This window comes from Sorex fumeus, unplaced genomic scaffold (genome assembly GCF_029834395.1).
Source record: "Sorex fumeus unplaced genomic scaffold, SorFum_2.1 ptg000125l, whole genome shotgun sequence".
Classification (NCBI taxonomy): domain Eukaryota; kingdom Metazoa; phylum Chordata; class Mammalia; order Eulipotyphla; family Soricidae; genus Sorex; species Sorex fumeus.
The window spans coordinates 1,202,233-1,464,877 of NW_026606182.1; the positions used below are offsets into that span (position 1 = coordinate 1,202,233).

General features: G+C 53.1%; 4 protein-coding genes and 2 pseudogenes across 5 annotated transcripts; 3 read left to right on the forward strand and 3 right to left on the reverse strand.

Annotated features, from left to right (window-relative positions):
• Positions 1 to 50,794: 50,794 nt before the first annotated feature.
• On the reverse strand, positions 50,795 to 54,864 carry LOC130044812 (apolipoprotein L3-like). Its single transcript, XM_056137462.1, has 3 exons — positions 54,843 to 54,864; positions 53,940 to 54,066; positions 50,795 to 51,696 (listed from the first exon to the last, which is right to left on the reverse strand). The coding sequence occupies exons 1-3, from the start codon at positions 54,862 to 54,864 to the stop codon at positions 50,802 to 50,804; spliced, it is 1,044 nt and encodes a 347-aa protein (XP_055993437.1). The 3' UTR covers positions 50,795 to 50,801.
• LOC130044813 (NADH dehydrogenase [ubiquinone] 1 beta subcomplex subunit 5, mitochondrial-like) lies at positions 54,863 to 60,913 on the forward strand. The gene is made up of 5 exons (XM_056137463.1): positions 54,863 to 54,995; positions 58,815 to 58,867; positions 59,027 to 59,092; positions 60,079 to 60,438; positions 60,737 to 60,913. Exons 1-5 carry the CDS (start codon positions 54,863 to 54,865, stop codon positions 60,911 to 60,913), a joined length of 789 nt encoding a protein of 262 aa, XP_055993438.1.
• Positions 60,914 to 66,538: 5,625 nt separating this feature from the next.
• Positions 66,539 to 66,741, forward strand: LOC130044938 (uncharacterized; annotated as a pseudogene).
• Positions 66,742 to 78,191: 11,450 nt separating this feature from the next.
• LOC130044906 (apolipoprotein L2-like) lies at positions 78,192 to 92,100 on the reverse strand. The gene is made up of 4 exons (XM_056137574.1): positions 92,004 to 92,100; positions 85,891 to 85,991; positions 82,226 to 82,352; positions 78,192 to 79,502 (listed from the first exon to the last, which is right to left on the reverse strand). Exons 2-4 carry the CDS (start codon positions 85,946 to 85,948, stop codon positions 78,797 to 78,799), a joined length of 891 nt encoding a protein of 296 aa, XP_055993549.1. The 5' UTR covers positions 85,949 to 85,991; positions 92,004 to 92,100; the 3' UTR covers positions 78,192 to 78,796.
• A 17,783-nt stretch (positions 92,101 to 109,883) lies between these two features.
• MYH9 (myosin heavy chain 9) lies at positions 109,884 to 192,103 on the reverse strand. Of its 2 annotated transcripts, XM_056137413.1 has the most exons (42): positions 191,887 to 192,103; positions 159,566 to 159,917; positions 154,748 to 154,904; positions 144,335 to 144,362; positions 143,243 to 143,336; positions 140,075 to 140,167; positions 139,647 to 139,710; positions 139,130 to 139,228; positions 138,745 to 138,888; positions 137,707 to 137,802; positions 136,883 to 137,001; positions 136,255 to 136,407; positions 134,994 to 135,167; positions 133,550 to 133,723; positions 132,807 to 132,921; positions 131,906 to 131,968; positions 130,256 to 130,449; positions 129,110 to 129,231; positions 128,370 to 128,439; positions 127,580 to 127,740; positions 126,482 to 126,590; positions 125,632 to 125,763; positions 124,945 to 125,151; positions 124,250 to 124,387; positions 123,288 to 123,411; positions 122,066 to 122,237; positions 121,028 to 121,240; positions 120,672 to 120,816; positions 119,833 to 120,039; positions 119,614 to 119,718; positions 119,362 to 119,514; positions 118,083 to 118,331; positions 117,043 to 117,255; positions 116,722 to 116,934; positions 116,388 to 116,549; positions 115,368 to 115,496; positions 113,977 to 114,065; positions 113,763 to 113,886; positions 113,206 to 113,414; positions 112,539 to 112,647; positions 112,266 to 112,438; positions 109,884 to 111,140 (listed from the first exon to the last, which is right to left on the reverse strand). In XM_056137413.1, exons 2-42 carry the CDS (start codon positions 159,896 to 159,898, stop codon positions 111,023 to 111,025), a joined length of 5,946 nt encoding a protein of 1,981 aa, XP_055993388.1. In that variant the 5' UTR covers positions 159,899 to 159,917; positions 191,887 to 192,103; the 3' UTR covers positions 109,884 to 111,022. The 2 variants fall into 2 exon arrangements, with proteins under 2 accessions (XP_055993388.1, XP_055993389.1); XM_056137414.1 differs by lacking the exon at positions 131,906 to 131,968 and having other exon boundaries at positions 191,887 to 192,102.
• A 48,274-nt stretch (positions 192,104 to 240,377) lies between these two features.
• On the forward strand, positions 240,378 to 240,417 carry LOC130044935 (uncharacterized; annotated as a pseudogene).
• The last annotated feature ends 22,228 nt before the right edge of the window (positions 240,418 to 262,645 follow it).

Sequence of the window (262,645 nt, forward strand, 5' to 3'; positions counted from 1 at the left end):
GAGTTCCCTGGGTACTCCTCATAAGTCACCTGGTGTCACAGAGACTGGCCCACATCCAAAAGAACAAAAGCAACCTGTGTTGGCGCGGATGTGGTGAGAAAGGGACACTCCTTCACCGCTGGTAGGAATGCCCACTGGTTGAACCCTTTTGGAAAACAGTATGGACGATTCTCAAAAAATTAGAAATTGAGCTCCCATTTGACCCAGCAATACCACTCCTGAGAATATACCCCGGAGAGGCAAAAAAGTATAGTCGAAGTGACATCTGCACTTGTTTGTTCATTGCAGCACTCTTTACAATAGCTAGAATATGGAAAAAACCTGAGTGCCCGAGAACAGATGACTGGTTAAAGAAACTTTGGTACATCTACACAATAGAGTACTATGTAGCTGTTAGAAAAAAATGAAGTCATGAAATTTGCATACAAGTGGTACTACATGGAAAGTATCATGTTAAGCGAAATGACTCAGAAAGAGAGGGGTAGACATAGAAAGATTACATTCATCTGGGTAACATAAAGTAACAAAATAAGAGACTAATACCCAAGAACAGCTGTGATAAGTACCAGGAGGTTCACTCCATGGCTTCGAGGCCAGCCTCACATTGTAGGGGTAAAGGCAGCTCAGATAGAGAAGGGAGCACCAAATAAAGGGTTCTGGGAAGATCCTCCCAGGATGGGAGATGCATGCTGAAAGTAGACTATAGACCGAACATGATTGCCACCCAGTGCCTCTTCTGCAAACCACAGCACCCAAAAGGAGAGAGAACAAAAGGGAGTGCCCTGCCACAGAGGCAAGGTGGGATGGGGGATGGGGGGTGGGAGGCATACTGGGATTGGCAGGGGTGGAGAATGGGCACTGGTGGTGGGATGGGTACCTGATCATTGTATAACTGAAACCCAAGCACAAAAACTTGTAAGTCTACAACTGTACCTCATGGTGTTTCACTAACAAAAAGAATTTTTTTAAATAATTGATGAAAACCAAAACAAAACAAAAAATAAAGTCACCTGGTGTCATGGATGAATTCCCACACACACATACACACCACATTATTTATAAAACCTGCTTCTTAATATCATTGAATTCAGATAAAATGGAGATGAGTACCTCTAATGAGAGAGGAGAGGTAAAAAAGAGGCAATAAATACCAGCTTTTAAGTTATTAAATCAAATGTCCATAGAGAAAGCAAGTCTACACCCCATACAGCTTCCTCCTAGCCTGCTCCATCCACAGGGGAAATGCCACAGGAGAGTAGAGGAGAAAGGCGGGCATCTTCACACCGCAAATAGATGCCTCTCCAGAAACCAACATTGACCTTGGACTTCCAGCCCTCAGAATTTATAGTGCCATCTCTGCCTCGTGTGTGTTTAGCTACAGAGAATGTGTCATCCTTTAGAAGGAGCCTGTGGGAACTTTGACTACAGCCGATGGGCAGTACCCTGAACACAAGTGCACCCGTGTTTCATAGGGAACACAATTGTTCCTGTTCAAAGGCATGAATGTGGTGATGACATTAAACAAGCTCAGGTTAGGATCTGCTCAAAGAGGCATTGCTACTTAAATGATTGTACAGGAGAATTGGAGGTGATCAACTGGAGATAAGAGACTGGAGATGTGTGTGTGTTTGTGTGTGTCTGTATGTGTGTATGTGTGTGTGTGTGTGTGTGTGTGTGTGTGTGTGTGTGTGATATAGTGGTTTTCTTGCTCCTTACACTCAAAGAGGAGTTCTTGCTTCACGGGAGAAAGTGAGATCAGATAAGATAAAGGGCCTAACAGTCAGCAAAGGGGAAACCCCGGAGTTAATTCACATCAACTATTGCTCATGCCTTTGATATTACACTGAAGTTCCTTCATATTTCAGAATTCCTGCAGTTTTTGTCATAAAGTCTTGAGAATTTATGACCAGATTTGTTGTTGCTGTTATATTTCTAAAGAGTGGCATACTCTACAATCATTTAGGGAAACTAAATTTTGGTGGGAATTTGTGTTTGTTTGTTTGGGGCAGGGGGGGGGTTGTTGTTGTTCTATTTATTTTTTAATTGAATTACCATGAGCTACAGTTACAAAAATTTCATGTTTGAGTTTCATTTATGCACTGATCAAACATCCATCCCTCTACCAATGTACATTAGCTAGAACATGTACATTTTCTACCACCAATGTCGCAAGTATCCCTCCCCCACCCCCAACCCCATCCCATCCCTCCCCCTGCCTCTATGGCAGACAATTTCCCTCTGACTCTGTCTCTCTCTACTCATGGGCATTATGGTTTGCAATGAGAGGTCATCATTTTTGGTTCTTTATGAACTTTCAGCACTCATCTCCCATCCCGAGCAATCCCTCCAACCATCATTGGCTTGGAAACTACATTTTGATAGGTTCCCTTCCATTTGTCACAAATCCTCCAGATGAGCAGGGAAGGAATACTGAAGGTGGGTGGGGTTAGACCTTCCCCTGCTGATTGTCTCAGGGAACATAGGTACCCACTGTTGCCCTTGCTGACCCACGGACTGGTCAATAGATTCCCCTCTTGCTGAGAAGTATGAGTGTCCTGAAAAGCTCCAAGCCTAATCACTTGCAAGGACTCAGGGTCACCAGGATTTCTGCTTCTGATATTTCCTCTCTCTTCTGCAATTGTAAACGAGTCAGCACTTCTGCTTTCTGGAGGATCTTGAGGGGTTGAACTTGGTATCCAAGGAAATAAGGGAGAGGGAAATAGGATCCTATGAAGGACTTTGAGAAACTTTGAGAAACAGGGTGGATTAAGTTGGGAAGGGAGTTATATAGTTTTTGTGATTTCCCTGCTTTTATGAAAGGAGCAAGGATACTAGGGCATTGACACAGGTACCCCTGACGTCAAGTCTCATGCGATTTATTGGGGGTGAAGAAGCTGGGGAAGAATGGATGAGACAGAGACACCATCTTGAAATCAATAGAAGAAGCCTCTGTCTGAAGTTATCACAGCTGGTCAGCAGAGGCTGACAATTGCAACCTAAGCCTTGAGTTAGATACTGGGGGAAGTAGAGGTCTTCCACCAGGACTAACTCTACCAGAGTGAGATTACTGAATCAAGAGGCCTTTCTTAGTGACTTAAAGCTGAGAAGCACTGATCAGGCACGCACACATGTTATATTGACTCTCAGAATCACACAGAAAGATGATATTGTCAGGTACAGGTGAGGTTCGCAAAGACCAGACTGTGGTGTAGTTCAGCAATCCTCTGACCTTCACAGAGAGAACTGAAAGGCCTCACTGTTAACATGCAAGGAAGGAGAGTAAAGACAGCTAGAATCAGGAGAAACCTGCAAGGTTTCTGGTCTACCTCCTCTCTTTCCCCTATATCAGGATTCCTTTGATTCCGTAGCTCTGAGCACTTCCCACCTCTCCTCGGAATGCCCCGGTCTCACTTGGCAGGAGAATGGAGGAATTAGTACTCAGTCAGGTACACTGAAGGTGAAACCAGTACAAAAATATCCCACAGGTATCTTGGAGGGGAATTCCTCTGGCTCCTGTAGTGAGCTCCTGTTTGCTTAATTTCTCTGGAGAATATCACACAAGGAAACATGAAAGAGGAAGCCTCAGTTTACTCTTGCCAGCTGCTGTGAGCAGTCTCATTTTCTGCTAGTCCATCCTACATTTTTGTCTCCCTGCAAATTTCTGGGCTTTTCTGAGAGACAGGGAGCTAACAATTGTCCATCATAAAATTCTGCCTCAGAACTTAAGCTCACAGGGAGACTAAGATAATGGACAATTATCTTAGATGGCCAGATAGCCAGATGGCAGATGGCCAGAAAGCAGTCAGACCACCCAACTGCTTCCCTGCATTCTCTGTGATAATTGTGGATCGATAAGAAATGCTAAGTGATTTTTAAAAGGCCAACACAAAACTTTTACTTTTAACTTGGTACTGTACTAAGTTCCTCTGCACTTGGGTGTGGGGAGCCTGAGGTCTCCATCTTGTCTTTGTGAGTCTGCACATTCCTCACAACCACATGGCATCCCACCACGCGGCCCTTGGATGATGCAATCTGGCTAGCCCCTCTGTAACTCTCCACTCCTTATACAGCTATCTTGACTGTCCTCCACTGACCCTTAGCTACGACAGAGATCAGCCCATTCTGTTTCATGCGTGCACCACCTTAAGGTATATAAGTGCCTTGCAGACAATAAAGGTCATCTCATGTTCCCTGTCCAAGACGTGCATCCATTTCTTCTCATTCAGGAGCGCCCTCACCCAGGATATCCCTCATAGATGGAGTCCTGCAGGTCGGGACCCCAAAGCACCCCAAGTACCCCATATCACCACATACTTGGGGAGTTCCTTTTGTTTCTCTTCTGCTTTCTGAAAAACTTTTCATTTTTCCACTAAATCTGAGTATCTTTATTACTCAATAGGTTCATTCTTGAAAATTTTGAATCACCTGGGTATCACAAACAAAGAAACCCACTGTCATTGCCACAGCATCATCTGTATAAGACACCTCCTCAATCAGGGGTGTAGATTGTGATCCAGCCAAGGAGACAAGGTAACTACCTGGATGGTCTTCTGGGTTCATGGTGTCGCTCCTTTTCCTCACTCGGCAGTCTGAAGTGTAGCTTCTCAGGTTGTCATATGTTTGGCTTCTCCCTGGAGAGGAGGAACAAAATGTGGGATCCAGTGTGGGTGCTGGAGAACAGGGAACAGCTAGGGGTGGGATCTGGAGCTTTCTTCCAGGAAGTTCAGAAATGTTAAAATGCACTTAAACTTAGGTTCTGTATCCTGGGGGTTAGTACAAGTTTCTATTTAATAGAAATTCTAAGCTCCCGCAGGATTACTACCAAACCTAGAAGAGTATCCCAGACCTTGGGTCACATAGAGAAGTCAGATAAGGAGAGAGCCGGGTGAGTACTTATGGGAACAATAAAAACCACACCTAGAAGGAAAGATGGGGAGGAATGTTCTGGAACCCATGGGAAATTGGGAACATAGTGTCTATAAGTTGATAGCAGCTCCTGTGATGGGCTGGCTTTGTGTGGTTCATCATTGATAATGATACACTCTTCGTGCGTTGCAATTCTGTGACTCTCTTTTTAAAGTAGAGGAACCTTGGGGCCAGAGCGACAGTACAGTGGGTAGGATATTTGCCTTGCACATAGTCAACTTGGGTTCAATCCCCAGCATCCCATATGGCCCCCTGAGCACCACCAGGAAAAATTTCTGAGTGCAGAGTAAAGAGTGATTCCCGAGAACCACTAGGTGTGGCCCCCAAACAAACAAACAGAAAATAAAGAATATTATAAAGGAGAGGAACCATTGCAAAGTTTGGTTACATCACCTAACTGTAGGTTCAACCATGCTTTCACAAATAGAAATAGTGCCAAGTCAGAATGGAGTCAAATCACTCGGTTCCTTATATTGTTATTTTGATGACTGTGATTTTCTTCCATTAACTCAGATGTGCACTTTATGTCTAGGTTCACTGTAACTGATTCCTCTCACTCCAACATGATGCCCTACACTCTGGGCACCAGCTTCTGTACTCGTGCACTTCCAGGGGCTGCAGTTTCCAAAGGTTGTGCCCTCATTATTCTCCAAGATCCCTTGTATCACAGGAACTGTAACCTGGCTGTGGACATCCAACACCCATAATGGGCCCAAACCTCTCTTTGTTTCTCCTGTAACTGCAGAAAGTTCCAATGTCTCTCAGTTTTTATAGAAAAAATAGCAGCACTGTAGCACTGTCCTCCCGTAGTTCATTGATTTGCTCAAGCAGGCCCAGTAACGTCTCCATTGTGAGACTTGTCGTTACTGTCTTTGGCATATCGAATATGTCACGGGGAGCTTGCCAGGCTTTGCCACGCGGGTGAGATACTCTCGGTAGCTTGCCAGGCTCTCTGAGAGGGACTGAGGAATCCAACCTGGGTTGGCTGGGTAGGCCCTGTGCAAGACAAACTCCCTACCCGCTGTTCTATCGCCCCAGCCCATAAATAATAGTACAAAGAGCAATCTCCTGGTATAAAGTTTGGTCATCATTGAGACTGGTTTTGTTGTTGTTGTTGTTTTTAAAATTTTTTTAAATTGAATCACAGTGAGATACACATTGGGTTTCAGTCAAACAATGGTCTAATACATAATCTCTTCACCGTCACCAGTGTACATGTCCCACCAACAATTTTCCATTTTTCCTCCTCTCCACCACCTGCCTTTGTGTTCAGGCTCTTCTCTCTCTCTCTCTCTCTCTCTCTCTCTCTCTCTCTCTCTCTCTCTCTCTCTGTGTCTGTCTGTCTCTCTCTGTCTCTCCTTTTGTGCATTCTCACTTGCAATACAGATATACTGAAAGATATGTATTTCTTTCTATTATGTATATCCTTTACCTACTTTCAACATTCAGTTTTTTTCTGGACTTATCACTTTTAACTCTTACTGTCATAGTGTTTCGTTCTCTATCCTAACTGCACTTTGCCCTACACACTTTGGTGGAAAACTTCCAACCATTAACCAGTCCTCCTGGCTCCTATTTTCCCTGGCCTTGGACATGAGTCTCATATTTTCATTAAGATTGTTGACTGAATGAATTTCTGGAAAAGGAACGGCCTTTCATGCAGCCCCTAAATACTTTGAAACAAACCTAGGCCTATATACCATAATACTACTATGAGGAAAAACAAATCAAAATGATAATGAGATATTGATTACATCAGTGTTCATGGCCTCCATCAAAAGGATTGAAAACAGAAAACTCTGTTGGGATGTGGAAGGAAAAAGACACGCTATTCTGATGTGTTATTCTTAGTACGGAAAGTCCCAACCTCTATGCACACCAGTATAGGCTCTCAAAATATAAAAAAAATTAGATTTATCATAGGATCCAACAATTCTACTCCTAAGTTATTCATCAAACACTAAAGCACTGATTCAAAAAGATGTTTGCACACCTATGTTCATTGCTGCAATATTTAGAACATCCAAAGCCAGACAAGTGGATAAAGATGTGGTATGTCTACACAGTGAAATGCTACTCACTTTTTGACATCTTTCCTTTGGGTAAACCTGTTGAAGATGTCATGCTTTGTTAAATAAGTCAGAAGGAAAAGCCATGTATTAGATGATCTCACTCATTTGTGGACTAAAAAGAAATCAAATAGGAAAGAGATAATGTCAACAAAAACAAGCCCTAGGACTGAGTGCTTGACTGAGGTTTCCAGGGATGTTGGAGAGGGCAGGAAGGTTGGAATGGGTCAATGACATTGTGGAGAGATACTGGTACTTAGAAACTTAGAAGTCTACGAGAGTTTCCAGAAATAAACACAGAGAAGTGAGGAAAATGGTGCTACGTGGACAACTGAAAGGTTACCAAACACAATAATTGACTAGTTTAGTAACTTAGGCATTTTCTTGATAATTTTCTGCTGAAAAAAACAAAACAAAAACAAAAATATAAGCATGTGCTGTACTCATGAGGTGGGTGGAATGGAGAGTTGCCAAGAGTGAGAAAGATGAGAGAGATAAGAAGCAGGAAAACCACCTCAAAGAGATGAATGCCAGGATATCAGCTGGATCTACCGCAGGACAGTGAGCTACCCAAAAGGCTGAAATAAGATGGGAAGATCTGTGGGGAAAGTGGACTTTTTAGTAACCCAACATGGTATACTGTTTTAGTTCTATAGGAAGGAAATTTTTGGAAGGTAGAAAAGATGGTTCCAGAAGAAGAATCTCTGCAGAGCCCTCCCAGAATCATCTCCCATGGCATTCAACTTTGAATCCTTTCTGTGTATCTGACAGAAAAGATCCTTGGAAATCCAGAGACCCTCCATGAGGGAGGAAACCCACCGTGGAACAAGAGACAGTCAGGAAATAGGAATTGGTAGATTGCAAAAAGAGTAAATCATACCACATGCAACTGTTAAATCAAAATGGATTAGAGATCTTGATATTTTGCCCAGACCCATCAAGTATGTATTTTTATTCCTTTTTATTTTATTAAAGAACTGATTTACAAAGCTATTCACAACTGAGTTTTAGACATACATTTTTTTAAAAGTAAGCACTCTACATTATTGACTTAAGAGGTGACATCAATGATTCTACTCCGTTGACAAATAAATGGAAAGGAAAAATAAACAGTGAGACTACATCCACATGTTTCTACACTGTAAAAAAGCCATAACTAAAATTAAAAGCCTACCTATGAAAGGGAGAAAGCATGTGACAAAGGATCATAATCCAAGATAAACAACAAAAAAACCCAAACAATCCCATCAAAAACGGGAATAAGCGCTGAGCAAAAACTTCACCAAAGAAGACATACGGATGACCAAGAGTCATGAAAAAGTGTTCATCATCACTCATCATCAGGGAAATTCAAATAAATTTTGACTCTCACACTAATGAAATTGGCGCCTATATCAAAAAGAAAGCAAGAACCATATTCCACTATTGGCGGGATATAAACTGGTTCAACCTCTCTGGAAAACTAATTTTTTTGAGAGTTCCCTAAAAATTAAGAATAAAGCTACCATTAAAGCCATAAATTCCATCCATGTGTACTATTTTACCCAAAATCTGAAATAGCTAATAGCTGGAAGTAACTCAATTGTCCATAAAAAAAAAGGAGTGGATGGGAATATATCCCAGAGAGGCAAAAATGTATAGTTGAAGTGACATCTGCACTTGTTTGTTCATTGCAGCACTCTTTTTTTTTATTATTATTTTTTATTTTTTTTATTGCTGGAGCGATAGCACAGCAGGTAGGGCGTTCGCCTTACACGCGGCCAACATGGCCAACCCGAGTTCGATTCCTCCGCCCCTCTCGGAGAGCTCGGCAAGCTACCGAGAGTATTCGACATGCCAGACACAGTAACAACAAAGTCTCCAATGGAGACGTTACTGGGCCCGCTCGAGCAAATCGATGATCAACGGGAGGGCCTTTACCTTTACCTTTACCTTTTTTTTATTAGTGAAAACACCATGAGGTACAGTTATAGATTTACAATTTTTTGTGCTTGGGTTTGATTATACAATGATCAGATACCCATCCCTCCACCAGTGCCCATTTTCCACCACCATGGATAATATCCCCCCCCACCCCCATTCCCCTATTCCCCCCTGCCTCTGTGGCAGGGCAATCCCCTGTGTTCTCTCTCTCCTTTTGGGTGTTGTGGTCTCATTGCAGCACTCTTTACAATAGCCAGAATCTGAAAAAAACCTGAGTGCCCAAGAACAGACGACTGGTTAAAGAAACTTTGGTACATCTACATAATGGAGTAGTATGTAGCTGTTAGAAAAGATGAAGTCATGAAATTTACATACAAATGGTACTACATGGAAAGTATCATGCTAAGCGAAATGAGTCAGAAAGAGAGGGATAGACACAAAAATATTGCATTCATCTGGGGGACATAAAGTAACAAAATAGGAGATTAATACCCAAGAATAGCCGAGATCAGTACCAGGAGAATTACTCCATGGCTTAGTGGCCATCCGGGCATTCTAGGGGAAAGGGCAGCTCAGATAGAGAAGGGAGCACCAAATAAAGGGTGTTTGGAGGATCATCCCAGAATGGGAGATGCATGTTGAAAGTAGACTATGGACCAAACATGATTGCCACTCAATGCCTCTTTTGCAGACCACAACACCCAAAAGGAGAGAGAGAACAAAAGGGACTGCCCTGCCACAGAGGCAGGGTGGGATGGGGGGGATGGGGGTGGGAGGGATACTGGGATCCATGGTGGTGGAAAATGGACACTGCACTGGTGGAGGGATGGGTATTTGATCATTGTATAATCGAAACCCAAGCACAAAATTTTGTAAGTCTACAACTGTACCTCATGGTGTTTCACTAATAAAAATTTTTTTTAAAAAAAGGAGTGGATAAAGAAATCACGGTATGTATACGAAATGGAATACTACTCAGGTATAAGAAAAAACAAAATCTTGTAGTTCACTATACATGGAGCAGGTCAAAGGGTCTTGTTAAGCAAAATAAGTCAGAAGGAGAAAGACAAATACTATACAGTTCTATTCATATGTGGTGTATAAAACAATGAAGCAAGGGAATAGACGCTGCTCAGTGAAAACCAATCCTTAGACTCTGAAAACACACCTGGAGTTAGGTGAGGGAGGAGGGAGGAGAACAAGGACAGGAGATCTTGATATTAGATCTGTTAGGAACTGTTAGGAATATCAGCACTTTGGCGGTGGGTGTGGTGTAGTAGTAACATTGCATACCGTCTCATAGCCATTTGTACTTTGTAAGTCATATCACTTCAATAAAATAATAAAACTATTAGGGTGCTGGAAAGAAAGTACAACTGACAGGGAGCCTGCCTTGCAAACAGCTATGCCGGTTTTGATCTTCAGCATCCCATATGGTCCCCCAAGCCCATCAGAACTAATCCCTGACCCCAAAGCCAGGAGTAAGACCTGAGCACAGATGATAAGGTCCCATCCCCCACTACCAAATTAAATTAAATATATAAAAATAAATGATGAACTAGAAGTGGCATTGGGACTGTGATGGGGGTTTGGGCCTCTCTGGCGGTGGTGAAAATGTACTAATTTTGGACATCAGAACCACAAACATTAGCACTATTGTAATTATATTACCAAACTATAATAAAAATATTTTATTTTAAAAAAATCAGATACTCAAGGTCTTTTTGATTGCTAATGATTGGAGAAAAACTGACATAGCAATAAAAGAACTAAATATACTTGTGGTCCATCAGTGCCTCAATTAAAGCACAAGGGAATAAGACATAAGATGAAGTATTAATGGGTGGAAAGGGGGACTCCATAGCCTCATTTATAAAGGGGAAGGGGCCAGGAAATACTGGCTGCTGTTGAAGGAATGAAAAGAAAAAGAGCATGAGCTCCTATTTATCCCAGAGCTGGGCCTTGATACCAGAAGTTCCTTAACCCCTTCCCTGCTGAATGCACAGCCCCAGTTGCAGCTCCTTGGGCATAACCCCAAAGACTGTATGTGTACTGCCGAGACTCGGCACTGCCAACATCTCGTCTTGACACTACAAAGACAAAGTGTCGTTAATTAGTCAATGACAAATAGTTAATTTGACTATTAAAATGAATGCCTCCACATCCGGGCTGGCTGCCTTTCCACCTTGTTCCCCCACCCTGCTCCCTCTGTGTGGGGGTGGGGGTGGTGGTCAGTTCAAGAGTGCTCCTTCCTGGACCCAAGGACTGTAGAGACAAGGGCCAGGAAGGGCTCCATGCTGGCAAGTTTGCCTCTTGAGCTAGGGGAGAAGGCAGCTGGGCTAGAGAAGGGATCACTAAGTTAATGAGGGTTGGAGAGTTGTGCTTAAAGTAGACAAAGGACCAAACATAATGGCCTCTCGGTATCTGTATTGCAAACCATAATGCCCATAAATAGAGAGAGTAAAAGGGAAATTGTCTGCCATAGAGGCAGGGGGAGGATTGTTGGGATTGAGTGGGTAGAGAGATACTGGGGATTGGGGAATACTGGTGGTGGAATATGTGCACTGGTGGAGGGAAGGGTGTTCAATCGTTCTATGATGGAAACTCAATCATGTAAGCTTTATAAGTGTAGCTCACAGTGATTCAATGAAAGAAAGAGAGAAGGAAGGAAGGGAGGAAGGAAGGAAGGAAGGAAGGAAGGAAGGAAGGAAGGAAGGAAGGAGAAAGAAAGAAAGGAAGGTAATACTCCCCTCCAAAAAATGGGTGCTCCTGGGACACCCTGAACTTGGAATCCAATGGTGTCAGAGGAGGAGGAAGCCATGAACACAGACAGCAGAGAGTGTTCGGGGCAGGCTCGGTGAGAACGAGGATGAGGATACCCCAGAGTGGGGACCCATCCTTCTCAGCCACCCCTTCTGAGACACTCTTTTGCAGGGGGCCTCGGTAACCACTCTCCGGCCCGCAGAGGTGGCCCGAGGATTGATCCGATGGTGTAAGGAGGGACCAACCGAATGAACACGAGACACAAGAGACAGAGTACAGTTTAGAAATAGAGAAAGAGAGAAAAAGGGACAGGCTTTATTGAGGGATACAGGCTGTTTATATAGGGTCTGGGCAGCTCAGTCAGGAGCAGAAGCAATATAACCATATATGGTAAGGTCACATTCAAGATAGACATTTGCACATCAAAGGGTATTGTGGCAGTAGGTGCATCCTGAGCTTTACATTTGTATATCAAAGGGTCTTAGGGAGTAGATGCATCCTGGAGGTTACTATAGATAAGGCCAGATAAGCTGTCAGCCTGATGTGTGGCTATAGATCAGGTATCCGCTGAGATCAGGAAGTCCTGGGAGACTGTCACCAATGTCTGTCCCAAGCAGTTCCTAACATGGGAACCGTGGCCAGGGTCTATGAGAGGGCTCTTGGCTTCCCACACTCTTTCTTTGGAACTCGCTGGCATATCTCATTTCCGGATTTGGAACTTCGTATTTCCACCTGTATCTTTGCTCTCTGCGTCCCATGACTTTCACTGCTTCTCTGCCACCATCTGCAAATTCTACTTTCCTCCACAGTCTCTTCCTTCCCTCCCCGACTCTTGCTGCATCTCCTCCCAGGGCCTCAGGTTTTATTGACTTCTGAGTCCCTCTGTTGTGAGGATGGCTGTACGGTCCAGTCCTCCCAGGAGGGTCACATTGGAGGGGATTTGGGACTCTCAGAAGATGGCTATTAAGTTGACTCCTGCTATTGTGGGTGACCCTCGGGGCCAGGACAGCCACTGGAAGTCAGAAAGAGCCAGACCAAGAACCACGGCAGAGTGAAGAGAAGACAAGTGGAGAGGATGACCCATGGGGGAGCCCAAACAATGGTACAGGCAGCTGGCCCTTCCTGTCCTTCTGGATCTTTCCTTCTCTGACATTGAGGTCTGGCCCTGACCCTTCGTTTTGATGTAGGCAGGTAGACAGGGAGGGCCCCCTCCCGAGGCAAGGACAAAAGCCAGCCCTGCAGAAAATAGGAAAACAGGAACTAAGGCTTGATAAGACCCTCACCTGGCTCCAGCAACAGACCCAGAGAAGCTCCTCTAGGAACAAAAGGCCAGGAAAGGAATTTCAAAGAAGACCATCACCACACCCATCCTCCCTGGCAACCTCCTTAGCAACGGGACATTTACCTGGGAAGAAGCCCCATGTGGGGGCAGGTTGGAGGAACCCTATAAAGGCCACCTTGAACAAAGGAAGCGCGCGCATTTGCTGCCCGAGCCCATGTGCTGCTTGCGCCCACGTGGCCGAGCACATGTGGTTCCCGAGCACATGTGTCGCCCGCATCTCCCCTCTTGAGATGTGTACTTTCATGCTTTCGTGTCTAACTTTACTCTCTCACTCTCTCTCCCTCCCTCCATACCTAAAAATCCTCCAAATAAAATCTATTTACTTCACTGCTTGTCTACTCCTGAAATTCCTTTCTGCGAGGCGAGACAAGAACCCAGCAACCCTGGGTCCCGAGTGGCAGAGGTGGATGGGGAGAAAGTGACTGTCTTTCTCCTCCCCGCTTCACATAAGTCACCCGTGGGGCCCACCGACATCAGTTTGAGTCTCTCTTGAGTTTTGATGTCAATATTGGCCCATCTCAGTTAATCATCCCATGAGTATCCTCCCTGGCTAGTTTCCTGATTGATCAAATCCTAGAAACACTGTCATTTGAGGGAGATTTTAGTTTCCTGGGGAATGCCTCCTAATGTACACAGGGACCCCACACCCACCCACCACCACGTCCCAATCTTTCTCTCAGTGCTTCAGGGCCAGGCACAGAATTCCCAGAAGTCAAGTGGCTACACGTGTCCTCCTTGGACAAGGCATGGAAGGGGCAGGACAAAGGTCAAAGTCCAGCCTCACTGCTCTAATCCTATCTCTCTCCCCACTTCCTGCACCCGTATCACCTTGGTGCAGGCACCTGGTCTCAGACAATATCCCAGACTACAGGCATTTGCTCATGCTGCTCCCTCCTCAGGGAAGCCCTGACCCACCCACCTCATGTAGGGAGAGTTCCCCTGTCCTCAGGTACCCAGCTCAAAAAAGCTACAAATAGGTCCGGAGAGAGAGGACAGTGGGTAGGGTGCTTGCCTTGCACATGCCAACCTGACTTCAAAATCCAGAACTATGTATGACCTTTTATGACATCTTATTATCTCATTCCTACTTTGGACAAACTTGCAGGCTATCGAATGTAGCCTGCCCACAGGGCAGAGTCTGGCAAACTCCCCGTGGTGTACCAAATATGCCAAATACCAGTAACAATGATGGGTCTCATTCTCCTAAAGAGCCTTGAATATAATCTCAGGGCTAGGATGAAAGAGACGTTACTGGGGCCTGCTCGAGGCAATCGACGAATAACAGGATGATGAAAAAAAAATGAAAAATGAAACGTATGACCTTGCACCCTCCCAGGAGTGATCCCTGAGCTCAGAGCCAGGAGTAAGCTTGAGCACTGCTGGGTGTGATCCAAACAACAACAACAAAAGGAGGTATTCCCTTGCTGGCTTCCTCCTGTTACTCTCCAGGCTCTCCTCATGTTGCTCTCTGCTGGTCCTAGTCCTGGTTGTGTGAAGGTTTTTTGCCCTTCTCTCTCCCTCTCTCAACTCTGAACTCCTCCAGCGGGATCTCTTCTCTGCTGCATCTTGCAGAACGAAAATTTTAAAAAGTCACTCGCATGGAAGACCAGTTTGCAATCAGTCAACACAAGAGCATTCAGGAGGCCTCAACCAATCTTATGATAGTTGAAGTTCTCCAAAATCAACCCACAGCAGCAAATCCTCAAAACCACGCCAGTTCCCCTTTCTGAAGTCCATTCATTGTTCATCTAATTCATTTAACCTACATAAAGTAAGGAAGATCACCAAGGCCACTGAATAGGTAAAAAGAAAAGAAAAGAAAAAAAAAAAAAAACACCAACAAAACAAACTTCCATGTCTGTCTCCCTTAGTCTGTCCACAACTTAGAACTCAGCTGCTGTAACCAGATTCCTGTTCTGCAGGTTGAACCCTTAACAACACGTTTTCTGTTTGTCTTAACAGGCTGTTAACTTTGCTGTTTGACTTGGCAAGTTCTTGCTCCTGTGCCTCCCTGGGACCCCTCAGGGTGAGACCTGGTGAGTCTGAGTTCTGGGACCCAATACTTAGATATGAAATAGTAACCGCACACGGATGGAACTTGATTCTAGTTTGGGAATGCTCTGTTTTGATATGAATCCATTGGTGGAGAACAAGGAAGACTTGACTCTGATTTCAGACAAAGTGCCTGTTGTTGTACAAATGTAGTTCTAAAATCCCTTAGGAGAGTTTCCCTTTATTTTCTTATGAATCCTTGCTCTGACACATAAGACCACAACCCTCGGATAAGAGAGAGGAGCAGAGAGTTGCAGAGAAATCAGGTCTTGAATGAATCTTGAACCATTCTGAGCATTTACCAGGCCACCTGCAACCCCCTCATCAAGGCACCAGCCTGAATCTGGACTCAGCTAAGCAATGGTTTTCTCTCCTTCCTTTTCCTTTTCTGGAAAAGTACAACTCTCGGTCACAGGCTAGCGACATCAAATCCAGATTCCTTGCTTCTCAGGAACAACTTGATCCCTGTGTTTTTAAAGAAATCCTTTGTCCCCTCAGCCTGGGCAGCAGGGCCCTGGGGACCAGGGGGCCAGAACACAGTGAAGAGGTTCAGATTCTCCCACTTACCTCCTCGGCTGCCTCCAAATTCCCATGGGAGGAATTACCCTCAGCCCGGCTCCCCAGCTCATATCCAACTGTCTTCTCAGGTAACTGTGTCTCAGGGACACAAGCTCAATTAGGGGTTCCAGGTTGTCCTCTGAGCAGTCCCCTCCCTCTAATGTTTATCGAACAGAGTGAGGGAGCAGCAGTCAGCCCAACTAGGTTCAAATCTGGACTCTGTTACTGTTTCCGTGTGGTCCCGTGCCCTTTACCTCACTCTCCGGAACTTGATTCTCCTCGTCCACAGTCACCTTTGTCCTTTGAGGAAAGTTGTGAGAAGATGAGTGTGAGGGAATGGAGGTGGGGGTTCTCTCTCCCCTGCTTACCCCAGAGTACTCTTCTGGCCATTGGGATTAGGATCCAGGATCTCCAGTACAGTTCGGCTCCTGATCCTGTGGCTGGGTAACGAGTGCCCACAGCTCCCAGAAAGTGAAACAGAAGCTAAAACAACTCTTTTTTTTATTGAATCATCCACCAACTGCCGTATAACCCCATCAACGGCCAGGATCCAAAGATTCTAAAACCAAGCTCCCGGAAGAGAACAGAGCAGAGTCTCCTGCCCCCGTGCCTGGCTGTCCTCACCGGGGCCCCTTGGAGGAGGGCAGATTGAGATTTTCCTCTCCACCCTGAGCAGAGCCCCAATAGCTGAAGACCTCCTGGACCCAGCCAAAGCCAAGCTTAGACCACTCTCCACTCGCTTGGATGAGGAACCGGCAGAGGAACCCAGGTGTACGGGACCTGGGGCTGAGATCTCCAAGCCTGCTCGGTTCAAGACTGGGCCTCCTCCACCCACCTTTTAGTAGCTAGACAGTTACACCCACCAACTGCCATCTAACCCCATCAACGGCCAGGATCCAGAGACTCTAAAACCAAGCTCCTGGAAGCACGGGCCGCATTCATGGCCACACAACCTCTTATTCTCTAGTTCTCACTCTCAGAGAACCTGGCAGGCTACTGAGAGTATCATACCTGCCTATATGCCTGACTAGTAACACCTGTAAAGGTGATTAAAAGCTGCCCCAAAGGCTTCCATCCCTCTCGGAGAGCCCGGGAAGCTACTGAGAATATCCCGCCCGCATGGCAGAGCTTGACAAGCTAACCGTGGCGTACTCGATATGTCAAAAACAGTAACAATGAATGGTCCTCATTCCCCTGATCCTGAAGGAGCCCCCAGTATGTCATCGGGCTACACTAGCACATGACAGGGACGAATGGAGACAAATCGACAAACAACAGGTTGATAGTGATAGTGACAGTGATTGAATCACCATGAGATAGAGTTAAAAAGTATTCATGTTTGAGTTCCCATCATACAATGATCAAACACCCATCCCCCCACTAGTGCACATTTTCCACCACCAATGTCCCCAGTTCCCATCCCCATCTCATCCCTCCCCCTGCCTCTAATGCAGATAATCTCCCCCATACTCTCCTTCTACTTTGGGGCATTATGGTTTGCAACACAGATACTGAGAGATTATCATGTTTGGTCCTTTACTTTCAGCACACACCTCCCATTCCAAACAATCTCTCCAACCATCATTGACTTAGTGATCTCTTCTCTACCCCAGCTGCCTTCGCCCCCAGTTCATGAAGCAGGCTTCCAACGATGGAGCAACCGGTGAAGATAAATCGACCACACCAGATCCAATGTCCAGGGCACAGCACCTCAGTCTCTCCTCCTTTCTCACCGTTAGAAGAGTTTTTCCAGACCTTACATTTCAGATTCTTCTCTGCTCAGCCCACTGCCCATGAGGCAGAGAAACATCCATTCAACTGGTGTTCATGGCAGAGAATCAGTAAACACACAAGAAGACAAATACAGAAGAACTGAGAGATGGGCTCTAAGGGAGAGGAAGGAAATTGAAGACTTGGGCCATCCTGGCTTTCTGGTTATCATGGTATAATGGTGTAGAGACCATCCAACTAGGAACAAGATGATAGATGCTGATAGAAGAGAACAGTTTCCTGTGATTAAAACCCTTTATTTCCAGGAGTGTGAGTTCACTTAGTAAAACATGGGGCCTACTGCTGCTTCTGCTTCAACACATGTGTGTTTGTTCAGAGACCCAGAGCCACCTCCCCACATCCCCAGGCCTCCCAACAGAGAGACAGAAAGACGGACCATGCCTAATGGTGAAAATGGCCCATTTAATGCAGAGCTGCTAGCATACTTCTAGAACATCTGAAGGGGCTTGAGGTAAGGACGTAGGTGTGATTGATCATTTACATAGGAAAGACATCTGGAAGTTTGCATAGATCATTTACATAGATGGGCTGGAGCAATGGCACAGCGGGTAGGGCATTTTCCTTACATGCGACCGACAGTTTTGATTCCTCCGCCCCCCTCAGAGAGCCCAGCAAGCTACCAAGAGTATCTCGCCTGCACAGCAAAGCCCGGCAAGCTACCCGTGATGTATTCCATATACAAGAAACAGTAACATGTCTCACAATTGTTGTGAGATATTACTAGTGCCTGCTCGAGCAAATCGATGAACAATGGGAGGACAGTGCAGTGCATTTACAAAGATAAAACATAAGAAATTCTCCTTTGAGAGTTTAACTCAGGGAGACCCTTTGTCTCCCAGGGACATCTATATTGCTTTCCTCTTTCCCTCTAGTCTTGTATGTTATCAATACTTGCAGTTGTTTACATAAACACAGGAAGAGACTGTCACTGTCACTGTCCTCCCGTTGTTCATCGATTTTCTCGAGCGGGCCCAGTAACGTCTCCAGTGTGAGACTTTGTTGTTACTGTGTTTGGCATATCAAATACATCACGAGTAGCTTGCCAGGCTTTGCCGTGTGGATGAGATACTCTCGGTAGCTTGCCGCCCCTCTCCGAGAGGAGCAGAGGAATCGAACTCGGGTCGGCCATATGCCCTACTCGCTGTGCTATCGCTCCAGCCCATAGGAAGAGACAAGAAACCCAAAACTTAAGTTAACTGGGCTCTGAGAGCAAGCATGGCTTTTACCATAAATCTCAGACTAAGTCCTCAGGTCAATTCAACTCTTCCTTCCCCATGGGGATCCTGTCTCTTAAGTCATAACAGCTTGCATCAAGACCATGCATTTATGCTTTCTAGAATGTCCTATTTCAATGCCTGGGTAGCTTTACCACTGGCCCCGGGTCCATCCCAGTCCCACGGCGGGACCTCCCTTTTAGGGTGTTAGAAGCTATAGCGACTGAAGCCTGAACCAAGTAATTATGACCAAGTAATTATGGTCAGGAGTAGATATATTTCAGATTCAATCCCCAAATATTACAAGCATAACATTACTGGTCTTTCTGTGTTTAACCAAAGAACATTGCTCTGTAGTAAAATATAAAAAGGCTATTGGGTAAACAGAACAGCAGGTACCAATACACAGCACTTCAAATAAAAAGCAGTACAAATACAAAGTTCAGAATTATTAGAAAGTTTTAGCTTATAAGTAATCAAGACTGACTTGGGGAACTGAGACAATGAGGGTTAAAGTACAAAGGAAGGGTTAAAGATAAACTTAAACTAAATTAGAAATGCTAGCAAGGCCACGATAAGCTTCTCTGGGAGGAGGAAAAAAGGGGCAATTCACTGAGGAAGCCTAAAACACTTAGGGTTAATATCCAACATGGGGGGCACCCAATATTGAACAGCATTTATATGGAGGAAGAAGTAACTCAATCTATAAAAGCTGCAGACTTCACTGAAAATTCCATGAAGCTCAAATTCAGAACTTTAACCTAGTCTTCTCTGTATGCTTGTGCTTTGGACCTGACTTCCTGGATTCATCCAGAACTTGAGGAAATGGACACCCATTTAGGATGTTTGAAGAACCAGAGAATATTCCTTGGTCTCTCCTGGTAGGAGAGGTCTCCTTATGCAGGATTAAAATTGTTTTCTGAGCAACAGTTGGGTTCTGGATGGATAGTCAGACTATCAGAAAGAATATATCTTGAAGCTATTGACACTATTTTCAGAAGAGGTATAGCACAGATATCTTCAAATGAGTCAGAAATGGAAATTATTTTGTACAACTAGAAGAATATAAGAATAATCATGAAGGACCTCTTTCACAATGGGTCTGAAATCAAGAACCCCATAGAGAGGTTATGTGTACTAAACCTGATGGACTGTCCCTCACCAAAGAAGACCAAAGCCTAATAAATCTTTTCCCCTAGGAGTGATGTACCGAGATGACCGTGAACTTTCCTGAAGGACACTCAGCTGCCTGGCAGTGGGATACAATACCTGGTAATGTGAGTAGGTTGTGCTGAGTGTGTTCTGGGGAGTTTCCTCACTCACTGCATTTTCTACTATGGCCATAATATATGGATCAGGGAATTGTTCATGTCCCATTCTCTAGTTTCCTACCCTGATCTTCAGTCTGGGACCTGCTGTACATTTATGGGCTGCTTACAAGGAAATGCAGAGGACTAACATTATGGTCACAAGCCAATGGAGAGGGGATTGAAGGGCATTTGCTTGACCTTGGGGAGAGGATAAATTGATTGCAATCCATAAGTTTCTTGGCAACTCCATCACCTATGCATTTGGCCATAGAGGGAACATATTCTTGTATCAACCATCTCTCTTCCCCTATCTTATTCTTCCAAATCCTGTTGCTAGGCATTTTTTCCCAAATAAGCCCTTTTCATTCAACCTTCCTCTTTCCTATTTGTTGTTGTTACTGTTGTTGCTACTGGGAGTAGGGATGGCCACACCCAGCAATGCTCAGGGCTTTCTTCTGGTTTTGTGCTCAGGGATTACTCTGGTGGTACACTCAGGCAGCCATAGGTAGTTCAGGGGATTCAATGGGAGTTGACAAGAGCAAGGCAAGTGTCTAAATCTGTGTGCTCTCTCTCTTTCTGACCCCTCTTCTCTGTCTTATGAGGATAGTAGACTGTAATAAAGTACTTTAGGCTGCATGGAAGTTTTGGACTTTTGTAGGAAGAATCATTGGAAACCATTGAATAGTTGGAATCAGTTCCTTAGTAAAGTTCATATCATGAAAGTCAATTTGGCCAATGAGAAGAGTGGGTTAAGGTCAAGGGACATGTCATAGGGTAAATGCAGGAAGACACACCTGAAGCTCTTGTAAGAGTACGGGTAATAGTTGGGTGTGTCTTAGAAAAGGATGTCTTTGGCCTCCCTCTGTGTGCCTACTTTTATGGCTAACCCTCTCTTTACACTTTCAAATATGGAGGGATTATTTTTTCAAACTGAAAAACAGAGCCCAGGGAAACCAATCAAGCAATCATTCAACATAATAAGATCATATTTATTGAAATTCTCTAAAAAGCCCCCCAAAACCAGAAAAAGACAGAATTGAAATATCACCTTTTCCAACAATTCCCAAACAACAAGGAAACTGATGCTCTGAGAAATTGAGTCCCCTGACAACAAGCTAAGTAATTTGAATCCAACAAATGTATGACCTGTGCTATCATGTGGGTTCACTTATACTTATTCTGAAGTCAACCACTATTCCCACAAAATCTTTGGAATTTCACTGTAATTTCCTGCTTTCTCAGTGTTTCTTGGCCTCAGATACTGCTAGGATGGCCCTCATGGTCAATTCATTAGTTTTCATCACAGCAGTATCATCAGAACCACCACCAATACCATCACCAATATCATTATTAGCTTCAAGGAGTTACTATCTAAGTAAAATAACCTGTAGGAGACAAAGTTGAGTTGATACATTTATGTGCTGCATACATGGAAATGGAGAGAACATCCTTAATGTTAGACATGTCAAGGCTTGCCCATGAAAAAATGTATTCCTTTGTGCTGGGACCCCAAATCATAAGATGGTCAACAGTGACTCCTCCATTGCTTCTCCTACATTCAACCACTCTAAATCTTTTTCTTCTTTCCAATATCAAGATTAATATGCTGACCTTCTCGTTTCTTCTACTATGTCTTTTTATTCATGCCAATGGTATCTTTAATGCAATGGGAAGGTTTTCTTCCCATTTTTCTAGCCCTCTATCCTGTTTCTTAATCCATTCCAGTTTGGGGGTTCCTGCTTTGTTCTCGTTTTCCCTCTTGTAATGTATCTCCATGCTTTTGTCCCCCAGAATCTCTACTCTACCCTATGAATGTTTTAAAGGAGTCAAACCCTATTGCAGACTTGCATAGACCTGATTGAGCTCCTCCAACAACTCCTGCAGTGTTTCGGCACTCTGCCTTAGTTCCTCAGCTGTTTTTGCCTTTGCCCCTGACTGCAAGTCCTTTGAATTTTCCACAAGGCTGCATATATCCACGATTATTGACCAGCCTGTAGTGGCTACCCCAAGCACCCTGACTCCCTTTATTATCTTAGGAGTGCCTCCAAATACTTTCTGCACCAGACTGTTGCTCTGGGCTGTGATTCTGGCTGCTAACTCAGGGCTGGCTCTGGCTAACTTCAAGGCACGAACATGCCTTGCAATACGTCTGAAGGCCTTATAACTCTTTTTTGCTGAAGAATACCTGTGTTCACTATCACTTAGAACTTCGTGGGCCAGCTCCACTGGCTTGATCCCAGATGATTCTAGATGCTTGGCTTCTGCTTCTATTGATGACATGTTTGTGTGTTCCACAATGCTGGTGGTCACAGTTGAGGCAGCAGCTAATGCCCCCAAACCCATACCCGTTGCTGACAGTGCCAGACTCAACCCTCCTGTAAGAGGTGCCAGACCTATGCCCGCGAAAGTCAGGAGACCAGACACAAGGCCAACAGAGTCGGCCACTATATTGGCAATTGTACTATCCTTGTGAACCTTGTCAGCCCTCTCTGCAAGTGCTCAAAGTTGTGTTATATACTTCTCAATACCTCTTTCACCTGAGGATATAATTTCAAAAACCTCTCCCTATATTCCTGCTCTTGTTGGTGTATTTCTTTGGCTTCCATTGCTGTGAGTGGTTTCTCCTTCCTCAGACATTCACGTATGGCCTCTGACTCATTCCTGTAATAAAGAAAAAAGTGATTGGTATGTAGTTTGTTTATGTGTCATGGGCAGCTCAAGGTATATCCTGCAAAAAAACTACAGTGCTTTTACTGTCAACTAATTGATAAATATTATAGTATGAAATTAATTTTCCATCAACCTTAAATAAATGTCATACATTGTAGATGATCTATAGCAGTTATTTAATATGTGGATAAATGACCAACATCACCATAAGATTCTCTTAATTAGTAGGTATCTGATAAGGTAACATCTCATTTAAGAGCAAGTCAAAACTATCAGCCTGACAGATATGTAAAACTCTGTACCAAATTTGTACCAACAAGAAGAAAACTTTGTACTAAACTTCTTAAGAACAAGGAGAAAGATGACTGGAACAGTAATATTCAGGGATTTAGTGTGTAATGAATAATAGTGTTACCAAAGTCAGAATTGTCATTTTCCCTGAACTTTTGAGATTTAACTCTAGATCCCTAAAATATCTCAACTGGTTGACAAATTTGTATTTGTTTAGGTCTTTGGCCAGTCAGCAGTCTAAATCTGTGACAATCGACAGTGTTTCATTTTTGAAGTTTCAAAAATATGAAGATGCAGACTTTCCATTTAGGCAAAGTGTGATTAGACCTATTTAGTTTTGTACACAGTGGTGGGTAGGAGAAACACCCTCTCCAAAAAAACTTTAATAAGGCTCTTGGAGTCCTCTCCTGGATTTGTCCTTGACCTTTGTCTACTGTATCCTTCCTGCAGCTACTGAAACCGTGGGAATGTGAGACGACTCCTAACCCTAGGGCAACAGGTGCTCAAAGATTCACGTGAGCAGCATTACTGAGACAAAGCCACCCACACAGGTCATAGACTCAGAGTCACATGGTAAAGTTTATTAGGAGAGGCAATGATTAAGGTAGAGTTGAAGGAATGTGTCTTCTACACTAGCAAACAGGAGGCAAAGGAAGGAAGGGGGTTGTTGTGGCTAGGAAGAAGCTTCTGGAGCACTGTCCTTGAAGCTCTGAAGCAGAGGCAAGGTTGAAGTTTGCTGACACCCAAAGGTGTCTCCTTTCCATGTCCCAAACCATCCACTACCGACAATAACAGGGGCCAATTAATCTATGCTATTCTCTGAAATGTCAGGTTCCCTCAACAACAACCCGGTTTCCAGAGAGGTCAGGACCTGGGGCTTTCCCATAAACCCTCTGATCTCTAGTGGTCAAGGAGCTGTGCTATGCCCAACAGAATAACATGTCCTGTTCTTGCCAATCTATACCAAAATGTCTTTCTTAGCTAGAATCATGCTGTCAGTTTAGGGAAAAAATTCTTTCAATTTAATGTCCTATGACTCAGTATGGATGAAATCACCCACCAAGTTGGTATTTAAATCTTTGACTTGCCCAAAATAAAAGTCTCTTTAGGTAAGTTTAGAAAGACTCCCCTAATTCTGAATGTCTGTCTAATCATTCTCTAGGCACCAGTGCCTTCTCTCTGTTTATTGACTAAATTTCCCCTTGCCTTTGTGGAATTTGACCAATCTCTTCTATTGTAATGGTCCTGACACTTACCATAAAACTCATGCATACAAAAATCTGTACGTTTTAGTAAGAGTTATCCTTTTCTCCAACAGGGAAAAATGTCTGATTAGATATACCCAGTGGGGTTTTTTTCTCACATTGAATATAGCAGAGTGTCACTAAGGACAACAAAAATCTTTTCAAGACTCTGTATTCCCTCCTCTGCTGAGTTTAACCTGAATCCTTTCAGTGTAAAAAACTACAACTGTGAGTATATCACCTTTCAGTGAGCCTGTGAGTCATTCTAGGTATTATGAAGCCTGAGGGGCATTTGGAGGAGATCTCAACCCAAAAAGTAGTAGCTAGTGTCTAAAGGAAGTACCAGGGTCAGAGAGATAGTGTAGTGCCTAAGGCAGTTGTCTAGCACACAGCTGGTACCATATGTAGTCCTGAAGCATAGCCAGGAGTGATTTCTGAGTAAGCCCTGAGCACTTCCAGTTGTGATCCAGAAACCATGAATAAGTAAATAAGCAAAATAAGTACAGTCCTGGAGGTTATGCCCACATATTTGACTTATTCCTAACGCTGAAGAGCTAAGCTTTTTGAAACTCCAGTTTCTGAAGGAAAGGTAGTACATCAGGCAGGGTACTTGCCTTGTACACAGCTGAAGCTAACCCAAGTTCAAATCCAGCACTCTATGGTCCTTTGAGCCCCACCAGGAGTGATCCCTGAGCACAGAGTCAGGACTGAGCCCTGAACATTGTTGGGTGTGGTTCCAAAACCAAATAAAAAAAATAAAGCCTTGACCCTAAGAACAAATATTAATTTTGTCAAGACATTCATACTTGCCCCAAACATGAATCATGCTTGGTTATCATCCTTATGGAGAAGACTGTTAGTACCTGTAGTTTCTCAGGATAATAATCAACATGAACTGAACGTGCCTAGTATGGATCAGTATTATGCTAAGTACTTCACACTCTTCACTTTTATTTTCCTCACAACAACCTTGAGCAGAGAAAGAAACAAGGCAGCGGGTGGGCAACCTGCTCATTCAATTCCAAGAAGCCCATTTCTATGAAATTTTCATTCTTTTCAACCCCAGGTCAATCACTGTTGATAGTTAATCCTGAGGGCATAGTCTCCATAGAGAATAGATTTGAAGAGAAGTTACAATCTCAACCTCCAAGCCACTGCCTGGAAGAGGTGGACTTGGTAAGTGGAAAATCAGTCCAAAGTTGCAGAATAAGTGACATTCTTGGGTCTCTAGAGGTTACCTGGACAAATTAGCATCATCCACAAATTTGTTCCACTCTGCATCTTGACTCAGGAGGAATTTCAGTTCCTCTATGTTCAGAGCATTGAGGATGTAGTGGATGGTATCCTCAACAAAGCTGCTGCTCTCTACATTGGAAAGAACAAAGATTAAGGTCAGATGCAGGGGTATAATTTCCCTGGTATTGAGTACAAGATTTGCCTGTGCATTATCATAAAAGGCTGCCCCCTGGTGTCCTGTTGATGGAGTCCATTCCCTCAAGTTCATGTTAATGTTCTGATCCCCTCCCCGCCCCGCCCCAACACCCACCCCCCCCCACACACAAGTCTTTAAAGAGGTAAGAGAGGTACCCCCCCCCCCCACACACACACACACACAAGTCTTTAAAGAGGTAAGAGAGGTGAAATGAGTCATATGCATGAGTCCTTCTTCTGAAAAGACCACAGACTTAGGAGAAGAGAAAACTTCTTTCATTGTCTCTCTCCAGGGAGTAAAGTCCATGTGAGGGCAAGATGGGAGGGTGGGCATCTGCTCCCCAGGAAGAGAGCTCTCAGCAGACACCTTTACTTTGGACTCACAGCCTCCAGAATTCATAAGGTCACCTCCACATCTCTGTGTTTTGAGGAAGGGAGAGTCTCTCATTCTTGATAAGGTGCCTGCATGCACCCTGGAACAGTAAGCGGGCAGCACAAAAGCATTCACAGAAAACATAGGGATAGTCCCGTTCAGTGGGGAGAATGTGGTGACAACAATAAACTGGTATAGGTCAGGGTCTGCTCAAGGCCAGGCTGACACTGAAGTGAGTGACTAGACAACTTCTTACAGGTTCAAGGATTTGGAAATGGTGGAATTGAGAATACAAGACTGGGGACAAGTGTGTGTGTGTGTGTGTGTGTGTGTGTGTGTGTACATCATAAAGAGGTATTTTTATTTTCCAGACTCAGACAGAATAAGAGTCTACATAGCCGCAAAAAGAGAGGAGTCAATCCAAGCCAAGCATGAGTAGTGTCTTCTTTAATATTACAATGAAGGCCCATTGGGTTTTAAATCTTTCTTTCATGGGGCCAGAGAGATAGGCACTTGCCTTGCCCATGCTGACCTGGGTTTAATCTCTGGCAGAGCATATGGACCCCTGGGTACTGCCAGGAGAGATCCTTGAGTGCAGAGTCAGGAGTAAGCCCTGAGCACCACCAGGTGTGGCCAAAAAATAAGAAAGAAAGAAAGAAAGAAAGAAAGAAAGAAAGAAAGAAAGAAAGAAAGAAAGAAAGAAGAAAGAAAGAGGGAGGGAGGGAGGGAGGGAGGGAGGAAGGAAGGAAGGAAGGAAGGAAGGAAGGAAGGAAGGAAGGAAGGAAGGAAGGAACTCACCTGGGTTCATGGTGCCTCAGAGTTTCAGTGTCTCCGTCACACTCGGCAGGTAGAGAGAGATGTGGCTTCACCCTGGGGAGAAGGAACAGAGTTTGGGGTCCATTGTAAAAAGCTGGGTAGCAGGGCACAGTGGAAGGGTGCGAGTTGTGGGGGGCGGATCTGGTTTCCCTCTGGGTGGGTAAAAGATGCTAAAATATTCTTTTGTGTGTTGCTCTGACTCCTGGGCTCTGCTGGAGGCTCTAGCAGATCTTTTGAATTAAGACAAATCTCAGAAGCTGTAAGGAGAAAAATAAATCTATTTGACCTCTTAAAAATTAAGGATAGAAAGGAATACTTAGAAATTAAAGCACATTCAGTTAGGGAGCCTCAGACTCTGCAATAGTCTAGGAAACAAACCAGAGACCCCCCCCTTCCCAAACCCCTCCCCACACATCTTACTGATTTGGGGGTATGCAGGTCTGCCTCTCATTCCCATCACCCCATACTCTTCTCACAGTCCAGAAGAACATAGCCCAGAGAATTGTTTTGTGCATCAACAGAAGACAGAAGACAGGGTTTCGAAATGAGTGAGTGGTCTGAACAGTCATGTCCAGGAAGTGGGTTTTTGACGTAGACACCATCCTAGACTTTGCAGTTCAGTATTTAATGCTGGGGGAGGGCTGTTAATAACACAAAGTTTTCTCCCCTCATACACTATATGTGTTTTACACACACACACACACACACACACACACACACACACACACACACACACTGCAGCAGCATTTCCACTTGGAACTCATCCAACCTGGAGTGTGTGGGGACATCAACAAGGTACCTTTCCCTCTTAACCTAGATATCTTACTGATTTGGGGGTGTGCAGGTCTGCCTCTCATTCCCATCACCCCATAGTCTTCTCACAGGCCAGAAGAACATAGCCCAGTCATCACCCTGCTCCTTCTCCCCCCTGCAACCGTGGATGAGTCAATCCCCTTCTGGGTCCTTAGTTTCCCCCTCAGCACTAAGCAGATGCCCCGACATGGGGTGGGTGACACCAAGCCTGGATTCACTGTATCTCAGTGACAGCGTGATTCCTGTGTCTCTAAAGAAATCATCTACTGGGGCTGGAGAAAAACCATTAAGGTGCTTTGCTGAATAGCAATGACCCTGGTTTGAATTCCCAGCCAACCACCACCATATACAGTTCTTCAAGCACTGCCAGGGGGCACTTTTGGATATGACCCCAGCAAAGAAAAAAATTTTTTGCACCCTCAACCCCGAGCAGCAAGGTACTGGGGTCCCAGGTGCCCAGAGCATGGGGATAGGGATGAGGAATAAGCCCCTCAACATCTATACATCTCCTAGGGCCACCTGTGTCTTAGCATACAGGACCAGGTTAGGCCAGTTTTCCAGAGAATCCTTGAATCCATCTAAACAGCCCCTTTGGGCTGGAGCGATAATACAGCGGAGAGGGCATTTATCAACCTACGTTCAATCCCTGGCATCCCATAGGGTCCCCCAATACCACCAGAAGTAATTTGAGTGCAGAGCCATGAGTGAATAGCCCACGATCGTCTCTGGGTATGGACCAAAAAAAAAAAAAGAATTAATTTAAAATTCTATTTCAGTCCCTCCCTCTCTCTTCGGAGCAGCAGTCATGCAGACCTGGATTCAAGTCTGGCCTCTGCCCTTGTTTTCTCTATGACCTTGGGCCCTTTCCTTAATCTCCTGGAGCTCCCTAACATGCCACAAATAGTCACCTCCATCCTTCCTTAGAGCATGTGTTGGAAGAGTGAGGGTGAGAAGATTGGTGATCACCATCACTCTCCCCAGCTTACCAAGGAATCCTCCTCTGGGTATCAGGAACGAATCAAGCCCTTCTCAGTGGAGCCCAATCTCAGTAGCTGTGGATACCCGCACACATAACCCCAGTGTATATATACCAGGTGAAACAATTGGAAACATTACCTCACTGGCTCTCACGCTTTCTCAAGAATTCACCATTATACCATAATATAAAATCCCAGAGCTCACACCACCATAGTCCCACTCCTGTCTGACCTCATTATAAGAGGTCAAATATATCAGGCCTGGGAATATTCCACTTAATCTTGCTGGAATTTCATACCTTTTTGCCTGTGAATTGGAAAGCACTCTACATTTTTTACTCTCTGCCTGTGAATGACCAAAGTCACATTTATAGTTTTCCTTCTGCCCTGGCATTGATTAATCACCGAGGTTGTCCTTATTCTAAAGCCACGTGATCTAGAGATGAAGAACCGAATATGAATGTCAGAAAAATCATGGCAATGGTTGTGCCTGGACCAAGTCCATCAGCTATTATTAGTCCATAACCCATTGGGGGCTTACACGCCATAGGGGAAGTGAAAAGCTCACGTGTGATCTGCTTTTCTGGGTTCCACATGGCTTGCTCCTCCCACTGCTGCCCACGGCAGGAACCTCCTCTTATGTCCAGGAACCTGAACATCTCAAGGATCTCAAGGTGATGCTCAGTCATGCTCATCACCTCCAACAGCTGAGTTCCAAAGAGCAATGCACAAATGCTGCCATTTTGTCCTCTACCTATAGGTAAGGGTACCAAGATAATTCTTTGCATGCTGGAGCCACCCTGCCCATAGTAAATGTCATGAATATGTTTACATGGTTCCTATGGATGGCCCCACTGATCACATCACTGGACAGAAAGGTACACTTGGAGATACTCTATTTTCCCATCAGAGGGCTAGAGAGTCCCCTGGATACTCCATCTAATTGAGATGTGTCCTGGACTGTTTCCACAGAGGGCTCTCTGCTGGCTTTATTCACTAGACCCCAAGGTGCAGTCATTGATTTAAAATTCAGGTAGAAGCTCTGGTCACTCCCATGGTCACTATTTCTTTTATTTTATTTTTATAAAGTTGTTCACAATAATTCATTGTATTTAATATTCAAACACCAATCCCACCACCATTGCACCTTCCCATCACCATATTTTGAATGTTTCCATCCCAAATCCCAAGCCACGCCCCCCAAAACAGAACTGAAACAATTAATTTTGTATTGCGTGTTATGGCACGGCAGAACCTGGCAAGCTACCCATGATGTATTCGATATGCCAAACACAGTAACAACAAAGTCTCCAATGGAGACATTACTGGGCCCGCTCAAGCAAATCAATGAACAACGGGAGGACAGTGACAGTGAAGATTGCATGTTATGAATAATCCACTAAAAATGGTCCAATTAAGTTTCCTTAGAGGAAAGTGTGTCAAGATTGTTGTATTTCATCCTGGAGCCATTAAGCCCTTGCATAAGAGATTACTAACATGTTTGTTAAACCCCATCAAATGTTCTGTGCTACTCTTGGTCCATCAGTGGTGTAGAGCATGTGAGCATTTGTGGCCGTATACCCCAGGAATTCCAAAATTTAGATTACGATTATAGAGCAGATTCACTCATGGGTGAGGCCTATGTTTCTCTCTTCCGGGAGCTTTATTTCTGAGTCTCTGGATCATGATGGCCACTGTTTTGAACTAAACCAAACATACTCTCTCCCACTTTTCAGAGGTGGGAAGGCGAACTAGAAAAGTGGTCTCATGGAACTTCGTGGCCTCGCTGGACTTGGTCATCACTGGGTAGGTTGGCTTGTAGGCCGTGCTGCATACAGAATACCAAATGTCCATTTCATAATGGTTTTTTTTTTTCCTTTTGGGTCACACCGGCGATGCTCAGGAGTTACTCCTGGTTTTGCACTCAGGAATTACTCCTGGCGGTGCTCAGGGGACCATATGGGGTGCTTGGAATCAAACCCGGGTCGGCTGCATGCAAGGCAAATGCCCTACCAGTTGTACTATCGCTCCAGCCTCGCAAGTGTTCGTTTCAGATTACTCACAAAACAGCACTCAAGCTGTGTACTCTTAGTGACCTGCAGTGGAGCCCTCTCCGACTGACTCTCCTCCCTTTCTGTGGTCTGGTGCTCAGTTTTCTTTTTACGTTTTAGGAGAAACTCGACTAATAATGTTTATCTGCCTCATGCCCTACTGCACTTGTGGAAAATAAATGTAGTGTGTAATATGACTCCCCCTTCTTGGGTCTCTCTGGAAGAACACAGGGCATGCTAAGATAAGGGGCGGGGTGAAATGTAGGTAACTAAAGTGAAGGACCATGACTTCTTTCTATGAGTCTTCTATGCAGAAATTAATTTCGATGCAGAAATTCATACATCCCAGACATTTTGGAATGTGCCCCTATGGCGTGTAAGACTAAAACACTGATGAGGTGTCGTTACCTTAAAAAACTGCAAGGTGACCCTCACTGCTCTTTCTCAAGGCTGTGTTGCAACTACCCCTTGTTTTGTCTTTAATCTGTAATGTCTATCAACTCCTTCCAGATATATTCCAGAAAATACCAAGGCAATGAATTCCATTAAGGAGTCAATATCTTCTTATTCACTTCACAAATAAACAACAAAAAAAAAACTGTATTGCTCTTACCATTGGCCCTCCAAATGTTTTCTTCTAAATGGTAACCATTATATAAAAGCTCTGGAAAATTTAAGCTTTTTTTTTCTTTTTGGGTCACACCTGTGATTCACAGGGGTTACTCCTGGCTCTGCACTCAGGAATTACTCCTGGTGGTGCTCAAGGGACCATATGGGATGCTGGGAATAGAACCCGGGTTGGCCACATGCAAGGCAAACGCCCTACCCGCTATGCTATCACTCCAGCCCCAAAGATTTAAGCCTTCTATATAAAACAACGAACTCTATGTTGTGAGGAGGAAGGAGTAAACACGGGAACTGATAAGTCTTTGTGGTAGACCCAGCAAAATCAGTGGGGCGGGGAGGTGGGGTGGGGCCACAAGTTAAGTCACAAGTTACTCCAGAATTCCCTGGTGTACATCCCTTTCCAGCTCCACAACTTGGATATCAGACAATATAGAAATAAAGAAAACCTTTATCTTTGCACCTGTGGTTCTTGTAGCCTTAAATGTTTTTTTTTTCTGTCACCAGTTCTCAATGCAATTCCTTCATCCGCCCGTCCTTCCCCTCCCCTGGACCTTGCAGTATTTCATCTGAGGACCTGGATATCAATACCAATATCTGGATATTGGTTTCTGGTCGGGGTGATTTTATGACTGTACTGCTCAATGATGTCAGCTGACCAATACAGTCATAAAATCAACAAAGGCTGTCAGCCGAAGAGATCCTGCAAAGTTGGGGGTAGGAAAATGGGAGAGGAGGGGTGGCTAAAGCTTTCTTCCATCTGCTTTTGAATAGCCTAACCCAGGGAAACCTCTGAACTCGGAAACAGAAAGACCAAGAGCCAAAGCACAGAGGAAGAAGAGAGAACAGGCAAGAGGCACACAGACCTAATCCAGAGCCCAGCAGCATGTGGCAGAAATGTGAATGGACTATGCGTTAAACTATGATACCATTTGATACCATGCCCCCTAAGAGGGGAAGGGTGTCTGTCTCTTCCACCTTTTTCTCCCCCAGCAGCATGGTGGCCGCCGCCTCAGAGCTTATTGTACAGCCAGGTATGAGCCGGCGGTGACAGGGCAACTGCAGCCTCATGGGATGGGGGGGGAGGGGAACCGGCACGTCCTTCACTCCCTACCGAGGCCACAAGCTGTCCCCCCCACGAGCGGCTCTCCAGCATGGCCATGGCACCAGAGGCACACAAACCAATCTCATAATTATCCAGCTTTTGGAAGAAATCCCTCCAGACTTGCTCGAGCGGGCCCAGTAACGTCTCCATCGTGAAACTTGATGTTACTGTGTTTGGCATATTGAATATGTCACAGGTAGCTTGCCAGGCTCTGCCGTGCAGGCAAGATACTCTCGGTAGCTTGCCGGGCTCTCCAAGAGGGGCGGAGGAATCGAACTCAGGTCAGCCATGTTGGCTGCATGCAAGGCAAACGCCCTACCGCTGTGCTATGGCTCCCTCCAGACTAAATTAGTAAAATATCAGAAATCCAAAATCACGCAGCCACAGTAGATGCCACGCAACATCATATGGTTTTCATGACCAGTAATCACTATCACTATCACTATCACCTTGTTGTTCTTCAATTCGCTCAAGCAGGCCCAGTAACGTCTCCATTTGTCCTTGTCACGTGCAAGTGTAGCCCGATGACATATTGGGGGATCCTTCAGGGTCAGGGGAATGAGGACCATTCATTGTTACTGTTTTTGACATATCGAGTAAGCCACGGGTAGCTTGTCAGGCTCTGCCGTGCAGGCGGGATACTCTCAGTAGGTTGCGGGGCTCTCCGAGACAGATGGGGGCTTTGGGGGCAGCCTCTAATCACCTTTACAGGTGTTCCTAGTCAGGCGTCTCAGTAGCCTGCCGGGTTCTCTGAGAGTGAGAACTGGAGAATAAGCTTCTGAGAGCTTGGTTTTATAGTCTCTGGATGGCCGTTGATGGGGTTACACGGCAGTTGGTGGGTGTAACTGTCTAGCTACTGGAAGGTGGAGGAGCTGGGTGGAGAGGAGGCCCAGTCCCGAACCGAGCAGGCTTGGAGATCTCAACCCCGGGTCCTGCACACCTGGGTTTCTCTGCCGGTTCCTCATCCAAACACGTGGAGAGTGGTCTCAGCAAGTCATCAGCTGTTGGGGGTCTGCTCAGGGAGGAGAGGGAAACTCAACCCACTCTCCTCCAAGGGGCCCCAGTGAGGACAGCCAGGCGCGGGGGCAGGAGACTCTGCCTTGTTCTCTTCCGGGAGCTTGGTTTTTAAAACTAGTAATAAAAAACAAATTATTTCACAATACCTTTTCAGCAGTTCTGATTGTTGGGGGGAAATTCCAAACAATAATGATGCATCTTTTGTCGAAATAATGAATGTAATCAAAGTAGAAAAAGAGTTAAGTAGAAATCATTTGCCTCACAGGCATCAAGAGGGGTGAGAGGGAGGTATATTGGGGTTCTTGGTGATGAAAAATAATTACTGGTGAAGGGATGGGTGTTTGATCATTCTATGACCGAGACTTGAACCTGAAAGCTTTGTAGCTTTTCTCACGGTGATTCAATAAATAGAACAGGCAGAGAGAACTGGTGACTCCAAATCAAGGTAAGGGAGTCTGCACCCTTGATCTGTCCTCCTGCACCTTTTCCATCTCTGACATTTGGCTTCCTCCCTCTCTCCCTTCCTCCCTGCCTCCTTCCCTTCCTTTCTTTTCTCTCTTTCTGATTTTGAGTCTCCCCAGGGTGCTTATGCATCCTTGGACCTTCATCCTTAATTAGTAGGCTCATGCCTGTAGGCATAGCCTATTTTTTGAAGGTAGTTGATAAAAGAAGGAAGAAACTGGCCAACTCAACTGCATGGCCAGATAAGGAGCAGAGTCCTCCCATAGCTGGACACTATGTCCAGGATCTCCTGACATAGTGATCAGAAATTTTCACCATGTCATCTTCCTAGAGGTAACTGCAGGATATGCTCGTTGGCAAAAGAAAGAGTTTAACAAGGGATAAATTTCAAACCCTCAGTATCCTCCTGATGGATCCAAGACCTGTCTTGGTTCCATGTACCAAATTGCCTTGCTCCAGACACCTTTGAAAACTCGTAGATTTTTGTCTCTGATAACATCCCATGTATAACTGTGCCTCAGGATACTCCTTCTCTTTGTAATGTCTCCCTCCTCCCTATCCCCCCAAAACCCTAAACATTGAATGTCTTCATGTCCCCACTACTCAGTTCAAAAGCTCCCCCCACCCCTATTCTTGGCTTGTCCTGTTTCTCTCCACGTTCCCTTGAAAGTTGTGATTTTCTGCTTCTAGTTCCATTTTTAAGGGTTCTGAATTTTTTCCTCTGTGAGACTCAGACCAAGCCAGAGTGCAGCCATGGGAGGTGGCAGAAATGAGGAAAATCAGGTAGGCCTCAGATTCAGTTCATGGGAGTGAAATAGATTCAGTTTCCCAGCAATGAGACAATGTGTAACTAGCCAACCTGAACCCACCTGGGAAGTTCCTGGGCCCAATAAGTGGGCTCAATCAATCACTATGTCCCAGTCAAAATGTCCCAGAAATTGGTTAAAGAAACTTTGGTACATCTACACAATGGAGTACTATGTAGCTGTTAGAAAAGATGAAGTCATGAAATTTACATACACGTGGTACTACATGGAAAGTATCATGCTAAGCGAAATGAGTCAGAAAGAGAGGGATAGACATAGAAAGATTGCATTCATCTGGGGGATATAAAGTAACAAAATATGAGATTAATACCCAAGAATAGCTAAGATCAGCACCAGGAGGATTACTCCATAACTTAGAGGCCAGCCGGGTATCCTAGAGGAAAGGGCAGTTCAGATAGAGAAGGGAGCACCAAATAAAGGGTGTTTGGAGGATCCTTCCAGGAGGGGAGATGCATGTCGAAAGTAGACTATGGACTGAACATGTTTGCCACTCAATGCCTCTTTTGCAGACCACAACACCAAAAAGGAGAGAGAGAACACAGGGGATTGCCCTGCCACAGAGGCAGGGGGGGATGGGGGGATGGGGGTGGGGGGATATTATCCATGGTGGTGGAAAATGGGCACTGGTGGAGGGATGGGTATCTGATCATTGTATAATCGAAACTCAAGCACAAAAAATTGTAAATCTACAACTGTACCTCATGGTGTTTCACTAATAAAAAAAAGTCTCAGAAATTACCTATTGTTAACCATAAAGAATGGGTATCACTGTATCACTGTATCACTGTCATCCCGTTGTTCATCAACTTGCTCGAGCAGGCTCCAGTAACGTTTTCATAATACTGGTACTGTTATTGGAAACTATTGTTTAACTGTTACCTGACCACTGCTACCATAGTGATTGCTTAACTTTGAAACCTATATGAACTGCTTGTGCCGCTTGTGATTTGGAGTTGGGGTCCTGGTCAAGACTCCATTACGTTGGATGAGACTTGGACCCTAGCTCGAGCTAGCAATAAAGTTCCTTTGCTTCTGCATTATTGTGTGTGGACTTGGTCTCTCTGCGACTGGGTATATGAATTTCGGACTTAACACCACTCTCTGCATTCTGCATTCGGACTTAATGTCTCTCTGCATTCAATTCTGAGCATTTTAGCAAAGGCTCTGGATGCATCTGGTAGAGCCAAACTAAAATGGAGTTTCTCGCCTTAGGGAGTCAGCCAGCATGAGTGCACAAAGGAAACTTCACCTAAGCAAGAGGAATTTAAGGCTCTTCTCAGAAATCAGCAGAGTTAGCTAACTTTCCAAACCAAGGCTGTTTATGTCAACTCTAGTTTCATAGTTTTTCGCGCTTGTACCATCAGGTACAACTACACCACCCCCGCTTTGCTGATGACATTGTTCTAATAATACCAAACATTAGCCAAGCAGCACAAATGCTGGCCGACTTCGACCGTGAGTGTGGAAAGGTCGGACTACAGCTGAATCTTATGAAGACAATGTTTATGAGAAATAGCCTTGTTCCTGATGCTCCATTCGCTCTCAATGGAACGACCATCTCTGAATGCAACAGTTATGTTGACCTAGGTCGAGAAGTTAACATGATGAATGACCTGGCACCTGAGTTGCACAGGAGGAAGAGAGCAACTTGGAATGCCTTCAAGAGCCTTGAAGAAATAGCTAAGAGGACGAAGAACCTCCCCGGCACATCTCCTTGATTCCACTGTTCTTCCTGCATTAACATACGCCTCAGAGATCTGGGCCCTACGCAAACAGGATGAGAACGCTATTCGGGTCTCCCAAAGAGGAATCGAAAGAGCTATGCTTGGAGTATCACGTTTCACTCAAATGAGAGAAAGAATCCGGAGTTCCAACTTCCGTCGACGATCAAGAATCAGGGATGCTGTCTCGTTTGCCAAGGCATCAAAAATCAGATGGGCTGGACACGTAATGAGATTTAGAGATGACCGCTGGACTAGAGCTGTTACCGACTGAATTCCACGGGATGTCAAAAGACCGCGTGGTCGCCCACCTACCAGATGGTCAACTTCTTCATCAAGATTATGAACGATCGGTTTGAGGCTCTTCGTGTTCCTAGAACGAACAGACACCATTGGGCTACACTAGCACGCGACAGGGACAAATGAAGACATTACTGGTGCCTGCTCAAGCAAATCGACAATTAACGGGAAGTCAAGTGATCAAGTGAGTTTCATAGTTTACCTGATTTAACAAAGACAGAAAAGAAGAACAAAAGGCAACAAAAACAATTGGGAAAAAAACCCAAATTTGCAATTTTTCTAACAAATGGATCCTTAATCTGTGTGCAACCCTGAGTCATTGTCCTCATAGATTTCAGTTTCTGGTCAGGTATAAAGCCTTCTGATGAACTTCTTTTTCCTACTTTGCTCTGTTCAGAGCTTAAACTTAGGCATTTGATGATCTTCTGCCCCAGGGTTCTCATGAACTGCGCAGGCTCAGATTCAGTTCTGTAGAAATGGTTGTACTCAGCATTGAGTGTTTGTTTTTCTCTGTTCTGATGAAAGCCTACTAGTTGAGATCTGATAAGACTTTCACTCAGATTTCCCACAAATTACCTGGCATGTCAATCCAGTTCTGATAGTTCTAGAAATTCACAGGAAGAATAAATAAACCCTTTATTGCCCTGTGTCTTCTTACTCAATCATTTACATGAGTAAATCAGATTTAAATGAGTAAATCAGAACTCAATTCATTTACAGGAGTGAGGAGCAGAGAATCGCAGAGAAATGAGATCCCAGGTAAAAACCAATCATCCCATCCCAACCATCCCAGGCCTTGAGCCAGACAATTGATAGGCCCCTCTGCCAAGGCAGACACCCAGGTCTGGCCTCCAAAAGTTCCTTCTGCCCTCTAACCCTGTACTTGTTCAATAGCTGCACCAGGAACTGCAGAAACTGTGAGGAGAGTGATGGGGCATATTTCTCTCTCTCTCTCTCTCTCTCTCTCTCTCTCTCTCTCTCTCTCTCTCTCTCTCCCTCTCCCTCTCCCTCTCTCTCTCCCTCTGTCTTACTCTACTTTTGGGGCTTTATGGTTTGCCATACAAATACTGAGGGGTTATCATGTTTGTTCCTTTACCTACTTTATCATGCAGTTCTTATCCAGAGTGATAATTTCCAACTCTCTTTGTCGTCTTCTCTATCCCAACTGCTTTTCCCCAAGCACTTGAAGCAGCCTTCCAACCATGGACCAATCCTCCTGGCCCTTGTTCCTACTGTCCGTGGGTATTAGTTTCATAGTATGCTTATTTATATCCACAAATGAGTGCAACCATTCTATGTCTGTCCCTCTCCCTCTGATTCATTTCACTCAGCATGATACTCTCCATGTCCATCCCTTTATGTGAAAATTTTATGACTTCATTTTTCCTTCAGAAATCACTATTGGTGGGCGCAGGGGACCATACGGGATGCTGGGGATTAGACCCAGGTCAGCTGTGTGCAAGAACAAATGCCTCACTCACTGTACTATCTCTCAGGCTCCAAGGATCTAGTTTTTGTAGGCCTGAGTAGAAATTCACTGCACTCACAGACTAACGCTGCTGTTTTAATTGCTTTTGGGAAGGTGTTCTCACAAGCTTAATGGACCTGTTAGAACTCTGAAAATAAACACGCTAGTGCTGCTGCCCAGAGTTCAGAACTGCTGGTGCTAACTGTGGCTAAGGTGTTTCCTTACCAGTTTGGCACAGAACTGAATTCTGGTGCTCAAGTAACCCCAGTCACTGTGGCTTCCAGGAGGCAGTTTCAGTATCCACAAGAGTGCCTGCCTTGGGCCATCCCCACCTGCCCGTCATGTCCAAATGACCCTGGCATGCATCTGTAGTTCAGGCCCTGTCTGACCAGGCCTCATCGCCTGCAAAATTCTAATCAGTCAAATGCGAATGTAGGCAGTCCCATGAGATGTGAGTGAAATAGTGCGGCTTCGAACTTTGGTTCGCTTTGGTTGCAGATATAAATTCTATCATTTCTTCACCGGCTTGAACTATAGCTCAGCCCTAGAGGCATGCAGTTTCCACTTAGGTAAGGTTTAAGGCTCCCTGCCAATCTTCTGGGGATGAGTGTCCAAGAGCTGACCCTGGACTCAACATCATGCAAGTTTATTCATAACCACTCCCTATTGGCTATGTACTTTAGGGAGGGGTCGCCAGGCCTCTATCCCAGCACTGCTGCAGAAACCTCATCCCCTCAAATTTAATCTACTATCTGAAGTCGGGGGGTTAGTCCTTTTGTTGGATATAGTATAATGATTGTCTTCTTAAAGAGAGTTTAAGTCTTCTTTCTGGGTTAAACAGTTCAGTTAGTGCTAGAGTAACTCTTTTTTTGTTTGTTTGTTTTGTTTTTGTTTTTATTCTTTTGGACCACACCTTGCAGTGCTCAGGGGTTACTCCTGGCTCCGCACTCAGGAATCACTGCTGGAGGTGTCTGGGGAACCATATAGGATGCCGGGGATTGAACCAGGATCAGCCATGTGCAAGGCAAGTGTGCTACCCACTGTGCTATCACTCCAGCCAGGCTAGAGTAACTCTTAAAGTTGAAATGCTTCACCCAGGAGCTTCTCGTTTGGTCAGTTGAGTTTAGTTTGGGAGTCACACCTGGTGATGCTCAGTGTTTACTCTGGCTCTGGGGATCATTCCTAGCTGGGCTCAGGGGACCACATGTAGTTTAATCTTGCCTGGCAAGAAGCATAGATTATTTCATGCTTCATGCCAGGCAAGATTATGACTTTAGATTCCTCTGTGCCTCCTTCCTTTCCTTGGGAGTGCTCATCTTTGCTGTTTGGGGCAGCTATAACTTCACATTCCTTAGCAGGTGAATGCTCGTCTCTCTGGTTTTTGTTTTCAGTGGGGTCTCATACAAAATCCAGTGTTTCGGGGCGAGAGCAATAGTGCAGTGTGGAGGGCATTTGCCTTGCATGCAGCCAACTTTGATTCGATCCCCAGCTTCCCATATGATCCCCCAAGCACCGCCAAAAGTAATTCCTGAGTGCAGAGCCAAGAGGAACCCCTGAGCATCACTGGGTGTGATCCAAACCTCTCTCCCCTCCCCCCCAAAAATCCACAAAAAACAAAATCCTATGTTTTGTTCTGGTTTTGTTTGTTTGTTTTCCCTGCTGTTTTGTTAAGGACATCAGAGTGTGGTTCATTTAACACCCTCCATCTGCCAGATGGAAACCCATCTGAGCATCAGACAGGAACTTTAGTTTCTAATCAGACATTCAAGGTCAATTCAGAATGTCAAGGAAACCATCAATTAGGATCATCTTGGGCATAAAGTGAAAATTTTATTTGTTTTAATTAAGTTTTAAAGAGGTTTAAAATCTTTTAAAGAGATTTTTGCTATATTTACACACATATTATATATATGTATGTATATATATATATGGACTGGAGCGATAGCACAGCGGGTAGGGTGTTTGCCTTGCACACGGCCGACCCGGGTTCAATCCAACCTGGGTTCAATTCCTCCATCCCTCTCAGAGAGCCTGGCAAGCTACCGAGAGTATCCAGCCCACACGACAGAGCCTGGCAAACTCCCTGTGGTGTATTCGATATGCTAAAAACAGTAACAGGTCTCACAATGGAGTCGTTACTGGTGCCTGCTCAAGCAAATCGAGTGTAGCACTGTCCTCCCATTGTTCATCGGTGTGTGTGTGTGTGTGTGTGTGTGTGTATATATTCCAGATAGTCAAAACAAAGTATTATGATATACTTTCCAAAGTTGTATCCTTAAGACAATTTCTGAGAAAACATAATTTAAAGGAAAGAAATGGCATCTTAGACTACCAAAATTTGGTTTGAAGGTCTAATGGTCTTTTAATTACTCTAATATTCTGTCTTTTATATATTTCCTTCACATTTTAGAAATAATTAGTTTTTCTTGAGACAATGTTCTTAACACAATATTTTCATTCATATGGCTTTCCTTACAAAAAATTTTTTCTTTGTATTCAGTTTTCATTTCTATTTTACTAGCTTTGATTTCATAGAAATCAAATTCTAATTTCCTAAGTTTAAAATCATAAGAGATCAAAGCAGTGATCGATCATATCTGTAAGAGGAGTTACAAATAAAATTTAATTTCCGGAACATTAAACTGAACCAAGCTGGAATTTATCACATTAATGAAAAGAAAAGAAGTGGAGATTAACCCCCAAAACCTATTTTGTATGCAAATTCAAACACAAAAGACCCCCATCTCAACATAAATTCCAACAAAACAAGCTATTCCAGGTCTTTTTACTAAGGAGCTAAGTAGAATCTCAAAATCTTGGGATAGTTCCAGATTGCTCAGCACACACACGCACACACAAACACACACACACACACATGCACACACACACACGCACACCTGCTTTTGGTTCTTGCTGCTCTGGTTGTTGTTGCTTTTTTGGTTTTGGGTTTTTTTTTGTTGTTGTTTTGTTGTTTTTTGGTTTTTGGTTTATTTTTGTTTGTTTTTTGTTTTGGTTGGTTTTTTTGTTTGTTTGTTTTTTTCAGCTGAAGGCTCTTCTGCAACTCTAGTGCAGAGTTAACCAAGTAGCGTTTGGATTTTCATGTAAACTATTTAATGGGTCAGGGTGGAAAATTGCTGAGACAGACCTCTGCAGGGGTTATTAAGAGCAAAAAAAAGGAGAGTTGCTAAGTCACCTGTAAACAAATGTTTCCAATTGGGAGCAGAGGTCAGGTGGCCTAACACAGCCGTGGAAGGAGAGGGGAGATTGTCACCTTCAGTCAACAAGTGCCAGTTTGAAGGGACAGATGAGCAGTTAGGTAACATTGTGCTTGGCTCAAGCCAGGCCAGATAGGACAAGTTTTGATATCTGAACAACGCAGAGAAAGAGTATTCCCAAGAACAGGAAGGGAAAGGTAAGTAGAGTGCTCTGGGTCATACAAGTGTTGGTGGAAAGGCAGAAAATCAGGTCAAATTCTGTATTCCATAGACCCTCAGCCATTGGCCTTCAGAGGAGAGATTGGGGGAGATACCCCATGAGGACAACTCAGCTTGGCCCCTCCTGAGGGTTCCAGGTTGCTCATCACACACACACACACACACACACACACACACACACACACCCCTGCTTTTTGGTTCTTGCTACTCTGGGTTTTTTGGGTTTTTTGCTTTGTTTTTTGTTTGTTTTGTTTGAAGGCTCTTCTGCAATTCTAGGTCTTGAGCAGGTACCAGCCACATCCAAAGAAAATTAGGCAGAACCAGATCTTCTCATGTTCTTAAGCATAGATGATAACAAGATCTCTGGGCCACCCCAGAACAGCAAACATGTCTCTCCTAACTAAAACTAATGATTGACATCTGAAATATAAGATAAACAAGGAAAGCAAACATGAACCAGTGGAGTTTGGGTAAGAGGTGGAATGTGGGGGATGTGAGGGAAGGTTCTAGCAAGTCCACATACACCAGCTCAGAGCAGGTGGCAAGAGCGTCCTCCGCAGAGAACATGAAACACACCTGCTAGGGCTGATTTGACCAACCACTGATAGAGACCTTCCACCCACCAGAACAGTGGTTGAACAGGCTATTTGCACAAAGGGACCTGGGTGAGAATATTTTTGTTGTGTTATAAGCTTGTGCCCTGGATCGAGTGAGGTAGGGGCACGCAGAAAGTGTTTTCTGCCTCTACTCCATGTGAGTCAGGCCTGAAACCCAGATAAACGTTTGTTATAACACCCAAGCTATCACACATGACCACTAATATGTACTGTTGTGTTAACTCAAGCAGACCTCAGACTTCTGGTCTACATTTTGCAATCAGCTGATCTTTTTTCTTGTCTCAAAGTTACAGAAATTTAGTGATCATTGATAACGATTGTCCTGACATCGGACCCAAACCCACTGGAATGGACCCTGTTTTCTGAGACTCCCCATTAAATAGTCAATCTGATCCAAAACATAAAAAGTGTCTTTTGGGGAGAGAGAGAACAAAAGGGAATGCTTTGCCACAGAGGCAGGGTGGGATGGGGGGGATGGGGGGTGGGAGGAATACTGGGATTAGTGGTGGTGGAGAATGGGCACTGGTGGAGGGATGGGTACTCGATCATTGTGTAACTGAAACCCAAGCACAAAAATTTGTAAGACTACAACTGTATCTCATGGTGTTTCACTAATAAAAAATTTTTTTAAAAAGTGTCTTTTGTGATTCAAGGCCATTCACAGTAAACTCAGGGACCACACTACAAAATCCAGTTCTCTCTCTCTCTCTCCTCTCTCTTTCCCTGTCTCTCTCTCCTCTTTCTCCCTCCCTGTCTCTCTCTTCCTGTCTCTCTCCCTGTCTCTGTCTCTCTCTCCCTCCCTCCCTCCCTTCTTCTCGCTCTCTCTCTCTCCCCTCTCTTTGTTCTCTCTCTTTGTTTTTGAGTCCCACCTACACTTACTCCTGGCTCTGTGCTCAGGGATCACTCCAGGTGGTGCTCAGGAGACCATATACACTGTTGGGGGTGGGATCAGGGTTAGACACTTACAAGGTTAGCACCTTTCCAACCTTTCAGTGCCTCTTGTTTTCTCTTGATAACATACATCAGTAGTCATCGAGAGAATTTACTCATAGTTCAGTAATTATTTGCTTTTCATTACTCATAGTTCAGTAATTATCTATCCTAATGAGAAGCTCTTTCTGCACAGTTTACATTTCATTCAGATTCCCAACAATTTACCTTTTGTCTTAACCTAGGTTTGAAAGTTCCAGAAAATCTTATGAGAGTTTCCCTTCGTTTTCCTCATTCTCCTTTCTCCAATTGTAATACTTTCGTGAGAAGATAGAGGGAAAGATAATTGAAGAGAAACATAGTCCAAAATAAACCAAACAGTGCTAGAGTCTCACATACATAATTCCAAGTCACTCTTTCCCAAGGCAGCTAGCCTGGGTCTGGAGTTCAGGCTTGGGTATTTCTTTCTTTCTTTTTGTTGAAAAATATATAATATAGTAAAATATATAATATATAATATAATAAAATATATAATATAATATAATATAATATTTGGAGCGATAGCACAGCGGTAGGGCGTTTGCCTTGCACGCAGCCAACATGGCCGACCCGAGTTCGATTCCTCCGCCCCTCTCGGAGAGCCCGGCAAGCTACCGAGAGTATTCGATATGCCAGACACAGTAACAACAAAGTCTCCAATGGAGACGTTACTGGGCCCGCTCGAGCATAATATAATATATTATATTATATATTATAATATATAATATAAATAGGTAAAGGTAAGGTAAAGGCCCTCCCGTTGATCGCCGATTTGCTCGACCTTTTAATGTATTGATGCTTTGGATCACCAGACTTTGAATAGAGAATATTTGTGTGTGTGTGTGTGTGTGTGTGTGTGTGTGCGTGTGTGTGTGTATGTGTGTGTTATCTGTTGCTTTGGGCATCAGGGTAATATCGGCTCTATAGAAAAGTTTTGGAAGAACACCTATTTATTCCATTTTTGGAAATAAATTTAGAAGAGTAGACAGTAGATCATCTTTGAAGATTAGGTTAAACTCACTAGTAAACCATTCTGGCTTGGCCTTTGTATTTAGGGAGATAGTTTTTATTACTAATTCAATGCATTTCCTTGTAAAAAGTCTATTTGGGTTGTCTAGTTTCTCTTGATTCAGTCTTGGAAAGTTGTGTGATTTTGAATTTTTATTTATTTCTTCTATGTCCTCCAAATTAGTGGCATAAAGTTGTTTATAGTAGTCTCTTACAACCCTTTGTATTTGGGGGATACCTTTTGCGACTTATCTCCTTTATTTTCTAAACTTCATTAGAGTTTTCTCTCTTTCTTTTCATTTCATGAATCTTGCTAACAATTTATCAATCTTCTTTATTCCTTCAAAAGCCAGCTCTTGGTTTTGTTGTTCTGTGTTCTTTTTCATTTCTACTTTGCTGATTTCTGCTCTAATTTTTATTATTTACTCCTATATAATTTGTGTATCAGTTGTTTTTTTTATAGTTCCCTAAGAGGTGAGGTTAATTGTTTATTTGAGGTTTTCTTATTTCCTGAGGTAATACATCCTGTATTGCTAAGAATTTTCTTTTAGTCCTGCTTCTGCTATACCCACTACGCTTTGACAGACTTTGTCTTCTTTGTTTCCGTAATTTTTTTTACTTCATTTATTTCCACATTGATAAAATACTTATAGCATGTTAGTCTCCAGTTGTGTGAGATTATTTCCAGAATTGTGTGGCTAATTTCTTCCTCAACAGTATCATAGTAATCTGAAATGATTGATAAGATTTCAATTTTCGTGACCTTATTGACATTTGTTTTCTGTCCCGACATATTCACCAGATATCCTGGACAATGGTCCACTGACCTTGGAGTTGAATGTGTATTGGGTTTTCTAGAAATGGTGAGAACTATAAAGCTTCATTCTTTCAACTTCTCATCTAAGGTCATTGGTTCCTATTTGGTTCTTTGGGAATTGAACCTAGGTCGGCCACGTGCAAGGCAAAAGCCCTACCCACTGTGCTATCACTCCAGCCCCTGGATTGGTCTTTTAATCACAAAATAATTTCTGTTCTTGAATCTAATTATCATTTTATAGGTTAGAGATCTATTTTTTCTAAGTACAGCCATTTCTGCCTCTTTTAAGGCTACCATTTAGCTGTATTATATTTTCTAAGCATTTGCGTTGAAACTGTGTATCATGAAAATTTAAATATGTCTCCTGTGAGCAGTACTCCTGCACTGTAGCACTGTCCTCCTGTTGCTCATCGATTTGCTTGAGCAGGTCCAGTAATGTCTCCGTTGTAACACTTCTTGTTACTGTGTTTGGCATATCGAATACGTCACGGGGAACTTGCCAGGCTCTGCCGTGTGGGCGAGATACTCTCGGTAGCTTGCTGGGCTCTCTGAGAGGGGCAGAGGAATTGAACCCAGGTCGGCCACGTGCAAGACAAACGCCCTATCCGCTGTGCTATTGCTTCAGCTCCAGCCTGTGAGAAGTAGAAGGTTGAATTTTCTTTCTGGATCTTCTGGCCACTTTGTGACTTTGGTGAGTTCAGTCCATTGGCATTTAATGATATTTTAAAAATAAAAGCATATCGGGGCTGGAGCAATAGCACAGCGGGTAGGACGTTTGCCTTGCACGCGGCCAACCCGGGTTCGATTCCCAGCATCCCATATGGTCCCCTGAGCACCGCCAGGGGTGATTCCTAAGTGCAGAGCCAGGAGTAACCCCTGTGCATCACCAGGTGTGACCCAAAAAGCAAAAATAAAAAAAAAATTAAAAATTAAAATAAAATAAAAAGGATATTGCCAGTGCAATTTTTCTTTATGGGTTCTAAATGTTTGTGAACTTTGCCTTTGGTCCTTTGGCCTTTTTTTAAAATTTCTAATATCATATACTTTGACGTTTATTGTTCTAGTGATTAGGTGATTTTGTCTCTTATTTGTTTCTCCTAAATATTTTTGTCCTGAGATTATCGTGAAGTTTACATTAAGAGTCCTAAGTTCCTTTATTTAAATTTAAATAAAACAAGTCTCAAGTTTAGCACCCATTATTACCTTCCTTCTTCCCCATATTTTGTCTTTTAAGAATATTACTGTCACTGTCACTGTCCTCCCATTGTTCATCGATTTGCTCGAGCGGGCCCAGTAACGTCTCCATCGTGAAACTTGTTGTTACTGTGTTTGGCATAACAAATACATCACGGGTAGCTTGCCAGGTGGACAAGATACTCTTGGTAGTTTGCTGGGCTCTTCAAGAGGGGCGGAGGAATCAAACTCGGGTCAGTCATGTTGGATGTGTCCAAGGCAAACACCCTATCCACTGTGCTATCGCTCCTTATGATACAGATTAAGAATATTACTGCTAAAAAAAAAGAGATAATAGTTCTCACAATAGCATATGGGATTTATCTGTTTTCATTATCTTTTCAGATAAATAAAATTATACTTACCCAAATTGCAAAAAAAGAAAAAGAATATTATTTCGTCCAAACAAGCTTTCTTTGCCTTTCTTAGGACACCTTTTAGTATTTATTATTATTAAATAATAATATAGTTAGTTAGTATACATAAATTTCTCTGTCACTTGTCTGAAAGCTTTCTATCAGCCCTTTGAATTTGAATAATTTAACAAGGTAGATTATTCTTGTTTGGAGATCTTTCTCATTCAAAACATTGGCTCATCTGTAGAATTTCAGTTGATGAATCTGCTGAGTCTTACAAAGTTCAACCCGTAATAAAATGTTAGTGATCTCTTACACAGGGACATAATGGCTCCAAGGTGAGACACAACAATTTTCACACACTTTCCTCTAAAGAAAACTTTCTGTAGTTCCTATGCCAGGAATGTCATTCTTTTCGAAGCTATCTTGCAATCTCATATGTTGTCTTTATTTGGGGCCACATTCAGCAGTGCTCAGGACTTACTCCTGGATCCGTGCTCAGGGACAAATGGTGGGTCTCAGGGGACCATATTGGATGCCAGGGATTGATCCCCAGTCAGCCATGTGCAAGGCAAGTGTCCTATCTGCTATAATACCAGTTCTGCCTCCTGTCATCATTGTTTTAAGGTTTTTTCCCTTCTATTATTTTTTGATGGTTTCCTCTACCTATCCTTAAGGTCACTGATTCAATCATTTGGCTTCTGACATTCTACTCTTGAGTTCTATAGTGCTTTCTAGGGAGACTGCTGTATTTTTTTAGCTTATTAAATTCCTCTTGGATGTTTCTCAGACTTTCTTTTTGCTTGTTGAAATTCTCTTCCATGGGTTTCAATTCCGTGAACTTCCTTAATATTGTTGTTTTGAAATCTTCAGAGAGTTTAGAAGCCTTTGATGTGTTTGGGAACCTTCTCAGGCTTTTGGCTTAGTTCATCAATGCACAGGAATTCCTCCATTTCTTCATTGTGCTGATGTTAAGTATTCTAAGGAGGAAGAATGATTCACACAGGCCTCAGCAGTGGCCCAGGGCTCACCTTTGATAGTTCCAGGCAGAGCTGTGGCTCTGAGTTTGTGTTGATCTGGGCAACATTGGGAATTTGCCATCACAAGGGTACTGCCGCTACTGCACCAAGTTCTGGAAGATCTAGAAACTTCACAGTTGCTGTCGCAAGAGGTCCAGGTCCATAAGACACAGGCATTGAGTGGGACTTACAGTCATGAGTGCCCAGTAGTAATTGTAGCATCAGGCAGAATTTTATAACTACTAGTACATTCGCATTTGTCAGTGCATGGGAGCAACTGGAATGCCAGGTACAGGGAAATCTGGGAAGTGATGATTTTGTGGTATTTTTTGCAAGACCAGAGGAAGCAAGTTTAAGCAAGTGTGGGCTGCAATCAAATATTCAAGATCACAGGGGCACCGTGTCACCAGTGTCTGGCAGCCCCTAAGCTACTCCACAGTGGTCACACAGGCCTTTGGCTGTCTTGGGAACCTGGGGATGGGAGTTGAGCTAAAGAAGAGGGGCTGATCCTGAACCTGGAGACAATGGAAGGTCTTGGTATCTGAGACACTAGATCACTGTGAATGACTTTGATAATTTTCTGAGATGATTTTCCCATACCTCTGTCCCTTGCTTCTTTCCATGGTTCTGGTCATTGGGATTTATTGGGCATTTATGTGCAGCACATGGAAATGCAGAGAATGTAAACCCACCTGCAGCAAGCCCAGGGCAATGGAACTGATGGCCAGATGCTTCCCTTGGCCTCCCTAAGGAAAAGGAGCCTAAGGTCCTCCCATGAATCTCCTCAGGAGGTCCTAGCAGATCACCCAGAGGGGTGACATTTTTCAAGAATATAAGCAATCTTGCTTTTTTTTTTTTTTTTTTTGCTTTTTGGGTCACACCCGGCGATGCACAGGGGTCACTCCTGGCTCTGCTCTCAGAAATTACCCCTGGCGGTGCTGAGGGGACCATATGGGATACTGGAATTTGAACCCGGCTTGTCCGCATGCAAGGCAAACACCCTACCTGCTATGCTATCGCTCCAGCCTGGCGGGGGGTGGGGGGTGGGGGCAGGAGTCCCGGGTCCCAGGGCTGAGATCTCCAAGCCTGCTTGGATCAGGGCTGAGCATCCTCCAATGAGATCCTCCATCTTCCAGTAGGCAGGGATCACACCTACCAACTGACCCCCACCACCGTGTAATCCCATCAACGGCCAAGAGACTATAAAAATCCAGCTCCCAGAAGGGCGTGGCCGCATTTGCGGTGGCATGACATCTTATAATCTCATTCTTACTTTGGACAACCTGGCAGGCTACCAAATGTAGCCTGCCCACACGGCAGTCTGGCAAACTCCCCGTGGCGTACCCAATATGCCAAATACCAGTAACAATGATGGGTCTCATTCTCCTAAACCTGGGGCAGCCTTGAATATGGCACTTTTTTAAATCTCAGTTCTAGGATGAAGGAGCCGTTACTGGTGCTTGCTCGAGGCAATCGATGAACAACAGGATGATCGTGATCATGATCGTGAAGCAGTCTTAGGGCTGGAGTAATAACACAGCGGGTAGGACATTTGCCTTGCACATGGCCAAGCCGGGTTCAATTCCCAGCATCCCATATGGCCCCCCAAGCACCACCAGGAGTAATTCCTGAGTGCAGAACCAGGAGTAACCTCTGTGCATCGCCGGGTGTGACAACCCCAAAAAATGTTGAAGAATATAAGCAGTCTTGAGGACTACGGTGATAATAGAGGAGACAATGCATTGGCTTTGCATGAAACCAACTAGTTCAATCCCTGACACATTTTTCCTAAAGCGTCGCCAGGATTCACTCCTGAACAGAGAGCCAGCAAAAGCTCAGTATTCTTCAGGATGTGACTCAATATCTTCCCCCCCTCAAAAAAATACATAAGGGTCAGAGAGATTGTATAACAGTTAAGGAGCTTGTCTTGCATGCAGTCATGCCTGGCATATTTGATCTCCGACACTGCATGTGGTCCCCTGATCACCACCAGGAGGGAGTGATCCTTGAGCATAGAACCAGGAATAAATGCTGATCCCTGCAGAGTGTGGTCCCAAAACAAACAGAGAAGATATAAGTGGTTTTGTGTATCATTCTGTCCAAGAATGGAGAATGGGGTAAGGGACTGGGCAGTGTACCAGAGGGAAAATACGAAGATTCCCACAGGAAAGAGATTTGCCAAAGTATAAGTAAAATATTATGGCAACTTCGATTAAGATGTTGCTACCTGGCCCTCCCCTCCCTCTCTCTCTTCTTCTCTCTCCATTTTTTGATGGTTTCTCTGACACTGGCAAACTTGTCCTGATTTTGAGAAATCTTGTGAGTACATCAATCTAGTCTATCATATCTGATGAGTATCATAAACACAACCAAAGATAGTACCATCATGTTTATTTAACCAATCGATTAACACAAATGGGGAGAATAAGATAGAATTGAAATGTCTTGTCCAGAATGCCATTTTTCCCCATCTGATACTAAAACCAAGGTTAAGCGAGTTTGTTCTTCTTGACTGCAAGTGACATGGAAAGTTCCTTTGACCCATGGTAACATCTTAACTAATTTTTCTTCTTTTTTTCCCAAACTGTTGTCCCAACACAGCATTTGAAATTTCATTGAAACTCCATTGGGCTTTCCATGTTCCATGGCCCCAAAGATGACCAGTGATTTGACAAATGTTCCACCCACTTAGCTGTCATCACTCTCATACCATCGTCAGAATCACCATCACTGTCACTGAGAAGTCATACCTGAGTAGGATGAAACCTTCTAGAAGACAAAGGTGAGTTGTATTGGAAGGTTATGGTGAGTGCCCACCCCAGTGAATGAATTACTCCTGGAATATGAAACCATGGAAAGTGTCCATAGATGAGACAATGTTCTTCTCCATAATAAAATTATTCCAAGTCTTCAGCTTTCTTCGCATCCCTTTCCACCCCTTAGAACTCATGCTGAAACTTCTCACAGTGCTAAGCTTCTGTATTTATGCCAACAGTGGTTTTTCCTGTGAAAAATAAACAGGGCAACCCTACATCTCTCCCGTCCGTAATCCCAAGCTTTACATTCCTTCTGGTCATAGACCCGACAGACTGCTACATGATCCCTCCTAGTGTGCTCATCACCAGGAAAATCAAATTCCTTAACGCCCAGGTTCATACGCTTTCTTTAATCCTCTATATCCCTTTAACAACATATCTCCATACCTTTGTCCTACACGTGTGAGCTCCTCTTGGCATCACAAAATCTGTCCCCCAGTAGACTTTCCTTGATCTGTTTGAGTTTTTCCAACATCACTTCCAGCTCCCGGATCCACTGCCTCAGCTTTTCAGCGGACTCCGTCTTTGCCCCTTTATGCAAGTCTATTGAATCTTGCACAAGGCTGACCACATCCACCAGAATGAATAAGCCTGCAGAGGCTGCACCAAAGATCCGCACCCCTTTGCTCACTGCCAGAGCAGCGCCCCCCAAAGCTCTTGGCAACACCCGGGCACTTTGCACTGAGATCCTTTCCGCGTTCATGAGTAACGTGGCTTGGGCTGCTAAGTGAGGGTTGGCATTGAGTAACCTGATGGTGTGGATGTTCTTCGCCATGTCTTCCAGGCTTCTGAAAAAACTATTTTCTGAGGAAGCCATTTGGGAGTCGCTATCCTTTAGAACTTCATGGAATACTTTCTCTGGATTGATTCCGGTTGATACCAGATTATTGGCGTTAGATTCTATGGATGCCATGCTCGTACTTTCCACAATGCTAGTGGTGACACCAGTCACAGAAGATGCTGTCCCCAGCCCCAGCCCAGTTATGGACAGCACCAGGCTCACCCCAGATGTCACAGGTGCCAAACCTATGCCAACTATGGTCAGGATGCCAGAGACGATGCCAGTGGAACTGGCCACCATTTTAGAGATGGTGCACTTTCTGTGTAACTTGTCGGCCTTGTCTGCTAGAGCTCGGAGCTGTGCTATATGAGCCTCGACATCCCTTTTCACCAGAGGATATAATTTCAGAAACTTCTCCCTGTATTTCTGTTCTTGTTGATACTTATCTTTCACTTCCATGACTGTGTGGTTCTTCCTCAGACCTTCATGGATTGCCCGTGCCTCATCCCTGTAATGGTGAAAGTAGGTGATCAACAAGAAGTTTGAATTTCTGTAAAATGAGCTGGACGAGCTCTTTTCTGTATGATCACAGGGATTTTACAATCAATCAAATGTTGGAGGATTTTTATCAATGCAAGCTACTGTCCTATGAACATCAAATATGTTACTTTGCACTCTTTGCCTTCTTTATCAATAAAGAAATAAATAAGCAAAATGTCATGCTCCTAAGTGATAGGACTTTGTACGGACAACCCAAGGCAAGTCAACACCTCAAGAGTCCACACTGGGGGCTTGTGGAATGGGAAGCCTATATCACCACTTCTGAAATTACAAAAAAAATATTGGCATCCACAACGTCACATAAAATGATGACAAATATGACTCCAGGAGGCTCTGAAGTCACACTGCCTTGCCTTGACTCAAGGGTTAGTTTATGCAGTGTAGAAGAAGCTGAGAAACATTCCAGGTGCCCAGCAGTTGGGGAGAAAACAATCACCCACAACTTTTCACATACAGCACTGAGAGGAATAAAATCAGAGAGAAGAAATGTTCTCTGTCCTTTCCGTCTATGGCCTCCTATGGTCCCCTGCCCTGGACACCTAGCCACAATGCCCAAGTCTTCTAATCAGTCCTCCAACCTGAACTCAGTCCTGTTCAGTCCTGGAAGGGCTCTAACCCTGTCCAAATCATCTTGAGCCTTTGCACAGGGTTATTTCATAGTTCTCACCAACAACTCCAAAGCACGCTTGAAGATATTCATAAAAATCTAATCAGATTGAACTGTTCTTCTCATAAAACAAATGAAATAGATCACTCTCCATGATACAAGCCAAGTCCCAGATCTCAGAAGGGATAGAGTTAGGAAGTATCCCAGGTCCCCTCCTAGGGCATCTCACAGGGTGAACAAGGCTCTAGCTAGAAACCCAAGAAACATGCTTATTATGTCCCAACTTTCTGACTTTTCCCCAGAGGGACAAAGGCTCAGGTCTCATCTCCAGGATGAAGATCAAGCACCTGTCTCTTCCCAACTAACTTCAGAGTTAATATTAACTGAGCATTTCCTTGGTGCTAGTCATAATGCTAAGTACTTTCCACGTAGCTTATATTTTAATCAGAACATCATTGACAAGTGACAAAAGTGGGGGAGAGGTTGGGTAAATCACTGGCCCAGAACCACTCACTTGTCCTGCAGGTTTTATCTTTTCTTATGCCAAGGCCAGTCACTGCAAGTACGTGTGACCTGGAAGACTTAGTTTCACTTATTTTTGAAAGGGACACCTTCCATTCATACCACAGACCTCTGTCTAGATGAGGTATGCTGGTCAAAAGAAAACCAGCTTAGGTGTCTTCCCTCCACCTGTCCCCTATTAATCCTGGAAGCCACAAACTTCCAGAACCCAGTGAAAAACCCAGGAATGCAGGATCAGTGACTGCAAACTTTAGGACTCAAGGGATCAGGGATGGGCCTAGAAGGTCCTGGCTGTCATGTTCAAGAACTGCCTCCAGGTGCCATTTAAGCACATTAATGGCTATGATCCAGAGACTCACAAATGAATCTCAGAACTGAGCAGCTCACTGCAGAGATGCTTCCGGAACTCGAGCCAGGCGGATTTCACCGGGGTACCTCCAATGGGAGCAGGAGTCATCCTTCCACCTGCCCCCAGTGGTTGCAAACTTCCAGAACCCAATGAAAATCCCAGGTACGCAGGACCAGTGACTGCAATTCATAACAAGCAATACAAAATTATATAACATCTGTCTGTTGAGCAGGCTTGAGTGGCGTTGGGAAAATACAAAGTAATGGTGGTGGGAAGGTGTAATGGTGATGGGATTGGTGTTGAAATATTGAATGTTATCCATTATTGTGAACAACTTTATGAAAATAAAATTTAAAAAAGAAAAAAATACAATATTGATTCTGAGGGGGCCGGAGCCATAGTACAGTGGGTAGGGCGTTTGCCTTGCATGTGGCCAACCCGAGTTCGATCCCCGGCATCCCATATGTCTTCCCAGCACTGCCAGGAGTAATTCCTTAGTGCAGAGCCAGGAGCAACCCTTGAGCATTGCTGGATGGGACCCAAAAGCAAATATATATATATATATATATATATATATATATATATATATATACACACACACACACATATATATATATTCTGACCCATGGAGAAAAATAAAAAAGAAAAGAAAAGAAGAAAACCGGCTCAGGAGATCGGATAAATGACACTACAACACCCACTTCAGAGATACCTGGACAGCTCGGCCTCCGTCACGATTTTTTCCCAGACTTTATCATCTTTCAGCAGAAGTTGCACATCTTCCGGGCTCAGTGAGGCCTGGATATACTTTATGGTGTTCTCAATAAAGTTGCTTTTTCCTAGATGAAAGAACAAAGAAGAAGATAAGAAGTCTGAGGAGCAGCTTCCTTGATATTAGTCCAAGGTGGCTCCAGGCTTCTTTTCCTGAGCAGCTGTGCCCTGGGCACTACTGATAACACTGCACTGCACCATCCTCCCATTGTTCATCAATTTGCTCAAGCGGGCCCAGTGATGTCTCCATCATGAGACTTGTTGTTACTGTGTTTGGCATATCAAATACGTCACAGTAGCTTGCCAGACTTCGCCGTGCACGTGAGATACTCTCAGTAGCTTGCCGGGTTCTCTGAGGGGGGCGGAAGAATTGAACCCAGCTCAGCCGGGCCGGCTGCATGCAAGGCAAATGCCGTATTGCTGTGCTATCACTCCAGCACTACTGATAGAGTCATTCCTAATCCCTGATGACTCCAGTACTTGTATTGAAACCCTGATAGAGATCAGATTGCTATCCTTGATGGAAACCTGTATTGTAGCACTGTCCTCCCATTGTTCATCAATTTGTTCAAGCGGGCACCAGTAACGTCTCCATTTTGATACTTGTTACCATTTTTGGCATATTGAATACGCCACGGGGAACTAGCTAGGCTCTGCTATGCAGGCAGGATACTCTTGGTAGCTTGCCGGGCTCTCCGAGAAGGACAGGGGAATCGAACCCAGGTCGGCCACGTGCAAGGCAAACGCCCTACCCGCTGTGCTATCGCTCCAGCCCGATGGAAACCACTGTTTAAAAATATATAAGAAAAATAAGGAGAAGCTGGCATTCTTAGAAGACAGCTACCTGGGTTGTCTTCTGGATTCATGGTGCCTCCAAGTGTCTGTGTCACCCTGCAGTCAACGTTCTGCCTCTTCGTGGACGTCACCCTTGGAGAGGAGAAACACAGAGTAGGGTTGAATGTCAGCAACTCGGGCGATGGCAAGCTCACAGCTGGCAGTGAGAGAGAATTCTGGAACTTCCCTGCAGGAGTGCCACAGATACTAAAATACACTTAGCCTGATGTGTTTGTGGTCTCCTATATCTGACCCTGTTATTTCAAGAAATTTTCCCAGCTCACTGCAGCTCTTTCCCGTGGTCATCAGTTGTTGTGTCCTTCAGTAGGGACACACAGAGATAGACAGGGAGACAGCCATGTGGAGCTATAGAGACAGCGCAGCCAAAGCAGAAGGAGAGAAGGGGGGTGTTCTAGGAACTGTGGTGGGTTGGGAGCAGTTGTGTTTACTCCCCGATAATAACCACAATGATGCCGTCACTATGTGGTATGGATACAGTGCACATTTCCTCGTTAGTTATGGCCCATGCTCTGAGTAGGACATTTGTTGAATTTCAAGTAGAGATTTCAAGAATCCCTACTCCATAGTCAGCTTTTTAAATTTTTTTTTTTGCTTTGTGTGTGTGTGTGTGTGTGTGTGTGTGTGTGTGTGTGTTTGTCACACCCGGCGATGCACAGGGGCTACTCCTGGCTCATGCACTCAGGCGGTGCTCAGGGGACCATATGGGATGCTGGGAATTGAACCTGGGTCGGCCTTGTGGAAGGCAAATGCCCTACCTGCTGTGCTATCATTCCAGCCCCAAGTCAGCTTTTTTTTTTAAGTGGAGGAATCATCACAGAGTTTACGGTATCATTAATAGTACCAGAGTCAGGACTAGAGTCAAATCTCTTTGATCAGAATCCTTCATTTGTGAAGACTATGCTCACCTTCCTGGAACATACAAAGACATCGCCTCATGCTTCTGTGTTCACAGTAACTGGTTCTTCTCATTCCAAGATAATGGCTTCACCTGGGCACCAGCCCCTCTTCTGATAAACTCCCTGGTGCCACAGCTTCCAAAACCCCCATCCTCCTCCTTTGGCTGGACCTTTCTTTCCTGAAGACCCTATAGCCCTGCTGTGAATGGCCAGGACCCCGGATAGAGTTCAAGATTCTCTCTAGTCCTTACAGAACTATATGAACTAACACTGTTTCTAAGTCTTTGCATACATCACAATACAATGGATGATCTAGCAAAAAGCTTGACCTGCATTGGAGATTATTAGCTTAAGATATTTCTAGAAATGCAATTGTTAGGATAAGAAAAACTTGAAAAGACACACCATACTATCATCAGGGAAATGAATAAGGACTATAAGGTATCTCCTCACACTTATGAGAATGGCCTTTACCAAAAGGGCCAGAAGCAGCAAGTGATTATGAGGATGCGGAGAGAAAGTAATCCTTACACACCACTGGTGGGAATAGAAATTGGTCCAACTTCTATAGAAAACAGTAGCACTGTAGCACTGTCCTCCCGTTGTTCATCGATTTGCTTGAGTGTGCGCAGTAATGTCTCCATTGTGAGACTTGTTGTTACTGTGTTTGGCATATCGAATATGTCACAGGTAGATTGCCAGGCTTTGCCGTGTGGGCGAAATACTCTATATAGCTTGTTGGGGCGGAGGAATTGAACCCAGCTCAGATGAGCCGGCAGCTTGCAAGGCAAATTGCCCTACCGCTATGCTATAGAAAACAACCCATAGAAAATAGTATGGGGATTTATTATAATATTACAAAGAGACACAGTAGAATTCATTCCTGGTTTAGCTATTCAAATAACATGATGACTCAATTCAAAAACATGTCTGCACACCTATATTCATTGCAGTGTTATTTACAATGATTATGTGGAAACACCCCCCAGAGCCCAATGACAGATGAGTGGATACACAAGATCAAGTAGGAATATAAGATTAAAAAAAAAACTCCTCAGCTGTAAGGTGGAATCTTATCCTGGGTGACAAAATGGATTGAAGAGAGTCATGAGAAGTGAAGTCAGAATGAGAAAGTCAGATCCCAGATTATTTCACTGATCTCTGGGATGCAACGAAGTGAAGCTGAGAGCTCACAGGATGTCTGTGCATGCCTTGCATTTATGAATCTCAGCATTTGATCCCTGGATTCACATGGCCACCCCCAGCACCCTAAATCTGAACAGCACCACATTGCCAGTTCCTAACCTTGAACTATCACTGGACTGTTGATTGCCTGGCTTGGACACTTCACCCCTGAGCACTGCTGGTGATGCCAAATAAATAAAACAGCATAAGGGAAAAAGCAAAGCCAAAAGAAAAGAACTCTGAACCCTGGGCTAGAGTAGGGGAAAGGAGAAATCTGAAGGAGTGGAGGTGTTGCCATGGATGGCAGTGGAGGGATACTGGTTCTGAGGTGATGGGCACGGGATGGTAATGGGATAGTTCTGGGTTCTTGTGGGTGGTGAATAAGAGATCCCTTAATTTATTTAATTGATCCCTTTATTTATTTAATTGATTTATTTAAAAATTATTTATTTAATAGCTCATTTAGGTACAAATCTGTGGGCTACAGAACTGCAGAAACAGGGACCTCCATGTCCTGGACAGCAATCACAATTACTGTTCCTTTTCTTCTCCTCTTTCACAATTTACCACTGCTGTTTCTTCCCTCATGTCTTTCTTCCTTATCACCTTCTCTTCTCTCCCCCACTTTCTTTCTTCTGCATTATACATTTAGGTTTCTATACATCCCTGCCTTTTAGTGGTTTCTATTATTTGATTAGTTACTCCCTATAAGGTCACCCATTTGGATTGACCAATCAGATCGTGTGTGTGTGTATATATATATATATGTGCATACATGTATGTATATGTATATATATATCACTATATCACTGTATCACTGTCATCCCATTGTTCATCAATTTACTCGAGCAGACACCAGTAACGTCCCAGTACTCGTCCCAGCCCTGAGATTTTAACAGCCTCTCCTTATTCATCTTTCCTAATGCTGCCGTATTGAAGGCTCTTTCAGATTCAGTGGAATGAGACCCGTTATTGTTACTGTTTTTGACATATACATACATATATATGTGTGTGCCTGTGCAGTGTGTGTGTGCATCTGTATGTGTCTCTGTGTCTGTGTGTTGAGGTATTATTGTATATAGTTTACATTGTATGGGTGAGTACGGCATGAGCAGTCACATCACGTATGCCCTTATAAGTATTTATAAGATGACCCATCAGAGGTCTGTTTCCCTCCACATTATGGTTACTACCTCCTTATTTCTTCCATAATACTAACATTCAATTTTGATGAGGTGTAACGCTACACCCATGAAACATATAACTCTTGTAAACCAATATTACCACAACTAAAGAATACACACCAGAAACCCGACACAACACAATGGAAATACTCAGAGCAAACAGTTCTTTAAAATTCAACAATACCAATGGGGAAAAAACTTTTGGACCCTGACAACAGAACTTAAGTTAAAAAGTTATATTTTTAACTTAAATTATAAAAAAATAAATAGAAATATTCATTTAGGGATAAAAAGGTAAAATAATGCTGTCAGAGGTAACAATACATAATGCACATTTCAAACCTAGTCCAGCGACACTTTGGTGTGCAAAGAAATTCTATCCATCGGCAGTCACACTACAGTACCTAAGTGACCATCTTCTCAGGCCTACTGGTTCTTGGAACTCTTTTAAAGTAAGCAGATATTAATATTGGACAACCCTCTCTCAGTTCTGCTTGTAATTATCTTGCATGAGTTCATGAAGACAGAGTGCAAAGTTGGATGATTTTCAGGTGCATTTTAAGAAAGCAACAAGCACGTATCAAGCTCCCCCCTTTTTAGATCTATCTGATCGAAATGGAAGAAAAGAGACCAATTGGTGTCACCGTAACTAATGGCAAGAGTGACTTACCTCTTTGGCGTGTTGCTCTGCTACAGTAATTGCCCTAGTGACTGTAATGGGGAACTCTTTCCCTTCAATAACTTTTGAGGTATGCACCGTTCGTTCAAGTCTTCATTTAAAACTGAGCACAGGTGTTACCTGATGTGACAAAGGTCAGAAATCTGGTAAATGATTAGTGGGATCAAACCCAAGCCTCAGGATCTGGGAACCCTCGTTCACCGCTGCCTCTTCCATTTTGCTGCCAAAGACAATTGGGAATGGGTCCCATGGAGACCGAAGACTTCAACAAGTGATTGAGGACACACTGGATAAGGTAAAAAGGAAGAAAGAGGCATTGGGGGAAATGCTATTTAATGTGTAATGGAAAAACACAGAGAGAGGGCAGAGGAACAAGACCAATTAGCTAAGAGAGAATAAGAGGGGGAAGGGAACCAGGCAAGAAGTTCAAACCCAATTCTCATCTGATATTCCCAAGCATCACACAAAAAAACAAATTGGAAGTTGGGAGAAAGTATACTCATGGGGAAGAAAAACAAAGTGTGTAGGTGATAGGTTACTCTTGACACAGTGTTTAAAGAGGAGAAGGACAGGAAAGAAATTCAGGATGGGAAGAAGAGAACCGGAAGTAATGGTTAAACATGTATCAGTATCAGGACTTCAGTTATACGGGTGATATGAAAGAGTGGTCTAGCCACATATCCAAAACACAGACTGAAAACATGGGTTCGAGTGATAGCACAGAGGGGCGGGAGTTTGCCTTGCACGCAACTGATCCAGGTTCGATCCTGGCATCCTCTATGGTCCCCCGAGCACTGCCAGGAGTGATTCCTGAGTGCAGAGGTAGGCGTAACCCCTGAGGATTGCCCCTGGGCATTGCCGGGTATGACCCCAAAAACTATTTTAAAAAATTGAAAACGTAAGATCTAACCTGTAACCACTGAAACTTAGTAACGTGCCTGTGAAGTAAACAGACAGATATGGGATGGGGGTTGGGATGGGAAGGGAATCTGGGAACACTGGTAGAGGGAACCTGACACTGATGGTGGGATTTATGTTGATCTATTTTATGCCTTTGGGCGGGAATACTGGGGACATTGGTGGTGGAAAATGTGCACCAATGGAGGGGTGTTCCATCATTATATGGCTGAATATCAAACATGAAAGTTTTGTAACTCTACCTAATGGTGATACAATAAAATTTAAAAAAAAGTAATGTGGAGTTTCTGCCCAATGCAATCAACTTAATCAATGACTGAACAAATAGCAGTATTCCTACACTACTTTTTAAAAATTATATGACTGATGAGTCTGCTGCGGCGTGCCTCGGTCATGGCGGTGACCTCTCTGTCCAGCTGCTGCCTGAGTGGCCGGATTGGACTCGGGGGCTTCCTCCGCCGCAGCGTGCCCGAGGTGGTCGCTCCTGTTCGACATAGGGGAGATCATCATGGGAAGAGACTGCTTATCGTCAAGCCTTCTGGATTCTATGATAAGTGGTTTTTGCATTTAATGAGATTCTACATTTTGTTGACTGGGATTCCAGTGGCAATTGGCATAACTCTGGTGAATGTATTCATTGGTGAAGCTGAATTAGCAGAAATTCCAGAAGGCTATGTACCAGAACATTGGGGATATTACAAGCATCCTTGGGCTGGAGTGATAGCACAGCAGGTAGGGTGTTTGCCTTGCAAGCTGCCAACATGGCCAACCTGAGTTCGATTCCTCCACCCCTCTCGGAGAGCCCGGCAAGCTACCGAGAGTATCTCGCCCGCACGACAAAGCCTGGCAAGCTACCCGTGACGTATTCGATATGCCAAATACAATAACAATTGTCACAATAGTGACGTTACTGGGCCCGCTCGAGCAAATTGATGAGCAACGAGAGGACAGTGACAGTGACAGTGACAAGCATCCTATATCAAGATGAATTGCACGAACTTTCTTCGATTGTCCTGAAAAGAATTATAAAAAAACAATGCCTGTTCTTCAAATTGAAGCTGAAAAGGCTGAATTACGGTTAAAGGAGCTGGAAGTACGAAAATTAATGCGTGAGAGAGGTGATGGTCCCTGGTATCAGTATCCAACCATTGATAAGGCACTTATCGATCATTCTCCAAAAGCATCTCCTGACAACTAATCTTCTATTTCATAAAAAGTATATTCTCTTTAGGGGAAAATATAAATATATTCTGTTGTTGTTGTTCTGAATAAATGATGAATACAAGAAAAAAATTATATGACTAAAAATGCAACTATCAATAACTTTGTAAATCACAGTTCTTTAATTAAAAAGTAAATATTTTTTAAAATAATTTATTACAGTAGGAAAAAAGATAAGTAGGTCAATTGAACAATTCCAGAGAAATTCATCTCACTTTTCTAATATTTAGGGCAGTCTCATACAAAATGTTTTAACACACTTTTCCAGTAAACTTCCCTCTGGCTAAAATATGAATAGGCAGGCTGAAATAATATTACAGCGGGTATGGCACTTGCCTTGCATGCAGCCAACCTGGGTTCAATCCACAACATCCCCTAAGCACCACAAGGAGTAATTCCTGAGTGCAATGCCAGGAATGACCCCTGAGCATCACTGGATATGGCCCCCACCAAAAAAAAAATAATAATAACATATGAGTAGGCAAATTAGGAAAAGATATTTGATGAAGTTGTTCACGTAGAAAAGAATGACAAAAAAATACAAGATATGACAAAAAGAATGCTAAATTTCACAATAGAAAATATTTAAAAAAAAAATAAAACCCAAAGGGGCCAGAGCGAAGCACAGTGGGTAGAGTGTTTGCTTTGCACGCGGCCAGCCCGGGTTCGATCCCTGGCATCCCATATGGTCCCCCAATCACCACCAGGAGTAATTCCTGAATGCAGAGCCAGGCGTAACCCCTGAGCATTGCTGGGTGTGACCAAAAAAAGCAAAATAAATAAATAAATTTTAAAAAATTAAAATAAAGCCCAAAGTCTCAGATTGATTGGAGTGATATTTCATACATAAAACAAGGGCAAGCTGTGCGTTTGGCCAGACCCCAAAAACTTGGGGCAAAGTTTACCAAGAAAGTAAAGGGCCAAAAGTTAGTATGTGGAAAACACACCCACAAACCACCTCCGGCTCAGCTATATAATTGGAGGCATGGTCTCTCTGGTTCCTGATTGAACTGCTTAATGGCCATGATCCTAGAGACTCAGAAACAAATCTTGAAACCCAACGGCCTTTGGCAGAAATGTGTCCAGTCCCTGCAGTAGGTTACCAGTGCTGGGCCAACCCAGGTGGTAATAGGTTTCGTGCCTTGGCTTGTTCCCCCTGGCAGCCCGGTGGCCGCCATCCTTCAGAGGCCACTGGACATTCAGGTTTGGGCCTGCAGTGATGAGACATGCAGGGCCCAACGGGATGGGGGTGGAGCTGGTCCTGTCCTCCCCACCCCAACGAGACCCCAAGTCATCGCCCACGAACTGCCTCTCTGGCTCCTGATCAAGTTGCTTAATGGCCATGATCCCAGGGACTCAGAAATAAATCTCGAAACCCAGCGGCTTTGGCAGAAATGCGTCCAGACCCCACAGTAGGTTACTGTCACCAGGCCACCCCAGGGGGAAAGGGTATTGTCCCTCCGCCTGCTTCCCCCTGGCTGCTCGGTGGCCATTATCCTCCAGAGGCCACAGAACAGTCAGGTTTAGGCCCGCAGTGATAAGACATGTTGGGCCTCAAGGGATGGAGGTGGAGCCGGTCCTGTCCTCCCCACCCCAACGAGACCCCAACTCATCGCCCACGAACGGCCTTTCTGGCCCCTGATCAAGCTGCTTAACGGCCATGATCCCAGAGACTCAGGAGCAAATCTTGGAACCCAGCAGGTTTTGGCAGAAATCCCTCTAGATTTAAGTGTTAAAATTCGGAATTTCAAAATCTCACAGCCACTGCTACAGCCATGCAACATCATATGTTATTCATAACCAGCAATAGAAAACAAATTGTCTACTCTTGCCTTTTCAGCAGATCTGTGTGTTGGGGTAAAATTTCAAATAATAATGGTGGGTCTGGTGTCAAAATATTGAATGTGATCAAAGTAGAGAGAGAGAGTAATGTGGAAATTATCTGCCCCACAGGTAGGGGGAGGGTGTGGGATGGGGGTATACTGGGGTTATTGGGGGTGGAGAATGGGCACTGGTGAAGGTACAGGTGTTTCATTGTATGACCGAGACTTAGACCCGAAAGCTTTGTAACTGCTCTCACGGTGATTCAATAAATAAGATTATAAAAAATGAAAAAAAAAGTAAGGTGGAGTTCATGCACAATCAGGTAATCAGTGGCTGAATAAATAGCAGTACTCCTACATAAAAAAAGAGCAAGCTGTATAATAAATGGATGGAGACGGGGAAGGACTACAAACAGAGGTGTTAAGAGTTAAAGGTGGTTGGCAATGTGTACAATTGAAAGAAAACCTGGCAAAGAAAGGAGCGATTCCTGAGTGCATGAGCCAGGAGTAACCCCTGTGCATCACCGGATGTGACCCAAAAAGCAAAAAAGTAAATAAAAAAAATAGTAGATAATTATGTGCTGCAAGAAAAAAATTTTTTTTCTTGTATTCATGAGATGGAAGTTTTAACCAAGAAAGAAAATTATCCAGACACAGGAAATAGAAAAATGAACACAAAAAGAGGGTCTCTAAGGATCACAGATGAGCTGCATCAGGCCAGGACAGTTACCAGCCCAGAGAGGAGAAAAAGTGGCAGGTCTGTGCTGGTGAGATAGGACAGTGGGGAGGGAGCTTGCCTTACACACAGCCGACCCAGGTTCAATCCCTGGCAACCCATACGGTCCCCTGAGCACTGCCAGGAGTAATTCCTGAGTGTAGAGCCAGGAGAAACCCCGAGCATCAGCAGATATGGCCTCCCCGCACACTTCCTGCCCCCCAAAAATAAGTAGGCAGATCTGCTGGAGAAAAGGAGTTGCTATCCTAGCTCATTGGACATACAGTACGTAAGAAGTTGAGGTAACAGTGCAAACCATGAAGGAATTTTCAAAAGGCAATGAGAAACAGTCAGGAAAATTAATGTTGTTTGGACCACAGGTGCAGCTCCAGTGCACAAGTGAGCTTCACAGCCAAGAACTTTTAAACATCACAAAGTGGTCACAGTCTTGTTTTATGGATAACTTTTTAGAACACACTCAAACATTTCCATCTGAGAACTAAATTTTATTTGCTGCCCATCAGCGCCTCAATTCAGATAGGAAAAGGGGACCAACCGCCTCACTTATAAAGGTGGAGGAGAGGAAATACTGGCTGTACTTTAGAGTCTAAGGATTAAAATAGTAAGCAGAGGAACTAGGATTACTCATGTTTGGCAGAAAGTGTAGAATTACATACTATCTTGAGAGACAGGGGAGAGGGAGTCATAAAAAAGTATAAAATCATTTTAAAAAGTATGAAAGTTTTAAAAATATTAAAAAGTATATAAAAATCCTTTAAAAGTATAAAACTATAAAATAAAAAGGTCATAAAATCAAGTGGCTGAAAGTCATTAAAAAAGCATAAAATCACAAAATTCATAAAATCAAATGGCTATGAGTCATTAGGTAAGGTAAAGGTAAAGGCCCTCCCGTTGATCGTCGATTTGCTCGAGCGGGCCCAGTAACGTCTCCATTGGAGACTTCGTTGTTACTGTGTCTGGCATATCGAATACTCTCGGTAGCTTGCCGGGCTCTCCGAGAGGGGCGGAGGAATCGAACTCGGGTCGGCCATGTTGGCCGCTTGTAAGGCGAACGCCCTACCCGCTGTGCTATCGCTCCAGCCCATGAGTCATTAAAAAGTATTAAATCATGGGGTGGAACCGGCCCTTCTCCCCCACCCTGACAAGACCCCAAGTTGGCACCCATGAACGGCTCCTCCGGCTCCTGGGTGGCCATGATCGCAGAGGCACACAAACCATTCTCAGAACCCACAACTTTTGGCAGAAATCCCTCCAGACTTAATTAGTAAAATATCAGAAATCCAAAATTGCGCAACCACAATAGTGGCCGCAAAACATCATATGCTCTTCATAATCAGCAATAGAAAACAAATTATCTAATGATGCCTTTTTGGCAGGTCTGATTGCTGGGGGGAAATTCCAAATAATAATGGTGGGTCTTTTGTCAAAATATTGAATGTAATCAAATAAAGAGAGAGTAAAATGGAAATCATCTGCCACACAGGCAGGGGGAGGGGTGAGATGGGGGGTTTACTGGGGTTATTGGTGGTATAAAATGTGCACTGGTGAAGGGTTGGGTGTTTGATCATTGTATGACCGAAACTTAAACCTGAAAGCTTTGTAACTGTTCACACGGTAATTTAATAAATAAAAAAATAAAATTTTTATAGTATTAAATCATAAAATCATTTAAAAAATCATAAGAAATATAAAAATCATAAAAGTCATAAAACCAAGTGGATGTAAGTCATTTAAAAGTATAAAATCATAAAATCATAAAAAGTATAAAGTCATAAAAGTCATAAAAATCAAGTGGCTGTAAGTGAAAGCATTATCTATCCTGGCAGGAAATAAATTTTTAAAAACTTAACTAAGAAAGGAAACTGCAATCTCTGGAGTTAATTGGCTGTGTGTTCATAACTAGGTGATGCTAGACTCCAGTGGATGTGAATAAGTTACAGACAACAAACCCGCCAAGATTCCTCCAAGATCACCTAGATAAAGTATACTGCGTCATGGGTTCTATGTCAGGCCAGACAAAAGGACAGGTCCACGTGCCACCGGCAGACCAGAGATCTCTCCCCAGCTAGAAATAATGATGCTGCTTCTGACAAGCATGAAAGAGAAAACAAGATGCCATCCCCAATGAGGGTGATGTAGGTAGGATAGGGAAGACCCCTTCCCAAGGCAATGGCAAAGATTTCTTGGAAAGAAATAGCCCTGAAGTTGCTGTGAGAGCCTGATAAGACCTTTAGAAGAAAACAGAAAAAAAACAGGAACTAAGGCCTGAAGACCCTCACTTATCTGCAGCAATAGACCCAGAGAAGTTCCTGCAGAAACAAGGCCAGAAAGGAATTTCAAAGAAGACCATCACCACTCCCAATCCCCCTGGTAACCACCTTAGCAATAGATTTTGACCTAGGTAATAGCCCCACATGGGGGGCAGGTTGGAGAAACCCTATAAAGGTCACCTTGAACAAAGGAAGAGTGTGCATATGATGCCTGAGTCCATGTGCTGCCTGCGCCCACGTGGCCGAGCACATGTAATGCCCAAGCACATGTGTTGCCCACTTCTCCCCTCTTGAGATGTGGACTTTCATGCTTACATATCTAATGCTGGGGTGTGTGTAGGGAATCTCTCCGTCCTTGGAGAAGCCCGGGTTCTCTCTTGAACACGATACTCTTCTCTCTCTCTCTCTCTCTCTCTCTCTCTCTCTCTCTCTCTCTCTCTCTCTCTCTCTCTCTCTCTCCCCCTCCTCCCTCCTTCCCTTCAAATCTTCCAAATAAAAACTATGTAATTTAACTGCTTGTCTACTCCTGAAATTCCTTTCTGTGATATGCCAAACACAGTAACAAGAGTCTCCAATGGAGATGTTACTGGGCCCGCTCGAGCAAATCGATGAACAACGGGAGGACAGTGACAGTGGACAGTGACAGAGGTAAGACAAGAGACCCTGGGTCCTGGGTGGCAGAGGCGGATTGCAAGAAAATGACCGTCTTTCTCCTCCTTCACATGAGCCACCCATGGAACCCACTGACATCAAGAATAAGAACTAACATTGTGTGGACTCTACTTTCAGGAATCATTTCTCAAATTTGTTACTAAAAGAAGTTTCTCTGACCTTGTGGAGCACCCGGACCCAGGAGGAGGAGTCAGAGCATCCTCTCCTGAGTCTAGGTGTTGCTTTTGCAACTGCCTTTTACCAGTGAGGATCGTTCTTCTCTTCCTTTGGAAGAGGAAGAGGAACAGGATGCTGCCTGAGTGGATCCAGAGAAAAAAACAAGAATCTGCATTACATCAGGTGCCACCATTGTATTCGCTAGCATTTCAGTGGTGGACACAGAGAGACCCACAAGTCAAGTGGCTTCAAGTGCCCTCCATGGGCAGGATATGGAGGGGGCAGGACTATCGAGCCCCAAGTCAGGTTTCACTGCTCCAATCCTGTCTCCCTCCCCACTCTCTGCACCTACATCGCTTCGGTGCATGTACCTTGGAGAACACCCAGCTCCAGGATCAGACAACACCACAGGCTCCAGGCCTTTGCTCCGACTGCTCCTTCCCCAGGGAAACCCTGTCCCACCTACCTCACCTGGCGAGAGTTTTCTTGGGGGGGGGGGGGGAGTAGGATAGTCATTTCCTCCCAACTCTGGAGAATCCTTTGAAAGCATCAGTGAGTCACGTTCCTTTATGACTGAGAGAGGTTCCCAGCCACTATCATTAGGAGGAAGAGGAACAAGACGTGAGTTGTGGGGGGGGGGAGAGAAGGATCCCCTAAATATTGAACTTTCTTGGTTGCATTTCTTTTCTTGTTTACGGGCCACATCTGGCAGTGCTCTTGGTTTACTCTTGGCTCTGTGGTCAGGGATAATTTTTTGGCGAGGCCCAGGGGATCAAACCCCAGGTTGGCACCATGTAAGGCAAATGCTGTACTAGTTACAGGGACCTCCTGTGTGCGTGTGACAGACCTGGGAACTATACTATCTCTTGGGCCACTGTTCTTCTATTTGTGATAAGGAAGAGGAGGAGAATTGCAAGGACAATGGTAAATCAATGAAACAACCAATAAATCAATTAATCAATCCAGTAGCGATGGGGAAAAGTCTGCCATCACCAAATACATCCTACTGGCAAAAGATTTATTTCCCAAAAGGGACTCTGATGATTGCGGGGGAGCTGAGGTTCCTATTTGGAGGTTAATGAACTGTGCAGAAAAGAGTTTGGGGTGCAGGCACCTCCACACATCATGAGGAAGATTCCACAGTCTTTCCCATTAATGGTGCAAATTAAATTTGCAAAACAGGGTGCTGGAGCAATAGCATAGCAGGTAGGACATTTGCACATGGCTGGCCCAGGTTCGATCCCCAGCCTACCATATAGCTCCCTGAGCACTGCCAGGAATAATTCCTGAGTGCAGAACCAGGACCCCTGAGCATCACTGGGTGTGATGCAAACAGTGAAAAAAAATTGCAAAACAGTCCTGGCCATACTTCCTGTGCACCCAGGGGTGCCTTCAATCTGTTTTCCCCTTTCTCTCTGGCCAACTTTGGCCTTAGCTGAGGTGATTTAATGTGGGGTCTGACCCTCAAGGGGGAGTCACTCAGTCTATCCCAACAATACAAAAAATATGTACATTAACAGTCACACCAATGGGTGTTGTAGCAGTATTGACAATAGCCAAGATCTGGTCCAACCCAGAGTGCAGCAACAGATAAACAGATGGACAGCATAAAACACAATGGAATCTTCTGCAGCTGTAAGCAAAGATGAAACCTTGCACATCTTGGATGAAATGGAGGGCATCAGGCTAAACAAAATAAATCCGAGGGAGAAGCGCTTTGAGAGGCACTGGATGGTATCACTCATCTGTGGTCTGTAAGGGAAAGAAAGCAAGGGAATGAGCAGTGCCAAATGACAATAAACCCTTGGCCTTTGATTACACAACTCAGATTACCAAGCAGGGGCAGGGGGAGGGAATGAGAGAGACGGGAGAGGAAAACTAAATGGATTGTAGGACAGTACAGGATGCTAATGGACTCGTTGGTGAGGAGAGATGAGGTAACTATATCAAAACCATAACGATTAATACTATTGTGATCATGTTGTCTAAACTCATATAATATTTATTTGGAGACACCCAGAAGTTCTCAGGGCTTAATCCTGGCTCTGCATTCAAGGATCACTTCTGCTGACTTTTGGGGAACCCTATGGGGTGCCATACATTGAACCCAGATCAGTTCCGTGCAAGGCAAGCACCTTACCTGCTGTGCTATCGCCCGACCCCAATAATAATTTTAATAGTTTTTTAAATAATGCTAGAACATTGTCCAAAAAGCAAAGAAACAAGCCCTTGGACTTTGACCAGAGTGCTGAAATGACCAGGTGTGGGCAAGGGAGAGGAGTGGCCAGCTAAGAACAGGATTTATGGCCCCTAGGGGAGAGTGGACTCTACATCAGCAGCCGAAATATTAAAATTGTTATTACCATGTTACCTTAATGACAATAAAATACCTTTTAAAAAACTACTTCTGTGATCTCTGTCTAGCATGAAACTAAGAGCCAATCAAAGAATTCCCCCTGCACGCACACACACCCTGGTTTAATAAGGACTTGTTTATTGAGAAAAAAATGATCCCAAACATCAGGCTGTTCACGAAAATAGCCTGCAATATCAACTTTAGGAAGCAAATCTTAAAACTATTGCACTATTTCTATAGAGGATGCATTTGACATGTCAACTCTCATTCACCCAAATCCGTTGTTCCATTTGTAAACAGCCCTACATTGTGCTCTCATGTGGGGTAAAACACACAGGCCACTAACTCAAAACTGCTCTCAAGGACAACTTAACTAAGTTGTTAAGTTAGGGCAGTTAGGGAAGCAGCTACTGAACTCCTGTATGAATGGAAGGAACAAATTCCCTGTATAATAAGAGATTTTTTTTGGAGACCGTTGACTAAAAAAAAAAATCCTTTTTATTGTTAAGTCATAAAGAGATAAGCTGAGTATGCAGAGATCCAGGCTGGAGTGAGGGAAGTAGATAGAAAAGAAATGATGTAGGGACAGAGCAATGGCCCAGTGGGGAGGGCATTTGCCTAGCACACAACTGACCTGGGTTTGATACCCGGCACCCCATATGGTCTTCCAAGCAGCGTCAGGAGTAATTCTTGAGTGCAGAACCAGGAGTAAACTCTGAGCACTGCTGGATGTGGAGGAAGAGGAGGAGGAGGAGGAGGACGAGGAGAGGAGGAGACGCCCAAGCATCCCTCAAGCCTGCCAGGAATGGTTCCTAAGTGCAGAGACAGGAAGTGAGCCCTGAACACAGCCCAGTGTGGTCACCCTCATCATCATCACATCACATAACTTCCCGTTAGTCGTCGATTTGCTCGAGCGGGCGCCAGTAACGTCTCCATTTGTCCCTGTCGCGTACTAGTATAGCCCAATAGCATCTGTTCGCTCTGGGAACATGAAGAGCCTCAAACCGATCGTTCATGATCTTGACGAAGAAGTCTGACCATCTGGTAGGTGGGCGACCACGCGGTCTTTTGACATCCCATGGAATTCAGTCGGTAACAGCTCTAGTCCAGCGGTCGTCTTTAAACCTTATTACATGACCAGCCCATCTGATTTTCGACACCTTGGCAAATGAGACAGCATCCCTGATTCTTGATTGTCGACGGATGGCAGAACGCCGGATTCTTTCTCTCATTTGAGTGAAACGTGATATTCCAAGCATAGCTCTTTCTATTCTTCTTTGGGAGACCTGAATAGCGTTCTCATCTTGTTTGCGTAGGGCCCTGGTCTCTGAGGCATATGTTAATGCAGGAAGAACAGTGGAATCAAAGAGATGTGCCCGGAGCCGGAGGTTCTTCATCCTCTTAGCTATTTCTTCGACGTTCTTGAAGGCGTTCCAAGCCGCTCTCTTCCTCCTGCGCAGCTCGGGTGCCAGGTCATTTCTCATGTTGACCTCTCGACCTAGGTACACATAGCTGTTGCATTCGGAGATGGTCGTTCCGTTGAGAGCGAATGGGGCGTCAGGAACGAGGCTGTTTCTCATAAACATTGTCTTCATAAGATTCAGCTGTAGTCCTACCTTTCCACACTCACAGTCAAAGTCGGCCAGCATTTGTGCCGCTTGGCTAATGTTTGGTGTTATTAAAACAATGTCATCAGCAAAGCGGAGGTGGTGTAGTTGCCGATCATCTATCTTCACTCCCATTCCTTCCCATTCCAGTCATCGCATGATGTTCTCGAGGGTGGCACTGAAGAGTTTCGGTGAAATGGTATCAGCCTGCCACACCCCTCTCTTGACATCAACGATCACTTCTTTGTAGAATGGTGAGATCCTGGTAGTGAATCCATAATACAGCTCACGGAGGATCTTGATGTATTGGGCTTGAATTCCCTGATTGGCTAGGGCTTCAATGACTGCTTCCATCTCAACAGAATCAAAGGCCTTCTTTAAATCAATGAACGTTAAACAGAGCGGCATCTTGAACTCCCGAGAAACCTCAATGAGCTTGGTTATCGTGTGGATATGGTCGATGGTGCTGAATCCTTTGCGGAACCCGGCTTGCTCGCATGGTTGTCCTTCATCTAGTGTTCTGCCAATCCTATTTAGGATGACTCGAGTGAACAACTTGTAGATGACAGACAATAGGCAGATCGGGCAATAGTTGCCAATGTCATGGATGTCTCCCTTCTTGAACAGTAGTACGGTCCTGCTGGTTTTCCATTGGGACGGAACCTTGCATTCAGACAGGTAGCAAGTGAAGAGCCGAGCCAGTGTATTGATGAGTACTGATGGCAGGTTCTTCAGGTGTTCAGGTCTGACCTTGTCTGGGCCGGGTGCTGTTTGTTTCTTTACCGACGAAATGGCATGTCGGATTTTGGAAGGGAGAACGTTGGGAACGACATATCCATCCTGTGGAATTTGGTATGTTGGCAAGTGGACATGGCTATCGAAGAGATTTGAGTAGAAGTCATGGATAATCTTCTCCATTGCTGTTCTGGAGGATGTGATGGATCCATCAGGACGTCGGAGGGCAGTCATCTTGGTCTTATAGTTGGCGAAGGACAGGCGGGCCTTGCGAATACTTTTCCCGGCTTCTGCCGCATCTACCAGTACTTCTGCTCTTCTCTCTTTGAGGTCTTCCTTGATCGCATCTCTGCACTGCTTTGCGAGCTCAGACGTTAGCTTGCGGTTGCCTGAGGCATGCGCCAAACCACGCTGGCGAATTAGCTCAAGAATTTTCGAAGATAGGCGATTTTTTGTGGCTGTCTCTCTCTTGGCGTTCCTCGCACATTCATGGAGGTGCTGAACCAGTCGATTGTATTCCTCGTCAATGTTGTCAACAATGGCATCTTCCCATGTTGCCGCAATAGTACCAAAGAGTTCCCAGTTGGTGGTCATTCTGGGAGTTCTCTTTTTGAACTTTGCAGCCCTTTCTCCCTGCTCTGTGAAGTAGAATTTTGCACGAAGGAGATGGTGGTCCGATCCCATTCGAAATTTTGGGACAACAGCGACATTGGTCAGGCAAAACCGTCGATTGAATATGATGTGGTCTATTTCGTTGTGGAATTGTCCACCGGGAGACTCCCATGTCCATCGTTTAGATTCTGCCTTCTGGAACTGTGAGTTACCATGAATGGTCTTGGTCGACATGATGAACTCAGACAGTCTTTCACCCTGTTCGTTCCATTCTAGGCCATGGGTCCCGATGTGAAGTTCTTCAGCTGATCTTCTCGGTCACCCTGAAAAAAAAAAAGAAAGAAAGAAACAAATGAAAACCAAAACAAACAACAACAAAGATAGTAGTTACCATGTGCAGAGCACCATTACTCAAAGAGAGCAACAGGTGGCGCCAGCCTGGCAGCTATTAGTGAATGAATGAACTATTCTTTGAACTTAAAAAGGAAAATTCTGACTTGTGCTATTTGAAGCATAATCCTAGAAGATATGTTCACTTGATCACTTGACTTCCCGTTAATCATCACCAATTTGCGGGCTCCAGTAACGTCTCCATTTGTCCCTGTCGCGTGCTAGTGTAGTCCAATGGCGTCTGTTCTTTCTAGGAACTCGAAGAGCCTCAAACGGATTGTTCAGGGTCTTGACGAAGAACTCTGACCATCTGGTAGGTGGGCAGCCATACGGTCTTTTGACATCCCATGGAATCCAGTCGATAAAGGCTCTAGTCCAGCGGTCATCTCCAAATCTCATTATGTGTCCAGCCCATCTGATTTTCGACACCTTGGCAAATGAGACAGCATCCCTGATTCTTGACTGTCCATGGAGGTCGGAACTCCAGATTCTTTCTCTCATTTGAGTGAAACATGATACTCCAAGCATAGCTCTTTCGATTCCTCTTTGGGAGACCCGAATAGTGTTCTCATCCTGTTTGCATAGGGCCCAGGTCTCTCAGGTGTATGTTAATGCAGGAAGAACAGTGGAATCAAAGAGATGTGCCAGGAGCCGGAGGTTCTTCATCCTCTTAGCTATTTCTTCGACGCTCTTGAAAGTGTTCCAAGCCACTCTCTTCCTCCTGCACAACTCAGGTACCAGGTCATTCATCATGTTGACTTCTCGACCTAGGTCCACATAACTGTTGCATTCAGAGATAGTCGTTCTATTGAGAGCAAATGAAACATCAGGAACAAAGTTGTTTCTCATAAACATTGTCTTCGTAAGATTCAGCTGTAGTCCCACCTTTCCACACTCACGGTCGAAGTCGGCCAGCATTTGTGCTGCTTGGCTAATGTTTGGTGTTATTAGAACAATGTCATCAGCAAAGCGGAGGTGGTGCAGTTGCCGACCATATATCTTCACTCCCATTCCTTCCCATTCCAGTCATCACATGACATTCTCGAGGGTGGCACTGAAGAGTTTCGGTGAAATGGTATCACCCTGCCGCACCCCTCTCTTGACATCGATGATCACTTCTTTATAGAATGGTGAGATCCTGGTAGTGAATACATAATACAGCTCACGGAGGATCCTGATGCATTGAGTTTGAATGCCCTGATTGGCTAGGGCTTCGATGACCACTTCCGTCTCAACAGAATCAAAGGCCTTCTTTAAATCAATGAACGTTATATAGAGCAGCATCATGAACTCCTGGGAAACCTGAATGAGCTTGGTTATCATGTGGATATGGTCAATGGTGCTGAATCCTTTTCGGAAACCTGCTTGCTCACATGGTTGTCCTTCATCTAGTGTTCTGCCAATCCTACTCAGGATAACTCAAGTGAACAGCTTGTCACAGAAAATATGTTAAGTGAAATAAACCTTCACAGAAGAAGTAACACTGTTAAATTCCACCTGTGGGATACACCTCAAGGGGTCAAATTCAGGCATATGAATTAGAATGGTGGTTGCCTCCAGGCTAAGGAGCTTTTAAAGGAGACCCAGCTTGGAAAGATAAGAAAGTTCCTGAAAGGGGTGAGGCTGGGGGTAGCACCACAATGTGAAACGTGCTTCATGGACTTGGGCCTTGACAGTGTTTTGCCCCAGCCATGGAGGGCCACTGAAATCACACTATCACAGGTCCATGGGTTCTGCTCTCTATTTTTAAATATCTTTAATTTGGGGGGGGGGGGGGGATTGGGGCCACACCCAACTGTACTCAAGGGTTACTCCTGACTCTGTATTCAGACATCAGTCTGGTGGTGCTTAGGGGAACTTGGGGGGGGGGGGGGCAGGAATTGAACCCGGTTGGCCACCTGCCAAGGGCCCTCCCCACTGTCCTATCACTCCAGCCCCTCTGCCTTCTGACTTGTGGAGTAACCTGCACATTCTGGGATTCAGAACCAGGAGTCAAAGCAATCAAAGGAAGAGAGCAGCCATGAAGGAGAAAATGCATCCTTTTTTTTTTAATTTTTATTAATGAAACACCATGAGGTACAATTGTAGACTTAGTTTCAGTTATACAATGATCGAACACCCATCCCTCCCACCAGTGCCCATTCTCCACCATGACTGATCCCAGTATCCCTCCCACCCCCTATCCCCCTCATCCCACCCTGCCTCTGTGGCAGGGCATTTCCTTTTGTTCTTTCTCTCCTTTTGGATGCTGTGGTTTGCAAAAGAGGCAAAAAATGCATCAGTCTTGACATTCTCTTTTTGAGGGGTGAGGGGTTGGGTCACACACAGCGGCACTCGGCACTCAAGAGTAATTCCTGGCTTGTTGCTCAGGAATTACTCCTGGCAGAGCTAGGGAAACCATATGGGATGCCAATGATCAAACCCAGGTTGGCAGTATGCAGGGCAACTGCTCTCACTATCACTATCACTCTGTCCCCCCATTTTTTTTGATTATTTATTACAGTCACACATCTGTGCTCATTCCAGCTCTGTGATGTTAGGCTCCCTTTGACTCTCTAGAAGTCTTGGGGCTCCCCGCTGGTTCTGTGCTCCCCTTACTCGCTCCGAGCCCAGGGGCAGCCTATGACTATCAGATGTCTAAGCGTATAGATGTTTAGATCTACATGTGCAAACAGAATCCCAAAACTTCAATTCACATGTTTAAATGTAACCCACGTAAAAGCTACTCTGCTGGGGCTGGAGTGATAGCATAGTGGGTAGGGTGTTTGCCTTGCATGCAGCCGACCTGGGTTCGATCCCTGGCATCCCATATGGTCCCCCAAGCACCGCCAGGAGTAATTCCTGAGTGCAGAGCCAGGAATAACCCCTGAGCATCGCTGGGTGTGACCCCAAAAAAAAAGCTACTCTGCTGAGCTAGAGAGAGAGAACAGCACCATGTAGGGCACTTGCCTTGCATGTGGACAACCTGGATTCAATCTTCAGCATCTCATATGATCCCCTGAACCTGCCAGGTCTGATTCCTGAGTGCAGAGCCAGGAGTAAATCCTGAGCAGCATGGGGTGTGGCCCCAAAACAATAGAGATAGATAGATAGATAGATAGATAGATAGATAGACAGATAGATAGATTGAAGCTACTCTGTTAACTCTGCAAAGTGCATCTACTCATAAACATTTTTCATAAGATCCACGCAACGCTTGTCTGTCTCAGTTTTAGCATAGAATTAGGTCACTCGTAGCAACCGTAACATTTCCTCTGCTCTCCCTCATCTTGCTGGGCATGTCCCAGCGGGACACAGCTGCTAGCAGCATCACTCAGCTAACTGCATGCCCAGCTAGCTTGCTCAGTCACTACTGTCTCTTGCCCCCACAATATTTTAGGGAAGGGAATAAAGCTGATGCTGTGACAAGACCTGGGCTTGACCACAAGTATCCAAGGTCTCACTTTTGCCTACTCCTGTTCCCAAAGGTCCCACTTATACTTACTTGACTCAACACTATATTCACTCTACCCTAACTTCTCTGCCTCCTGGGAACTTGAAACATTTATTGGGCATATTAAGGTACATGTGCTTGACCCTAGCAGAAAAAAAACATCATTTTTCTCATGTCAGCCAGACTCCATTTCTGTTGCTCATAACCAAAGGAATTTCAACCAATAGATATATTAAATTAGAATAGCATTAAATCCCCTCAAAGAATAATGAGATTGAACTCCAAGAGTGCTTGGTAAAAGGGTTGATGATTCAATGATTCAGTGATTCAATGATCAGATGAGTCAATGGTTCATTATCTGATGCATTCATTCTCTAACTGAGCTCAAGAAAGAACATGAATTATCCAAAGACTGATGAAGCATTGACTAGGAGATTAAATAAATTGTTCAGATAGATGGAAAAGTGAGTGGCCATGACACTATTGATCTCTTCAGGAAGAAAGGAAGATGCAGGGAAGGGTGAATTCTAGAGAATCAAAGGTTGAAGAGAAGGCTTTTGCAATGCAGTCACGGTCACGGTCCTCCCACTGTTCATCGATTTGCTCGAGTGGGCCCAGTAACATCTCCATCGTGAGACTTGTTTTTACTGTGTTTGGCATATTGAATACGTCACGGGGAGCTTGCCAGACTTTGCCATATGGGTGAGATACTCTCAGTAGCTTGCCGGGCTCTCCGAGAGGGGCGGAGGAATCGAACTCGGGTCGGCCACATAGGCCACTTGCAAGGCAAACGCCTTACCCACTGTGCTATCGCTCCAGCCTGTAATAGATATTAGGTTAAGCACTAGATCACTTTGTGAGTGGCTTGGAAGATTTTCATATTCCTTGTTTCTTGTTACTTTGTGAGTGGCTTGGAAGATTTTCATGTTCCTTGTCTCTTGTTACTTGCACACGCTCTGGTCATGAAAACCTGTTTGGGAATGATGCTCAACACTAACAGAAGGGCACAGAAGATGCATAGGAAGTCCATGGGGAATGGAAGTGAGGATCCAAGGAATGAATTTGCTTTCCTCTGCCTCTCTGCAGAGAATGAATCTGAGAACCTCCCATAAAAGCTCCTCAGAGTGTTCTGGAAGATGCAGTCACCCAACTGGATGACCAAATGAAAAAAAATTAAAAGGAAAAAAAAAACACAACAATAGCACAGCGGGTAGGGCGTTTGCCTTGCACATAACCAACCCAGGTTCGATTCCTCTGCCCCTCTCGGAGAGCCCATCAAGCTACCAAGAGTATATCCCCCACTCGGCAAAGCCTGGCAAGCTACCCATGATGTATTCGATATGCATCGAAAAACAGTAACAACATGTCTCACAATTTGTGAGACGTTACTCGTGCCTGCTCGAGCAAATCGATGAACAACAGGAGGACAGTGCTACAGTGCTACAACATCCTTATATATTTTAAGGGTCATTCTGATACAGTGTGGATGGTGATAAGAAACAAGAGCCGGTAACTCTGGCAAAAACCTGGAAGATGCCCTCGGAAGCAATCACAGGAGCATAAGTAAAACGTGAGTAGATCTTGTGGATATACTTAAGTTGTAGGACTTTGCTGTATAGTGTTTTCTTCCTCTGTCCATTTGTTTTATTTCTGTCCCTCTCGCACCAGAAAATTAGCTCTTCTAATCTGAAGAAGCATCATAAACACATGTATAATCTAGAATTCATGTGAGTTCATCAGGTGACCCAATAAAAACTCATAATATCACCATGTTTACTGGACCCATCTTTATAAAACCAATGGCGAAAACCATGCAGACATTGAATATTCTCTAATTCAATATGCTGCCTGTCTAACAAGAAAACTGAGGCCTTATGTGTGTGTGTCTTTATGCAAGCAAGTTGGTCTTGATATGGAAACTGTGACATGCACCATCATCTGAATTCGTTTCTCCTTTTTCTTAAACAACTAGTATTCCCAACAGAATTCAAAATTCTATTCAAAGCCATTGGCTATCAGTGCACCATGGTCCAAAAAAGCACGAAAGATTTGACTATTTTTGGGGACTGGAGTGATAGCACAGCGGGTAGGGCATTTGCCTTGTATGCGGCCAACCCGGGTTTAACTCCCAGCATCCCATATGGTCCCCCGGCCACTGCCAGGAGTGATTCCTGAGTGCAAAGCCAGGAGTAACCCCTGAGCATCGCCGGGTGTGACCCAAAAAGCAAAAAATAAAAATGAAATAAATAAGATTTGACTATTTTTATGTCCATTCAATTGTCATTACCCCTACCATGACTAACACCACCAAACCACTATCAAAATCATGACTACCATCATCTAGATAAACAAGTTATAGCCTGACTAAGATAAACCTTCTGAAAGGCAATGGTGAATGATACTGAAAAGGTCGCACAAAAGACAAATACTAGGGAATGAATTCTTTATTGTTTGAGGCATGAAACCATGGGGAGCGTCAAAAGAGGAATCACCTTTGTTGTAATCCATACTCAAAGCATTGTTGCTCTCCAATTTTCTCCCCATTTTCAACTCATTCATATTGTTCGCCCCTCCTGGTGCATTCTCCAAGCCTCTTTATTCATGCCCTGAAGTCTTCCTTGGTCCAAAATAGTTTCTCCATTAACCCTACACTCTCTAGTCCTCCTCCCCTCCCTTATTTCAGATTCCATGTTCCTGATTTGTCTTTGACTCACCATCCTTACGCATTGCCTGTCTCTGCATACTTTGACATGAATGTCAAAACGCCATAACACCAATTTTATAATCTTCATCTCACCCTCTTTTTTTCTCCAAAAGTTGTTTCCATGCCTTTCTCCTGGATGGGCCTCTGCTCCCCATGCTCATCTGGGGTTACAAAGTCAGAACCAAGCAGATATGCATGAAAGTCTATGAGGTCCTCCAACTTCTTCTCCAACTCCTGAGCATCCTGCCTCATTTTCTCAGATGAACTTGTCTTTGATCCCTTATGCAAGTCTACTGACTCTTTCACAAGACTGGCCATACCAGTCAGAATGGAGATGCCTGCCATGGTCACACCCATGAAACGGGCTCATTTGGTCATAGCCAGAACCGTGCCTTCAAAAAATTTCTGCACCTGATCACCACTTTGGATTGATACTTTCCCAGCATTCATGAAACGTGTGACTTGGGATGCTAGCCTAGGGCTGGCTTGGATCAACTTGATGGCATTGATGCTCTTCATAATCTTTTCTCCATCTTTAGCACAACCAGTTGCTACAGATATAACTTTTGGAGCACCATCCTGAAGAACTTCCTTAATTATCTCCCCTGTGTTGATTTTAACTGACTCCAAATTATTGGCTTTAGTTTTTATAGAGGATTTGATTGAGTGTTCCGCAATGGCGGTACACACACCTGTCACATTAGATGCCATCCCCAGTCCCACCCCTGTTGCTGACAATGCTAGACTTGCCCCAGCCGTCACAGGTGCCAGACCCATGCCAATGATGGTCAGGATGCCAGACACAATGTTGGCGGAGTTGGTCACTATATTGGAGATGGTACAGTCTCTGTGTACCTTGTCGGCCTTGTCTGCCAGTGCCCGGAGCTGTGCTATTTGCCCCTCAAGTTTGCTTTTCACCTCAGGAAACTCTTTCAAAAACCTCTCCATGAACTCCTGAACCTGTTGGTTTTCACTTTTGCCTTCCATGGTGTCCATTTCTTGCATTGTCTCCTTATTTTCTGTGTCTTCCTTTTCTTCCATTTCTGTTTTCGGACTGCCAAGACCCTCATCCCTGAAACAATAAAGGTGGGTTATTAACAGGCAATTTTATCTTCTCTATTGTGGTTCAGGTAAGTTCTATCCTTCATAAGTCACAGATCCTAATCTATCAACCAAACGGAATTTGAGAAATATAAGGAATTCTTTAATTGGCATTAAATACGTTTCATACATGAGTAGGTCCAAATTTTACTTATTCAGACAGAAAATAAATAAATAAATAATCTAAAGATTACATTATCTAAAGATACTCCTAGAGATGAGTACTCGATCATTGTATGACTGAAACATAAGCAGAAAAGTTTGTAAGTCTGTAACTGTACCTCACGGTGATTCATAAAAAAACAAATAAATACACCTTCTCCAGATGGAATCCTGGTGACCATGAGCTTCTATAAGCAGGGCTTTGGCATGGGGGTGCCAGGACTATTTTCTGAACTGCAATGGGGCCAATCCGGCTCCCAGGCAACCTCTGATTCTGGAAGTCACGCCAACAACCCACCCCCAGCGCCATCTTACAGCACACAGCCGTGAAGAAAAAAACCGGCTAGAGGGCCCCACAGCTCCCGGAGAATTCTCCAGGCCCCATCCAGAGCCAATATCACCGGGAGGTCCCAGATGGGGTAGGGGCTGTCTCCCGCCTTCTCCAGATGGAATCCCGGTGGCCATGAGCTTCTACAAGCAGGGCTCTGGCATGAGGGTACCAGGACTATTTTCCAAACCGTGCGGCCACTTATGCGGCCCCGCAACATTTTCTGATATGCAAAGTGATCAATAGAAAGTAAATGATCTAGCATTTGTCCCTGGAAATCAGGTTTGAATGGTGGTGGGAAAATCTGAGCCCAACCCAAATACATCTGGACTGTGTATTTAACTATGGTGCTATGCTGCCCTGGGAGGGGAAGGGTGTCTGTCCCTCTGCCTGTCCCCTTCTGTGGTGGCAACATGGTGCCCTGCATCTTTTAGAGCCTAATGAACAGCCAGGTATGAGACTGCATTGACAAGGCACGTGGGGCTTCATGGGATGGGAGTGGAATCGGCCCTGCTCCCCGCCATGACAATGCTCCAGGTTGCCATCCTCAAATGCCTCCTCCAACTTCTGACCAACCATGATCCCAGAGGCATACATACCAATCTCGGAACCCAGGGGCTTCTGGAAGTAATCCCTCTAGGTTTATTACTAAAATATCCGAAATCCAAATTTGCGTGGCCACTATTGTGGCCACACGACATCATATGCTCTTCATAATCAGCAAGAAAAAACAAATTCTCTAATGATATCTTTGTGGCAGGTCTGAATGTTTGGGAAAATTCCAAATAACAATGTTGAGTCTTTTGTCTTAATATTGAATGTGATCAAAGTAAAGAGAGAGACTAAAGTGGAAATCTGCCATACAGGCAGGGGGGTGGTGGGAGGGGGGTATACTGGGGTTCTTGGTGGTGGAAAATGTGCACTGGTGAAGGGATGGGTGTTTGATCATTGTATGACCGACCAAGACTTGAACTGAAAGGCTTTGTGACTGTTCTCATGGTGATTCAATAAATAATAAATAAATAAATTAAAAGAATAAAGATACTCCTAAGTAGTAGGTATTTAATAAAGAACCACCTAGGTCAAAATAATACCATAATCACTGCAGGTGTTTGTAGAATGGGAACTTCGTGTAAACAAAGAGAAAGAATCCCAGTGTAGACTCTTTCATTCAGAGAACATAATATGCTGTGAGAAAAATTAGGTCGACTATAGACCTATCGGTGGATCTGTCCTTTGCGCTGAAGTCTTGGAAAATGATATCTGGGTCCCTAGATGTCCTCACTGATTTGAGTTTTCTTTTGCTTGAGACTTTTGACATTGGATGCACTAACAAGGTGAGTATACAGCAGGAGCTGCATTGGTGGACATACCATAATGAATATTGTCATGTGGTACTCGTCTCACCTTTGGAAAGGATTAGAGGACCTAGATAAGATCTGTGGATAGTCTGTGGTTGACATCTCTTCATGATGTCACTCCATTTTTTTTTATTAGTGAGACATCATGAGGTACAGTTGTAGACTTACAAATTTTTGTGATTGGATTTCAATTATACAATGATCAAATACCCATCCCTCCACCAGTGCCCATTTCCCACCACCACGGATCCCAGTATCCCTCCCACCCCCCATCCCCCACATCCCACCCTGCATCTGTGGCAGGGCATTCCCTTTTGTTCTCTCTCTTTTATTGGGTGTTGTGGTTTGATGTCACTCCATTTTTTGTCCCATATTGAATATGGAACAGTGATGGCTCCTGAGGACAAGGAAAGTGTCACATCTGAATCCCTATCAGACTCTGCCTCCTTTCTGTGTAGTAAACTGAATCTGTTTACTACATACAGCCTCAGTGAATTTAGCTCTAAATTTTAGGGAAACCACACCAAATGGAGATCTGATGGACATCTCCCCCCTCAAATTTGGAGTTGCTGTCAAAAATGAGTGATCTAGGGGAGAGTGACCTCTGATAGACAGTTTGGTTACTTGACCCAAATTGCTAATCTGCCACCTACAGTCCTCGTCTCTTCTCAACCCAGGACAGTTACTGTGAGGAAATGATACAGAGGACATATTCCTCATGGAATGTTGCGACGAACATTTACCACCCAAACACAGGTCTCTGCCATCCCCAGAGGAAATTAGGCTCATATGTCAAGATGGGTGAGTGACACTCCATCCCCCACCCCCCACCCCTTATCGTACTTGGAAAAATCCTTCTCAGCCTCAAGATTCTCCAAGACTTCATCCTCTGTTATCAGGGATAGCAATTTTTCTTCGCTCATTGTGTCCAGGATATACTGGAAAGCATCTTCGAAAAGGTTGCCACCCTCTAGAAAATAAGAATAAGGTGAAAGTAAATGGTGGTGGAATTGACCAAGTTTTGAGTCTAAGGTACTTCCATGGACCCATCCCCTAAGCACTGCTGATGGAATTATTTGGTGTCATAAAATGAAACATACATTCTTCCCTTAATTCCGATATTAGTATCCTGCCCCTGATGTGGGTATGTTTGGATAGAAGGTCAATTGAATCATAGAATTCTGATCTTAATCCATTAAGACCCAAATGCTTGTGGCAAAAGGAGAAATACTGTCCCCACCTCTCCCCACAAACAGAGGAGAGGCCAGGGCAGGAGAGAGGGAAGGTGGCCATCTGCTATTCAGTAAGTGAGTCCTCAATAGACATCAACTCTGCCAACTCCTTGATCTTGGACCTCCAGACACCAGATCTCATGATATTGTGTCTGCCTCTCTGTGTGGTTAGGGATGGATAGTCTGTCATCCTTTAGAAGGAGCCTGCAGGTACCTTGGTGTATCCCACTAGAGCAGATGGCACAAGTGTGTCCATGTTTGCGGGAAATGGGAGAAATGCGGTATCAACAGCAAACAAGCTCAGCCTCAGAACCAGAGCTGATCAAGGTCAGTTTGAGGAAGAAAGCATAAGATTCTTATGGATTTGGAGACAACAGAATTGCAGCTAGGAGACTATGGGTGAGTGTGTGTGTGTGTGTGTGTGTGTGTGTGTGTGTGTGCGTCTGAGAGAGAGAGAGAGAGAGAGAGAGAGAGAGAGAGAGAAATCATGACATTTTCTGCTGTATAAAACAAAAAGCTATTCTCTTTTCTATTTTTTTTTCATTTGGGGGGTAGATTGGCTACACCCAGAAGTGCTCATGAGCTATTCCTGGCTCTATGCTCAGGAGGGACCTTTTCAGGTGCTCAGGGTGCCATATGTGGTCTGGGGCTTCAAATCAGCATCAGTTCCATGCAAGACTGGCAGTCTCATTGACCCTTGTACTATCTCTTTAGCTCTAAGACTTATACTTATTTCACAGAGAGAAAAGTAAGACTTAGATAGGATAAGGGACCACTCCGCCAACAAATGGGAAGCTCAGGAATTAATCCAAGGAATTGTCAGTTGTCTTTGTGACATTCCAGTGAAATCTCCCTATATTTTAAAAGTACTGCCTTGAGCTGGACCAATAGCACAGCGGGTAGGGCGTTTGCCTTGCACACAGTCAATCCAGGTTCAATCTCCAGTATCCCATATAGTCCTCTGAGCACCACCAGGAATAATTCCTGAGTGTAGAGCCAAGAGTAACCCTGTGCATCGCCGGGTATAACCCAAAAAAGCAAAAAAATAAATTAATAAAAGTACTGCCTGCCACCCACAGGGACATGGGTGGTAGGAAATGTACACTGGTGAAGGGATGGGTCTTGGAACATTGTATGACTGAAACTCAATATGAACAACCTTGGAACTGTGTCTCTCACTGTGATTCAATTTTAAAAAATTATTAAGCACTTGATTTCTGGCTTACTTATAGCATATATATATGGACTTATTACTATTGTTTGATTTTAAAAGAATGTGGCAAACTATACCCAGTGTGTGCCACAACCATGAAGAAAGGATTCCTTCTGCTTGTCATGTTCTCTTCAGATGGGCAGAGGAGAGACATTCTGCAGGTGTGGGGCCAGACCCTCAGCTTTGACCTTTGGGTTCAGCTCTTATCACCTCCTCTCCAGCTCCCCACTGTCACCCCTCACCCCTGCTGGCCCACAAACTTGACAAAAGATCACTGTTTCTTTTGCGAGGGAGCTGAGAGAAAGATTGGTTCATATCCAGCAGCAGTACTCAAGAGTACTGGGTCATTCCTGGCGGTGCTCCAGGAACCTGCATGGCCAGAGTTGGTCGCACGCAAGAAAAACACTTAAATCCCCGTAATATCTCTCTGGCCCCCAAGATCTCCTTGTATCTGGGGGAGGATGTGTCCCAGGAAGCCTCCAGCAAGGACCCGGGGCTATTGGGGGTCCTGCTTCCAACCTATACTCACTCCTCCTCTCTCTTCCATCTTCAAGGTAACTGAGTCAGCAACCTCTGCATCCCAGGGGATCCTGGGAGGGGAGAGAGAAAAAGAGAAAGAGAGAGGGAGAGAGGGAGACAGAGAGAGGGAAACAAAGGGACAAAGAGACAGAGAGAGACAGAAAGGCAGAGAGGGAGAGAGAGAAAGAGAGAGAGGGAGACACGGAGACAGAGAGAGACAGAGACACAGAGACAGAGACAGAGAGAGACAGAGACACACAGAGAGAGACAGTCCCGAGAAACAGAACTTTGGAAAGCATTGTGGATAAGGGTGGGTGCAGAGCTGCTTAGGTTTGATATTGGTCCTAATCAGTTAGAGAGGAAACCAGGGATTTGGCAAAGGTACTCGCCAACGACATTGTCTATTATTGGGAGCTGAGAACTGTGCAGACACCTGGAGATGAGAACAGGTGGCAGCCACCTGAGGCTGTCACATCTGTTATGAAGATGCACAGGCCCGGTGGGAGCTGGGAGAGAGGGGATGGCCATCAGACAAAGGGAACACAGACATGACTTGGTGACAGAGAGGAACCAGGCTGTGTACCTCCAGTATAGTTGATGCTCAGAACTTAATTTATGGAAACAGAATGGATCCTCAATATATCCGCAGAAGGAATATATTGAGGTGAGATTACATATGTGCTCCAGCCACTTCCAGGCAGTAAATATCGAACTTGGTCCAGTGTTACGACCCACTTACCATTAAAAAGAAGTCTAGGGGCTGGAGCAATAGGACAGCGGGTAGGGCGTTTGCCTTGCACGCGGCCAACCCAGGTTAGATTCCCAGCATCCCATATGGTCCCCTGAGTACCGCAGGGGTAATTCCTGAGTGCAGAACCGGGAATAAGCCCTGTGCATCACGGGGTGTGACCCAAAAAGCAAAAAAAAAAAAAAAAGAAGTCTAAAGGGCCTCATGGACAGCATCCAAGGGCATGAACTTGAAGGGGCAGAGGGTAGAAGAAACCAGCAAGATTGCAGGCCTGTGTCCTATTCTTCCCAACATCAAGGCCCTTTTCCTCCTGTGCCCCAGCTTTTCCCCTCCCTGAAGGCTGTCCTGACTTTAATTTGGGCTATTTGCTAGATGACAAGGGGTGGGAAGAGTGGACAACCCAGCCAGGGGACCGGGATGAGGGACCAGGAAGAAGATGCACCCCCCAGGCCCTCAGGTGCTCAAGACACCATTGCCCCTTTTGAGTTTCTAGGTCGCTCCTGACCTCCCACCCCGCCTTCAGCTCTTGATTGCTCTAGATCACAATTCAACCCGAGACACCCCCTTAATTCAGCCCAAGACACCCCCTTAATTCAGTCCAACACCTCCTTAATTCAGCCCAAGACACCCCCTTAATTCAGCCCAAGACACCCCCTTAATTCAGTCCAACACCTCCTTAATTCAGCCCAAGACATCCCCTTAATTCAGCCCAAGACACCCCCTTAATTCAGCCCAAGACACCCCCTTAGTTCAGGGTCTCCAGTAGGCACCAGCCTTGGGAGAAATAGTTGAATACCTGAGTCATTATCTGGGTCCATGGTGCCATGAGGGTCTCTGCATCCCAGCTCCCCCATACTCTGCAATCTGTGTCCGGGTGGACAGAGGCAAGGCTTCACCCTGGTGGGGAGGAACAAAGTGACTGTGAGCAGCTGGGCCAGAAAGGGCAGCAAGGGGACGGGTCTGTGCTTCCCTGCTTCCTGGGGGGTCATACACACTAACACTTAACCCCCGATGTTTCTCTGACTCCTGTCTCTGCTGCTGCTGTTTCAAGAGATTTCTTTTTTAATTTTTTAAAATTTCAATGAGTCACCATGGTGATACAGTTAGAGACTTACAAACTTTCGCGATTATGTTTCAGTCATACAATGATCGAGTACCCACCCTTCCACCAGTGTCCATTCTCTACCACTAATGTTCCTAGTATCCTTTCCACCACCCCCACCTATTCCCACACCTGCCTCTGTGGCAGGCACATTCATTATCTCTCTCTCTGTCTCTTTGTCTCTCTCTCTCTCTCTCTCTCTCTCTCTCTCTCTCTCTCTCTCTCTCTCTCTCAACGTTATGGCTTGCAATGCAGGTACTAAGCGCCATCATGTTTGGTCCATAGTCTACTTTCAGCACACATCTGCCATGCTGAGTGAACTCTCCAACCATCATTTACTTAGTGGTCCCTTCTCTATCCCAGCTGCCTTTTCCCCCAGCATGTGAGACAAGCTTCCAAGCCGTGGAGTGATCTTCCTGGCCCTTATCTCTACTATCCTTGGGTGTTAGTCTCCCATACTGTTACTTTATACTCCACAAATGAGTGCAGTCATTCTATGTCTGTCCCTCTCTCTCTCTGACTCATTTCACTTAGCATGATACTCTCCATGTCCATCCACTTACATGCAAATTTCATGTTTTTATCTTTTCTAATACTTTCATAAGTATTCTATTGTGTAGATGTACTAAAATTTCTTTAACCAGTCAATGCCGACTGGTCCAGCCTTTTTGGAAAACAATATGGACGTTTCTCAATAAACTAGAAATTGAGCTCCCATTTGATCAAGAGATTTCTTAAACCCTACAGCCATCAGTGTCCTTTCCTTTCGTGGGGAACAGTGGGAAGAAAGACTGGGTGACAGCCATGCGAGAGTCATAGAAACAGCAGACCAAACACAGGAAATATGGGAGGAGAGTTCTGGAATGTTCTGGAAACTTGAGAAGTTGGGCACTGCTGTGTTGACTCATTGACAGATGCAACTATAATGAAGGGTCTGTGACGTGCTGGCTCCTTGCGTGCCCCCTCATTCGACACAGCACTCGATTCTCCAGGGTTCTTGATTCTTCCACGACCCTTTTTTTTTTATTTTTTTAACCTTTCTAGCCTTTTGCTCGAGCGGGCCCAGTAACGTCTCCATTGGAGACTTTGTTGTTACTGTGTCTGGCATATCGAATACTCTCGGTAGCTTGCCGGGCTCTCCAAGAGGGGCGGAGGAATCGAACTCGGGTCAGCCATGTTGGCCGCTTGTAAGGCGAATGCCCTACCGCTGTGCTATCGCTTGAACCACTACTCATTTACCTATTTCTGAAATGATCTGCTTGACTTGCAGGGCTCACAGATATCAGGAAGTTCAAGGATCAGCTGGAGTGTTTCAGTTCTGGGAACAAATAGTTGCCCCAGGGGACTGGGAGTTTTCTTCCTTCCTTCCTTCCTTCCTTCCTTCCTTCCTTCCTTCCTTCCTTCCTCCCTCCCTCCCTTCCTTCTTTCCTCCCTCTCTCTCTCGCTTCCTTCCTTCCTACCTTCCTTCCTCCCTCTCTCCCTTCCTTCCTTCCTTCCTTTGTTCCTTCCTTCCCCCCTTCCTCCCTTCCCCTTCACACCTTCTTTCCTCTCCTCCTCACTTCCTCTTCACACCTCCTTTCCTTTCCTCCTTATTTCTTTTCTTCCCTCCTTTTTTCTGCTTTTCCTCCTTGCTTCTTTCCAACATATGGTTTGAAGAACAGTAACAGGAGCTCTTCGGCAGACTTGTCTCTTTTGTTTCTTTTTTTTCTTTATTTTATTTTTATAAAGTAGTTCACAATATCTGATTGCATTTAATAATCGAACACCAATCCCACCACCGTTACACCTTCCCACAACCGTAATTCAGATGTTTCCAACCTGAACCCAGCGCAGAGTCTCCTGCCCCCGTGCCAGGCTGTCCTCACCGGGGCCCCTTGAAGAGGAGCAGGTTGAGTTTCCCTCCCCACCCTGACCAGGGCTCCGGCAGCCAAAGACCTCCAGAACCAGCCACCACCATGCTGAGACCACTCCCCACACTCATGAAGGTACCGGCAGAGGAACAAAGGCATGCGGGTCCCAGGGCTGAGATCTCCAAGTCTGCTCGGATCGGGGCTGAGCATCCTCCACCCAGATCCTCCATATTTCAGTAGGCAGGGGTCACATCCACCAACTGGCCCCCTGGCGCCGTGTAATCTCATCAACGGACAAGACCCAGAGACTACAAAACCCAGCTCCTGGAAGTGCGCGGCCGCTTATTATTATTATTATTATTATTATTATTATTACTATTATTACATCTTATTATCTCATTCTTACTTTGGACAAACTGGCAGGCTACTGAATGTAACCTGCTCACACAGCAGAGTCTGGCAAACTCCCCGTGGCGTACCCAATATGCCAAATACCAGTAACAATGATGGTTCTCATTCTCCTAACCCTGAAAGAGCCTTGAATATGGCACTTTTTTAAAAAAAATCTCAGGGCTAGGATGAAGGAGACGTTACTGGGGCCTGCTCGAGGCAATCGACAAACAACAGGATAGTCGTAACCGTCGTGATCCATCCTGAACCCCAACCCTTGCCATAAAGCAGAAGCTACTCTTTTGTAGGAAAAGAACACCACTCCCTGCAGTGCTCAGCTCTGGCTGCCCCAGATAGAACCTGGGACTCTGCATGCAAAACATAAAAAGAAAATTTTTTTTACTCTGGAACTCTCTGAGCTTCCGGTGTCAGGGTTATCTCCGATTGAAGGCATTCTTGACTAGTATTCATTCCAACAGCATTTCTGCCCCTTTCTCTCTTTGCTTCCCTGGAATCCCTAGGTCAATGTTGTTTCTCTTAATGCTGCCCCATAAATCTATCATATTGTCTTTATCTTTTCTTAATATCTTTTTCTGTATCCTCGAATTATTTTGGTGAGGGTGATGGTCACACCCAGCGGTGGTGAGGGATTACTCCTGGCTCTGTGCTTAGGAATCACTGCTGGGGGTCTCAGAAGACCCTGTGGGTAGATCCAACCCAGGTCAGTCATGTGCAGAACAAGTGTACTATTGCACTATTGCTACGACTCCTATACTCTTCCTCTGGGATAGTGTTCTCTATTTTTGTCCTTGAGGTCACTGAATGAGTTTCAGTTTTGTTTTTTAAATTTTTTTGTTTTTTAATTTTTATTTTATTTCTTTGATAATTTATTTTGCTTTTTGGGTTGCACCCGGCGACGCACAAGGTTTACTCCTGGCTCTGCACTCAGGAATTACTCCTGGTGGTGCTCAGGGGAACCATATGGGAATTGCTGGGAATTGAACCCGGGTCAGCCGTGTGCAAGGCAAACGCCCTCCACACTGTGCTATTGCTCCAGCCCCTTAGTTTTTTTTTTTAATTATATGTCCAACACATGCTATTGTATGCTTTTTTTACATAAGCTATTGTATTGGTCAGCTCATTTATTTCTCTTTGGGGGGGGGAGGAGATGAGGAAGGGGAGATGTTTTTCAAATTATCATTCAGAATTGAAGGAATAATTTTAAAAAAAAAACATTTTCACCCAAAATCAGAGAGTATGGGGTAAATTGTCTGCCATAGAGGCAGGGGGAGGGTGGGATTGGACTGGATTGAGGAGGGGGATACTGGGGACGTTGGTGGTGGAAAATGTGCATTGGTGGAGGGATGGGTGTCCGATCATTGTCTGACTAAAACTCAAACATGAAAGTTTTGTAACTGTATCGCATGGTGATTCAAAAAAAGAAAAGAAAAAAAAAACATTTTCAGGCAAACAGTAGCTAAAGTTATTACAGCTGATAAGTCATTTCTGTAAGGATACTAATCAGTCTTTTGTGAAAGTCAAGGAGGAAATATGACTCAGAAGGAGAAAAAACAGATGTGAAAAAGTATAAATGTGAGAAGCAGAAAAAACATAAAATGTAAGAAAGAAGCAAAGCAATAAAGGAACTTGCAGAATGAAAAAAAAATTTTTCAACCTCTGAACATCGCTGGATGTGACCCAAAAAGCAAAAATAAAAAAAAAAAAAGAGGAAGCCTTCCTCTTCCAAAAAAAAAAAAAGTGGGAGGGGGAAGGGCTAGAGCGATAGCACAGCTGGGAGGGCATTGACCTTGCATGCGCCCAACCTGGGTTCCATTCCCAGCATCCCATATGGTCCCCCAAGCACCGCCAGGAGTAATTCCTGAGTTCAAAGCCAGGAGGAATCCCTATGCGTCAGCAGGTGTGACTCAAAAGAAAAGAAAAAGAAATAAGAATTTCCACAAAATCCACCAATTCTATCCCAGCGATGCTTATGACAGCCAAGATCTGAGAACAACCCCAGTGCCCGATGAGGGCGTAAAGACGTGGAATATAGGCACCGTGGGACTCTCCTCGGCTGTCAGACAAAATCCTTGCTTTTGGTTCAGCACCCCTGAAACTATTGGGAGTCTTACATTAACTCAATTAGAGGGAAAGGTCCAATCTCAATGACCTCACTCCCCTGAGATATATAAAGGAACAAAGAGTGGGGATGGACCGTGGTGGGTGAAATCAACCCTGGACCCTGACAGCAGAACTCAGGGGACTTTTGGCAAATGCACCATTGTCCAAATCTTGGTTAAAAATAAAACAACAACAACAACAACAACAATAATAATAATAATAGATCATTTCACGTTGGTGGTGGCAAATGTGCACTGGTGAAGGGACGGATGTTAGAATATTGCCTGAAACCCAATCGTGAACAACTTTGTAAAGGGTGCATCTCACCCATAATTCAATTAAAAAAAAATTTTTTTTTGAAGACCATTTCCAAGAAGTGGTTCAGAAACCTGATGGCTTTCTGTTGGGGTACTGTGAGCTGTGCAGAGGTCTAGGTGCATGCAACTCCCTCAGGCACCGTCGCGTGCAAAAAAAAACGGTCCTAGTCCCGCTTCCGATGCGTCTCTGGCTACACCCCTCCTCCCTTCCTCTTTCAGGGCTCTCGCCTTCAGTTTTTGCTAAACTTGTTTATTGGGGCCTCTGACCCACCTGCAGGAATCTCTTTCTTTTGGGGTCTCCCCCAGGCACAGGGAGGAGGGCTGTGCTGCTGTTAAGCTCCTTTTTATTCATGGTCAAAAAGCAAAAGCCCCAAGATAGGGTAAATATGGGGGTGTCAGCAGTGGGGCCCCCCCACCTCCCCCGGGCAGCTCCTGGATCCCGGGCACACAGGTCTGCTCTGACCCCTTCACTCCCATGGTCCCCTCACCTCAGAGAGTGGTTGATGGGAGATCCCTGTCATCTCCCACTTCCTCTCCCTCATGGGACCCCAGGAAAGTCACTCCCCTCCTCGGCCTCAGTTTCCCTCAGGACCTAGCACTGAGCAGGCGCCCATACTTGGGTGGGTAAAACCAAGCCTGAGTTCTGGGATCTCAGGGACAACGTGATCCCTGAGTCTTGACAGAAATCCTTTGTCCCCGCCCTCCCCCACCCTGGTCAGCAGGGTCCAGGAGTCCCAGGGTCCAGAGCACAGTGGGGAGAGGTTCAGACTCCCCCACCCTCCTCCTCCTGCTCCTCCTCCGCTGCCTCCAAATTCCCAAAGGGAAGAGCCCCCCACATTCACACCATCCACGTGCCTGCTGAGATCACTAGTCTCAGGGACTCAGGGACATGGGATGTTGGGGTGTCCTGCTGACCCCAGCTGAGCCCCCTCTCTCTTTTTAAGGCATAGGGCAGGGGCAGTGGTCACACAGACCTGGGTTCAAATCCAGCCTCTGCCTCTGCCTCACCAGGCTCATGTCCTTGTCCATGAACAGTCAACTGACCCCCTTTTCTGAGCGTGGGTTGCAAGGATGGGGGTGAGAAGTTCAGGGTGGGCGAGGGGCAGGGAGGGGCCTCTTGCCAGCTTACCAGGGTCTCTTGGTGGTTGGGATTTGGATCCAGGGGCTCTTAGCGGTTGGGATCTGGATCCAGGCGCTCAGGTGCAGCCTCGGGCCAACTGCCTGTGGATAACAACACCCCTATCTGACGGAAAGTAAAGCAAAACAGAAAGTGAAATTCAGAAAGCACCAGCAGGCACACACATCCACCCAATCAGCCTCTCAGGCTTCCTCGTGCCAGGCCTGTCTCCTCCTTCAGAAAGGAGAAACAGCCCAGTTACTGTGCAGCCTCGGGCCAACTGCCTGTTGATAACAACACCCCTATCTGACAGAAAGTAAAGCAAAACAGAAAGTGAAATTCAGAAAGCACCACCAGGCACACACATCCACCCAATCAGCCTCTCAGGCTTCCTCGTGCCAGGCCTGTCTCGTCCTTCAGAAAGGAGAAACTGCCCGGTTACTCCGGTCACCTCAGGAAATTAATTTCCTCCCTGTAGCCTTAGATCCAATGCCCGATCTTCCTGACACCCCTCCCCAAACACACACACACACACATCACACATTCCACACCACACATTCCACTAGGGTCTCACTGCTGGGCAGGTTGGGAGCAGGAGGCTTTTGGCTTTTGGAATGTGTTGGCACAGGTCCGTCCTGCTGTTGGAGCACCGGCTCCTCCCACCTAGGAAACCATGCACATCCTACAACGCCCACACCCAGGGTCACCTCCTCTGAGAAGCCCTCCCGCACCTCCTTGCCTACAGTGTCCACTGTGCCTGCTCTTTTCCATGCATCAGTTGACTTTCACAGTTCCATCCAAAGCTTCTGCTGCCTCTGATGCCACCCTTGTGCTTCAGTTGAATGGGTGGAACCTGCAGCTTTTTGGAGCTGTTTGTTATGTTTGAGGGAGAGAGGAATATTGGGCCACTTTGTTGGTGGTGGTCAGGGCTTACCCCTGGCTCTGTCGGGGTACCGGGGACCATATGAGTGCTGGAGATTGAACCCAGGCCAACCACATGCAGGGCAAGTAGCCACCTGCTGTACTGTCTTGCAGACCTGGGGCAGTTTGTTTTATAGTTGTTGTTGTTTATTTTTATTAGTGAGACACCATGAGGTACAGTTGTAGACTTACAGATTTTGTGCTTGAGTTTCAATTATACAATGACCAAGTACCCATCCCTCCACCAGTGCCCATCCTCCACCACCACGGGTCCCAGTATCCCTCCCACCCACCCCCTGTCCCCCCATCCCACCCTGCCTCTGTGGCAGGGCATTCCCTTTTGCTCTCTCTCTCTCTCCTTTTGGGTCCTATGGTTTGCAAGAGAGGCATAGAGTGGCAATCATGTGTGGTCTATAGTCTACTTTCAGCATGCTTCTCCCATCCTGGGAGGATCCTCCCAACACCCTTTATTTTACCCTGCACTCTCTTTTCATTTCCTCCTCCTCCTCCTCCATGACTCTCTTATCTCACCCCACCCCTTGCTATTGCATTCTCTTTCCCCCGCTGGTCAACTCAGAGAAACAAGTGGCATTTCTCAAAAGGTTTGGAGCTAGAAGTTGAGCTCCCATTTGACCCAGCTATACCACTTCTAGAAACTTACCTTGGGTGCCCAAAACCACACCGCAGAAACACCATCTGTGCTTCTAAGTTCATTATTCACAATAGCCAGAATCTGGAAACAACCTGAGTGCCTGGGAACAGACGAAGGGATAAAGAAACTATGTGTACACCTACACAATGGAATACTATGCAGCAGTTAGGAAAAATAAGGTTATAAAATTTGATATATATGGATAGCACAGCGGTGGGGCGTTTGCCTTGCAAGCAGCCAGCCCAGCCGAGCCGGGTTCAATTCTCCACCCCTCTCGGAGAGCCCAGCAAGCTACCGAGAGTATTTCACCCGCACGGCAAAGCCTGGCAAGCTACCCATGATGTATTCAATATGCCAAACACAGTAAAAACGAGTCTCAAAACGGAGACGTTACTGGGCCCACTCGAGCAAATCAATGAGCAGTGACAGTGGACAGAGGACAGTGACAGTGTATCATGCTGAAAGAAATGGATCAGAAAGAGAGGGACAGATATAGAATGACTGTTATTTACTGGTGAGATATAAAAAATAGTATGAGACTAATATCCAAGACCAGAAAAAAAACAAGGGCCAGGAAGACCGGTCAATGGTTGGAATCTTGCCACAAATGCGTGTAGAGCAAAGGGAAATTAGGGTAGAGAAGGAACCACTATGACAATAATACTTAGAAATGATCATGCTGGACAAGAACTGAGTGTTGCAAGTAGTTATCTACATGACAACCTTTCGGTATCTGTATTGCAAACCATAATGCCCAAAAGGAGAGAGAGAGAGAAAGAGAGAGAGAGAAAAGAGAAAGAGAGAGAGAGAGAAGAGAGCCTGCCACAGCAGCAGGAAGTGGTGGATGGGGGCAGGAGGAAAATTGGGGACATTGGTAGTGGGAAATGTGCACTGGTGAAGGGACGGGTGTTGGAACATTATATGACTGAAACCCAATCACAAACAACTTTGTAAATGTGTCTTTCACTGTGATTCATTTTAAAAAAATTTAAGGGTTGAAGCAAAAAAAAAAAAAAGAACATGACGTGGAAAATCATCACCAATAATACTTTTATTCTGATGCCGAAACAGATAGGTGTTTAAATTATACCACAAATAACAGCAGAAAAGTGGACACTTCAGCTTTCTTCACAGAGTAACATTTGAATTCCCAGGAAAACAGGTCATTGATTCAGATGCGTGTTTGGAAGTTCGCCACATGGATAAGCACAAAGGCAATAGCTTTCAAAATAGGCTCCAGTTCAAAATTCCAAACCTGGAGGGGTGAGGAGTGGCCGGACAGGGAGAAGAGTAGGGGAAAGAGTGCCACATACAGGGACCTCTCCCTTTCCAAACACACACACACACACACACACACACACACACACACACACCATAAAAGATCCATCTAGGTCACTGGTGCACCAAACTCCAGCCTTGAAATCCCACCACTGAGCTGGGAAATTGTGGTAGTGCCGCTGGATGGTGAGCCTGGAAGCCCTGAATTACATTCAGGGACCTAGACAAGGCAACATCATCCCCAAGAGTGGACTTTCCTGATGACTTTGGAAGGCGCATCACCTAAAACAGTGGGTATAAGAAGATAACTGGGGCCAGAGCCAGAGTACATCGGGGAGGGCGTTTGCCTTGCAGGCAGCCGACCCTGGTTCAATCCCAGGCATCCCATATGGTTCCCCCAAGCACCGCTAAGAGTAATTCCTGAGTGCAGAGCCAGGAGGAACCCCTGAGGATCACCAGATGTGACCCAAAAAGACATAAATAAATAAATCACAGTCACTATCACTATCACCCCGTTGTTCATTGATTTGCACCAGCGGGCACCAGTAACATCCCCATTCGTCCCTGTCAGATGCTAGTGTAGCCCAATGGCATATTGGGAGCTCTTTCAGGGTCAGGGGAATGAGGACCATCATTGTTACTGTTTTTGGCATATGAGTACACCACGGGTAGCTTGCCAGGCTCTGCCTTGCAGGCGGGATACTCTCGGTAGCTTGCTGGGCTCTCTGAGAGGGATGGAGCCTTTTGGGGCAGCCTCTAATCACCTTTAAGGTGTTTCCAGTCAGGCATACATGCGGGCAGGATACTCTCAGTAGCCTGCCAGTTTCTCTGAGAGTGAGAACTAGAGATAAATAAGTAAATTAAATAAAGAGATAAATAAATAAATAAATAATAAAGACAACTTCAAGGAACTGCAGCACCAATGGACGTTCTCTGCAACTGGCCAGTCTGAGAGCTCGTGACTATGAGGAAGACAGGGAAGAGGCTGTGAGGTTTGTCCCTGTGTCAAGAAGCCCAGGGGGAAGGAGGAAGAAACAGGCATCAGCCTGGCTGAGGAACCGTTCCAAGGCCAACCCCTGGCTCCATTACAGGCTCAAGCAAGGGCACCACTTCTGACTCTGAGACGCAGCTCTGCCTGGGAGAAGATAGATTTGGGGACTGGAGCTCTAAAAGGGTCATGTCATTTGGAGGGTCAGATGTCCCCTGAGCAGGGGGAGAGAGCCCTAGAAAGAAGGAAAGAAGCAGGAGGAAAGCAGAGGCTGTAGGCATCGAAGGAAGACCCTCCACGGAGTACGCGAGGAGAAAATGTAGCAAGACAGCACCCCATGAAGCTCACCAGGGTGCAAAGAAGCTGAAGCTCTACTTTCTAACTGATATTCAGTAGGAAACGTGCACTGGAGGGGGGCTGGGGAGATGACAGGAAGGGGGGAAAGTCTAGAGTGGAGGGGAGCCTTCAAGTAGGCGGAGGAGTGTTGGATAACACTGGGTTGTCCTTGCTGCTTCTGCAGAGAGTTTACAGTTTATTGACTCACTCTCACCACAGTGCAACTGAGACACACCCAATTCCAACAGGCGCCAATAATCCTCAGTTGCTTTTCTCTTTCCTTTCTGTCATTTGTACAGTTTAGTTAGCAGCGTCCTTTTTGTATGAGCACAGTAAGAGATATATTAAGCTTAAAGTTTGGTTCTTCCTGGAGACATCACACTTTATATTCCAGACCACATTCCTCAGGCCAGGTTAGTCTTTCCTAACCCCAGCAGGGTCCTTATTCAGTTACCACGTTTTTTGGGGTCATGACAGAGTTTGTCCATGACCATGCTCTTGACTTATAGTTAAGTATTATGGCGCTTGACCTGGCCCGTTTTGATGCCAGGGTAGCTCAGAGCTTGCCCTGGGTCCATCAATCCCTCATTGGTACCATGCTCTTGGAGTGCTGGAAACTAAGGGCAACTGAGGCTTAAGTCAAGTAAATATGGATGCCCAGGAGTAAATATTATTTTGGAGTCAATCACAATCACGATCATCCTGTTGTTCGTCGAGTTCCTCCAGCAGGCACCAGTAACGTCTCCTTCTTCCTAGCCCTGAGATTTTAAAAGAGTCATTTCAATGCTCTTTCGGGATTAGGAGAGTGAGACCCACATTGTTACAGGTATTTTGGAGTCAATAATAAATAATAAATAATAAATTAATAAATAATTTAACTCCCAAGTTACATAGCATAGCATCAACTGTCTTCCTGTGTCTATACAAAAAAGACATCTCACCAGAGGAGGTGGTACTGAAGTGCACAGTGCAAAAACTTGTGTGTGGGGGGGGGGGTGTATTTTAAGTGCCTGTTGTAGAAGCAGACTGGAGGGTGGGAGGCACTGGGGAGCAGGGGGCCATTTGTGGAAGAAGTGAACATTGGTGAAGGGACTGCTGTTAATACATTGCCTGCCCAAAATCCAGTCGTGAATAATTTCATGGTGAGTAAACCAAAAACAAAACCAAAAAAAAACTCCATAATAAAAAATAAAATTAGCTAATATAGTTCTGCTTCCTTCTACCGCATGACCAGTGTGAGAGTTACAGGTTAAAACTTTGAGAAAGAAGAATAGACAGAATTGTTGGTCTTCCTAAAATCGCTACTCAATAGTCATCATGAAGAGGGAACGACTCTTGGTCACGTCCTTCTGGGGAGCAGGGGAGACTGGCCAGGACATCTCTGTCACCACCATGTCCCTATCTGCTACCTGCTGTGTCCCTGACCTGCAGTCACTGGATCTTCCAGGCCACTCACTGTGCTTGACTCAACATCTTTGTCTGCATCATCAAGACTCACCCCTTGCATTCAGAAAGGCCGGGGAGTGACGCTCAATTGACCTCCTCACAAGGACTGTCCTCCACTGAGGGAGAACCGGGGGATAAGGAAACCCAGTCCATAACTGAAATGTCCTGAAGGAGAGAGACCCAGCCCTACGCAGCAGGAAGCCGACAACAGCTGGTGGAGCAGAGCTGCCTCGGAGACCGTGTTCTACGGGAGCTCGCCTATGACTTTTCACCCCCAACTACAATAGGATCTGGAAATGCTCATGCCCATGTCTCTGCATCCCCCTGCCCCCTCCAGCCCATATTTTAAGTGATGGAACTTGTTTGGCACTCACATGCCACAATTGTGTGAAATTGAGAGAACTAATGCCTTGTGTCCCATCCCCCAAGGGACTGGAGCAAAGGCACAAAGGCTTGTCACTTGCCTCTCAGTGAAGGGGAACTGGGGCCCTCCAAGAATGTCCTGGCGACCCAGTCACCCTGTGTGGAACAAAGCAGGAGCGTGGTTCTGTCTCGACACTCTCCCCGCCTTCTTCATTTGCTGGAGACAACTGCCCGCATCAACCCCCCTTGAGGGACCTCGCACCACACAGGCTACATCAGGCTGAGGGTGCTCTGGCCACCGGTGCTGGGAATGATGGAAAATCAGAGCAGACCTCTGACAAGGTCAGTATCTTCCAGGTCACCTGGACCAAGTGCTGGATAGGTCGGGGCAAAACCTCAAGGATAAGCACTGATACACTTAAAGCCCTGGCAGGGGTCAAGGGACTACTGAGTGGGAATTGTCATGGGCTCACTCTCTCTCTTTCTCTGTCCCTCTCTCCCTCTCTTCCTCTCTCCCTCTCTCTCCCTTTCTCTTTCACCCTCTGTCTCTTTCTCTCTCCCTCTCTCTCTGTCTTTCTATCTCTGTCTTTCTGTCTCTCTGTCTCTGTCTCTGTCTCTCTCTGTGTCTCTGTCTCTGTCTCTGTCTCTCTCTCTCTCTCTCTCTCTCTCTCTCTCTCTCTCTCTCTCTCTCTCATGTCCCTGGTGCAGGTTCCAGGCAGAGCGAATCGGCTGACATCTAACCTGGCTTATCTCTACCGAAACCACATCTTTGTCTCCCTCTACTGAGGACACTTACCCAAGGTCACTGCCATGCCAAGTCAGAGAGTCACGGACACAAAAATGAGTCAGGATGCCACGGTTCCTCCCTGGACACAGGCCTGGTGGGCGGGGCACCGACCTGGAGCCTCCCTCCACTCCTGCCTCATCTCTGTCAGCTTTCAGCATATCGACTCCTTTGATGGATGGCAATGCCCCCAGGAACGATCCCGAGTGTGAGTCCCACTTGGGGACTGCTGGACAATTCTCCCACTGGGCCCTACAGAGTCGGCCTGGCCCTGACATGGGGTTGTTTCATATGTGATGTCCACGGGACAGATCCTGCCAGGCTTTCAGTGGGAAGAGAAAAGCCTTGCTTTTGATTTTCTTTGGTGGCCCACATCCTTGGATGCTCCGATTTCTGGCTCTGCCTTCAGGGTCCCTGATGGTGGCGCTGGAAGGACCACATGCAGGACTGGGGATCGGATTGCCATGTGCAAGGTTTTCGCTGGAAACCAATAAGACCATGGTGACAGATTGAACTATTGTAAATGTCCCTGCACTGCAAACGGCTGTCCCAGAATCCTCAAGTGAGGATGCAGAATGAACACCAAACCTTTTTCATTTTGTTGGTATTAGTTTGGCTTGGGCTGGAGCGATAGCACAGCGGTAGAGCGTTTGCCTTGCACGCGGCCGGCCTGGCTGAGCCGGGTTCGACTCCTCCACCCCTCTCGGAGAGCCCGGCAAGCTACCAAGAGTATCTCGCCCACACAGAAAAGCCTGGCAAGCTACCAGTGATGTATTCAATATGCCAAAACACGGTAACAAGAAATCTCACAATGGAGACGTTACTGGGCCCACTCGAGCAAATCGATGAACAACGGAAGGGCAGTGCTACAGTGCTACAGTTTGGCTTAAGCCCGGGACTATCTCATGGGCCCAAGAAGGCATATTTTGGCATAAGCATCTCAACGCTGGACATACCATGGTTATGCAGCCGGACCCCATGCCAGGCTCTTTCATTTGGGGCCATCGGAGCAAGGTGGGTGAGTTTCCCTTCCTGCTCCAAGGAGCCAGCCCCGGTGGCTGAAAACTTCCAGAAAACTACCATGCTCACGGATGTTCTCCACACGCTCGGGACGAGCCTCACCCATGACTGAACCTATTCCTGGACCACGCAGCCACATTCAGTGACTCGCGACATCTCATACCTTGCACCAGTAATATTCTAAGAGTAGTGCACTACATTTGATGGGGTTTAAAGTAGAAGGCAACCATCTTCAGAGGGAAATGTATTTTGACAGGTATATATACATATAAGCACGCAAGCCTCAACGTTTAACAACATGTTAGTAATCTCTTGTAGCAGGGCTTGATGGCCCCTGGGTGAAATACAACAATCTCCACAAACTTTCCTCTAAGGAAATTTTTTGGATCACTTTCAGCGGTTTATTCATAGCAAACAATACAAAATAAGTTATTTCGGTTCTGCTTTGAGGCAGGGGTTGGGGTTCAGAATGGAAACATCTGGAATATGATGGTAGGAAGGTGTAATGGTGGTGAAATTGGTGTTCAAATACTAAATGTGATCACTGTCACTGTCCTCCCGTTGTTCATCGATTTGCTCGAGCGGGCCCAGTAACGTCTCCATTGGAGACTTTGTTGTTACTGTGTTTGGCATATCGAATACGTCACGGGGAGCTTGCCAGGCTCTACCGTGCGGGCAAGATACTCTCAGTAGCTTGTCAGGCTCTCCGAGAGGGGCGGAGGAATTGAACTCATGTTGGCTGTGTGCAAGGCAAACGCCCTACCGCTGTGCTATTGCTCCATGAAAAACAAAAATGATCTCACACTCGAGTTCTTATCATTCCCCTGTAATGAGGCAGAGCGGATGGAATTTGAGATGAGGGAAGGCGGAGGCCCCAGCAGCACCTCTGAGAGAGTCAGGGCTCAAGTCTTCCCTCAACCTTTGACATTGGACACTTGTGACTGCCTGTCCTCAAAGCAAGTGGTTTATTGGTTATGGTTTCTATAACCTCTCTTCCCCCTTGGTTCATCTCTTGTTGGATCTCCCACCGGCACTGCTTCCAAGCCATCTGGATGATGCCACACTGTTGATTAAACATCCAGGGGATCTCCTGGAGGTGAGAGCAACACACTTTGGAGACACACTCCAGGGCTGGTAAAGGGCGGTACCAAAGGGGGCATCATCTCCTCATAATTGCTGCCCCTCTATTACGAGCAGTTCGGCTTGGCTATAGGTCTGTTTTCCTTCCTCGCTCCTGACTTACACTCATTTGCCTCGACTCCCCAAGGATACTCACAATTCCCCATGCTTGTGCTAAACTCCTTTGTCCTATATTTCATTCTTCCCCATTCTCTTTGTGTCTCCCCACTCTCTAGAAGTTCCTCGTTCCCTATATTAAGCCTGTTTAATTTTAAGTCAAGGTTGTTGTGATTGTTATTGTCTGCCTAGCTGTCTGCAACCCAATCTCAGTCAATCAGCTGGGAATATCTATCGCTCCAAATACACCAAGAGACCCGGTTACTGCGGTCACTGCAGTACGGTGACAAATAGTCTCTTTATTCACGTGATTTTCACTGGAAACCAATATGACCATGGTGACAGGTTGGACTAAATATCGCTGCGCTGCTGTTAGGGAAGATGAAGTTATGAAATTTGCTTCTAAGTGGATGGTCATGGAGAGTGAAATGAAATTTCATACTACATCAAATGAGTCAGAAAGAGAGGGACAGACATAGAAGGACTGCACTCATTTGTGGAATACAAAATAACATAATATGAGACTGACACCCAAGGACAGTAGGCACAAGGGCCAGGAAGATTGCTCCATGGTTGGAACCTGCCTCATGAGCTGTGGGAGAAGACAGCTGTAATAGAGAAGGGATCACTAAGTCAACGATGATTGGAGGGATCCTTCGGGATGGGAGATGTGTGCTGAAAGTAGATAAAGGACCAAACGTGATGGCCTCTATTTCAAACCATAATGCCCAAAAATAGAGAGAGTATGGGGGAAATTGTCTGCCAGGGAGGCAGGGGAAGGGTTGTAAAGGGGGGGGTTAATACTGGGAATATTTGTGACAGAGAATGTGCACTGGTGGAGAGATGGGTGTTCTATCATGGTATGGACTGAAACTCAAACATGAAAGTTTTGTAACTGTAGTTCACAGTGATTTAAAAAAAAAAGTCTCTACACTGAAACCAGCTGTCACAGACTCCTCAGGTAAGAATGCAGAACGAACCCCAAAGTTCTTATTCGATTGGTTTTAGTTTGGATGTTTGAAGCGAAGTGCTCAGTGGTGCCCAAGGGACTGCGGGGGTGGTCTTCGCTGGCTGACGCTGCTGAGGACTCCGAGGAACATCAGAAGCCAGGGTCTGAGGGCCATTAGGCTCCAGGTCTCCCTAGGTGGGGGACAGTCCATGTGAGCTGCTAGACTCGGACCCTCTACCTGCCCTTTCTGGAAGCGTGGGGCAAGTCTGTACCAGCAGCCCAATGAAGTCAAGTCTAATTGCTGGGTGCTGGTCACCCCTAGCAGTGCTCAAAGCCTCCTGAGTCACCTCTAGCAGTGTTCAGGACCTCGAGAGTTACAGCTAGTGATGCTCGATCCCAGGTGCCCCAAACCCTGTTCTAATTCCCAGTCCCTGGGCATGGCCTTCAGCATTTGATGGGCAACATCCACTGGAGGACCACCTGTATGGACACTGCCCCTCAGCTTCTGTGTCGGACCTCTTTAGACTCTGGCAAATGAGCTGAAACCTTCATCTAAGAGAATCTAAAGCTCAAGTGACTATAAAGAGGGAAAGGTGACCAGATTGAAGACAGCCTCAGAAGACCCACATTTGTTTCTACCAGCTGCCTGCTGTGTGGCTGGTTCTTCCACCCAGCCTCCCAACCCTGAGATTTTTAGCAGCCTCTTTTTACTCGTCTTTTCCCAATGATTGGAGGCTCTTTCAGGGCCAGGGGAATGAGACCTATTGTTGTTACTATTTTTGGTATATTGAATATGCCATGGGGTGCTTGCCAGGTTCTGCCTGTTTGGGCGGGATACTCTCTGTAGCTTGCCAGGCTCTCCAAGAGGCACGCATTTATGTATTTCTCTCCATGATTTGTTGCCTACTGTCTGAACCCCATCAAATATGGTTGTGGTAATTATGGAAAATGGGTAGAAAGTGTCTTATAATGTGTTACTCGGCCAATGAGGAAATTATCTGGTGCCACCGGCAGGGTGTGGCTTATTGGTGTGAGCCCTGGGTCAGCGGAGATTGGGGGAAGCAGGCAGAGAATCTCTGCTCCGGAGTCCCGTTGAGTCCAGAGTCCGAGGTCACAAAGTTCCACATTATCTAGGTTTCGTGGGACTTTATTCGTGCGTGAGGCTCGATTCAAGTGTCCGGAAAGCGGCCTGAAGAGTGGTGGTGGTTGGGTAGTGGAGGTCGGCTGCCAGGGCTGAGTCCCTTGGGGCAGGGAGGGCTCTCACCCACCCCCTTCTGGGGCACCCCGAGTGAAAACAGCCTGGCGCAGAGTCTGGTGGCATGGCTATGGGGGGCCTCATTTTATACTCCCGTCTGGGGGGAGTAGCCAAAAGACAAAAAAATTAATACCCAGTTCATTACAAGTTGAGAGAAGACCAGAGAAAATTGGCCACTTGCTTGTACCTTGCCTCTGAGGCAAGAGAAACTAGAACATTCTAAGAACGTTTTGGCAACTCTAGTACCACCTGGTGGAATTATGGCCTTGTGTTTGGATCAGCACTCTCCTCCCCTACTACACTTTGCTTCAGAGTATTTAGTGTATAAAAAGAACGCGTTTACCTGCAGTTAGATCAGGCCCTTGCCCAAAGCTTGGGGGAAGTTAATTATTCTGGGTCCCTATGATGTTCAGACTGATCTGAGTGTTTGCCTTTGGGCCCTTGGTACTTGACCATGGTACTTGAGACATCATGAGGGCAGTCTGAACTCTGGGAGAGGCTGAGAGGATGGGGCAGCCAGAAGGGCACAACAGTGCTTAATGAGCCAAATGCGATAATACACACACAGTGTGGGTAGAATTAACCGTGCTGTTGGGTAACAAGAATCAGGCCTATGGTGCCCACTCTGATTTAGACCTTGACTTAGCCAGTATGCCTGGACATTGCTAATTAGTATCTTCCTGCCTTGAGATGAATTCTGCTCCATTACATTAGGACCAGAACACAACAGGGAAATGTTCAGACTCCCCCAAAGGGAGGAGCCCCCTCCAACATCCACCTGCCTTCTGGGGTCACTAGTCTCAGGGACTCAGGGACATAGGTGTTGGGGTGTCCTGCTGATCCCAGCTGAGTCCCCCTCTCTTTATAGCACAGGAAACGGGCAGCCGTCACACAGACCCGAGTTCAAATTCAGGCTCTGGGACTGGAGCGATAGCACAGCGGGGAGGGCGTTTGCCTTGCACACAGCCGACCCGGGTTCAATTCCCAGCATCCCATATGGTACCCGAAGCACGGCCAAGAGTAATTCCTGAGTGCACAAGCCAGGAGTAACCCCTGAGCATTGCTGGGTGTGACCCAAAAAGAAAAAAACAAAAACAAAAACAAAAAACAATCAAATCCAGGCTCTGCCACTGCCTCCCAGGTGCCTGGGTCCTTTCCCTCACCCCCAGGGCTCACGTCCTTGTCCACAAACAGCCACCACTGTCCTGCTCTTAGAGCAGTGGCAGGCAGTTAGGGCAGGCATTCTGGTGATGAGTTTTATAGGAAATAATAAAATTCAGAAGCTGTCCAGTCACATTGCCCAACATCTAGAGGGCAAACTTCATACTGAGCTCTTCAGAGGGGGAGAAACTGAGGCACCACTCAGAGAAAAGAAGTTTGGGGCTGGAGCAATAGCACAGCGGGTAGGGCGTTTGCCTAGCACGCGGCTGACCCAGGTTCGATTCCCAGCATCCCATAGGCTCCCCCGAGCACCAACAGGGGTAGTTCCTGAGTGCAGAGCCAGGAGCAACCCTGAGCATCCTTGGGTGTGACCTGAGAGAAAGAAAGAAAGAAGAAAGAAAGAAAGAAAGAAAGAAAGAAAGAAAGAAAGAAAGAAAGAAAGATTTTAAGAGAATCTAAAAACCTTAAAAGGACCAAGGGCAGCTGAAGAATTTTCACCTGTGACAATGCCTCCAGGCTATAGTCAAAAACCCAAAAACCCAGGTGGGGCCCATTTAGGAAAAGTACTACCATAAAACCAACTTTGTGAAGGTATATGGGGTGTATTCTCCAGCCTGGAGGTTGCCCCGCATCTCAGCCAGAGATCTGTACCCTGGGCATCATCCCCTTCTATGTTCTCTTGCATGCGGATCCCTCTCTCCCCCTGCTTTTGTTTTGGGGCCACGTCCTGTGGTGCTCAGGGCTCAGTGCTCACTCTACACTCAGATCACTCCTGAGTGAGCTGAGGGACCACATGGGGTGCCAGAGATTGAACGTGGGTCAGCCACATGCAAGACAAGCGTCCTCCCACTCTACTAGCTCTCTGTTCCTCTGAGTAAATCATTTTTAAAAAATGCTTCTCTCTCTCTCTCTCTCTCTCTCTCTCTCTCTCTCTCTCTCTCTCTCTCTCTCTCTCTTTCTCGCATTGTCTCTTTCTTTAAAGTCTGCAAGGGAAACAGCAAAGTGTTCCCAGAAAACTAGGGCAGGGGTTCAGGCTGACTTTTTATTTTTTTTTTGCTTTTTGGGTCACACCCAGCAATGCACAGGGGTTACTCCTGGTTCATGCATTCAGGAAATTACTCCTGCCCATGTTCGGGGGACCATATGAGGTGCTGGGACTTGAACCCAGATCAGGCCGTGTGCAAAGCAAACGCCCTACCCGCTGTGCTATCACTCCAGCCCCTCAGGCTGATTTTCACTTTTCTGTAGAGAGCAGTTCCACGCTCCAGCCTGAGTTCCCATCTCCCGCAGGAATTCAGATAATCATTCTCCCCACTCCCTAATTCCCACACCATGCAGGTCAGGTGGACAAGGGGACTCGCCCACAGCTAGACGGCTGCCAAGTGGGACTGGTGGGATGCTCTGTCAGTGCCACCCAGGTGTTCATCACAGTTTGCCAGTCCTAACCCACCCAGGGACATCCAAGAGTGACTGAGATGGTCAGGATGGAGAGATAGAACAACTCTATTCTCAAGGCTCCACCCCCTGCTCCCCATTTCACCAAAGTCCCCCCGCTGCAATTAATTAGCAAGTGATCTGCAGAATTATTCACAAGCCATTGGGAGAACCGACCTCTTGGCCTGGGCCACTTCACCCACCTGGCAACAGAGCAACTGTAGAGTGGCTGAGAGTGAGAAGCTATGCAGGGTGGGGATTCGGGGAGAGGGGTCCCTCCCCAGCTCACTGAGAAATCTGCCTCTGGATGTTGGACCCTGTTCTCGTGCAAAGCTGCTCTCAGCTGTGGGTCCCGGCTGTGTGGTTGTATCTGCACCCCCACCACTGTTTACGGGCCCCTTTTAAAACCAATCCCGGAAACCAAAAGTGAAATGCTCTGTAATCTGAGAAAATCACTAAGAAACGGAAACCCCCAACAGATTGTTGATGAGAAATCACTCCCCTCTGCTCCTCCGCCCACGGTGCAGTGTCCCAGACCATATGCTTTCCACAGCTAAACTGGTCCTGCATGGGACTTGGGGCAAAAACAGCAGGGAGAGGCCATGGAAAACTCCGGAAATCATTGCCCCCACCCCAAGGCCTCATCCTCTGGCTGCTCTGCCCCTCACCAAAATCATCGCAGCACTTGGCAATGTCCCTGAACATTCCAGAGACTTCCTGCCTCCCTGCAGTCTCTCTATCTGCAGGTGGAGCCCCCACAGTTTCTAGAATGTTCTTTTTTTGGGGGGGGGTTCACACCCGGCGATACACAGGGGTTACTCCTGGCTCATGCACTCAAGAATTACTCCTGGCGGTGCTCAGGGGACCCTATGGGATGCTGGGAATCGAACCCGGGTCAGCTGCGTGCAAGGCAAACGCCCTACCTGCTGTGCTCTATCCCTCCAGCCCCACTTCTAGAATGTTCTAACACAGGTCTTGCTACAGGAACGCTTCTTCCACCGGGGAATACAGTGCTCATTCTGCAAAAGCCACCTCCTCTGAGGAGCCTTCCAGCACTTTCCCAGCAGAATCCACTGGCCCCATCCTGTGGGTGCTCAGGAGAGGGTGAGTGCTTGGCCCCCCCCGTGTCCGTGGCTCCCCACCCCTTCATGAACTCTCTCACTAAACTTGCCCCTGATGGAGGGATATCCCCAATGCCTTGGAGCTTGCTAAGTGACCTAAGGAGACCTATCCCCGCTGGATAGGAGTGAGTGGATGGAGCAGGTGGGAGGGGTCAGCGCTGAGTCACGGCCAGCAGGGCCTCTAGGGTTACAGCTAGCGATGTTACAGACAGTCCCTGTTCTAATTCCCAGCCTCTGGGCACGGATCTTCAGCACCTGAAGGGCAGCGCCCCCTGGGTCACCAGCCAGTGTGGCCACTGGTCAGTGTGTGGGCTGGGCCCCTTTAGACTCCAGCAAGCGAGCTGGGACCTTCATCTAAGAGATCCTGAAGCTCGAGCGTCTCTAAAAGGGGCTCAGCGTTACCCTACCCTAGCAGGAAAGGTCACCAGGAGGGACACAGCCCCAGAGCTGGGCCTTTGCCACAATCTGTGCCCAGGGCAGGTCCCTGTTTCTGAACAGGAAGAAACTTTGCAGCAGTCTCTCCCGCCACCGATAAGCTGCACCAAAAATAATCGTGGCAAAATGGCCCAAGACCCCACTCAAGGGAACAAGGAGGTTCTGCAGGGATCAAATTCTGCAATGGGCGGGGGACAGTCTGGGAGGGATTTCTATCTTTTTTTTTTTTTTTTGCTTTTTGGGTCACACCTGGCGATGCTCAGGGGTTACTCCTGGCTCTGCACTCAGGAATTACTCCTGGCAGTGCTCAGGGGACCACATGGGATGCTGGGATTCGAACCCGGGTCGGCCGCATGCAAGGCAAACGCCCTCCCCACTGTGCTATTGCTCCAGCCCCCCATCAGCACCTCTTTCACAGTGCAGGCCAGGCCATCTGTGCATGGGCACCCTGGGAAAACCCCCTCCTGCTGTGGGAACCCTCCGCTCCCCACCCTCGGGCCCCAGCCCAGCTCTGGGGCAGCCGCTGCTGTAAAGTTTAAATTAAGGCACGTCTATCCCCCCACTCCCCACCTCCCCCTCCCGGCACCCCCCTACCCCAAGACCCAGACCTGGGGCCTTGAGCTGCCAGAAACCAGACCGGACTCAGCCTGCAAGCAAGAAGAGTTGGTCTGAGAGGGAAAGTCGGCAGGGCCGCCCCTCTGGGGCAAAGACCCCAATGTCAAGGGGCAGCCAGGTGAACTCTGGGTAGGTCTGAGGTTGCACAAAGGGTCTTAATGGCCCAGGAAACTTCAGAAAAAACTGTTAGCCACACACTTCCGCTGCAGGTGGTGTATTTCCACAGCCTAGCTGGTGGTCCCGCAGTGGTGGTCCAGTGGCTCAGGTCCCATGGAGTCCAGTGACTGGGGTCCCGCAGCTGGTGGTCCCATGGCTGGGGGCCCGTGGCTGGGGTCCCACGGCTGGTGGTCCCACGGCTGGTGGTCCCACGGTTGGGGTCCCGCGGCTGGTGGTCCCACAACTGGTGGTCCCACAGCTGGTGTTCCTGTGGCTGGGGTCCCGTGGCTGGTGGTCCCATGGGTGGTGGTCCCACCCAGCAGTGCCCAGCTCCTGCCTCCTGCTGAAGCTGCCAGGTGACCTCCCTGGAGTAGGACTTCCTGGAGAGGCCTCTAGAGCAGGGCCTGGCCCTCGTGCCTCCACTCACGGGCGCAGGTGTGGGACAGGCCAGAGAAGCTCGCTGCCAAGGGAGCCCGGGTTACTGGGAACTGGTGCAGGGCCGGAAGCAGCTGGGCAGGAAGGCGCCAGGCCGCAGCTCCTGAGACAGGTGTGATGCCAGCGGCTCTGCTCTGGGTGACTCCCAAGGCCACAACCAAGCGCCCCAATAGAGGAACACGAGGGGCTAGAGCGATAGCACAGCGGAGAGGGCATTTGCCTTGCACACAGCTAACCTGGGTTCGATTCCCAGCATCCCATAGGGTCCCCCGAGCACCGCCAAGCGTAATTCCTGAGTACAGAACCAGGAGGAACCCCTGAGCATCGCCGGGTGTGACCCAAAAAGAAAGAAACAACACAACCAGCACACAGGACCGCCAGCGACAGTGTATGACCCACCCCCGAACAGTTGCACAATGCCCAAACACGGCAACAACAAACGGGAAGAACTTAAAAAAATCCATAGAGGTGAAGTGCCGCTTTGCGTGTGGCAGACCCAAGTTCCGTCTCCGGCACCCTGTATGGTTCCCCAAGTCCTGCCAGGCATGATCCAGGAGCTCAGAGCCAGCCCTGAGCACTGCCAGGAGGAGCCCCCAGACATACATATACACCCACAAGAGTAGCTCCTGGGCCCGCCTGCCCTTCTCTCCAGGATGGTGGTCTCCTGCCACCCCGCCTGCCAGCCTGTGGCCCAGCGTTGCACAGAAGCTTCCAGAAGCACAAAGTAGTCTGGGATACGGCATCAGCATACAGCCCGTGAGAGGCCGCCCACGCACATACATGCATGTACACATATGCACAGACAGCTGCAGCATCAGTGCACAGCCCGAGAGAGGGCGCCCACGCACACGCATGCATGTACATACATGCACACACCCACATGCCAGCCTCTGGCAGACGGCAGCAGCATCGGTGCACAGCAGCATAAGGGCACACAGTCACACACGTATGTAACACACGTGCATACACACACACACATCAGCCTCTGGCACAGATTACTACAGCATCAGCGCACTGTCCACGAGAGGCCGCCCACGCACACACATGCATGTACACACATGCACACGCACGCCCACGCCAGCCTCCGCACAGATGGCTACAGCACCAGCGCACAGCCCACCCAAGCATGAGCACACACGTGCAACACGCATGCACACAGATTCGCCCGCCCCAGCTCCCCCAGCCCCCGCACAGACGCGGAGCACAAACGTGAGCACACACGTGCACACGCATGCACCCACACGCACGCACGCACGCACAGAGATGCACAGACAGCAGGAGACGAGGTTCTCGACACAAGGTCATTCTTTATTTTGGCGCTCGGTGGGCAGCTCCGGAGAGCGGCTGGCTGGAGCGGTGACAGCCGCGACACAGGCTAAGGCACTTGGAATCTGTCAAAGGGGAGTGGGGGGGTGGGAGCGAGCCCCTCCGCTCCCCTGCGGCAGCCTCCGGGGCCGACTCGGGGCCCCCGCGCGGGTCTGAATGCAGCATATCGACACGGGACACGCGGACCAGCAGCCGCTGCGTCGTCGCCCGCGCCGGCCCAAGGACAGGCAGTGATAGACTCGGAGCTCCATCCTTTATTGACGGCGCGGGGCGAGAAGATGCCGCCTCTGGGACCTCTTCCCGGACACCCGTGCGTGCGCCGCCGGTGAAGTAGGGGCTGCGGAGTGGGGGGAGGGGGCCGTCCTCGAGTCTCCCCAGTGGAGTCTCCCCTGGCCCTCGCGACCCAGCTGGACTCGGACCCGGGACAAGTTCCTGAACCATTCCATAGTTTGGTCCCCAAGAGTGCGGGAAGCAGCGGGCCGGCCGGCCGGGTCGGTGGGTGGGCACCGGGGCAGAGGTGGGGCAGGGGCATCATTGCACTGAGACCTGCAGCGGGCGGGGACAGGGGGCGCTGCCCGGAGGGAGGAGGGGGTCACACAACCGCCCTCCCCCCCGCCTGCCCCCGGCCCTCTGTGCCCCGCACAGAGGGGGCCCCGGGGCCTGCTCGTGCCGCGGGTCGGGGGATTGGGTCGGGGTGTGAGGTCACCGTGTGTGATTGCCAAGAGCAAAAAAGGGTGCTGGGGTGGAGGGAGGGAACAATTGGTGACGTGGGGGGAGGGGGGAGGGGGAAAATGACTCTCCCGGGGTGCCCAGCTATCAAAACTCCTCAGACAAAGAAAAATAGATTCGTAGAAAACTCTGGCCCTGCCCGAGGGACCGCCTCAGTGCAGGGCGATGCGCCCACTGGCCGCTCTAACAACTCCCGGGTGGGGGGGCCCGGGACCCTGACTCTTTGGTATCAGATTTAGGGGAAGGGGGGGAGGATCGGTGGGAGGAGGGGGAGTGAGCTGCAGCACGAGAAGCCGAAGGGCCTGGACGAGGCGGCGGGGGCGCGGGTAGAGCCGATCCGAGGGCGGGGAGGGGCGCCGAGTCCCCGGGGTCCGGCGGTCCTGGGCGGCGGCTACTCGGCAGCCTTGGCCTCGGCCCCGTCGGCTTTGCCGTCCACCTCCTCGTCTGAGCACTCGCCCGTTCCTTTCCGGGCCATGCGGCGCGGCACGACGAACGGCAGGTCCCCGCGCCTGGGGACAAGGGGCACAGCAGGGTCAGCGGGGAGGCCCGGCGCCCACCAGTCCGCGCTGGGCACTGGAAGCCCCGCCCCCACCCTCCCAAATAGGGATCCGACCCCCAACGCCCCCCCATCCCGAAACTCAGGGCGGGGCCCGGGCACCCTCGGGGTCACCGCAGCCCCAACACAGGAAACCAGAGTGACCGCCAGGACCCCACAGGCACTGGGCAGGGCGCGGCCCCCCTCCCGTCACATGGTCCCCCACGGCCAGAGCATCCGCTCACGGGGCAGGAAGGGGGTCTCCTGGGGGCAAAAGGAGGACCCTGGAAGGAAAGACCCTCCCAGAGCAGGGGACCCTGTCGGGGCGTCCGGGAACCCAGTGAGTCCGAGGCACCTGCTGGGCGCCCAAAACCCAGCGAGCAAACGGTCCCGTCCCCTTCAGAGTGCGCCCCACTAGGAGGCCCTGGGATGCTCCCCGGAGGTCGCAGGGCCAGGTGACAGCCAGGGCCAGAAAAAGGTAGAGGCGGGGCTGGAGCGATAGCACAGCCGGGAGGGGAGGGCGTTTGCCTTGCACGCTGCGGACCGGGGTTTGATCCCCAGCATCCCATATGGTCCCCTGAGCATCTCCAGAAGTAACTCCTGAGTGCAGAGCTAGGAGGAACCCCTGTGCATCGCCAGGTGTGACCCAAAAAGAAAAAAAAAAAAAAAGGAAGAGAGGCAGCAAGGAAGAGAGTAGGGACGGGCGGCCACGTGTTCTGCTGAACTGGGTTCGAACCCGGATAGCTCCTGAGCCCCCCAGGCGCGATCCCTGAGTGCAGATCAGGCATAAGCCCTGAACACCACTGGGTGTGGCCCCAAAACAGAGGGAGGGAGAGAGGAGGGAGAGATGAGAGAGAAAAGAGAGACGGGGACTGCCCTTTCTCATTAGGGGAGAGCCAGGAGCCCAGAGGTCCCCCCTTCCCCGACTCAGGCAGTGGCCAAGACACAGAACGGGCCCAGGGCAACCCGCTCTGACCAGCCCCACCCTGTGCGTCAACCCCCCGCCCACCCCTTCTCCCAGGGCCCCTTGGGAACACGCGGGTTCTGGCTCTTTCTCAGTGGGGACCCCGCACCCCTCCTCCTGGCGACCCCCGCTCACCTGAGCTTGCTCTTCAGGGAGCTGACCTCGCGGTTCATGGCATCGGCCGTCTCCGTGGCGTCCTCCAGCTCCCGCTGCAGTTTCCTGCGGGACGCGTTGGCCCGCTGCGCCTCCTCCTCGGCCTCCTCCAGCTGCCGCTTCAGCTGCTTCAGGCGGGTGGACGCCTTGTCGGCCTGCAGGGACGCGGGCGGGTGAGGGGCGCCTCGGGTCGCCCGAGGGAGGGGGTGGACCCCCGGCCCCTGCCCCCGGCCCCGCCCCAGCCCGGGCGCGCACCTGGTCCTTGAACTGCTCCGCGTTCCTCCGCTCGTCGTCCACCTGCAGCAGCACGTCCTTCAGCTTCTTCTCCGCCCGCCGCACCTGCTTGCTGGCCGCCTGGCGCTCCCTGCGGGGACAGGGACGAGGCTCAGGGGACCCTCCTGACGGGGCTCGCTGGACGCGCCCACCCCGCGGTGCTGTCTCCCCGGGAGCTCCTCAGGGAGGGCACTCGGAGCGACTCCGCAGCCAGGCAAAGTGCGGCGGCCAGGGGTTGGGGGGAACCTGTGGCCAGCCCCCAGGGCACCCTAGTGCAAGGGGGAGACGCCTCTGACCCTGACCCTCATGGGACCCCCACACGGGGTCCTCAGCACCCCAGACTTTCCGTGTGTGTTACTGTAGGCGCTGGAAGTGCTTGGGGAGCGCTCCCGGGGGGCTTAGGGAGCAGTCCTTGGGGGCTGGGGAAGCACTCCTGGGGGGCTCGGAGAGCACTCCTGGAAGGCTCCGGGAACACTCCTGGCAGGGCTCCGGGAGCACTCCTGGCAGGGTCCAGGGAGCACTCCTGGTGGGGCTCAAGGGACCATCCGTCTGCGGGGGCCGCCCTGTCCCCAGGCCCCCCTCCTCCCCATGCTGGACCTCGAGGCCCCAGCCCGAGGTCCTGAGGTGGACGGCGGCCCCGGCCACCCACTTGGTCTCGTTGTCCAGCTGCTCCTCGAGCTGCGCGATCTTGGCCTCCAGGGCGCTGATGGACGCCTTGTACTTGGACTTGACGGCGGCCTCCATCTCCTGCAGCTTGAGCTTGAGCTCCTTGTTCTGCCGCTCCATCTGCTGCCGCGCGTTCTCGTTCTTCTGCGCGTGGCTGCGCTCCAGGTTCAGGTCGGTGTTCATCTGGTCGATCTGGGGGGAGCAGGAGGCGGGGGGCCGGTGAGGGGGGAGAGGGGAAGGCGCGGGGGAGGGTGGGGGAGCGGGGCAGGTGGGGCGGGGGCAGGAGGGATGGGGCAAGCGGGGTGGGAGGGATGGGGCAGGCGAGGCAGGGGAGGTGGGAGGGGTGGGTGGGCAGGGCAAGAGGGGTTAGGGAAGGCACAGAGTTGGGGGGGAGGCGGGATGGGGAGGGGCGGGGTGGAGGGGTGTGGTGGGGCGGGCAGGATGGGGGACAGGGGATGGGACAGGCGGAGCAGGTGGGGTGGGAAGGATGGGGCAGGCGGGGCGGGACGGGAGAGGTGAGGCGGGCGGGGCGGGGCGCACCTGCAGGTTGGCCTTCTTCAGCCGGTCGTTGACCAGCTCCGTGTTGCCCTGCTCCTCCTCCAGCTCCTCCTCCAGCTGGGCGATGCGGGCCTCCAGGCGCCGCTTCTCCTCCAGGGCCAGGGCGCTGCGGGCGTAGGCCGGGCTGGTGAGCACCCGGGACACCCGCCCGCCTGGACACCCGCCCCCCCACTGCCCACCGGCCTGCCCGGCTCACCCTTTGCCGCTGCTGTTGGCGATCTCGTCCGCCAGCTCGTCCCGCTCCTGCTGGGCCTGGCGTTTGGCGCGCTCGGCGGCCGCCAGCTCCTGCAGGGAGGTCCGAGTCCATGAGCCCCCGGGAGGCCGGGGGACGCAGCCCCCAGAGCCCCGAAAGCGCTCCCATTCCTGGTCCCGGCCAAGGCACCCCTCACCCCCTGACCTCCCCCCAGGACTCCCCTAAATCCTGGGGCCTCTGCTTAGGGCCACGGAGGCAGCCCAAGTCTGCAGGGTCTCACTCAAGGCAGATTGGAGGTCAGAGGGGGACGAGCCCTGAGTGATGGGGCCAGGGTGGAGGGCAACAGCCCACGAGTGACCTCAGGATGGCGGGGGAGGATGTGACTGAACACGACAGAAAAGTGGGGGGGGGGGCCCATTCTGCAGAGGTCAGAGCCCAGGGGACATAGCCCTGACGGGCTGCATGCGCAGTGGCTGAGGGGGCCTGGGCACACTGGCGATGAGGGGCTGCGGGCCTGGGGGTCCGCCTGGGGTGCAGTAAGTGGTGATTCCCACAAAGCCTCATTTGCAGGGAGGGAGCCCGCCCCCAAAGGCGGCAGCTTAGTTCACACACACAGGCTGATCACCCCAGGGAGCCTGCTGCTTAATGAGACTCTGCAGGGAGCCTTGTTAAATAGCAAGAAGCCGCCCCACTGCTTCCAGGGGTGGCTGGTTTGGCTCTGCCCGGAGCTGTGGGCGCCTGTTGGTAAGAGGCAGCCTACAGCGCCCTCTGCTGGCTGGACCCACTTCCTACAGCCAAGTCATCCCTCCCCAGCTCCCTCTACTGGCTGGACCCACTTCCTGCAATTGGATTATCCCTCCACAGTGCCCTCTACTGGCTGGACCCCCTCCTGCAGCCAAGTCATCCCTCCCCAACGCTTTCTACTGGCTGGACCCACTCCTGCAGTTGGATTATCCCTTCCCAGCACCTTCTGCTGGCTGGACCCACTCCCTGCAGCCAAGTCATCCCTTCCCAGTGCCCTCTACTGGCTGAACCCACTTTCTGCAATTGGATTATCCCTCCACAGTGCCCTCTACTGGCTGGACCCACTCCTGCAGTTGGGTTATACCTCCCCAGCGCCCTCTGCTGGCTGGCCCCACTTTCTACAGCCAAGTCATCCCTCCCCAGCTCCCTCTACTGGCTGGACCCACTTCCTGCAATTGGATTATCCCTCCACAGTGCCCTCTACTGGCTGGACCACCTCCTGCAGCCAAGTCATCCCTCCCCAGCGCCCTCAACTGGCTGGACTCACTCCTGCAGTTGGATTATCCCTCCCCAGTGCTCTCTACTGGCTGGACCCACCTCCTGCAGCCAAGTCACCCCCCTCCCCAGTGCTCTCTACTGGTTGGACCCACCTCCTGCAGCTGGATCATCTCCGCCTCCATGCTCTTCAGCTTCTTCTCATTCTCCTTGGCCTGCGCCAGGATGTCCTCCCGGGAGGCACGTGTGTCCTCCAGCTCACGCATGTAGTCCTTCATCTGGGCCTGGAATGGGGAGGAAGAGGCTTGATCGACACTGGGTCCTGCCCACCCATGCACCATACCGAACACTCCCAACAGGATCTCGGGGCCGGTTTTCAGTCTGACAACACCTTTCACCAGCTTTCACCTTATGGGTGGAAGAGTCAAAGAAAGAGGTCCCAAGCCTGCACCGACTTCCCGCTGTCTGCAGTGCTAGGCCTGAGACACAAACTTCAGCAGGGCTGTGTCCCATCAGGCGAAGCCACAGAGCTTTGATCGCTACAACGTCCCATAACCTGACCTAGCGTGTTCTAAAGCCCACCCACTACACTGACAGAGTGGGAACACGTTCCCTGTCTGCAAGTCACAAGATCTTGGTAAAAGAGCTTGTTTTCTCCCATAGAGAGCTCCCCAATGGTGTATCTCCGCTAAGTGGGTGCAATTTTATGGGTCTTGGCGGGAGGGGGGCAGTGGGTCTGCCAACAACACTCAGGGCACGGGGGGACCCGTGGCCTCGAAAACAAGCCGCCACCATTCCTTAACTGCTGCCAGTTTGCAGGTGACATGGCATCTCAGGGGTATCTTTAAGGTGCAAAATCTCCCCCAAATCTGTGTTCCGGTTCAGGCTGCTTCACTGAACCATCAGCTCCAGAACCTCCCGTCACTATGGATGAAGCCTGGCCTGCATCAGAACCTGGCCTGTCCATAGTTTGTTCTGGAACTCAACCATAACCCTGAGGTGTCACCGGTCTGTACTGGAGATACTAAGTTGTTGGCTTAATTGCACATGTTCTTGCCTCCGATTTACCTCTGGGCCTCTCCGTCTCCCTCTAAGACAGGGAGATGCGCATCCCGTGGCCGGTTCAGAGAGGAGAGGGCAGCAACGCCCAGCCTGCGACGGCCGCCCCGTCTCACCTGCAGCTTCCGGAGCTGCTTGATGGCTTCGTCCCGGTTCTTGTTGGCCGTGTCGATGTGGGCCTCCAGGTCCTTCAGGTCCATCTCTAGCTTCTTCCGGGCGGCCATCGCCATGGAGCGCTGCTTCCGCTCATCCTCCAGCTCAGCCTCCATCTCCCGCACCTGGGGAGTGGCCGGCAGCTAGGGGTGCGCCCAAGGACCTGCGCCTCCCCGGCTGAGCCCAGGGGGTCGAGGCCCGGTGATGTGGGGGAGATCTGCAGGGCCCTCTGTCCTGTCCCAGCCCCCCAGCACTACATGCCTCCACAAAGGGCAGCCCCGGGAGGCCCCAGCGCACCTGGCGGACCAGCTGCTTCTTCTTCTCCTCGCTCTGCTCGTCGCGGCCCTGCAGGTCGCGCTCGAACTGGGCTTTCATGGCCTGCAGGTTGACCTCCAGCCGCAGCTTGGCGTCCTCGGTGGCCTGCAGCTCGTCCTCCAGCTCTTCGAGCTGCGTCTTCATCTCCTCCACCTGCTGCTCCAGCGCCCGCTTGGACTTCTCCAGCTCGTGGACCTGCGCCCCAGGGAAGCTGCGTCAGGGGCAGGGTGGGGAGGGATGAAAGGCCCCCCGGGGAGTCTGCATCACGGTGTCCACGGAGTCGGGGGTGGGGGGGGCACTCACGCTCTTGCCCACGTCGTCCTTGGAGCTCATGAGGTCCTCCATCTCCGTGCGATACTGCTTGTTGAGTCGCTCCAGCTCGGCCTTCTGCTCCACGGCCTCCTCCAGGGCCCGGGCCAGCGACAGCGCCTTGGTCTCCTTCTCCCGGGCCTCCGCCTCCGCCCGGTCCCGCTCCTCGGCGTACTTGGCCGAGATGGTCTTCTCCTCGGCCAGGAGCTGGGGAAGCCACGGACCCGGTGAGACTGTGGCACTGGGCCCTCGGGCCAGCCCGGAGCCTGCTCCCCACCCCCATGGCCCCGGCATCCCGCCAGCCTGGAGAATATGGGGGACCCCCCCAGGGGCAAAGTCCCAGGGAGGGGGGCAAAAGAGGCAGAGCCAAGCCAGTTGAGCTGATGTGAGGAGAAGGTTCCGGGGCTTCTACACCTGGGCAGGTGACCCCCACGCCAAGTGGGTGCCACTCTCAGCACTGGCACAGTGACGGGCATCACCTGGGGATGATGCCCCACTAGGGCAGCCCACGGGCACAGCTTGCCCGAGACCAGGGAGGCCACTCTGCCCCTGGGTGACCGGGTGGCATTTGTCTCAGGGAAAATTCGATTCTGATGGCCCCAGATTTCCTCCCACTACCCCCAAACCCTGTGTCTGCTCCTCTGGGAGCTGCTTCAGATCTTTTGTGATGAGACACCAAAAAAATTCCACAACATTTCTGGAGAAGGGCCAGTGACATACATAGGGCCAAGCCGGGTTCGCTTCCTTACCACACAGGGTCCCCTGAACCCCACCAGGAGGGATCCCTGAGCACAGACCCCGGAGTCAGCCCTGAGCACCGCTAGGTATGGCCCCCAAACAAGTAATCAAAAATCCTGGGTAATTAAATGGTTCAATATGGGAAAACCCATAAGGGCGAGGGCTGTTTGTCTCCTGTCACCTGGGATGGGTGCCCCGTGGGGAGCTGAGAGGGGAGAGCTGGGCACGGGTGCCCTGGGCCCACCCGGCTGGGCAGGGAGGGGAGGGGAGTCCCCACCCTGGGCTGCTGCACGCACCTGGTCGAACTTCTTCTGCTTCTTCTCCAGGTTGCACACGCTCTGCCGCTGGTGGTCCAGGTCCACGAGCAGGTCGTCCAGCTCCTGCTGCAGCCGCGTCTTGGTCTTCTCCAGCTTGTCGTAGGCCGCCACCTTCTCCTCGAAGCGCTGGCCCAGCCCCTCCAGGTCCTTCTGCAGCTTCTTCTTGGCCTCCTCAGCCGTCTCCAGGCACCCGACGCCGTCCTCCATCCTCTTCTTCATGTCGGACACCTGGACAGGAGCAGCGGGTCAGAACGGCCCAGGCACACACTCGCACATACACACACATGTGCACACACACACACATACACATAAACACACATACATACATACACATAAACACACATGCATGCATACGTGTGCACATATGCATACATGTGCACATACACATGCATACACATGCACACATATGCATAAACATACATGCATACATGTGCACAAAAACACACATACATGCATACATATACACACATGCACATACACATAAACATGCAAACACACATGTGCACACACATAAACATACACACATGCATATATGTGCATACACGCATAAAAACACATACATTTGGGTGGGATGGGGGTGGGAGGGATACCGGGACCCGTGGTAGTGGAAAATGGGCACTGGTGGAGGGATGGGTATTTGATCATTGTATAACTGAAATCCAAGCACAAAAATTTGTAAGTTTACAACTGTGCCTCATGGTGTTTCACTAATAAAAATTTTTTTAAAAAACCCACACATTTACACACACATGCACATATACATACGCATGCATACGTGCACACACATACACATGAACATGCATACATATACACACATGCACATACACAAACGCGCATACACATATGTGTGCACGTGCGCGCACACACATATACACATTTGCATACAGACACACACACAGAGCCTGCGGGACCACGTGACTGAATGTGGGGATCGTGGAAAAACAAGAACAGCGAAAGGTTTCCGGGTGCCCAACGGCCACAGACCAATCCCAAACTAACTGTGGGGAGCCCGGGGTGCTCACAGCACTCAAGTCCAGGTTGTTTCTCAGCCAAAAATGGGTGACGGGAGCCAGGTGAAAAAGTCCAAGGACCTGGCACTTTGCCACGCCCACAGTCAACCCCCATTGGCCCCTGGCGCCATAGAGGGCCCCTGGTGTGTGTCCTGCATAGAGTCGCAGGGTCCCAGAGGGGAGCCCCGGGGGAGGCTTCCAGCAGAGGCTGGGGGTGCAGAGCACGGGGGGCGGGAGGGGGAGCCCACCTGCATCTGTAGGCTGGCGACTTGCTTCTCCAGGTTACGCTTGGCCTCTTCCTCCTCCTCCAGCTGCTCCCGGAAGGAGTTCTTCTCATCCTCCAGCTGCCTCAGCTTGGTGCTCAGGCTCAGCTTCTGCCGGTTCTCCTCCTGCAGTTGCTCCTGCAGCCGGGGCGGGGGGAAGACGGGGCGGACTCAGGATGCGCCCCCGGATCTGCCAGGGAGGGTGGGCGGGCGGGGAGGCGGCCCATGGGCAAGCACCTGTGTGTCCTGCAGCTGCGACTCCAGCGTGGAGAAGTCCTTGGTGAGTTTGCTGGACTTGCTGTCCGACTGCGAGAGGAGGCCCGTGACGTTGTCCAGCTCCACCTGCCGGGGGGACGGAGCACACGGGCGCCGTGAGTGGGTGGGGAGTGCTGGGGACAGTGGCTGGGAAGGAACGGGGTGGGGGGTGGTGCTCCCCAGCCTTCAGGCCCAGCTCACCTGCAGCTTGGTGACCTTGTCGGCCAGCTCGGTGCGCGTGCGCTCCCCCTCGGCCAACCGGCCCTGCAGCTCCTGCAGCTGCGCCTCGGCCTTCTTGCGCCTGTGCTCCGAGTCCCCCTTGCCCTGCAGCAGCGCCTTCACCTCGCTGGCCAGCTCCCCCCGCTCGCTCTCCAGCGTCTGCTTGGCCTTCTCCAGGTTGGCCTTCACCTGCAGGTCGGGGACAGAGGCGTGAGTCAGGCGGGGCCGGGGCCAGCTGCCCGCAGCAGGGCCGGCACCAGGGCTGCGGGGGCCCTGGACAGGGGAGCCCTGGACACAGGAGCCCTGGACCAAGGTCATCAGCAAGTCCTGTTCTGGTGGGTTGTTCGGCATGGGTGGGGGTCAAGCCCAGGACCTCACCCGGGCCAGGCATGACGCCCCCACCCCCAGAGGCGAGTCCCAAGCTAACACTGGGGCCTGCACCACCCCAGAGGCCAGGGGTCCCCCCACAGATCCAAGAGTGAGGGCGCTTCTAAGCCCAGGAGGGCATGTGTGTGTGTGTATGTGGGGGGGGGGAAGGTTGCTATGCCCCATTCCCGCCGGCAGAGACACAATTCGTGAGGGAGCTGCAGCTGCCCCAGACCAGGCAGGGTGTGCCCAGGGGCCCTGGCCAGCACTGACCGGGAGGAGAGACCCCAAGCCTCCAACTTGGGGGGTGGGGGGAATACTGAATTCCTTGAGACTTCAGGCTCCTCTAGGGCGCCCCGGCCACCCCAGGGCCTCACAGACAGGGACATACATGTCCACGGCATCCCTGCCTAAAAACCTGCCAACCCCCCTGGACGGTGTCCGGCCCTGCGCACCCGCTTGGTCTGCTCCAGCTGCTCGGCCAGCTCCTCCACGGCCTGCGCATGCTTCTGCCGCATCTCCTGGATCTGCGACTCGTGCGTCTTCGCCTCATCCTCTAGCGTCTTCTTCAGGATGTTCACTTCCTGCTCACGCTTGGACCTGGGGAAGACGGTGTCAGCAGGAGGGCTCGGGTCTGCACCCCAGCCCCGCTCTGAGCCCGGCCCTGGGCCCCGCCCTGGCCTCAGGCCCCGCCCCGGCCTTGGGCCCCGCCCCCGGCCTTGGGCCCCGCCCCCAGTCCCCGCCCCCAGCCTTGAGCCCCGCCCCCATCCCCAAGCCCCGCCCCCGGCCCCCAGCCCCGCCCTGCGCCCACCTGAGCTCCTGCTGGGCGGCCGTGGAGTCCAGCGTGTCCTCCAGCTCCGTCTTCAGTGCCTCCAGCTCCTCGCCCAGGTCCCGCTTCTGCTTCTCAGCCTTGTTGCGGGACGCGCGCTCTGACTCCAGGTCCTCCTGCAGCTCGGACACCTGCGACTCCAGCTCGCGGATCTTCTTGAGGGCCAGGTTCTTCTGGGCCGCCTCTTCTTCCACCCTGCCGGGACCGGGCCACCCGTGAGTGCGGGGAGCATGGGAGCACGGGGGCCCCGGGGCCGGGGAGAGGGGGTCTCTCCTCTCTCCCTTCCCGTAAACTCTTATTGCTTCCAACACCCCCAGAAAAGAAATCAATAGAGACGCTGAAAAGCGCAGCTACCCACCCCCCAAGGGCCAGTCGTACTATGCCACAGGCTGGGGCTCCCATGGGGACCCCCACGCAGTGGGCAGCTGTCAGTGGACCCCCCCATCCTGATCAGACCCTGCACTGGGGGACCTGGGTGCGAGCCCTGGCAGAACACCACCTGGCCTGGCTCCCGCTATTCTATATTTTGGTTTGGACATTTTATAATTGCAGAGGAGGGGGTGGAATGATAATAAGTCGGGTAGGACGTTTGCCTTGCACACAAGCAACCTGGTTCAGCCCCTGGGACCTCAGACGGGCCTCAGGTCCTGCCGAGAGCAATGCTTGAGTACAGAGCGAGGAGTCCACCCTGGGCAGCCCCGGGCCTGGTCTGACTTGGTTTCGGGAGCACTGCAGCTGTCTCTGTGCCCAGGGCCACCCCTTGGCAATGCTCAGGAGACCCCGGAGGCACATCAGCCCAACACAAGGCAAATGCCTGAACTATCTTTCTGCACACTCCGCTCTTTCTATTTTTGCTCCTTTTAAGTGTTTGGGCCCCACTGGCAGTGCTCGGGAGTTACTCCCGGCTCTGTGCTCAGGAATCCCTCCCTGCAGGCTCAGGGATCTAACTCAAGTCTGACGCGTGCAAGGCCAGCACCGTGCCCAGGAGCGCCTTAGACTGTGAGGGGCGGGCGCCCTCACCTGGCCAGCGCGGCCTGCAGCTCCTCCTCCTTCTTGGCCAGCTGCATCTTGAGCTCCGCGATCTGCGCCTGCAGCTCAGCGATCTGGTCGCTGAGGTCGGTGGAGTCGCCCTCCAGCTTCCGGCGCGTCTTCTCCAGCTCCTGCCGCTGCTTCTCCTCCCTCCGGAGGCGCTCTGCCGGGACAGGGAGAGGCTGGCAGCCGTGGCAGAGGGCAGTACCACAGGGCAGCGTCCCCCTGGCCACAGCCGGGCAGACCCACACCGAGGTGGCCTGGCCAGGTCAGGACCACCAGGGCGGCCCCTCACGCTGCCGCTGAGTGGCCCACCACGGGGAGACGCCTGAGTGAGGCCGAAATCACGGGGACGTGCAGGGTCCTGGGGCACCCAGCAGGCGTGGACCTCCGTCCCCTGCCTCAGTCAGCCCACGTCAGGGCACGCTCGGGGCCCTGAAGCCACTGTCGGCGCTGTGGCCGCCCAGGCACCATGAGGCACCAGTCGCTAGGGACACTCTGGTCCACAGAAGTGTCCACGTCCTTGGCCTGCCAGCGACACCATTGGGTATGTGTGTGTGCGTGTTTGTGTGTACGCACATGCGTGTGTGCATGTGTATGGGTAAGTGTGAGTGCATGTGTGTGTGCGCATGTGTGGGTGAGTATGCGTGTGTGTGTGTGCGTACCACTCCCCCAGAAACAAAGGCCCTAATGATGGGTGGGTTTCGGCCCACGCCATCCAGGCACAGGACTGAGGCTTGGGGTTCTGGCCTGAGCACCAGCAGGTGGCTCTCAGCCTTTCCTGCACAAGCCGGAGGGAGGGGCCGTTCAGTCACTGCATGGCCTGCCGCCTCGCCTTCACGGGGCCTCTGGGCACACACGGGGGACTGAGCCAGTCCCCAAGCCCCCCTCTGCTCCGCCGGGGACCCCTTCTGGGCCAAGAAACAAAGCCCTTGGCAGTGAGGAAATCAGAGCCGGATGCCATGGAGGGGGAGGGCAAAGGGGTGGTCGAGCTTCCAGGGAGCTTCAGAAGCATGTGCAGGTGGGATGACACCCGGCAGCCTTTCCTCTAGGGGGCGCCCCTCCCCATCCCGAGCCGCCCCACGCGGGGATCCTGAACACTGCCCCCTGCTGGGCACAGAGCACAGAGGCAGTCCAGGCTCGTGCCCCAAAGGGTAAAGCTCCCCGCAGCACCCGCGACCCTGCTAGGCTCCTAACCCCCCACGGCCCTCACCCTCCAGGTCAGAGATCATGGCCTCGTGCTTGTTCTTGAGCTTGGCCAAGCTCTTGGACTTCTCCTCCTCCTCGGTGAGGTTGGTGGTGAACTCGGCTATTCTGTCTTCCAGCAGCTTCTTCTCCTGGGGGTGGGAGAGCATGTGAGGGGCGCCCGGAAGTCAGGGGACCCGCCCGACAAACAGGCTGGGCTGGCGGGTGGGACATGTCTGTGGGGTGGCTCAGAGCTTGCTGGGATTGCCCAGGCTGGTGACAAGCTCCCCCTGAAGGGCCAGAAGCATCCGGTGGGGTCCCCTCTGCCCTCCTGGGCCCTCGCCGCCCTATGAGCTGGGCCAGGGAGACCTACCCCATATGTGTGGCCTACCCAGTGATCACACAGCCCCCGGGGAACAGGCCCACTGGCTCACACAAGCCTCTTCCTCCTCACACAACACACCCAGGTGGGCATCAGGAGCCCAGGGACCCCTCGGCTGGCCATGCCTGGTGCTGAGACCCCACTCCCAGCCTCGGCTGCCCATTGCCTGGGCGCCTGCAGGGACCCCACAAGGAGTACGGGCACCACTAAAGAGGGCTTAATGCACCCGTCCTGGGGGTCGACAGCTCAAGAGCAACCTGGCTAGCCTAGGGGCTGGACAGTCCAGCAGGGAGGGCACTTGCCTTGCACAGCCCAACCCAGGTTCCAGCCCCCAACATCCCTTGGGGTTCCCTGAACCCCACCAGGAGTGATGTCTGAGCATAGGAGTCACCCCTGACAATGGCTGGGAATGGCTCAAAAGCCTAAGAAATTTAAAAATAATGGTAATAATAATGACAATAATAACAATAATAATAATAATAATAATGCAACCTGGCACCTAAAAAATCCTAAACCTGCCCCGAGGACCCCACTTTGACCAGAGAAACAGGGCTGACACCCCAAGGTCGGGCCGGAGCCCCAGGACGCTGCAGAGACGGGGCGGGCACCTTGGCCAGCTTGCAGTTCTGGTCCTCCATGATGATCTGCTCCTCCTCCAGCTTCTTCAACTTGGCCTCAGTCGTCACCTTCTCCAGCTGCAGCTTCTGCCGGGCGCTCTCCTCCTCCTCCAGTTGCTCCTCCAGCTCCTATGGGGGAGGACCGGGAGGGTGTGTGAGGCCTGAGGCCAGTCCCCGCAGGGGAGGGATCACCCCCAGGGGAGGAAATGCACCCCCGGGCGGGGGATGGAGTGGCCAGAAGGGCCGGGAGGCAGCCAATGCTGGGACACTGTGACATCTGTGTCAACTGGCCCTGCCCAGTCCCCATCCAGCCCCTTCCCACAGCGCCCAGCCCAGCCGGGTGCCCATTCAGTCCCCGCCCCTTCCCGCAGCGCCCGGCCCCGCCCCTTCCCAGGCCCCGCCTCCACCCCGCCCATCCCACAGCACCCAGCCCTTCCCAGTCCCCGCCCCTTTCTAGTCCCCGCCCCTTCCCAGTCCCCGCCCCTTCCCAGTCCCCGCCCCTTCCCAGAGCGCCTGGCCCTGCCCAGCCTCGCCCAGTCCCCGCCCCTTCCCAGGCCCCGCCCCCACCCCGCCCAGGCCCCGCCCATCCCACAGCACCCAGCCCTTCCCAGTCCCCGCCCCTTTCTAGTCCCCGCCCCTTCCCAGTCCCCGCCCCTTCCCACAGCGCCTGGCCCCGCCCAGCCCACCTGGATGTTCTGCTGCATCTTCTTCTTCTCGGCCTGCAGGTGCTGGCAGCGCTCCTCCTCCTCCTCCACGCGGGCCTCCAGGTCGTGGCAGATCTCCTCCAGCTCCTGCTTCTTGGCCGTGAGCCGGGCCCGCAGCTCTTCGGCCTCAGCGCACAGCTCCGTCTCCGCCTGCAGCTGCTCCTGGAGCTGCATTTTCTCGGCCATGAGCTGCAGACGCATAGGGGATGCCGGGAGTGTGGGGTCAGGACCAGCTGCCTTCTGGGCACGTGGACCCCGCTGACCGCAGCAGCGGGCACTGAGACCTACCCCCAAGCCACCCCTTCCCCCGGGGCCCTTCCCTCCCCACACCCCAGGGGGGCCTGCACTGCACAGAGGCCGGTGGGCTTCCCCAGCACAAACTGTCCCCTTACAAGTCGGGGGACAGGCCTGTAGCGCACCTGACCCAGGTTTGCGTCCCCAGAGCTCTGCCAGATGCAGCCCTGGGGTCCCCGGCCACAGCACCCACAATCTGGGGGCGTCGCCCTGAACTGGCAGGCGGGTTAACCAGAACTGCCCCATGAGACCCCCCCAGGCCTCCTGAGCCCTGCGGGGGAGACCCCCCTCCAAAGCGTGCCATTCTAATAGAAACCCCTCCCATTCCGACAGGCCCTCCAGCCCGCGGCCCCCAGGGGGCAGCAGTGAGCGCACCTGGCTCTGCAGCGTCTCCATCTCCGTGAGCCTGTTCTCGGCCGCCAGCTGCTTCTCCCGCACCTTCACCAGCTCCTCCTCCTTGGCCATCATCTCCTCCTCCTGCCGGCTCACCTGCAGCAGCGGCTTCACCTGGGGAGCGAGAGGGCGGCCGGGATGGGGTCAGCTTGAGGCACCAGGGGTGGGCACGGACCTTCTGGGAATCGGTCAGTGCCAGGCGCAGGGCATGCACCGACCCAGAGCCGGGCCAGAAACGCAGGGGAACGTTCCCCAGCTTAAACCTGGCATGGGAGGAATTCCAGGCAGAAAGAAGAACGAGAGCCGTGAGCCTGCTCTCGGCGAGGGGCACGGCTCGGTGAGATCCTGAGACCCTCCACCGTCTACACAGCGAGCTCCAGAAGGTGCCCAGGAGAGCAGAGGGAGCACTTAGGGGAACAGACTCCCACGGCTGGTGGGTGCCGGGTGGAGGGGGCCGAACCCCAGGTCTCAGAGCCGCGCTGCGGGTCCTGGCCCCTCTCTGTCTTTTATTCCCGGTGCTTTTGGTCAGCATGACCAGATTATAAGGAAACACGGCCGGGCCACTTGACCACTGATGGGCTTAGGGCGCCCCCTAATGGCACACCCGGGGGCTGCGTCGGGAGCTGCTCTTTGGGGGTTCCCACCCACCCCACCCTCATCATCCCCAGCAGGGCTGCAACCGGGCCTCCCGCGGGATCCAGACCCCACGTGTCAGAAACGGCCTGAGTTGAGTCAAGGGTGCCCAGCACTGGGCGCCCTCAGCCACACAGGGGGCGCAGAGGCTCCTACCCTGCCCCACCCCACGGGGCGCAGTGAGGGGTCCAGGACCCACCTTGGTGAAGAGCCGCCACCACTGCCAGTTGCGCAGCTTGAGGTAGGCGGCACAGTTCCGCTGCAGCACCTTCATGGCCGTCAGCTGCTGCTGCCGCTTGGCGAAGGCCCTGTGGGCGGGACCCAGGGTCAGCACCCAGGGGCCCGGGCAGCACCCCAGGGTCACGGGAGACCCCTGAGTCCCACAGTCCCGCCCTTGCTCAGGAGATGCTGCTGGACAGAGCTGACCTCGCCAGGAGACTCTTGGGACAGAAGTATGTTGGGAGAGGGGGCAGCGGGTGGCCTGGGAATCCCCCCACCGGGTCCCCAAACTTTCAGAGGTGAGGGGGTCCCAGCAAGCCCCGCCCTTTGTGAAGGTGGGTCCAGCAAGGTGGCAGCTGGCACCCAGCCACCCAGGGGCTCGGCCTCCCAGCAGGGTTCCCGTTTGGGGGCGACCCCGGCGTCCTCCAGGGGGCGCTGTGAGGTGTGGGTAGGAGGGTGTTGACAAAGGAAGATTCCAACTGACCAAACTGGGACTTGGGGTTCGGACTGCAGCACACTCTGCCTCAGATCGGGGCGGGGGGGGGGGCGTGCCTGAGGGTCTGGGGATGTGGCTGTGACACCCACTGACCCACAGTGCCCAGGAGCCAGGAGTCACCCGGTGGGTGTCACTCCCACATGAGGGACAATAGGACGTGAGGCCTCACTCTGGGGCAGGGATCCCTGTGCTGTGATGCTCAGGGCTGACTCCAGGCTCTGTGCTCAAGAGATCGCTCCTGGCAGTGCTCAGGGAACCCTATGGGGTGCCGGGTGCAAAGCAAATGTCGTCCCCGATGTCCCGTCTCCCTGGCCTCACAGCTACATAAACACGTGTCTGGTTCCTGGACCACATCCCATGCTGCCTGGTCCCCTCACCCAGCTCTGTGCTCAGGGTTGGGACGGGGCATGGCCGGCGCCTTCACCCCACGCCCGACCCTCCTGTCCTCCCTAACGCAGATGCCGGGATCCTCGGGCAGAGACCCAGAAAAGGGGTCAGGGGTCACCCCGGATTCTTAGAGCCTTGGGCAGCCAACCCGGACCCCGGGGATGCAGCAGGGGAGTGGGCGAACGGGATACCCACTTCCTGGCCAGGTAGCCCCTGCAGCAGGCCTGGAAGCCGATGATGACGTCAGTGATCTTAAGGTCTCGCTCCTCCTCCAGGTGGGCCAGGACGCCCGCGCGGAAGAACACCTTGCTCTGGCCGATGCGGTACAGGTTACTGTCCAGCTCCAGTGCCTTGATCTGGGAACGGGATGGTAGGTCGGTCATGGTTGGCGCACAGACCCTGGGGCCAGCCCCATGTCAGACTAACAGGCACAGAATCTCAGTGCTGGCCATACTCCCCCCCCCCACATCCATCTCCTTTCTAGGGTCGAGATACCCACTGGCCGCCCGGTGAGCAGAGGGGCCCTGGCCCCAGGACCAGTGGCAGCCTGGTGTGCCCCTCTGCAGAGCCCCTGCCCCCAACCCAGCACCCCTACCGGGAAGAAAGCGCGCCCTTGAGGGGAGGCAGGAGTTTACAGCCCAGACGCCAGCAATGCCATAAGGCAGAGCCGAGGACCCCGCAAAGGACCCCCAGATCCTGCTCAGCTCAGGCACACGGCTGGCACCGGGCACAGGTCTGGGGTTGTGGTGCCTCCTGAGGGGTCTCAGCCAGGGACGAGGCTCGGGCTGAGCTCAGAGAGGGTCTGTGAGTGGGTTCATGAGTGGGTGGGCCTGTGGGTGAGTTCAAGTGTGAGTCCATGGAGCTGTTTGAGTCTGTGTGAGCTGCTGCACCAAGCACAGTGGGGTGCGGACGGGAGGAGAGGGCCCCTGGTGAAGTCTCCTGTGCCCCCCTAACCCGCGGGGGGCTGGGAGGCAGCTCAACTCACCATGAGCACACACGCCTGCTTCCCATCCATGAAGCCCTTCGGGATGGAATTCGGAGTGAGGATCTCATACCTGAGGGCAGGAAGGAGAGTCGGGTGAGGGGACCCCAGGGCCTGAGGACCAGCCCTGCCGTCAAGAGGATGGAGGGGTGGGGAGGAAGGAATTCATCCCCCAAGTTCCCTTGGGAAAGCGAAGAGACATCAGCAAGCCCCAGCCGCTCTCAGCTCTGGCTTGGAGGGAGAGAAAGGGAAGAGAAAGCGTGTGGCATGTTCTGGAACCTGGGCACGCAGGGCTGCCAACTGCTGGTGCCCAGATGCAGTGCCTGTTCCCGGGAGGCACAGCCCCCCACCTCCCTGACATGCTGCAGGGGACAGCGAGAGTATCCCAGAGGGGGTGCTGTCCCCGTGCTCTCTCTGCCCAGCTCTGCACCCAGAGTCCCTCAAACCCAGGGGTCAGGCCCTCACCCCCAGCTTATGTTCTTTAGTCCACAGGCCCACCCAGGGAAGGGAGTGATGTTGGGGGTCAGCGTTACCACCTGAGCACCCCAGCCCCTGCCCAAGAGCTTTTGGCCTCTTCTCATTACCCCCTGATGGCAGCAGATGGTGCCAGGCCCCCAGCCCCCTTTGGGACTTTCATTTTCGTGATCAGATCGGGTCGCCGCATGCTCTGGGACCGTGGGGAGAGTGTGAGCGGCACACGGGACCCACAGCCCTGCATGGACATGGAGACGCTCATTGCCTACCTCTGCCGGAACTCCTGGAAGACCACACGGTTGGGGAAGCCCTGGCGACAGATCCGGATGCCCTCCAGAACCCCGTTGCAGCGCAGCTGGTCCAGGACCAGATGGGGGTCCAGTTTGCCAGCCTGGAGAAGAAACACAGGCATGGAGTGATTCCCCGCTAAAGACACAGGCATGTGATCCCAGCTGGGGGGGGGGGGGAACTCTATAAAGTAAATGAACAGGAAGCGCAGGGTGCAGGTGTGCTGTCTCTTGGGGAGCTATGGCTGGACAGCAGGGGGTGCTGAGACTCTGTGCTGGGCTGCAGTGTTAGGGCCGACCAGCAGAGGGCACAGAAGCTCTCTTTGCTGGGCTGCAGTGTTAGGACTGACCAGCAGAGGGCACAGAGGCTCTCTTTGCTGGGCTGTGGTGCCAAGGCCGACCAACTGCGGGTGCTGCAGTTCTCTGTGCTGTGCTGCAGTGCCAGGGCTGACCAACAGAAGGTGCTGCAGCTCTGTGCTGGGCTGTGGTGCCAAGGCTGACCAGCAGAACGTGCTGCAAGATCTCTGTGCTGGGCTGCAGTGCCAAGGCTGACCAGCAGAGGGCACAGAGGCTCTCTCTGCTGGCGTGGCGGCAAATAAAGGTCACTTGGACTGCCCAGAGGCGGGATCAGGCCATAGTACCTCGGGTACCTCTGCTGTTCCCTGGAAGCCCAGCAACAGCCGGTGTTTGCTGAGCTCACACGTGTGCACACACACAACGCACACACAGCATGACACCAGGTGTCATGCAGACACCTGCAGCCAAGGCCAACCAGCAGAAGGTGCTGCAGCTCTCTGTGCTGGGCTGCAGTGGCAAAGCTGACCAGCAGAGGACAGAGGCTCTCTCTGCTGGGCTGTGGTGCCAAGATCAGCCAGCAGAAGGCGCTGGGCTGTGGTGCCAAGATCAGCCAGCAGAAGGCGCTGCATCTCTCTGTGCTAGGCTGCAGTGCCAAGACTGACCAGCAGAGGGCACGGAAGTTCTCTGCTGGGCTGTGGTGCCAAGGTCGACCAGCAGAAGGCGCTGCATCTCTCTGTGCTGGGCTGCAGTGCCAAGGCTGACCAGCAGAGGGCGTGGAGGCTCTGCGGTGGCTAGTATCCGCTAGGGGCACAGTCCCGACAGTCACCTCACCTTTTTCTCATGGTTGGGGATGATGCAGCGGACGAAGTTGGGGTTGGTGTTGCGCAGCGTGGCCATGAGCTTGGACAGCTGCTCCTTGTAGAGCTGCCCCACCGTGCGGAACATGCCCTTCCGCGTCTTGAAGGCCCCGGGCATCGCCGTCTCAGACATGCCAGCCACCTGGTCCAGGCCGATGATACGGTCCACTGTGGGGGCCACAGAAGAGCATGTGAGTGCCCGGCCAGCCTGGGGTGGGGGGAGGACAGTGGAACCAGAAAGAGACGGACAGACAGCAGGACGGAGAAAGAGGCTGTGAACAGCAAGAGCCAACTCCCTGGGGACCACGCAGAGGCCGATGTCCACCTCCAGGGGCGAGGCCAAGCTGGGGAACAGGCAACAGAAAAGGTCTGGGCCAGACCGGCCAGGCCGCAAACGGGGAGCACTGGCCGACTCCCCGCTGCTGCTGCCCACTGTAGGGCCCTGTCCCCAGGACATCAGTCAGCAGAGTACTGGGGCACAGCAAAGCGTCCACTAGTCTGTCTGGGGTGGGGTCAGCTAGAGACCTCCCCATCACATACGGTTACATGGACCTAGCACCGAGAACCATCCTGACTCACCCACCTTTTCCTGAGAACTGGGGGTGCAGGCTCGAAGGGCAGGGGGAGCTCTCGGCCGATTAACGCCCTGGGCTATGAGGCCTCGCACGCACGACTCTCTCTAGCTGGACCCTCCCCCCAATGGAGAGCAGAACATTCCACGCAACACATGACAGGCTCCCCAAGAACCAGCAGACGATGCTGACGTCAAGCCCAGGGCCTGCTCACGCCCCTGAGGCTTGTCTCCTGGTGTCGGGTTCTGGGCACCTGCACCCAGGAAGCAGCTCGGTCACTATGGCTCACACCAATGCCTGGACCCGAACCCACTGCCCATGCCAAGGGGTCAACACCTGCGGGCCAGCAACATGCGGACAGTGAGAGACAAAAACCATGGAACTGGGGCTGGAGTGATAGCACAGCAAGTAGGGCATTTGCCTTGCACGCGGCCGACCCGGGTTCGATTCCCAGCATCCCATATGGTCCCCTGAGCACCGCCAGGAGTAATTCCTGAGTGCTGACCAGGAGTAACCCCTGTGCATTGCCGGGTGTGACCCAAAAAAGCAAAAAAAAAAAAGTGTCATGGAACTGAGCTCCTGACTGGCATGGCAGCAAATAAAGGTCACTCGAGCTGCCCAGAGGCGGGATCAGATCATGGCACCTTGGGTGCCTGTACTGTCCCCAGAAGGCCCAGCAAGAGCGGGCGTTTGCTGAGCTCACACGTGTGCACACACAGACAGACACACACACACACACACAGAGCATGACACCAGGCCCTCATGCAGACACCTGCAGCCGGTCAAGCAGGATGTGGCCAGCAGTCGGAGACAACTGCCCGCCCTTTAGCACGCTGCAGCGGCAACACCCCCTGAGGGTCAACCCCGGCCCAGCCCTCCGGTGGTAGAGCAGAGGCCTGAGGGGGGTCGGGCACGGAGGCGGCCCCTCAAGCTCGGGGCCAAGACGCAGGCGGGCAGGCAGACAGGCCCAGCAGGCAGGCAAGCCAGCAGCGGGGGCCGCGCGGGCCCGGATGCACCCCACACGCACGGGCCCCCACGTGGTGGCCAGTCACCTGGTTCTAGGTGCAGAATAGGAAAGCGTTGATAGAAATAGGCTCTCTGAGTGTTCTGCATCTCTGCAACGGAGAGGTTAAAGCAAAACCCCGGCAAGGAGAGACCCACAGCCAGTCAGAGAGAAGGCCGGCACCAGCAAGAAGGTGGAGGCAGGGCAGCGTGAGGCCGGGCCTCCTCTGCCTCCCTGGGAGTGTGGAAGGTGCCGAGCGTCCACGCCGAGCAGGGCAGAGCTGCCCGGAGAGAGGGGCAGAGCCGCCCAGTGCTTCCAGCAGGAGGAGGCCCTTAGGAGCTGCCAAGGAAGGAGACCTGGGAGCTGTGCAGGTACGCAAGCGCCCCCTGGTGGGTGGCTTGGGAGCTGCGAGGGAAGAAGACCTGGGGGATGCAGCAGGTCTGCAAGCGCCCCCTGGTGGGTGGCTTGGGAGCTGCGAGAGGAGACCTGGGGATGCAGCAGGTACACAAGCGCCCCCTGGTGGGTGGCTTGGGAGCTGCGAGGGAAGGAGACCTGGGGGATGCAGCAGGTCTGCAAGCGCCCCCTGGTGGGTGGCTTGGGAGCTGCGAGAGGAGACCTGGGGGATGCAGCAGGTACACAAGCGCCCCCTGGTGGGTGGCTTGGGAGCTGCGAGGGAAGGAGACCTGGGGGATGCAGCAGGTCTGCAAGCGCCCCCTGGTGGGTGGCTTGGGAGCTGCGAGAGGAGACCTGGGGGATGCAGCAGGTACACAAGCGCCCCCTGGTGGGTGGCTTGGGAGCTGCGAGGGAAGGAGACCTGGGGGATGCAGCAGGTATGCAAGCGCCCCCTGGTGGGTGGCTCAGTCATTGCCAGAGTAGGAAAAGGTCCCAAGTGGCCCAAAGGAGGAAAGGACAGGGGGAAGAGGGCAGGGGGCAAAGGGCAAAGGGCGTACCATCCTTCCAGAGCTCTGAGACAAACTTGTCGGAGGACTGGTGCAGGAGCGTGGCGATGTTATCGTTCAGGGGGTCCATGTTCTTCATCAGCCACTCATCAGCTTTGTAGTCCACCTGCAGGTCAAGAGTCAGTCCCGAGACCGGCCGCACGGGGGCGCCAGCACGCACCGCACTGCCCCCCCCTCCGCAGGGACAGACTGACCCTGGTCACACGCGCAAGAGAAATGGGGCATCTGTTGGGGTTGGAGCAATAGCACAGTGGGAAGGACATTTGCCTTGCATGCGACCGACCCGGGTTCGATCCCCAGCATCCCATAGGGTCCCCTGAGCACCTCCAGGGGTAATTCCTGAGCGCAGAGCCAGGAGGAACCCCTGTGCATTGCCGGGTGGACCCAAAAAAGCAAAAATAAAAAATAAATGGGAGATCCGGAGAGACAGGACAGGGATGCACTGCACAAGGCCAAGCCTGGCGTGATCTCCCCCAGCACCACACGGTTCCTTCAGCACCACCGGGAGTGCCAGCCCAACAGTGACCCAGGAGTGGCCCCCAGACGCAGCAGGCACACTCCAAAACCCAAATGCCAAATAAAATACCATAGACATAAAACCAACGAGGCTCAGATCAGCTGCGTCTGAGTCCTTCCAGGCAGCAGTAGCTGTCTCTAGCCACAAGGGGGCGCTGTGGGGCGTGCCAATGGGCCCAAATGAAGACCGTGTCCCCCCAACGCAAGACCAGGCTCACCTTGCCGGCGTAATGCATGATGCAGAAGTCAGCTTTGTCCTTCAGCTGCTTGGGCTTCTGGAACTTGGGGTGGGTGCCCTGCTCTTGCACCACCTTCTCCACGAAGCTCTTGTCGGTAGCTTTGGGGAACCAGCACTCCTCATCCAGCAGAGCCAGGATGCCTGGGGGGCCGGCCTGGGGAGGGGGCGCACAGAGGGCACGAGTGAGCCACCCACGGGGACCCCAGAGCTGGGTCTCCCAGAGGGTGGAGGGTGGCCCCCAGCTGCTCCCAGGCACACCCCCCTCTCAGCTCAACCTTAGAGCTCCGGTTACTAAAGCAGGGTGCTAACCCCGGGGCGTGTCCCGGGGGTTCAGGTGAGGTTATGCCAGGGGCCGAGTCCCAGCAGGCTGCCCTCCCGGGCCCACGTGCTGGCACAAGAGGACACGGGGCATGAAGCCCTGGGGGAAGGAGAAGGTGTCCAGAGCACGGTTCCGTGCAGACCCAAGTGGCCAGCTGGAGGCTGAGGCAGGCAGAGAAATGGTTGAACGCGTGGATCACGGGTCACTCACTGCACCCCCACCCCGGGCTCCTCCAAACACAGACAGTTTCCATCGCCTCTGCCCGACGTCCACTGCCACACCTTCCCTGCGGCCACCAGCATCCAGGACAGAGCTCACCAAAACAAAAACACTGTCCTCCCGTTGTTCATCGATTTGCTCAAGTGGGCCAGTAACATCTCCATTTTGAGACTTATTGTTACTGTGTTTGGCATATCGAATATGTCACGGGTAGCTTGCCAGGCTTTGCCATGCGGGTGAGATACTCTCGGTAGCTTGCCGGGCTCTCCGAGAGGGGTGGAGGAATCGAACCCGGCTCAGCCGGGCTGGCAGCATGCAAGGCAAACGCCCTACTGCTGTACTATCGCTCCAGCCCCATGGAGCTCACCACACCCCCAAAGCTGCCACACCCACGGGACCCCAAGGCAGCAGGCCAGGGTTTCAACCTGATGGCCCCAGAGAAGGTCTCCCAGTGACCCACCCTCCCACCAAATCATGGGACCCAGACACTGCAGAGGGGGGCGGAGGGGGGCAACAGCAGTGTCTGCCTGGCCCCACCACAAAGGAGAAGACAGAGAAGAGTGCCCGGAGCTCCTTGGAGAGCGCTGGGTGGTCTCCAGGCTCAAGGCAACAACGGCCCCGCCCTCTACCCCTTGCAGGTCAGGCCAGGGAGGATATTCTAGTGCTGCCCCCTGCTGGCCAGGTCATGTAGGACACTCCCCAGCTGCTGCTCACTGGCAGCGGCCAGGCCCAGGAGGGGTCAAGCTGACTGTCCAGGTGATGGGGAAAGAGCACAGAGCCAGGGGCCGGGGGGCGCGGGGGTGTTCCCTGTAGGGCCCCAGCAGTGAGCATGGCGGGGGGAGGGGCAAGGGGCCCCGGGTGTGGGCGGAGTGCGTCCGGCCCTTACTGGCTTCTCGATAAGGTCGATGCAGGGCTGCAGGTCGAGGCCGAAGTCGATGAAGTTCCACTCGATGCCCTCGCGCTGGTACTCCTCCTGCTCCAGGATGAACATGGTGTGGTTGAAGAGCTGCTGCAGCTTCTCGTTGGTGTAGTTGATGCACAGCTGCTCGAAGGAGTTCATCTGCAGGGGCGAGAAGAGGGGCGGAGACGCCGGTCTCAGAAGGGAGCCCAACGCTGGTCCTAGGAAGACCACCTCGCCCAGTCACCCCAGTGCTGCCCCTGCTGGCCAGGTCAGGTAGGACACCCCAGTGCTGCCCCTGCTGGTCAGGTCAGATAGGACACCCCAGTGCAGCCCCTGCTGGTCAGGTCAGGTAAGACATCTCACTGCTGCCCCCTGTAGGAAAGGTCAGGTAGGATACTCTAGTGCTGCCTCCTGCAGGCCAGATTAGGTACGGCACCCCAAGGCTGCCCCCTTCAGGCCAGATTAGGTAGGGAATCCTAATGCTTCCCCCTGCAGGCCAGGTAGGGATGTTCCAATGCTGCTCTCTGCTGGCCAGGTCATGCAGGACACCCCAGTGTTGCCCCCTGCAGGTCAGGTCAGTTAGGGCATTCTCATACTTCCCCCCTGGGGCCTGAATGGGTTGAGCAGGGCACCCCAGAGCCCCTGTAGATCTTAGAGGATCGGGGTTTTCCCCTTCTCATACCCAGTGGCAGGGGGGGTCTCCAATTTCTGGGCTCAAGGGCCCCTCTAGCAATCTCTAATATAGTCCATCTCTCAGAGTAACGTTTCCAAAGAGATAACAAAGGGCTGCTGTTGTTTAGAAAGAATTACTGGGACACTGGGGCACCATGGTACTCCAGGCCACTTTCATAACAGGAACCAGCTACAGGTTAACCCACTTCCCAGCTCTGGAGGGAGACGTGAGCACCGGGGAAACCCATCTAAACAGTGACCGTGACCCAAAACTCCGGCTTTTCCCCACCACATACCTTAAGTGCTCGGGTCTCAAACTCCCTCACATTTCAGTGAAAAATAAAGTGCGAACTTCCCCCACACACACACAGTTCCTGGGACATCTACCACAGGGGAAGGCCCTCTCGCCTCTGGGCAGCAACAGCGTCCCATTCCCGGGGACAGTGTCTTTAGGGACAGAACAAGGGCTCCCTAGCATCAAGTCCCACATGCCCTGTGCATGGGCGGGGGTCAGGGGCCCAGTGGGCGGCCATGGGAGGGGAGCGGATGAGAGGAGGTGGGGTGGAGTGCTCACATCGAAGATCTCGAAGCCGGCGATGTCCAGGATGCCGATGAAGGAGGCGCCCTGCCGCTTGGTCTTGTCCAGGGCCTTGTTGATGCGCAGCACCAGCCACCGGAACATGCGCTCATACGTGGCCTTGGCCAGCGCCTCGATGGCGAAGTCGGCCTGAGAGGGGCACAGGGAGCTTCAGTGACCCATCGTGTCCCCCACGGGGCCCTCCCCTCAAGACGGGGGTGACACTGCACCACCATGCAGGGTGCAGTGTGGGAACGGCCATGTGGGAATTGCAGTGTGGGAACTGCAGTGTGGAACTGTAGTGTGGGAACTGCAATGTGGGAAGGATGTCGAGCTCAAGCAAGCCAGACGTCCACTGACACCCACGTGGGGGACTCAGACACTGGCAGAGCCCTTTCAGAATGAAAGGTTATTCTGGAGAAATTTGGGGGGAATTTGGGTTTTGAGGGGGCTTGGCAGGGTCTCAGGGACACCAGGACATACCCTGTTCCACCAGCTCTGCAGCAAGCAGAGGCTGGGGGGGGCACCACCTGATGTACCCCATGTTTCTTGCCCCCCCCCCGGGCCATATGGGGATGGACAGCAGAGACCCAGGGGCACAGCGGGGACCCTGCCAATGACCTACCTGCTCCTTGGTCTGTGCCTTCTGGACGTAATCCCGCCCCACCTTGATGCGCGGGGTGAGGATGCCGCGGGTGAAGTCGGTCACGTTGATCCCCAAGAGGTGGGACACTTTTTGGGCAGCTGCGTTTTTGCAGAGAGATGGAGGAGAGTGGGGGAGGACTTAATTAGGCCCGAGAGAGAGAGCGAGCGAGCAGGTCCCTGCCAGCGGCCGGTAACCGGGCGACCATCACCAGGACAACTGATGGCATCTCACCGGCACCTGGCAGCATCGCCACCACCTGGCCAGCCCTCCATCACACGTCCTCCTCCACCTGACCCCACGTCCCTCAGAGGGGCCCAGGAAGGCTGAGGGCACCAAACATCTCCGGGGCCACAAAGCCCAGGGCACAGCAGAGGCCAGGGCAGCTGTGATGAGGCTGTGTCATGATTCTAGCACATTCTGGGGGGACACCCCACACGAGCCGGAAACAGCAGAAGTCACAGTGTGTCTGGCTGGGCCATGGAGGGAGCTGGTCTCGGGACAGAGGGAGGGAGGGAGACCCCGGGGCTTAGATGGGTTGGGGCGGGCGGGGGGGCTTGGAGGTGGGGGGATGTTTTCCACCACATGGTCAGATGGTTTCAGAAAAGATAGCAGGCCAGCTGGGCCAGCCACACCCATCAAGAATGGAGGCTAGAGTTACTAGAAGGCTCTCCTGAGCCAATGCAAGCCCAGATAGATAGCCAGGGAGCTGGACCCCGCTGGGGGCTGGGACAGGAGGCGTGTTTTTGGGGCTGGGACCTGTTCTCCCTGTGGGTGGGCAAAGAGGGGGAGGGGCGGGGAGTCACCTGTGTTGTCGGGCATGGAGGCCTGGTCGGTGTTTCGCTCCTTCTTGAAGGCGATGTTGCCAAGCTGCAGGACCCCTGAGATGACCCTCAACAAGCCTGGGGTTGGGGTAGGATGGGGGAAAAGTCTCTCAGGACCACGCAGGGCAGGGACAGGCCCCCGGACAGCCCCTGCTTCCAGGTGCTGTGATCCCAACCCCATTGAGGCCACACCCCACACGCGCCTCGAGCTCAGAGCCTGCTGCTGTTTCTAATAATAAGGGTTTGGGTCTTGTTGTCGCTTGTCTTTGGGGGACTTGGTTCATTTTACGGTTTGGGGAGGGGGCCCAACACCCAGAAGTCCTCAGAGCTGACACTGGGCTCTACAACCAGGGAATCACTCCTGGCAGGGCCCAGGGGACCCTACAGGGTGACGGGAATTGAGCCCAGGTCGGCCGTGTGCAAGACCAGCACCCTCCCCGCTGTGTGAGCTCTCTGGATCCATATCAATAAAGTTTTATTGGAACACGGCCCGACCTGTCCGTGCACACCCCGCCTGGCCTGAAGGAGGCGGCTCCAATCCTGACCCTTTCTCTACTCAGTGACCTCACACGCCTCCACCCCAAAGAGTAGCCCACAATGCACCTCGTCTCTCTGGAATGAAGCTTTAAGAGTGCTCCCACCGGGGGCCGGAGCGATAGCACAGTGGGTAGGGCATTTGCCTTGTATGCGGCCAACCCGGGTTCGATTCCCAGCATCCCATAGAGTCCCCCAAGCACCGCCAGGAGTAATTCCTGAGTGCAGAGCCAGGAGTAATCCCTGTGCATCACTGGGTATGACCCAAAAAGAAAAAAAAAAAAGAGTGCCCCCCACCCTCCCACACAAGACCCCACCGGCCCCCAACTCTGGGCCTTTGTCCCCCTCGGCCAACATCTGAACAAGCCCCGAAGCTCTGGGGGGAGTCACCGTACCCAGAGGCAGCACCAACAGGAAGCTGCCCCAGACCCCACCCCAGCCCCGAGGTCCCTGGCCGACCTCCGACCCCCAGGACCCCCTCCATACCGATCTGCTCGTCCTCGGGGATCCCCATGATTCTCATGGCCTCCATGGTCTCCTGGAACATGTCCTTGTCCTGCTGCCCAGGGATGGTGACGTGCCCATTGGACAGGAAGCGGTATTTGTTGTAGGGCTCCAGCAGGAGATCGGCTGGTAGGGAGGACAGAGGCCGGTCACCGAGGGCTGGACACCGGGGGCTGCCCGTGACCTCAGTGCTCGGGGAAAGCAGGAGGCGGGACCAGCTGGAGAGGTCGGGGCCAGAGCCCCCACCCCACCTCCCACCTGGGACCTGCCGCAGCCGAGCTCCCCGAGGGCGAGACGCCTCTGAGGACGGACGGAAGCCGTGATCCCCCACGGCACCACCCCCCGGGGACTGCCGGCCATGACTCACTCTTAAGGTGCTCCCCTGCCCCTGACAGCAGGTAGTAGAAGATGTGGAAGGTCCGCTCGTCCTTGGCCTGGCGGATGGCTCGCGACTTCTCCAGGAGATCTGGGCAGACGCTGAGGAACTGTGCACAGCCGGAGGGAGGCCGCCCGCCCACCCGCCCGTGGGAAGAGCCTGACTCCCCGCCCGGGACACCAGGGCACAAGACGGCCAAACATGGACCAAGGGGGACCCAGTTCGGCTCCCCTGACATGGGGTGCAGCCAACACCAATGGTAGCACTTACGCTTTGGAGCCCACCGGGGCAGGAGGGAGGTGAGACTCCCGCCACTAGGGCGGTAACACCGGCCCCCAAAACCAGCATCGGGAGCCACAGCGTGGCAGGGGAGCTCAGGCGCTGACCCCCTCCGCGCCACCAGCACAGCCAGGCCCAGCCTCGGGAGAGGAGGGACCCTCAGTGCCATCGGGGGCAGCGGGAAGGGGTTCCCTGGCCAGGCCCAGACACGGATGCGCCCCAAGGATACAAGTCTCGATGTTGGCGCCCACAATGTACCCATTGACGTCGAAGTTGATGCGGATGAATTTGCCCTGCGGGAAGGCGGAGGCAGAGATCAGCGTTCTAGAAGGGGGTCGAGCAGGGCACCCACATACATCCCAGAGGGGACCCGTGGCCAGCCTGGAGCTCGCCCTGTGCGTGGCAGGATTATCGGGGGGCTGGGAGGGAGCACCCCATCCCCTCACGGCCTTTCTGCCGCCTTGCAGGAAGGACGCAGAGCGGTGGGCACCCAGAAAAGACCCCCAGCAGCCCCGAGTCCTGGCCAGCCCACTGTGCAGGGGAGGGCCCTGGGGCCTGGAACCTTCCCTGTGCTCCAGGCGAGAGCAGCCACGGGCCACACCACGAGCCACAGCTCTGGGGGGTCATGGAACGGGCGCACAGGGACCCCCGACTCACAAATCGCGAGGAGTTGTCGTTCTTCACAGTCTTGGCGTTCCCGAAGGCCTCCAGGATGGGGTTGGCCTGCAGCAGCTGCCGCTCCAGCTCACCCTGCATGGGACACGCGAGGCCGTGAGGCGGGCGGCAGACGGGGGCGGGGCGGGGCCAGGGCCACACACCCACGAGCAGGCCTGAGGCGTCTAGAGGGCCCCTGCATCCGCCAGGCCTCCGGAAACTGCACTGGGGAGACCCGACTCCCCAGAAAACCTGCAGCCTGGGCGGGAGCAGGAAACTTCCCCCTACCCTGGTCCCAGAGCCTGGGCCGAGACCCTGAGCCTCCCAGGAGGAGACCCTAGAGAGAGTCACGGATGCCAAGACGGTGCCTGAGAAGCTCCGAGCTTCCCAGGTGGGACCCCGCCTCCCACAAATGGGCTCCCTCTGCCCCCCAACTCCCAGTTTCTTGTTCTTTCAGAGTAAGGAAGAAGCACTGGCCCCGCCGACATCTGCAGGGACCCCCCCACTTCTCCATCTGCACCCCACCAAGGCCTTCTCTACCGCCTCTGGACGGCCGCCGTCCCCAAACCTGCAACCTGCACATCAGTGCTCGAACCTGGGCCCAAGCAGGAGCCCGTGGGCTCTCAGCTGCTGGTTGGGGACCCACAAACCCACACGCACTGTTGTGACTGACACCGGTGGTTACAGCCACTGTATCCATGGACACCCTCCCCCACCCCGCGCTCAGGGCAAGCAAAACAAAGACGGGGGCGCCCCGAGGACAGCAGAGCACCTGGGGTTCAAACAAGGCAATGGCCGAGCCATTCTCGACTCCCGGCACTGCAACACACACACACACACACACACACACACACACACACACACACCCCTCCAAGCTGGGAAAATGCCACAGAGACAGGAAGTGGACACACACACACACACACACACACACACACACACACACACACACAGAGGCATCGCCAAGCTGAGAAAATGCCACAGGGACAGGAAGTGGAAACCACGGACAGGTGGGAAGTGGGGGGGTAGCTGAGACCTGCCAACCATCGGCAGCCCACCTCGGGGGCAGGTGGGGAAATCACACTCCCCCCATCAAGCGCAGCCCGGGCCCCCCTGGGGGGCTCAACTCAGATGAACCCTCCCCACAGCCCGGGGGAGCGGCAGCCGGGCCGACTGGCGATCGTTCACTCCCGAGCCGGGTCCCCTGGGCAGCACACAGGGCCAGGCGCGTTTGGTCTTTATTAGCGGGGCTGGCGTGGGGCCAGGGCTTTCCGGGAACCAAAGCCGCCTCTTGTTGAGTGATGAAAACTGGGAGCAGCGGCGGGTCTCCGGGGAGTGGAGGGCAGCCTCCTGGCAGCCCAAGCCCAGAGCAGGATGGACGGCGGGGTACCGCCCCTCCCTCCCCGGTGCCCCTCTGCAGGAGTCTGCATCCAGACCACAGAGGGACGTGGAAATGGGACCGGTGGGGGGGGGGGGGGGTCAGCCACAGGGCAGGGGTGAAGCCAGCTGGGCAGGATCTCCATGGGGGCTGGCACCAGAGGCCACCGGACACAAGGCCATGTCCCCTGGGCTTGGACAGGCCCGGGAGGGCAGCCAGATGGCCAGGGAGTGACCTAGAGGGGGCACTAACCCCCCCCCCACCCCACACACACACACAGAGCCCCAGCCACTCAAATGCTGCCTGATACCCGCACACAGACAGGGCTGGGCCCCAGAAAGGCCGGAGGCAGGGGTCACCTGCGGTCACCGCTGCTGGGCAGTTTGGCATCCTGTGAACACCAGCCCACGATACCCAGGGGCTACCACCTGTCCCCCGGGGGGCTGCAAGAGGGTAAAAGGCAGAGGGAGAGAGGGGAGGTAGGGAGGGTCCGGGCCACAGGAAACCCGGCCGGGAAAGTGGTCGGACACTTGTGGCCCCGGCCAGTGCCCGGCCAGCAGGTGCTCTGCAGAGACACTACGACAGGCCTCAAACCCACCGGCTGCAAAGCCAGGTTGCGGCCTCTCGGGAGCTGCCCAGGGCAGAGACGACCCCGCAGCAGTGAGCACTGACCAGCCCAGGGACAGCGCTCGGGGGAACGCGGGAAAGGACAGACCCGCACACCTGCCTGGTACCGGCCGACACCCTCCCACACACACAGCTCTGCTGTTGTCCCCTCCCACTGGGGTCTGTGACCCCTCCGTAGGTCAGGGACACAGCGATGACCCTCGAGGAAAGGGGGGTGGGATCGAGAAAGAAACCCTGTTGGCATCTACATAGGACTCGCGGGGGGGGGGGGGGGGGGGGGGAGGGCCGGAGAGCCTGGAGGAGGCAGCCCGTGAGAAGGGACCGTCGGTTCAGAGGCCAGGAGGCTGCGCGCGTGGGGGAGGGAGGGGGGGGGGAACATCCCGGGGACACAGGCAGAGACGCACGCCGCTGCAGATGCCGCCACGGCGGCGGGCAGTGGGGAGACCCCCATGGGGACAAAGGACGAGCCCAAGGGCACAATGATTCCACTGGAGTATATAGGAGAGAGGGAGGGAGAGAGAGGGAAGGGGAGAGAGGGAGGAAGAAGGAAGAGGAAGGAGAGGGAGAGGGAGACAGAGACAGAGAGGGAGGGAGGAGGGGGGAACACGCCCCCCCAGGCATGCTGGTGACTCCAGCCCCCAACTCTGGAAAACGCCCCCGTCCCGGGGGGTGATGGCGGCCAGGATTCGGAGCAGAGGAGGCTCCCCTTGTGCGGGCGTGAGCCGGGGTGGGGGGCTCCTTCACCCCTCCTGCAGGCGGCGGCCGATGCCCAGGTGCCCAGCTGACGGCTGCATGCCGCCCGCCCGCTCCCCCTTGCCCGCCCCCAACAGTGAGCGGAGCCCCCGAGGGCGCGGTGGCCGCAGAGTGAGAGTGACGAGAGAGTGACGTGGGTGAGAAGCGCCGAGTTTGGGGGGCACACGCGTTTTCGGGAGGAGAGAGGGGAGGCACACACGCATTCCTGGTGCAGAACGTGCGGTCAACGTGCAGCTCACCTGGCCCGCACGCCGCCGCGCCCTTCACCGTCCACCAGGGGAGGGAGAGAAGAGGGAGGTGAGACGCTGGTCCCATAGCGCCCCCCACCCCGGCCGGGGGGCTGGACATGAGCCCCGGGACCGGCCCTGCCCACCGCCCCCCCAATGCGTGCCCGACTAGGACTCGCAGAGACCCACCTGGTCCTTCTTGCTCTTGTGGGAGGAGGCCACGTGTGCCAGGTACTGAATCACTTTCTTGGTGTTTTCCGTCTTGCCGGCGCCAGACTCACCCCTGCAGAGAGCGCCCAGGAGTCAGAGGGGGGCAGCCACACCTGACCCCCGCCCTGCCCACTGTCCGCTGCGGCCACTGACACCAAGCAGGTGGTCAGCCCAGGTCCAGGTTCCACAGCTGGCACCTCCCAGGGCCCCTCAGGTGCCCAAGCCACGGGCACGTGCCCCCCGCTGCCGCCCCGGAGAGAGCCCCTGCATCCAAATGCCCATCAGTCTCGGGCAGTGCATGGCTGGGGGCGGTGCAAAGCCCCCTTTGCACAGGCGTGAGCCAGGGGGCTCAGACCTTCCTAAACCTGCAACCACAGGGTCAGGAGAACAGGATGGCAGGGAGGGCACTGGCCTTGCTCGGGGCCAACCTGGCTTCCAGCCCCCACACCCACCACCAGGTCCCCCAACCCCCAGGATTGAACCCAAGCACTGCTGGGTGTGGCCCAAAATAAACTTTGCTTCAGGGGCTGGAGCGATAGCACAGCGGTGAGGGCATTGGCCTTGCATGCAGCCAACCCGGGTTCGATTCCCAGCATCCCATAGGGTCCCCCGAGCACCATCAGGAGTAATTCCTGAGTGCATGAACCAGGAGTAACCCCTGTGCATCGCTGGGTGTGACCCCAAAAAAAACCAACAAACAAAAAAAAAAAACTTCGCTTCAGAGAATGTTCTGGAGAGCATGAACTCCCAGGGCCCACAGAGAGGCCAGTGGGAGATGAGGTCCACTTCACCCCAAGTGCTGCACAGACCCCACTCAGGGATGCAGACCCCGAATCAATCCCGACCCGGGTGCACAAGACCCCCTATCCAGTCCGCCAGTCCCTCTGTGGACGGCAACACAGGCCAGACCATAGAGTGGCCGCGCACAGGCTCCGGGACCCGGCAGCCACTAACACCTGTCCCCACAAATCCTGTCCCATGAGGAAGGGGCGGGAGGTGCAGACTGGGGCAGGACCAGTCACCCTGGGTCTTGGTAGGTGACCCCAAGAAACAGACGAGGGGGACACTTACGTGCACAGTATCGACTGGTCCTCTCGGTCTGCAACAGAGGAGACACAGGGTTAAACTTCAGGGGAGGGGTCACGGTGGGGCAGAGTCCCTGGGTCTCTGTCAGAGGGACACTCCTGGGGACAGGGGAGGGCACCCAGGGGCGGGGTGGTGAAGGTACCTTTGGTCTCTCTCTCCTTCAAAACCAAAACTGTCAAGACTGCAACCACATGCCTGAGCTACACCCAAATTTCTGCAAAGGGCTGGACAGCCAGCACAGCATGCGTGCATGCATGCGTGTGTGTGTGTGTGTGTGTGTGTGTGTGTGTAGGAGGGGTAGGGCTTGCTCTGCACACGGCTGACCTGGAATCCATCCCCAGAATCCCATCGGGTCCCCTTAGCACTGCCAGGCGTTAATTTCGGCCTGCATGGCCAGGAGTAACCTCCAAGCATTGCCAGGTGTGGCCCCAAACCAAAATAAATAAATAAATAAAATAAAAATCAACATTACTTTAACGTTACAAGCAAAAAGGAGGTTCTGGGTGCCAGCGCCACCAAGCCAGTCATGGGGGGAGGGGGCCGTGTCCACTGTCACCGCCCACCCACGCGGCAGACCTGGAACGGTTCCCGCCCCAGGCCAGCTCCCCGGGGGCGCGGCCCTAACTGTGGGCAGAGACTGTCAGGGAGCAAAGGCAGGGCAGGGAGTAAGCGGGGAAGGCTCGGGGTGCAGGCTGGGGGGACACACTGGCTCTGGGCTCGGACCCAGAGGTGAGGGCGGGGCGGCCCCAGATGCTCCCTCCGGCAGCTGAGTGGGGAGCGTGTGTGGTAGCAGCTGGAGCCTGAGCTCAGGTCCCGGGAGGGCTCCAGGCAGAGGAGGCAGAAAGCAGCCTCAGGGGTCCCAGCCACTGTCCCAGGCCAGGCCAGCGCGGGGGTGCCAGAGACGCAGGAATGCCCCCACTCTGGAAGCTAAGTGTACAGGAAACGCTTTCAGGCCCGGCCTGCAAACAACCGCATTTTTCCCCCTTCGGGGGCACGTCCTCACCCAGATTTGGGGACACAGACTCCCCCGCCTCCGCTGGTAGAGGGGGGCTTGGGGTGGGAGGGCCGTGCCCGAGGTCCCTGACCCACTGAGAACTAGACTCTCGGCTGCTCACAGCCCTTCTGCCTAACCACAGCAGGGGCCCAGCACCTGGCCACAGAGGAACCCCACAGACCCGCACCCTGGCCATGGAAGGACTCCCATGGCATCGCACCCTGGCCACAGAAGGGCCCCACAGCCTGTGCCCTGTCCACGTGGTGACCCTGCCGCACCGGGTCGTGTCCAGGGGAGGACCCCACACACGGAATGGCCCCCCCACAGCGACTACCCTGGGTCAGAGCTGCAGGGGGATTCCCGAGGAGAGGGAGGAGGCATGAGCATGTGGAGGGGAGACCAGCAGAGTGGCCCCTGAGCTGACCAGGGGCCACAGAGCCCCACGCTGGGAGCTTCCCGGCGAACTGTGTTCGAGTTCGAGGCTGTGGGGTCGTGGCGGCTGCCCTGGGGTCCTGCTCAGGTTCAGGCTTGCACACACTGCGGACCTGGGGGTCGAGAAGGGTCCTAAAGCCCATCCCCAGAGACCAGGGACAATGGGGAGACTACTGGGGGGGGGGGTCACACATTCTCTGGATTTCCTGCTGTTACTGGAAAGGGCCGGGCTGGCGTCTCTCCCCACGGTCCACTCTGAGTGGCGCCTGGACAGGAACGGCCAGAACTGACGGGACGCCCTGGACAGCGGCGCTCACTCACTCGCTCGCTCCCAGGCGTGACTGCGGCTCCCTGCGGGGGCGGCCTCGGCAGCACACAGAACCTGAGCCTGGCGCCCGGCTCCTCCCCCAGATGCCAGTCACGGGGTACAATGGAAAGACAATTCTAGACATGAGGCCCCGACCCCATTCCCAGTCCAAACAGCAGCGGCCTGGCCCTGCCCTGCCGCCTCCCTCACCCCCAGACTGCCTGTTTGGAAGGGGCATGGCCCTGTTCCCTCTACCATCAACACCCAGGGGCAAACCTGGCCCATGTCAGCCCCGGGCCTCCCTGCCCTGCAGCCTGGCCACCTAAGGGCAGACACGGGCATTGTCCAGCCACCCCTCTGTGGGCCCTGATGCCATGTACGTGTACACGCACATACACATGCACACACATATGCTCACATGCACACATATATGCTCACGCATGCATACATATATGCTCACACATATGCTCATACATGCACACATATATGTCCACACATGCACATATGTTCCCACAAGCGCACACATACATGCACACACATGCACACATACATGCTCACACATGAGCACATATATGTCCACACATGCGCACATGTATGTCCACGGGCACACATATATGTCCACACATGCATGCATATGTGCTTACGCATGCATACATATGTGCTCACACATGCACACATATGCTCATGCATGCACACATATATGTCCACACATGCACACATATGTCCACACATGCACACATATATGTCCACACATGCACACATATATGCTCACACATGCACGCATATGCTCATACATGCACACATATGTGTCCACACATGCACACATATGTTCACATGCGCACACATACATGCACACGTGTGTGCACGTGTACATGTGCGTGTGCATGCACATACATGTGCACATGCACATACACAAACACAGGCACGCATGCACCCGCGTACAAACACACACGTGCATACGCAGACACGCCCGTGCACACATGCACACCCACAGAGTGTGTGGAGTCGTGGCCCCGACACCGGCAAGCAGGTACCTGCGCCTGCCGGCAAGTCGGAGGCTGCGGCCCAGCCAGGCGCAGCCATAAAAGGCAACATTCCCAGCCCCTGGGAGGGAGGGAAGTTCCCAGGCCCCGCAGGCCGCCCCGGGATGGCTGGAATTCCTCTCGCTGTGGGAGGAGGAGTCCGACGCAGAGCTGCCGAACAACAGGAAGCAGAGCCCCCCACACACCCACAGGACACACGCACGCGCACCCAGGCTCCGTTCACACACGCGCCAGGGCTTGTGCCCAGATGTGCACACACAGACACACACACGCAAAAGCAAGCACAGGCAGGCGGGCATGCACACACATGCACAGACACACGCAGGTGCACATGCAAACACAGGCACGCAGACGTGCACACTCGTGACCCCCCCCGCACACACACACGCACACGCACAGATGGCAGACGTGCCCAGAGAGGCATACATGGGCCCATACTCGGGCACACACAAATTTTAATTCCAGACCCAAACTCACAGGACCTCCACCCACCCCCCAGTTCCTCCTGTCCTAACCCTCTGACCTTCTATCCCCCATTCCTAAAACCCAGCTGCCCACCCACCCCCCCCCCACCTCCCAAAACATCCAAGACTTTGGTTTTACGCCCCAAAGAACCCCTTCCTGCTTTGCCAGAACATTCCATCGGGCAGATGCTCTGGGACAAATGGCCCCTTCCCATTTCCTGTCTCTCCCCCGACCCCCCAGCACCCGGCACAAGGCGCCATGAGGGTCCCATCTGGAAAGGTCTCTCCAGCCCCACAAGAGGACTGTCCCCGCATGCGCCGCCTTGGGCCGCCCCAGAAGTATCCTTGGTGGGCAGCAGGGAGGGGGAACCCAGCCTCAGCCCGAGGGCTCTCCCAGGCGGGGGGTTGGGGATCCCCCCCCTTGGCACTCCTTGGGCTGCCCCCCCCCCGCCCTGCAACGCAGTCCCTCCAGGGTGTCTGAACGGGGATGGAGGGGGACACTCAGAGCCCCACGCAGCCCCCTCGGGGCCTGTCTTGACTGGGGCTCGTGTGACCAAAACACCCCCAGAGACAGACAGGTCCCCTGCCGGAGGCAGACCAACAGCCAAGGCAGTTGGGGGTTGACTGGCTGGGATTCCTTTGGACACCGCAGCAGGAGTGAGGGGCCCTGGGTGACCCCTGCACAGCCCCGTGCCACCCTCTGGGGCACACAGAAACCCCAGGCTCAGGCCTCTTGGGCTCAGCTCTGTACCCTCTATTCTCGGGGTCACACAAAAGCCTCGGCGGCCCCCTTGGTCACTAGACCCAGCGGCGGCGGCTGGTCTCACCCCAGACGGCGGTGCTCCAGCCTGACTCACAACTCTGCGCTCAGGGGTCTTTCCTGCTGGGGCTCGGTGTGGGGGCAAGAGGGGGCCCACGCATAAGCCGGGGGGCTTCATGCCCTGGGCTGTCTCTGGGGCAGAGCAAGCAGAGGTTGTCTGGTTGCTGGTTTTCAGGCCACATCCAGCAGTGCTCGAGGTGGACTCCTGACTCTGTGCTCAGAGACGTCTCCTAGGCGGGGCTCGGGGGTGCTGGGGATTGAACCAGGGGGCGCCCGGATCCCACTTTAAACCCCGAGCGCCCTGCAGTCTCCCCGTGGGGTTCCTGGCCCGGCCAAGGGGGTAGGGGGGGACCTGAGCACAGGTGTGTCGTCTGCTGGGGACCTAACGGCTCACTTCCTCCACCAGGGGAGCGGCCAATTCTTTTCCATAAAAGGCCTCACGGCAACGGCTGCGCCGAGGTGACATCAGCCGCACAGGAAGTGCAGGAGGAAGTGACGGCTCCCAGTGCCACTGCCGCCAGGCCTGAGTCATGGGGGGTGGGGGGGGGCTGGTCTGGGGGGGGGGAGTGCCCTGCCCCCACACCCCAGCTCGGGGCCCACCAGGCTGCCTGCAAAGGGATTCGGGAACCAGCCCGGCCCAGCCAGGGCACTGAGCCCCAAGAAACTCATGACTTGAAGACAACACACAGCTGGGTGGAGAACGTTCCGGAAGTTGGGGGAGGGGGGGAGCCGGTGCTGAGCCCCGCCTGCCAGCTCTTCGGGGAGAGAGGCCGGGCACACGCCAAGTGCCATGCTTGGGGCCCGGCAAGCTGCCACTGGCCCTTGTCCAGAGCAGTCCCTGCCAGGAGCCAGGCTGGGAAGTGCCACGGTGCCAGGGATGGCTTCCCGCCGACAGCCGAAGCTGCAGAAAGCACCCACCCCCATGCACACCGGGTGTCCTGCGGCACCAAGGCCGGGCCCCGGGACCCCTACACACACACATGCACACGTACGCTTGCACACAAGGACGCACGCGGGCGTACACACTTAGGGGCACAGACACATCTGCACACCTGTGCACCCAAGCAGACACAGGGTGGCCAGCAGGTCTCTCCCAGGCCCCGGGACCCCCACAGCTGCCAGTGGGGCTCGGCCCAGGTGCTGGGGCAGCCCTCCCTCATCGGCACCCTGGCAGCTCGAGGGAGCCCCAAAAGGTGATCTAGGGCTGGAGCAATAGCACAGCAGGTAGGTTGTCGGCCGACCTGGGTTCGATTCCCAACATCCCATAGGGTCCCCTGAGCACCGCCAGGGGTGATTCCTGAGTGCAGAGCCAGGAGGAACCCCTGAGCATCGCCGGGTATGACCAAAAAGGGAAAAAAAAAGTGCTCTAAATGGGGCCTCCTGGTTCAAGCAGGGTCGGGAAGTGACCTGGGTTCGAGCATTCAGCATCACTGCCATGGGCCCTGCAGGTGCTCCCGGGGCACCGTTTCTGCCCTTCCTCGGCACTGAGCCCGGGCACTGTGCCCTGCCCGGGCTGGCAGCCCCCACAGGCCGGGGGTAGGGGGGAGTACTGGGGGGGACGGTGCCACCCAGAGGAGCAGCAGAGCCTCTGCCCCGAGCGGCTCACAAGGCAACTTCCTCTCTACAGCCCGGGCGAGAGTCCGGGGAGATGGGACCAGGTCAGCACATCTGCCATGCATGCACCACACCTGGGTTCGATCCCCAGCACCCCTGGGGTGTGGGGTGACCCGGGGCCCAAGAGGGACCCACCAGCCCAGCTGGCCAAGGACGGCCGGGCGGCCGCGAATCCCTGGGAATCACTGAGCGCTGCTTGAAAGCCAGAAAGTCGACGGGCACTGGTGGAGGGATGGGCACTTGATCATTGTATAACTGAAACCCAAGCACAAAATTTGTAAGCCTATAACTGTACCTCATGGTGTTTCACTAATAAAAAAAGAAAAAAGAAAAAAAAAAAAGAAAGCCGGAAAGTCAGTAAAGCTCCTATTTATTCGCTCTCATCCCTCCCCGGCCCCGGGACGTCTAATCTCTCTTGAAAGACAAGAGAAATTCTGTTTCGAGACACGAGTCAGTCGGATATAAATATATAAATAAGGCCCAGGGAAGGGAGGTGTGGGCAGGCCATTCTGGCGATGTGCTGAGCTCTGATCAGCTTTGATCAGCGCCGCCTCCTCCCCTCACCTGGGCACCCAGTCATGGTGGTAGGGGCCCCGTGCCAAACTCTCATTCCCTTCCTGACTGGCCTGTGAGCTCCCCCTCCTTCAGGCAGGCCCCCATCTAGCACAGGGTGGCCAGGGTACTAACAGATCCTTGGAGGACACAGGTGCCGGCAGGCAGCGGGCCATGGTGTGCACAGGACGGCCAGGGTAGGGCTGGCGGGCAGGGCCTGGCCTCCGGGATGGGCAGCACATTCCTGCTTAAGTGGACTCCTCGCCTCTGTGGCTTCCTCGGCTGGGCGCTGCAGTCCCATGCCCCAGCCACACCACCAGGCATTCCTCCCTCAGAGGGAGCGGTCCACGGCCACAGGGAGCCCTTCAAAATCTCCGTGACTGGGGCTGGAGCAATAGCACAGCGGGTAGGACGTTTGCCTTGCATGCAGTTGACCCGGGTTCGGTTCCCAGCATCCCATCTGGTTCCCTGAGCACCGCCAGGAGTAATTCCTGAGTGCATGAGCCAGGAGGAACCCCTTTGCATTGCTGGGTGTGACCCAAAAAGCAAAAAAAAAAGAATCTCCATTAGAGGCCAGTGGCCCCCAGCCGCAGCGATGGCTCAGCCTGACCTCCCCTCCCCAGGAGATGCCTCAGGGTTGTCTTGTCTCAGATGCTGCCGCCCAGGCCGATCCCAGCTGGGGGGACACTGTCAGGCCCCGGGGCCCCTGGGAGGTGACACTCTGACACGCCTGCCACCTGCAGACCAATGCTTCTCAGACACAGGCAACTCTGTGCCCCAGGGAAGCCCTTGCCAGGTGTAGCTGGGTGCATGTTAGGTCATCCCCAGGGGCCAGGGAAGGACTGCCGGTGTCCAGGGGGCAGAAGCCAGGAGGCCACAGAACATTCTAGAACACACGCAGGACAAATCCCGCCCCGTGGCCCGGGCAGCGGAACCAGGCCGGAAGGAGCCCAGCTGAGCCTGGAGTAGTGGGCAGGAACGGCACATGTGCCCTGACATCCAAGAGCAGCCGGCGCCGGGGCCCCGCGGGCATCCAGGGCTTCCGAGGATGCCGGGGTGGGAGGGCACCACAGAACTGGCAGAGGAAAGGGCAGCCCCCCCCATCGGGGGCAGCGCCAGCCGCGGCCCCATCCGGAACGCAGAGTGCCCGTGTGTCAGACGACAGCGCCAGCCCGGGCGGAAATCTGGTTCCAGTCCTTGTTGAAAGCAAAGCAGACAGGCAGCAGAGGAGGCGCCTGGCCGGGAGCACTGACGGAGGAGAGTGGCAAGAACAGGCGCCCTGCCCCCACCCGCCCCCGCCAGGACAGAAGGACCGCGAGCCCTCGGGACGGCCGCCCTGGGAAATCCCTAACTGGTCCTCGTGGGACCCACTTCCACCCCGCGCCCAGGGGCTGGGGACCGTCTCTCACTGGGCTGCGGGTCAGCCGTGGACCAAAGAGAGACCTCATGGACGGCGGGGCGGGAAGGAGGGAAGCCACATCCCACGGGGACGGCGATGGCGACACCCCCACGAGCGCACCGCCGGGAGCTGGGCAGCTGCTCCCACCTCGGCCGTCCCTTCCGGCCACGACTTCCCAGTGGACACAAAGAGAAGCACCCGCGGCCCCAGCTGGTTCCTTTCCTTCTCCCAGTGACCTCCAGCTGGTTTCCGCCCACCAACCCCCCCCCCCTTTCCTTGTCCTGCTAATAAAAATGAGACAAATCTCTCCGGGACGCCCGACATCCCAGTGCTGGGGGGTGAGGAGGGAGACAGGAAGTGGACGGCCCGGGACCGGGGCTCCCCAGGGGCCCAGCTGCGTCTCGTGTGGCCTGCAGTGCGGCCAGCCCAGCAGCTCTGCTGGCATGTGAGCAAACGAGCCTGGCACCCGGGCTGGGGACACGGAGGTTCCCGAGGCCCAATCGAGAGTGGGGAGAGGGACTGACTGGAGCGATAGCACAGCGGGGAGGGCGTTTGCCTTGCAAGCGGCTGAGACCCAGGTTCGAGCCCCAGCATCCCATAGGGTCCCCCGAGCACCGCCAGGAGTGATTCCTGGGTGCAGAGCCAGGAGCAACCGCTGTGCAATGCCGGGTGTGACCCAAAAAGCGAAAAAATAATAATAATAAAAAAAAAGAGTAGGGAGAAAACTGCCTCATGGTCCCTGGAGACAGATGCGGCCCTCCCGGCAGCGCACGGAGTGTTCTTCCTCCAGACTGCTTTCGTTAGCACTCTGAACGCGACAGCCCGCCCGCCCGCCAACGGCAGGGCTGGCTTCCTCAGCAAGTCCCGATCGATGCAAACACACACACACACACCAGGCGGCTCAGCCTGCCCACTACACCCCCCCCACAAGCCCGGGACCCCCGCCCCTCACCAGGACAAGTCCGTGTCCCTCACCTCCTGCTCGGGTTTCGAGGGTAAAGGCAAACAGGACACCTGGGACTGTGGAGGGGAACAGCTCCGCCGACCCCCAAATAAGCACCAGGAGCCTGGTAACGTGTGAGCGGGAAACACACAGGCCCGACTGAATACAGGGAAACAAACGTGCCCACACCTCGCCCAATAGAGCCTGCCCAGGGAGGGCCCCCTGCCAATCTGGCCCTGGTGTCCTCCAGAAGGGGTGGGCAGTGGGTGCAGGACGGAGCTACCAGGCACAGCCAGGGGCGCGTCCGTGGGTCCGTGGGGAGTGGGGAGGGCCAGGAAGGCTACCAAGGGGTCTCAGGACTCTCTGGGAACCCCGAGGGTCCCCCACTTCCCCCTTACCCGGGGGCCGATCTCTGGGAGGAGAGAGAGAGAGAGGATGAGTGGAGGTTAGGGGGTCAGGTTAGGGGGAAGGGCCCCCAGGTGGATTAAAGAGACAAAATCTGCAGCAAGTGCCAACGGTATGAGGAGATGGGAGGGGAGCCCCACTGCAGGCTCGAGGGACGGGGTCCCGCAAGAGAGGGGAGCCATGCGCTGGGGGATGGAGTGCTTTGTCCAGGAGCGACAGCAGCACCTGAGTGGGCGAAGCGTCATCCAGCGGCATCTATGGAGCCGCGGGTGGGTGGGAGGTGGCAGGGGAGGGAACACGCACAGAGACGGGGCGGCTGCAACCGTCCCAGACGAGATAAGGCCTCTCGAGTGCGGAAGGACCAGGGCGACCTTTGTCAGACAGACGGCAGGGCCGGACGGCAGGGCTGACCTCGGGGCGACTGGGAAGCGGGGCACGCCGCCGAGACTTCCTCTCAGCTCACTGCGAGGGCCGGGGGAGAGAAGCCGGGGAGATGGACACGGGGTCTGCACAACTGGCCCCACGGGGAGTGAGCAGCCTCCCGAGCATCACTGTGTATAGTCCAGAAAGAGGAAGATGAGGGGCTGGAGCGACAGCACAGTGGGGAGGGCATTGGCCTTGCACGCAGCCGACCCGGGTTCGAGTCCCAGCATCCCACAGGGTCCCCCGAGCACCGCCAGGGATAATTCCTGAGTGCAGAGCCAGGAGTAAACCCTGAACATCGCTGGGTGTAACCCAAAAAAGCAAAAAAATAAAATAAATAAATAAATAGGGGCTGGAGCGATAGCACAGCGGGTAGGGCATTTGCCTTGCACGCAGCCAACATGGCCGACACAAGTTCGATTCCCAGCATCCCATAGGGTCCCCCGAGCACCGCCAGGAGCAATTCCTGGGTGCATGAGCCAGGAGGAACCCCTGAGCATCGCCGGGTGTGACCCAAAAAACAATAAATAAATAAATAAATAAATAAATATGAAGATGAAATAAAACAGAAGAGCTCCACCGCCAAGGGTCACAGGGCAGAGCGCCCGGGCCGGAGGGGGATTTTTCTGCCGGTCCTTGAAGATGGGGGCGGGGGAGGGGGGAAGGGGATTCACTCACAAGAGGTGAAAAACAGGAACAGAATGAGTGACCGGGAGAGAGCAGAGAGGACCAGCCAGGCAGGCCAAGAATGAAGGATCGGGAAAATAACAGGAAATAGCATCTTCTGAAAGCTCCTAGAACATTCTATCGACATCTAAACATCTTAGATAGCCACTGACCTTGGCCCTCCCGATGATGGCTTACAGACCTTGTCAATGCAACGCCCAGCCACTGGCTAACGAGGTCACTGAGCCTGAGTGCTGGGGGAGGAGGGTTTTGGGGGGAGGGGGTTGGGGGGACGGACAGGGCCGGGGGCCAGGACGGGGTAGGGGCGGCACTCACCCTGCATCATGCTCCTGTAGGCCGTGTCTGTGATGGCATAGATGTGGGGGGGCATCTCGTGCCTCTTCTTGCCCTTGTACATGTCCACGATTTCTTCCGAGTAGATGGGCAGGTTCTTATAAGGGTTGATGACCACGCAGAACAGGCCGGAGTAGGTCTGAGGGAGAGGGGCACACGGGGCGGAGGGCGTCAGCGAGTCTGGCTCTCCGGGATCAGCAGAGCCGTGAAAGTCCCTCCCGGGAGCCCCACTCTGCACCCGGCCCCAGCAGGACGGGGTGTGGGGGTCTCGGGGTCCCGCCCTGCTGGTTCTTGGGCTCTACTCTGAGCCACGGGAATGTGGTCAGCTCTGCCTGGCATGGCCCAGGCAGCAGGCAGGGCCTCGGGTGAGATTCAGAGATGAGACACAGGTCCCCTGCTGGGCCCAAGGACAGGGCAGCAAGTGGTCAGGCACAGGGAGAGGTGCAAGAGAAAAAACTCAGGCACATACATGCTGATGCCAAGCACATGTGGCACCTGAGCACATGTCGCCCGCATCTCCCCTCCTGAGATGTGGACTTTCTCGCTTTCATGTCTAATGCTGGGATGCAGGGCTCCCTCCGCGCTTGGAGAAGCCCAGGTTCTCTCTTGAGCACGATACTCTGAACTCTCACTTTCTCTCCCTCCTTCCCTTCAAAACTTCCAATAAGGGGCCGGAGCGGTAGCACAGCGGGGAGGGCATTTGCCTTGCACACAGCTGACCTGGGTTCGATCCCTGCCATCCCATAGGGTCTCCCGAGCACCGCCAGGAGTGACTCCTGAGTGCATGAGCCAGGAAGAACCCCTGAGCATCGCTGGGTATGACCCCAACAACAATGCAACAATGACAAAAGAAAAACAAAACCGAAATGGCCCCATAAATGCTGAGGACTGGGGCACAGCAGGTGGGGTGTTTGTTTGCCTTGCATGCAGCCAACCTGGGTTCAATCCCCAGCATCCCATATGGTCCCCCGAGCACCGCCAGGAGTAATTCCTGAGTGTAGAGCCAGGAGCAACCCCTGTGTGCATGGCCGGGTGTGACCCAAAAAGAAAAAGAAAATAAAGAAAGCTGAGGACACTCGGACCAAGCGCCCAATGTTGAGAAACGGCTGGTGGGTGCAATGAAGAGATGGGATGGGGGGTCCATTCGGGCACGGCTTAGTGTCCCACAGCTGGGGGGCAAGGGCAGGGTTCTGGATCCCAAAGTCCTCCAGGTCCTCCAGACCAATCCCTTCATGGTGCCTAACTGTGACTCAGGTGAGAGGCAGGAAGAGGATCCCCCCCGGACTCCCCAATTCCGCCACTCTCCCTCTGGAGGCTGCCAGGGGCTCAGACACCCCGCACACACCCCGGCCCCCATGTGGCCGAGCCCGGGAGACGCTCCATTCACGGGCCACAGAAGCCCTTTGTGCCCGGCCACCCCCTGTGCTCTATCCTGGCCGCCCTCTCCCCCCATCCCCCCCCCCCAAGAGAGCAGCTGGGGTGTAGAATTAGCCACGCCGCCCACCGGGCAGGCCTGCCGGCTGCACCAGGTTCCCGGGAAGGCCGTCTGGAACGCGGTGTGAGGAGGCGGGCCACGGCAGGCGGCGGCGGGGTGGGCTCCTCGCTGGGGTGACCCCTATGGGAAGGCGCCCGCCACCGGCCTGCTGCAGGGCCAGGGCGGCCCATCCCAGTCCCCTCCTTCCCGGAGACTACAGATGGTCCCTCTGCATCACCAGAAGCAAACCCCCAGCTCAGGGCCGGCCGTATCCCTCCCCCGAGCACTGCCCGGTGGGGCCCCCAAAAGTCACACACCCCAAGGAAAAGAGCACAGCCCCCTGCCCGTGGGGGTGTGATACCCCGGGCAAAAACCCTCGGTCCACAGGCTTGCTCTTCCCGTCCGTGAAACGAGAAGGACCGTAATGATCTCAAGATGTTTTCTTCCTCCGGTTCCAAAACATTAAAAAATAATAATAATAAAACCCAAAAATGTTGAGAATCGTTTTATTCTGCTCCAAGTTCAGGGAAGTCAAGGTGAGGGCGACAGTCTACTTAAGAAACAAGCTATTCTGGGAATAATAGGAACCAGATCTCTCTTCCCTACCGGGGACGAAACCAGAAGGAAGCATCTTTGTACTGAACAGGAGGAGTCGGGAGAGGCAGCCAAGAGCGTCCCGGGAGCCTGGGCCCGCGCCAGCCCGGATGCTCTCCCAGAGGGCGGAAAGCGCTCCGATCCTGGCATCTTCTGAAATGCGACGAGGACAGGTCCACAGACCGAGCTCCGGGGTCCAGACCCAGCAACGCGTGGCCAGTGCCCTGAGTACAGAGTCAGGAGGTAGCCCCTGAGCACTGCCAGGTGTAGCCCCCAAAACAAATGCTCCCAGACTACAAAAAATACATTTTTTTTAAAATTAAAGTGGTGGGATCTAGAGTGATAACACAGCAGGGAGGGCGATTGCCTTGCATGCGGCCGACCCAGGTTCGATTCCCGGCATCCCATAGGGTCCCCTGAACACCGCCAGGAGTAATTCCTGAGTGCAGAGCCAGGAGGAACCCTTGTGCATTGCCAGGGATGACCCAAAAAGCAAAACACAAAACAAAACAAAACAAAAATTAATTAAAGTGGTGATGAGCTGTCTTTCTGTGGCCACAGCTGAAGAAAAGGCAGGGCCTTATCTGTGTGTGCCCGGGTCTTTGCGCATGCTGCTTCCTTGGCTCCAAGCCTGGTGGGAGCAGCTTGTGAGGTGGACAAGTCATATAAGAATTGCTCTGGGGGAAACACTCTTTGGACCCTGTACCGAGCCAATTCTACCGGGGCACCTCAGGTAAAGAGGGTGTTCCCTCTCTGCCCTCTCCAGATGAAACCCTGGTGGCCACAAGCTTCCAGAAGCAAAACCCGGGTACATGGGTTCAGGGTTCAGGGACTAAGACTCCAGGCCACAAGGCAGCAGCAGAGATGGGCTGACCCTCCCACCATCTCCCCACCCCCCGGGGGTCCTGGCCCTCTGGCCCAATTTCTGCCTCCAGGCGTCATCTCAGCGCATCAGTGGCCTTGATTCAGAGACTCCCAAACGAATCTCGAAATGGATCAGCTCCCTACAGAGATGTCTCTGGACCCCAACCATTTACAATTTTTTTCTTTTGGGGTCATACCGGCAATGCACAGGGGTTCCTCCTGGCTCTGCACTCAGGAATTACTCCTGGCAGTGTTCAGGGGACCCTATGGAATGCTGGGAATCAAACCCAGGTCAGCCGTATGCAAGGCAAACGTCCTACTAGCTGCTCCAACCCCCACCATTTACAACTTTCAAATTCCAGAAGCATGTGGCGGTTTTGTGGCCGCGGGACCTCTCATGATATTCATGATAAGCAACAGAAAATAAATAATCTAGCATCTGCCCCCTGGCAGGCAGGCTTGAACGGTGGTGGGGAAATTCAAAATAATGGTGGTGGGAAGGTGTCGTGGTGGGATTGGAGTTGAAATATTGAATGTAATCAATTAATGTGAACAACCTCATGAGAATAAAATTAAAAAAAAAAATCATTCTGGAAGGCTTGTTGCTCCCTGGACCGCCACCCCCCAGGAGGTGAACAGCACGGCCAGGCCGCAGTGAAGGCCGAGATGGGCAGCAGGGAGCAGGGCTGAGGGCCAAATTCTGCAGGAGGAACCAGGAGGAAGAACAGGCCATGGCACTGGCTGGCCTGAGAAAAGGAACTGGCCACTCGGGCCTGACCCTTCCTTCCTCCGCCAGAAACAGAGGACACCCCCCCACCCATCTCTCATTCTCCCGGCACTTGCCCTGAAGCAGACTTCCCCTTGGGGCCTCGACTACACAGGAAGCAACCAAAGTCAGGCTGGGAGAACGTTCCGGAAGGTCTTCCCGAGACGCCAAGTTTAGGGGCCAGAGAGACAGCACAGTGATCAGGCCGCTTGACCGTGCCTGGCTCCATTCCCCATGTCCTGCCAGGAGTGGCCCCTGAGCACTGAGCCAGGGGGGAGCCCTGAGCATCGCTGAGTGAAAGCCCCCCACCACCACTAGCCCCCCCCCAAAAAACAAACAAAAAAATACCAGAGATGCCAAGTTTGGACACAACAAGGCGACTCTAAGGCCAGATGCTCCTAGAAGCCCCTGTCCGACAGATAGATTGCTCCATAGCCGGAAGCCTGCCTCATGAGCAAAGGGGAGAAGGCAGCTGGACTAGAGACGGGATCACTAAGAAAAAGATGGCTGGAGGAATCGTTCGGGATGGGAGATGTGTGCAGAAAGTAGATAAAGGACCAAACATGATAACCTCTCGGGGTCTCTATTGCAAACCATAATGCCCAAAGGTAGAGAGAAGAGTATGGGGAATATTGTCTGCCATGGAGGCAGGGGGAGGATGGGAAAAGGGGGGTATACCAGGGATACTGGTGGTGGGGAATGTGCACTGGTGGAGGGATGGGTGTTTGATCATTGTGTGATTGTAACCCAAACATGGAAGCTTGTAACTATCTCACGGTGATTCAATAAAATTTAAAAAAAAAAAAAAAAAAGAGGGCTGGAGCAATAGCACACCGGGTAGGGCATTTGCCTTGCACGCAGCCGACCCAGGTTCGATTCCCAGCATCCCATATGGCCCCCCCGAGCACCACAAGAAGTAATTCCTGAGTGCAGAGCCAGGAGGAACCCCTGAGCATCGCCAGGTGTGACCCAAAAAGCAAAAAAACAAACAAACAAAAACAAAGAAGAAGAAGAAGCCCCTGTCCCAGCCCCCACTCACATAGATGAGCCCGGAGTAGTAACGAGCACCCCCCCAAGCCCCCGTGCCCAGGCCCCCACTTACGTAGATGAGCCCCGAGTAGTAACGCTCCTTGAGGTTGTGCAGCACGGAGGCCTCGTTGAGGCACGTGAGCTCGGCCATGTCCTCCACCTTGGAGAACTTGGGGGGGTTCATCTTCTGGATGTCGTCCTTGTTCACCTTCACCTTCTTCCCGTTCTCCACCAGCTCCACGATGGCCTCCTCGCCCACCTCCTCCTTGAGGCTGGCGGGCTCGAAGCCGCTCTTGTCCGAGGGCACCCATACCAGCTTCTTGGCCGCCCAGTCGGCCTGGGCCAGCGGGTTGTTGATGAAGTTCTTGTCCACGTAGAGGTACTTGTCAGCGGCTTGCTGCGCCATGGTGCCTCAGGGCCGGGGCCTGCGGGAGGACAAAGGGGACAGACAGGATGTCAGCTCCGGTCCCGGCTAGCCGCGCCTGTAGCCCGCCCCATGTCCCACCCTCGCCCGCTGCAGAGCAGGGCACACTGGGCCATGGACCGTGGGAGGCTCGACACGCCGGCCTTCCCCGGGTCCCCACTACTGGGAGACACTGCATCACCCACACAAGCAAGCTGGCGTCATGGCAGACTGCTGCAGACACCCGTGGCTCAGTCATCCACGGAAGCCATGAACCATGATAGCGCCACAGCACCGTGGCAAAGGAAGCGACTCGGAGGCCATCGCCCTCACAGAGGCAGGAGACTGTGTGCATGCCACGGGAGGGCCACCAACAATATCAGGATCCCACTGAGCCACGGGGGAGGGAGACCGCTGACCCCAATGGCCCCTGGCAGATGTCCCGGAAACCCACATGGGGACCCACGCTTATTCCACGGGCCCCATCGGGAGGAGAGAGCAAAGCACCAAGGGACTTCTGGGCTGCCCAGAGAGCTCAGGCGAGAAGGGACCCCAGGCTCAGGGGGCAGGCGCGGGCAGCCCTTCGGCCACCTTCGGGGCCAGCAGGATCTGCCATTGGCTTTCTTTGAATTCATTGGCGAGATAAAGAGGTTGGGAGGCCAGAGAGCTGTCACCGGAGTTAAGCACTTGCCTTGCTTGTGGCCATCTCTGGTTCAGTTCCCAGCACCCCCCGGAGTACCCCGGGGTCCCACCAGAGTAAGCCCTGAGCACAGAGCTAGGAGTCAGTCCTGAGCATTGCCCATTGGGGCCCAAGCTCCCCGCCTCCACGATGGCCTTGACACCATCGCCCCTGCCCCCTCCAGCTCTAGCGCACTGGGGCCTCCCTCCTGCATCCCACTCCTGCCAAGGACGCCTGTCCTGAGAACGCGATGCCGGCACCCCATTTGACAGATGGGGGAGCAGAGCCCTGGGGGGAGGAACTGGCACGCACTTGTCCCCCCTCCAGGGGACGGCCACATCCCCTGCACACAGACACGTTCTCCTGCCCAGGCTGGGATGGGGGTGGTGTGGGGGACCCCCAAGGCATGACTGAGAAACTCCAGACACTCACTGCCTTGCTCCCCATGAAAGAGAGCTTCTCCCTGGGGCTGGAGCGATGGCACAGTGGGGAGGGCATTTGCCTTGCACGCGGCCAACCCTGGTTCGATCCCCAGCATCCTATAGGGTCCCCTGAGCACCACCAGGAGTGATTCCTGAGTGGAGAGCCAGAAGTAACCCCTGTGCATCACTGGGTATGACCCAAAAAGCAAAAATAAACAAATAAATAAAAAAATAAAGAGCTTCTCCCTGTGAGATCCAGGCCGACACCCCATGAGAGAGACAGAGGGACCCCCGTTTCCGGTTTCCAATAGGAACCTAGTTCGGCGGGGAACAAAGGGTCAGGCACCTCCTGATCTGGGCTCAGGCATGGGGTCCCCCAGACTCGCTCCAGAAGCTGTCTTACAGGAAATCTGCTCCTACCAGCCCACCCAGAAGGAAAAGCTGGTTCCAAAAAAGCAGAGCCTGGCAGCCTCCGACCCCCGTGCCTGCATACAGCAAGCCCCCCCAAGGCCCCTCTCGGGGGCAGCAGGGAACCCCCAGGAGCAGCCAGACCAAGGTTACTCCAGGCCGTCTACACGCACCGGACGCATCTCTGTGTGAACCCGGGGGTCTAGGGACAAGCCCACTCCCGCACATCAAAGCCTCTTCCCGACCGTCCAGATGACCACTGGTCCGTGGACCCCCCAAGTTCCTCGGTGTTTCTGCAGCCCCCCTAGTCCTTGGGAGGAGGTAAGACCATCTTCTGTCCACGGGCGAAAGACTCCTCTGGGGCCAGAAAGATGGTCCAGTGGGTAGGGCGCTCACCGGGTCTGAGGCCCCATAAGGTGCAGGGCCAGGAGTCAGTCCCAAGCATCGCTGGGTGTGGGCAGCCCAAGACAGAGGGCGGGGCTCCCCTGAACCCCGTCTCCTCCCACCCTGTTTCCTACTGAGTGGATAAGCATGCCAGGGACCCAGCCCCAGGAAAGACTCCAGAGAGAATAGACACTTCCAGCTGGCCTGAAGTCATTCTGTGCCCACAGGCGGACACGGCCCCAGCGTATCCACCCTTTACTTCACTGCCCCGCCCCACCCCACCCCAGGAGAGATTCCCTGGTCCCACTTCGTGAATGAGGGAACAGGGGCACAGAGAGGCCAGGCCACTAGCCCAGCACAGCACAGCACAGCACAGCCCATCAGGACATGCAGGCTTTCTTGCCCAGACCCTTGTGTCCCTGTGCCCGGGTCAGGCAGCAGTCAGGCTGGTCTAAAGTCCACCGGGTGGTCACTGCAGCCGGCACGAGGAGGGACGTGGGGAGCGGGGGAGGGGGCCGCATTCCACAGGGCTCCACAAATACTTCCTGAGCTTTCCGCTGCCCGCCAGGCAGGGGCAAGAGGGGCCCCATCCCAGGGCAGAACGTGCCGAGTTGCACATCCTTGTTCTCGGCGCTGCGTCACGTCACATCACAGGGGTCGGCGGAGAGCTTGCGGGGAGGGGGGCCACCAACCCCACCGCCTCCCAGACGCGGGGACCTGGTGGAATGCACCGCAGGCCAGCGGCCCACCCTGGGCGTCTGGGGATGCTGCCCGGGCCTGGCAGGGGAAACCCACCACCCCACCACCACCGGCACCCAGCCGCGGCCGGCAGAGAATCCTCCCCACAGTGCTCGGGGGTCCCGAGTGAGACCACACGGCCACCAAGAGCAGCACCAACAGCAGGTGGCCACCCTCCGCCTCTGGGGGTGCTGAAGGGCCCCCCAGGATGGGGGGGGGGCCTGGCTGGATCGTGACTCCAGGAGCCAAACGTTTCATTACGCCTGACTCAGCCAGGCCAAGGACAGCACTATTTGGTTTCAGCAACGCGGCTGCGATGACGTGGGTGCCCAGGGAAGCCAAGATCAATAGCGGGGCTGAGACGGGGCGGAGGACGAACAATGGGGTTTCGCGGAGCGCCCGCCCAACCCGGCGGGAACAGCTACCTTTGGGGTCCAGGGTCGGCTGCGGAACTCCAATTCCCGGGCGGGGGGAGGGAGAAGGTGGGGTGAAAGCCCCAGGGGTGAGGGGCTGTGAAACCAAGGGAGTTGGCGATAGGGAGGCAGGGAGGCCGTCAGCGAGCATAGCGGTCTCCACATGGAAGCCCCCCGAGGCTTGGGACCGCCCCTCAAGTCACACATGCGAGAAAGGGCCTCTAAGGGTCAGGCCAGTGCCCTGCAGTTGGAACACGTGTCCTGTTAGTGCGGGGCCCTGGGGGGTTCCGTGCCCCCAATCACTACCCAAAAATTTTAAAAAAGGGCCAGGGAGAGGCTCACAGGGTTGGGGTGAGTGTGCTGGGCATGCAGGAGCCCCGGGTTCGATCCCGGGCCCCGCGTGGTCCCCCAGCACCACCAGGTGTGATGCGAAGACCAAACAAAATTTGAATGAAGGTTTTCTTAGAGCCTGGAAGCTAGGAGAGGGGTGGAAGCACCCACCTTGCCCACGGCTGACGCTGATTCAACCCCATCGAATCCCTGAGCACTGCCAAGCGGAGCCCCCCTCCTCCCCCCACTCCCCCCAAAAAAAGAGGAAATCAAAGCGAAGGTTTACAGAACAAAAGGAAACTGCATTCCTGAAATCCCTGACACTCATCCTACCACAATGAGATGGAGGGATCAAACCAGGCTTTCACACAAGGGGCCGATTCTCGAACCCTGGGCCCCCCACTTCCCGGCTGGCCTCTTCCGAGTCCCGGTGGTGAGAAAAAGCCAAGTGGACTTCTCACCCCGGGGCCCGGCAAGCGCAGCCTCAGAGCCCGTGTCTGCCCGACGTGCCATCTGCCAAGTGACCGTTTGGATGAGCGTCACCTGGCACGGGCGCAGGGCTGCACTTCCTGAGGGGACAAGTCCACTTGGGCACTCACACAACCGGGGAGCTAGAGCTTGAACCCAGGGCTGCAGACATCTGGTCTCCTGGACGGTCAGGTTTTGCTCGTCTGTTTGGGTTTTGTTTTTTTTTTTTTGTTTTTTTTTTTTGTTCGTTTTTTTTCAGACCACACCCAGCGGTGTTCAGGACTTACTCCCGGCTCTGTGTTCAGGAATCACTCCTGGCGGGGCTCAGGGGACCAATACGGGGTGAGCCAAATGGACTTCATGCGAGGCAAGCACCCTGCCCACTGTCCTATCTTCTCCGGCCCAATACAGGTGGTCACTTTTAGCAATGACGTCATTAGCCACAAATTTCTTTCTTTCTTTTTTGCTTTCTGGGTCACACTCAGTAATGCTCAGGAGTTACTCCTGGCTCTGCGCTCAAGGAATTACTCCTGGTGGTGCTTGGGGGAGCCCTATGGGATGCCGGGGATTAAACCCAGGTCGGCTTGTGTGCAAGGCAAACGCCCTCCCCGCTGTACTATCATTCCAGCCCGTCCACAAATTTCTTATCTGTGCTACCACTGAGGTATTTTCCCCCCCTCCACTCTTGGGGGACCTCCCTGAGACGAATTCCCAGAAGTGGGGTGACTGGGGTAGCAGAGACAGAGAGTTGACAGACCTCAGGCCGCGCCCTCTGCCTGCTTTCTGAGAGGGCTGGCTGTGCCCAGCCGCGGGCAGTGGGCTCCAGGCAGGCAGGAGTTAAGCGGGAGGCTTTGGGGCCGGCGGGCCAGGCTGCGGCGCGCTGTGCGGCTTCCTGCGGGTGCCAGTCCAAGTCCGAGAAAGCCAGGCAGTTGCCTTTTTAGGCCATAATCGAGAGGACGCGACCAGAGGCTAAATTAGGCCTCTCAGGAAATGATGAAACCGAAAGTAAATAGGTTGACCAAAACCCTCTGCTTCCAACCCAAAAAGAAATTCCTCGATTAGCTTGCTTTCTCCCCTTCTCATCCTCTGCCCGGGCCCTCCCAGCCCTCTGGTCCTTTCCCTCCTTCCTCTTTTCCCGGGGACCCTCTCCGCCCGCACACGCGCACTTGCGTGGAACGGAGTTTATTCTCTTGCATCAAACACCGCACCCTGAGCGCTCCCATTCCTAGACAACCCTGGACAACCAGGGCTTGTCAAGGGCCCACGGCGAGTCCACCAGCCAGGCTAGGAAGGTCCAAGTCCCCCTCCGTACCGACCCCCACTCCTCTTTTTTTTTTAATTTTTTATTAGTGAATCACCTTGAGGTAGTTCCAGACTTACAAAGTTTCATGCTTGCGTTTGTCATACAATGATCGAGAACCCATCCCTCCACCAGTGCCCATTCTCCACCACTGATGATCCCAGTATTCCTCCCACCCACCCCCACCCCACCCTGCCTCTGTGGCAGGGCATTCCCTTTTGTTCTCTCTCTCCTTTTGGGTGCTGTGGTTTGCAATAGAGGTACCGAGTGGCCATCGTGTTCGATCCATAGTCTACTTTCAGCACGCATCTCCCATCCCAAGCTGGTCCTCCAAGTTCACTTTACTTCGTGTTCCCTGATCTGAGCTGCCTTTTCCTCCAGCATGTGAGGCCGACTTCCAAGCCGTGGAGCCAACCTCCTGATACTCAGCTCTCCTCTTCTTGGGTGCTAGTCTCCCATTCTGTTGCTTTATATTAATGCCAGCTGCCTTCCTCTGACAGGACAGGGAAAGGAGGCCCCGCTGGCATCAAACCCAGCTTCCAACCTGGAAGCAAGGAAACATCCCATCTCTCGGCCCCTTGAAATGTTTTCCCGCAAAGGATGGAGCCGTGTGGAGCGGCCACGGAAACGGAGTCAGTCCTGGGCAGATGCACCAGGGGAGGGAGACGAGGTACAGACGGGGCGGTCAGGGCCCGGGTTCCAGGTCAGCGGCTATCCGGCTACTCTCCAGGACCTCAGGGAGAAGAAATGTAGAAGCCAGAAGCTATGGATGAAGCTAGAACCCCTCCAGCCCTCCTGAGAGGGGCCCGCGTGGCCCCAGCAACCCCTGCAGTTATAAGGAAGGAAAAAGGTTCCTGTCCTGAGGTCTGTCCCCGCAGAGGCACTGAGGAACGAACTCCATCAGACACCGGGGGCCCCAGACACGCACCACAGCCCCAGATGCCACAGCAGATGGCCCCCTGTTCTCCCTCCCTGCAGCCTTCACTCCAAAGTTCCAGAATATGACCAGAAGGAGTGGAATTCCTCAGTGGAGGGAGAGGGATGAAAGTGATTGGGGAAAAAATGACAGAACAGAGGGCTGGAGTGATAGCACAGCGGGGAGGGCATTTGCTTTGCATGCAGCCGACAGGGTTCGATTCCCAGCATCCCATATGGTCCCCTGAGCACTACCAGGGGTAATTCCTGAGTGCAGAGCCAGGAGTAACCCCTGCGCATCATCAGGAGTGACCCAAAAAGAAAAAAAAAATGACAGAACAAAAGACTGGAACAAGAGCACTGCGGGGAGGGCATTAGCCTTCCATAGGGCCAACCTAGGTTTGAACCCCAGCATCCCATAGGGTCCCCCCGATCACCGCCAGAAGTGGTTCCTGAGAGCAGAGCCAGGAGGAACCCCCTGAGCATCGCTGGGTGTGACCCAAAATAGAAAATACAAAAGACAGAGTCACATGCAAACCCACTGGCGCCACACACATCTCAGCGGCTGATGGAGACGTGGGTCTCCGTGCCAAGAACTTGCAACTGGGACAGAGGAGGGAAGGACCCCGGGGGGACAAGGTGGCAGAGGGCAGGATGAAGACCCCACTGGTCGGAGTGTCAATCTGGGATAAGTCCAAGCTGAAAGCAAGCTCCTGGGTCCTCTGTCTTCCCTGCCCAACATCACATAACAGTGGGTGTCCAGCAGGCAACGCGCCACGGTGGTGGGGAAGGAGAGAGCCCCTCATACACACAAGCACGCCCCCCTTCCACTTACATAACAATCAGGACCACTTTCCATGGACCCAAAAGGGGAGTGGGCATAGATTCTGCATCAATTATACAACAGGGGCCAGAGCGATCATATGGCGGGGAGGATATTTGCCTTGCACACGGCCTACCCAGGTTCAATCCCCGGCATCCCATAGGGTCCCCCAAGCACCACCAGGAGGAACTCCTGAGTGCGGAGACAGGAGTAACCACTGAGCATCACTGGGTGTGACTCAAAAAAGAAACACACACACACACACACACACACACACAGTTATATGGTAAACCAAGGGCCCAAAACCAACCCAGAGAAACACCATCCCTTCCCTTCCCTTTTTTCTTTTTCTTCCTTTTTAAAATAGAAGCACTGTGCTCCCGTACAGCCCCATCCACAACAGCCACACGCTGGAAATAACCCAAGCATCCGAGAGCAGATGAGTGGGTCAAGAAGCTAGGGTACACAGACCTGATGGAATATGACTTGGCCATAAGAAAACAGACATCAAAGGGGTAAAAATGGGAAGATGGTCAAGTCATTGAGGCTGGGGCAATAGTACAGCAGGGAGGGCGTTTACATTGCACGCAATCGACCCAGGCTCGATTCCCAGCATCCCATAGGGTCCCCCATGCACTGCCAGGAGTGATTCCTGAGTGTAGAGCCAGGGGTAACCCCTGAGCATCGCTGGGTGTGACCAAAAAGCAAACACTGTCATTGTAGCATTGTCCTCCCCCGTTGTTCATCGATTTGCTCGAGCGGGCTCAGTAACGTCTCCATTGTGAGACTTTGTTGTTACTGTGTTTGGCATATCGAATACGTCACGGGGAGCTTGCCAGGCTCTGCCGTGCGGGCGAGATACTCTCGGTAGCTTGCCGGGCTCTCTGAGAGGGGCAGAGGAATCGAACTCAGGTCGACCACCAGATAGGCCGCATGCAAGGCAAAAGAGGCAAAAAAAAAAAAGAGAGGGAGAGAGAAGAAAAAGTCATGAAATTTGCTGCTTGATGGTATATGGAGGGGCCTGGAGGTATGGGGCCGAGTGAAGGCAGAGGGAGAGAGAAAGAATTCTCTCTCACGTGTGGGATATAAGGAAAACAAAAGTGGAAGAGCAAAAAGTCCAGAGGCAGCGGAAACACTGAACGTGAGAACTGTTATCATTCAGTAGGCAACTTGCAGCAGAAGGAGGTGGGGGGGGGGGGCAGGCCAGGGAGGGGGCAGCTGAGGGAAATGGCCCACGGGGAGAAGAAGGTGCTGAAAGGCAGCCAAGAGGGTGCTAGCGGGGTAGAGACAGCCCGGTGGGTGGGAGGCAAAGGAGGCTGGGCAAAGTGGAAGGGCATCCCAGGAGGGAAGTGGGCGCTGGTGAAAGCTTTGGTGTTGAAACATTGTATGCCTGAAAGCCAGTTCTGAATAACTTTGTAACTTTTTTGTTTTTTCAGTTACACAGTGAAACATGGTAGCAAGCCCCCAACCCCCGCAATGAGAGCTCAGACCCAGCTCTGACCCAGAGGGTCCCCAGAGACACATCCTGGCCCACCACACTGTGGCACCTGAACTCCGCCCGCCCCCACCTCTCTGCCGCCCCTCCAGGTCTCCGGCTTCAGGAAAGCCCAGTCCCAGCCACCCCATCCCTGCTCCCACGCCCCCCCCCCCCCAGGAGCTGACTCACCTGATCTCCCCTGATAGCCTCTAATCACCCGGGCAGCTGGCAGGTCCTCCAGGGACCCCACAGGGACCATCTCCCGTGCCCTTCCTTACTGACCTGTCCCTCCTGGCTCCAGCTCGGTCCCCGCTCTGCCTGACCTCCAGACTCCAAGAAGGGGCCCACCCTCCCTCAAATCCCGACCCTGAACCCCAAAGTTTCACAGTCACCCTTTGCGTTCTCTGGGATTCTGAGCCCTGCACGCGGGGGGGGGGGGGGGGGGGTCAGCTTTCTGGGAAGAGGCCCAGGGAGTTTTCTCAAACGGCTGCCCAGAGGGCCAGAGACCCAGGCTGAAAGCATGTATGGGAGGGCACAGCTGCTTCATCCGTTAGAAAAACCCAAGCCACAGGGGCCGGAGCGAAAGCACAGCAGGGAAGGCGTTTGCCTTGCACACAGCCGACCCGGGTTCAATCCCCGGCATCCCATAGGGTCCCCCGAGCACCACCAGGGGTAATTCCTGAGTGCATGGCCAGGAGTAACCCCTGGGCATCGCCAGGTGTGACCCCCCCCTAAAAAAAAAGGAAAGGAAAAAAAAGAAAGCCACGTACAATGCTGTGCACCGCCCCCCCCCCCAAATAAGAAGGGGAAGAAAACAAGGACCGTGGGGCCTCTCCAGCTACAATAGAGGCACAAAGGGCTGGATTCGGGTAGGCACCTGCCTTGCATGTGGCCGCCGCCAGTTCAACCCCCGTCACCGCCTGGTCCCTCAAGTGAAACAGGGCCCCGAAGTGACAGCACAGCAGGTGGGGCGCTCATCTGACACGTGCCAACCCAGGTTCTATCCCCCGCTTCCCACGTGGTCCCTCAAGCCCGCGGGAGCGATCCCTGAGCACAGAGCCGAGAGTACGCCCGTTAGAAAATAAAAGTCTCCTGGCTCATGGCCACCCCACCCTCCGCACACAGCCAGGCTGGACACCCAGGAAGGCCCTGCAGGGCCATGTGTACCGCCTGCGTCCCGAGAGGAGGTGCGTCCAGCCTGGCCCCTGCAGGGATCACCCTGGTCCCCTGCCTCAGTTTCCCAGCTGGGCGCAGTTCTACTCCCCGGAGCTCTGAGCTAATGGGCCACAGGGACCCTCTGTATCCCATTCAGCCCGGGGCCATCCTGGGGTTATGAGGGGCACCCCAGGCCACCCCCAGTCCCGCAGGGGGCTGGCTCTCCCCGGGTTATGGAGCGGGAGGGTCCGCCCAGAGCCCAGAGGTAGGGAGCTGGGGTGGGGGGCTCCCCGCCCCACTGCAGGAATGTTGTTTGCTTCCAGAAGGAGCCTGGGCTTGTTTCCATTAGCAGTCTTCCAACCAGGCCTCTGCAGATGCCGGGCAGATAAGGAAGCCGAAGACCAGGCCCAAAAGAATTTCGCACTCGGCCCCAGAACCCGGACCTCGCTGCCAGGAGGGGCTTCCGGGGGGTGGGGGCCGAGATGGGCCCAAGGGCACCTGGAGAAGGTTGCCCCTGCGCCTGGCACCCTGTGAGCCCAGATCAGTGCCATCAGATCAGTGCCATGGATATGGAGGACACTGAAGCCTTCCTGGATTCCTTTCTTTGCATATGGATGGATTTGAGGGGGAGGGGGAGGGGGTTGGGGGGAGGGGAGGGGGGAGAGACACAGCCCCATCTTATCAGCCATCCAGAGGAATGTGGGCTTTATTCTAGGGACAGGAGATGCCTGCCTAGGGCCGGTGACATCATGGGATCTGTATTTTAAGGAGTTCGCCCTCCCTGACCTCCACTTAGGGGGCTGGGAGAAGTCAGCAGCTGGAAAGTATGAGGGGTGTGTGGGGGGGAGGACACCAATAGGGAGCACCCCCCATTTGAGAAAAGGAAACTGGGGGACACAGGCGTGGGAGAGAGTGCTCCCGGGCCTGAGGTGGGACAGTGGGGAGGGAGGGGGAAGGGTAACGAGCACTGGCCGCCTGGTGCAAAGGGGTCCTGGGCTCAGTGTCCACCCACCACTGGGAGTGACCCGGTGTCCAGGCTGCAGCCCTGACAGTGTCCCTTGTGGTTCTGGGACAGGCAGCAGGTATTGCCCCAACCCAAATGGTCCCTGCTCAGGCCCACCGGGCTGGAACAGACAGAGACAGACACAGCAGGTAAGGCACTTTCTGTGCACATGTAGGACCCAGACTCCATCCCCGGCAGCCCATAGTGTCCCCCGGCCCCACTAGGAGTCACTCCTAAGCACAGAGGCAGGAGTAACCTCTGAGCACTGCTGGGCGTGGCAAAAAAAGTTAAAAAAAGAGAAAGTAGCAGCCAATGAGAAGCCTGTGGACAGTTTGCTGGTGAGACCTGCCACTGAGTGTCACTCGTGTTCAGGACACCAGCGTTTGCCACCCACACAGCAAAGTCGCAGGGTTCTGACTGATTCGCTCTTGCAACACCAAGGACGGCCCAGGGAGGGCCCGCCTCCACTCGCCTAGACCCCGGCCAGTCCGCCTCCATCCCTTCCGGCCAATCCCAAACCCCCACTCCCCAGACAGCCCCCCGCAGCCCCCACCCCAGCCACTCCCACAAACTCCGCAGAGATGTCCCGTCTAAATGTTTTTGCAAAAAGAGTGGGGTGCGACTGTTACAGGAGACTCCCTGGGAGACCCCCCCTTTTTTTTTAAGGTTCAGGCCAATGTTGCCACTGAAAACTGCAAGATGAGGCAGAATATCCGCTGGTGAGACACCCTCCCCCACCCACCCCATTCCTGACTGGCAACCCCCGGAGTGCCCACCCTGACCCTCCAGGTGAACCAGATGGCCCCAGGCAGTCCCCACGTTGGCAGTGGTGGGGGGAGAGCGGGTACGCATCCACAGGTCACCCCCTCCTGGCCCCCTGGCTCCAAAATGGGGGTGGGGTGGGGTGGGAGCTGCAGCCCTGGAGGGTGGTTCTGCGGGTACCAGCTCCCGACCCGACGTGACTTCCTGGGGCCAGTTGTTTCCCAGTGAGATCAGGCCTGGGCCTCACCTACCCTGCCAGGCACATTCACTCAGCCCCCTGTGGGGGTGGGGGGCAGCTGCAGAGAGAAACCCCCTGCAGACTCTGGGCCCTGCCCTTCCCCAACAGCAGGCTAGATTATCCTCTCCCACCTAAACTCTGGGAACTGGCAAGGCAGAATGAACTGATGGGGAACAGTTCCCGAACATGCCGGCCTGGCCTCCTGCAGGGAGCTCTGCCCACACACACATACAGGCACGCACGCACAAACGCGCGCGCGCACACACACACACACACACGTTACACAGACAAGCACACATGAACTCAATCACACGCGTGTGCGCACGCGGGCAATCAAGCACTCTCGGGCCGGCACACATTCATGCGCACTGCATGCAAACATGCACGCAGGCACATGCACACAGAAACCTGTACACAGACACATGCACGCATACAGGCATACGCACATGAGCATGTTCTTGAAAACACCTGCGTCGCATGGACACTCATTCAAACGTATCCACAAGGACACACGTGGATGCACATTCACATACTCGTACAGACATGCAGGTACGCGCGCGCGCGCACACACACACACACACACACACACACACTTTTACATGGGCATGCCCAGGGCAGCCCCAACCCCGGGCCAGTCAAGACAACCTTCCTCTCTGCCTCCCTCTGCTAAGCGCCGAGCCCAGAGCCAGAAAATAACCCAAAAGAAAAGATCTCACTGGCCAGGCCTTCCTGAGAGCTGCCTGCCGGGGCAGGGGGTGGGGGGGTCCCAAATTCACTCAAATTCACATTCAAGAGGGCACCTTTGAGGGCACCTTCGAGATCAGAAACTTAAGACAACCAGCAAAGCCACACAGGTCGGGGCCAGCAGGCTTGCAGTGGCTTGTTTCCCGGGGAACAAAGCTTAAATGATACAAACCCAAACCCCCCAACCAGTGTGACGCAGCCCTATGCGTGAAGGCCGACAGCTCAAAGACACCCCCCAAAGGTCCCCCCACACGCCGTGAAGCAGAGCCTCATGAGCTGGTGTCGCGAGGAAGGTCCCCGTCCCCCAAAAGGTCCAGTGTCCAGAATGCAGGACAGCGAGGCCGGAACCGGGCTTCTCTGTGGGTCTCCGGATCCCGTCCCCACCAGCAGCTTCCTGGGGAGATGGAGCAGGACCCCACAGGGCAGTGGGTCTCCCGCTGCAGGGAAGGATGCCGTTGGCAGCCCCAAGTCTGACTTGGGGCCGTCACTACCGAGCCACTATGGAGCCAGCCGCTCCGGCTCCGTGGACATGGCCAGGGGCACAGCCAAGCCCAGCAGCAGGGAGCCCACAGGGCGGTCAGTGGGTTCACAGGGCCATTGTGAGGAGAGAAAGCAGCGGGCGGTGCCTGCCAGCGCCCATCCCCCACCGTCCTGGCGCGCCTCTCCAGAAGTCTGTGTCCCGCCACTGAGCTCAGTGACTCAGTCCCCAGCGCGCAGACCACTTTGGGGGGGTTGGGGGTGGCTGAAGTCACATCCTGCCTAGCCTCATTCCACATGACTGCTCCCCCCACCACCCCCACTGGGGCAGCAGCTCAATTCCCAGAATCCTGTAAAGAACTCGAGGTGAAGGGCCACAAGGGGAAGCACTTCCCTGGCACGCAGTCCACCCAGGTTCGATCCCCAGCACCCCACCAGATCCCCTGGAGCTCTGCCAGGAGTGATCCCTGAGCACGGAGCCCAAGAGTATGCCCTGAGCACCACCGGGCGTGGCCCCCACAACAACAACAACAAAAAAAAAAATCAAGGTGAAGGGTTTGATCTTGCTGATGGCTTGTGGCCCATAGGTGAGTGGGGAGGGGATGCAGGTGACCTCAGACCCGGGGGCAGGAACCACATACATCCAGGGCCCCCAGACGGTCTCTAGCTAGGGGGAGGGGGGGAGGTAGCCAATGCTTTTTTATCTCAAATCCCAGTTTTTGAAAAATCAAGCAAGGGACTGGAGCGATAGCACAGCAGGGAGGGTGTTTGCCTTGCACGCGACCGACCCGGGTTCAATTCCCAGCATCCCTCGAGCACCACCAGGAGTAATTCCTGAGTGCAGAGCCAGGAGTAACCCCTGTGCATCACCAGGTGAGACTCAAAAAGCAAAGCAAAAAAAAAAAAAAAAAAAAAAAACAAGCAAAACTGTGAAAGGGGGCCCTGTGCTGAGGATTCGAACCTGGGGCTCCCGCAAGCACCAAGGGCACTCAGCTGAGCCAGCTCCCCACCCCCTCAAACCCAAACCCATTTGTTTTTTCCTACATTGCAGATACAAACAGCAAGACGCTTCGTGCGAGGGAGCAGACACCCTCGGTGCTAGCATCTTCCATGCCCGTCTATTCGGTGGCTTTTCTAAAAAAACCGGTTGCTTCCCACTGAGCGGGGAAGGCGTTTGCCTTGCACGCAGCCAACCCCGGTTCGATTCCTCCATCCCTCTCCGAGTGACCGGCAAGCTATCGAGAGTATCCCGCTCGCACGGCAGAGCCTGGCAAGTTCCCCGTGGCGTATTCGATATGCCCAAAACAGTCACAACAAGTCGCATAATGGAGACGTTACTGGTGCCTGCTCGAGCAAACCGATGAACAACGGAAGGGACAGGGCTACAGTGCTACACCACTGAGCAATTGTGCAACCCACCAGTGAGTCTCAAGTGACAGTCTGAAAAGCACCCAATGGGGCCGGCTGTCAGGGGGAAGCCGGAGGCCCTCCACTTGCCCAGATCACAGAGCGCTGAGCCCCCCACCCCCACCAGGTGAGGTCCACCGGGCCTGCGGACCCCCTCACCTCCCACTGAGCCACTCCCTGTGGACCCTCACCCTCAAAAGACAGACTCAGAGTCGGGGGTGGGGGGGTGGGGAAGGAACTGCCTGAATTTGGGGGCTCAGGGGAAATGGCCTCTGAGATCCTGCACCCTGATGCAAAAATCGGAGGCAGAAAGAGAAACATGAGCCCAGATTCCTCAGCAAAACCACAGGTCAAATCTACAACCTTCTAGCCCTGGGAGAAGCAAGCCCCTGGGATGTGCCCAGAGGTGATCCACTAAATACCACTCAAGACTTACTACAAGCCAGAGAGATAGCCAGAGAGATAGATAGGGGGCAGGAGGGGGGGATCAAGGCCTGGCACCCCAGCACAGAGGCCAGAAAGGGGCAATCGACCCCCACCCCATACAGAGAACTAGGGCCTCATCAGGCATCACCACCCACCCGTGCCCTCCCCCACCCCACTCGAAGGCACTGCCCCTCCTCCTATCACAATGTGGACGCAGACTTGAGCTCTCGGGACGTCACCCGCCAGAAGTGCAGGGGGTTCGCCGGCAGCCAAGTCAAGGTTGGGATAAGCCGGCCACGGGTGAGAGCTGGCATGGGAAGGGCAGGCTGAGGGCTGGCAGGCGCAGGGTTGGGGGTTGGGGCTCTGAGCACGCCGGATGGCAGAAGCCAAGACTCTCGAGGGCAGAGCACCCGCCCCGCACACGTGAGGCCCCAAGTTCAGTCCCCGGCACCCAGCGAAACAGACTCCCCCCACCCCACCCACCTTCCCCAGACACACGGTGAGAACAACAGCCAAAGAAGCCGGAGACGGACGCTGAATGGGGCGCCGCCTCGCCTCTCTCCCGGCCAGGCACGCTGACCACAAGGGGGGCAGGTGTGCTGGTCCCCAGAGAGGCCAGCGGTCACCACAGTCTCCCGGAGCCTCGGGCCACCCTGGGGAAAAACAAACCCTGGAGTGGAGATAAAGTCCTGGCCTGGGGGAGGGGGGTGTCCACCTCTCACCCCCAACCCGGGAGCGTCCACCCCCCCACACACACAGCAGCCCGGCTGCATGACCTCATCATGTCCTTCACCAGCAATCTGCCCTCTGCTTATTCTACCCCCCACCAAGGACCGTGCCTTTGCCCCGCAGAGCCCCAGTCTGCGTCCCAGGACAAACGTCCCAGGGCACGGCGGAAACCTTGATGCCAGGGGAGGGACCGAGGGAGCCCTGTACCAACACGGCCGGACTCAGTGCCACCATCCTGCCCCGTGCAAGGCCCCCGAGGCCCCAGGGACACAAGCACACAGCCAGACCCACGAAGACAAACACACACACACACACATACACACACACACACGCACACCAGCGCACGTGCACGCATGCACACACACACGCTCCAGAGAACGCAGGTCCAGGGAACGTGACGCTGCCCTGAGCCAGGCCTGCCAGTTGTGACCCCCCCAAATCTCCACCGAGGTGACTGAAGGCATCAAAGGAACCACAGAGCCCGCTGCTAATCACACTCCCTGGGGGGGAGGGGGGTCCTCACTCATGCAGGCAGGCCCCCCGGGAGGCAGGGTCTGTCCCAGGATAGAGCAGCTAGAGAAGTGACCAGCCCCAGGGGCTCCTGCGGGGCTCTGGGGTCCGGGTCCGCTTAGTTCAGCCCCTGGAGCACCAGACCAACAGCGCAAGGGTCACGGAGGGGTGCCTGAGTCGCGTCCATCCCCCCACCACCACCCCCTCCTCAAGCTGTCTGGATTCACTGCCAACAAGCCAGGAGGTGCTCATGACCTGCACCCCGCAACCAACCCACCCCAAACAGTCCCAGGTCTGGGAGCACAAAAGCTGCCCCGCAAAGTCCCCCCCCCCACTCCCCCCCACCCCCCAGAAGCACTCGGCCTCCGTGGTCTGGCCCCTGATCTCTGCCCAGGTCGGCAATGACTATCACATTCCTGGCATTCTTGGCTGGCGGCCAGGGGGGAGGGCTCCCGCTCGGTGAACAGGAGGAATTGAAGCCTCAAGCCCGGGGAAGGCAAAACCCGCCCAGGTCCAGCCCCGGTCCACCGCAGTCCACCCGGTCTTGCTCCCAGATCCCGACGGGCGGGGGCCTGGGGCCATCACCCCGGCGCTCATTCAGGGCACAGGGCAAAGAGGCGGCCGAGGAGGTGGACACAGGAAGTCACATCGATCTGATCCTGCCTCTCAGCTGGCTCTGGGCCTGAGGTTGGACTCACACAGGGTGGGATGGGAGCTGGCGGGCCCCTGGGAGGTGAGAAGTCAGGTCTGGGCCACAGGATGCCAAGGACTTCCTGGTCCCCACTCTCATGAATTCCATCCTGAAATTCCTTCCTGGTCCCCAGTCTCAAGGGCTCGGCAGGGGGTAATTAATCGGTTAATGAGGCATTTTTCACGAGCGCTTGGCGAGACACACAGCCACCACTTTTTCTTCTTCTTCCTCCTCCTCCTCCTCCCCCTGGCAAAAAGATTGGGGGGGGGGGGGCGACAGGCCCAATCTGGGTGTCAAAGGTCCGAGCTCGTCTTCTCTGCAGAGACCAGACCAGGTGACCCACCTCGATGCCCAGGCGTGCCTTGGCTGGACCCGGGCCGGTAGCGCTTTTTTGTGTCAGAGAGCACGGAAGTCCCCAAACCTCAGCCTTTGTAACCTGACCCCGGCGGCGGGAAGAAAGGCAGGAGGGAGCAGGCGGCCGATGAGGCTGCAGAGACCAGATACGGAGCTGTGTATCCATCGAGGGCCCGTCCCTGGGGCCACCCCGCTCCACGCCTGCTTTTCCCAGCTAGGAAACCATCTTCCCACCCCCTCCACCGGACTGTTACCTGGGGGAAGCTCTCGGGACTTGCTGGGTACAGAAACACCCCATTAGAACAGTCTTAGATTTCTAAAAGAAGGGGGAAATGGGGTGGGTGGGGGACACTAATGGCACCCTAATGGCAGAGCACCATCCCGGCAGCACTGCCAGTGTGGTCCCACCCACCCCAGCCCAGGGCTCCCGGCGACCAAGCCACAGCCATCCGGACCACAGAGGAAAAGGGAGCAGGCGGGCGAGACCCACACCTGGCCGTCAGAAACAGCGTGCGCAGAGAACAGAAATGAAGAGAGCTGAACTTCGTGGCGCCCTGGGAGGTTCCCCCCCCACCATTCCACACCAGGAAGTCGGCAGCCACATGACTCAGCTCAGGTCAAAGGGCTGGGGAGGGGAAGGAGGAGGAAGAACAGGAGGAGGAGGAGGAGGAGGAGGAGGAGGAAGAGGAGGAGGTGGAGGTGGAGGAGGAGGTGGAGACCAGGATGGGGCACTGGAGGAGAAGGAGGAGGAGGAGGAGGAGGAGGAGGAGGAGGAGATCAGGACAGGGCGATTGAGCCCCCTGACAGTTTATGTAAGTGCTGGACACAGACACAAACCATGGAGTCAAGTCTCAAAAACTCAAAGGAGCAACACGGCCCCTACCCAGGGTCCGAGTCTCAGTGTTCCCTGCATCACCTGCATTTCTGCATTAGCCAGGACTAAGGGCCCGGGGAAGTCCCTCCACCAGAGAAAGGAGGCTTCTGTCCAGCGTCTGGACAGCCGCAGAGAGAGGCAATAAGTGCGCAGCAGCCTGGAGGGAGGGGCCAGGGCACAGCTGCTGACACACCGTGGTCCACGGCTGGGGCCACCAGGACCCCTTCCCGCTAACAGGAAGACGATGTTTATGGTTCGTCTCCAGAACGCTTGCTCCCTGAGAATCTGGGGGTGAGGGGCTGGCAAGGAAGGCAACAGGCGCTGAGCTGAGCCTTGGGTAGGGGGGAGGGCGGCAGGGGAAGGGGAGAGAGTGGACGCACCAGGTGGGGACGAAGGGTGGGCTGGAGATAAGTGAGCAGGACCGGGCAGCCCAACGCCGACCGGTCACAGTGGGTTCTGAGGGTCCAACCCTCGGATCTGGATATAGAAGCAGGCTGAGGCGACCTATTGACCCCAACACCCCCACCCCCACCCTCCTGGGCTGCTACAGACCCAAATGGAACCTCCCCTGAACACGACCGTCTGAGCATCTCAGCTCAGAACAGGGATGCTGGCGGCTGATGGGAAAACAGAGGAGGCGGCTGGGCAAAAATTCCCACCGACGCCTCTCGAGAAACAAGGGGCTGGGGGGCACCTGAGCACAGGGCGGGGGAGAGGCTGAGATAGCCCCACACAGGCCCCTCCCACCTGGGGACGGGGTCTCTCTGGGGACAGGGTCTCTCTGGGGACAGGAAGCCCGGGTGGCACCTTGATGCTGGACTTCCGGCCTCAGCGCTCCCTGCAGGAATCAGCTCGCTGCCTGGCACTCGCTGTCTGGGGCACTTTGTCCCGGGCCACCCCCACGGTGGCACCCAGGGCACACCCGCCACGCCCTGACCTACCTCCAGGAGCAGGGGGGCAGAGCCTCGGGGCTCCCCACTGGCACGACACAGAACCATGGACAGGGGCTCTGGGGTCAGGGGGCACCCGGGCATGGATCCCAGTCCCCCACTTGGCTTGGACATGGGCTCCAGGGGAGAGAGTTGGAGGGGGGGGATGGCAGCTTCTGGGCTCACCCCCTCCCTTCCCCGGGGCAGCCACCACCCCCGGCTCTCACTCACCCTCCTGCCACAGCAACTGGGGAAGAGCAGAGACACGCAGAAGCCCAGGCAGGTGGGGCTTGCGGAGGGGGGAGGAGGGCAGCACCCCAGACCCCAGAGCCCTGGGACCCCACAGGACGGTTTCCAGCTCACGTTGCGGGGGGGGGGAGGTTAGGGTTTCGCTGAGTGGGAAGGGGGGTGCAGAGGCTGGTGACAAGAGCTCCCAGGGGGCTGGAAGCCAGAACCTGAGCCGAAAACGGGGAGGCCGTTGGGCATCTTTTGGGGTCACAAACGACTCCTCTCAGGCCACCTGGGAAGGTGTGGGGCTCAGGCCAGGCCACCTGAGCGGACTTGTAAGAGGCAGCAGGGAATCGAGGAGGGGGGGGTGGCAGAGGGGCAAACGGAAGGAGGACAGCCCCCACCAGAAATACTTTGGAGCCCCCCCCCATACCCCTCCCTCAGGCCGGCCCCCTCGCTCTTTCGGGGCAAACCCCTCCTGTCTCAGAAGAGCAGCCGCTAGGATCCAGCAACTTCCTTTTTTTTTTTTTTAACAACAAAACTAAACTGTTGCAACTTGTTGCTACAATTCCAGAACCTTCCTGGAGGCAGGAGGAGGCGAAGGAGCCCAAGTGGCTGGGTCAGTGGCAACTTCTTGGCCTTTCTCCTGCCCCCCATCAGCTGCTTCTCACCTGGATGGGGGGGGGGGAAGCCCCAGGGTCTCCCCAGCAAGGCCTGAGGGCAGTTCCCCAGCTCCTGCCCCACCCAGGGTCCCCAAGTCTGAGTGTGTGCTCTGGTCTCCACCACACCAACCCCTTGGAGTGTGGAGCCGGGTGGGGCTCCCAGCCCCAGTCCCGACCCCCTGAGGGGGCCCCCAGGCCCACGGTCCTCAGCTGTCTCCGCTGCTGATGACAAAGTGGTTTGACCTGTTTCCCATCAACTGAAGAAAAGCCGCTGCTTTCTACTGAGCTTACCTGGGCCACCAAGTCCCAAACCCAGCTGCAGCCTGCAGCCCCTAATCTGGACCCCCCCAGCCCCCTGGGGGACGGGCTGGTGGGCTCTCTCTTCCTCTGAGTCCAACCACCTCGACCCCTGTCTCACCTGACGGAGGCGCTGTCCCAGGCTCGGGACTGCAAGAATTTCCCGGGACCTGGGAATCTCCCCAGTCCCATAAGCGGACGGCTCCTTCCCCGTGTAAATCATGGGGGACGACAACAGCACATTAAAAATAATAATGGTGGAGACGAATGGAGCTGTGCGAGGCTGGCACCCAGGGTGTCGGGGCACCCACACTTCCTGCTGCCCGTCTGCACAGGTGCCAGCCTCTCGCGCACAGTACCTTGAGACAGTTAGCACCGTCGCGCTGTCCTCCCACTGGTCATCGATTTGCTCGAGCGGGCACCAGTAACATCTCCCTTGTGAGACTTGTTGTGACCGTGTTTGGCATATCGAATACGCCACGGGGAGCTTCCCAGGCTCTGCCGTGCGGGCGGGATACTCTCGGTAGCTTGCCGGGCTCTCCGAGAGGGGTAGAGGAATCAAACCCAGGAAGGCCGCGTGCGAGGCAAACGCCCTACCCGCTGCTCCAGCCCTTGAGACAGTTAAGCTACATAAAAGATGCCAGTCTGGGCTACCCCAGAGAGATGCGGCAGTGGCCAGGGTGGGGACAGGGGCTGGGAAGAGCTGACACCCCCCGCCCCCCAACACACACACACACACACACACACACACACACGGTGACAAGTCACCCGGCTACTGGTGCCGCCACGCCCCTTTCTGTCGCCTTAAAGAGGGAGCCCAGTCCAGGGACAATGGGTCCCACCCTGGGAAAAGTCTCCTGGAGTCTGCACCCAGGAAGGGTGGCCGGCCACCTACGGGGCACTCCCCGGGGCAGTCACCCCAGACGGCACACCCCAGAGTGAGCCCCTGGGAATCTCAGCCAGGAGCTCCTGAGGAGGAGAAATCAACCAGCCCTGATGACTAACAGGGCCGTGGCCACCTGCATCAGCCCTGCACACGGCTCAGGATGCTGAGCGCAGCGTTTCGGCCCTGCTCCCCAGCCACGCAACCGGCTCACACGCCACCACCTCCTCCTCCAGGAAGCCTTCCAGAAAACCCCACCCTCTGCACACGACCCCACCACCACCACCATTACCACCGCTGCCAGCAGTGGGCAACAGTACCTGGAAACAGGGACCCTCCCTTCCAGGCCAGTACCCACCCTAGCCCATGAGGAAGCTCTGGGGACTGCTTTCTGCAGGAAAATGGACAGATGGACAATGGACGGATGGGCATGAAGGACGAAGGAATGCAAGCGGGGTGACGGCCAGATGAGACCAAGTCTCCGCCAACAGCCACCTAGGGTGGACACTTCCTGGCTCTGGCTCCTCTCCCCTGCTCTCCCTTAACGCCAACCCCACGTGTGAAAAATGGCCAGCCGAGGTCAAAGGGGAAGTCGGTAGTCACGGCAACATCACTGCACCGGGAACCTCGCTGCGAGACGCCCACGGCCCTCCCCGGGGACAGGAGGCCCCATTCTGCATCCCAGAACTCTGGGCCTCCCTGGCTTCCCTTGGCCAGGCAGAGACCTCAGGCGCCGGCCCCCCACCCAGGGTCAGCAAGGAGAGAGAGAGACACCTGCCAGGTCACACCGGGCTCTAGCTAAGGTCAGGGCACCTGCTCAGTCTTCTTACCTGTGAGATGCAGAGAAACACCCACCCACCCACCGCCCGCCTTGTGGGAACGTGGTCAGAGGCCAAGAATAAAACGGGAGAGAACAGGAGCCATGTGGGCCTAGCCCGCAGCCCATGTCTGCTGGGGCATCTGTCAGCTGTCGGGCAGGAGATGGCACGGGGGGAGGGTAAGGCACATGTCCTGAGTGCCCGGGAGGGAACCTCAGCACTGCCGGGCATGGTGCAGCCCAGCCTCTACGCGTCGAAGACAGTTCATGACCCAGACTTCTATGAGCGGGGCTGGGGCCCAAACATCCGATGCACAGCGGTCGCCACCCGCCACCTCCTATCGGGATGAACTTGAGCCCAGACATCTGATGCCCCACACCTCGCCAACATCATCACATTGACACTGCGGGCCGGGCCCCACACCCCACCTTCCTGCCAGGTGGAGAATCGGGCAAGCTGATGCCAAACTGCTCGGTGTAGTCCCATGGGCACCAGGGCGGGATGGGTCTGTGAGCGTGGCCCATGGCCCTCCCCTTGTCCCTCCCCCCATCTCTGTCTCTGTCTCTGTCTCTCTGCCTGCGTGTCCCAGGTACCTGGCACACTGCAGCCACCCAGCCAGAGCCCAAGGGGTGCGCCGTGAGTGTCTGGGCAAAGAAACCGGGGCTCGGGACCCTCATCACAATAGCGATCTGGGAGACTCGGAAGAGACCCTTCCACAGGGCGGCCGAGGTTGTCAGCCTGCCTCGCACCGTGTCCTGCCAGCAAGCAGTCTGTGTCTCTGCACTCGGTAGAGGTGGGGGGAAATCTCTCGGGGCCTCCCACAGCCTCAGTCGCCTCAGCCTCGGGTCCCCACTTACCCGCTGGGCGGCACAGCCCGGCCTGGGGCAGACTCGATCGGGCACCCGGATGAAGAGCCGAGGAAAAGCTCCCTCAGTGCAGCCCAGTTCGACGGAGGGGCCCCAAGCACCGGCCTTTATGTTTATCAGACAGGAAATGGCCTTCGCCAGCCCAGTGACTTCATGCAAAACACAGGAAACGCAGAGGCTTCTGAGCCCCGACAACGCTAGAGAAAGGTGCCTTGGCGGCTTAGGAACAGTTTGGGGGTTGTTGGTTCCCCCCCACCCAATTCTTTAAGCCAACTCGGTCTGCAGTGCGGCGAGGCTGCAAAAGTTACAGGCTCCGGACCCGCCAGAGTCTCTGTATCACCACCTCCGTATCACCATCCCATGTGGTCACAGGTACTGGGGGGAGGGCAAGGGGCTACTTATTCCCAAGGGACCCCCACGTGACCAGGGGCACAACTAGGGGTTCCTGCGTGCAGAGCCTGTGCTCCAGGCCTCAAGCCCCGTCACATTCTTCATACCTCACAGCGGTCCCGCCACCAGAGGCTGCTGATCAGACACCGCAGAAAGGGGCGGAGGAGGAGGGGCTGGAGTCATAGCACAGCGGCGAGGGCATTTGCCTTGCACGCGGCCGACCCAGGTTCGATCCCCAGTATCCCATAGGGTCCCCCGAGCACCGCCAGGAGTAATATCTGAGTGCAGAGTCAAGAGGGACCCCTAAGCATCGCCGGGTGTGATCACCCCCCAAAAAAGGGGGAGGGGGATGGAGGAGAAGAATAGAACCGCTCGGACGGGACCGCTCGGCACCTAGCATCCTCACAACAGGCCAGGTGACACCGGCCTCTCCACACTGCCCCCGAGGAAACCGAGCTCCAGGCTCAGGAAGGAGGAAGGAGGAAGGAGGAAGGGAAGGGAAGGGAAGGGAAGGGAAGGGAAGGGAAGGGAAGGGAAGGGAAGGGAAGGGAAGGGAAGGGAAGGGAAGGGCAGGGCAGGGCAGGGCAGGGCGGGACCCAGAGCCCGGGTTTTCTCCCTGCTCCCTGCAGGTTTTGGAGGAAAGCGCCAACACACAGCTCACCCGGGGCGTTCACGGGCTGAGACTTTACTAGAAATCAGGCCTGGCCAACGGACAGGGCGGCCAGTGTGCAGGCTGCAGGCCGGCCCGCGGCCCCCACGGCGCCTGGCATTGCCCCATGTGAAATATTGATGTTTGGGCTGTGGGAACGCAGCGTCTAAGTGGCCCTGCCCCGCTGGAAGAAGTTCAGAGAAGCCCAAAATACCTCCCACTCCAGTTCTTCACCCTAGTGGCCCCCTCTCAAAACCAGGAGGGAAAAAAAAAAGAAATAAGAAAAAGATGAAGGGTGTGGATGAACAGACGCAAGAGGAGTGATTAAAAGGAGCCAAGAATGTGTTGCTTTGGCTAAGCCATGCAAAAGAGGCAGGAGGGCAGTGAGACGGGTCTGGAAACCACTTTCAACATCCTGAGGCCAGAGCGGTGGTACAGCAGGGAGGGCACCTGCCCCAGCCATGAGACAATCCAGGTTTGATGATCCCTGGCATCCTGGAGGGGGGGTGTCCCCCAAGCATCACCAGGAGTTGATTCCTGAGTTGCAGAGGCACCAGAAGGAACCGGTGAGCATTTGCCAGGTGTGGTCCAATAAGCAAAAAACAAAACAAACCAAAGAATCAAAACCAGGACATGCGAGTCTGAGAGTGAGGCGTGGGGTTGGGGAGTTCTCTTCTCCCAATGCACCAGAAGTTTAGGCAAACTGGCGCGAGAGCCGGGCTTTAAAGTAACCCTAGGATCCACTTCCGACTCAAGATACTCTGTCACTCTAAGTCACTCAGGAGGGTGACCGTTTCCTTGGGCTGCTGTTTGTTGATTTGTTGGGGGCGGGGGGGTTGGCAGGGAGGTCCCCAACAGTGCTGGGGCTCCATACAGGGGTGCTGGCAGAGCTGGGGATGGAACCTGTGTCCCGAGTCAGCCAGACACTTTCTCCTGCTCTGGGAACCAGCCCAGTGGTGGTTCCTTTTAGGCAGGGCATCCTGAGTTAAGAATAACAAAGGCTGAAGAGATAGCACAGGGGTAGGGCGTTTGCCTTGCACGCAGCCGACCCGGGTTCAATTCCCAGCATCCCATATGGTCCCCTGAGCACCACCAGGAGTAACTCCTGAGTGCAGAGCCAGGAGTAACCCCTGTGCATCGTCAGGTGTGACCCAAAAAGAAAAAAATAATAATTAAAAAAAAAAGAATAACAAAGGCCAGAGCAATAGCACAGCAGGCGGAGTGCTTACCTTGCACATGGCTGACCCGGGTTCTATCCCCGGCACCCCACAGGGCCCCCTGAGCCCACCAGGAGTGATCCCTGAGCGAAGAACCAGGAGTCTGCCCTGAGCACTGCCGGGTGTGGCCCAAAAAAAAAAAAAAAACTCAGACCAAAGTTCCCCAGATAAAAATGGAGGCAACCAAGGTCTGTCCCAAGTCCTCACCTCAGGAGGCACCAAGGAAGTAGCCCAGAGGTGGGGCAAGCACAGATGGTCGACTTCCCTCCAGACTGGGGCCACCCTGCCCCCACCTCCAGCAGGAAGCCACACCCGTCGGCAGCAACCTTCAGAGAGCCTGGAAGGCTGCACCAGCCAGAGACCCAGGGGGTAGTCTACACAGTAGCCAAGGGATGAGAGGCAGGAAGTCAGGCTGGGCCTCACTCTGCAGCATGGGGGGACCCAGCCACCAGGCTCAGGGTGCCAAGCCCCATGCTGGGTGCCGATCACCTGTGATCCGGGTGACTCACTGGCAGAAGGGGGTTGTGGCAGGTTCCCCCCAGAGTCTAAGTGACTTTTTTTTTTAATTTGGGGAGGGTCGGGTTGGGTCGCACCTGGCGGTGGTCAGGGCTTACTCCTGGCTCTGTGCTCAGGGATCACTCCTGGCAGGGCTTGGGGGAACCACACGGGGTGCTAGGGATTGGACCCCTGCAGCCATGTGCAAGGCAGCGCCCTCCCCACTGTGCTATAGTTCCAGCTGGAGAATGACCCAAAGTATTGCCCCTTCCCACGTGTGCGATACTGTCAGCGCATGAGACAAGATGGGGGGGGTTGTCAGGGTGGGAGGGGGGGGTATACCGGGGATATTGGTGGTGGGGAATGTGCACTGGTGGAGGGATGGGTGTTTGATCATTGTGTGATTGTAACCCAAACATGAAAGCTTGTAACTATCTCATGGTGATTCAGTAAAATTAAAAAAAAAAAAGATTGGGGGTGTCAGGTAGGGGCTCGACGGAGACCAGGCACCCTGGCAGCCTTCACACCAGCTGCTGGGGGTGGCAGACCCATTTCAGACCCACGTGTGACTCAGGCCATTCTGGAGTCTTTGTGGGGGGGGGGTGCGGAGGGAGGGGGGGTACCTTCCTTCAGACAAGGGACCAGCTGGCAGTGATCAGAGCCCGCGGCAGCTTCCCTGAAACCCACCATCATCCTGGAGAAGGTGGCTGGGGCCCTGTCACCCTCAGACCCATTTTCTCCATCAGACTTTCCATCAGACGTTCACGCACTTCTATGCATGAAAGCGGATGTCTGGGAGCCAAGGGCCAGGAAGGGGCTGCAAGGCACCCCCTCTATGGGAAAGGCAGAGGGGCTGGAGATGGTTGAGGGGGCCAGACACCTGCCGTGTGCACAACCTGCACCAGTTCGATTCCCAGAACCACGCGTGGTCCCGCAGCACTGCTGGGAGGTGGGCGGGGGTGGGTGGGTGAACCCAGCACCCCCACCACCAAAGACAAAGTCAAGGAGACAGGATGGGGTGAGTGTCCTGGTCAGGGTGGGCTCCCCAGGGAAGGGCAGTGTGTCATTTCCAGCCAGGCGGAGTGTGGGAGACCCGGCAGAGGGGCTCCCGAACTCCTTTCCTCTGCGTTCAGGAATTACCCCTGGCAGTGCTCAGGGGACCATACGGGATGCTGGGAATCGAACCCGGGTCGGCTGCATGCAAGGCAAATGCCCTACCCACTGTGCTATCACCGCAGCCCCCGAACTCCTTTCCTGACACACGGCGCGGGCTCCCTTGCCTCCTGCAAAGACCTGGAAGGGCAGGGGCGCGGGTGGATGCCACGATGACACAGGAAAGAAAAACCAGCGTTCAAACTCTCCGATCCCCCAAAGCTGGCCAGTCGGCACCTCACTCCATTCGGCACACACGGCAGACCCTCAGAGGAAAGCCACAGCAACACGTGCACGAATCGGGGACCCACCAGACTGGCCAAGATTTAACATTATGACTAGTCCAGGGCCAAGCACCCAGAAAGGCACACGGGATAGAGAAACGCTCAGCCAGGAGCCGCCCCCGCCTTCCTGGGTCTCAGTGTCACGCCACACAGGGCCTGTGGAGCCTCAGTGACATTCTGTGAATCCCCAGAACACAGGTGGCCCTGGCCATTTCTCGGCACACAGCCTGCTTCACAGGCTTTATCAGTGCATATGGATTGGGCACCTGGTTCCCACCAGAGCCCTGACTTAACCTTCACCTTTTTTTTTTTTTTTGCTTTTTGGGTTCACACCCGGTGATGCTCAGGGGTTACTCCTGGCTCTGCACTCAGGAATTACTCCTGGCAGTGCTCACAGGACCCTATGGGATGCTGGGAATCGAACCCGGGTTGGTCACGTGCGAGGCAAACGCCCTACCGGCTGGGCTATTGCTCCAGCCCCACGTCGCCCTTTTGGAAGGACAATTAGCTCGCTTCCGGTCCCCTCAGACAATGAGGCCAAGAATGCACCTTGGCCATTTCCTGCTGCACGAGTCTCTCTGTGCAGTGAATTCCTAGAAATCGGTCAGAGCTGGGCTCTGTGTTCTGGGAAGGGGCTGCCTCTCACTTTACTTTCTTCGACACGTTGTCACCGACCAACGACCCCCCCGCCAAGAGGGCCCAAATAACCTGAGCAGTTGGGGCCTGTTGGAGAAATGAACAGGAGCTGGAAAGACAGTACAGTGGGGTAGGGCTTGCCCTGCAGGCGGCCGTCCCAGAGGGTGCCCTGAGCACCGCCAGGAGTGATCCCTGAGGACGGAGCCAGGAAGAACAGCCCCTGAGCACTGCCCAGCGTGGCCCCAAAGCCAAAAGGAAATTAAAAGAAATGAAGAATACTGAATTGGGGGTTCATGGCTAAAAGCGCATACCTACACACCAGAGGCCTTGAGTATGAGCCCCGGGGCTGCCCGTGAGGGCTGACTACAAGCACTGCTGTCTGGTACTTGGTGCCACATCAGAGAGGCAGCGCACAGTGACCAACAAGCAAGTGTGTGCTGCATGACTGCAGAGGAAGGGCCCCTGGGAGCACTAATGCAACTAACTACCGCTGGGCCAGGCATGATCACTCAGTGGGTTGCCACAAGGGCCTGGCTGCGAAGGTCTCAGGTTTAAAGCATAGCGCGCACGTTCCTGGCCACAAGCACCCCTAGGCGTGGCTCTTGCAGAATCACCAGGTCCAAGCCTGGACCACCAAGCCCAGCGAGGCAAGCCAAGTATCACCGGCAGGGATGCCCCCAGCACTTCCCGGGTTGCTTCCTGGACCCCTCCTAAATTTCTATCTAGAGCACTGAGTCTTTTTTTTTTTTTTTTTTTTTTGCTTTTTGGGTCACAGCCTGGAGATGCACAGGGGCCATTCCTGGCTCTGTACTCAGGAATTACTCCTGGCAGAGCTTGGGAGACCATATGGGATGCTGGGACTCGAACCCAGGTCGGCCGCATGCAAGGCAAATGCCCTCCCCGCTGTGCTATCGCTCCAGCCCCGTAGAGCACTGAGTCTTCGGATTCCCTGGGCCCAGTGGTACATAAACACCCAGCCTTGGCACCCAGCCTTGGCACCAGGGTCTTCGTTGGGAGACAGAAGCATTTTCTACCACCGTCAGCTGCTCCCCGACCCAGAGCCACGTCCCCAAACTCTCAGTTCAATGCTCTTCCCAACCCACCACGGGCCAGCTCCTGGCTCTCAGGAAACCGTGTTTTAGAACCAAAACCAGTTAGGGACAGAGAGTTCAGGGCTAGGGCACATGTGTTGCAAGCAGCCCATCCTGGTTCGATCCCCAGCACCACCTACTGTCCCCAGAGCACCAGCAGGAGTGATCCCCGAGACCACTGGCTCAAACCCACGTCCCCAAAATAGTCTGCACCCCTCTCTCCTGGGCCAGGCCCTGCAGTGAGCTACTTATCAGCATTTGTGGCCAAGCGTAGCCAAGGGCAGAGGGTCCCCAAAATGCATCATTACCCCTTGGGCTTCTGAGTCCAAGAGCTTGGCATACACACACACGCACACACACACATCATGCACACACACATATGCACGTGCATACCCGCCTCGTGGGCAGCAGGAAGCATGCTGGGCAGGAGCCAGGAGAGGCATCCACCCCCCCACACACTGCCATGTGGCCGCACAATTCCCTACCTGACCACCCAGGGAGCAGAGACTGACTAATCCCGGATCTTCAGAGCTGAAAGATCAGGCCCATCCAAAGCAGATTGCTCGCCACGGTCACACCTAACCCTGTGGCTGGCTCAGAGATCAGGACCCCTGGGTTCCAGAGACACCCCCCTCTCCGAACTCGGGAGCTTGAGAGAGGCTACCTTCAGCCTCGACTCTACCCTGCGCTCAACACCCCCACCCTTCCTGACCCTGAGCATGAGATTCTAGAAGGTAAGGGAAACGCAGCATGGCTTCCCCAGAAGGCACAGCCAGTGGGGCTCCATTCTGCTATCACCAGAGAGCATGGTGGGGGGGCGGTTATCAGCGCAGCAAGGGTTAAAGCCCCGATCCTCTGGGGCTGCACAAAGGAGAATGTACTTCCTGGCCCTGCGGGCAGAGATGCTGTTCTATGCTCAGCAAATTAGGACGTTTGTTTAATTAAGACGACACACAGATTTTATTATTCTAAATATTTTTGGAACATGATGCTTAGAAGGAAACTGTCAAGCCATGGAGGTTTTTTTTCCCTTCGCCTTGGGTTTTTTTCTCCTACTCCCCCCGCAACCTCCATCCAGCTCACCCACCCCCACCCCCCACCCCAGCAGGCTGGGGTAGGGGGGGAGCAAGGGGGGGGAAGCAAGCGCCAAGCCCTTGTCTTCTTTTGAAATAAAGATGTCAAGCTGGTTAAGGGCTGTCTTCAGGACCTGACCGAAGGATCAGCTAGAAGGGGAAGTGAGGCCAGCCAGGGAGCCCCGGTTTCTCGCAAGGCACCCCCACCCCCTCCCCCACGGGGGTACCACAATGCAGTGTTTTGTGAGTGGGTTGTGTTTTTTTTTTCTCCCTCGACCAAGCTCACAGATCCTGGATTTGTTTTTGCTGGAGCAAGAGCAGGCAAAAGGCAGGCTGTGATTAGCATGCAGCCTTCATCCCGCAGAAGAGGGATGTGCTCACCGCCAGCCCCTGAGGTTAAAAAGTTTAAAAATAAAGAGAGAGAAAGAGAAAGAGAGAGAGAGAGAGCAGGGACGAGCCAGGGCCCGAAGCCCCTCTTGCCTCTCCCCCATCCCCCTACAGCAGCCCCCAGAACTTCACGCTCGGCCTGCCGTTCCCCAAACAGCCTGCCCACCCCGGCACCTGGACGGCACCTGGACGGGCTCCACCTGCCCAGGGGCAAGGCCGGGACTTGTGGTGTCACCCGGCAGCCATCTGGGGGGCACCGGGGCTCTCAAATTACACTGAGCAATCTCTTGACGCTTTTAATTACCCCTCAATTACCCGCTAAATGAGTCCTCACTTTCCAACGCGGAAGGCTGGCAAAGCTGGCCTGGGGTTGGCCCCGCCTGCGACGCTCCTTCCTCCAGGCCCCAGACAGAAGAGGCCCCTTCGGAATTCCTAGAGTCCTTTGTCTATGGCAGGCTCGGGACACTCGTCACAAGCCGCCTTTGTACTCCTCCGGCCGGCCACTGGTTCCTCTGAAGGACAGGAGGGTCTGAGAGCCACCGCCAGCCCGCTAGGAGCCCCCCCGGCGCCCCCACTCACGGGCCAGCTCTCTTCCCTCAGGCCCATGACTCATGCTACCTTTCCGGGGTCTCAGTCATCTTTCCTGCCTGCGACTCATCATCCAGCAGATCTGTCTGAGCACCCCCCCCTCCCCGGGGTGCCCAAGGGCAGGGGCCAAGCCTTGCTCAACCCCACTGCCCCCATCACCTGGCAGAGGGCCTGGCATGGAGAAGTCAGTTAAATATTTGTTCAATTACACAGGGCGTCCCCTCCCCCTTCCCAGGCAACGGGTCCCGAATGGGTGTCTCGACAGGCCTGAACGCCAGGTCCCCTGCCACCAGAAAGACTGAGACACTTGAGGTTATCCGCGAGCTGTCTGCAGCCGCGACAGAAATGGCCACAGTGTTGCAGGAAGGCTCTTTCCTCCCGGTTACTCAACAGTTACTTTGAAACCCTGCTCAACCCGAGAAAGTGAGCAACGAACCGCGAAGTGGCTGGGCCTCTGCAGAGGCGAACGCTCTGGGTCCCCGAACTTCGCAGGACCCCCGCTCCCCCAGACCCTTTGGGGGGATGGGGTTCCGGGCAACCTCCCGGCCGGGGCCCCCCACCAGTCCAAGGCTGCGGTCAGGGCAGCCTTGTCCTGGGCAGTTTACTCGGGGATCTCCAAGGGGATGTTCTGGAAGGGGGGGGGGGGGGTGGAAGTGGAAGGTAGTAGTGGGCTCGGTCCGCTCCGCCTCCTCGGTCAGTGTGCGGTAAGGACCCCAGGCCAGGAAGAGCAGGGGTGGGGGGAGAGGGGAGAGACGCCGGGATCCGGCTCAGACTGGAAAGATGCACGGGGGCCCCAGCCCGGCCCTGAAGGCGCAGCGCGCGGCTCCTCCGCCCCCGCCGGGGTGGGGCGGCCCCCAGGTGCGGCGGAATCAGGTGCGCGCGCGCCGGCAGGAGCGGGGTGGCGGCGGGCATTCCCGGGCCTCCCGCACCCGGGCGAGGCGGGGTCTCATCAAATGCTGAGAGGGGCTGCTTGGGCTGGGACGCGGGTCCTTCCAGCCCCGCCACCCGCTCCCCGCCGGTCCCCCCGTCCCCCGAACCGGCGCGATCCCCAGCGGCGCCAATGAGGAAGTGGGCAGCGCGGAAACCCAGCGCCGGGCACGGTCCGCGGCTCGATTGCTCGATCCTGACTCAGGAGGACGCCCTGACAGCTGCCAAAGCGGTCCCCGCCCGCCCCGTTACCGCCGCGTCGCAAACGCCGGGGGGCCACGGGCAAGAAAGCACACTGGCCGCTCCCGAGCCCCCCGCCAGCCCCGGGGCGCCCGGCCGGGTCCCAGAGACGGGCACTCCCCGGAAGGGGTTAAAAAGTTTGCCCAAGTTGGGCACAGGGCGAGGCGAGGGCGGGGCCGGGGAGGTCGAGGCTCCCGGGCGCCCGGCAGGGCCGGGGAGCCGCGGGCTTCCGGGCAGCGCCGGGCCCCGCAGCCTGCGCCCCGCTCCCCGAGGCCTCGCCGGGTCCCGGGCGCCCCCCCGGCGGGAAGGATGCGGTGCCCCGGCTCGGGCCGCTGCGCACGGCGGCCGCTCGCCCCCAGACGCCGCCGCGCGTCCCGGCGCCGCCTCCCCCGCCGCCCGCTCGCCCGGCTGCCCGGGCGGGACCCGCCGAGCGAGCGGGGCTCAGCGCTCACCTGGACCTGGACGTGCCCCCCGGGAAACAGGCGCGGCTTCTCCGGAGACGCTTTCTCCGAGCGCTCGGGGAACGGCGGCGGATGGGCGAGCGCGCGAGGCGGGAGCTGCAAGCGGGTCAGCCTCGCTCAGCGTTCCGTGCCCGGCCCAGGAACCGCGGGGATCTGCGCGCCTCGCCTCGCCGCACCCAGCTCGGCTCCTCGCCGCCTTCCCGCCCCGCCCCGCCCTCGCCGCCCGCCCGCCTTTCGGAGACCGGCGGCGAGGGCTCGGGGCGGAGCCTGGGGTCAAGGGCCCCGCCCCCGGGACCGCCGGGCCCACTCCTACTCGCGCTCAGTCGTGACGGACGGGCGCCTGGGCCTGTCAGGAGGGAGTGGGCGGGGCCAACGGAGCCGACCTTCCTCTCCGCCCCCACCTCCGCGCGCTCCACCTTCCGCAGAGTTTCCTAGGCGGGAGCCCCGCCCCACGACGGACAGCCAGGTTCCACGGCGGATTGACAGCGGGAGGGTCCAATCCGGAGAGCGGGGCTCGCAGCGGGTTCGCGGCCGGCCCGGATTTGGTGCAGTGCCTGGGCCAGGGCGAGGCCGGGCGGGAGCAGACGGGGAAGGTCTGGGATTCTGACACCCCGCCCCGCGAGCTGTGTTTTCCCTGCCTCAAGACTTCCTAACCAGGACAGATATTAAATACCATATATGGGAAAAGTGCTTTTTCCCGTAATTACGCTGGTCTGGGAGGACGGACGGGGACTCGGCCCCGGATCCGCGGTGGGCGCCGAGTTCGACTCCTCGGAGCCTCCAGGCCTTTGCTCAGAAGGCTTTGCTCTGCCTGCGTGCCCCTTCCGTGCCTCTCTTGACCTGCACGTGATTAACCCCATCCTTCATTTCAGATGTTGTTAGCACCTAGTACCTTTTCCACTTTTTCTGTTTCCTTGGCGGGGCGGGGGTTCGAAACCCAGAACCTCATGCACCTGTAAGGCAGGTGCAAATGCCCTACAGATGAGCTATGGACCTATGCCCCCTGCCCCTCTTATCTTTCGTTTTGCTGAGAGAGGGTGTTTGGGGACACACCTGCGGTGCTGAAGGGCTACTCCTGGGCTCTGTGCCCAGTGTCGCTCCCGGCAGTGCCTGGTATGGAAACCCGGTCCCCTGCATGCAAAGTGTGCGTTGCAGACCATTGAACTCTCCCTGGCCGGGTGTGTGTTTAAGGTAGTCAAAGTGCACCTTCTTTTTTTTTTTTTAATTGCAGGCCACTAACGGAAGTGTTGGGTTGGTGTCTTTTGGTTTTTTTGGGTTTTAATCTTAGAACTTTTGACACATCTTTTAATCCATCAGGAATTTATTTTGTTTGGGGAGTGGATAGGAAACCTAACCTACTTTTGTAATAGCCAGTTGTCCTTACAAGAATTTCTGCACAATTTCAGCTACCTTCATCATCTATGAAATTCTACTCTATGGTTGCTTCTGTTGTATCTGAGTTGAGTCCACCATTGTTCGTGTGAGTTCCAGGGCCAATTCTGCAATGTGGCTTTAAGTTGTTGTTGTTGTTTAATTTTTTTAATTGGGGGGGTGAGAGGTAGGTTCCTCCTAGCATTTCTCAACCAACTTGGCAGGTGGTTCACAGAATAGCCCAAGGTATCAGGGCTACTCCTGGTGGTCCTGGGGTCCCCCAGGGCTGCACCCAGTGAAGCTCAGAGGATCATATAGTGCCGGAGATGAAACCAGTGTCAGTCACAGGGTTTTGGTGTTTTATTTTGTTTTATTGTTTGTTTGTTTGTTTGGGGGCCACATTCGACGGTGCTCAGGACTTACTCCTGGATCTGACTTCAAGGATCATTCCTGGTGGGCCCAGGGGACCCGATGGGGTGCCAGGGGCCAAACCCAGGTTGACCGCGTGCAAGACAAATGTCCTACTCACTGTACTGTCGCTCCAGTTCCTCAGGGTCAGCCACATGCAAGGTATTCACCTGAACCCCTGAACTATCTCTCCAACCCAAAATATTTGCTTGTTTGTTTGGGGTCCTAACCCCCCAGTGCTCAGGGGTTATTTCTGGTTCTGTACTCAGGAATTACTCCTAGAGGTGCTCGGGGACCATATGCAAGGCAAATGCCCTACCCACTGAACTATCTCTTTGACACCAATATTTTGATCCTGAGCATTGCCAGGCATAAGCCTCAGCAGTACTCAGGGGGTATTCCTAGCTATGTGCTCCAGGATCACTCCTGGAAATGCTCAGGGAACCATATGTGGTGGAAAGAATCAAACCCCAGGTTGGATACATGCAAGGTAAGCGTCCTACGCAATGTACTATCACCGCATCACCTCAACAATATTTTAATGGTGGTAACTTGATAAATACATCTACCTCAGATGACCGGTTTCTCATTACTTGCCTTTGAAATGTTCTTCTCTGTGACTAAACTATCCCTATGAATGTCAGGGGGAAATGATGCTTTGAAGGCACAAGAAAAGTGAGAAAAAAAATTGGCAACTCTGGGACAAAGAATTGCTAACAACAATCATAAAGAACGCCTCTCCATCAATAAGAAAATCCCAACAATCAAAAATTACAGGGCCGGAGCGATAGTACAGCAGATAAGGTGTTTGCCTTGCATGCGGCTGACCAAGGTTCAACCCCCAGCACTGCCAGGAGTAATTCCTGAGTGCAGAGCCAGGAGTAACCCCTGAGCATTGCTGGCTGTTACCCCCCACCCAAAAAAAAAGACAGTGGGACAGAGCATAGGGCATTTGCCTTGCATGTGGCTGACCTGGGTTCAATCTCCAGCATCCTGTATGGTCCCCCCGAACAACACCAGGAGTAATTCCTGAGTGCAGAGCCAGGAGTAGCCCCTGAGTATCGACCAAAAAAAAAAAATTAAAGTGACCAAAATAAGGAGCCAGGCTCCCCGAGAGGGTCGGAAGAATCGAACTCGGGTCCCGGCAAGCTACTGAGAGTATCTCGCCCACACGGCAAAGCCTGGCAAGCGCTCCGTGACATATTCAATATGCCAAACACAGTAATAATTGTCACGATGGAGACATTACTGGGCCCGCTCGAGCAAATCGATGAACAACGGGAAGACAGTGACAGTGAAAATAAGGAGCAGACAACTTTAAAAACACATAAACGGGGACAGATAAGGTACTCGACTTGCACTCAGACCACCCAGATTAGATCCTTGGAGCCCCAAGTGGTCCCCCAAGTACCATCAGGAGTAACCCCTGAGTCTACAGAGCCAGGAGTAATCTCAGAGCCCAGTATGGCCCAAACCCCTCTCTCATTCCCAAAATATCTATAACCGGGGCCTGAGAAATAGAACAGGGCCTAAGGTGCTTGCCTGGCATGTAGGCCAACCTTGGTTTGGTCTCCAGCTCCACATAAGGTCCCCTGAGCACCACCAAGAGTAAACTCCCCGTATCCAGCACTGAATGGAAATAGCCTCTGAGCATAGCTGCGTGTAGCTCAAAAAATAAAAAAGCAAAGAGAAACAGAGATACTACATCAGACTGGAGGGAGAGCTCACTGTGTGGAGGGCATCTGCATGCTGCAGGCCCAGGTTTGATCTCTCGCACTGTGTGGTTCCCCAAGCACGGAGGCAGGAAGAGCTCCTTAAAAAGAAATCAAGGCAAAGATATTATATCCATTTAATAAATGGTATGCCTTGCTTGAGTGATTTTTTTTCTCTCATTTTTTGTTTGTTTGTTTGTTTAGCTTTTTTTGTGTTTTTTTGTTTTTGGGTTTTTTAGGGTTTTTTTTCCTTTTGGGTCACACCTGGCGATGCACAGGGGCAACTCCTAGCTCTGCACTCAGGAGTTAGTTCTGGAGGAGCTCAGGGGACCATATGGGATGCCAGGGATCAAACCCGGGTCGGCCATGTGCAAGGCAAATACTCTACCTACTGTACTATCGCGCTGGCCCAGATCATGTGTATTTCTAACACAGATATCACAGAGCACCTGCTGCATAAACCTTACCAAAATGGAGAAAAGATAATTCTGTCAGCTCTTCCGCAAATATATCTTGTCCTCCCTCTGTGCTCTCATATCCTCCTGCATTTACTCTCATCCCAGCACGTCTACACTATTCTTTTTTGGGGGAGGGGCTTTTTTAGATCACACCCAATGATGCTCAGGGGTTCCTCCTGGCTCTGCACTCAGGAATTACTCTTGGGGTGCTCAGGGGACCATATAGGATGCCAGGGAGCGAACCCAGGTCAGTCTTGTGCAAGACAAATGCCCTACCCACTGTGCTATCTCTCCAGCCTCCCTCCACTGGTTTTTGGGGTTTTTTTTGGGGTCACACCCGGCAATACATAGGTATTACTCCTGGCTCTGCACTCAGGAATCACTCCTGGCGGTGCTCAGGGGACCATATGGGATGCTGGGAACCGAACCCGGGTCAGCCGCATGCAAGGCAAACGCCCTACCCGCTGTGCTATTGCTCCAGTCCACACTCGACACTGTTCTTAAGTTGTCCATTTATGCACCATTCTTTCTGCCCAGGATGGGTCTTGCTTATCTCCGTGGACCCAGAGATAATACGAGGTTTGGGAGTAAGTGTTCGTAATGGATGTTTCTGCAAGACTTTGAAACTATCTGACACCTTATCAATCAAAATCAAACAAACAAACAAACACGGTCCCCCCGTTGTTCATCGATTTGCTCAAGCGGGCCCAGTAACGTCTCCATTTTGAGACCTGTTGTTACTGTGTTTGGCATATTGAATACGTCATGAGTAGCTTGCCAGGCTTTGCCGTGCAGGCAAGATACTCTCGGTAGCTTGCCGGACTCTCCAAGAGGGGCAGAGGAATCGAACCCCGCTCGGCCAGGCTGGCTGGTTGCAAGATAAACGCCCTACTGCTATGCTATCCCTCCAGCCCAAAATGTACAATAATTTTCATGGCTCTGCCAAGCCCTGAGGACTGTGGGGAAGGACTCAGGAAACCTGGACCGGGAAGTGTTTTGTCCACTGCAAAAGAGTATACACTTACAAAAAAAAAAGAGTATACACTTACATACATGCGTGAACTAAATATGTCCCTACTATGGGCTACTACACAGAATTAAAGTTGAACTAGTATCATACGGAAATTGCACAATGGTTCAAGCAGCCACGAAGTGATGAGTAGATAAACTGAAGTCACGCTCTGGAATCGTATTCAACCGTAAAAGGTAATGAAGCTCATCCCATGGGTGCTGCAATGTAGATGCACCTTTAAAAACATGTTAAGGGCTGGAGAGATAGCACAACGGGTGGGGCGTTTGCCTTGCATGCGGCCAACCTGGGTTCAATTCCCAGCACCCCACATGGTCCCCTGTGCACCACCAGGAGTAACTCCTGAGTGCAGAGCCCAGGAGTAACCCCTGTGCATCGCCAGGTGTGACCCAAAAAGCAAAAATAAAAAAAAAAATTTTTAAATACCAAAAAAGGGGCTGGAGCAATAGCACAGTGGGTAGAGCGTTTGCCTTGCACGTGGCCGTCTCAGGTTCAATCCCTGGCATCCCATATGGTCCCCCCAAGTACCAGCAGGAGTAGTTCCTGAGTACAGAGCCAGGAGTAACCCCTAGCATCATTGGGTGTGATCCAAAAAGCAAAAAAAAAAAAAAAACACATGTTAAATGATTTGGGCTGGAAGATAGCACAGCAGGGGTAGGCACTTGCCTTGCACTCAGCATCCCTGTGTAAGGTTCCATCCCCGGGTCCCCAGGGATGAAGCCTTCTACATGGGGTTCCATGGCATCCCATATAGTCCATCCAAGCACCGCCAGGAGGATTTCCTGAGTGCAGAGCCAGGAATTACCCCTGAGCCTGGCTGCTTATGGTCCCAAAACAAAAACAAACAAACAAAAAACACATGTCAAGTGGAAGGAACCAGATGCGAAAGACCACATCATGTGTCATTCCCCGTGTTTGAAATGTGCCCAGGAGGCAATTCAGAAAGACAGAAAATAGGTCAGTGGTTGCTACAAGCTGCAGGAGGAAGGAATGGGAAGTTACTGCTGATGGGGAGAAAGGGGCTGAGGCAACGAAAGTATTCTGAAATTAGACTGTGGTGATGGTTGCATAACTCAGAGACCAAACCCTTCCCCACCCCACCCCCAAAAAACAACCCACTAAATTGCACACCTTAAAAGGATGCATTGAGGGTTGGAGAGATAGCACAGCGGGTAGGGCGTTTGCCTTGCACGCGGCCGACCCAGGTTTGATTCCCAGCATCCCATATGGTCCCCTGAGCACCGCCAGGAGTAACCCCTGTGCATCGCCAGGTGTGACCCAAAAAGCAAAAAAAAAAAAAAAAAAGAATGCATTGAGGGTTGGAGAGATAGGACGGAGGGGTAGGGCACTTGCACTGCATGCGACCAACCAAGGTTCGGCCCCCGGCATCGCAGATGGTCCCCTATGCACCGCCAGGTGTGGCCCAAACACAAAACAAAAAAGGCCACGCTTCATGCTGCCTGAATAATATCCCAGGGAGGTTCTTTCCTCTTTTTGTAGGGGTGAGGAGTGACTCAGTCACACCCACTATTGCTCAGGGGTCACTCCTGCTGGTGCTCAGAGGCCTAAGCCCTGAGTCCATGGATCAAACCGGGTCGGCCACACACAAGGCAAGCACTTTATGCCTGGTACTATTTTGCCAGTCCCAAGTTCTTTGCTGTTCTTTGTGATTTTGGAGTGGCACCCAGCGATGCTTAGAAGCTACTTGTAGCTTACTGCTAGGGGTTGCCCTTGGATGTGCTCTAGGGACCATGCAGGGCTGGAGATGGAAACTTCTACACGGAGAGGATGAGCTCCAGGCCACTGAGTTTTCTCTCTACCCCTTTTTTTAATTTTTATTAGTGAAACACCACGAGGTACAGTTGTAGACTTACAAATTTTTGTGCTTGGGTTTCAGTTATACAATGATCCAGTACCCATCCCTCCATCATTTACATTTTTTTTTTAATTTTTGTTAGTGAGACACCATGAAGTAGAGTTGTAGGTTTACAAACTTTTGTGCTGGGGCTGGAGCGATAGCACAGCAGGTAGGGCGTTTGCCTTGCACACAGCCAACATGGCCGACATAGGTTCAATTCCCAGTATCCCGTATGGTCCCCCGAGCACCGCCAGGGGTGATTCCTGGGTGCATGAGCTAGGATCAACCACTGAGCATCGCTGGGTGTGACCCAAAAAGAAAAAAAAAAAAAAAAAAAAAACCTAAAAAATTTTTGTGCTTGGGTTTCAATTGTACAATGATCAAACACCCATCCCTCCACCAGTGCCCATTTCCCACCACCACGGATCCCAGTATCCCTCCCAACCCCTTTCCCCCATCCCACCCTGCCTCTGTGGCAGGGCATTCCCTTTTGTTCTCTCTCTTATTGGGTGTTGTGGTTTGCAAAAGAGGCAATGGGTGACAATCATGTTTGGTCTATAGTCTACTTTCAGCATGCTTCTCCCATCTCTACCCTTTTTTTTATTTTTTATTTTTTGGTTTTTTTGTTTTTTGTAGGGGTTATATCTGGCAATGCTTCGGGCTTATGTTGGCCACCTGCAAGGCAAGCAAACACCTTACCCTCTCTCCTATCTCTCCACTTCCCCCTTATTATAGCTTAATTAACAAATCTCACAGATATGTTGTGTGAAAGAGTTAAGGATTTTTTTTTAATTAGGTATTACAAGAGTCTATTGATGTGATGTTCTAAAACAAAATAGGATCAGGACTAGGATGAAGTTTGGGGTGGGGGGGGAGTGCATGGTTCACAAAATTAAAAATATGTAAATATCGTTCTTAGCCAACTTGTTGCAGGAAAGCAGCTGGTGGGTCAACTTCTTTAAAAAAAAAAAAAGGCAAAATAAATCTCTAGTGATGAGGCCAGAATAGAGGTTCCCTATCACTAACTCCCACTAAAGGGAGTGAGTTAGGGATGTGGAGGAGCTCTGAGAGAAACTTCCAGAGTTCTCGAATGTTCTACATCTTGATCTAGCTGGTGATGACACTAAGTCTAACCTTATGTAAAAGTCATTTGTTTGTTGTACACTTAAGATTTGTGTGCTGGACTGACAGTGAATTAGACTTCAATTATAAAAGGAAAATTGGGGCTAGAGAATTAAATTAGTAAATAGAGCACTCACCGGGGGCTGGAGCGATAGCACAGCAGGTAGGGCGTTTGCCTTGCATGCGGCCGACCTGGGTTGGATTCCCAGCATCCCATAGGGTCCTCCGAGCACCGCCGGGAGTAATTCCTGAGTGCATGAGCCAGGAGTAACCCCTGTGCATCGCCAGGTGTGACCCAAAAGGCAAAATAAAAAAGCAAAAAACAACCAGAGCACTTACCTTCATACAGCCACCCCAGGTTGAACCCCTGGCAGGCCCTATGGTCCCTTGAGGCCCCAGGAGTGATCTCTCAGCACAGAATCAGGAGTAATCCCTGAGAACCAATGGGTATGCCTCCCTCTAAAAAAATGGGAAAATAGCATGTAAAATATAAACCCTTGATAAGGTAGTGAGGGCCTATGGGGACCTTGGCACTATTCTCGCACATTTTGATTCATCTGTGTTAACAGGAAAAAATTAAATTACAAATAGCATAAAGAAATAAAATTTGTGGGGCTGGAGCAATAGCACAGCAGGTAGGGAGTAGGGCATTTGCCTTGCACACGGCCAACCCGGGTTTGATTCCCAGCATTCCACATGGTCCCCCCTGAGCACTGCCAGGAGTAATTCCTGAGTGCATGAGCCCGTGCATGGCCGGGTGTGACCCAAAAAGCTAAATAAATAAATAATTTTAAAAATTTTTAAAAATGAAATAAAAATTTGGATTTATTATAGTATTGTCATCCTGACCATTATTTTTCTGTTTTTCCCCCCTCTTTTACTTTTTAAGTTTTGGTAACAGTGAGGTGGGTCACATTTGCAGTATTCAGGGTCTACTCCTGGCTCTGTACTCAAGGTTCACTCCTACAGTGCTCAGGGGACCAGATGTGATGCCAGGGCTCAAAACCAGATTGCAAGGCAAGTCTCTCATCCCTAGCTCTCTAACCCTCTGGTCTGATTTAAGTCAAGGAGGTTTCATCTGCTTATAGGCAGGTGAACTAGCCAACCAGCTGAAGAGAAAACCAGCAGGAAGGACCAGAGAAAGATAGTTGGAGTTGGGGGGGGGGGATGCTTAAAGGGATTTATCATGCGTGGAACCAACACACTAGTTCACTCCCTTGCATCTCATGGTCCCTGAAGCATCACCACGAGCAACCCCTAAGCTCTGAGTTGTAGGAGCCCTAGAGCATCACCAGGTGTGGCCCCAAAACAACACCATCTGTAGATGGATGCTCATATCAGCTTTATCCATAATTTCCAAGACCTGGGAACAAGCGCAACATCCTTTAGTACTCAGAGGAATGAAAGAACCGCGATGTATTATCCAGCACGTAAGAAACACGAGCTATTAAGCAGGAAAAGAGGAGGAGGAAACTTTACTGCACATCACTAAGAGGTCGGTGCCCATCTGAAAGCCACGACCTGCCTGATTCCAGCTACAGCACCTCCTAGAAATGGCCAAATGATAGGGAGAGTCCGGCCAGGGGCTACCCCGGCGGTGAGGAAGGGGCTCAAGCTTGCAAGGCATGCACATACCCCCACCCCAGGCTCTGTGGAGTTGTTCTGTTTAGTTTTGTTTCGGGGCCACACCTGGCATTGCTCAGGGCTCAGTCCTGGCTCTGTGGCCTGGAGAACTGGTGGGCTCATATGAGGTGACAGGGATCAAACCCAAGCTAGCCACGTGCAAGGTGAACCCTGGACCAGCTCACTCAGGCCCCTTGTTTTTCAAGCTTTTTTTTTTTTATTTGTTTAACGCTTTTTTCTTTTGGTTTTGTTTTCGGTTTGGGGTCATACCTGGTGATGTTCAGGAATTACTCCTGGCAGTGCTTGGGAGACCCTGTTGGGATGGTGGGAATCAAACCCGGGGTGACCACGTGCAAGGAAAGCTGGACTATCTCTCCGGACCCCTTTTGAGGTCATACCTAGTGATGCTCAGGTGTTGGTCCTGGTTCTGCCCTCAGGAATTAAACCTGGCAGTGCTTGGGGGACTATATGGGATGCTGGGGATCAAACCTGGGTCAGCTGAGCACAAGGCAAAAAATACAGAAAAAATAATTCTCACTGTTATATCATCTCAGCCCCTATAGCAAGCCTTTTTAGAATTTATTTTGATGTACCAGGGATCAAACCCAGGGCCTTACACCTGCAAGGCAAGTGCTCTCGCACTAAGCCATTCCCCTGGCCAACATCCCCACTCTCTGGCTATGAAATATTTATCACATCAGCTCAACCCAAGGCTGATGTTTATTTTCTCACCCTGTGGCAGGCGCTAAGTGCTCTGATGGTGCGTTATCTGATTTCGTCATCACAAGAACACTGATTATCTCCTTGGTGCTCTGTATGGAGGCGCAGGAGAAGGCTCGGTGGAGGGAAATTAGACGGGGTCTGGCAGAGCCCCTGGGAGAACCACCACCCCCACGCCCCCCAAGCCCCTCACCACCGTATCAGCCAACCTCTGCTCTGTCTGTTCCTATTCTTGGGTTTCTAATCCACCCCTCCACTTTCCACTACATCTACGGGAGTGACTTCCAAGTTCTTATCTACAACCTCGGCCTCCTCCTCACATCCGGTCTTTATTTTTTCAGTATTTTTCTTATATATATTTATATATATAGAGAGAGAGAGCGTATTCAATATGCCAAACACAGTAACAACAAGTCTCATGATACAGACATTACTGGGCCCGCTCGAGCAAATCGATATATGTATAAATACATAATAATTATATGTTATATCTAATTATACAATATATAATAAATATATATTTTATATAAATATACTGGTTTGGGGGCCATACCCAACGGTGCTTACTTAATTACTCCTGGATCTGTGCTCAGGGATCATTCCTGGCAGTGCTGAGGGACTATATGTGTTATTAACAATTTTTTTTTGGGGGGTCACACCCGGTGATGCTCAGGAATTACTCCTGGAGGTGCTCGGGGGATCATATGGGGTGCTGGGGATCGAACCCGGGTTGGTCGTGTGTAAGGCAAACACCAGCAAAGCAAGTGCCCTCCCCCACTCTCTGTCTGGGCCCCTCCTGTTTTTAACTTAATTACAATATAAACTTTACGATCTTAACCATTATCTGGGGGAATGGGAGTAGAAGTGGCCCACACCACGAGATGCTAGGGGCTACTCCCAGCTCTGTGCTCAGAGCTTGTTCCTAGCAGTGCTCTGGAGACAACACAGCACCAGGGATCAAACCGGGGTCAGCCACATGCAAGGGGAGAGCACTAACCGCTGGGCTCTCTCTCCAGCCCCTCTTAAGCCGGTGGGTCACCTGTACATTCAGGGCCATTTGGACGTTCATCCTGGTTAGAATCATCATCACAGGGCAAAACTCTCTTCAGGGCTGGAGCCATAGTACAGCAGGGAGGGCGTTTGCCTTGCACACAGCTGACCCGGGTTCAATCCCCGGCATCCCATAGGGTCCCTTGAACACTGCCAGGAGTGATTCCTGAGTGCAGAGCCAGGAGGAACCCCTGTGCATCGCCGGGTGTGACTCAAAAAGCAAAAAATAAAATTTAAAAGAAAAGAAAACTCTCTTCATCAGGGAAAACTGAAACTCTCCCTCTATCCGCTGCAATGCCCCAGGACCTAAATCACCTCTTGTCTTATGCCCCAGGTTCCAGATTCTGGGTGTTTCCTGATTGCCGGGGCCCCGCCCCACACCCGGGTTCTCGCCAAACCTGTCTGTACAACCCAGCTCGCAGCCTGCTCCGGTTTCCTGCCTCGTCATGTCATGCCGTCATGCCGAGCTGGGCCTGGAGGCCTCCCGCCTGCCTCCCCCCACACTCTCCCCCTTTCCTCCCCCCCTGGCCCCTGACCACTCACCAGCACACCTGCAACCTGCCAACCTTCCCTGTCCACACTGTCACCTGCCCTCCCTCTCTGCTCCGGATCATCACCTCAGCACCCGCAAAGAAAGTCTCTTTACACCCCCACTGTCTCTTCCACTCCTCCCAGGCCGGGAGCTGGGCTGTGAGTCCAACCAAGGGCAGGCACTGAACCCCGATTCAGTGCCAGCCACAGGGCAGGACAAAGGCCTCCGCACCCACCTGGGCCCATCACACAGTGTTTTGTTTTGTTCTGTTTTGTTTTGTTTTGTTTTGTTTGTTCTGTAAGGCCTTACCCAGAGTATTATCTCCCCAGCCCTAACCTGGCACATCCTGTCTTCCTCTTGTTTTCAGTTCCCATTCTTCCCCCGGCCTCCCTGTGGAAGCACCCAGAAAACAGTAATGTGCCCGAGACCTCTTGCTGATTGTTCTCTTATTTTTTTATTTTTTCTTTTTGAGCCACACCCAGCAATGCTCAGGGGTTCTTCCTGGCTCTGCACTCAGGAGTTACTCCTGGTGGTCCTCAGGGGACCATATGGGATGCCAGGGATGGAACCCAAGTCAGCTCTGTGCAAGGCAAACACCCTCCCCGCTGTATTATCGTTCTGGTCCCAAAACTTTTTTTTTGGGGGGGGGGGTGTCACACCCGGCAATGCACAGGGGTTACTCCTGGCTCATGCACTCAGGAATTACTTCTGGCAATGCTCAGGGGACCCTATGGAATGCTGGGAATCGAACCCGGGTCGGCTGCATGCAAGGCAAACGCCCTACCTGCTGTGCTATTGCTCCAGCCCCTGTATTGTATTTTTTTTTTCAGGAGACATCCAGCTATGCTCAGGGCTGACTCCTGGCTCTGTACTCAGGGATCACTCTCTCCTGACAGGCTCAGGGGAACCCTAGGGGTGCCGGGGATCGAACCCAGGTTGGCCACTCTCCTACAGCTCCAGCCCCTCGCTGGTTCTAATAACACCACGATGTTTCTCGCTCCCTTACTCTCTATGGCTCACTGGTGACCATCACTGTCCCCTCCTCTCTCACAGAGGACGTGAAGGGCAGAGACTCAAACTTCAACTAGGTCTGGGGTAGAACTCACACATGCTGTCGGCACCAAATGCCCAACCTCCCCTACTGTCTCAGTAGATTCAGCCCTGGGCCTAGAAAAGCCAGACCACATCCTGCCTTTCCAGAACCTTCCCAGCACTCTCTGTGTTGAACCCCCACCACTAGGCTGGTTTTCTGGGTTCATGTCATCAGCTCCTACCTCCTGGGTGAGGGATCCCTGGACCTGTCTGGTCTTCTCCAGACCCCATGCAGCCACAACTCACTGTGTCTGGCCCTGCTCATTCTAGAAGCCGGCTACCAGCATCCCTGTTTTTTTTTTCTTTTTGGGTCACACCTGGTGATGCTCAGGGGTTCCTCCTGGCTTTGCACTCAGGAATTACTCTGGTGGTGCTCGGGGGACCATATGGGATGTTGGGAATCGAACCTGGGTCGGCCACGTGCAAGGCAAATACCCTACCCGCTGTGCAATCACTCCAGTCCCCAGCATCCCTGCTTTTATACCTTCTTGAAAATTCTACCCACTGGACCCCCTGGGCCTCCTTGAAGACCCCAACACACGGGAGAAAAAGTCCCCTGCCTCTGCCTGACCCAAGGCCTGTACGTTCCTGTATGGTTATGGTTGGGGGGATGGGGTGAGCGGGTGAGAAGCCAGACACTGCCCAGGGGATACTGCTCCTTTGTCCACAGTGGGTGAGGGTAGCCCTGGCCAAAGGGCGTCATTGAGGGGCTTAAAGGCTTACGGATAGATGAAGCATCAGCGACAGGCAGAGCTGAGGGTCCCTATCGGCCTCCGTCCCGCTGATTACTCAGATCTAACTTATCTAAGAGATCCATTCACTTTTCAGTCTCCAGATAGCGCTGAGAGCTGGTGGTTGACCGGACCCGGCGATCCAGTCATTGACAACCCCCATCACGCCACTATTCTGGCTCCCAGCCATCCAGACCGCCACCGACTGGGCAGTGAACTCTGCGAAGACCCAGCGCTCTTGGGTCCCCTGGTGACAAAAGAGGGTGATACCCGGGTGCAAGAGCAGGAGCCCCTGGGGGAGGAAGGTCCAGGCTGGAACGAGTTGGAGCAACCGGAAGAGGGGCAGCAGGGGTTTCCGGTAGTCAGCGGCCAGCAGGGAAGGCCCAAGGATCAGCTGCAAAGTGAGGTCCAGGGAGCCTGCTGGGGGGGTCCTGGTTAGAAGTGTAAGGGTTAGGGGGCTGGAGCGATAGCACAGGGGGTAGGGCATTTGCCTTGCACGCAGCCAACCCCGGTTCGATTCTGCGGAGGGGGAGGAGGAGGGAGAGGGGGACGGAAGGAAGAAAGGAAGGAGTGAGGGTGGGAGAGAAGAAGGGAGAGAGTTAGGGAGCGAGGGAGGAAAGGAAGAGGAAGGGAGGAACAAGGGAAGGGAAGCGAGGAAGGGAGAGAGGGAGAGAGGGAAGGAGAAAGGAAGGAGAGAAGGATAAAAGAAAGGAAGAAAGAAAGGAAGGAGGAAAGGAAGGAAGGATGGATGGATGGAAGGAACAAATGAATGAACGAATGAATGAATGAACAAATGAACGAACAGAAGAAAGAACACTTCCCCAAGTCCTCTGAGTCTTTGTGGGGGGACAGCGTCTCCACCTATATAGAATTGCTATGTCCTCAACCCTTTGTTCCTTCATGGCACCTTCAGGCTGCCAACTGGCCAGGAGCCTCCTGAGCACGGATGAGTTCTTGGTCCCTGCTTGCCTGGCCCGGAGCTGGCAGGCCTCCGTGTTTGCAGAGCGAACAAATAAACAGGGTCATACAAATTAACTCACAAATATCTGTGGGAGCATCACGCGCTGGAAGATAAGGCAGCGGGCCGCTGTTCCCACTCCAGTTCCCTTCCCGCCGCGGGGGGACGAAGGGCCACACCCCATGCTGGAAAGAGCTCGAAGGAGACAAAGCTCACATACCAGGCCTGTGAGACCCTTACAACGGGGGAATTCCAGAACATTCCCACCACGACACAGCAACTCGAGGGGGGGGGGGACCACTTGTCATTTCCTCCCCACTCTCTCTGCTGGGACTGGGCGTCCTCTCACTTGGTGCCATTGCCCGTCTGGACGGGGCACCCCTGAGTACCTACACCATGCAGCTGCTACAGTGACTTCATTCACTTAGAAAGAGTTTACAGTATCCTAATTTACAATCACTTCGGGAGGGGAGGGGAGGGGAGGCCACACCTGGAGATATTGAGGGCTTACTCCTGGCTCCACACTCAGGGATCACTCCTGGGGGTGCTCAGGGGACCACATGGGGGATGCCGGGGAACGAACCTGGGTCGGTTGCGTCCAAGGTAAGTGCCCTCCCCGCTGGGCGGTTACCTTCCCAGCCCTACGGTAGCATTGAAGTTGGTGTTAGCTCCAGTAGCACTGTTGCTCCATCAGCCCCACCACCAGCGTCTCAAAATTGCTCCAGCTAGGTCCCCAATGTGCCCATCTCCCTCCTCCCCACTCGGCCTCCTCAGTTCCGGTTCTGTGGATCGGGTCTCAGGGATGGTTAGCGCCAGGCATTGTCTAATCCCTTTCTTTGTCTCTTCAGGCTGAGCAGATGAGTGAGGTCATCCCGTATTTATCATTTCCTCTCTGACTCACTTCACTCAGAGCCACCCGAGTTCCAGCCAGCGCCAACATTTCATCTTTTCTCATCGCTGAATACTATTCCACCGTGTCTGGAGACCACACACAGTGGGGTCATAAATCCCAGCCCTTTTTGACGCTGTCATCCAGCGGTGGGTATACTGGGGACATTTCCAGATCTCAGATATAATTGTGTGTGTGTGTGTGTGTGTGTGTGTGTGTGTGTTTCCTTTTTGGGTCACACCCGGCAATGCTCAGGGGTTAAGTCCTGGCTCTGCACTCAAGAATTGTTCCTGGTGGTGCTCAGGGGACCATATGGGATGCTGGGGATCAAACCCAGGTCAGCTGCATGCAAAGCAAACGCCCTACTCACTGTACTATCACTCCAGCGCCCAGATCTCAGATATAATAACTAGTGCTCCCATGAACAGAGGTGAGGGGAGGTCTTCCCAGATTCATGTTTTTGTGTCCTTGGGGTAGAGATCCAAGAGTGGAATTGCTGGATCCCAAGGAAGTTCTGTTCATAATGATTTGAGAAGCCTCCGAACGGTCTTTCCGAGATGCAGGGTGCTTGCCTCACACACGGCCGACCTGGGTTCGATCCCTGATGTCCCTTGGATACATAAAGCATCTGAGCCCATCAGGAGCGATCCCTGAGTGCAGGGCCAGGAGTAAGCTCTGAGCATCACTGGGTGTAACCCCAAAACAAAAAAACAAAAGAGGACCGGAGTGATAAAACAGCTGGTTGGGCGTTTGCTCTGCACACAGCAGACCTGGGTTCGATCCTTGGCATCCCATAGGGTCCTCCAAGCACCACCAGGAGTAATTCTTGAGTGCAGAGCCAGAAGTAACCCCTGAGCATCATGGGTGTGGCCCAAAAAGCCAAAACCCAAACAAAACAAAAACCAAGAGGCTGAACCACAACAAGAGTTTTCAAGGCTCTCTGACGTTGCGAAAGAAACCAGAAAGCTTGGCTTCCTAGGGTCCGGTCCTCTGTTCGATGAGGCAGATACTTTAAGCTTTGCATCCGAGAGTCGAGGGCCAAAATCAACCTCCATGCTTTCGGCTTTTGCCACGGCATTTCATACCATCTCATTTTACTTGGTTGGCTCTTGGAGGGGTATGTGTGCACGTGTGCCCAGTTTGCAGATGAGTAAACTGAGGCCAGAGGGAGCTGTTGGGACTTGCCAGAGGTCACAGACTGGTAGGTGGCAGAGTCATAAGTCCCAGCCCTTTCCTCTGCACCCTCTGCCTCCCTCCCCAGCTCAGCGGGAGGCACAAGTCTCCTTTCCCCACAGACCCCTCCACCCCCCCCCCACACACACACACACGCATATACATACCGCATGTCACAGTTCCCACACAACCTTGGGTCTTAAGCATACAGAGATCTGGGTGTGTGCTCAGGGCAGGCGTAGCTTTCTAGACTAGAGGTCTGGCCTCCTGCTGGTCTCTGTGGGCAGGCCATTCCCAGGTCCAGGGTGCGGGTGAAGTCAAAGAGGCTGAAGTGATAGCACAGCGGGTAGGGCGTTTGCCTTGCACGTGGCCAACCCGGGTTCGATTCCCAGCATCCCATAGGGTCCCCCAGAGCACCACCAGGAGTAATTCCTGAGTGCAGAGCCAGGAGTAACCCCTGTGCATCACCGGGTGTGACCCAAAAAGCTAAAAAAAAAAAGGCCTTTCCCACCTGGCCCCGTGCCCCCCACGGCCTTCCTGTGGACACCCCCTTTTCTGGCCACACCCCATCCCCCATCTGCAGAGAACTCAAAACACCCCTCTCTTTTTGTTTTGATTTTGGGGGTTGTTTATTTTTTTTGGTTTGGGGCCACACCCGATGATGCTCAGGGGTTACTCCTGGTCCTGCAACACAGGGGTGCTCGGGGGACCCTTGGGGATGCTGGGGATTGAACCCCACCTGCTGTAACGTAGCCAAACACCCCACCTGCTGTACCATCGCTCAGACCCCGAAACACCCCTCTCTCTCTCAGTACTGCTCACAGTTTGCCCTGGGTCTGCTCTGCCTTTTAACTGCAGACCTGGGGCGGCCCCATTCCCTCAAGGGACGAAAACTGACGCTGGACAGACGCTTGGTCAGTGTAGGCAGAAATAATGACTCAAGTGCAGGCTGACCATCAGACATCTCACCCTGCGCCCCCCAGCCTCGTGACCCCTAATCCCTCTCACAGAAGAAGCGGAGGAGGCTCAATAAGGTCATGTTGAAACGCCCCAGGCTCTCGACTACAAGAGGGAGAAGGCCATTAAATCTAGAACTTCTAGAACTTTCTGTCCCCCAGAACTTTGCTCTTTGGCCCTGCCCCCCAGTCGCCACCGTGGGTCCCGTTTTCAGCAAGTGTGAATTTAAAATCAGGCAATTTTAATCAGAGAGAGAGAGAGAGAGAGAAGTGCCTGCATACAAGCAGGAAGCAGGGGTTGGGGTGTAAGGGAAACCAGGAACATTGGTGATGGGAAATGGACACTGGCGAAAGAATGGGTGTTGGAATCTGATATGGCTGAAATTCAATCATGAACAACTTTGTAGCTGTGCATCTCACCGTGATTCAATTTAAAAAATAAATAATTTTTTCTTTTTTTGCTTTTTGGGTCACACCCAGCGATGCTCAGGGGTTACTCCTGGCTCTGTACTCAGGAATCACTCCTGGCAGTGCTCAGGGGACCATATGGGATGCTGGGAATCAAACCCGGATCGGCCGCGTGCAAGGCAAATGCCCTACCCGCTGTGCTATGACTCTAGCCCCAATAAATAAAATTTTTTTTAAACTTTAGATTTTTTAAAAATATATATTTATAAAAAAAAACAGAACAAAAAATAATTTAGAGGCTAAATTTCCCAAGTAACCAGTTCAGTGAGTCATAATTTATCCTGTACTAATAACATCATATTAAAATGTCACTGTCACTGTCACTGTCCTCCTGTTGTTCATCGATTTGCTCAAGCAGGCCCAGTAACGTCTCCATTGGAGACTTTGTTGTTACTGTGTCTGGCATATCGAATACATCACGGGGAGCTTGCCAGTCTCTGCCTTGCGGGCGAGATACTCTCCGTTGCTTGCCGGGCTCTCCGAGAGGGGTGGAGGAATCGAACTTGGGTTGGCCATGTTGACTGCGTGCAAGGCAAACGCCCTACCGCTGTGCTATCGCTCCAGCCCATATTAAAATGTAAGCAATTATAAAAAGGTCCTCCCGTTGATCATCGATTTGCTCGAGCAGGCCCAGTAACGTCTCCATTGGAGACTTTGATGTTACTGTGTCTGGCATATCGAATACTCTCGGTAGCTTGCCGGGCTCTCCGAGGAAGCAATTATAATATACATTTATTTCTGTCCTAAATTCATTATAATTGAAGAGATACAAATAAAAATTGCATGACGTCTTTTTAATGGATGATGGGTAAAATTTCTATAACATAAAACATAATGCTAAAATGAAATAAAATCAGGCTCTTGGACCTGAGAGCCAGTACAGCAAATCGCATGCTTGCCTCGCACACAGCCAACCACTTGGGTTCGATCCCCGGCACCCTATATAGTCCCACGAGCCCTGCCAAGAGTGATCCCTGAGCACAGAGCCAGGATCAGCCCTGAACACTGCTGGGTATGACCCCCCTCCTCAAAACCAAAAGAAACAATCAAACAAGAAAATAGTAGAATCAGGTCCTTAATAGATGAATTAAGAGCACAAAGCAAGGACCAGAGAGGAAGCTTGGGGATAAAGTGCATTGTCTTGCCTGAGAGGGGCCACGAGTTTGACCCTGGGTACCACAACATTAAATGAGCAGAGGGGCTGGAGCGATAGCACAGCGGGGAGGGCGTTTGCCTTGCATGCGGCCGACCAGAGTTCGATTCCCAGCATCCCATAGGGTCCCCCGAGCACCGCCAGGAATGATTCCTGAGTGCAGAGCCAGGAGGAACCCCTGTGTATCTCCGGGTGTGACCCAAAAAGCAAAATAGATAAATAAATAGGTAAAGGTAAAAGGTAAAGGCCCTCCCGTTGATCATCGATTTGCTCGAGCGGGCCCAGTAACGTCTCCATTGGAGACTTTGTTGTTACTGTGTTTGGCATATCGAGTACGTCACGGGTAGCTTGCCAGTCTCTGCCGTGCGGGCGAGATACTCTGGGTAGCTTGCCGGGCTCTCCAAGAGGGGTGGAGGAATCGAACTCGGGTTGGCCATGTTGGCTGCGTGCAAGGCAAACGCCCTACTGCTGTGCTATCGCTCCTGAGATATGCCAGATAAATAAATAAACAAGCAAATAAGCACAAAACCAAGCAGGCAAAATGATACAAACCCTTAGCTCCTGACAATAACCCCTAGTTTCTGGCTACAGAACGGTGGGCAGGGGTGGGTGGGAGGGGAGGAGCAGGCAGAGGTCGATGGGGCAGGGTGGGGGGAGGGTGTGGTGGTGGATGGAAACAGGATGTTGGGTGTGGCAGGCAGGCACAGATGCTGCGGAGGGGCAAAGCTGTACATCCGATACGATACCCGCAGCGGCGCTGTAAACCCAGGTGACCTCAAATGCGCACGAAGGGAGGGGAAAGATTGTTTAAGAGCATCCTCACCTCTGCTTTTGCCTATTATCAGATTATCCGGTGTCAAAGAGAGGAAAACAGTTCCGAGAGGGTAAGCCACTTGACAAAGATCACACAGCAGTGGTTGGGCCAGCCCTGAGGCGGAGCGTGCTTCACGCCTCCTATCATTATTCCCCACTTCACAGTGCCTCTAATCGACCCCCCTCCCCCCTCAGCTGGACTCTTCATCTCCTCTGAAATGATCAGAGCCTGGGGCAGCCACCCGACAGGCAGAGGTGAGGCTGGGAGTGTGACCCGGGACTCCACCGGCTGGGACTCGGGGCCACACAGAATTGTGCGGGGAGCCTGGCTGGCTCCACCACCTAAGTCGGGACGCCTGGTGCACGCCCCCCCCTCTGCAGTGTGGGAACCCGGGTCCTCCCAGAAAGGGCAACAAGGAAGGAAAAGGAGGAAATTAAAGAAGACAGAGCGAACGGACAAATACAAAGAGTGGAGAAACGGGAACTTTGGAGCGGTACAATGGGGCATTCTTTGATAAGGGCAGGAATGCGGCTCTGCGGTTCTGGGACCTGTTACAACACGGACAAACCTTAGAAACACGACGAGCTAGCGACTGCTCACAAGAGGCCCCGGATCCCAGGAGAACCTGGGGGAGAGACAGCCACCAGACGCCACGAAGGAACAGAGGGCAGGATGGAACGCAGGGCTGGGGTGGGGGAGGAGGGCCCCCGACGATGGATGGCTAACGGGTCTCGGGTTTCTTTTTTTCTTTTTTTTTTTTTTTTGCTTTTTTTGCTTTTTCCTGGCGGTGCTTGGGGGACCATGTGGGATGCCAGGGATTGAACCCGGGTCGGCCCCGTGCAAGGCAAACGCCCTCCCTGCTGTGCTATCATTCCCGCCTCTTTCCGGCCTTTTTTTCTTTTGTGGGGGGGAGTCACACCCAGCGATGCCCAGGGGTTCCTCCTGGCTCTGCACTCAGGAATCACTCCTGGCGGTGCTCAGGGGATCCTATGGGATCCTATGGGATGCCAGGAATTGAACCCGCGTCGGCTGCATGCAAGGCAAATGCCTTTTCTGCTATGCTATCATTCTGGCCTCTCTCTGTCCTTTTTTTTTCTTTGGGTCACACCCAGCGATGCTCAGGTGTTCCTACTGGCCCAGCACCCAGAAATCACTTCTGGCGGTGCTCAGGGGACCCTATGGGATGCTGGGAATCGAACCCAGGTCATCCGCTTGCAAGGCAAACGCCCTCCCCGCTACCGCTCCAGCCCTGGCATCTGGGGTTTCTGGTGGGATGAGAATGTTCTGGAATGACAGAGCGGGGATGGCTGTTTGACTCTGTAACTCGCTACGAATCATCGAGTTGGACACTGTGGATGGCATGAGTGTTGTGGTGTGGGGATTAGAAATGGCTAACGCTATTGTGGGGACGAGTGGAACAGCACAGAGAGAAGTGGCCTTTGGCAGAGCTCCATGGACACAGGTCCTGGAAGAGGACGGCCGGTAGCCACACCCATGGTCCATGCCCACGTGGAGACAGGGGTGAAACAGACCCTTCCGGGGGCCTGTTCCAGTGGGGGTCCAGCACTGTGCCTCGGCTAAGCCTGATGCGTTGGACTTGGTAAGGGGGTCTCTCTGCCTCGCCCCCTCCCAGTGCCTCATCTTCCGTTCCTCTCTCCTCTCCTCCTTTTTCCTTCTCTTCTTCCCTTTCTTCCTACCTTCTTTTTTGACATGTTTTTGGACCACATCCAGTCGTACTCAGGGGTTACTAATTTTGTTTGTTTGCTTTTGGGGGGCCACACCCAGCCATCCACCCACTCAGGGCTCTGCACTCCCAGCTCTGCACTCAGGAATTGCTCCTGGCAGTGCTCCCGGGGCCCTGTAGGATGCCGGGGATCGAACCCAGGTTAGTTGTATGCAAGGCAAACGCCCCCCCCCCCATTGTACTATAGCTCCGGCCACCCTTTCTCCCTTTCTCCCTCCTTCCCATACTCCCTCCCTTCCTTCTTTTCTTCTTTCTTTTTTCGTCTTTTTGGGTCACACCCAGCGATGCTCAGGGATTACTCCTGGCTCTGCATTTAGGAATTATTCCCGTCAGTGCTCGGGGACCATATGGGACGCTAGGGATCGAACCCCAGTTGGCCGTGTTGAAGGCCAACACCTTAATCTCTGTATTATCACTCCGCCCCCTTTCTTTTCTCCCTTCCCACCTTTCCTTCCTCTCTTCCATCCTTTCCTTCCCATGCTCCCTCCCTTCCTTCCTTCAAGGGCTTCCTTCCTTCTTCCCTACCATCTTTTCCTCCTTTCAATCCCTTCCTTCCTTACCTCCCTTTTATCTCTCCTTACCATGTTCCCTCCCTCCTGCTCCTCCCTCCCTCCCACCATCCTTCCTCCCTCCCTCTCTCCCATCCTTCCTTCCTTCCTTTTTCCAGGTGTGGAACCCAGAGCCTCAGACGTACACAGCACACACTCCACCACTGAGCCACCTCCAAGGCCCTGGAGGATGCCTTATTTCACACTTGGCCTTATCTTTTTTTTTTGGGGGGGGGGGCACACCCAGCAGTGCTCAGGGGATACTCCTGGTTCTGCACTCAGAAATTACTCCTGGTGGTGCTTGGGGACCCTATAGGATGCTGGGGATCTAACCTGGGTCAGCCGCATGCAAGGCAAACGCCCTACCTGCTATACTATGGCTCTAGCCCCATTGACCTCATCTTCTTTCCCTTTGGCCTTATGGTCATGATGTTCCCCATTGCATGGAGGTGAGACCACGTGGTGTGAGCCCCATTTGGAGCTGCCCAAGGCAGTGTGGCCTGGTGGTGCTCAGGGAATCAGAGGGCATCCTGGAACTTCAGCCACCTGGAGCAAACACCACTTAGATTGCAGTACCACCCAACTGGGATGCCAAGACAAGACCTGGGCTTCACTTCCGCTCCTGCACCCGAGCTCTTTGCCCTTTTCTTTTCTTTTTTTTTTTTTTTTTTTTGCTTTTTGGGTCACACCCGGCGATGCACAGGGGTTCCTCCTGGCTCTGCACTCAGGAGTTACTCCTGGCGGTGCTCAGGGGACCTTATGGGACGCTGGGAATCGAACCCGGGTTGGCCACGTGCAAGGCAAATGCCCTACCCGCTGTGCTATCTCTCCAGCCCCCATGCCCTTCTGGAAAAATACAGGTGGGGCCAGGGAGGGGCCTCCAAGGGCTGAATAGATGTTGACTCTGCTGCAGAAGGAGGCCTGGCTTCCGCGGCCCACTAATACACATTCCCCTTAGCACCGCTGAGACTGACCCCTGAGCACTAAGGTGGGAGCAGCCTGGCACAGCTCTCCAAAAACAGAAACCAAACAAAATTCAGGTGGCATTTCCTCCCTGTGAGGAGAACTGTGAACATCCTGCTATTCCGTAGAGGCCACTGATGGGCACCTTCCGTCATCCTGTGTGAGAAATGCAGTTCCGGGGCCGGGCCCACCCAACAGCCTGCCTTCAACAGCAGGCTCCAACCCTCATGAAGTCAACGTCCAGGGGTGCTGGGGAGACTCTCGCGAGAATGTGTGTGTGTGGGGGGGGGATCCCGGTGCCCTACCCCCCATCCCCACCCACGGGATGTGTTTGCGTCCTTGTTGCAAAGGTGCACGCTGTCCCCGGCACACCGCTGGGAAACTTCCTCGGTGATTTTTTTTTCCCCTTCCTCTTCCTTTTCAGTGTTGTTTCTGCTGTTGCAATGGCCCAGGGGTTGCCCACGCGCCCGGGGGTGGCCCGGGCTGAGGGGTCGCGCATCAGAGGACGAGGCATGCGCAGTTTACTGGCGATGCCAGAGGATGCTCTGGTGGTGATGCTGTCTCGAGAGGGGGAGGTCTTGCTCCCGGCCTGGAGGAGAAACTTCGGGGCTGCTCTCGGCGCGTGGGAGCAGCACCCAGGATCAGACTCAGGGTGTCACACTGACGCTTTTTGCCACTGAGTCATCCCTCCAGGGTCTTGTGGTGTGCTCTTTTTTGTTTGCTTTTTGAGGGCCATACCCAGCGGTGTCTGCGGGCTGGAGGTGCTCAAAGGACCATGTGGTGCTGGGCATTGAACTCAGGCCTCCCGCATGCGAAAGATCTTTCTCTGACACTGCGTGCTGGAGATTCAAACCAGTGTCAGCACGGCTGACCTCCTGTATTCTCTCTCTTTCTCTCTCTCCCTCTCTCTCTCTTTCCCTCTCTTCCTCCCTCTCTCCCTCTCTCTTCTCTTCTCTTTCTCTTTCTGTCTCTCTGTCTCTGTCTCTCTCTCTTCCTCCCTCCCTCCCTCTCTCTTCTCTTCTCTCTCTTTCTGTCTGTCTCTCTGTCTGTCTCTCTGTTTCTGTCTCTCTTTCTTCCTCCCTCCCTCCCTCTCTCTTCTCTTCTCTCTTTCTTTCTATCTGTCTCTGTTCTCTCTCTCTCTCTCTCTCTCTCTCTCTCTCTCTCTCTCTCTCTCTCTTCCTCTCCAGTCCCTAGCTTGTCTCTTGACCACTCTGGGTCTAGGCGTTTTCCATGCCCCATGGGGCTGATGATTGGTTTCGTGAGGCGCATCGGTGGGGAGAGAGGCCTTGGAGTGGCCCGGCCCACTCTGTGGGCAGAGTGACTTGCAAGAACCTGAAGCAATTCTGAGGCGTCCCAACGCGAGGACCCTGCCCAGTGGAGAAGCGGCTGGAGGAAGCACGACTCTTGACCAACAGAAGCCCCTCGGCCTCGAGGACACGTAACCAGAGGAAACAGAGCCCAGCCACAGAGCACGTTAGGCAAGACGGGTGGGGCCTGCCAACCTGGTAGGCTCCCAGCTGTGCCTTCTGCAAAGGGAGGACAAAACAGTCCATCAGGCTGCGCAAAGCATGCACAGAGGCCAGAGGCGGAGCTCCTGGAAGTGTCCACGTCTACATTCAAGGGGTCCTCCAGGGCACTGGACTCCCATGTCCACTGAGTGGCCAAATCCAGGGCTCTCCGCAGCCTTTCTGCAGAAGGACACGTGGCTGCAGTTTACACAACACAGAGGAAGTTGTCTGAGAACATTTTCACCTTCACCCTGCCTCTTGCTCACTGCAGCCTTATAAGGGAGGTCTCTGTAGATGCCCCAAATTACAGATGAGACCCCCAAGCCCAGAGAGGGTGAGTGATTCAACCCCACATATCATGGTCAGGGGCATAGCCAGATACCCAGCTCCAAAACTGCCCTTCTTTGCCAATTTCCTACTGATTTCTATTTTTTTTTAATTTTTATGTATTTATCTATTTGCTTTTTGGGTCACACCCAGTGATGCTCAGGGCTTACCTCTGGCTCTGCACACAGGAATTACTCCTGGTGGTGCTTGGGGACCATATGGGATGCCGAGGATTGATCTGGGGTCGGCCACATGCAAGGCAAACGCCCTCCCTGCTGTCCTATCGCTCCAGCCCCTCTACTGATTTCTAAAAGGAAGACTTTCTGTTTCTTAATTTTCTTTTAGGTTTTGGGACCACACCTGTGATGCTCAAAGGCTACTCCCAGCTCTGTGCTCGAGAGAACATGAGGTTCTGGGGATGGACCCCGAACCTCCCACTGTAGAACATGTCCTCGGTCTGTTGGGCTCTCAGGCCCCAAGACTTTCTTCTATTTCTGTTTTGTTTTGTTTCTGGGTTTGGGGGTCACACCCAGTCATGCTCAGAGGCTACTACTCCTGGTGATATTCAGGGGACTCTAGGTGGGCCCTTAAAATTGTAAGTCACTATTTTTTATTTTTATTTTTTTGCTTTTTGGGTCACACCCGGCCATGCACAGGGGTTCCTCCTGGCACTGCACTCAGGAGTTACCCCTGGCACTGCTCAGGGGACCATATGGGATGCTGGGAATCGAACCCGGACCAGCTGCGTGCAAGGCAAACGCCCTACCCGCTGTGCTATCTCTCCAGCCCCAAAGTCACTATTTTTCAAAAGAATAAAGAAGGACTGCATATGCAGGTTGTAGTTGCCTTGCACATGGCCAGCCTTGATCCCTAGCATCCCAAGAAATGCCAGAGTACATCGGGGCTTTGCTCAGGACTGACCACCTATGAGGGAATTTGTTCTCTCACAGAAGTAACCAAAGGTACTGTAGTCCGGTGCTTCTGCCTTCATAGGAAGCTGACAACTGGGGGGCAGGGGGCGGTGGAGGGGTCCAGGGGCGCAACAAGGTTCAGACTTCTTATGGGAGCCATTTGGAGAAGTCCACCGGGTCCCCCAGACCCAAGGCAGGTGAACCGGGCTGGGCCCGCCCCCTTCTGTTGCAGGAGCCAATCGAATACGTTATGCAAATTAGAGGTATAACCTGGTCTGAATCTCCGTTACTATGCAGAGCTGTGGGAGAAATCCGGAGTTCAGAGATGGGGTGCAAGAACGGCTGGACCCCTAACGGAGCTCGGGGACGGGACGGACCCTCCCCCTCCCTCTGGGTGGTTTCCACCAGGTGATTTCACAGCCTGATAAACATTGCTACCTGCAGCTGTGACCTGGCAGGTTAGAAAGCAGGCGCGACTCCATCAGAAGGAACAGGTCCAAGGTGTGAAGCCGGGCAAGCGGGGCGGCTCCCCAGAAAGTCAGAAGCAGGGGTGCCTCCCGCCTCTCCCGCTTGTTTATGGGATTTGGGACAACCGTGTCACCTTGCGAAATTTCCGTTTCCTCTTCTGGACCGTTTCCTCCACCCTCCTATCTTGTGGACTGATCGGATGGAAAACTCAAAGGATTCCCAACCCTGCAAGCCCCGGTCAGTTGGTGGTTAAGGAACGGGTCCCTTGGAAGTCAGACCAGGAGCCACTCCTGGTTTCCCGCAGGATGGCCTTAGTTAAATAAAGTCACATGACCTCTGTCACTGGACCATTCTGTCCCTCACCATCTTCACCTGTAAAGTCCCAGGCCAGAGAGAGAGTGTGTGTGTGTAAGAGAGAGAAGTGTCGGCTATAGAGACAGGTTGGAAGTGAGGTGGGGGGTGATGGGAGCGAACTTGGGGACACCGGTAACAGGAAATGTACATTGGTGGAGAGATGGGTGCTGGAACATTGTATGACTGAAACCTAATCGTGAATAGTTTTGTAAGGGTCTATCTCACAGTGATTCAATTAAAAAGATATTTTGTATTAAAAAAGTTTGGTGGTTTTTTAGTTTTGTTTTTTTGTTTTTTGTTTTTGTTTTTTTGTTTTTTTGCTTTTTGGGTCACACCCGGCATTGCACAGGGGTTCCTCCTGGCTCATGCACTCAGGAATTACTCCTGGTGGTGCTCAGGGGACCATATGGAATGCTGGAAATCGAACCCGGACCGGCCTCGTGCAGGGCAAACGCCCTACCCACTGTGCTATTGCTCCAGCCCCAAAAGTTTTTTTTTTAATAAAATAAAATAATAAAGTCCCGGGCCATAGCTAAGACCATATGAGATGCTGGGGATCAAACCTGGGTCAAGCTGCAGTCCAGGCAAACTCCCTACCCACTGTGCTATCGTTCCAGTCCCAGATGAAATGATGTAAGTTTTATAAGGAGATGGACCCCGGGCAAGCCACAGGCTTGGTAACCTTCTGGAACGTGTTTCCTCATCTGTCTCCTGGACACAGCGGTGTCTTCTTGCCCGCCTCACCCCCAGCTCGTGAGTCCTACATATACATTACAACATGGTGCTAAAATAGAAAACGGTCACATCCGTGTGAGTTCACGGCATTCCAAGGCCGCCAGCACACTGGAAAAAGCATGACGTCTCCGTCCTCGCTCTGCGTTTGTTTTTGTTTTTTTTTTTTCTTCTTTCTCTGGATGACCTTAAACAAGTGTGTCACCTGTTGAGGTCCATGTCTTCTCCTGCCAAGCGGCAGCCTTTACAGGGACGAGACGGTGTGTGTCAAATGCCTACCATACCTCCAGCATTCAACAGTGCTACATCAATGCACGTGTTAGCACTGTTAGTAGGAAGGAGATGGAGCGATAGCACAGCAGGTAGGGCGTTTGCCTTGCACGCGGCCGACCCGGGTTCGATTCCCAGCATCCCATATGGTCCCTTGAACACCGCCAGGAGTAATCCCTGAGTGCATGAGCCAAGAGTAACCCCTGTGCATTGCCAGGTGTGACCAAAAATATTTAAAAAAGAAAAAAAGAAAAAGAAAAAAATGCTGTTAGTAATATAAAGGTTTTTTTTTTGAGGGGAGTGGTGGAGGGCACACTCAGTTGTGCTCAGGCCCGGCTCTGTGCTCAAGGCTCATTCCTAGCTGGCTTAGAGGACCATATGGGATGCTGGAGAATGAACCCAGGTCAGCCATATGCAAGATTTGCATCCTACCCTCTGTACTATCTTTCCGGCCCCTAGAAAGTTCTTTTCAGAATTAAATCTATTAAGGAGCCTCCCTAGCAATACCTGGGGTCCTGGAAGCCAATCCTAGTAATTCTCAGTCACCCAGATCCAACGGTTCCATGTTCAGACCCAGTAAAGCTATGTGATGCCAGGACCACACCTAGTGATGCTTATGGGGACCACATGGTATGCAGAATCAACTCAGAAAATTCAACGTGTGAGCATCCAGTCTTTTCTACCTTTCCTAGTAATTTTTTTTCCTTTTATTTTCTTTATTTTGGGGAGGGAGTTGGAATTACTCACAGCAGTGAAGGGTCTCATTCTCCTAACTCTGAAAGAGCCTTGAATATGGTACTTCTTTAAAAATCTCAGGGTTAGGACGAAGGAGACGTTACTGGGGCCTGCTCGAGGCAATCGACAAATTTATTTATTTTTTGGGGGGGGGGTTTGGAATTACTCACAGTAGTGCTAAGGAATTACTCCTTTTTCTGTGCTCAGGGATCACTCCTGGCAGAGCTTGGGGACCCCATAGGATGCCAGGAATTGAACCCAGGTCCTCTGTGTGCAAAGCAAGTGTCCTCCCTGCTGCCCTAGGCCTCTGGCTCTGTTTTCCTTGTAATTCTTGCCCACTGGTGTTAAAAGATTCTACTTCCATTGACATTGAGGAGATGAGAAGATGTAGGAAAACGTCCCTCGGGGCTCACTCAGCTGGCGATGTTCATGAAGCTTTAATTATGTTTCACACACTGTACCCCCGAGGCTAGCAGGATACCATTTTTTTCAGAAAGAAAAAGAAAATAAAAATGTTTTTCTGATTGCATGTTTAAAGGCCTCAGAAAGAATGTTTCCCTTTCATAATATTTTCTGTTGGATTTTCCTTCTTGCAAATGAGTTTGAGGGTCATTTTCTCAGGCTCTAATGGCATTTGGAAACAGAGGGGGAAATATCTGCTAGAAATTAATTCAAAGATGGGTATCACAGAGGCGTCTTCCAAATGAATAATAATAATAATAATACAAAGATCTTATGGGTGAAAGACATAAATGGGAATTTAATCACAAAATGGGAATTTGAAATCACTGTTATTTTAATCATCTGGGGAATTGGAGGAATTAGTAAGAATCTTCTCATCAGAATATTGTTAAAATTACCATGCAAGGGGCCGGAAAGAGAGTACAGTGAGGCAGGAGGGATCCTGGGAACATTGGTGGTGGAGAATGGGTCCTGGTGGAGGGATCATTGTATGACTGAAACGGAATCATTGAAAGTGTGTAAGTCTGTAACTGTATCTCACGGCGATTCATTTAAAAAATAAATAAATAGGGGCTGGAGCAATAGCACAGTGGGTAGGGCACTTGCCTTGCACACGGACAACCTGGGTTCGATTCCCAGCATCTCATATGGTCCCCCGAGCACCGCCAGGAGTAATTTCTGAGTGCATGAGCCAGGAGGAACCCCTGTGCATCGGCAGGTGTGACCCAAAAATAAATAAATAAATAAATAAATAAATAGGGGCTGGAGCGATATCACAGCGGGTAGGACATTTGCCTTGCACACGGCCAACCTGGCCAACCCGAGTTCGATTCCTCTGCCCCTCTTAGAGAGTCTGGCAAGCTACCGAGAATATCTCGCCCACACAGCAAAGCCTGGCAAGCTACCTGTGACATATTCGATATGCCAAATTAATTAATTAATTAAACACTTTTATTTGGAGAGGGAAAAAAAGAGAGTACAGTGGGTAAGGTGCTTTCCTTGCACGCAGCCAACCTGGGTTTGATCCCTGGCACCCTATATGGTGCCCCAAACCCAGTCAGGAGTGATTCCTCAGTGCAAAGCCAAGAGTAATTCCTGAGCAAAAAAGGGTACATGTGGGGGTGAGGGTGTGGGTGGGGAGTACCTACCATGTGGGAACAGAGAAGCGACTCAATGGACTGACCACATACTCTGCGTGCTGGGGGCCTGGGTTTAACAGAGTTGGGAGTAGCCCCTTGAACAAAACCAAACAAACCAACAAAATAAAGGCCAGTGTGGATCCATTGCTGGCACTCATGTCCCTTTGCCCCGAATGCCTGACTTGTGAAAAATGCTCAAGACATTGGGTAAGATTTTAAAGTATGCAATGTGTGTGTTTAAAGGGGTGTGTGTGTTGACACACACACACAGGCCAGAGGTCAGCAAAGAGGCCAAATCCAGTCCATACTGTTCTGACATGGCCAGTGAGTAAGAGAGGTCATTGGATTTTCAGATGGCTGAAAAATATCAACCATTTCAGAGAAAGCTCTGAAATCCCCAGGTCCCCTTCACGAATCAAGTTTAACACGGAAACACAGGCCGGCCCATTCATTTTCAACTGTCCATGGAGCTCTCCTGGCAGAAAGAAGCTGCTTTATCCAGGACTATCCAGCCCACAAAGCCGGGATATTTACTCTCTGACCTTTAGTGGGGAGAACTGGTCAACCCCCGAGGTCAATTATCTCGAAAAAGACACATCAGGAGCTGGATTGAGGAATGAGAGCCGCTCCGAGATGGGGCTGAGGACCAGCTCGGCTTCTTCCTCCTGGTACTTCCAAGTCCCTTCTGGCATAAGTTGTGGGACAGGACGTGTGATTTGCAAATAAGTGAAATTGAAATTGAAGTAGAAAACGGAAATGCAGGGCCGGAGAACTGGGACAGGTGCCGCTGACCCCGGTTCAACCCCTGATACTGTGTAGAGTCTCCCAAACGCTGCCAGGAATCACCTCCACCCCCTCGCCACCCCCGGGAGCACGGAGCCCAGAGCAACCTGAGAACCTCTGGGTGTGTCCTAAACCGCCTCCACCAATAAAAATAAGATGGAAATAGGCCAGAGGGCTAGTATAGGGGTGAAGGTACTCGCCTGCCTTCCTTCTCTCCCACCTTCCTTTCCTCCATCTCTTCCTCCCTTTCTCCCTTCCCTTGGTTGCATCCAACCAACCTTGGCTCAAATCCAGCCTCCACATATGGTAGGGTTTGGGGGACCCTCTGCAGTGCACATAGAATCACATATGGTCCCCCAATCACCTCCAGGGGTAACCCTTGAGTGCAGCATCAAGAGAAGCACACACGTGCGCGCGCGCACACACACACACACACACACACACACGGAAATAGAAATGTCATCCATGGCGCGGATATAGAAAATCAATGAATCAATGAAAATCAAGATATGCATCATGAACATGTCACACTGATTTTTTTTTTAATTTTTAGGTCACAACCAGTGATACTCAATGGTTACTTCTGGCTCTGCACTCAGGAATCACTCCTGGCAGTGCTGGGGGTACCCTATGGGATGCTGGGGATCGAACCTGGGTCGACCATATGCAAGGCAAACACCCTCCCCGCTGGACTATGGCTCCGGCCCGTCACGCTGATTTTTCCTCTCCTGGGTCAAGGTCTTTGGAGCTGGAAGATGTTCCCCAGGGGGACAGCAGCTGAGGTGGGGTCCACATGTGTGGAAACCCAATGGCCGAGCCAAAGCCACTGCTTCCTTAGCTCAATGAGGACAATTTCCTAGCCCCAGCCAGGGGTCACTGTGCCCGGCAGGAGCACAGTCCAAGCTACTGAGTCATGGGCTATGGAAAGCAGTGACCTGTGGGAGCAGGCTGTGCCGGCACTTTCCTGCCTCATCGGAGGGATTTGGGGACTCGGGTGAGTCACTCCTCCCCTTAGGACTCCCCTGTCACCCCATAAGGACGAGGCCCTCCTGCACCTAGGGCTCTCCCCCATCCCAGCTCTCACATGAGGGCCAGCTAGGCCGGTGCATTCCCACAGCTTCTGGCTCCCCACTGCCCTCCTCCCAGGGTCCACAGACTGAACCCACCACCACCAGGCTCTCTGGGGTCTCTCATTCAGCCCAGCGAAGGGAGAGAGGGGATGCCTCAGTCCAGCTCTGTGTCTCCTCTGCACATCAGTGCCCCGGGACCAGCCTGCCTCTCAGATTGGAGTTGTCCCCTGCTCTCTATCTCTTGGCTCAGCCTCCCGGTCCCCAGGAACTTGTGGGCTCTAGAAACAGAGAAGCTGAGAGTGGAGGCATCGCAGATGCGAGTTCCTCTGCTGAGTGCCTGAAGCCAAAGGACCTCGGGATCTCTCGGGTGTTGTCAGAAAATGCAGGGTCCATGGAGTTGGAGAGATAATACATTGGGGAGGGTCCTTGTCTTGCATGTGGCTGACCTGGATTTAATCCCTGAAGCTCCATATGGTTCCCTGAGCCTCTCCAGGAGTGACCTGTGAGCACAGAGCCAGAAGGAAGCCCTGAGCACCACCGGGGGTGGCACCAAAACCAAGGAAGGAAGGAAGGAAGGAAGGAAGGAAGGAAGGAAGGAAGGAAGATAAAAGAAGGAAAGAGCGTTTGCCTTGCACACAGCCAACCCAGGTTCGATTCCCAGCATCCCATATGGTCCCTGGAACACTGCCAAGAGTAATTTCTGGGTGTAAAGCCAGGAGTAACCCCTGCGCATCGCTGGGTGTGACCCAAAAATAAAAAAAGAAAAGAAAAGAAACACAAAAAGAAAAAAAAAGTTCAGGATCATTGGGGCTGCTATTACAGCAGGGAGGTCATTTGCCTTGCACGCGGGCCGACCCAGGTTCAATCCCCAGCATCCCATATGGTCCCTTGAGCACTGCCAGAAGTGATTCCTGAGTGCAGAACGAGGAGTAACCCCTGTGCATCACCGGATGTGACCCAAAAATGAAAAACAAACGTGCAAGAGCTGACTCATAACAGGCACCCCTACATACCCACCCCCTCTTTTTCCTGGAAATGGTGTGAGGGGTGGGGGGGGGGAGGAGGGAGCTCCCTCCCTTCCCAGGCTGCCACTGGTCCGCAGAGGACTAGAGAAATGTGGTCTCCAGGGACAGCTGCTTCCGTCCCGGGGACTAAAGGCTACCGCCCGCCAAGATCTGGGGATGAGCCTTTGCTGGCACGCCAGGTCCTTGCATCGGGGGTCAGGGAAAAGCCGGGAGCGATAAACAAAGACGGAGCAAGCACAAGACAACGATAAACAAAGACAGAGCAAGCACAAGACGATGCAAGTGTTGACTCTGAGATGAAAGCGCAGCTCACGCAGCTGGGCTGGGGAACCGCATACAGGGTGCTCTGGAAGGTCATTCAGGGAGTGCCAAGAACAGGCTCTGGGACCCCAGGGGCTGGGATGCCCTGCCCTGCCCCGCCCCCCCCAAGGCAGGACCACAAGGGGCTCTCAGATACCTCACACCTACACTTCCAGCCTGACCCCGCCCACTTCCTGCTCCTCTGGGGGGGAGGGGGGCTGGGGGGTGGTCCCTCTCCGGCCCTGGGCATCCCCTCACTGCCTTTGACTCATCAGCCCGTCCTTTTGGCCTAGGGACTTTGTTTTTTGTTTTTTTTTGTTGTTGTTGTTTTGCTTTTTGGGTCACACCCGGCAATGCATGGGGATTACTCCTGGCGCTGTGCTCAGGAATTACCCTTGGCGGTGCTCAGGGGCCCATATGGGATGCTGGGAATCGAACCCAGGTCGGCCGCGTGCAAGGCAAATGCCTTACCCGCTGTGCTATTATTGCTCCAGCCCGTTTTATTTTGTTTTTTTGCTTTTTGGGTCACACCCAGCGATGCACAAGGGTTACTCCTGGCTGTTCACTCTTCACTCAAGAATTACTCCTGGCGATGCTCTGCTCAGGGGACCCTATGGGATGCTGGGAATCAAACCCGGGTCGGCTGCATGCAAGGCAAACGCCCTACCCGCTGTGCTATCGCTCCAACCCCATTGGCCTAGGGACTTGGACGCGGCTATATTGACCCCAGCCCTCGGCCCAGTGCTGTAACTCGCCTTCTTCTCCATCCATCCCTGAGAACCTAGGGCATGTTTGCAAGCTGGGGTTGCAAGTGCTCGGGGCGCCCAGAGCACTGTGCAAGGCGCTCAAGCTTTTTGAGGGGGAGGGATACTTTTTCCATGCTCAGGGTTTTCCCCTGGACCCTGTGCTCAGGGACCATGCCTGGATGCTTGCGGGGAGTGACCCTGGGCAGTCCCAGGAATCAAATTGGAGTGAGCCTTCGCCCCTGTGTAACCTCCCCGCTGCAGGCTCGGGTCTGATTCTGTCAGCTGAGCTGTGGCCTCGGGTGAGTTCATTCATCAGCTCGGTCTCAGTATCTGTCCGAAGGGGAAGCTGGCGCTGTCTGCGGGGAGGCGTCCTGGCCTTGGGTTGTTGAGGGGGTCGGTTCCCATCAATGACCACAGGATGGGCTGAGGGGTCCCCGTGGGCAAGTATGAGACGGAGCAGAGCTCAGACCCCATTAGCCGCGTAACCTCTCCAAGCTCCTAGTCTGGTTTGCAGACCACGCGCCGTATCGTCTGGGTCCCCTGGAATTAGCTAGCGTCAGACCAGAACCGGAAAGGCCTGATTGCTTTCTTTGCCTTAATGTACTTTCTCCTGGTCGATGGCTGGCAGGCCCACTGGGGAATGCTGAGAGAGAGAGAGAGAGAGAGAGAGAGAGAGAGAGAGAGAGAGAGAAAGAGAGGATAAGCTTCCAGCAGAGTGACAGGCTCCCTCCTCAAGGTACCATCCGCCTGTTCATTTGGGGTAACAGGTCAACAGGTCTGCTGACTGGTTCAAGTGGGACACGGAGGGGCCACTGTGACCCCAGTTTGTCTCTGTTCATTTGACCTAGAATTCTTCCAGCTACACAGATGGACAAAGGGTCCTGTCACCTGTACATCCTTTCTCTTCATCCTTTCAAGGTCTTTAGAAGGCGGGCAGAGGGAGGGAGTGTAGAAAACATGGGGGCCACAGGCTTCCTTCCTATTCCCTGAGCCTCACACCACGTCTCACAACCAATCAATCAATCAATGATCAATAGATGGTGCAGGGGTCGCGGGGGAGCAGGGGTGGGAGGAGGGACTTGAACAGGCCACAATCTGGATCACGCCTGGGGGGCTTGGGGGACTGAACCCAGGTCAGTTACATGCCAGGCAAGCACCCTACCTGCTCTGGCTCTATGGTGAGAGAGTCTGGATGTTCCAATAGGGGCCTCTGTTTGGGGGAGAAAGAATTCTCTAGAAGGTGAGAGGCAGCCCCAGCTGGAGTTGGTTTGAGGCCCCTGAGGGATGGCCAGGAGGGGAAATTGTGGGCAGGAAGGCGACAGCCTGGGCACGGCCTCAGATCCGGGCCTAGCAGATTGCTGGCGAGTCTCACTGTTTCTAAGGCCCTCCAGCTGCAAGGGGGTTTGTTTGGGGTTTGTTTATGGCATTGGGAATCGAACCCAGAGCCGCCCACGTGCCGAATGTTCTAAGGCTGAGCCAAACCCTGGCCCCAAGCTATACCGAGGCAAGGTCACATCCTTCCAAGGTATAGCGGTCCAGCTCTGGGAGCTCACTGACATTCCTTCTTCTGTTTGGTGGGGGGGGGGGGGGGGGGTAGGGGGCACACCCAGAGGTGCTCAGGCTCCCCCCTGTGCCAGGCGGAGACAGCTGCTTCGGGGGATCCTCGGGGGACCCACGTGATGCTGGAACCCTAGTGTCCTGCCTACAAAGTGTGCTCAGTTTATCCAATCATCTGTCCAGCCTTTTCTTTCCCCTCTTTTTTTCTTCTTTTTGGGCAAGCCTGGCAAGCTACCCAGTGACATATTCGATATGCCAAACACAGTAACAATTGTCACAATGGAGACGTTACTGGGCCTGTTCGAGCAAATTGATGAACAACGTGAGAACAGTGACAATGACAATTTCTTTTTGGGTCACACCCAGCGATGCACAGGGGTTACTCCTGGCTCATGCACTCAGGAATCACTCTTGGCAATGCTCAGGGGACCCTATGGGATGCTGGGAATTGAACCGGGGTCGGCCACGTGCAAGGCAAACACCCTCCCCGCTGTGCTATCGCTCCAGCCCAATGTGCTTTAACTTTCAAGTAGTAAAACCTCTGTGGTTTCTGCTGTGAGCTGAAAATTCATGCTGCGCTGCTGTGTGAACCTCAAGGTTTTCATCTCACCTCCCCGGCATCAGCTACACTTTGCTCCCTGTGAAGTGGCTGTGAGCATCCCTGGGGTGTCTTTGGGGCAATAGTCTAGAAAAGGGGCCCACCCAGATTAAATTCTGTCAAGTGTGGCTCACTGTCTTCCAGAATGATTCTAAGTTTCCCAGCGACCACAGGAATGGCTGGGACATACTCCCCCCGCCCCCCACCTCCCCACACTACCCCCAGCACTTAAAAAGAACCCTTCCTGGGGCCAGAGCCATAATACAGCAGGGAGGGCACTTGCCTTGCACACAGCCAGCCAGGGTTCAATCCCTGGCATCCCATACGGTCCCTGAGCACCTCCAGGAGTGATTCTTGAGTATAGAGCCAGGAGCAACCACTGAGCATTGCCAGGTGTAGTCCAAAAACCAAAAAAAAAAAAAAAGAAAAAGGTAAAAAATAAAATAAAAAGAATCATTCCTTCCTTATTTCCTTCCTTCTCTTCTTTCTTTTCGTTCTTCTCTCCTCCCTTCCTTTTCTTCTTTCTTCCTTCCTTCCTTCCTTCCTTCCTCCCCTCCTGATTTCTTTCCTTCCTTCCTTCCTTCCTCCCTTCCTTCCTTCCTCCCTTCCTTCCTTCCTCCCTTCCTCCCTTCCTTCCTTCCTCCCTTCCTCCCTTCCTTCCTTCCTCCCTTCCTCCTTTCCTTCCTTCCTTCCTCCCTCCCTTCCTTCCTGTTTGTTGTTGTTGTTGTCGTTGTTTTGCTTTTTGGGTCACACCCGGCGATGCACAAGGGTTCCTCCTGGCTCTGCACTCAGGAGTTACTACTGGCGGTGCTCAGGGGACCCTATGGGATGCTGGGAATCAAACCTGGGTTGGCCGCGTGTAAGGTAAACGCCCTCCTCGTTGTGTTATCGCTCCAGCTCCCCCTTCCTTCCTGTTTTGGGGCCACGTCTGCTGGACTCAGGGGTTAGTCCCAGCTCAATGACCACACATCCTCAAGGAACCAGCAATCGAACTCAGACCTCTGGCATGCCAAGCCTGCCCTCAGCTTCTTGCGCTCTCCCTGCCCTTCCTATATCATGAGGGGCGCCATACCTTGTGGGTTTGGGTCAGTACCCGCTGCCGTACGGGCCTGGGCGGCATCCTGAAGGCACAGTCCCATCCTGAAGGCACAGCTGTGTCCCAGGCTCCTGTGGCCACCTGCTCCCAGGCAGACGCTGGGAAGCATCCTTCCCCCAGACAAGTGCTCAGCTGGCACCGCCCATCACCCTCCTGAGCTCAGACACGACTCCTGGGGGGGGGGGGGCGGGAGGGGAGCACCTTCAAGGGAGGCAACACCGGAAGCATGTTCCCAGTGGGGGTGGGCTGTTCCCAAGGAGCCAGAGGCAAGCCCCAGAGCAGCCGACATGGGCACCCACCCTCAGCACTGCTAAAGCCAGGCCCCATCAGCAGGAGCCTCCAGGCCACCCACAGACACCGGGGGCACATGAGCTGCTACTGGGGATCAGAGGGACCCTTCTTCATGTGCTAGTTTATTTATTTATTTATTTATTGCTTTTTGAGTCACACCCAGCAGTGCACAGGGATTACTCCTGGCTCATGCACTCAGGAATTACTCCTGGCGGTGTTTGGGGGACCATATGGGATGCTGGGAATCGAACCCGGGTCGGCTGCATACAAGGCAAATGCCCTACCCGCTGTGCTATTGCTCCAGCCCCGATGTGCTGTTTATTATTAGCCTCTTTCCACTGTGTAGGGGGGGACTTACACCTGGCATAGGCAAGGCCACACCTGTCTGTGCTCAGGGCTCACTCCTGGCTCTGCGCTCAGGGGTCACCTACTTCCGGAGGGGCTCTGGAGACCCTATGACGTGCCAGAGATGGCGTCCAAGGCGGCTGCGTGCAGTGACAGGCAAGTGCTCTTCCCACTGCATCATGGCTCCAGCCCCTTCGTTATGATTTTTTTTTCTTTTTTGGGTCACACCCGGCGATGCACAGGGGCCACTCCTGGCTCATGCACTCAGGAATTACTCCTGGTGGTGCTCGGGGGACCATACGGGATGCTGGGAATCGAACCTGGGTCGGCTGTGTACAAGGCTAACGCCTTCCCCACTGTGCTATCGCTCCAGCCCCTCATTATGATTCTTATTGATTAGCAAAGCAGAAACCACAGGGCTGTGAACTCGGGTCAAAGTCCCCAGTGCAGGGAGACAAGTTCAGGAGTCCAGGTGATGAGCAAGGTCCTCAGTTGGATTCCGGCATCACGTCTCCCCCTGCCCCCAAGACTTGCACCGCTGGGCCAGAGCGGCGCTGCATCACCAAGTCCTTGATTGAACTGTCTGGCCCAATTACTGACAAGCTCTCAGAGTGGCCCAGGGAACCCCCTGAGCATGGTTCGGGACCCCCCCCCCCCATACACACACAACACAAGAGAAGAAAAAGCTTGGGGGGCAGGGGTGGAACGATAGTATAGTGGGTAGGGCGTTTGCCTTGCACGTGGCAGACCCGGGTTCGATTCCCAGCATCCCATATGGTCCCCCAAGCACCGCCAGGAGTGATTCCTGAGTGCATGAGCCAGGAGGGACCCCTGCGCTTCGCTGGGTGTGACCCAAAAAGAAAAAAGGGATGGAGGGATGCTTGCACAGAACCACTGAATGCCAAGGGTTGAGCAGACGCACTTCTGTTGCCAGCCTCAGTTTCCCCACACGTGAGTGGGATGGGTGCTGCCCTCATGGTCACACTGTGATCACTGGGTTCATTCAAAGACCGGCTCTGAGAGACTTCTAGAAGCCTCTGCCTGGGCCCAGGGAGGTTTTCCTTTGGCAGGAAAGGCTGGTTTCTTTCTCTCAGGCCCCTTCTCTGGCCCCCTCAGGGTCGCTTGGTACTCAGGTGTCCACAGAGTCTCAAGCAGTCAATCAACAAACCTACAGGTGACATATTCCCAGGAGGAGCCGGGAGCGGGGCTGGAGAGTCAGTACCACTGGGAGAGCGCTGATGTGGGCTCAATCCCGGCACCCTGTATTGGCGCTCTGAGCTCCGCCAGAAGCGAGCCCTGAGCTGAGCTGTGGCAGAGACGCAGAGATGTGATCCGAACCAGCTGTAAGGTTCTAAATTCTTCTCTTGGCACCCAGCTGGGCCCCAACCAGGGATGGGAATCAGTGCACTGGGAAGCCCTGCAGGGGTCCCCAGGGGTCCCCAGACAGAGAGCCAGGTCCTCGGGGACCCCCTGCAGGTGCAGCTTGAATCTCGGGGACACTTGAAGCAGGAAGTGTTTTTCACAGTGAATAGCAAAAGCTGCGGACGGAATTAGGGAGGGTGGCTCTGGGGTGCGGGGCCCCCGGTGTGACGGTCCCCAGCGCCTATGACCAAGTCCCTCATAGCTGCCCTATCTTCCCTGTCCACTCCAGACCATGTTCCTTTTTTAGCCAAGAAAGTGATCCCCCAAAACAGACTGTGGTCACTTTCTTATCAGAATGGGGCGGTGGGGGTGTGTGTGTGTGGGGGGGGTGCCAGGCCCTTCCCAGCTTCCGGTGGCCCTCGGTGCCTTCTGCAAGGCAGTTGCCCGGACCCACTGGCGACCTCCCAAGACGCTGAGCCACACAAGGGCCAGGCTCTGGGCCATGGTTGAGTTCAGGGTCCTGGGGAGAGGGCACAGACGGCAACGTGGGCCACAGCTGGTATAAGGGCCTTCTGAACTGGAACTCTCCAACAACACCCTCAGAGACCAGGGAGGGGTACCAGAACGAGCTGCAGAAGTTGCAGACCTTGAACGGTCCTGATATCCCTCCAGGCAGGGCTGATGGGCAAACCCCCGTCTCCCATTAGTGCCTGGGCACACGGGGGCCCCATTCATGCTGGGGTGGGCGTTAGGAATGAGTGTTTGGATCAAAACACAGTGCAGGGGCTGGAGCAATAGCACAGAGGGGAGGGCGTTTGCCTTGCATGCGGCCGACCCGGGTTCGATTCCCAGCATCCCATGGGGTCCCCTGAGCACCACCAGGAGTAATTCCTGAGTGCAGAGCCAGGAGTAACCCCTGAGCATCGCCTGGGTGTGACCCAAACAGGAAAAAAAAAAACACAATGCAAAGGCCTGAGAGAGGAGAAGGGTGAAGGCCCTTGCATGGCATGAGGCCAATCCTGGTTCTAGCCCTGGCACTGCATGGGGCCCCCAGAACCTCCAGGAGTGATCCCTGAGCTCAGAGCCAGGTGTAGTCTCTGTGCAAAACTGGATGTGATACAATATCCCAAACCCATGAACCCCAATTTCAAGGCAATCAGGTAATGAAAAAGGCCTCTATAAGCCAGGTGCCAGTTGGACCCTAGCAAAGAACAAGACATGGGGGGCCAAAGAGATAGTACAATGGGTAGGGCGCTTGCCTTGCATGCAACTGACCTGGATTTGAGCCCGGGCATCTTTTATGGTCCTCTGAGCACCGCCAGGAATAATTCCTGAATGCAGAGCCAGGAGTAACCCTGAGCAGCACCGGATGTGACCCAAAAGACCTCCCCCCCCCCCCCCCGCAAAATGAACAAGACATTATCTCATAGAGGAAGTTTTCTCTCTGGACCCAGAATAGGGGTACATGGATAAACCCCCTGTGTCTCCTCTACCTGTTCCAGCCTGAATCTCATGGTCCTGCCCCCAGGAGCCTGTCTACCCTCTCGACTGATTCTGCACCCTCAAGTGTGGGTGAGGCCATAGTCAGCATCCCAGCCTGGAAGGTGGTAAAGGTGACCACGCTCATCTGACCTGGACCCAATTGGGGTGCCACTTTTCATGAGGCGGCAGCACCCAACCTAGACATGATGAAGAAAACAATCATTCTTGGGACCCACGTGGCAAGGAACAAAGGGCAACCAGCAAGAAGAGGCGATTCTCAGCCCGCCAAGAGGGAGAGATTGAATCCAGCAGGGCCAGGATGTGACTCAAGGGGCTGGCGCGATAGCACCATGGGGAGGGCGTTTACCTTGCACGCAGCCGACCCAGGTTCGATCCCTGGCATCCCATAGGCTCCCCCGAGCATCACCAGGAGTAATTTCTGATTGCAGAGCCAGGAGGAACCCCTGAGCATCTCCAGGTGTGACCAAAAAAGCCAAATAAATAAATTAAATAAAAGGTTTATTTTATTTTATTGTTTCTCTTTTTGGGTCACACCCGGTGATGCACAAGGGTTACTCCGAGCTCTGCACTCAGGAATTACTCCTGGCGGTGCTCAGGGGACCATATGGGATGCTGGGAATCGAACCCGGGTCGGCCGTGTGCAAGGCAAATGCCCTACCCGCTGTGCTGTCGCTCCAACCCTTTTATCTGGGTCACACCCGGCGATGCTCAGGGGTTACTCCTGGCTCATGAACTCAGGAATTCCTCCTGGCAGTGCTCAGGGGACCATATGGGATGCTGGGAATCGAACCCAGGTCGGCTGCGTGCAAGGCAAACTCCCTACCCACTGTGCTATCGCTCCAACCCTTTTTTCTGGGTCACACCCGGCGATGCTCAGGGGTTACTCCTGGCTCATGAACTCAGAAATTACTCCTGGCGGTGCTCAGGAGACCATATGGGATGCTGGGAATCAAACCCAGGTCGGCTGCGTGCAAGGCAAACGCCCTACCTGCTGTGCTATCGCTCCAGCCCCTAAAAGTTTTATTTTATTTTATTTTTTTTTAAGATATGACTCAAACAGGCCTCATAGGGGCGGGAGCGAGAGTATGTCAGCTAAGGGCGCTTGCCTTGCATGCAGCAGACCCAGGTTCGATTCCCCGGCATCCCTGAAAACCCTCCAGGACTGAGCCCTGCACGGAGCCTGGAGTACGTGAGAGGAGAAGGAGAAGGAGAGACCAGGAGGCCCCGTAGTTCCCCAGCGCTTTAGAGGAAGCGGTTCGGGTAGAGAACTAGACTATCCCTGTGGCAGCATCCTTCCTGAAACCAACAGGGAAATGTTCTAGAACAACGGTTCCTGAAATCAAACACACATCAGAACACCCGCAAGTTCTTGTTTTGTTTCTGATGTTTGGAGGGTCGCCTCCACCGTGGTATTCAGGGCACCTGGAGGTCACTCTTGGTGATTCTCAGACGCGCCGCCGCCCTGGGTGCTGGGGCCACCCTCAGAGGCGCAGGGGCGGTGGGAGGGGTGGGGTTCGGGGGTGCCTGCCAGGACCCTGATCGTGCCAGACACGTCTTCCGCGGCCCTGAGGGCTTCCTAAACAAACCGCTGGCCCGTTCAAGGGTTGGAATTCAATGTTTTCTTTCGGTTTTTTAAAAAGTGTCCTTCATTTTTTTATGGTCACACCCAGAGTTCTGTGCTCAGGGGTCAGTCCCAGCAGTGCTGGGGTAGGGGTGGGGGGTGGGGTGGGGTCAAACATGGGCCTTCTGCATGCAAAGCAGGAGCTCAATCCTTATTTTTTCAGGGTCTTTTTTTTTGGGGGGGGTGATGGTGTTCAGTGGGTACTCCTGCTTCTGCACTCAGAAATCACTCCTGGTGGTACTCAGGGAACCTTATGGGGTGCAGGATTGAACCGGGTCAGCCACGTGCCAGGCTAGCCCCTTACCTGCTATTCTCTCATTCCACACCCTCCCCCCTTTGTTTGTTTGTGAGAATCTCTATTCCCCAAATTGCCAGTAACCTCACTAACGGTTCACCCAGGGCACTGGGAGGGGACAGGGTGTCAAACACTGATCAGGGGCTGGTGAGGGGCAGGGAAGAGGGCGCGTGCCCCCCCCCCCTCCTGCAGGGCCCCTGCCCTGCACCCACTCCCAGACGCGTATTTCTAACAAGCGCTCAGTCTTGTGAAAACAGTTCCCCTCCTTCCCTTCCTCTTACTGTTCTCAAGCTGGAGGCAGGGAAGGACCGGGAGAGGGGAGAGGGGAGAGGGGGGGTCACCCACTTGGTGTAGGCGCTCTGGAGGACTCACACACTTGGTCTTGGTGCAGGGAGAGGGGCGCATTGCTAAGGCCTGTGCTCCCCTAACTCAGCGGATCGTGGGCGGGGCCAGTGGTTCATGGGCGGAGCTAGCGGTTCGTGGGCGGAGCCAGCAGCTCGTGGGCGGGGTCAGCAGCTCGTGGGCGGGTTCAGTGACTCGTGGGCGGGGCCAGAGGCTCGTGGGCGGGGCCGGGGCAGGGTTCTGGTCTCCTGCAGGCAGGACAGATGCTCTGCCAGTGAGCGTCCCCGGTCACCTAACTAGCCTCTAATTCCGTCCCAGGACCACACTTTGACAACCAGTGGATTAAATGCTATTAGAAAAATACAGACCCAGTATGGGAAAGCCAGAGATGGGCCTAGAGGCGTATTGCTAAAGCAACCCCAGGGCTGGAGCGATAGGACAGTCGGGAGGGCAGTTGCCTTGTCTTGTAGGCAGCTGAGCCCGGGGGTCGATCCCCGATATCCCCTCAGGTTTCCCGAGCACTGCCAGGAGTCGTTACTGAGTGCAGAGCCAGGAGGAACCCCGAGCATCACCGGGTGTAACCCAGAAGGCCCAAATAAATAAATAAAAATAAATTAAACAACTCCAAACGGAATGCTGGGAGAGTCCTAGAAAAGGGGACCCCCGGAGGGCTGGGGATTTCCACACCCACACTGTTGCTCTCATCACCAGCCCTGGTGCACGGTGACCTCACAGGCCTGGCCAGAGCGGCTTCTGATTGGCAGAGCTAAGGTCACGTTCCGCCTCCCTACCAGTGGCGGATGTTGTGAGAAGAATGTGAGAATCAGCCTGGGATTATTTTCCCAAACGTGGGGAAGGGTTTTCCACAGTCTCGGGTGGCCCCCGGGGCATGGCAAATGTCGATTTTATGGGTCTATTTGGCTTGTGACAGGAAAAGAGTGCACTTTAACGTCCTCCTTCCCACAATGCCATCTAAAAAAAGGATAGTCCTGGGGTTTAAATGAAAACGCACATTTCCTCTGACAGCAGAGCCCTGGTTACCAAGGGGAAGAGGAAGGTGGGGTGGGCGGGCAGTCGCAGATAACTTGAACATTTCTGCAAAATGAAAACACATGCAAAAAGAATAACAATGGGGGGGTTAGAGCCATAGCCGGGGCTTACTCCTGTCTCGGTGCTCACGGGTCACTCCTGGCCAAGCTTGAGGGACCCTATGGAGTGTCAGGGACTAAACAAGCATCGACTGCACTGTGTGTAAGGCAAAGTCCTTAACACCTGTATTGTGATCACTGTGATCACTGTCCTCCCGTTCATGGATTTTCTCGAGTGGGCCCAGTAATGTCTGGATTGTGAGACTTGGTTGTTACTGTGTTTGGCATATCGAATAAGTCATGGGGTGTTTGCCAGGCTTTGCCCTGTGGGCGAGATACTCTTGGTAGCTTGCTGGGCTCTCTGAGAGGGACGGAGGAATCGAACTCGGGTCGGCCAGGCTGGCTGCATGCAAGGCAAACGCCCTACCCGCTGTGCTATTGCTCCAGCCCCACCAAAAACAGTTTTAAACAACAAAAAGATAATTTCAACATTTAAGAAGACCACCATATTCGTATTGACTTGGACGTTGATGGAGAAAATCATCCATTTCGTACATAGTTGGTGCGCGCTTGGTAGCAGACACCGTCAATCACTGCACATTTGGTCCTTAAGCCCAGGGGCAGAACAGATCAAAATGTCAAAACGGGTGACCGGAGCAATATTACAGAAGGTAGGGCATTTGTCTTGCACGTGGCTGACCTGAGTTCGATCCAAGGTATCCCCTAGGGTCCCCCAAGCGCTGCCAGGAGTAATTCCTGAGTGCAGAGTCAGGAGGAACCCCTAAGCATGGCCAGGTATGACCCAAAAAGCAAAAAAAAAAAAAAGTCAAAACAGATGTGTTCATTTCACACACGTTCATTCCACTGACCTGTTCATTTCATGCATGTCCCTTTCACTGCAAGTTCACTTCCCTGCCTTGTTCATTTCCCTTCCTGGAATTTCACTGTCCATTCACTTCCTCTCCAGGTTCATTTCACAAGGGGCTACCCCAGGCCCACAGTCACCCTAGCGCAGACCAGAGAGAACCCCAAGTTCACCTGGGAGGGGGGGTCCTCCTGCTCTTGAATTGGTCTGTCCCTGGCCTCTAACTGGCTTTCACTCCCGGCTAACCTCCTGCCTCTCCGAGACCTTTGGCTCAGATGGTCCTTGTGGTACCTCCCCACGCGGGGTCCCTCCTCTCTCCTTCTGTCCGTCTGTCTCCCTCTTCCCCGTGGCCCTGTCCTTTCCTCTCTCATCCCTTGTCCTCCCCACTACCCCCTGCTTCCCCTGCCCCCAGAGATTCACTCCCCCCGGCCGGAGGCAGGAAGTCCAGTTTCCCCTCTGACCTTGTCAGCTGGCTGCAGGGGATGAGCTGCCCGCCCGCCCCTGTCCCCTGGGCCAGTTCTTGAGTTTTCTTTTGGCAAACGGTGGGGAGCAGGGCCGGGCTGTGGGCTGGGGGGGCAGAGGGTCCCCTTGCCCCTCCCAACCCCCGCCCCTCCCCCCCTCCCCCTCCCTCCCCCCCCCTCCCCCCGCCGTGAGGCTCTGTACCAACTCCTGCAACCCAAGTCCTGGTGCCTCTCCTTGGAGGTCAGACTGGGTGCAGGAGGGTAGGGGTGGGGCTGAGGGTGGGCAGGGAGGGCTTGAGCTGGGGTGCAGGTGGGAGAAACGTGCGTTTCCGGGGTGCGCTGAGCAAGCCAGACTCCTTCTCGGCTGCTTCCCCAGGTCTGCTGTGAGTCACTGTAACACCTCCTGCCCGGGGCGCTCCAAGGGGGGGCTAATCCCTGTTTTCCATGCTGCCGCCTGGGATCCTCTAGCTGGGAACCCCAATAGTGGAAAGCGGAACGGGCCCCGCCCATACCTACCACCCACAGGCCCTTGGGAGAAGGGCAGCCAGGTGTCCTCAGGCACCCTGTGCCCTGCCTGCCCTCTCCTGCCCTCCAGTCCTGCCTCCCGCCAGGCAATCTGCTGAGAAACGGGGACTCTGGGGAGCCCCCACTCCAGCTCGGTGCTTACACATGTGTGCTGTGTGTCCTCAGACAAGCGATGTTCCCTCTCTGGGCCCTCTCTGGGAGGCAGATGGAGTGAAAGCACCCCGGAGGGGGCTGTGTTAGGAGCCTCTGATACCACGGGGCCTGCCAGAGACCTTCTCTGACACCCGCATCTCTCTCCAGAGCACACCGACCCTCGCTCACCCACCCCTCACCTCTGAGCAGAGCCCCTACTTGGTGCCAGGCTGGCCCCTGCAATGAGCAGCTCTGCAGACAGGAGCCCAGGATGGACATAGACACAAACACACACACACACACACACACACACACACACTCTCTCTCTCTCTCTCTCCTCTCTCTCTGTCTCTCTCACACACACTCATACACACACATAGTAATACACACACAGAGACACACAGAGGCACTCACGCACACTCACACACACAATCTCTTCTCTCTCTCTCTCTTCTGTCTCACACACACACACTCTCTCCATCTCTCCTCTCCCTCCTCTCTCTCCCCTCTCTCTCCTCTGTCTGTCTCTCTCTCACACACACAGATACGTACTACATACTCTCACGCATACTCACACACATACACAGTAATACACACACAGAGACACTCACACAGATACACAGAGGCACTCTCACGCACACTCACACACAATCTTCTCTATCTCCTCTCTCTCTCTCTCTCTCTCTCTCTCTCTCTCTCTCTCTCTCATACACCCCCCCCCCCCTTCCAGAGCAGAACCTCAGGACCTCACTCTAGAACCTTCCAGGGCTCCAGGCCTCCTTTCCTGCAGGAACTGCAGGGCTCAGAGCTCTGCCCTGGGGAGAACAGGAGTTGGGGGTGCTTCATCTGTGACTGTTCCTCTGGGGCTGCTTCCCCCACCCCCCACGCCACTCCCCTCTGCTCAGGACACAGCCCAGGAGCAGAGAAGGAGGTCTTGGGTTCGAGGCCCAGGTCCTGCTGTTGGAAAGGGGAGTGTTGGGGGCTGGGGTGGGGGGGCTCGAGAGGATGCTCTGGGGGGTCCCCACTCCCCACATCACTCCAGCCCCGCACTGCACCCGGGCAAGCCAGGGAGGGGGACTGGATACCCCCCTGAAGGACAGGGGTGGGGTCAACATGTCCCCCTGTATGTGTGTGTGTGTGGGGGGGGGGGTATGACCTGGGCTGAGGAAGGAGGCTTCTGCCGTCTGTCTGTCCGTCTCTCCACCTCCCCCCCCCCCCACCGAACCCGCATTGTCCATCCATCCTGGCCTCCCGGCCCTGCCCCCTCCACCCCTCCTCCCCTCCCCCCTGCGATGTTTGCACAGCTGCGGGCCTGCCTGCCGCCACTTCTACCCCGCCCACAGCTGAGGTCAGAGCACAGCAGCCTTTGGGGGGAGGGCAGCCCCCCACGCCCACGCCCACCCCCGCGCTCACACAGAGGCATCAGCCAGGGGCAGGAGGCCTTGCCCGCAGGGGCTCTCCCGGACCCCACTGAGTGGCCCCCACGGCCAGTTCCCTGGGCCCTGGGCCCCTGGAGTGGAACCTCAGGGAGGGGGGGGCGGGTGTGAAGGAGGTGGCACTCGAGAGGGGCCGGAGGAATCCCCGCCCCAACGTCACCCACTCTGTGCAGTCCTTGGTTTTTCACCGTATAAGGCCAGGCCCACCGGTCTGGGCCCTCTGGAGGTGGCTATCTTTGGGAGCCCCCTCCCCGCCTGGCCTTCTGACCAGACCCCCTTAGGGGTCCTTTGCAGAGTTCATTCGTCCCCTCCTTCCCCCGCTGGGCTTGTGCTGGGGTGGGGGAGGGCTGAGGGGTCCAAGGTGGGCTGAGCTCCGAAAGGCCAGTGACACTAACAGGACATCTCAAGCACAAAGAGTTCGATTCCCAGCATCCCAAACGGTCCCCTGAGCACCGCCAGGAGTGATTCCTGAGGGCAGAGCCAGGAGGAACCCCTGTGCATCTCCCCGTGTGACCCAAAAAGGCCTGTCCTATTCTGTCCTCCCATTGTTCATCAATTTGCTCAAACAGGCCCAGTAACGGCTCCGTTGTGAGAACTTGTTACTGTGTTTGGCATCTCGAATACGCCCCGGGGAGCTTGCCAGGCTTTGCCATGCGGGCAAGATACTCTCAGTAGCTTGCCGGGCTCTTCGAGAAGGGCGGAGGGAATCGAACTCGGGTTGGCCTGGTTGGCCACGTGCAAACGCCCTACCCGCTGTGCTATGTATTGTATGAAAGGAGAGGAGGTTAGCACTCCCCTTGACCCAAAAAGCAAAAAAAATAAAGGAGTTCGAGTGGGGGACGCAGCTTAAGGATGGAGCAGGCACGGGGCATGTGTGGGGGTCGCAGACCAAACAGGGAAAAGCAAAAAATGGATTTGGAGTCATCCAGGGGGTAGAGGGCCTGAGAATGGGGACCCAGGGTGCTAGTCCAGCAGGCAGGACACTTGCCTTGCATGTGGCCAGCCCTGGCTTGATCCCCGGCACCCCAAAGCCACCGCCCCCTTTTCAGCCTCACCAGGAGAAATCCAGGAGTGCAGAGCCAGGAGGCAGCCCTGGCACAGCTGGGTGTGGGTCTCCCTGCCCAAATCTGAGAGCAGGGGGGTGTGGTGGGCTGGGGGCAGGGCTGGCTGGATGGACAGGGCTGGCGGGGGGCGTCTCCCATCTCCGAGGCTGCAAAAGGGGTGCGTCTGGCTGCTCCAAGCCCCTCTGGTGGGAGGTGGGCAGGGACAACGGAGGGGCTGGCACTGGCTTCTGATGGGCCGGGCGGGGAGGACTGGTCTGTGCGGGCCCTGTCGCCTGTTCAAGGGACAATGACAGGAGTAGCCCACCCTGCCAGGGCACCCTCACCACCGTCCTTCTCCTCCTCCTCCCCTTCCTCCTCCTCCCCCCTCCCTTCTTCCTCCTCCTCCCCTTCCTCCTCCCTTCCTCCTCCTCCTCCCCTTCCTCTTCCTCCCCTTCTCCTCCTCCTCCTCCCCTCCTCCTCCTCCCTTTCCTCCTCCTCCTCCTCCCCTTCCTCCTCCTCCTCCTCCTCCTCCCTTCCTCCTCCTCCTTCCCTTCTCCTCCTCCTCCTCCTCCCCTTCCTCCTCCTCCTCTTCCCCTTCTCTTCCTCCCCTTCTCCTCCTCCTCCCCTTCCTCCTCCTTCTCCTCCTCCTCCCCTTCCTCTTCCTCCCCTTCTCCTCCTCCTCCTTCTCCTCCTCCTCCCCCTTCCTCCTCCTCCTCCTCCTCCCCTTCCTCCTCCTCCTCCTCCTCCCCTTCCTCCTCCTCCTCCTCCTCCTCCCCTTCCTCTTCCTCCCCTTCTCCTCCTCCTCCTTCTCCTCCTCCTCCCCTTCTCCTCCTCCTCCTCCCCCTTCTCCTCCTCCCTCCTTCTCCTCCTCCTCCCCTTCCTCCTCCTCCTCCTCCTCCTCCTCCTCCTCTTCTTCCTCTGAGGACTACAGCCTGACTTCCTCAGATGGGGGCACAGGGAGGGCACAGGGCAGCTGGAATTGCACAGTCTGGGGTCTCGCAGGCCCTCACCACCAGAAGCCACTGACCGCTGTCCAATCTGTCTGACCCCACCCACACTCCTGGCTGCTGCTCTGTGGCCCACAGGGCAACCCCCTGACTGGCCCCACACCCTCCCATTGCAGTGACCCATCTCCACGGACCCTCCAGTGGGGTCACAGCAAACACAGCGCCCCCCCATCCTTCCTGCAGATACCTCTCATTCATTAGCACACAGCGGGAAGGGCAGGCACCAAGGGCAGGCACCAAGCTCTCCTTCGCTTAGCAGCAGGGGGAAAGGGAGACCTCAGAGAAGTCAAAGGACTGGCCCAAGGTCACACAGCAGGCACTCAGTGATCCCACAGGTCCCCCTTCGACCACAGTAGGTCCCCTTCTGGAGGGGGCCACCCCATCCCGGTCACCCTCTGCTGGTCACATAATGACGTCATGGTTTTTTTTTCGGGGGGGGAGCAAGCTCACCCCCACCCCCCAGTGCCACAACCTCTCACGGCCACTTTTTCCACTGGACCCTCAGCGTCCCAGTGGGAAGGTGGGGTAGCCTCTTCTGGGTGGGGAGAAGGCGGCTGGGGGGTGGGTTCCCCCTGAGGTCAAAGGTCACAGGGCCGGGGGAAGACTTGGCCCCTTCCCCTCAGCACAGAGACCCCACATCTGGGTGGCCACAGAAGAGGCTACCCCACACTGTCCAATCCTGAGGAACTGCCCTGAGACAGGTCTAGCTGGCAAACACCTCAGTGGCGTGAAGAAGCCGTTGCTGGCAATAGGGGTACGAGTGGGAGTGCGCCTGCCTGCAGTCAACCCTGAGAAACAAATCCCTGCAGTCCCATTGTCCCCTGAGCACGCAGGAGTGATCCCTGAGCACTTCCAGGCGTGGCCCCCAAAAAGCAAAAAGCAAAAATGAAACTAACGAAAATAAGAGGTGGCATATGCACTTGTATACTAATAGTGGAATACTATTCAGCTATGTAAAAGAGAGGGAGCTGCAGAGAGACTCAGCCATCAGGGGCACAAGGCCTGAAGTTTTATCTCTGGTACAGCAGTTCACCTCCCCCACACCCCCAGCACTGCCACAGAAGCCCCTGAGGACCGGCTGTGCCCTGGAGTGCCCCACCTCCCCCCACGGCAGGGCCCAAGCTGCAATTTCACAGCTGGGTCTGAGCATTGAACCACCCAGCCTTCGGGGACTGAATAGCATCAGCAGTGCCTCCCCCATGCCCCTGCGTACTGCTTAGGTGGATTTGCTACCCCCTTTCAACCATCAAAAGAAAAAGAAAACTAGTCGGGTCAGGACTGCAGCTCAGCAGTAGAAGATACACAGCTGTCACCTGTGTGCAACCCTGCTTTCCGTCACCAACACGGAAAACAAGGGGCACTGCAGACATCGGACAGCGTAGAAAGCTCTTGCTTGCCTTGCACGCAGCCAACTTGGGGTCAGTCCCCGGCATCCCAGAGGGTCCCCATGCCAGTACCAAGTGAGCACAGAGCCAAGAGTACACCTTGAGCATAACTGCACGCATGCCCCCCAAATCAAACACCGAAGATGGAATCCTACTCTTGTGGGCAGCCTGGGATAGCGGTGGGGGTTATTCTGCTGGTGGAAGAAACCAGGAGGGTGACCAACGCCCACCCGCCCACCTAGTCATTCACTCATCTGAGGAGAATGCCACAACACAAAAGGACGCAGAGCACAAAACTAAGGGCAGCAGAGCCTGACTGCCGTGGGGGAGGGGGGCGGGAGGGAGAAGAAAAAGGGGTGAGTCATTAGCCAGTCACCGGGATGCTGGTCGGACTGACGTGAAGTCTACGTGTAAGCTTATCGCCCGTTGAGACTGCAACCGAATGCTGGAAAGCCTTTCCTGGGGCTGGAGAGATAGCCCAGGGGTTTGGACGCTTTGCCTTGCATGTGTAGATATCGATTCAATCTCCGGGCACCACATACGGTCCCCTGAGCTCTGCTAGGAGTGAGCTGTCAGCAATGCTGGGTCTGACTCAAAATAACCTAACAAATGACAAACCCAAAATCTTTTCAGAAAAAAAGTATCCTGTATCGGAAGGTCAAATAATTCAAGTTGAACTGGAAATCCGGGATGCTTTCATGCAAGTTAAAGAGAAAATTCCAGGGGCTGGAGAGATAGCATAGCGGGTAGGGCGTTTGCCTTGCACGCGGTTGACCCGGGTTCGATTCCCAGCATCTCATAGGGTCCCCTGAGCACCGCCAGGAGTAATTCCTGAGTGCAGAGCCAGGAGTAACCCCATGTGTATTGCCAGGTGTCACCCAAAAAGAGAAAGAAAGAAAGAAAGAAAGAAAGAAAGAAAGAAAGAAAGAAAGAAAGAAAGAAAGAAAGAGAGAGAGAGAAGATTCCAGGGGGCTGGAGTGATAGCACAGTGGTTAGGGAAGTTTGTCCTGCACACGGCTGACCTGGGTTTGATTCCCAGCATCCCATAGGGTCCCCCGAGCACCGCCAGAAGTAATTCCCGAGTGCAGAGCCAGGAGAAACCCCTGAGCATTGCCGGATGTGACTCAAAAGGCAAAAAATAAAAAGAAAGGGACGGGAGAGATAGCACAGCGGGTAGGGCGTTTGCCTTGCACGCGGCCGACCCAGGTTCGATTCCCAACATCCCATATGGTCCCCTGAGCACCGCCAGGGGTAATTCCTGAGTGCAGAGCCAGGAGTAACCCCTGTGCATCGCCAGGTGTGAGCCAAAAAGCAAAAAATAAAAGAAAAGAAAGGAAAAAGAAAACAAAGAGAAAATTCCAGGGACTGGAACGATAGTACAGCGGGAAGGCGTTTGCCTTACACGAGGCTTGACCCAGGTTTGATTGAACCCCGCCAGGAGGCAGCCCTGAGCACAGAGGCAGGAGTGAGCCCTGAGCACGGCTGGGTGTGGCCAAAAAAAAAACAAAAAGAAAAATCTCCCGGGGCCTGGAGAGATAGTACAGGCTGTGGGGCACTTGCCTTGCACACAGCTGATCCGGGTTCAATCCCCAGCACTCCCTGGGGTCCCCCGAGCCTGCCAGGAGCGATCCCTGAGCACAGAGCCAGAAGTGAACACTCATGACAGGGTGCAAAACCCGCAGGCAGAAGAGAAGCAACAGCTGGAAGGATGCATGCTGGGGCTGGACGGGGTGCGGGGGTGCAGGGGTGGGGGGTGGGGGAACTCAGGCGGGGGCGGGTTTGGTTCACTGTAGCCCTTTGTACCTTGTGGGTTCGGTGCCATGTGAATATTTGATCCAGGCAAAATAAATAAATAAATAAGGAGCAGAAGCAGGCCCTTGTGTGCTGACCCAGCGTCTCGGCACCCTTAACCTCTGCATTCTAGAAATACTCCGGGCCTTGTGTTATCCTTATCAAAATTCCTTGAGGCCCTTTGACTCCCGTCGTGGCCCGTCTGCAGCAGCCCCCGGCCTGTGGGAGTGGGTGAGTCACGGACACCCCCCCGCCAGCTGTCTGCCATCCGCAGGCCTCCCAGGGAAGAGCCCCGGCCAGCTGGGGCCTCATCTCCACGACTGCGCCCTGTTCTCCCGCCCCCCCCCACAACGTCTCCTCTCATTTCCTTTTGTTGGGGAGGAAGGTTGTTTTGTGCTGGAGAATGGGGGGGGGGGGGGCTACTCTCCACTCATGCGCTCCAGCACAGCAAGGTGCCAGGGCTGAACCCGGGGACTCCTGGACCATCCCTCCGGCTCCGCCGACTCTTTTCTTGGATGCGAGTAGAATGACTTGTACAAGGGACACTGTGAAATCCCCAAGGGGCGGTGAGCGGGGTGAGGGGAGAAAGGCGGGGAGGCGGAGTGGGGGGCAATGCTGAGGTGTGTCTGCAGGGAGGTGGCAGGTGGGAAGGTTTCCTGGAGGAGATGGTAAACGAACTGAACGGGAATGGGACTAGCTTTCTAAGCAAAGGCGCGGAATTGAGGGAGAAGAGGCAGGAAAGGTCAGACGTGAGGGATATGTTGAGCTCAGGGTGTGAACCTGGTTCTAGAAAGGAAGAAGAAGGAGGGAGGGAGGGAGGGAGGGAGGGAGGGAGGGAGGGAGGGAGGGAGGGAAGGAAGGAAGGAAGGAAGGAAGGAAGGAAGGAAGGAAGGAGAGAGGAAGGGAGGGAGGGAGGTAGGAAGGAGGGAAGAAGGGAGGGAAGGAGGGAAGGAAGGAAGAAAGGAAGGAAGGAAGGAAGGAAGGAAGGAAGGAAGGAAGGAAGGAAGGAAGGAGGGAGGAAAGGAAGGAAGGAAGGAAGGAAGGAAGGAAGGAAGGAAGGAAGGAAGGAAGGAAGCAGGGAGGGAGGGAGGAAGGGAGAGATGGGTGGAAGGAGGAGGAAGGAAAAAGGGAAGAAAAAGGAAGTGAAGGGAAGGGGGGAGGAAAAGGAATCTGGGGTCCCTGAGAGCTGGAGATGTGGGTGCTGACCAGAACCTACAAAGGGCCCCAAACATGGGATGGGAAGAGAAGTCAAGGGCTGGAGCACAAGCTTTGTATGTGGGAAGCCTGGGTTTGATCCCTAATGCGTGATCCCTGAAGCACTGACAAAGTAACAAAACACGGTCCAAAAGGAAGGAAGCATGTTAAATATACAATTGACTGATTTTTTGGGAAGGAAGGTTGTTTTTTGGGCCACACCTCCTGGTTGTGCTCAGGGCTTAACCCCTAACTCCGTGCTCAAGGATCACGTCTGGCAGGGCTCAGAGATCAGTCCTGACAGTGCTCAGGGATCACTCCCGGCCGTGCTCAGGGATCAACTCCTGGCTCTGTGCTCAGGGATCACTCCTGGCTCTGTGCTCAGGGATCACTCCTGGCTCTGTGCTCAGGGATCACTCCTGGCTCTGTGCTCAGGGATCACTCCTGGCAGAGCTCAGGGATCACTCCTGACAGTGCTTGGGGATCACTCCCGGCAGTGCTCAGGGATCACTCCTGGCAGTGCTTCAGTGCTGGAGATCCAATCCAGGTCAGCTCATGCACGGAAAGTGCTTTACCCCCATATGAACACTCTGGCCCTTAGCCCCTGTTTAAAAAAAAAATGCAGGTGTGGGATAGATAGTACAGGGGGCAACAAAAAAAGAAAAGAATGTGGTGGGGAGATGAGGCTGGGTTTGAATGCCTCAGGGCTTGCCCTCGGCTCTGTGCTCACGGCTCACCCCTGCAATGCTCGGGGAACACTCCTGGCAGTGCTCAGCAGACCGTGTGTCTTAGGGGGGATCGAACCCAGGTCCTGAAGGCAAGCCCCTTACGGCCTGTCCTACCTCTCCCATGCCATTTTTAGAATGTTAAGGTTCACTCTGGATTTCTGACCTCCTGGGGTGTAAGATAGACAATACCAGCGTTTGATCTTGCCTTGCTGAGTCTGAGGTGGTTTGTTACAGGAAATGCGGCCTAGAGCCAGGCGCAGATGGCCCTAGGAGCTGCCTCCCAGCACCCAAGGGACTCCGAGGCCAGAACTGACCCCAGGTCAGCAAGGACCAATGAGAGAAGAAATGACCCCGGGGGCGAGCAGAGGGTTGTAAAATCTCAGTTGTTGTGGGAAAGAAGAAGGTTCTGCACCAGCCAGGCGAAGGGTTTCCATATTTGGGGCGGTCTCCAGCGGGGGAGAATGCCGTGCAGAGTCCCTGGGGCCAGCGGGAGTGACTGGCCGGGCCCGCAGCAGCCTGGCCGTGGGTGAGAAGCGTGAATGTTGGTCTGTGGGGTTAGATGAATTCCCCAGGGCTGGCTCAGCGATCCATTCCCAGGGCCTCGCTCCTGAAGGAGAGGCAGACACACAATGCATTTGGTTTGGGCTTGTTTGTTTGGAAGGTCACACCCAGTGATGCTCAGGGCTTACTCCTGGCTCTGTGCTCAGGGGGATCCATAGGTGGTATCAGGCATCGAACCCAGGTCAGCCACGTGCAAGGCAAGCACTTTAGCTGTGATGCTACCTCTTTGGCCCCATGCAATATATTTTTTTCAATTTTTGAAAAAGTTTTGTTTTCGGGACTGGAGTGATAGCACAGCGTGTAGGGCGTTGGCCTTGCACACGACTGACCCGGGTTCGATTCCCAGCATCCCATAGGGTCCCCTGAGCACTGCCAGGGATAATTCCTGAGTGCAGAGCCAGGAGTAACCCCTGTGCATCGCCGGGTGTGACCCAAAAAGCAAAAATAAATAAATAAAGTTTTGTTTTCTTTTTTAAATATTTTTTTATTTTTTTTCTTTTTCTTTTTGCTTTTTGGTTCATACCCAGCGATACTCAGGGGTTCCTCCTGGCTCTGCATTCAGAAATTACTTCTGGCGGTGCTCAGGGGACCCTATGGGATGCTGGGAATCAAACTCGGGTTGGCCGTGTACAAGGCAAACGCCCTCCAGGAATACGTCCACCGGAATGTGTGGGGAGTGGCCTTGAGCATGGTGGCTGTTGAGCTGCGGAGGTTTTCAGCTGCTGGGGCTGGATCCCTTGGGGTGGGGAGGACTCTCACCCGCCCCCTCTGGGGCACCCCGAATGAAACAGCCTGGCATGGGGTCCAGTGGCATGGCTATGACAGCAGTTGTTTTTTGTTTTTTTATTTTTTTTAATTTTTTTTATTTTTTAGTTTGGGGGCCACACCTGACTGTGTTCAGGACTAACTCCTGGCTCTGTGCTCAGGGATCACTCCTGCAGGGACATATGGGGTGTCAGGGATTGAACCTTGGTTGGCTGCATGCAAGGCCAGCCCTACTCACTATACTATCACTTTGGCCCCATACTATGTTTTTTTTGTTTGTTTATTTTTTTTATTTTTTATTTTTTTGCTTTTTGGGTCACACCCGGCGATGCACAGGGGTTACTCCTGGCTCATGCACTCAGGAATTATTCCTAGCGGTGCTCAAGGGTCCATCTGGGATGCTGGGAATTGAAACCGGGTCAGCCGCTTGCAAGGCAAACGCCCTACGCGCTGTGCTATCGCTCCAACCCCAGGAAGATGCCTTCAAACTGGAAGTATTGAACTACGTGCTGCAATGAGAAGGAGGGGAAGTTTTGTTTGTTTGGGTGGCCACGCCCGGCGGTGGTCAGGACTTACTCCTGGCTCTACGCTCCATGCTCACTTCTGGTGGGGATCGGGAGACCACATGAGGTGCCAGGGATGAACCCGGGTCAGTCACATGCAAGGCAAATGCCTTACGTGCTGTACTATTGCTCTGGCCCAGAATTTTTGTTTTCTTTTTTTCCTTTTCTTTTTTCTTTTTGGGTCACACCCAGCAATGCTTAGGGGTTACTCCTGGCTCTGCACTCAGGAATTAGTCCTGGCGGTGCTCGGGGGACCACATGGGATACTGGGAATCGAACCCAGGTCAGCCGCGTAAAAGGCAAACGCCCTCTCCGCTGGACTATCGCTCCAGCCCCTATATGTTTTTGAAGGGAGGAAAAGCAGGGGAGATCAAAATTTCCTTTCAGGGATGTCCAGGTTGGCGCCCACGTTTTGGAAACGCGTAGAACCCTAGCAGGAACATTCTGCTTCACCTTCCCAGCACCTTGTCTGCCCTTGGCCTGACCACAGAATCTCTCAGACCTGCTGCCCCCCGCATGCCCTTTGGCTAGGGGAGGGCTGTCGGCCATTAGGTGCCTACCCCCACCCCCACCCCCATAGAGGGAAGGTCTGGGGCTGCAGCCAAGAAACCTGACGCCATCCCAGAATTTGAACCCTGTCGAGACACTCAGGGAGCATCTGCCGGGCGTACCCTAGTGACGGTGCCACAGCCGGCACGGATGAAACCAGGACCAGGGCCGCCTGGAGGCCAGGAGAAGGTGGCCACCTGCAAACCAGAAGGAAGGGCCTCCCCGGAAGTGAGTTAGTCCAGGGGTGAGTGCTCCTGGGAACAGGGGACAGGGGCGAGAAGCAACCCAGAGGGCAGGGGGGAAAGGCGAGTCCATCTAGAACCTTAAAAGTGATCCAAAAGGCCAGAGAGGGGCTGGAGCCATAGCACAGCAGGGAGGGAGTTTGCCTTGCACACGGCCGACCCGGGTTCGATTCCCAGCATCCCATAGGGTCCCCCGAGCACAACCAGGAGTGATTCCTGATGCATGAGCCAGGAGTAACCCCTGAGCATCTCTGAGTGTGACTTAAAAAGCAAACTAAAATAATAATAATAATAATAAATTTTTTAAAAGAAGCAATAGCACAGCGGGTAGGGCATTTGCCTTGCACACGGCCAACCCGGGTTCGATTCCCAGCATCCCATAGGGTCCCCCGAGCACCGCCAGGAGTAATTCCTGAGTGCATGAGCCAGGAGGAACCCCTGTGCATCACCGGGTGAGACCCAAAAAGAAAAAAAAAAGGTCAGAGAGGTAGTCCAGCATGTGACCGACCCAGATTCACCCCGGCACTGCATACAGTCCCCAAAGCCGCGCAGAGAGTGCTCCCTGAGCACAGAGCCGGGAGTCAGCCCTGAGCACTGCTGGGTGGGGCCCGGAAACCAAAAGAAGAGGAAGGAGGGAAGGGCAGGATGCAGACAGAGAGAGCACTGAGAGCCGAAGATGTGAAACAGGACCCCCCACTCCCACGGCCCCCTGGATGGAGGCCCAGGGTCCCACCACCCCCCCCCCCGGCCGGGACACCTAAGGAGCTGTGCGTCCCACTAGAGAAAGAAGCTTCTGGAAAAGGAGAGTGAATGAAGTTCTGGGAGGGCCGGCCGAGGGCTGAGGAACGAGGAAAGGGCGACTCCAGGGTTTCAGGCCATATCTAGTGTCTCCGCAGAGAAAGGCCTGGAAGCCTCCCCCTAATCCCCAGGTACGGGAGGCTCTTGGGAGCAAACAGGTTCCCACAGGTTTCACCCTCCCCCTGTCACTCCTCTGGGCCAGGAAAAGGAGGGGAGTGTGGAGGAGGGGACCCCCCAGCCCGCAGGAGGAGAGGGCGGGAGGGGAGGGGTCAGGGAGGGCACCTCACCGCTCTGCCAGGGCCCCAGGCCTGGCCCCCAGCTGGGAGCGCCCAGAGGGAGCCACGCAGGGCCCCAGCCAGGATGCAGGGCCCGCAGGTGGGGTCCCTGCCCGCCCACCGCCCCGCGTCTCCACACCCCTGCAGAATAGCCAGAATCTGGAATCTGCAGCAGCTGAAGGAACTTTCTGGAAGCAGGGCAGAGGGTGGGGATGGGGTGGGGAGAGGCTGCATCTCCACAGCCACCCTCCAGGGCCAAGGTGCCCTCGGGCTCCCAGAGTTTAGGAATGGGGGGGTCACCCCGCCCCCCCAGATTCCTGTGTTTCTCCAGAGGGCAGAGGAATGTGAGCAGGGGCGTGGTGGTGGAGTGGGAGGGACCCGTCGGCCTCTGCAGGCGAGGGGCTGGCACAGGCCAGAGAACACAGGAGCTCCAGAGGCCCAGCAGGGGCCACTTCCGTCCCCTTCTCTGTCCTGACCTTGCTCCCTCACTCCTGGTGGGTGGAATCCAAACCCTGCCTGCAAGATGCTGGCTGACAAGTGGGCACCTCTCAGGAGGGGTGAGGGGCGGGCTTAAGGAAAGGGTATGGGGCTGCTCCCCTCTTGATTTTAGGCTCAGACCCACCCTGAGGCCAGGGGGCCCCAATGAGGGAGGGAAATGGGGTGGGTCTCCTCCCACATTCAGGAAAACTTGAGGGAAGGACCGCCCTCACCCCAGAGTCAAAATGCTTCAGGAAGCCCCCATGGGGGCTCAGAGCCACCCCCAGGTCCTCAGGCTGGGGGTCTGGGAGGATTGTTGGTCCATCTGCAAAATGCAGGTGGCCAGGTCTTGAAATGAACTTCATGACCCGTGGAGGAGGAGGAGGAGGAAGGGAAAGAAGATGGAGGAGAAGGAGGAGGAGGAGATAGAGAAGGGGGAGAAGGAGAAGAGAGAGGAGGAGGAAGAGGAGGAGATAGATGAGAAGGAGGAGGAGGGCGAGGAGGAAGAGACGGTGGAGGGCAAGAAGAGGGAGGAGTGGGGGAAGGGGGGAGGAGGAGGAGAAAGAGGAAGAGGAGGAAGAGGAACAGGAGGAGGAAGAGGAGGAGGAAGAGAAGAAGACAGAGGAGGATGAGAAGAGGAAGAGAGAGGAGGAGGAAGAGGAGGAGGAGGAGGTAGAGGAGGAGGAGGGGGAGGAGGAAGAGACGATGGAGGGGAAGAAGGGGAGGAGTGAGGGGAAAGGGGAGGAGGAGGAGAAGGAGGAAAAGGAGGAGGAGGAACAGGAGGAGGAGGAGGAACAGGAGGAGGAGGAAGAGGAGGAGGAGGATGAGGAGAAGGAAGAGGAGGAGGAGGAGATCTCCTGTCAGCTCCTCCCCCTCCCCTCCCCCTCCTCCCCCACCTCCTCCCCTTCTGACGTGAGATCCCAGCATGCCTTCTAGGTGAACCGGCTGATTGAAACCTCCGTTTCTGGGGGGTGTGCGGGCCAGGGTGGGGTGTGACACACCTTCCTCTGTCCCCGTGGGCCCTAGATTAGGTGTCCGAGTACTTTGTCCCCCACAGAGGAGGGGGGCTGTCATGCAGGGTTTCCTCTCTGGGCCCTAGCTCCCTGCCTCAGTTCCTCGCGAGCTCACAGACCCCCATGTGCCAGGTTACCCCCCACTACCACCTCCCAGCAGCACCAGTTACACCCCTCTACTTCCTTCCAGTGCCCCTGGTCCAGGGGACACACACAACCCTCTCCCACCCCTGGCACCCCCGTTCATAGGATACTCCCTCTGCCAATCAGCCCAGTGGGTGGGACACGGGCCCCTCGCTGGCCAGCAGGCGCTCTGGCCATCGGCTAGCCCACTCTGATTTGAGGAACGGATGGAAGCGTTCATTAGGGGGCTGGAGAGATAGTATAGCAGGTCCCTCAGCATTTCCAGGGTAACCCCCGAGTGCAGAGCCAGGAGTAACCCTGAGCATCACTGGGGGGTGGCCCCCAAACCAGGGAAAAAAACCCAAAAAAGTATTCGTTGAAAATGAGTCACTGCCTCCTAAGGATAGCAGATACACGGGACAGGAAGATTGCTCCATAGCTGGAAGCCTGCCTCATGAGCAAGAGGAGAAGGCAGCTGGAATAGAGAAGGGATCACTAAGAAAATGATGGCTGGAGGAACCGGTCGGGATGGGAGATGTGTGCTGAAAGTAGATAATGGACCAAACATGATAAAGTCTCAGTGTCTGTATTGCAAACCATAATGCCCCAAAGTAGAGAGAGAGTATGGGGGAAATTGTCTGCCATGGAGGCAGGGGAGGGTGGGAAAGGGGGTACACCGGGGATATTGGTGGTGGGGAATGTGCACTGGTGGAGGGATGGGTGTTTGATCATTGTGTGATTGTAACCCAAACATGAAAGCTTGTAACTATCTCATGGTGATTCAATAAAAATTTTTAAAAAAGAAAGAAAGAAAGAAAGAAAGAAAGAAAGAAAGAAAGAAAATGAGTCACTGCAACCTATTCAACAGGAGATGAAGGGGCCAAAGCAACAGAACAATGAGTTGGGCACTTGCCTTACACACAGTCCACTGGGTTCAATTCTCGACGACCCCTGTGGTCCCCCGGCACACCAGGAGTGATTCCTGAGAGTAGAGCTGGGAGTCAGTCCCGAGCATCGCTGGGTGTGGCCAAAAAAACAGGGGGGGAAAAATACACACATGCACACACTTAGTCTTGTAATTTTGGACAAGGACATCTATTTATACGACTTTGCTTCTGTGGCTGCAGATTCAGGATAGTGAAAGAATTCTTAGGAATGAGGGGCTGGAGCGATAGTACATTTGCCTTGCATGTGGCTGACCTGGGTTCAATCCCCGGCATCCCACAGGGTTCCCCGAGCACCACCAGGAGTGATTCTGTAGTGCAGAGCCAAGAGGAACCCCTGAGCATCGCCGGGTGTGTTCCAAAAAGGAAAAAAAAAAGAATTCTTAAGAATGACATCAGTGAATAGAGTAGCACTGTATAGCGCTGTCCTCCAGTTGTTCATCGATTTGCTTGAGCGGGCCCAGTAACGTCACCATTGTGAGACTTGTTGTTACTGTGTTTGCCATATTGAATACGTCACAGGGAGCTTGCCAGGCTTTGCCATGCAGGGGAGACAATCTTGGTAGCTTGCCGGGGCTCTCTGAGAGGGGCGGAGGAATCAAACCTGGGTTGGCCAGGTCGGCCGTGTGCAAGGCAAACGCCCTACCGCTGTGCTATCGCTCAAGCCCATATATATACATATAGAGTGAAAACTTTTATTGCAGGATTGGGGAGACAGGCCAAAGAGCTGAGTGCGTGCTTCGCATGCTGGAGGCCCGAGTTTGGTCCCTGGCCCCATATGGTCCCTTATGCACTTCCCGGAGTGACCCCCCTGAGCACAGAGTCAGAAAAAGCCACCCCAGCCACACTGGGTGTGGTTCAACCACCCACCCCCCCCACACACACACATTCATTTTTAAGCAGTTTATTGCCAGTTGGAAGGTGAGATTGCTAACTGATGACCCATAGTGCCCTGAGAAATGTGACCTTCGTGATAAGCTAGCTTTTTCTGTGATAGCCTCACCTTGAATTGCTCCCTATTCTTCTGCCGGCTAATGATTAGCGGGGTGAGTGTGTTTTCAAACGCTCTGGGTCGTCTGGCTCCCGACAGTGCTCAATACCACCTTTGTTCTCCTTCAACCTATACTACGGTTATTGTTCATTCTTGATAGTCAGGAGCACACTGGCAACCGCTGCTTCCCAATTCTCTGTGCGTGTGTGTGTGTGTGTGTGTGTGTGTGTGTGTGTGTGTGTGTATGAGAGAGAGATTTGCTGCTTATTTTTATTTTTAATTAATTTTTGGCTTTTGGGAGCTTACCCAGTGATGCTCAGGGGTTACTCCTGGCTCTGCACTCAGGAATTTACGCCTGGCAGTGCTCAGGGGACCCTCTGGGATGGCGGGAATTGAATCCTGGTTGGCCGCGTGTAAGGCAAACGCCCTCCTCGCTGGACTTTTGTTCCAGCCACACACACAACCCCCCCACCCGCTTATTTTTAAATGAATATTGGCACACAGGTCATTGTTCAAAGGAGGGACATGTGTTGTTCCAAAATACGAATCATGGAGTCACTGGAGCACACAAACACATCCAATTAATAGCAGGAAAATAGGAAGGCAAGTTGATGTGTGTTGATACAAAAAAAGGAGTCACGTTGCCAATAAATTATTATTAAAAATCCAGGAAACGCTGAAGTGATGCTAAATGGGAAGGGAAACAGATGCCATCGTTTCATAACTCACTCTGGGTCTTGTTTTGGGTCCACTCCCAGCAAAACACAAGGGTTCCTCCTGGCTCGGCACTTAGGAATTACTTCTGGTGGTACTCGGGGGACCCTGTGGGATGCCGGGGTTGTTGGCGGCATGCAAGGCAAACACCCTATCTGCTGTACTGTCTCTCCAGTCCCTATCTCTGGTTTTGGAATCAGGCCTGATAAAGAAACATCAGGGTGGGATTGGCGGTTGGGGGGGGGTAGGCAGGAAGGGAAAATTGGTCACATCCAATAGTGTTGGAGGACTACCTAGTTCTGTGCTTGGGTTTGCCCACAGCAGTGCTTAGGGGACCCTGGGAGGTGCTAGGGATCGAACTAGGGTCGCCCACATACAAGAGTCCTTACCCACTATGTTATCTCTCTTGTCCAAAGAGCAGGATTCTGGGGGGAAGCGTTTGCCTCCACACGGCCAACCCGGGTTGGATCCCCGGCATCCCGTATGGTCCCCCAAGCACCGCCAGGAGTAATTCCAGAGTGCAGAGCCAGGAGCAACCCCTGAGCATTGCTGGCTGTGACCCAAAAAGCAAAAAAAAAAAAAAAATCAAAAACAACAACAACAAAAAGACAAAGAGTAAGATTCAAATGCTCACTGGAGACCCTCAACAAATCACTGAACATCTGACGGTCTGGCTGGCTGCAAGCGCACGGAGACAGTAAAACATATGGATCTGATGTTTTAGGAAGTACCATTTCCATACAGGAGTAGAAATAAATCTGTGTTACGATGAGCATTAGGGAACAGTTCTAGGCTAGTTTACAGGTAAGAGAATTGTGTGTGTGTGTGTGTGTGTGTGTGTGTGTGTGTTGGAGGGGGGCACACCTGGTGGTACTCAAGGGTTACCTTGATTCTGCCCTTGGGATTCACTCCTGCCAGTGCACAGGGGACCAGATGGGGTGCTGAGGATTGGCTGCATGCAAGCCAACCCTTACCCACTGTACTATCACTCCAGCCCCTAGAATCATATTTTTATATAGTCCAAAAGCTGACTGAGTGTTCTGAGCGCCTGTTGGCATTTTATAATTGTTAACAGAGAGGGTGAGAAGAACTTCAGTTCAAACTGTGCTAGTTAGGGGCTGGGGCAATAGTACAGCCGGTAGGGCATTTGCCTAGGGCTGGGTTCGATCCCTGGCATCCCATATGGTCCCCCGAACCCCACCATGAGAGATCCTTGAGCACAGAGCCATCAGTCAGCCCTGAGCACTGCTGGGCAGGGCCCAAAAACAGAAACAAAAGTTGTTCTATTTAGAGGTGTGGGCCAGTAGCAGAACACCTGCCTTGTTGGGGTTGAGGCCCTGGGTTCCAGCACCTAAGTGTGGGAGGGAGGAGAGGGGAGGGGAGGGGAGGAGAGGAAAGGAAGAAAGAGTGAGGGGAGCCGAGGGTTTGATCCCCAGCACCACATATGGTCCCCTGGGCCAAGTCAGGTTGAATCCTCAGCATGACACAGGTCCCCTAAGCACTGCCAGGAGTGATCTCTGAGCACAGAGCCAGGAATAAGCCCTGAGCACCGCCGGGTGTGGTCGAACAATCCAAAAATAATTAAAGTAACTCTTAGAGGACTGGAGAGAGACTCACAGGACCGAGGCACGCTTTACCTGCAGGCGGTGACACTGCATGGTCCCCTGAGCACCACCAGGAGTGACCCCCTCCACCAGCACCTAACTAGGTGCAGGCCCTGGGCACAGAGGGGCAGGCATGCCCCAAACACATTAATGCAGAATCACTGACCTAATATTCCCGAGGCTCAGGGGTGTGTAACCCCGCCTCTGCATTCACAAAAAGCAGTAAAAAAACGGTGGCATTACCATGTATGGAAAACCAAGTACCATAAAGTAATTCTAAACTCTCCGAGGAAACTCTAGAATCATCAAAAACAAAGTCAGTTATTCAATTTACCCAGCTCCTATCTCCCGCCCCAGGCTCCCAGGCAGAGAGCCTCTTTCCTTGGCTAAAAAAGGAGATTGCGCAGGTGCTGAGACATTCCAAGGAAAGGCCTTCTCCACGACCCACCGGCATTTACCGATGCGTGAATAAAAGTACCTTGGGAGCCAGGGCAAAGCAATCGCTTGATCCAGGCTTTGCAGGCGGCAGGAAGCCCTGCTCCCAGGAGCCCTGAGCTCCAAAGCAAACAAAATACACCCAGTGGCACCAAACACTCCACCCCCTTCCCCACCACGGGGAACCCAGGCCTGGGCAACAGCTGACCAGCTTCAACCACTTCAAGGATCCCCTAAGTGCGGGCAAGGGAGTCTGAAAACTGCTGAGAAATGAGTGGAGGGGAGGGGGCTGGAGCACAGCGGGGAGGGCGTTTGCCTCGCACGCGGCTGACCCGGGTTCGATTCCCAGCAACCCATACGGTCCCCCGAGCACCGCCAGGAGTGATTCCTGAGTGCAGAGCCAGGAGTAACCCCTGAGCATCGCGGGGTGTGACCCAAAAAGCAAAAAAAAAAAGAAGTCTCAGGCACCCAGAGAGACAGGACAGTGGGTAGGGCGCGCTTGCCTTGCACGCAGCCGACCCGGGTTCGAGCACCAGCATCCCACATGGGTACCCTGAGCATCGCCAGGTGCAGCCCCCAAACCAAAAATAATAAGAACGAGCTGCAGACCTCCAGATGAGTAAACTGAGGCAAAACAAAACGCACGACCTGGGCTTTCCGGAACCAGAGCCAGCACCCCCGCCCCACCTTTCGATCGAGCCCACCCAGCGCGCGCTAACGCAGCGGGACTGCAGGGGCGCGGGGCGCGGGCTCTCGGGGGCCGCCCCCGGGGAGAGGCGGTGCTTCCCGGCACGAAGGCGCGGCGGGGGAGGCGGGGGCCAGGGGGCCGGACGCGGCCTTGGAGGGGAGGGGAGGGCGCCCCGCCGGCCGACGCGGGCGGACCGGGGTGACGACAGCCGCTCGGGGCGGCTAGGCTCACCTTATATGGACAGGAGCGGGCCGGCGGGGCGGGGCGGGGCTGGAGGGCGGGGCCGGCGGGGCTGGGGGCGTGGCCTGGGGCGTGGCGGGGCCGGGCCGAGGACGGCGAGACAAGCCGTGAGGCGGGGCCGGTGGTAAGGGGCGGGGCCAGCCGGGAGAGACGGGCGGGACGGGGCGGAGTCTCTCTGGGTGGGCGGGGACAATGGGCGTGGTTACACCCCTGTTGGCCCCGCCCCTCGAAGCTCGACTTTTTCGCTGCGAAGCCAGGACCTCGCTTGTGAACCGCTCAGAGATCCTTGGGCCAGGCGGATGGAGGCGGAATCTCCTCGCCCAAACTCTTAGCGGGAATGCACCATGGGTGGGTTCCTTCGTGAAGGTAGGTGGTGGGTGGGCCTTCTGGATAAAGCCTGACGCAGGAGATGGTGCAATTTCCCCCACGGGCGCTAAGCAAGTCTTTGAACCCCACGCTGCACCCAGGTCCTGGCCAAAACACGAGCCACTGTTCCATGGAAGGAGTTCGGTCCCCTGGCCCATTCGTGGTGGGACAGACAGGACTTGACACCTAAGGGGAAGAGAGATAGGATTAAGGCTCCTGCCTTGCAGCTGACCCCAGTTCAAACCCTAGCATTGCAAATGAGCACCACAAAGAGTTTCCCGAGCACTTCCAGGAGTGATTCCTGAGCACAGAGCCAGGAGTAAGCCCTAAGCACTGCGGTTGTGCTGGAGGTGATAGTACAGCGGGGAGGGCGTTTGCCTTGCATGCGGCGAAGCCGGGTTCGATTCCCCGGCATCCCATGTGGTCCCCTGAGCGCTGCCAGGAGTAATTCCTGAGTGCAGAGCCAAAAATAACCCCTGAGCATCGTCATGGTGACCCCCCAAAAAAGAAAAAAAACCTGTATCTGGTCTGCTGCACTTCCACAAGTGCCACTCCATTTCTGAAAGCCCTTCCCAGCCTCCTCATCACCTGCAGGATTAGTGGCATGCACAGCTCACCTGAACAATGCAGTTCCCTAGGGAATCATGCTGTTCCTTGCTTCCCGATCCTTACACCCACTGTCTCTGCTGATATCCTGCATGCCACAGACATAGGCTCATGTTTCAAAAAGATACCACCCCATTCTCTCCCCAAGCTCTCCACCAATTCTTCAACCTTTCAGAGCCTCCACATTTTTGTCTATAAAATGGGGATGAGCCCCTGCCCGCCTGGCTGTGGTCCTGGTGAGGTCCATGCACCATGCAGTTTCTGCCCGGCTGAGGATAAGGTGCACCTCGTAGGAGCCGCCCCTGGAGGTTTGTTGAGCAAATGTGGGAGACACCGCTCTAATGCCCCCCTACCCCCCCACCCCGTGCAAACTTTCTGTGACCAGTGATAACTGGTGGACCCTGACAATTTAAATACTATGTGCCTGGATGTAGGGATGGAGCCCATTTGAATGTTCCCTTCATGGTCTGTTTCATGGTTTGTTTGTTTGTTTGTTTTTTGGCTTTTTGGGTCATACCCAGCGATGCACTGGGGTTACTCCTGGCTTTGCACTCAAGAATTACTCCTGGCAGTGCTCAGGGGACCATATGGGATGCCGGGAATCGAACCTGGGTGGGCTGCGTACAAGGCAAATGCCCTCCCCGCTGTACTATGCCTGGGGTTTGGTGGCAATGTGGGACGGACATACATAGGATAGTGATGGGGCTCTTTGTCCAGATACATCTCTGGAACGTGATGAGGGAGAGTCAGCTATGGTGACACAGTAGGTGGCAGGGTCAGATCGGGTTCAGCTTTGTCCCTCTGGAGCCCCCCCAAAGCCCAAGTCCTGGGAAGCCCTTGCAGCCTCAGACACACCAAGATGGCAGCTCACCCTAGATCAAGTGCCAGAACCTGGACTTGGTGCTGGACTCAGAGGGCTGGAGGCCTCGAGTTTGATCCTTGCTAAGTGGCACGGCACAGAGCCGGGACTGAACCTTTGGACCATCAGACCTTCACACGACAGTCAAATGGCCAAGGAGTGGACTCAGGTCCCTGAGCACTGCTTAGGGGCCTCCTATACCTCCTCCCCAAATTACCTGCCCTTGGAGGACCCCGCCTCCACCCTTGGGTCTGTCCCCTTGTCCCCCAGCTTTGGGGTGAGCTGCCCTCCAGTGGGATCCTGGACACCCATGAAAGGCTCTCCTGGACTCCCCCAAACTCGGACTGTCCACATGACCAGGATGGGGACCCCCCCCGCAAAGAGCACAGACCCAGGGCTCGGGGTTCAAGTGATTTTGTAGCTGTCTCCTGAAGCCACCCCGGGTGGGCTCCGGCACGCGTCTGGAATGCAGAGGTCAGCACCCCCTCGCCCTCCCGCCTCGGTTGGCTGTCTGAGAGGGACACAGGTGCCTGAGAGTGGACAGCGAAGCGCCCCCTCCTTTAGAGGTGATGTCTCCCTCTCAGTCATGAGGAGTGCCACTTCCTTTCTCGGCCACTCCCTGGAACCCCCTGCCCTCCCCTCCCCCGACATTCCTTCCTCCCCCCCCCAGGGGCATGAGCTCTTGACGTGCACCGACTTCTGGGAAATGTGGACCCTGACCAGGAGGTCTGGAAGCCCAGTGGGGAGAGCATGATCCCGGCCTCTGGGAAAACGTCCAATTGCCCACCCCCCTTCTCCACTTGGGTCACTGTCCAGGGGACCCAGAGCCCAGGTAGGTGGCTGGGCCTGGCCTGCAGAACAGCCTGCCTGCCCTTGGGTGAGAGGAGAAAGCCCTGAGCATCGCTAGCTGTGGCCCCCAAAACCAAAACGAAACGGAAACAAAACCCCAGTAGGCCACTGGGGCCAGGGAGGGGGTGCAAAGGGACTGGGGCACATGCTTTGTATATGGGAATCCTGGGTTTGATTCTCGCCATCACATGGTCCCTCAAGCACTGATGGCAATAGCCCCCCTCACCACCACTGGGTATGGTCCCCCTCAAAAACAGACCCCCCAGAAAAACAACAACAAAAGAGAAACAGGGGCTGGAGAGATAGTACTGCAGGTAGGGTGCTTGCCTTGCACATGGCTGCCCGGGTTTGATCCCCAGCACCCCACAGGGTCCCCTGAGCACCACCAGGAGTGATTCCTGAGTGCAGAACCCGGAGGAACCCTAAGTATTGCCGGGTGTGGCACTGTAGCACTGTCCTCCCGTTGTTCTTCTATTTGCTCAAGTGGGCACCAGTAACGTCTCCATTGTGAGACTTGTTATTGTTTTTGGCATATCGAATACATCACGGGGAGCTTGCCAGGCTTTGCTGTGCAGCGGGATACTCTCAGTAGCTTGCCGGGCTCTCCGAGAGGGGTGGAGGAATCGAACCCGGGGGGGCCACGTACAAGGCAAACGCCCCACCCGATGTAGTGGCAATACCAGGCATTCCAAACAAAACAATAAATAAAGAGAAACCCAAGGCCTGCGAGGAGGGGGCTGGACGTGTATGTGTGCACGCGCGCGTGTTGCAGGGCGGTGGTTCCTTGGGACCCTGAAGCTCTTGAACCCTGATTTCCGACCGAGTCCTGGAAACACAGTTTCCAGGCAGAGGCGAGGAACTGCGGCAGCATGCCCGGAAGTCCTGCCCAACGCCCCCTGGCCCCCATATTGTTCTCCGGACCCCCCTAGCCCCAGCCTCGCACTGGGGATTTCCGGCCTGGCCAGGACGACCTGAACTTCCCTGGGCGGGGCGGCTGACTGCCCCTGCTGGGAAGGGGACTGGCTGGAGCGCCACCAACATGCCCTTGACCCCGGGTCCTGCCCCAGACCTTCCTTCTCCCTTTTCCCGGAACCGGGCAGAGACGGCTGAGGCTCATTTTCACTTAAGGCCACTTGGCTTCCAGTCACCACCACAAAAACGCCCGGCTCAGGCCAGGCCCCACTCCCAGAGCCTTGGGTGACACCTGAACCCCTTCCCCTCCTCACCCCCAGCTCTGACATGAGCTCAGGAGTGACCTGCAGTCTCGGGCTTTGCTGGATGGGCACGTGGGTTCCTCCTACCCTATGCACTTACTAGGCAGCACATGAGGGGCCTCTAGTGCCCAGACAGCAGCCAAGGGCCTCCATTCATTCCTCCAGAGCTAGGGACCACCATCCACCACCCACCCAGAGTGAGGGACCTCCACCTACCCACCCATCCAGAGTGAGGAACCTTCATCCATCCACCCACTCATCCACCCACCCAAAGTGAGGGACCTCCATCCATCCACCCATCCATCCACCCATCCACCCACCAATCCATCCATCCATCCATCCATCCATCCATCCATCCATCCATCCACCCACCCACCCATCCATCCACCCATCCATCTACCCACCCACCCAGAGTGAGGGACCTCCATCCATCCACCCACCCACCCACTCAGAGTGAGGACTTCCACCCACACACCCACCCAGAGTGAGGGACCTCATCCATCCATCCATCCATCCATCCATCCATCCATCCATCTATCCATCCACCCACCCAGAGTGAGGGACCTCCACCCACCAACCCACCCACCCAGAGAGAGGGACCTCCATTCATCCATCATCCATCCACCTAGAGTGAGGGACCTCCATCCATCCATCCATCCATCCATCCATCCATCCAGCCAGCCAGCCCCCCACCCAGAGTGAGGAACCTCCATCCACCCACCTGGAGTAAGGGACCTCCATCCATCCAGCCCCCTACCCGAAGGGAGGGTCCACAGCCTGCCAGTCTCTTTCCTGGTGCTTTTTCCCTGGGAGCATCCCAGTCTCCCATTTAGTTCTGTGAAGCCCCTCACCTGTGCAGTGCTTGGGGTGGATGGGATTGCAGTGAGAACATAGGCCCGGGGGCCAGCACAGGCAATGGGTTCTCTCCTGACTCCTGCTGACCTGGGGGGGGGGGGGGCGGGTCCTTGTGCAGAGGTCACAGCCTGGGGATGGGGACTGGGACTGA

Excerpts from the sequence above, each read along its gene's own strand:
- LOC130044813 (XM_056137463.1), top strand. The coding sequence starts at position 54,863 with ATGGTGCCTCCAAGTGTCTGTGTCACCCTGCAGTCAACGTTCTGCCTC. Across the intron at positions 54,996-58,814 it reads TGGCAAGCTCACAGCTGGCA|TAATTGCCCTAGTGACTGTA; the intron begins GTGAGAGAGAAT and ends GCTCTGCTACAG. Across the intron at positions 59,093-60,078 it reads TTGAGGACACACTGGATAAG|CTGATGAGTCTGCTGCGGCG; the intron begins GTAAAAAGGAAG and ends AAAATTATATGA.
- MYH9 (XM_056137413.1), bottom strand. The coding sequence starts at position 159,898 with ATGGCGCAGCAAGCCGCTGACAAGTACCTCTACGTGGACAAGAACTTC. Across the intron at positions 144,363-154,747 it reads CTACAGGAGCATGATGCAGG|ACCGAGAGGACCAGTCGATA; the intron begins GTGAGTGCCGCC and ends CCTCTGTTGCAG. Across the intron at positions 111,141-112,265 it reads TCCCTGAAGAGCAAGCTCAG|GCGCGGGGACCTGCCGTTCG; the intron begins GTGAGCGGGGGT and ends CCTTGTCCCCAG.
- LOC130044906 (XM_056137574.1), bottom strand. The coding sequence starts at position 85,948 with ATGGGGGAGCTGGGATGCAGAGACCCTCATGGCACCATGGACCCAGAT. Across the intron at positions 82,353-85,890 it reads GGACCCAGATAATGACTCAG|AGGGTGGCAACCTTTTCGAA; the intron begins GTATTCAACTAT and ends CTTATTTTCTAG. Across the intron at positions 79,503-82,225 it reads GCTGAGAAGGATTTTTCCAA|GGATGAGGGTCTTGGCAGTC; the intron begins GTACGATAAGGG and ends TTATTGTTTCAG.
- LOC130044812 (XM_056137462.1), bottom strand. The coding sequence starts at position 54,864 with ATGAATCCAGAAGACAACCCAG. Across the intron at positions 54,067-54,842 it reads GAATCCAGAAGACAACCCAG|GAAAAAGCAACTTTATTGAG; the intron begins GTAGCTGTCTTC and ends TCTTTCATCTAG. Across the intron at positions 51,697-53,939 it reads ACGGAGGCCGAGCTGTCCAG|GGATGAGGCACGGGCAATCC; the intron begins GTATCTCTGAAG and ends TCACCATTACAG.